Here is a 288,358-nt window from a genome sequence, read left to right on the forward strand (position 1 = left end):
TGTAGTATTTCCTTTGGAATTTTTAAAATAATGTAAAGTAAACTGTATTAAAAGTTTTATACAATATATCATTAAAAAAATTTTTTTTTCCAAGATGGCTGATTTGAGATGTTGGATGCCAGTTCTCAGAAAGAAAGATCAAAGTTACAGGTCATGATCCAAGTGGAAAGCTGAGGGAAGAGAGCCAACATGTGTTGGGACTGGGGTGCAGAAAAGGAAAGCAGCAAGAGTCTTGCAGAAATTGACCCCTAAGGAGCTTGGAGTCCTTCAGCAATGGTAGGTAGGAATGTTTCTTTGCTCTTTTCACTCCTGCAACAAACCACTGACTGCTAAATTGTCAAGGCACCACTCTGCTCTTGAAATCCTGTGCAATCGTTATTGGTGGAAATTTGGGAACTTCCTGGGGACACAACACCAGGTGGCCAGCTCATGCAGGCGTGCCTGCACTCCTTTCAGGCCCAAACTGTGATGGCAGGTACCATACTGGTTGTATGCCTGTTGTGGGCCACTACCCTACCCAAGGATCAAGCCCTTGTATTGCCTCATCACCAGACCCCCCACAAACATACCCCAGAACCCACTCTGACTTTGACATCCACAGAAGACTAGTGGGACCCTAGGGAGCTGTGGGATCCCCAGAATCTAGCCACTGGTGAGGGACGCCTCCAGTGGAGTGGAGTGCAAGGTCTGCCAAAGTGCCCCTTGGGACAAAAAGAAAAAAAAAATGCAGGTGTGGTGCCCATCTCTCTAGAGGGTGGCACTAGTGGCTGGGAATGAATGTGAAGATGGGGTTGTCTCCACTCCCCTGTCCACTGTTGTAGATATAGCAGAGGCTTTCTCCACTGGGAGCTAAAGCAAATGCACTTGGGGATAGCCTTTCCAGCCCAATCCATGGTAGCTGAAACCTTGCTAAAAGTGTGCATGTGATGCACACATGTGTACAAAGGACAGGGCCCACCAACCCCCCCTCCCCCCACCACACGCATACATAGTGACATTATCCAGGTAACTGAGCTCATAGAAGCCACAGAGCTGTTTCCTCTGGACTGGAGGAAGAGGCTCTGTCCTAAGTCCATTTCAGTAGTAGTCACCAGAGGGGCATTTTTACAGGCCTCAATCATACTGTGGCTGAAAGACAAAAGACAGTATCTGTATCTATAGGAACTGAAGGTCATGAACCCTGCGACAGGGGCCTGATAGGGAAACAGATCGCATTTTTGCCTGCCCAGGAAAAAGAGCTAATGCAGTCCCCACCCCACTTCCCGAAGACCTCAGTGCATGCCAGCATGAACTCCCCTGCCACCCACACATGCCACAGGGGCAGATGATTCCAGTTGATATGAGGCTACTCAAGGACAAGATAGCTCTTACTCTGAAGTGCCACCTACTGGACTAGAGACAGAACTGGTCCACCATATTAAAAAACCTGCTGTCAGAAGAGCACAGAACTAGTATACAAGATAAACTGCCTGAGACCTCTGCATTTTCTGCCCCACAGAAGATAGTATATTGGCTCATAGGGTTAATACATTGCTACAATAAGAAGCATTTGAGAAAGTCACCACAAAAAGCTATGCATAACCAAGTAACCCATATAGAGCTTTGGCCCTCCGAAAGCACACAGAAACAAAGCCAAACAACTTATCACAACATACACTACATTCATATAGTCAAGGGAGAAAAGACTAAAAAGTGAAAAAGTTCTATCTAAATGATAGCAAATTCGAAAATAAGAAGTGACAGCTTCTTCAAATGAGAAGGAATCAATGCAAGAACTCTGGCAGTAAAAAAGGATAGAGTGTTTTGACACTCTCAAAGGATTGCACTTAGCCCTCTAGCAGTGAATCTGAAAATCCTGAAATGACAGGTAAATAATTCAAAATGTGGATTGTAAGGAAGCACAGTTAGATTCAAGAGAAAGCTAAAAATCAACAGAATAAAACCAGAAAAACAATTCAGATTACAAAAGATAAGACAGATATATTGTTTTAAAAAAATCAGAATTTCTGAAAACAAAAAATTCACTGGAGGAATTTCAAAATACAGTTAAAAGCTTTAACAACAGATTAAACCAAGCAGAAGAAAGAATTTCAGAGCTTGAAGACCAGTCTTCTAAAGTCAGAAATTATTTTTTAATTAACAAAGTAAACAAAGTCTTTGAGAAATATGGAATAATGTAAAGCAACTAAACCATGACATGTAGGCATTCCTGCAAGAGAAAAATAAAACTAGGAAATTTGGAAAACATATTTGAGGGAATTACTCAAGAAAATTTTCCTGATCTTGCTATAGAGGTAAACATCCAGATATAAGAAATTCGGAGAGTAACTGGCAGATACTATACATGAGGAACATCACCAAAGCATAGAGTCTTCAGACTATCCAATGTCAAGTCAAAAGAAAATATATTAAAAGCAGCCAGAGAGAAGAGTCAAATCACCTATAAAGGGAATCTCATCAGACAAACGTGGACTTATCAGCAGACATGTTACAAGTCAGCAGAGATTGGAGACTTCTTTCCAGCCTTCATAAATAAAAAAGAAAGCCAGCTAAGAATTTTATATCCTACCAAACTAAACTTTATAAACAAAGGAGAAAGAAGCCTTTCCCAGAAATTGTTCACCACTAGACCAGAATATACAAGACATGCTCAAAGGAATTCTCAGCATGTCAGCAAAAGAATGATACTTGACACCATAAAAGCACATCTAATTCTGAAATTCACAGGTGCTATAAATCAATTATACAATTGAGAATACAAAGCAAGTAGCTAACAACACTATGACAGGAACAAAACTTTGAATATCAATATTAATCTTTAATGTAAATGGCCTAAATGCTCCACTTAAAGGATGTAGAATGGGAAATTGGATTAAAAAATAAGACCCAACCGTCTGCCACCTACCAGAGACCAAACTAAAAGGTAAAAACATCCACAGACTCAAAGTAAAGATGTGGAAAAATTTATATCACACAAATGGAAAACAAAAAGAGCAGGAGTTGCTTTTCTTATAGTACACGAAGCAGACTTTAAACCAACAACAGTATAAAAAGACAAAGAAAGGCATTATATAATGATGACAGGATCAATTCAACAAGAGGATTTAACTCACCTATATATATATATACACCTAACACAGGGGCACCCGGATTTATGAAACAAATACTAGCATTAGACCTAATAAAACAGAGAGAAAGCAATATAATAATACTTGCAGGCCAGCTGGGCGCAGGGACTTCAGCAGTCCACTAACAGCATTAAACAAATCGTCAAGGCAGAAAACTAGTAAAGAAACCCTGGACTTAAACTGAACTCCTGACCAAATTGATCTAATAAACATTTACAGATGATTCTACACAACAGTTACATGATATCAATTTTTCTCATCTGTGCACGGAATTTTCTGTAACATTGACCGTATGCTTGGCCATAAAACAAGTTTCAATAAATTTTAAAAAATCTAAGTCATGGCCAGTCATGGTGGCTCACACCTGTAATCCCAGCACTTTGGGAGGCCAAGGCAGGTGGATCACCTGAGGTCAGAGTTCAAGACCAGCCTGGTCAACATGATGAAACCCCATCTCTACTAAAAATACAAAAAAAAAAAATGTTGGCTGGGCGTGGTGGTGTGCACCTGTAATCCCAGCTACTCGGGAGGCTGAGGCAGGAGAATCGCTTGAGCCCAGGAGGTGGAGGTTGCAGTGAGCCAAGATCACACCACCGCACTCCAGCCTGGGCAACAAGAGTGAAACTCTGTCTCAAAATATTAAAAAAAAATCTAAATCATTTCAAGTATTTTCTTGGACCACGGTGACATAAAATTAGAAATCAATACCAAGAGGTACCCTCAAAACTACACAAGTACATGGAAACTAAACAACTTACTGCTGAATAATTTTTTGAGTAAACAATGAAATTAAGGCAAAAAAATTTTAAAATTAAAACAAATGAAAATAGAGACAAAATATACCAAAACCTCTGGGATAGAGCAAAAGAAGTGCTAAGAAGAAAGTTTATAGCATTAAATACCTACCTCAAAAAGATTAAAAGGTCTCAATTAACAACCTAACATTGCACTTCAAGGACATAGAAAAGCAGGGACAAAGCAAATACAAAGCAAGAAGAGGAAAAAAATAACAAGGATCAGAGCAGACCTAAATGAAATTGAGACCAAAGGAAAAAAAACATGTAAAGGATCAATGAAATAAAAAGGTTTTTTTTCTTGAAAGAGTAAACAAAAATGATTTACTACTAGCTAGACTTACCAAGAAAAAAGGGGAAAAGATTCAAATTAGCACAATCAGAAATGATAAAGGAGACATTACAACTGATACCACAGAAATGCAAAAGATTATCAGAGACTACTATGAACATCTGTATGCATACAAACTAGATGCCCTAAAGCAATTGGATAAATTCAAGAAAAACATACAACCTTCCAAGTTTGATTCATGAAGAAATAGACATCCTGAAAATATCAATAATGAGTAATAAAATTGAATCTGTAATAAAAAGTCTATCAGCAACAACAACAATGACAAAAAACAATGACACAGCCAAATTTGACCAGATGTACAAAGAAGAACTGGTAGCAATCTTACTAAGACCATTCTAAAAAATTGAGGAGGAGGGATTTCTCTCCAACTCATTCTATTAAATCAGCATCATCCTGATACCAAAATATGGCCAGGACACAACAAAAAAGAAAAACTACAGGCCAGTAACTTTGATGAACATAGATGCAAAAATCTTCAACAAAATGCTAGCAAACCAAATCCAACAGTATATCAAAAAGTTAATTCACCATGAGCAAGTGGGTTTTATTGCCTTGATGCAAGTATGGTTAAACATACACAAATCAATAAATGTGATTAATTATATTAACAGAATTAAAAACAAAAACCATATGATCTTCTCAATAGATGCAGGAAAAGCATTTGATAAAATTCATCATCCCTTCATGACACAAAAACCTCTCAACAAATGAGGCATGGAAGAATCATACCTCAAAATAGTAAGAGCCATAGATGACAAACCCACAATCAACATCATACTGAAGGGTCAAAAGTTGAAAGCATTTCTCCAAAGAACTGGAACAAGACAAGGATCTACACTCTCAGCACTCCTATTAAACATAGCATTAGAAGTCCTAGCCAGAACAATCAGGCAAGAGAAAGAAACAGAAAGCATCCAAATTGAAAAGGAGAAAGTCAAATTATCTCTGTTTGTTAATGACATGATCTTAGACCTGAAAACCCTAAAGATGCCTCCAAAAGACTCCTAAACTTTATAAATGACTTCAGTAAAGTTTCAGGATAGAAAATTAATGTGCAAATGTCAGTTGCATTTCTATACACCAACAGCATTCAAGCAGAGAATGAAATCAAGAACACAATTCCATTTACAGTGGGGAAAGGATGTGTTATTTAATAAATGATACTGGGAAATTTGCTAACCATGTGTAGAAGAATGAAACTGTACCCCTATCTCTTACTATATAGAAAAATTAAGATGAATTAAATATTTAAATGTAAGACCTGAAACTATAACAATCCTAGAAGAAAACCTAGGAAAACCTCTTCTGGATATTGACCTAGGCAAAGAATTTATGACTAAGGACTCAAAAGCAAATCAACAAAAGCAAAAATAGACAAATGGGACTTAACTAAACAAAAAAGCTTTTGTACAGCAAAACAAATAAGCAACAGAGTAAACCTACAACCTACAGATTTGGAGAAAATATTTGCAAGCTATGCATCTGACAAAAAACTAATATCCAGAATCTAAAAGGAACTCAAACAAATCAACAAGAAAAAATAAATAAATAATCCCATTAAAAGTGAGCATGGAAATGAACAGACATTTCTCTAAAGAAGACATACAAGTGACCAACAAACATATAAAAAAGTTGAATATCACTAGTCATTAGAGAAATGCAAATCAAAACCACAATGAGATACCATCTCACAATAGTCAGAATAACTATTATTAAGAAGATAAAAAATAACAGATGTTGAGGATGCAGAGAAAAGGGAATACTTATACACTGATTGTAAATTAGTACAATCCCTATGGAAAACAGTATGGAGAGTTCTCAAGGAATTAAAATAGGACTACGCTTCAACCCACCAATCCCATTACTGGGTATCTACCCAAAGGAAAATAAATCATTATATCAAAAGGACACTTCTACCCATACATTTATGTCAGCATTATCTACAATAACAAAGTCATAGAATCAACCTAAATGTCCATCAATGAATGAATGGATAAAGAAAATGTGCTATGTATACTCCTTGGAATACTATGCAGTCATAAAAAAGAATAAAAGCATATCCTTTGCAGCAAAATGGATGGAGCTGAAGGCCATTATCCTAAGTGAAATAACTCAGAAACAAAGTCAAATACCACATGTTCTTACTTATAAGTGGGAACTAAGCAATGGGTCCACATGGATATTCAGAATGGAATAATAGATATTGGAGACTACAAAAGGTGGCGGGGGGAGGCTGGGCATGAGACGAGGGTTGAAAAATCACCTGTTGGGTACAATGTTCATGATTTAGGAGATGGATACACTGGAAATTCAAGCCTCACCATTATGCAACATATCCATGTAACAAACGTGCACATGTACTCCCTGAACTCATAAAAATAAAAACGAAACGAAGCAAACAAATAAAAAGCACAGCATAACAATATATATAACTACATCTAAGCATTCTTATTATTTGCTTTAGAACATTGCTTAATGAATATTCTATATAATTGCTGGAGGAATTCTTATATTGCACAAAAGAACCCATATTTTAATTTTTTGTTAGGTTTCACTGTAAAACAATTATATAAATTTACAAAGTCTTAGTTTTCAATGTTATATGCTCCTAATTTTAAGACATAATCAAAATATGTCTTGAAGAATTCAAAACAGACTTGTTAATAATAGTTTTTATTCCTAAACAGAGGTTGGAGGATGACTTTCACATTTATTTTGTATACTTATGCTTTGGAGAACATTTTTTTAAAAACTCCTTTTATGATTATTTAAAAGTAATTTGTGGCCTTAAAGTACTAGAAAAATATATCAACTGTGTCTACTCATACTATAGAAAAAATTCAGGCCAGGCACAGTGGCTCATGCCTGCAATTTCAGCACTTTGGGACACCAAGGGGTGTGTGTTGCTTGAGCCTAGGAGTTGGAGACCAGTCAGGACAACATGACGAAACCCCATCTCTACAAAAAATACTAAATTACCTGGGCATGGTGTCACATGCCCATAGTCCCAGCTACTCAAGAGGTTGAGGTAGGAGGATTGCTTGAGTCTCAGAGGTTGAGACTGCCTAAGATCACACCATTGTACTCCAGCCTAGGTGACAGAGTAAGACCATGCCTCAAATAAAAAAAAAAGAAAAGAAAAGAAAAGAAAAAAGAAGAAAAAGAATAACTCTTTGTCTTGATTTTTAAAATGCAGATTATTTCAGACTCTCTTGAAAAAAAATCTAAGTCTGGGGTGGAGCACTGAGATTCTACATTTTTAATAAGCAAATCAAGGTAATTCTTCTGCAAGTGGACTATGGACCACAATTCAAAATACACTTACGATAGGGACTAATTACATAACTTTACAAAAAGAAGAGACTTTTGCTTTCCTTGGCAAAAGCAAAATCTAGGAAGAAAAGACAGGTAGATTTGGCAAATAAAAATTTAATACTAAAGTATTTCAGAAAATACTGATCAAAATTAAAAAGTAAATGATAAATTTTAAAAACTACTTTTAATTCAAAACCATGCTTAACCCTAATACATTCAAATGTTTTAAAAAGTCAATAAAAGAAAAAAAGGCATCCTAGTAGAAAAGCAGATCAAGCACGTTTTGAAAAGCAATTCATTCATAGACTCTCTGAACCTTGCTGTTAAATACATGTAAGTGTATTCATCTTAGAGTCAAATAAATGCAAATTTATAAAATATTAGAAAATATAGAAGATATGTCAATTTTCTTTATCAACTAGATCTGTATTAAAACTTACTGAAACAAGTTAAGAGTGTGGGAAAACAAGCTCTGTTATAACTGGTAGTGGGAGTTTATGTCAATCCATTTAAAGACCAATTTGGAATAATTTTTAAATGTTTAAATGCATACAGTTTTGTTAGTTTCATTCTAGTTTAGTAGATCATTTATCATTTAATAAATATTTTTGAATGCAGGTCATTTTAGTCATTCAACAGATATTTATTGATTGCCTACTATATCTTAGGTCCTATTCTTGATGCAGAAGAATACAATAGTGAACTAAACAAAGAAAAAAGAATCTTTAATTGTCTTTCACATTCTGGTGTGGGGAGATGGACATAACAACCAATTGTATAGTACAGTAACTGGCAATTATGTGCTAAGAAAAAAACAGAGAATTTGAATAAAAAGTGTCAGAGGTATTTAATTTTAGACAGGATAGCCAAGAAAGGTCTAATTGAGAAGGTTGTTATGTGTGTATTAGTTAGGTTGTTTGCAGCTGCTAACTTAATCAATACGAAAATATATTATTAAGCAGAAAAAGGAAGCACTGGTTATGTCAAGCTAAAAGACATCATCAAGTTCTCAGGCTTTCTGTCTCCCCTTTCTGCCGTCTTTGGCATTAGTTCCCTTATCAGACTATTAGTAAGATGGTTGCAGCTGTCAAACATAATAATGTCCCAAGGAAGAATAATTCTTCCTTTTGCTCTCTCTCAGAGGAAATATTTCCTGTAACTTCCCTGACCACTTCTACAGCTTACCTGCACATTTTATCTGTTAGAATTTCATCACACTCCTGAACAATGGCATTATTGAGGTTGGCTTAGTCCAGACATTTAGGGTGGGTAGATGGTTGTCAGGGAGTCGATCAAAACATGTTCTCACTGGTGTATGCGTGGTCATAGCATCTTCAGAAATGTAGATAAGTAAAGAAAGTGTGCATGAAAGAAGTTAAGACAGAATGCATTGTACTGGTCAAACGTAGTTTTTCTCATATCCACAAATTCTTATAAGGAGAAGACAAGATGACTGAGTTTTACTGAAGGTATTTGAATCAGGAGCATCTGCTTTAAAGTCAATCAATTCATGGATCAGTCAATGTCCACTTAAATAGTCTGATAGGAAAATTTCTGCCCAAATAGAATAAAATTATTATATAATCCTATAAGATTTATATCTCAAGAATGTTATCTGTTAAATACAAAGAAAAATTAAGCAATTAATCCTGAGAATTGTGGCTGTGGAAAAGAATGAGAGGCCATGAGGATTAGATGGGACTGAGAAGAATTTAAAGTTGTGGTCATGAAGGGTAAAAGCAACCTGATGTGTTGGAAGCAGAGTTATGAGTAGTAGAGAGAATATACAAGTCAATACCAAGGAGAGCAGAGCTGTGCTGTCAAGCCCCTGACAATTCGTGAATTTCTGCTGCTGAAATTATTAGTGCTGCCTTGGATCAAGTTCCATTTGTATGATGGCCAGCTGTACTTTGGATTCCACTCTTGGAATCATATTTGGTCTCTCTCTCTCTCTCTAATTGCCCTAAGTGTTTCTTCACCATAAATCCCTCATGATTAAGACAGCTTAAATGAGTCTCTGTTTCCTTCAACTAAGAGAACCTCATGAGAACATCTTAAGAATTTTATCTGCTACATCAGTCTCAGTGAATAAACTCATATACATTTGGCCTTAATAGTTAAAAGAGTGCTCCTCATTTTTACATAGGAATGGGCAACAATAAGTTCATGATACACTGCTATATTTCACATAACCAGATACATAATTCCATTCTATATTGAAGAGCAAGAATCTAATACATAGATTTTAAACCTTGTATGGGAGGAGCCATGTGTTTTTCTCTTAAGCCCCCAAACACATGCACAGTACGTGCATAGCTAATAGGCTATGTACCTGGACTTACTGTGATCTCTCCTTTCTCTCCTCTTTCCTATTTCCCCTGCAGTCCGTATCACACAGATTCTGAATTTGGGATACAATATTTGCATATTTATCTTTTAAATTAATAATACTGGCTGGGCGCGGTGGCTCATGCCTGTAATTGCAGCACTTTGGGATGCTGAGGCAGGTGGATCACTTGAGGTCAGGCGTTCCAGACCAGCCTGTCCAACATGGTTTTAACCTCATCTCTACTAAAAATAAAAAAATTACCCGGGCATGGTGGCACATGCTTGTAGCCCCAGCCACTCAGGAGGCTGAGGCAGGAGAATTGCTTGAACCCAGGAGGTGGAGGTTGCAGTGAGCCAAGATCGCATCACTGCACTCCAGACTGGGTGACAGAGCAAGACTCTGTCTCAAAAAATGATAATAATGTAATAATACCATTATTTTAAATCAATAGTTAAATTTCAAAAACATTTTTTGAATGGTATAATCAACAAATAATTGGGTTCTATTATATCAGTGACACTCTAGTAGATAATACAAAATTTTTTAGCATGTACATATTTTATTAAGGAAGTTTTAAATGTATATATTTAAATATATATTTATATTTTATATGTGACAGATTGCCCATTTGCCACTAGTATCACATAATGCAGATTTCATGTGATAATACTTTATAACAAAGTATGTGTATGTGTCTGTGTATGTATATATATCTGTATGGGTATATATATATGTATAGGCACATATACAGACACATACACATACTTTGTTTAAAACATTATACTTTATGTGTATGTGTTTGTATGTGTGTATACATATATATACATTCAGATACATATACATATATACGAATGTGTCTGTATATATATGAATATATGTCTGTATGTGTGTGTATATATATGTATACACACACAGACACATATAAATACTTTGTTTAAAGCATTATAGCAGTTCCAAGATGGCCGAATAGGAACAGCCCCAGGCTACAGCTCCCAGCGTGAGCAATGCAGAAGATGGGTGATTTCTGCATTTCCAACTGAGTTACCAGGTTCATCTCACTGGGGCTTGTTGGACAGTGGGTGCAGCCCATGGAGTGTGAGCCGAAGCAGGGCAGGGCATTGCCTCACCCAGGAACCACAAGGGGTTGGGGAATTCCCTTTCCTAGCCAAAGGAAGCCTTGACAGATGGTAACTGGAAAATTGGGACACTCTCACCCTAATACTGTGCTTTTCCAACAGTCCTAGCAAATGGCATACCAGGAGATTATATCCTGCGCCTGACTCAGAGGGTCCTACACCCACGGAGACTCGCTAACTGCTAGCACAGCAGTCTGAGATCAAACTGCAAGGCAGCAGCGAGGCTGGGGGAGGGGCGTCCACCATTGCTGAGGCTTGAGTAGGTAAACAAAGCAGCCAGGAAGCTCGAACTCAGTGGAGCCCACCACAGCTCAAGGAGGTCTGCCTGGCTCTGTAGACTCCACCTCTGGGGGCAGGGCATAGCTGAACAAAATGCAGCAGAAACTTCTGCAAACTAAAATGCCCCTGTCTGACACCTTTGAAGAGAGTAGTAGTTCTCCCAGCACAGAGTTTGAGATCTGAGAACAGACAGACTGCCTCCTCAAGTGGGTCCCTGACCTCTGAGTAGCCTAACTGGGAGACACCTCCCAGTAGGGGCCAACTGACACCTCACACAGCTGGGTGCCCCTCTGAGACAAAGCTTCCAGAGGAAGGATCAGGCAGCAACATTTGCTTTTCTGCAGCCTCTGCTGGTGATACCCAGGTAAACAGGGTCTAGAGTGGACCTCCAGCAGACTCCAACAGACCTGCAGCTGAGGGTCCTGACTGTTAGAAGGAAAACTAACAAACAGAAAGGACATCCACACCAAAACCCCATCTGTACGTCACCATCATCAAGACCAATGATAGATAAAACCACAAAGATGGGGAGAAACCAGAGCAGAAAAGCTGAAAATTCTAAAAATCAGAGTGTCTCTTCTCCTCCAAAGAAACACAGCTCCTCTCCAGCAATGGAAAAAAGCTGGATGGAGAATGACTTCGAGAGCTGATAGAAGTAGGCATCAGATGATCGGTAATAACAAACTTCTCCAAGCTAAAGGAGGATGTTTGAACCCATCGCAAGGAAGCTAAAAACCTTGAAGAAAGATTGGACGAATGGCTAACTAGAATAAATAGCATAGAGAAGACCTTAAATTACCTGATGGAGCTGAAAACCATGGCACGAGAACTACGTGATGCATGCACAAGCTTCAGTAGCTGATTCGATCAAGCGGAAGAAATGATATAAGTGATTGAAGATCAAAAGAATGAAATGAAATAAGAAGAGAAGTTTAGAGAAAAAAGAGTAAAAAGAAATGAACAAAGCCTCCAAGAAATATGGGACTATGTGAAAAGACTAAATTTACATCTGATTAGTGTACCTGAAAGTGGCAGGGAGAATAGAACCAAGTTGGAAAACACTCTTCAGGATATTATCCAGGAGAACTTCCCCAACCTAGCAAGGCAGGCCAACATTCAAATTCAGGAAATAAAGAGAACGCCACAAAGATACTACTCGAGAAGAGCAACTCGAAGACACATAATTGTCCGATTCTTTAAAGTTGAAATGAAGGAAAAAATGGTAAGGGCAGCCAGTGAGAAAGGTTGAGTTACCCACAAAGGGAAGCCCATCAGACTAAGAACGGATCTCTCAGCAGAAAGTCTACAAGCCAGAAAAGAGTGGGGGCCAATATTCAACATTCTTAAAGAAAAGAATTTTCAACCCAGAATTTCATATCCAGCCAAACTAAGCTTCATAAGTGAAGGAGAAAAAAAATCCTTTACAGACAAGCAAATGCTGAGAGATTGTGTCACCACCAGGCCTGCCTTACAAGAGCGCCTCAAGGAAGCACTAAACATGGAAAGAAACAACCAGTACCAGCCACTGCAAAAGCATGCCAAATTGTAAAGACCATCGATGCTAGGAAGAAACTGCATCAACTAACAAGCAAAATAACCAGTTAATATCATAATGACAGAATCACATTCACACATAACAATATTAACCTTAAATGTAAATGGGCTAAATGCTCCAATTACAACACATAGACTGGCAAATTGGATAAAGAGTCAAGATCCATCAGTGTGCTGTATTCAGGAGACCCATCTCATGTGCACAGACACACAGAAGCTCAAAATAAAAGGATGGAGGAAGATGTACCAAGCACATGGAAAACAAAAAAAAAGCAGGGGTTGCAATCCAAGTCTCTGATAAAACAGACTTTAAACCAACAAAGATCAAAAGAGACAAAGAAGGCCATTACATAATGGTAAAGGGATCAATTCAACAAGAAGAGCTAACTATCCTAAATATATATGCACCCAATACAGGAGCACCCAGATTCATAAAGCCAGTCCTTAGAGACCTATAAAGAGACTTACACTCCCACCCAATAATAATGGGAGACTTTGACACCCCACTGTCAACATTATACAGATCAATGAGACAGAAAGTTAACAAGGATATCCAGGACTTGAACTCAGCTCTGCACCAAGAGGACCTAAGAGACATCTACAGAACTCTCCACCCCAAATCAACAGAATATACATTGTTCTCAGCACCACATCGCAGTTATTCCAAAATTGACCACTTAGTTGGAAGTAAAGCACTCCTCAGCAAACGTAAAAGAACAGAAATTACAACAATCTGTCTCTCAGACCACAGTGCAATCAAACTAGAACTCAGGATTAGGAAACTCACTCAAAACTGCTCAACTACATGGAAACTGAACAACCTGCTCCTGGGTACCTAATGAAATGAAGATAGAAATAAAGATGTTCTTTGAAATCAATGAGAACAAAGAAAAAACACACCAGAATCTCTGGGACACATTTAAAGCAGTGTATAGAGGGAAATTTATAGCACTAGATGCCCACAAGAGAAAGCAGGAAAGATCTAAAATTGACACCCTAACATCACAATTAAAAGAACTAGAGAAGCAAGAGCAAACACATTCAAAAGCTAGCAGAAGGCAAGAAATAACTAAGATCAGAGAAGAACTGAAGGAGATAGGGACACACACAAAAAAAACCTTCAAAAAATCAATGAATCCAGGAGCCGGTTTTTTGAAAAGATCAACAAAATTGATAGACCAATAGCAAGACTAATAAAGAAGAAAAGAGAGAACAATCAAATAGACACAATAAAAAATGATAAAGTGGATATCACCACTGATCCCATAGAAATACAAACTACCATCAGAGAATACTGTAAACACCTCTACACAAATAAACTAGAAAGTCTAGAAGAAATGGATAAATTATTGAACACACACACCCTCCCAAGACTAAACCAGGAAGAAGTTCAATTCCTGAATAGACCAAAAACAGGCTCTCAAATTGAGGCAAAAATTAATAGCCTACAAACCAAAAAAAGCCCAGGACCAGATGGATTCACAGCCTAATTCTACCAGAGGTACAAAGAGGAGCTGGTACCATTCTTTCTGAAACTATTCCAATCAATAGAAAAAGAGGGAATCTTCCCTAACTCATTTTATGAGGCCAGCATCATCCTGATACCAAAGCCTGGCAGAGATAAAACAAAAAAAGAGAATTTTAGACCAATATCCCTGATGAACATCGATGCAAAAATCCTCAGTAAAATATTGGCAAACCGAATCCAGCACCACATCAAAAAGCTTATCCACCATGATCAAGTTGACTTCATCCCTGGGGTGCAAGGCTGGCTGAACATACACAAATCAATAAACGTAATCCAGCATATAAACAGAACCAAAGACAAAAACCACATGATTATCTCAATAGACGCAGAAAAGGCATTTGTCAAAATTCAACAGCCCTTCATGCTAAAAACTCTCAATAAATTAGGCATTGATGGGATGTATCTCAAAATAATAAGAGCTATTTATGACAAACCCACAGCCAATATCATACTGAATGGGCAAAAACTGGAAGCATTCCCTTTGAAAACTGGCACAAGAGAGAAATGCCCTCTCTCACCACTCCTATTCAACATAGTGTTGGAAGTCCTGGCCAGGGCAATCAGGCAGGAGAAAGAAATAAAGGGTATTCAATTAGAAAAAGAGCAAGTCAAATTGTCCCTGTTTGCAGATGACATGATTGTATATTTAGAAAACCCCATTGTCTCAGCCCCAAATCTCCTTAAACTGATAAGCAAATTCAGCAGTCTCAGGATACAAAATCAACGTGCAAAAATCACAAGCATTCCTATACACCAATAACAGACAAACAGAGAGCCAAATCATGAGTGAACTCCCATTCACAATTGCTTCCAAGAGAATAAAATACCTAGGAATCCAATTTACAAGGGATGTGAACGACCTCTTCAAGGAGAACTACAAACCACTGCTCAATGAAATAAAAGAGGACACAAACAAATGGAAGAACATTCCATTCTCATGGATAGGAGGAATGAATATCGTGAAAATGGCCATGCTGCCCAAAGTAATTTATAGATTCAATGCCATCCCCATCAAGCTACCAATGACTTTCTTCACAGAATTGGAAAAAACTACTTTAAAGTTCATATGGAACCAAGAAAAGAGCCCGCATTGCCAAGACAATCCTAAGCCAAAAGAACAAAGCTGGAGGCATCATGCTACCTGACTTCAAACTATACTACAAGGCTACAGTAACCAAAACAGCATGGTACTGGTACCAAAACAGAGATATAGATCAATGGAGCAGAACAGAGCCCTCAGAAATAATACCACACATCTACAACCATCTGATCTTTGACAAACCTGAGAAAAACAAGAAATAGGGAAAGGATTCCCTATTTAATAAATGTTGCTGGGAAAACTGGCTAGCCATATGTAGAAAGTTGAAACTGGATCCCTTCCATACACCTTATACAAAAATTAATTGAAGATGGATTAAAGACTTAAATGTTAGACCTAAAACCATAAAAATCCTAGAAGAAAACCTAGGCAATACCATTTAGGACACAGACATGGGCAAGGACTTTGTGACTAAAACACCAAAAGCAATGGCAACAAAAGCCAAAATTGACTAATGGGATCTAATTAAACTAAAGAACTTCTGCACAGCAAAAGAAACTACCATCAGTGTGAACAGGCAATCTACAAAATGGGAGAAAATTGTTACAATCTACCCATCTGACAAAGGGCTAATATCCAGAATCTACAAAGAACTTAAACAAATTTACAAGAAAAAAATCAAACAACCCCATCAAAAAGTGGGTGAAGGATGTGAACAGACACTTCTCAAAAGAAGACATTTATGCAGCCAACAGACACATGAAAAAATGCTCATCATTACTGGCCATCAGAGAAATGCAAATCAAACCACAATGAGATACCATCTCACACCAGTTAGAATGGCAATCATTAAAAAGTCAGGAAACAACAGGTGCTGGAGAGGATGTGGAGAAATAGGAACACTTTTACGCTGTTGGTGGGACTGTAAACTAGTTCAACCATTGTGGAAGATAGTGTGGTGATTCCTCAAGGATCTAGAACTAGAAATACCATTTGACCCAGCCATCCCATTACTGGGTATATACCCAAAGGATTATAAATCATGCTGCTATAAAGACACATGCATATGTATGTCTATTGTGGCACTATTCACAATAGCAAAAACTTGAAACCATTCCAAATGTCCATCAGTGATAGATTGGATTAAGAAAATGTGGCACATATACACCATGGAATACTATGCAGCCATAAAAAGGGATGAGTTCATGCCCTTTGTAGGGACATGGATGAAGCTGGAAACCATCATTCTCAGCAAACTATCCCAAGGATAGAAAACCAAATGCTGCGTGTTCTCACTCATAGGTGGGAATTGAACAATGAGAACCCTTGGACACAGTGTGGGGAACATCAAACACTGGGGCCTGTCATGGGTTGGGGGGAGTGGGGAGGGATAGCATTAGGAGATATACCTAATGTAAATGATGAGTTATTGGGTGTAGCACAGCAACATGGCACATGTATACATATGTAACAACTTGCACATTGTGCACATGTACCCTAAAACTTAAAGTATAATAATAAAAAAAAAAAGTTGGAAGAGAGTGAAAACAATAGGCAACTCTCTCTGCAGAGAAGATAGTAAGAGGTCATCCATGGATAAATATGACAGTTTGAAGGAATGCATGTTTAGATCTAGAACATGTCCACATTTGCATGTAACAGTATTTAACTTCTTCATTAAAACAAAGCTAAAATTAAAAAAGCATTATAAAGCATTATATGTGTATGTGTCTGTACGTGTATATATATGTATGTATAAAACACTATAAAGTATAATGCTTTAAACAAAGTATATGTACTTGTCATTGTGTGTATACTTATGTATAAACACACACAGACATATATATACACATATATATGTACACACACATACACATACTCTGTTTACTTGATATTCTAAACAACTGAACCCATATCCATGAATTAAACTAGAAAAATACTTGAAAGTGTTCAATGTAAGGAAATGCACACCTGAGAAAAACAAGACAATTGAAAATCAGTCATACACAAGCTGAGACCTTTTCTTCACACCAAAACAGATCAGTGTTTCAGTGTCTGTCTAATGAATTCTCCTTTTAAGAATCCCTTGAAGGAAGTTTGTCAAATATGTTTCTCAAGCTCATCATATTAAAATGCTTGGTGTAGTTTTATTTCTGTTAAAATCACTTGGCTTTTGAGGCTTACTGTTGAGGTTTATAGCAAGAAGGTGATCCAGATCATCTGTCTCTGAAAATAAACATGGGTTTGTCAAGTTCCATTGCTAATTCACACAAACACAAGCATGGAAGAGTCTACTTTTATGGCCTTACAGGAGAGCTTAGTCTAGCATGTCATGAAACTTTAAGGAAGGCTTAATACTAGATGTAGATATTCTCAAGCCCCTAAGTTCAGTATTCACAAGGCACTTCCACACTTGGCTAAAAGGCTGACTCCATGTGGCAGGAGGCAGTTCCCAAGGTACACTCACAGGTAATAGTACTCTTCGTGAAATGTCAGGTCTGACCTCTCACATTCATCCTTCCCACTGGAAAGCCTGCCTTCCAGTTCTCATTTCTTCTTCTACATTAAGCTTCTTCCCAGCAAAATTTACAGAGGGAATGTTTGCTCTATTCAGGGGAAATGCCATCATTCTATTATACCATCATTAATTATAACCCATCCTTTATCAAATGGATAATCACTTTGGAACACAACGGTCCAGTGTCTCCTGTTTTACCAGTGCTGTTATTCACTATATGTAGAATATCAGCAGTTAATCGAGGTCGAGCTACCCAAAACCCAAATCTTTTTATTTTATTTTATTTTCCTAACTTTTTAATTGTTGAAACTTCAAATCTACAGAAAAGTTGTTGGAAAATAGTACAATGACACCCATATACTCTACATCCAGATTTATCTAACATTTTTGCCACATTTTCTCTATCCATAGACAATTTTTTTGTTTTCTTTAACCATTTAAGGGTTAATTACTGGTAGCAAAATACTTCCTCTCTAAACATTTTGGTATATTCCTCCTCAGAACAAGGGCATTCTCCAACATAACCACAATGCAGTTATCACACTTGGGAAATTTTACAGTTTCTATTCCATTTTGCCATTGGTTTCAATAACAATCTCCATAATTATTTTTAAAGAATTTATCCATGATTCCACATTGCATTTAAGTCATGTCTGTTTAGTCTCCATCCTTTTCTGTGTGTTTATGTATCTCTCTGGACACTGGCATTTGAGAAATTTCCAGGCAAGTTGCTTTGTCAGACAAACTATTTTTGCAGTGTTTCCTCCAGGCTGAGGACTGGTTCAGGCCTACATGTCCTTCCTGTGTCTCCAAGCATCTCAGGTTCTTATATTTGTAAGAGCCTGCTTATCACATATGCACACAAACAAACATCTTTATAAGATCATGCAAGACGTTAAACACAAAGTGCACTCAACATACACACAGAGAAAAAAATAGAAAATTATCCCATTCCCAAACTAAGCCAAAGAAACAGAAAGCAAGAACAAAAATAAAAACCACCAAGGCACAACATTGACACATCCAAAACAATTACATCGCAGAAACAATTTTCCAATTAAAAGAGTTGCATAGACATTACCTGTTTCTTTAGTTTTTCACAAGAATAATAGGTAGATACTGCCTGTATGATTACATAAAATATTCACACCAATTATCTATCTTTTTAAAATTAAAGATAATTCATCACAAAAGATTGTTAAGAGGCCCTTGAGAGGCAGAAAGTGTTAGTGACTTTCATTTTTTGCCCAGTGATTGCTCAAAATTTTGTAAATGTTCAGGTCAAATTCCAGCCAGGGTACTCCATTAGAAAAATTTAAATAAGACAGATATAACAAATAATCTAGAGGAAAGAGAGTAAAAAACTTAAGGATGGACAAATTGTGTAAGACTAGCTATAAGAATCCAAGTAACAGAAGACTTATTCAAATAAGGGAAGTTATTGGTACATAGAACATGAAGCCCCGTGGAAGAGAAACTCCAGGGTTATTAATTTATTTTTATTTTTATTTTGTATACTTTAAGCTCTAGGGTACATGTGCACAACGTGCAGGTTTGTTACATATGTATACATGTGCCATGTTGCTGTGCTGCACCCATTAACTCATCATTTACATTAGGTATATCTCCTAATGCCATCCCTCCCCACCACCCACACACACCACGACAGGCCCTGGTGTGTGATGTTCCCCTTCCTGTGTCCAAGTTTTCTCATTGTTCAATTCCCACCTATGAGTGAGAACACGTGATATTTGGTTTTTTTTCCTTGCCATAGTTTGCTGAGAATGATGGTTTCCAGCTTCATCCATGTCCCTACAAAGGGCACGAACTCATCCATTTTTATGGCTGCATAGTATTCCATGGTGTATATGTGCCACATTTTCTTAATCCAGTCTATCATTGATGGACATTTGGGTTGGTTCCAAGTCTTTGCTATTGTGAATAGTGCCACAATAAACATACGTGTGCATGTGCCTTTATAGCAGCATGATTTATAATCCTTTGGGTATATACCCAGTAATGGGATGGCTGGGTCAAATGGTATTTCTAGTTGTAGATCCCTGAGGAATCGCCACACTGACTTCTACAATGGTTGAACTAGTTTACAGTTCCACCAACAGTGTAAAAGTGTTCCTATTTCTCCACATCCTCTCCAGCACCTGTTGTTTCCTGACTTTTTAATGATTGCCATTCTAACTGGTGTGAGATGGTGTCTCATTGTGGTTTTGATTTGCATTTTTCTGATGGCCAGTGATGATGAGCATTTTTTCATGTGTCTGTTGGCTGCATAAATGTCTTCTTTTGAGAAGTATCTGTTCACATCCTTCACCCACTTTTTGATGGGGTTGTTTGATTTTTTCTTGTAAATTTGTTTAAGTTCTTTGTAGATTCTGGATATTAGCCCTTTGTCAGATGGGTAGATTGTAAAAATTTTCTCCCATTTTGTAGATTGCCTGTTCACACTGATGGTAGTTTCTTTTGCTGTGCAGAAGCTCTTTAGTTTAATTAGATCCCATTAGTCAATTTTGGCTTTTGTTGCCATTGCTTTTGGTGTTTTAGTCACAAAGTCCTTGCCCATGTCTGTGTCCTGAATGGTATTGCCTAGGTTTTCTTCTAGGATTTTTATGGTTTTAGGTCTAACATTTAAGTCTTTAATCCATCTTGAATTAATTTTTGCATAAGGTGTATGGAAGGGATCCAGTTTCAACTTTCTACATATGGCTAGCCAGTTTTCCCAGCAACATTTATTAAATAGGGAATCCTTTCCCTATTTCTTATTTTTCTCAGGTTTGTCAAAGATCAGATGGTTGTAGATGTGTGGTATTATTTCTGAGGGCTCTGTTCTGCTCCATTGATCTATATCTCTGTTTTGGTACCAGTACCGTGCTGTTTTGGTTACTGTAGCCTTGTAGTATAGTTTGAAGTCAGGTAGCATGATGCCTCCAGGTTGTTCTTTTGGCTTAGGATTGTCTTGGCAATGTGGGCTTTTTTTTTGGTTCCATATGTACTTTAAAGTAGTTTTTTCCAATTCTGTGAAGAAAGTCATTGGTAGCTTGATGGGGATGGCATTGAATCTATAAATTACCTTGGGCGGTATGGCCATTTTCACGATATTCTTTCCTCCTATCCATGAGAATGGAATGTTCTTCCATTTGTTTGCATCCTCTTTTGTTTCATTGAGCAGTGGTTTGTAGTTCTCCTTGAAGAGGTCGTTCACATCCCTTGTAAATTGGATTCCTAGGTATTTTATTCTCTTGGAAGCAATTGTGAATGGGAGTTCACTCATGATTTGGTTATCTGTTTGTCTGTTATCAGTGTATAAGAATGCTTGTGATTTTTGCACATTGATTTTGTATCCTGAGACTGCTGAATTTGCTTATCAGTTTAAGGAGATTTGGGGCTGAGACGATGGAGTTTTCTAAATATACAATCATGTCATCTGCAAACAGGGACAATTTGACTTGCTCTTTTCCTAACTGAATACCCTTTATTTCTTTCTCCTGCCTGATTGCCCTGGCCAGAACTTCCAACACTATGTTGCAAAGGAGTGGTGAGAGAGGGCATCCCTGTCTTGTGCCATTTTTCCAAGGGAATGCTTCCAGTTTTTACCCATTCAGTATGATATTGGCTGTGGGTTTGTCATAAATAGCTCTTATTATTTTGAGATATGTCCCATCGATACCTAATTTATTGAGAGTTTTTAGCATGAAGGGCTGTTGAATTTTGTCAAAGGCCTTTTCTTCATCTATTGAGATAATCATGTGGTTTTTGTCTTTGGTTCTGTTTATATGCTGGATTACATTTATTGATTTACGTATGTTGAATAGCCTACCTACCAAAAAAAGTCCAGGACCAGATGGATTCACAGCTGAATTCTACCAAAGGTACAAGGAGGAGCTGGTCCCATTCCTTCTGAAACTATTCCAATCAATAGAAAAAGACGGAATCTTCCCTAACTCATTTTATGAGGCCAGCATCATCCGGCTACCAAAGCCTGGCAGAGACGCAACAAAAAAAGAGAATTTTAGACCAATATCCCTGATGAACATCGATGCAAAAATCCTCAATAAAATACTGGCAAACTGAATCCAGCAGCACATCTAAAAGCTTATCCACCAGGATTATTAATTTAGTAGCTTGAAGTCATTATCAACAACCCAGGTTTTTCCATCTCGCCTCATTGTAATCACCTCATCAGTTTGCTTCTTGGTTGTAAGATGGCTACAGCTACTGGCATCAAATATTCCTATGCCAGTGAAGGGAGACAGAAAAACTGACTATACTTTCATTGTGTTTAAAACTAAGAAGGATTTTTCAGAATCTCTCCGGCATCCCTCATATCTCATTCGTCATAAGTGGGTAATAAGCCCAAACCAAAATCAATCATTGGCAAGGTGATAGGACCTGATAATTGGTTTAGATCCATAAGAATTTACTAAGGCATATGGGCCAGAGGATTCTGTAACAAATTTCGTTAGGCTGCTGTAACAAAATGCCATAAACTTGGTGGCTAACACATAACAGAAATTTATTTCTCACAGTTCTGGAATTGGAAAGTCCAAGATCAAGGCACCAGCAGATTTGGTGTCTGGAAAGAACCTGCCCCTGGTTCACATATGGCCATCTTTTCTCTGTGTCCTCATATGGCAGAAAAGAAGGCAAACTCTCTGGAGTCTTTTTTATGAGGACACTAATCCCGTTTATGAGTGCTCCACCCTCATGACCTAAGCACCTGGCAAAAGTCCCACCTCCAAATACTGTCACATTCTGCATCAGGATTTAACATCTGCATAATATTTAACAAACATTCAGTCTATGGTAGGTGAACATAAAACCAGAATAAAATTTCAGCTCTGCATGGAGGAAAAAGGTTGGGAGTAAGTTTTGGGTGACCAAGTATCAATTTTACCTATATCTGCTCTACATATTAATGTCCTAGACCTCATATCTTTCTAAGAATGTAATTGAATATAGGAATTTTTCAACCCACTTTTTTTTTTTTTTTTGAGACGAAGTCTCACTCTGTTGCCTAGGGTGGAGTGCAGTACCATGATCTCAGCTCACTGCAGCCCCCGCCTCCTGGGTTCAAGCAATTCTCCTGCCTCAGCCTACTAAGTAGTTGGGACTACAGGCATGTGCCGCCACACCCGGCTAATTTTTGTATTTTTAGTAGAGAGGAGGTTTCACCATGTTGGTCAGGCTGGTCTCAAACTCCTGACCTCAAGTGATCCTCTCGTCTAGGCCTCTCAAAGTACTGGGGCTACAGGCATGAGTCATCATGCCCAGCTTTAACCCACTTTCTAATCTACTTTTGGAAGACACAGAAATTCGCAAAGGAAGGCAATGTCTTTCTAAACAGATCCAGCATTTGCCTATCTACCAGGCAGAGAGAAACTTACATTGTGCTACAAAGTTGAAGAGATGGAACATCAAAAAAGTACCATTTGTCCTGGTTTTTACATACATCTGGCAAGTTGTATGAGTTGCACTAGTTTTAATGCCCAGTGGTGAAGAGAAAATATACCAGAGTTTTTAGACATGCAAGCACTAGAGTCACACTTTTATTGACAATAGTGTAATTGGGGCTGGGTCATCCAGGCTTGTGAGAACTAATGGTTACAGTGAAAGTGCTATATAATGGTATGCTACTACTGAGCATCTGTTTCCAACTCTGCTTCAGTGGTATCACATTGAAATCAACCAAATCAATCCTAATGAGCATATTAACCCCACAGAAATATTCAAATGCTACAGACCAGAAAATCAAGCAGCCAAAAATGAAGTGGTTTGCTGTTAAATGTTTAAGAACTACCTCTCTGAAGGCAGAGAGGAACCCTGATGCTAGAGACTGAACAATATCAGACTGTTCAGGGTGCTGTAACAAACTACCATAGACTGCATAGCTTACAAACAACAGAATTGTATTTGCTAGATTCTGGATGCTGGGAAGTCCAAAATCAAGTGGCCAGAAGATGTGGTGTCTGGTGATAGCCTGATTCCTTACTTATGGATATCTTCTCTTTGTGCCTTCACATGGCAAAAGGCACAAGGGAGCTCTCTCTTTCACAAGGGCATGAATCCCATTCATGACAGCTCTGCCCTCATGACTTAATAACCTCCCAAAGGCCCCAGCTCCTAATATCATCACATGGAGAATTAGGATTTCAACATACGAAATCTGAAGTGATGCAAACTTTCCGTCTATAGATTCAGGGCAGTCCTCTGCCCCTAGAGAGCTGGTTGTTAAACACTTACCAGCAATCTACTTCATAAACCTGCAGTCCTGGAACCTTCAAACAGGGCTTGGTCAATACTGCTAAGAATATAGAGGCAAATACATTCAAGATAATTTATAGCTAATTCTTTTAGCTTGCAGTTTCTGTTTTCCTTAGAATTATTCAGACCCCATGCAGATCATTTTTCTAGAAATCCAGGTTTGGTGCTCAATTATGAGACATCAGTTTGAGAGAGGGAATTTGGTTTAGTTTAATGGGCTTGCTTAAGGCACTTGTAAGGAATATAAGAGACTTGGGTTCTTAAACATGTCTAACATTAGCTAGTATGTCGTTTTTTTCTTTAATCCCTGTTAACACGTCTAGTGTTTCTGAGTTTTGGTTTTGACATCTGTAATATACAAAGGTTGAAATCACTTAGTGGTTACCAGTGCCTCACACTCTTCTAGCCTGTAGAACATTGGCCTCTTCTTTCTATCTCCATTACATTGTACTCTTTTGAACCAAAACTCAGGTCCTCAGAAGCGAAATCTATTTATTGCTGTAGCTAGTGATGACATCGTGGCCTCATTTCCCAAAGATGTTTCAGAAATATTCATAATGGATACATAAGATTCTAGGCATACTGCTTTTCTTTCAGCTGTCCAAACACACCAAGATCCTTTCAGCATCCAGGGCTGTGTCTGTTGTTCTCTCTCCCTGGAAATGCCCTTCTGCATATAGCCATCTCCTCCCATCCTTCAGTTTTCTGGGGCTTCCATAAAAAATACCACAGACTGTGTGGCTTCAAAAACAGAAGTTTATTTCCTCAAAGTCAAGTGAAAGATCAAGGTACCAGTAGGTTTGGTTTCTGGTGAGGCCTCTCTGTTCAGCTTCTAGACCGCTCCTTCTCACTGTGCCCTCGGCTGGCCTTTTCACCGTGTGCATCCTCCAGGAGACAGAGGGTTCTCATGTCTCTTCCTCTTTTAAAGAATGGTCCAATTGGATTACAGTACCACCCACCCTTCTGGCCTCATTTAACCTTAATTACCTCCTTATCTCCAAATACAGTGACACTGGGGGTTAAGGTTTCAACATATGAATTTGGGAGAACACAATTTAGTGTGTAACAAGGTCCCTACTTTCAGCAAGTGCTGCTCTGCACCTTCCTCTCTAAATTTAATCTCTCCTGTTTTTCTCTCATAACACCATGTTCATTTCCTTAATCATCTCTGTGTGTATATGCAGACACACATATGTAATATTTTGTACAAATTATTTACTTGGAGCCTGTTTTTGCCATTAGACTGTAAATATCATAAGGGTAAGAACAAAGCCTACCATATTTACTATTATAGGCTCAGCAATTGGCATGGAGACTAGTGCACAGTGGGCAGTCAATACATACTGTGGTTTGCTCACTATTTATTTAATGCATAAGCACTTTAAAAATCAAGATGCAAACGAAGAGTGACTCCTTGCACTCCCTGAACTCATCTGTGTCCTGGCAGTAGTACAGGCACTTTTCAAGCATTATCTCATTTATTCTTTACAGCAACATAAGTTATTGCTGTTTTATTTTCCACTCGGTAGTGATAATCATTGTCTGCATTCATAATCCACAAGAGTGGAATTAAAGGGTCAAAAGGTATGAGCATTTTGAAGCTCTCAGAGCATATCATTAAATTGATTTCCACAGAAGCTTGCAATAGTTACTGCGTGTCTACTTCATCGTACCCTCATAAGGATTAACATTTTTATCTATGCTAGTTGTAGAGGTGAAATAGTATGGCATTACTATTTTAATTCGTTAGATTATTTGATAACCAAAGAGTCTGAAGCCAAAGCCTTTTCCTGCTAGTCCTATTTACATCATCTCCCATGCCTAAACATCCTTCTTCTTCATGGGAAGTTGCCTGGAAGCCTGTAAGAATTCTTGGTTTTCTCAGCATTGTGTTACAGCAAATCTTAATAATGATGAAGATCTTCTTAATTAAAATTGCTCAAGAAATTTATTTTTTTTAGTTGACAGCTTCTCGGATAAAATCCTCCAATAACTTCCGATTACCTTCATGATTAAGCCCAAACTCTTCGGCCACCACCTCATTTCCATGGTCATCTCTCCCTCCTCTATTTGATATTTTATAGTCAAGCAACACAGAACTGCCCACAGTTTTTGCACACGTAGTGCTTGTCATTTCTTTTTCTTGGCTGAAGATCTCCACTCTCTTCTGGCTGTATTACATTTCCCCTCTTTTCTCCTTCTTCTTCTCCTCAGCTTCACATCCTCTGGCAAGCTACCATCTCTATTCAGCATTATTCAACACGTTTTCATGGTATGATTTTTTTCTGTGTCACAATATCAACTTCTCTGTAAATACTTAACCATTGACTGGATTGGGTAACCTTCCTCTGCTTCCCAATAGCTCCCTGTGTTAACTTGTGAATTGTAATGATGTGTCTGTTTATCTCTCCTGAATGAGACAAGAACTCCTTGAAGTCATAGACCAGATCGTCTTCATCTTGTATTCTTAGGAACTAACAAGAGTGCCAGTGATTATTACATAGTACCAGATGTGCAGTAAACATGTTTAAATAAATTAATGACTGAGAGAATGAATTATTAACCTTGAGGAGGAAATGCAACATTTCTCCCTGTAAAGTGGATGAAAAAGAAGAAATACTATTAGGTTGGTGCAAAAGTAATTGTGGTTTTTGCCATTAAAAGTAATAGATTCAGTAAAGTTTCTATCAGAACAAAAGAAACATCTCTAGATATTTGATATGGAAAGAGATTTAACTCAGCATATTAGAGCCCAGTGAAACAAGGATCACAGGGTTGAGCATAAGCAGACACTTGCTACTCAGTGTTCCACTTTTCCTCTAGAAATTCAACTGGGCAAGAACCAGGTGGATGCAGCCCAGATGGTGGGCATGATATCACTACTGAGGAGTCCCAAACAAAATGCTTCTGCCTCTTTATGGATTTGTGAGTCAAACGGAGGGACTCCAAAAATTATGACAGTGAAAGAGATCTGAACTAACAGACCGCGTCTAGCTTCTAAGCTCCCAAGCTGTCCTTGTTCATTACTGGGCATAGGCCAACTAACTTTCGGAAGAATTTAGTTTATAGTTTAACTTTGAAACAAAGATGATAACAGCTCTCTTCTGAAACAAACCCCTTTCTTGTCTGGGGTCCAGGCTGCCTTTGTAACACAAATTAGCCATAAGATTAAAAATTATGGCTTAGGAGTCATAAAGCCACAGACCACAAGGTTCTGAACCTCCCCAGTTGCTCCTAGGAATAACATCACTATTGTAAAACCTAAGATTGATGCTTGAAATATTTTTCAGACCCTGCATTCTGATACACCATCTGGTGCCACACAGATTGGCAATCTGGCTTAATCAGTTCTGTGATCCAACCCAGAAACAGAAGACAGCAAGAACACACTTTGACCTCCTATGATTTCATCTCTGACTCAACCAATCAGCATTCCCTACTCCCTGTCCTCTACCCACCAAATTAGCCTTTAAAAACTCCAGTCTCCAAGTTTTCAGGGAGACTTATTTGAGTAATAAAACCCTGGTCTGTCATTCAGTGGGCTCTGTGTGAATCAAACCCTTTCTCTATTACAATTCCCCTGCCTTGATAAATTGGCTTTATCTGGGCAGCAGGCAAGGAAAACCTATTGGGGAGTCATAGGGGAAGAAATAGGAGCTGGAAGTTATGGAGTCAAAACGGAGAGAAGTGCCTTAGGCAAGTCCTCTACTAAGGTCTGGGAGGAGGTGCCTGGGAAGTGATGAAGACCCCTTGGGCCTAATAAAAGTGCCTCCATGAAAGATCACGGCTAGTCCTGGGGAGCCTGATTCCTTGACTGCAGTTCCCTCCAGAAAACTACAATAGACTGGCAATGCAACAAGTCTGGTGTGGGAGGGAAAATTCCCCCTAGGAGGCCTCTCCACCCTTGCCTGTGGTTTAGACTGAAAGATCACACATAGAATTTGGGAGTTGAGCTGGACCCCTTACAGGGAAACTGCTAGCATTCAAGAGTTTAATTATATGGGTATTGTAGAAAAATGCCAGTGATAATCTCAGCTGCCTGTAGCACCAAACTGGAAGGCAGGCAAGAAAACACCAGAAGGTGGAAAAACCTCACATTTGCCTTCGGCCAAAGCCGATATGTGTGGCCACTGCTGCTTATGAGGAATGATGGTTTCTGCTTCTTTTTGGCCTACCACATATTGCATAAAAGTTGTATTGAAATTTTACCTGAAATCCAGCTAGTGGAATTTAAGTAAATATAATCCCCAGGGTTCTAGCTCATGTGATATAAAGTAACAGGCAAAAAATGGGAAAATAAATCTGAGTTGCTCATAAATAAACCAGCACAGTACAAAAGACAGTGCATGGGAATAAAGAAGAGGGAATATTTTTGCCAGACAGACTAAATACCACCTAAAATATAGGAAGCAAACTTGAAAGTTGTGGAATTGGAAATGAGATGGTCAGGAATAGTTCAAATGATTCCTTTAAAACTGTGAACAGGTAATTCACAAAAATAATTGATGTTAAGAAACTTATAAAATGAAAAACTTAATCTTACTAGTAATCACAGAGATGAAACACACATATATCTGATTTTTACTCACTTGAAGAATTTTAAGTGCTATCAGAGCTACTTTGGTCACTGATCATGTATGGTCTCACATTTGGTTATATAAGCTACTCAGCGTGCCAAGTACAGGACAAGACAGTTGTTCCACTGTCGTTGGAATCTATTGTTCTCACTTTTTTCAAAATTGATTTGTCAAAGTGCATCAAGAACCTTAAACTGTTATTTTCTTTTGCTCCCTAATTCTATCTTTAGAAACGCATTCTAAATAAAAAGTTAGAGTTGCTGATCAGTAATAATCTAAATAACCACCAGTAAGGGAAAGTTAAAGATGAATAATAGAATGTTTCTTCTAAGAAGAGGAATAATATGGAGCCATGAAAAATTAGACACTGAAAATCAATTCTGTGACATTACCTAAGTGCATTTTATAATATTAAGGGGTATTTTATAAGATAACATGAACATTATTCCTGTTATATGCATAAAAATAAGATTGGGAAGAAAAGCACCAAAAAGTTGGTCACCATTTTTCTGTGTGATGGTATTGTGGGTGCCTTTTTTTCTCCACACTGTTTTTGTTTGCTTGTCTGCTTTTATGAGTTCTATAATAAATACATTTTACTTATTGAGTTGCTTTGAAAATTCATTTGATATTTTGGTTTACAAATATGAAATCAAACTCATCTGTATAGGTTGCGTGATTCAACAGTTGTCCAGCAGCAACCATCAGACCAAGCGGGGAATTAGGAAACCAAGAGTTTGTTTCAATTTAAGCTGTGTGACGTTTAGCAAAACAAGTTGGCAGAAGGGCAAAAGTCTTAGGGAGTTGAGAGTGTGACACCATGTTATCTGCCCTGGATAGAAACAAAAATTATATGTGTTAGGATGGGAGAGGAACACTGAAGTAAAATGAAGGAACTGAGGGACTGAGAATCCTAATGCGATTTTTCTTGAAGCAATTCTAGGAAACAGAAAAGTCCAGAGGGTAGCTGGGGTATCGAAAGCTGCAGTCATGGAGATGCTTGGAAGACATGATGCAGGACATACAGTCTACATGGATCTGCAGGTCCTTTGGGATGACTCCAACATTTGAGGAAAGAGCAGAACACAATAAGGATCCTAAGTCTTCAATGGATGCAGAGGGGTGCCCTGGAGCAGGAGGTGGCCTGGCCTGAGCAGCACACAGGAAGTGACATGAAGAGATGAGAATTGCAGCACTGTCTCTACACTTGAAGTTCTCAGGATGTCTTACGTTTAAAATAAATGTTTAAAACTTTGATTTTTAACATTTTTAATTATCATCACTTCTTTAGAAATGTGTTCAGATGTAACCAATTTTCCTGTGGTACCTTTATGATTACTTAGCTTCTGAAGGAGAAGAGGTTATAGTATCAGTTAATTTACTTCCCACCTATCATTGCAGTGATTAATGACTGGCCGAATGGAGAATCTGCTTTTAATTTTTTTTCTCATTAAAATCATACAAGAAATGTTGACAGTAGCAATTGCTTCTGAACAGACATTTCAGGTTCAAGAATAGTTGAGAACCATTCTGTGGATGGTTGCTCCAGTGAATAGATTTCAAATTATATGAAATTGGTTTTTTTGTTAGAAGTGCAAAAGTTGTCCCAAAAATGCATTAATTTTATTAAATTGTTTAGAGACTTGGAGTTCCCTTACAACTGAGCCAGCTAGCATCTTGGGAAAGGACAGAAGACAAGACTGCCCTCACTGCCTACTGTATACACTGGGCTAGTGTGAAATAATTCTCTATCGTTATGATAATCTATCCATCCTCAAGGTAGTAAAATGGAAGCAGGGGCTTCAGTGAAGTCAAAAGGGCCTAGAAGTAGTTGTGTTGTCAAGGGAGAGGGTTCAAGGGGAGATAGTAATTCTGATCATAGTTCCTATCAGTATTATTTTCTCAAGGTAGATATTATCTGTCCAAGATGTCTTCTTCACTGATGTTTCCAGCACCTCAGTTTGCCGCTCCTCTATGTGGAGTCTCATTTCAGCAGAGGAGCCTGAACTTCTTAGAAAGTAGTTCAAGACTTCAAAATCCAGGAAGCAGAAGCAGCCAGTCTTCCTAAAGTTTGGACTCAGAAGTTTCACAATGTCATTTTCAACTATTCTCTTAGTCAAATTAGGTACAAGCAGCTGAGATTCAAGAGGGGGAGAGGGCCATGTGTACAGAGAGGAAAGGAATTGATGGCAGTGGCCATTTTTCCTTGAGAGATGCTATGAGAAGTACAGAAAGTTATAAGGGGTATGGGAAAGAAGCTGTAGCAGATTGAGAAAGAGATTAGAAAATGACTTGAATGAAAAGGTCATATGATAGAAATAAGCACTACTTTTGGCATCAGCCTTTTTTCACTGAGTGTCCAATATACACCCTTTTCTATGCTTGATGGCGAAGATATAAAAGTGATTCAATATGGACAGTGCTATAGGCTTGCTTGTGTTCCCTGCACCCCGAAATTTATACGTTGAAATTCTAACCCTCAGTAACTGAGAATGTGACTTCATTTGGAGACAGGGCCTTTAAACAGGATAATTGTGGCTTACGCCTGTAATCCCAGCACTTTAGGGTGGTTGAAGCAGGTGGATCACTTGAGGTCAGGAGTTCAAGACCAGCCTGGCAAATATGGTGAAACCCCATCTCTACTAAAAATACAAAAATTAACCGGGCACGGTGGCAGGTGCCTGTAATCCCAGCTACTTGGGAGGCTGAGGAACAAGAATTGCTTGAACCTAGGAGGTGGAGGTTGCAGTGAGCTGAGATCATGCTGCTGCACTCCAGGCTTGGCTAGAGCAAGACTCTGTCTCAAAAAATAATAATAATAAAATAAAATAAAGAGGTAAATAAAGTAAAATGAAGTCATATGGGCAGACATTATGCATTGCAAGAAGGGGGCCATCCGCAAGCCAAATAGAGAGGCTATAGAAGAAAGCAAACCTGCTGACACCTTGATTTTAGACTTCTATCCTCTAGACTTGTGAGACAGTAAGTTTCCATTGTTGAAGGCACCCAGTCTGTGGTACTTTGTTATGGATGTCCCAGCAAGCTGATAGAATACAGTATACTCAAGACACTTAAACTGCATGGATGATGTAGACAAATAAGTAGATTTTTCAATACAGTGTTATAATACCTCCAATAGGGGTAGACACAGGATGCCATAGGAACATAGAAAAAGGGCATCATATTCTCTTCGTTTAGATTCTTCTTTAAAATAATGTCTCACTGCTTTTTCTGATGATGAAATGAGACATTTTATGTAAAGCACTGAAGTAATAGGTGCCTATTATATATTAGTTCTTTAGCTCCTTCCTTCAAACCTATTATATACATACATAATATTTTTTTCTCCTTCTACCCATGGAAAGAAAAAAAAGTAGAAAGTCAGAGTGGAAGAATCTGAAAAAAACACCACTGACCCAGAGGATTATATGCACACCCAAAAATGAGGCAGAAGCCTCGTTTTGGCAGCTCTGGGTCACTTAGGAGTTTTTCACAACCAAAGGGCTACTAATTCTGAAGCCTTATAAAGCTGTGTGCTGGAACCAGGATGGTTCTGAAGACATTTTAAAATATTCTGGATGAGTTCATTCTGCTCAAGTTAAGAGGAATTTTCTCAAGATTAGTTCAAGTTGCGACTGAAAGCAAAGATTAGTAAATAGAACTTCTCATTATTTAAACATAATAATCCATGAAAATATAATGTTTAAGCCAATACTAATGGCTATTTAAAGGATTTATTTTATCCAAGTTTATGAATGATGAGAGGTTTTTAAAAAAGGAATTTTGATGAAAGGAATTTAACTTGGGAAATCTTGCTAGAAGTTGATTTCTAAGATTAACATTAATGCATATGATTCATCAGGGAAGAGTTATTTACATTTCTGATTTATCATTTTAATTAAGCAATGCTTCTTGATAGCAGTGATGATCCAGGGCAGATACATAGGGTAAAGGTTATAGGTATGCGAAGCATTAGATCAGGCTCTATGACTTGTTGCAGAGGGACAAGCTCAGGGTCATATCCAAATAGATAGGAAATAAATGCTTTTGTAGTCAGTGTTGACAAAAATAATGCTAGGAATAAAAATATGCTTGCTCATTCTATAAGTTTTTTTAGACTCCCTCCAACAAACTCCCTTGGCAAATAAAGAATATTAAACACAGAAACGAAATGGCACATTGGGGTCTCTCTTAAAAATCGCATTCTAAGCAAATCCCAGAAATTTGAAAGCATTCTGTAAGAGTTCCTCGAATATGCCTTTGACACAAGAACAACCTTGATTATACTTGTTGTACTGGCTTCTCTCACCCCTATTGGTTCAATAAATGACCCCTTTGAGGGAAGTTCAGAATGGTTGTTTATCTACAAATCCCACGCTTTTTATTAAATTGGGATGAATTCCCCAGTGTTCACATTTTAAAATGCAAGACAGATTGCAGCACCTGTAGATGATGATTCCACTGGTAACAGGCAGCAACTGAGGATCTATGTGCCCTGTCACTGGGTCAGTGGGAGCCCCTTGGACTGCTCTGCCATTGGCTGGTATTCACTGTCATTCCTGCTGCTCTTGCCCTGGATTCTGCCTCAGTGAAATAGTCAACATGTTCTTCCTCACATGCTGCTTTCCTTCTAGCAAGGCTCATCTCTGAACCACATTATACACCAGCAAATACCATCTTCAATCTGTCTCACAAGATTTGCAGCTGGGACAAATAATGTACAAGTTCTTAATTCCCAGAGTATGGAAATTATACTCTAGTTACTAAAAATCTCTCCCCAAATTACAGTCGGTTTCAAGTGTCATGTTTATGTTGTTCTGTGTGATAAAAATACCTCTACAGTGACAGTCTAGGTGCTAAATGTTCTGCTTGTGAGTGCTACATACAATATAATAGTTGTGTCTTCTCAGATAATGTAAAGAATAACATGTATTTCAATCTTCTCTATTATGATAACCTAATATGCCCTCCAAAAGTTTGGTGATGCCAAGAGAGGAAATGTTAATTAGTCTACCAACACTTTAGGAGTTCTTGTATGCAAACAACAGAAGTTGGCTATAGTTAATATAAAAAGAGATAGGATTTATAAGAAGGATATAGGCTAGATCATAGAATCAACCATAAGGAAAGAGGACAGAGCTTGCTAAAAGTGCACCATCCAAGAGAGACTGGGTAGAGAATACAGCCCAAGTCTTGAAGTTCAATTCGTTCTACAGATGTGGACCCAACTACATATGCATAGTTATTACCACTCCTAGAATCTGCCCTTCAGCTTCCGTGAATATTTCTAACTGCTCCTCTGCCCTTGTATCATTTTATCAGGATTCCAGGTGCTGAACAAAAGGATCAAATTGGCTGATCCTATTTCATATGCCACTAGCTGCCAGAGATCAGAGAGAGGGAATAACTGCCTGCTTTAGGATATGGAAAATGCCTTCAATATAAAATATTCAAATGCCTGGCAGCCAAATAATGAAACTCCAACAAACGACCTTCTCTCAAATTCATAAAATTGTGTTAATATTTCTAGTAATACTTAACAAAAAGTTTAGCTGACCTTGACATGATCTCCCTCACCAGTTGCACCACCATGCCAAAATAATTGTTTTCCATTAAGTCTGTATGTCAGTTAAGGTCATCATATTTTACCCATAATTGTATTCATGATAGTATGGAAAAGCAAATAGACTTTCCTAAAATCTTATCCCTGAGGATCTATTACAGCTGTGGCAAGTTTCCACTTACTGAGTAATTACTATATGCAGGGCTCTGGGCTAGGTAATTTATATGCAGCATCTTGTTTAGTCCTCACAAGGCCCTTGCAAACTCTACATTACTCACTTCATTTTCCATGTAAAGAAAATGAAATTCAAAAATCTACGTAATGGTCTCAAATACAGCAAATTGTTTGCAGGCAGTGCTGGGATGATAACCTAGGACTGAGTGATTTCTCCTTCCTTCCTGCTTTACTTCTTTCCTTCTTTTCTTCTATGTCAAAGTCTCTGTTCAAGATATTTTCACCATTCTGCATGTCTAATCAGCAGCATAAAAGCCCATGAATCCTACCTTCACGCAAAAAAATCATTTTTTTTCTGAAAATATGTATTTGGTCACCATCATCAAGGATTCTCTGTGACACAGACTGGTTGGCTTTTTAAATTTAAAAAAATTATTCCATACTTTTACTCAAATATGAAAATCTATTTGGAAAGCTATAGCCTCTTGACTGTGTAGGAGAAACAGAATAGAACCTACAATGCTCTGAGAATAAGAGGAGCAGAAGCTTGTCAATGTGGGTTTACAGTTGGCATCCCTCACTTGGAGTCAGAGCAGAGTAGAAAAGCATCTGTCATCAAATGTGACAAAGGCCACTGCCCTAGTTAAACTGTTGTGAACTGGGGCACTTGAGTCTGAGTAATTCAGGACTTTTATTTTCAGACCATGTCCCCAATCATTCCTGTTGAAATGAAGGCCATCTCTTGCCACTAAATGTGCCATTTACCCTTAGCAATAATCTGTAACTTTCATCCAACCAGTAAAGACAGAAAAATGGAAAATGTTACATCCTCAGATAAAGGAAAAAAAAGATATATTTCTTGTTGTGCACCCCAAATGTGTTTTCTTTTACTTTCTCATTTGTTCTGTAACAGATTTTAATGACTGCAGATACATTTCACAAAGTATATAATAAATTTAAAAGGAAAATATCTTCATTCCACTCAAATCCATACAATGTATACACCTGTTGGAATTGGAACAGACAATATTTTGTGAAATGTTTTATGCAAATGCTAACTAGATATAAATGTGCATCATTCATTTAAATTACAGTTCATACATGGACCCAGGAGTCATACAGGTACCACTATAATCCACTTAGACATTCTGGATTCTTCTATCTTATTACAGTATTATTTTTCCCTTGTAGGTAAAGCCCATTGGCCCTGTCTAGTATTGGCCAAGATGAAAAAGAAAGGATAAACCCTAGTAGAATGAAAAGTAGACACACTACTGCTTAGTTACAGACAGTGTTATGTAGTGATTACGGGCTCTGGAATCAAACTTCCTTTATTCAAATCCTAGTCGTTGGCTGTGTAACCTTTGGCAAGTGATTTAGCCTCTCTGTAACTCAGTAGCCTCACCTATTAAATGGAGGTGATGATAATTGCACTTCATAAAATTACAGTGAGGATTAAACATGAGTTAATAAATGTAAAGCATCTAGGCCAACTCATGGTAAATCCTCAGTAAATATCAAAATTGTGAAAACTTACTGCATGCATTTTCTCTTGTCATGATTCTTCCAAAACATTTGTTAGTTACCAAGCATTCAATTGCAGAGACGAACAATAATCTACTTAACTAACAATTGTAATAAATTTTTAGATTTTTTTCCAATTCTTCACTGTTATATATTTGCCTAATTTTTCAGATTAACCTTAGAATCAATTTGTCAACTTTGTAAAAAAATGCCTCTTGGATTTTAACTGAGATTATATTAAACATACACATTTATTTGGGGGAGATTCTCTTATGAAGTCCAATCTTCTCATCCAGGGATATAGTTTATCTTTCTGTAAATTTAAACCTCCTTAAAATAAACCTCTAATGTTTTGCAATTATTTTCATATAAATCATCTGTATTTCTTTGTACATATATTCTTTGGTATTTCACAACTCAGTCATTAGGAACTATTAAATAGAATGTATTCTTATTTCTTACTGTTATGGAAATATTTAGTAGTTTATGCCATTTTTTAATATAGAGGCTATAATTTTTCATAGTAAAGAATATCAAACCTTTCTGTGTATGACTCTGTTTTTATACATAGAAAAACATCAACTTACATCCTGAATTTAGAGCAATTTTTAGTTTTATCTTTTTAAAAGTAAAAGCACTTTCCAAAGAGGAAAAAAAAATTAGGTCCATAAGGCCGGGCGCGGTGGCTTACGCCTGTAATCCCAGCACTTTGGGAGACCAAGGCGGGCGGATCAGGACTTCAGGAGATCGAGACCATCCTGCCTAACATGGTGAAACCCTGTCTCTACTAAAAATACAAAAAAATTAGCCGGACGTGGTGGCGGGCACCTGTAGTCCCAGCTACTCAGGAGGCTGTGGCAGGAGAATGGCGTGAACCCAGGAGATGAAACTTGCAGTGAGCCGAGATCGCGCCACTGCACTCCAGCCTGAGTGACAGAGCGAGACTCTGCCTCAAAAAAAAAAAAAAAAAAAAAAAAAAAAAAAAAAAAAAAAAAAGATCCATAATATAAGTATACTTCTAAGCAAAGGGGTGATTTTATAGAGAAATCATTACAATAAATGGAATTCTTGCTTCACCATGAAGGATGTCAGTAGAACTGTCTCAGCCCAAATAGAAAGACCAAGAACTTAAGAAAATTCTGTGCTAATTAACATGTCTATTAATGGGTTATTAGACCGTAACAGTCTAACGTTTACTACAATCCTGCCTTCTTTTCAACATACTCCTACCTTAGAATTCTTCTCATACTTTTGTAATTATCTCATATTAATTGATTGCATATTGTTTATTTTTGTCCACTGCCAATGTATTTCCATTAGGGCTGCAACCATCACCTATCTTATTCACCATAGTGAACAATGCCCAATCACAGTCTCATTCGTTTGTTTATTCATTAATTGAATAAATAAATATTTATCTCCTATTCCTTATCATGAACTGTTGCATATAGACAAGGTCTTTGGCCTCAGAGTGTTTATTTTCTGCGGAGTTGGGGTAGGATAGAAAGCAAGTATCCAAATAAATAACATAATTTCACATAATTGTAACAGCTACTGCAGAGGGTGGACTGAGCAAATCTGGGTGGATGTACTGTTGAAAAAAAAAAGCCAGTGAAGGCCTCTCTCAGGAGGTAACATATAAACAGAGACGTTGATAATATGAAAGATCTGAGGGGAAAATGTTGCAAGTAGACTGAATTTGTATAAAGATCCTGAAGTGGATAAAGTTGGTGGTTTGAGAAGAAGCAATAAAACCAGCGACCAAGAGAGAGAATGGAAGGAGATGATGTCACAAAAGCAAGACATAGTGAGATCGTGCAGGCAAGGCCTTCTTGTCTCACACTTTTCAAACTTAGCTGTGCATGTAAATCATCTGGAATCTTTTTAAAATTCAGACTCTGATTCAGGAAGTCTGGGCCAGGGCCTGAGATTCTGAATTCCTAACAAGCTTCCAAGGGATGCTAATGCTGTTATTCTGGGGACCACTCTGAAAAGGAAGCTTCTGAGTTATAAAAAGGAGGTTTAGTTTTATTGTAAATATGAATAAAAGCCATGAAAGGGCCTTGGGATGACATAATTGCTTTTCATTTTCAAAGGATTACACCGGTGTGAGGAAAAGCTTGTGGGGGAGAAAGTGTGGAAGCAGGAAGCCATTAGGAAATTGCTTCCGTGAGGCAACAGAAGAGGGTGGTTCAGAGTAGCCCAGGCAACGAAGGAGCCCAGGACACACGGTCACGTTTGGGACATGTTTTGATTACATAGTCAAAATAATTGATGGACTAGATATTGGATGTGAAAGTCAGAGTAATCAAGACTGACTACTCTGCAAATGAACCAGTGAGTGATTTGTGGTTCTTGTTATAAAGATGAGAAAATATGGAAGAAGGACAGCTAGGACAGGATAGAAGTCAAGGGTTTGGTTTCAGATATGCTATTATTGAGAATATCATATTAATGATCAAATAGAAATATTAAGTATAAGTTGTGTATATATGTTAAGAGCTTAGGGAAGAGCATTGAATGTAGATGGAAATTTGGGGGTCACTAGATTTTAAAGTTATTCAATTAAATGAGCTCATCTAGCAGGGGAGAATTAGAGAAGAGATTTAAGTCTGAGAAGAAGAAGAAAGATCAGCCAAGGAGACTGAAAAGAAGCTACTTGTGAGGTAGGAAAATAATTCAAGAACATGTGACACTCTAGAATTTAAGTGAAGAAGTGCTTCAGCATAGTGGCTAATGGAGATTGGGTAATCAAATAAATACCTGTCAGGGTTCAAATAAAATGAAACTGAGAATTGACCATTGAATGTTGCAAGATGTGGGCATTGTTGCTAACTTGACAAAGGGGTCTTGGTGAATAGGATGATAAATTATTGCCTGGAATGTAGGAAAGCAAGAATGGGAGATGATAAAGTAGAAGCAGAGACAATAGAAAACTCTTTCAAGAATTTTTGCAATAAAAAGGAGCAGAGAATGAGCCATAATTGGAGAAAGATGTTAAATCAAAGGAGTTTTATTTTAAGGTAAGAGATATTGAAACATGTTCACGTGCTGACATAAATGATAGGTGATGAGAAAATATGGGTTATGCAGGTGGAGGGGCTGGCTGTGGAGAGAAGAGAGAGATGAGAGGAAAAGAAGAGTATATATGGGTTAAGATGCATGTATGTTGAGAGGGAAGAAAGTGAGAAGACAAGCACTTTTCTTCTAGATGTTTCTGTTTTGCAATAAAATAAGAATCAACAAACAGTAGAAAATGAGGAAGGAGTATTGGGGATTTCAGCAGTGAAGAATTGGTGGGATATATTCATCTCAGATAGCATGGAGGCAAATTTAAGAGAATGTAGTGGGATTCAAGGGTAGTACTGAGGAGCCATTTAAGACATGGTAATACAATAAACATGAAGTAAGTGGGATTTCTTCTATTAACATTCACCTACTTAGGGAGAAAATGGCAAGGTTGCTGAGGATACATGCAAGAAAGAAATTATAGTAATGAACCATGGCATCTAAACCAAGTAAGAAGGAAGTGAGGGCCTGAAAAAGTGGTGAGTCAATGCATTATATAAATGAGACTGAAGAATAGTTATTAAAGAAGTGAATTGAAAGGCAAGAGTTTCTTTGATTCTTTAGGTAAATAAAACCCTATATAACATACCCCTGAACTCTCCAAAGGTGCAGAACAGTGCAGTTTTTAGCCACATGCACACAGCTTGAGCTGTCATGAAAGTTTCTCAAAAGGCTTACTAGAGATTTCCTTTTAGTAAACATATGAGTTTATTTACTTACTTTTCTCAGAAATACCTCTATTGAGAAAAGCAGGGTTGATCAGTACAGCAACTGTATCCCTTTTGATTTTAAGTATTTTGAAATGTTTTAATGCACCAAACTCAAAAGCAAAACATCATTCAAACCAACAGGCTATTAGAGCACCACCCTTAAGTGCTGCTTTGTCTCTCTGCTTATTACTCTCTCAAAAGCAATAAAACAGAAATCATATCACCAAATTTGAATGTTAATATATTTCCAAAATAATCTGGACAGCAAACAGAGTCTTGAAATGCCATCTCAAACATTCTTTAGAAAATTGTTAGGAGGGCAAAAAGTCCATAAAGTATGGCACAAGGGTAGGCAACAAGAAGCTGCTGTCCTTCCATGTGCAAGGCTGCAATGAAGATCTTGGAAGCTGAGAGACTACACCAGCCAATGATGACCAGGGATGACATGATTCCAAAGATGCCCCTGCAGCAAAGACAAAGAAATGATTGCCTGTGCCAGTAGAAAAGAGATTATTGAGTTAAAGTTGCCTCTGAAATATCCTTGGCACAATATTTATAACTACTTTCCCGAGTGGTAAAATGAAAATGATAAAATATATGAACAAAAGCCCTTGGCCAGTTAGGCATTTTTTAGTCAAATTCATTACAGAGACTAAATATTTTATATTTCTGTTAAACCTGAATTAGAAAAAAACAGTAGAAGTCACCTGCAGTCACTCTGTTCTCATCTGTCAATATTCAAATCCTAACTCCTAAAATTCCCTTAAATACAGCATTGAGAGCCTTCACTTCCTTATAGCTACAGATTTCCTTTTCCCTACTTTCCTCAAAAATTGGCCAACAGCGTAGGAGAAAGATAGACAGAGTTACATTCCAGTGGGGTGCCTAGTTCCCACTACTTCCAGATCTACTTTTCAGGTTTTTGTCGGACGTCACAAAAAGCCTGACACAGCTCAAGTAAGGAACACATGGGACAGGAAAGCACATATGTGTGTGGCTTCCCACCTCATCCTTGAAGTTCCATTTTGTATATTTTTAGAATGCTGAAATAGATTTGTTCAACCGGTGTCTTCAAAAAGTAACTGTGGAGGCAAGTGAGCAAATAAGATAGTTAAGTCTAGTCACTTGGAGAGTAATAAGGCAGGAAGGGTGGTCGAGAGTGAATTTCCTTTCTTATGTGCTAAATAGAATGCATTATTTAGAAAAATAAGACATAAGAGCTGGGAGAAATCTCAGGAGATGTCTACTGCCCAGTTTTAAAGCATAAAGTGATGATAAAAATTGCATGGCAAAGTGGACAATAGGTCAAGATCTCTCCTAGCATAGTACTCTTTTCACCACCAAACTAAACTGCCTTACTTGATCTTGGTTTGACACTGAAGTTGGGAATTATGTTTATTATTTGTGAAAATGATAGAAATATCTGCTTCTAATAATTGAACCAAAGCAAAACAAGTGAAAAGCTCCACAGTATAGCTTCTAATGCCTCAGACCATTAATAAAACAAACATATTTTTAAAACACCAAATAAGTACTACATTTATTGATTTAAATAAAACCTATTAGGGATAATTTCTAGAGTTGTTTAATGTACTGTATTCTTAGTAATGGTCTTGAGTTGCACATACTAATTGCCTAAATTAAGGAAGAAAAAAGAAAAAAACATATTGACTGAGCATGTATGATATAAAGTTCTCCAACATTAATATCCTCATCAGGGTTCCTGGGAATTCTACGTGGCAAAGAGCCCAGCTGAGAAAGAATAGTTGTTTTCAGCCCAGAAGGCAGAGTGCCTGAAAGCTGAAGCAATTTATCAGTGTTCACCAGGCACTTACTCTTCCAAAATCAAACAAGTGAAGTTCCTGTAGTTCTTATTTTACACATGACAATAGTTCACATTGAAAAATCTGACAACTTAAAAAGTGCCAGTTTTTTTTTCTCTCTCTCTTTTTTTTTTTTTTTTTATTTTGAGGTGGAGTTTCACTCTTGTTGCCCAGGCTGGAGTGCAGTGGTGCGATCTCGGCTCACTGCAACCTCCGCCTCTGGGTTCAAGCGATTCTCCTGCCTCAGCCTCCCGAGTAGATGGGATTACAGGCCTGCGCCACCATGCCTGGCTAATTTTGTATTTTTAGTAGAGATGGGGTTTCTCCACGCTGGTTAGGCTGGTCTCGAACTCCCGACCTCAGGTGATTCGCCCACCTCGGCCTCCCAAAGTGCTGGGATTACAAGCATGAGCCACTGCGCCTGGCCAAAAAGTGTCAGTTTTAAAGATAACTTGGATTAATTTATTTTTTAAGTAATTGAAGTAAGAACAGCACCTGGGCCAAAACTAACCTACTTTTCTTAATCTATGAGTAGCTTTTAATAGCCATGGTTTTCCCAGTTCCACTACCAAAACAATCAGGAAGGGCTCAACTTTTTCATGGCTGTGGCAAACCTTGGCTATGATTGTGCATGTGGGGTCATTGAGAGCACACAGACACTTACTGCAGTGAAAAGAACATGGCGCAACCAGACAGGATGACCATGGGGAGCAGGCAGTAACCCAGCACGCTGGCCACACAGCCGTACGACACCCCTGAAGAGCTCATCAGGTTCAGCAAGGCATGAATCACAAGGCAGCCAATGGCACTCATGCCATACACATAACCAAACTGAACTTTTCCTGCCTGAAACGACGTGAAGAAAAAACAGTTTGAACACACAATGGACACCGAGAGGAAATCTGAATATCATGAAGCAGAGAGCATCTTAGAGTCAGTTCAGTGCTGTTCCATGTCTTTGTAGGACTGTCATCAGGAGACTGGAAGTTCTGGGAAAAACATGGCCAATGGTTTGAATTCAGATTCTGAAAACAAACACTTCTGACTAGAGTTAGGATGGGATAAGCGTGCTACAAAAAAGATTGAATATTTCTAGACTTATATTTTTTACTCTAAATTGTCCATTACGAGTACAAGGCATAAGTAAGACTATATTTTGTTCCCATATTTATTAAACAAATAAGTGATTGAACAGAGGAATAAAAAATCCAATTTTAGTCTTGGAGATTTACAAGGCATATTAGTAAAATTAGCAAACACCTACAGGGTTTACCATGTCAGATCCCATTCTAAGTGTGCTACATATATTTATGTAATCCACATAACAACCTTATGAAATCAGTATCATTATTACACCAACTTTACACATGAGGAAACTGAGGTGCAGAGATGATAAGTACCTTGCCCAAGGTAATATAACGCTAAGCAATGGAGGTTGGCTTTTAACCTAGGTATTTCAGCTCTAAAATTTAGGTCCTGAACATCAACGGGAACTCTTACAAGTCCTATCCCAAAATAATGGCACATATTTAACCCTATTTAATTTAGCATTTAGTTGACCACAGAATCCTTTTATGTTTCATGATACCTATTGCCAGGTTGATTAACCACACCTTATGAAAAGGTGATTTATATAAACTAACTGGTAATGAATTATAAAAGGTGTACTGTCAAAGGAAGTTAGTAGTGTTCGGAGTACACTACCAATCTTCTGAGGAAAACTCATAAAAACAGCCATTGCTCATAAAGCTAGTGTTTTGTGAATACAAGCCCCAATAAATTCATTCAGAGAACTATTACTTCAGAAGTAAGTACTATTACTTACAGCGTACCATTACTTCAGAAGAGGATATTTTAATGTTTGCTATCTGAGAATACCAAAGCTACAGTTAAAAAAATTCATTAATTTTTTATATTTACATTATGCTGATCATAACTTCTAGATAAAAGTTGAATAGGCTGTCTCTGGTTTTCATGGGAATTAGACAAAAACAATGAAGGATCTGATAAATTGATTCAGGAGAGAAGGAGCTTTTTAGCTGCCACTTTTCCTTCTCCATGCTATTATCTATGAAGTATTTTAGAGATATTTATTTTACAATTAATCAGGGTAATGGAGAATGTCATAGCTATTTTAATGTTCAAAATTGTTTACCTATTCTGAATTCTTCTTCCTCTGCAGTTGGAGAGTTGATCACTACGAAGTCCTTTCATAAATATTCCTGACTTTTGCTGGCAGAATTGTCTCCAGCATTAGCCACTGATAAATTCTTATGATACCTTCTGTATGCTTGTGACTATTTAATGAAATAATGCTAATGATGGACATGCTAACAGAAATACATCAGCTATCCACTGCTTTATTGGGTGAGTTTGCTCCACTTGCAAAATAGTGACAATTTCACATCATTGTCATGCATTAGAGAAACCATCTACTTAATATTTTACTTGGATGGGATAAATCTGAGGTAGGGCTAGTCCTAATGGTATAGGACAACTCTCTTACACCCAAAGGACATCTAACTGGACCTTCCTGTCCTGAAAAGGCAGTTCTACAAATGGAGTGGGGCAAATAGGGAGTAGATGAAGCTAATTTGGTAGTAAAGTTGTGTCTTTTCATGGCAGTTATGTGCTTCTCTCATCATGTCTTTCTCTTGTTAGTTTGTCCCGTTTAAGTTGTAATTCCATTTAGCCGAAATCACGGCCATTTTAAAAAAGTGTTTCAAATTCTAACAAGGGCTTATAATTGAAATAGAAAATAAATGTTCTATTTTTTTAACCTCAAAATTTTTAAGGATCCTCCCTATTCCATCCTCATTAGCACATCTTTTTTTTTTTTTTTTTTTTTTTTTTTTTTGTGATGGAGTCTCGCTCTTTCGCCCAGGCCGGAGGGCAGTGGTGCTAACTCGGCTCACTGCAAGCTCCACCTCCTGGGTTCATTCCATTCTCCTGCTTCAGCCTCCCGCGTAGCTGGGACTACAGGTGCCTGCCACCACACCTGGCTAATTTTCTGTATTTTTTTTTTTTAGTACAGACGGGGTTTCACTGTATTAGCCAGGATGGTCTCGATCTCCTGAGCTCGTGATCCGCCCGCCTCGGCCTCCCAAAGTGCTGGGATTACAGGCATGAGCCACCGCACCAGGCCCCACATCTTGATTTAAAATACTTAGTGTTCTTCTGATTGCACTTTTATATTGGCCATGCATATTGCTTTTTCAGACCACACTCTTGGCCCTACCAGAAAAGTTACATGGAGCAAAAGTTTTAAACCATTTGTCTTCTTGGTGTTGGAAAAGAAAATAATTTTGGGGAAAAGAATAAGTAAAACTAAATTTGTGCTAAGTGCTTGAAGTTGTTTTCTTTGGTTTGTCTCCTTTCGCCTGAAGAAAGCCTACTGAAAGAATTGTGTCTTATGTCAACATAAATCTTAAAGGAGGAAGAGTATGTGACTATGACTCTTATGTCTCCAGAGATAATAAGCAGATTTGGATATTGATTCTGGATTTAGTTTTGCTTTCTCTAGTAAAATTCCTGTGTCAGCCGGTAAAATCACTCTTACATTTTAATTCTACATATCCAGGAAAGAATTAACCTATAATCAAATGAATTCTGAGTTAAATCATACTTCAAGTAATATTCAATTGGAGTTTTTGGGGAGTCCTTTTTGCTTTATATCAGAATCAATTTGGAAGTTATCACATCTAATGGTAAACTTTCAAGTGATAATGTTTGCATAAAGACATTCAGAAAATACGTATTTTCACATATTCTCCACAATTTTAGAATTAAATAGAACCTGAAGAGCCACTCAAATAAACTTTTGCCTTGAAGAAAATGAAATGAAAGCCTAGAAATATGAAGCCAAGGGTTAAAGATTACAGCAAGTGGCAAAGCTAGGGTAGATCCAATTTTCTCGCTTCCAGTTAAGAATTTTTTGCCTCTATTGCTTTGTATTTAAAATATAAGAAGGGTTATGTAAATAACTCCAACTAACATTATGCATCCAAGAGAGATCATAATGGAATTGATGCTGTTCTTTAAGGGATAGTAACAGTAATATTCTGCCACAGAACCAACAGCTGCTTTATTACAAATGACTTGTAAAGAAAGATGAGTTAATATATTAAATTGATTGTTTCTGACTATTTGATTAATTGACATGGCCTTACTTAGCAGTTAATCTAAGATTATCAAATTACTGTGACAAAGACAGAAGAAGGGAGGTTAGAGACTAAATTAAAACTCTAGTTGATATAGTGTTTGATTTACAGAGTATTTGCATTTGCTGTAGTACCAAGAAATAAGATGTTATCGCTAAATACTATTGTATTGGATGAATATGACATTATTGGCCATATTGCCTACAGAAACTAGATTGCTATCAGTATTTTGATTGATTATATACAATAATTGAAAAGCAGAATTTTATTTAGTTGCAAATGCATTTTACAACTACTTTTGAAAATTGTATATCCATTGGAAGAAATTATTATTATGGAACATGAAGAGCAGGAAAATGGGGAAGAGGGCTAAATAGTTATTGTAAGAGCTTTTCCTATAATGTTTAATTTCCCATATTATTTCCTCTGCCTGGTTTATCTCTTTGTGTCTTAATGAAACTATACTTTTCAGACTGACTTAACCATCTTTATCATTTTCTGTTTTTAATGTATTGCCACCTCCTCCTTGGTATAAAGTCAGAGACATTTTCTCATTTTTTTCTTCTGCCTTTTTTTCTTAATGAAACATTTTCCTAAACTATGAGCTAGAATGTCTTTTAAACTTTACTTAGGTGGAAGTACATTTTTCTTTACTTTTCTAGTGACCCTTAATATCATTACTTCCAGATATAAAGAATGAAAGCATACATAAGACATATAGTGAAGTCAGGGAACAAATGTCTTCATAAAAGGTGGAAAACTAACATTTTAGAGGAAATATGTAGGTTGAGTAAACAAAACATAGGTTGTCATTGCAAATTAATTTTTCATAGTAGCCTAACCCAAAACAAGGAGATCTGTCTCGTACCTCATAAGATGTTAGAAATAGTCTGGAGATATATCACAGCAAAGAAGATGGTGACCAAAGAGAAGTGACTTCTTCAGTGTCACAATAGAACTCTCACAAAATAACAAAAAATAAAATGTAGGCCTTATATCTCCCAAATCTATGTTTTCCTTCCATTATTCCAGATTTACAGTCTTTTCTTAATAACAAAAAAGACATAAATGATCTCCTGCTTTGATCTGCTTCTTGATTTTTGAAATTCTATTTAAATTTATACTTTTTAGCTGTTGCAATGCATAATGGTAGCATATTTTTGTCACTATGGTTAAATTATTCTCTCTCACTTAAAAAATTCACTATGTAAGGTGACACAGTTTCTCTTATATTTATACAGATTGCTTCAAAGCCAGCACTGGAAAGGACAAGCATTAAAATCTGGTGCTTCCTGTGACACATTACCAGAAGCAAGGTGGCTCCCAGGGCTACGCAAAAAAGAATGGGTCCAGTGAGGTCCGTTTCATTCATAATGCTGCCATCTACTGGCTTCATTGGGTTTAACACTGTCAAAGTTTTTTGCCATATGTGATCAAAATGGATTCCAAGTTCTGTAAAAAGGAAAAAAGATAAATAATATGATAACATAAATATAGAAAAATAAAAATAAGTTACACTCTTTAAAGGTTAACATATCTGATTAATTTACTTAGCATTTTAATCTGATTGTTCTATCATACCTTCTAAAGTTCTATGTTCTGTATTACACAGAAACTCAAGTTCTATGTAACATATAATAATCTTAAAAAACAAACTAAAAAATAATTTGGCTTCCAAAGAATGACTTAAAATAAATATATTAGAGAAACATTTCCATCAAGGAAAACATTCCCTGATTTATGCAGCAAATACAAGCTTTAAATCTAATTGAAAATTGGGAAGTTGGCAATATACAGTAAAAAATAAAATTGTAGCTAACAGATCAAAACTTTCATCCTATTGTCCATCTAGATATTTCCTTTTCCTGCATTTTCTGTTTCTTTTTTATTTCTTTTTCGAGGCAGGGTTTCCCTCTGTCACCCATGCTGGAGTGCAGTGGCACGATCTCAGCTCCTCCGCCTCCTGGGTTCAAGCAATCCTCCTGGCTCAGCCTCTTGAGTAGCTGAGACTATAGGCATGCACCACCACACCTGGTTAATCTTTTTTCTTCCATAGTGGCGAGGTCTCACTATGTTGCCCAGGCTGGTCTAGAGCTCCTGGGCTCCAGGGAGCCTCCTGCCTCGGCCTCCCAAAGTGCTGGGATTACAGACCTTAGCCACCACACCTGGCCCTTTTCCTGTATTTTCAATTGCTGACACTTCTGAAATCCTGTCATATTGGCCATGGCATAATTTTTCAATTAGCAGTACTATAATGAACTAATGAGACTTAGTCCAAGTCTGGGTTTTTACTTCCACTATGCCTAATGAGAAGAGCAATTTTATGCTAAATGCTTGAAACTACACAGAGGGGAAAAGGGCTCTTTCTGTAAGTAAAAGTGATCATGATGTGCATGCATATTTTTGTAAGGTCAATGTACTGTGAAGTTGAGTCTATGCATTCAAAGATTAAATTCTTGAGACGAGTTAACCTTTCTCTTTTATACATGGTAGTATTCAAATAAAATATCCAAAATCAATGAGGTTCAGTGTTCATGAGTCCAAATCCATTTAGAAACTTCTGATTTTTTTTCTCCAATTCCCATTTTTAAAATACTTCTGACTGCTGCCTCATAGGTCCTTCTGCTAGAATCTGCTTCTCTTATTACTATAAAGCAAATACTTAGCCATTTGACATCCCCTGAACATAGAAATAAATATCGATACCAGATCAGTTTCTTTTCTCACCGCTTCTGTAGAGATGAACTAAGATGTATCTAGGGTAGAGAAAGCGAATATTCAAAGAGAAGAGTATGACTTGACTATTTAGGGACCAGCAATCAAATTGGTTATCCTCCTTCTATAATTTCAGAATATCAGTAAGGGTGAGGTGGAGGCTAGGAAGAATGAAAGCTAAAATTTACTGAGTGTTTGCTATGGACTCCACAAGATTTACATACATCGGTCTTATAAATACACAATCAATCAGTTACTATTATTTTATCCCTACTTTATGCATCAGATATATAAGGCTTTGACAGATTAATTTGTCTGAAGACACAAAGCAGTAGTAGAAAACTTGGGTTTCAATGCTGCACAATCTGACTCAAGAAAGCACATGTTTAACCATAGATTTGTGGTCAGGTCAATGTTCATCTACTCTCATAATGGTTGTATTTTGTTTTTAAATGAGCCCAATTCTTCCATGTGAAGGACTGTCTTCCTAAATGTATTTATATGTGGCACTCAACCACCCTTCCAAGCTTTAGTAACCCTGTTTGGTCAGATACAGGGGTATAGCTCAACTTATTTTACAGAGGCACGTATCATCTAAATACCTTGAAAAGTTGACTTTTCTGTACACAGACTACAACATGGACTTCTAATAATCCCTATGACACAGAGGACCCTTATTCTAACAACTCAGAAACTTTCAGAGGGTCAGCTAGACACTGGTCTAAACCAAAAAATAAAGTTCTACTCATTTCATGCCCAGAATGACATCTGTTATTTTAAGCTTGAAAAAAAATTGAATGTAAATTAATAGCAAATAATTTACATTTCTGCTTCCTTGTTTCATCCTTGATTTGCACAGTGCAATTATATATTTATTAATGAACGTATGCTTTGAAGAATATGAGCAGTTCACCAAGCTTAAAAGGAGGTTAGAATGTCTAACGTAATTTTTGAAAGAGAAGAAGACTTTAAAAATTGAGACATACTACATATTTTAAATTAATTAATTTTAAATTAATTTCACCAGAAATTTATGCGCTCAAACTTTATTTTTTAATTTTGGCATGTATGCTAAAAATATGTTTTCAGTATTTACCACAATAAAATGGTATTTAATTCCAAATACCTTTTCCTCAGAAAATATAATTAGTTTGGAAGAAATTCAGATGAAAATGCTTCACACGACATCACACTGATGTCAACCATGTATTTAATGGCATAACTAACTCCTGCTCATATTTTAACGTCAAACCATGAGGCAGTAAATGAACATAAGCCCATACAAATATTTTCATAATAATAAAGATTGTATGTGCTTTCTACTGAAATAGATCTCTATAATATTGTGGTTTTTATTTATTATAAGGTATGTGAGTGATTATAACTATTAATTGTAGATACTCTAATATAACATCTTATTGTACAAAATAAAAGAAGATAAAACTGCTGTGAAATTTTAATGCAAAATTTATTGTTTTGCTGTCATCTAGTGGTAGTAAAGTATATGATACATATGCTATAAAAGTGAATTAAGATCCCTACTTTCTACGCAAATTGTGGCATTGGCCTTTCATATGGAAGTCTCGAGCTACGCTATAAATACAAAATACCAAATATCAGTAATTTTTCGTATCTGACAGACTTGAATTTATTATTATTCTTGAAAATGCATTTGTTAACATATTGATTTTACATTAACAAAGAGCAAAATTTATCATTCTTACATAAAACCAAACAAATATTTTAGACAACAAAATATTTAAGAAATAAAGTAGGACACTTTTGAAACAACACATTTTTGTGCATAGTATTATAGCTTCATAATTTTATAGGCCATTCTGTTGGATTGTCAATAAAAACTAGTAAATGTTATTTAATGCGTTATCCTAGAAATTGTATTTTTTTTATATCTGAAAAAGACATACCCTGGCCTTTTTCATATCTTTAGACAAAAGAGGCTTGAGGCTTTCACAAGTCACTCAGCTTGAAGAACACATTGGATCCAAAATCCAGATATTTCATAGATTCAAAGCACAAAATTATATTAGGTACTCTATCTTCTAATACAGGTGTCCCCAATCCCCGGGCCGTGGACCCATATCTACCTGCCCATGGCCTGTTAGGAACCGGGCCGCACAGCAGGAGGTGGAGGTGAGCAGTGGGCAGTGGGCGAACAAGTATTATCACCTTAGCTCCGCCTCCTGCCAGATGAGCTGCATTAGTTTCTCATAGGAGCGTGAACCCTATTATGAACTGTGCATGCAAAGGATCTAGGCTGCACGCTTGTTATGAGAATCTAACTAATGCCTGATGATCTGAAGTGGAAGAGTTTCATCTCAAAATCATCTCCCCAACCTGGCTGTGGAAAAATTGTCTTCCACAAAACTGTTCCCTGGTGCCAAAAAGGTTGGGGACTGCTGTTCTAATACACTATGTATTTTGGGGAAATTAACTCTGAGCTGTATAAAATGGAAATAAAAATCTATTACATATTTTCTATTCAAATTGAAAGACATGTTAGAGGAGGATGTATAGAAAGTGGTAAATTAATGCAACAATAGAGACATTTCAGATAGTAGAAAAGATTACTTTCAACAAATGCTGCAGGAAAAAAATTAGTTAAGCAGCACAGAAAAAATAAATAAATCCTTACTTCACATATTAAGCTTAAACAACTATTGAATAAAAAATTTCAATATAAAACAAAAAACATAAAAGGATAATTTTAAAATGTGAGCATCTATAAGGAGATAGAGGCAGTACTTAGAGCTGGAGAAATAGACTCTAAACAAAGAACAATTGGAAAGAAATGTTACTAGAAAAGATATGCTGGGTTTAAAAAATTAATATCACATTTTTAATATGTCCCAAAGACCCATAAACAAATTAGGTGGCAAACACAAGCTAGGAAAAAAAAAGTTTAAAATGCACATTCTAGGCAATAATTAATATGGTTACTATATAAAATCCCTAAAAAATAAACGAGGAAAGAAAACTCTTTAGATTCTATAGAAATCTGAACAAAAAAACCCATGAAAAATAAAAAGTCAATACATATATGAGAAATGTCAAAATTTTTTTAGTAACCCAGAGGTACAAAGTATTCCTTTTTCCTTTTTTCCTACAAAATTGACAAAGACATGTCATATTCTACTCTGGAAGTGGAGTAGAACACCATTTTTGAGATCAGTTGACAGTGTCAGTACCTTTAACCCAGCAATCCCACTGTTATGGGTACATCCTAAGGACAGACTCTATAAAGGTCAAAGATGGTTTCCTATGATGGTCAACAAAGCATTACTTGCTATAAGGAATAACCTTTAAGGCGTGTTTAAATTACGGTTATGTTATATGATAGAACTCTGTGAAACCATTATAAATTGTTTTCAAATAATATTTAATGACTTTAAAGAATGCTTGCATAGAAGTGCTCGTGACAGGCTGGGCACAGTGGCTCATGCCCGTAATCCCAGCATTTTGGGAGGCTGAAGCGGGTGGATCACCCAAAGTCAGGAGGTCGAGACTAGCCTTGACAACATGGCAAAGCCCTGTCTCTACTAAAAACACAAAAATTAGCCATGCACGGTGGTGTGCACCTGTAGTCTCAACTACTCAGGAGGCTGAGGGGGAGGATCGCTTGAACCCGGGAGGCAGAGGTTGCAGAGAGCTGAGATTGGGCCACTGCACTCCAGCCTCGGCAACAGAGTAAGACTCCATCTCAAAAAGAAAAAAAATACTCGTGACATAAAGTAAATAAAAAGAATATAATACTTAAGTACTCAGATGCATATATATTCATTGAAAAAATAGTATTTTACTTTAAAGTATGCATGTATATTCATACATAATACATATACACAGGCATTTATAGGAAAATAGAATAAAGGCTAGAAGAAAATACATCAAATTGTTAATGATAGTCATGTCTTTGAGACAAGAATTGAAGTAATTTTTATATTTTTATTCTTATGTTTCTATGTTTTCCAAATTCTGAAGACAATTAGGGAGAGATATTGGCAAAGTCAAGGAAAATGTTTAACAAGAATAACTTGTAACTTCTAGGTGTTTATTACTTGTAGAGGCAAAACTGAATGAACTGGTTAAAGATAACTGATCCAGAAACTTGACTGGCTTCTAAAGAGCCAATAGATCGATTATATAAATCTCTGTTCTGTTCTGAACAGTTTAAATCTTTCATGTTTTTATATTTTTAAGGAAAAGAAAGAAGAATGTGGCTGGTTGTGTTCATGTGAGGCAAACACCTTTACATCTTGTGATGTAAAATACTGGAAATTTTAATCTATTCCTTTTCACTTGACTACATGCAAAGGACTTGGAGTAGTTAACCAGTGACTATTTCTGCTTGGTTCTCCAATTTAAATCCACTTGGGTTTTAGCGTCTTAACGCCTATGTTTCCAGCATTGTATTAACATTGTTTAAGAGCAAAAACAGCACATACAGACTGGCTACATATGAAAAAAAAAAATCAATGGATGGAACAACTCCGAAATCCCCTAAGTACCTTCAGTTCCAAGAATGTCTGGATTTCCTTCCCACCAGCAGCATTATTTACTGGATTTATGTTCTTCCTCACCTACCCATGCCAAGCTGATATGAAAGGGCTTGTATGAGTCAGGAAAGAAAAAAAACTGGCTTGTCTCCATGTCAACAATGACAACAAAAAATATTAATTTGAGAAAATATCCACTTTGCTCCCAGGAAAACATAGCAGAAAATAAAATACGCTGTTATGAAGTGCTTCATTAACAGGGTGGGAAGGGTGGTCACTTTGATGTAACTACTCTGCCAAAAGATGTCTTCATTTTTTTCTATTCTTGGCCAAGGAGTTCGAATTTAAGAAAGAGTGAAGGAGCATTTAATAGGTGCAGCAATATCACAGAATATCTCATATCTGCACCCAATTTCCCCTATGCAAACATGCAACAAACTTCCAATGGTTTAAGGGTTTTGGTTCAGCAAACTCTTGTTATATGTGAAACAATCAAACATAAGACACTGTACACTGCAGGCTGACAGCACACATTAAGTGCTAATTATTGCTATTATTCTTCTAGCTGTACACACATTAATAACACTTCCTTAACTTATCTTCTAGCAAAGGAGGCTCTTCATCAAAACTGTCAATGTAAGGAGATTGTGAATAATAATCTGAGTTGGATGCTGGCTGAAAAAATTGTCCTGCGTAACCCGATGACATGAGCATCTCTGATGGAACAAAGGAGGCAGGCTGAGGCTGCTCACCAGCTTGTTGTCTAGAAAAAGAAAAATACAAACATTTACATGTCTAAGAAAAAGGTATCATGACAAAGGAGGAAAATTACAATTTTACTTACATGAATTCATGTAGTTTTTATGAGTATTTACTCATGAAAGAAACAACTTACTTAAAATTTAACTTTAGTCCAAAAATGTAAAATAACTGGTCATCTAAAGCCTTCTAGAAAAATAATCCACGCCAATAAACATTAATTGAGCATGGACAACATGCTGAATGCTTCCCCTAATCTTTTCTCAGTTAAAACTCTATAAGGTAAAAGCTGTATTTCTAATCCCATTTTACAGAAAAAGACATAGAATTTCACAGAGACTAAACGACTTGTCCAGTAACACAAAATAACATTGCAGGTGCTGGACTCTGGTGTGAAGCTTTCTGAGCAGTGATCTGCTCGCCACACACTGATGCTTTTTAACTTATCTTCAGGGACAGTCTCCAGCCATGAAGCCCCTCCAAATATGTGGAAGCAGCCAGGAAAAAATATAATTTTAATAGTATAGTCAACTGATAGGAAAAATAAATACATACACTAATTGCTGTGCATAAGGAAATACACTTCAGTTGTAGCCATTCCAAGACAGTCATTGCCAGTAGAATTGTCTCTGAGTTCCTAGCTAAATGTATTATCTAGTTGGCTTTAGTGTCTCTTTATTTTATTTGTACAAATTTATGGGGTACGTATAAAATTTTGTTACATGCATAGATTGTGTAGTGGTCAAATTAGAGCTTTTAGGGTATCCAAAACCCAAATAACATTCATTATATGCATTAACTAATTTATCATCACTCCTCTCCTACCCCCTCACCCTTCCAAGTATCAATTGCCAATGATTCTACTCTCTACTTCCATGTGTACGTATTTTTAGCACGTTTATGAGTAAAAACATGTGATATTTGATTTTCTGTGCCTGGTTTGTTTCACTTAAGATAGTGATTTCCATTTCCATCTATATTGTTGTAAATAACATGATTTTATTCTTTTCATGGCTGAATGGTATTTCATTGTATATATACCACATTTTCTTTATTCATTCATCCATTGGTGGATACTAGGTTAATTTCATATCTTTGCTATTGTGAGTAGTGCTTCAATAAACATATGAGTGCAGGTATCTTTTTGATATATTGACTTCTTTTCCTTTGGATATATACCCAGTAGTGGGATTGCTTGATAAAATAGTCATTCTATTTTTAGTTCTTTGAGAAATCTTCATACTGTTTTCCATAGAGGCTAATAATTTACATTCCCACCAACAGTGTGTAAGAGTTCCCTTTTCTCTACATCCTCATCAACATCTGTTACTTTTTGTCATTTTAATAAGAGCCATTCTGACTGGGGGAAGATGATATCTCACTGTTGTTTTAATTTTCATTTCTCTGATGATTAGTGATGTTGAGCATTGTTTCATATACTTGTTGGCCATTCGTATGTCTTCTTTTGAAAAATGTCTATTCATATTCTTGCCCACTTTTTTCTTTTTTAAAAAAATTTTGTATTTCCATAGGTTTTGGGGGAACAGGTGGTATTTGGTTACATGAGTAAGTTCTTTACTGGTGATTTATGAGATTTTGGTGTACCCATCACCTGAGAAGTATACACTGAACCCAATTTGTAGTCTTCTATTCCTCACACCCCTCCCATCCTTTCTCTCGAGTCCCCAAAGCCCATTGTATTATTCTTATGCCCTTGCATTCTCATAGCTTAGCTCCTACTTATAAGAGAGAACATACAATGTTTGGTTTTCCATTCTTGAGTTACTTCACTTAGAATAATAGTCTCCAGTTCCATCTAGGTTGCTGCAAATGCCATTAACTCGTTCCTTTTTATGGCTGAATAGTATTCAAAAGTGACTAATATCCAGAATCCACAAGGAACTCAAACAAATTATCAAGAAAAAAATTCCCATCAAAAAGTGGGGTAAGGACATAAACAGACAATTCTCAAAAGAAGATATATAAATGGCCAAGAAACGTGAAAAAATGCTCAACGTCACCAATAATCAGGGAAATGCAAATCAAAACCATGATGCGATACCACCTTACTCCTTGCCCACTTTTCAATGGGATTGTTTCAGGGTTTTTTGGCTGTTGAGTTTCAGGATTTTTTTTTTTTTTTTTTTGGCTGTTTGTTGGCTGTTTTTATTGCCGATTCAATCTTGAATCATTATTGGCTGGGGGCCAAAGCCAGATGGAGCTGGACTAGGCAAGCTTGCACTCAGGCCCGCCAGTCATGAGTGCATGTACCAGCCATGACAGGTGAGGGCAAAACAGTCCATCAAAAAGTAGGCTAAGGACATAAACACAATTCTCAAAAGAAGATATACAAATGACCAACAAACATATGAAAAAATGCTCAGCATCACTAATGATCAGGGAAATGCAAATCAAAACCATGATGCAATACCACCTTACTCCTTGTCCACTTTTTAATGGGATTGTTTCAGGGTTTTTGGCTGTTGAATTCAGTTCCTTGTATATCTGGTTTTTAGTCCCCTGTCAAATGAATATTCTCCAAATATTTTCTCCCATTCTACTGGCTGTCTCTTTACTCTGTTGATTATTTCTTTTGCTGTGCAGAAGTTTTTAATTAAATCCCATTTGTCTATTTTTGTTTTTGTTTCCTATGCTTTTGAGGTCTTAGTCATAAATTCTTTGCCTAGACCAGTGTCCAAAAGTTTTCCCTATGTTTTATTCAAGCATTTTTATAGTTTAAGGTTTTATGTTTAAGTCTTTAATCCATCTTGAGTTTATTTTTGTATATGGTGGGAGATAGAGGTCCAGTTTAATTCTTCTGCAAATGGCAATCCAATTGTCCCAGCACCATTTATTGAAAAGAGTGTCCTTTTTCCAACTTATGTTGTTGTCAGCTTTGTCAATGACTAGTTAGCTATAAATATGTGACCTTATTTACATGTTTTCTATTATGTTCCATTGATCTATATGTCTATTTTTATAGCAGTACCATGCTGTTCTGGTTACTATAGCCTTGTAATATAATTTCAGGTCAGGTAATGAGATGCCTCCAGGTTTGTTCATTTTTCTCAGAATTGCTTTGGCTATTCAGGCTTTTTTCTCCTTCTGTATGAATTTTAGGATAGTTTTTTTCTAATTCTGTTAAAAAATGCTGCTGGTATTTTGATAGTGATTGCATTGAATCTATAGATTGCTTTGGGCCTTATGGTCATTTAAACAATATTAATTCTTTCAATCCATGAGCATGAGATGTTTTTCCATTTGTTTGTGTCATGCACAATATTTTTTCATCATTGTTTGTCATTTTCCTTGTAGATATCTTTCACCTCCTTGGCTAATAAATGTATTCCTAAATTTTGCTTGTAATTATTGTAAATGAGATTGCCCTCTTGATTTCTTTCTCAGCTAGACAGTTATTGCTGTATAGAAATGCTACTGATTTTGTATGTTGATTTTATATATGTATGTATTTTATACATATGTATTTTATATATGTATGTTGAATTCATTTATTAACTCTAAGAGGTTTTGGTGAATTCTTTAGGTTTTTCTAGAAATAAGATCATATCATCCAATTACCAATTTGGATGGCTTTTATTTTTCTCTCTTGCCTGATTTCTCTAGATAAGATTTCCACTACTATGTTGAACAGGAATGGTGAGAGTGAGCATTCTTGTCTTGTTTCATTTTTTCTTAGAAAAAAATGCTTTCAACTTTTCACATTCAGCATGATGTTATCTGTGGATTTGTCCTAAATAGACTTTATTATTTTGAGGTACATTTCTTATATTCCTAGTTTGTTGAGGGTTTTTATTATGAAAGGATGTTGAATTTTATCAAATGCTTTTCTGCATCCATTGAGATAATCATATGTTTTTTGTCCTTGGCTCTGTTTATGTGATTTATCACATTTATTGCTTTACATGTATTAAATCATCCTTTCATCCCTTGTATAAAACCTACTAAATCATGGCATATTATTTTTTGATGTGCTGTTGCATTTGGTTTGCTAGTATTTTGTTGAGGATATTTGCATCTATGTTCATCAGAACTATTGGTCTAGTTTTTGTTGTTGTTGTGTCCTTGTCTGGTTTTGGTATCAGGTGTTACTGGCCTTGTAGAATGACTTAGAGAAAACTCCCTCCATCTGAATTTTTGGGAACAGTTTCAAGAGGATTAGTATTATTTCTTTTTTGTACATTTGGTAGAATTCGACTGTGAATTCATGTGGTCCAGGCCTTTTCTTTGTTGACAGACTCTTTATTGCTGATTCAATTTTGTCACTTATCATTGGTTGAGGGCCAAAGCCAGATGGAGCTGGACTGGGCAAGCTTACACTCAGGACTCCCAGTCACGAGTGCATGCACTGGCCATGACAGGTTGGGGAGAAACAGTCCTCAGGCCTCTGGTGGAATTCTTGGGTAAAGTGTAGTCACCACTGCACTGAGGTCCTTCCATGGGAAGGGTGGGACCAGTCCCAGTGGCCTTAGCCTTGGCCAGTGAGTAAGAGACTTGCTTCCTTCTTACAGCCCCCAGTCCAGACAGGTGTCATAGCCAACCCAACTGTTGCCCCTCAGTTCATGCTCATGGCCCATAGGAGTCTCCACTTAGCTCAACACTAAGCCTTCATGGCAACTCTCATCCTGCTCAAGTAGGAGGAGCAGTACCTGCTTCCTGCACTGGTGGCTGCAGCCCATGCCACACTAGCTTCTTAGTCTTGGTTGTTAGGGCCAGCCCCTAGTTCACACCCCGGTTCTGCAAACACCAGCCTAAGTTTCCCTAATGCCTAGGACTGGAATTCTCAGGACTTCACACAGTCTGTTAAGGGCTAAGATCTAGAATGGTGTCTTACTTTAGCTGCTTGGGTTTCAGAAAGAGCATGGAACCCAAGGCATGCTCCCTCCCTAAAGCAGTTCCTTCTCACAGTTTCCTGGTTGCTTTCTAAGTTAGATCTAGGGTTTGAGAGAGTCAAGGTGCTCTCCCATAACCTGAATTATGCAATTCCCCAGCAGGAAAGTGGACCACGTATAGACTCTCACTCACCCTCTCCTGTACTGGAGAGTCATTCCTGGTTCTTGGCTGGTCTTGGCCATGTATGCTGCCTATTTTCCTTCCCCTTCCTAGCTTTTGGTGTTTTCTGTCACTTTCCTGTTGAATTCCAATGTTCTGCCTTGGATAATATATTAGAAGTGTGATTGTCTACACACCATTTTGCTTCTTCTAAGTGGATAAAACATGCTTGAAATGCTTCAAGTCAGCCATCTTGAATAAAAAAAAGAGTCCCTTTTTGAAAATGGGCAATTCAACTTTGCCAAGCCATAATACCTCTTTGACATGTTTTTGCTTTTTATTTTTATTCATTTTAAGTTGTTTTTACCTTAAAGAATGGAAAGAAACATAGAGCTGCCCAGTAACACGTTTTAAGTTTCTTTCATAAAAGCCCTTGGGGTAAACTGAATGTACAGTCCAAGGTTCTGAACTTGGTAACTCCTTGTGATTTCTTTATGATAAAATATTTACAAAATGGCCTTTAGTACTTTCCTTCGAATGTTAATCTTAATATGAAATCTAAGAATAACATATTCGACCTCCTTTATGTGAGTAAGCCTGACCAAGAGAATAACTTATTTAGGAAAAGAAAGCCACAGATATAGAGGGGGGAGATATACACTTAATCATTTACTAACTCAAATGTATGCTCATTAAGAGCAAGAGCCTGGTGTAATAATATTTGAACCTGCCAGAATGTATGGTGATTACCTGCTATTATTGTTCACTTAGCCATATGTAATATTCCTAATCTATTTTCCAGCAAAATAGGCACATCATCAAAAACACTGGTAGAAACAAATTAGCAATAGGAATCCGAATGGCTTTTTTATTGATAAAAATCCCCCAATACCTATTTTTTTAATGTAAGCCTTTCCAGAAAAATGAAAGGGACACACAAAGATGACTAAATGGACCAATGTCTAAGTAAGACTATGTCATTGCCATACTTGTCTGGCCTCACCATAACTCATGTCAGGTGCTACTAATCAGGCTTGAGTAAACATAACCTTCACTGTTATTAGCTGCAAAGCAACCTCTGTGAATGAGTGGACTATTTCAGGTAGTAACTTTGACCATCCTCTTCAAAGAGAAACAAAATTTTACAGAAAAAAATTCTCAGGAGCTTGGATTCCATTGTCCTTATTGTAATGGGGTTATAATACTAAAATTCCTCTACCACTTATTTAAGAAAGTAAAATGTTAAAATTTGTCCCATAAAGGAAAACACATAATTATTCATAAAATTACCATGCTCACCTTTGATAACTATCTAAATTTAAATTATAGCTTTCTTTATCTTATATCTTTGTATACCATCACTGTAATATTAAATGTTTCATCTCAATAAAAAAAAGCATAACCAATACCAAAAGAATCACATTATTAGTCCAAAGTATGATCCAAAAAATCTGTAAATGATATAGTTTGGATCTGTGTCCCCACCCAAATCTCATGTTGAAATGTAATCCCCAATGCTGGAGGTGGGGCCTAGTGGGAGGTGATTGAATTATGGGGGCAATTTCTCATGAATGGTTTACCACCATCCCCCTAGGGCTGTTCTCATGATAGAGTTCTCATGAGATCTGATTGTTTAAAAGTGTGTAGCACTTCCCACCTCTCTCTCGATCCTGCTCCTGCCCTGTGAGATGACGCTCCTGTGCCTTCCACCATGAGTAAAAGCTCCCTGTGACCTCCCCAGGAGCAGCTGTCGCCATGCTTCCTGTTCAGCCTGTGGAACCATGAGTCAATTAAACCTCTTTTCTTTATAAATTATCCAGTCTCAGGTATTCCTTTATAGTAGTGTAAGAATGGCCTAATACAAGAAATTGGTACTGAGGAGTGGGGGCATTGCTATACAGATACTTGGAAATGTGGAAGTGGTTTTGGAACTGGGTAACAGGTAGATGTCAGAAGAGTGTGGAGGGCTCAGAAGAAGACAGGAAGATGAGGAAAAATTTGGAACTTCCTAAAGACTTGTTAAATTGTTATGACCAAAATGCTGACGGTGATATGGACAATGAAGTCTAGGCTGAGATCTCAGAGGGAGATGAGAAATTTAGTGGGAACTGGAGTAAAAGTCACTTTTTCTATGCTTTAGCAAAGAGACTGGGTGCATTGTGCCCCCTTCTCTAGGGAAGTGTGAAATTTTAAAAGTTAGAATGATGGTTTAGGGCATCTACTGGAAGAAATTTCTAAGCAGTAAAGCCTTCAAGATATGACCTGGCTGCTTCTAACAATCTATGTTTATATATGTGAGCAAAGAAATGATCTGAAACTTGAAATTATATTTAAAAATGAACCAGAGTGTAAAAGTTAGGAAGATTTGCAGAATGGCCAAATGATAGAAAAGAAAAGCCCATTTTCAAGGGAGGAATTCAAGCAGGCTACAAACAATTGCATAAGTTAAAAAAAAGAGCCATGTGCTATTAGTCAAGAAAACAGGAAAAGGACTCAAAGGCCTTTGTGTCAGTCCTTCCCATTACAGGCTCAGAGGCCTAGGAAGGAAGAATGGTTTCATGGGCCAGGCCCAGGACCCCTCTTCCCTTCATAGCCTCAGGACATTGCTCCCTGCATTCTGGCCACTCCAGCTCCAGCCTTGGGGCAAATGAGCCCAGTTACAGCTCACTGCTTCAGAGGATGCAAGCTATAAGTCTTGGTGGCTTCTGCATAGTGTAAAGCCTGCAGGGGCACAGAGTGCAAGAGTTGAGGCTTTGAAGCTCCACCTAGATTCCAGAGGATTTATGGAAAAGCCTGGATGTCCAAGCAGAAGCCTGCTGCAGGGGTGGAGCCCTCATGGAACACCTCTACTAGGGAAGTGTGGAATGAAAAAGAGGGGTTGAAGCCCCCACACAGAGTCTCCACACAGAGTCCCTCACAGTGCAGCTGTGAGAAGAGGGCCATCATCATCCAGACCCCAGAATGGTAGATCCCCCAGAAACTTGCAACCTGCATCTAGAAAAGCCTCAGACATTCATCACCAGAACATGGTGTGCCCTGCAAAGCCACAGGGTTGATGCTGCCCAAGGCCTTGGGAGCCTACCTCTTGCATCAGTGTGACCTGGATGTAGGACATGAAGTCAAATGAAATTATTTTGAAGCTTTAACACAGGGGTGTCCAATCTTTTGGCTTCCCTGGGCCACACTGGAAATAGAAGAATTGTGTAGGGCCACACATAAAATATGCTAACACTAATGATAGCGGATGAGCTGAAAAAATTGCAAAAGTATCTCATAATGTTTTAAGAAAGTTTATGAATTTGTGTTGGGCCACATTAAAGCCACCATGGGCTGCACACAGCCTGTGGGCTGTGGGTTGGACAAATTTGCTTTAAGATTTAATGACTGCACTGCTGGGTTTTAAACTTGCATGGGACATTCCCTTTTTTTGGCCAATTTATCCCTTTTAGAATGCCTACACCTCTATTGTAACTTGGAAGTTACTAATTTGTTTTTGATTTTACAGGATCATAGGCAGAAGGGAGTAGCCTTGTGTCAGGTGAGACTTTGGACTTGGACTTTTGAGTTAATGCTGGAGTGAGTTAAGACTTTGGGGAACTGTTGGGAAGGCTTAATTTGAACTTTGAAATGTGAGGACATGAGATTTGGGAGGGTCCAGGGGTACAAGGATATGGTCTGGATCTGTGTCCCCACCCAAATCTCACATTGAAATGAAATCCCCAGCTGGAGGTGGGGCCTAGAGGGAGGTGATTGGATCATGGAGGTGGTTTCTCATAGATGGTTTAGCACCATCCCCCATTTCTGCTCTTTGATAAAGTTATCATGATATCTGGTTGTTTAAAGATGTGCAGCACCTCCCCACTCTCTCTTGGTTCTGCTCCTGCCATCTGAGACTCCTGCTCTTGCTTTGCCTTCTGCCAAGAGTAAAAGCTCCCTGAGGCCTCCTCAGAAGCAGCTGCTGCCATGCTTCCTCTACAGCCTGTGGGACTATGAGCCAATTAAACCTCTTTGCTTTATAAATTACCCAGTCTCGAGAATTTCTTCATAGCAGTTGTGGGAATGGCCTGATACAGTAAATAACCCAATTCTTATGTTTTAGGGTTTTTTTCTAAAAATTTATATGAACAACTTTAATTTTAAACACATATTATGAATTTACATTTAGTCCCCTATGTCTTCTGGTATTTTCCTTTTTTTACTAAGTGGCACCAACTCTGAATGGCTATGCCAATGAGTTTTCATATATTCTTAGAGACATCTTTCAAGCCTACAATATCCTTTCATGAAAAAAGTCTCTGAGATAATGGATCTGGACACTTCACTATTTGCTCTATTAAGCCTATAGTCCTTGACGATTAACCTAGTAGAGGTAATGTAATAAGTCAGATTAATATGCTCAATATTTAAGATGTCAACGTTATATATTTGTACCTCACACACAATAAGACTTTTGCAGAATATGCCAAGAAAATGTAACTCTTCTCCTGTATTATGCAATATCTCCATTAGCTCTATTGGAAGATAAATACTGAAATTGTGATAATTTCAAATTCAGCACACTATTACAGATGAAATAAATGTTAACTGAATTAGATCAAAAGAAACATTGAACTCTGGCTCATTGAATTTAAACTTTAGCTTTGTTAGTAAACGTCTCCTCTTCCTTTAAAAATCACTTCAAACTACCGAGAAGTGACTGTAGGGCTCCTTTAGAACAATCAGCAAATTTCATTTATAAGTACTCATAAATACATATACATTCATTGAAAAATAGCATTTTATTTTTAAATATATATAATATACACATTCATAGGAAAATAGAATAAAGGCAGCAAGGAGGTACACCAAATTGTTAATAATAGTCATGTCTTGGAGACAAGATTTGAAGTGATTTTAATATTTTATTCATATGCTTCTATATTTTCCAAATTCTATACTGGATACAATTAGATATCTTATAGTTTTCTAAAAGCAGAGATGTTGGTGGAGTCAAGGAAAATGTTTAACAAGAACAGCTCAGAACTTTTTGGTGTTTATTAATTCCAGAGGCAACATAGAATTAACTAGTTAAACATAACTGATTCAAAACCTTATCTGTGTAACTTACCTATGTAAATTTCCGATTAAGCTTGTAAACTCAGGCAATCTAAGTGCCCTTGGTAAGACCTTATCAAATAGGATGAGTTTGGTGGTAGCATGAGTCAGGGAGTGGTAGCTGGGATAGTTGGCTTCTGCAACATTCCTATACTCTGGTTGGTCTAGCTGGGTACACAGTAATGCCTTAACTGTGTTTGAAATACTAGAAGATCAGGTCTGAGGATTCAGAAAAGATGATGATTCAATATTTACCTGTTAAGGTCCTACCAAACCACTCAAAGGGATTTTTCCAGTTGTTCACACCTTTCTGCAACAGTATCTATTTCTTTTTTCCACATAATATGAATAGATTTCACATTTCAAAAGGTGGAAAAATATAGCCTCAGTGACTACCTATAGATGGTTGGAAATTATCCCTATCTGAATGGCTGAATAATTATGTTTTTAAAAAGATAATGATCCTACTGTTCATTCTAAAATAAGAAAACTTGTTTTTAAATATAAATATCTTCACCGTCTTAGTGAGCACAGTCACCCAGCTTTCAGATCAATACACCATTGAGCCAAACAGGCTTTTTAAAATGAGCTCTCGTATACTGTGGACAGGCGTGAAGGAAGAGAGAGAGTGAAAGAGGCAAAGACAGAGACAGAGGAAACAGAAGCTGAATGACTGATTATAACTATTCTCTAGGTTCCCACATATTTTGCCAGGATGATCATCATCTTGTTCTGATATGGGGTATATTTTAATTGAACTATTCATGGTATGAATAAAAGATCAAATCTCTGGATTTCCTTTGACGTACATAGTAAATCACTGACCTGACTCCATGTTTTACGTACCTCATAAAACTACCACAGCTACTATGCCCTTTCCTAATTCCTGAGATGCACAGTGTGAATCGGAATTTAAATGTTGCTGCATCCAAATCAGGACTTAGATTTAAATGCTAAGCATCTGAAGCAGGGAAGGCCGTCAACCTGGTACTGTAAAATTATGAGCTTTCCTCATCTGGCTACATTAATTTCCATCTCTTTGTCATTTTGATTTCTAGGAAATGTTCAGTCAAATGGAAAAAGAAAATTGGAGTGCGTGGGGTGGGTGGATAAAGCCGCGGTCCATGAGTCCTTGCTTAGGGAGAAAGTTTTTTCTCTCTTATTGTGCATTTTAGTTTAATTTAATCTGAAAATATCAATGCTACCCAAATACCAATCTTATCTGGAAAAGAGGGTTGAGAAAAGAAACAGAAGGTTTAAGGCAACTAGTTCCTTTCTACAAAACAGAACAGAGCTTAAAAATCTTAGTAGATATCTTTCATTGTGGATTGCAAATTTAGAGTGACCACCTTTGTATACCTTAGTGCTCAAACTACTCCCTGTGCCTCAAACATTTTCCTGTTTTTTTTCACCTTCCAAAGTGTAAATCATAAAAGGCAGCCTGACTAGTGCTAGGCAGGATAGCATAGGAGTGTGAATTAGATACAATTCCAGATATTCAACTTTTCCAGCCTAAAAAAAATTATATCTCAATACCTTTCCCTATCATGAAAGCAGCATCTATTTGCTTACACCTGTAGGAGTGATCAGTCTGTAAAAAGAGAGTCCATTTTTTTCTGGGCAGAGTAGGAACAGAAGACTCCCCACTGCCTGTTATATGTATTCTGTCTTTTCCTCTTTCTATCTGGAGCTTTTAAGGTGTGTGTGTGGATGTGTGTGTGTATAACAAAGCTTCAAAAATTAATACATTTGAAATATACCACATATCCTAATTTATGGAACAGTTTATTCTTATTATCCCAACATTATTATAATAGCACTAATTTTACATTTAAAAAGTCTTTATTTTATAATAAGTCATATGCTCACACTAGTTATAGCACTAATCAAACAACCTTGAGCTAAAATCCTAACCCCATTTCTTACTAGATGTGTAACCTTGAGAAAATCTCTTAATTTCTCTGTGTGTCTGTCTTCTCATGCAAAATGGGGATGATAGTGCAAGTTGAGTATCCTTTATCTGAAATGTTTGGGACCAAAGTGTTTTAGATTTCAGATTTTTATGGATTTTTGAATATTTACAGAACACATACTGGTTGAGCATCCTTAATCTGAAAACTAGAAATCCGAAATGCTCCACTGAGCATTTCCCTTGAGCACATGTCAGTGTTCAAAAAGTTTTGGATTTGGGGACATTTCAGATTCTGATTTGGGATTTGGGATGCTCAACCTGTAGTGCCTAATTCATATGGTGCTCCAATGAGTTAATGTATATAATTGAGGATCCAATGAATTAATTTATATAATTTCAGAACAGTTCCTAACATATAATAAAAACTCAATATATTGTATAGTTATCATGAAAGTTGAAGAGTCTGACTCTTCTTGCCCTCTAACCTAGACCCAAGAAAAAAATTCCAAGAATGCAACTATTTAACAAAATACAGTATACTTCAGTGACTTTAGGTAACAAAGTGTCAATTGCTTTTGTAAGTCACATTTATATGAATAAATACTGTTTATATAGTGGTTTTACTTTAACACACACTTTCCTACATATTATCATAATTTTTTTCATAACAATTCCATTAAGTAGGTATTATTAATATCCTTATTTTCCAGATTAAGACAGTCAGAGAAGTTAAGTCATACCAATATCACAGACAGAAAATGCCAAAGCCAGAATTTGAACCAAATTCTTCTTACTCTAAATGCCATATTTTGCCGCTATCAAATTCTTAATCATTTTGTTTCATTTTCAACTCAAGTTGAATTTTTACTTCAAATAACTATCATATTTTAACGTGTTTACCTTGATTCCGTCATGGCATTTTTCATACTTTAAATTGCATATTTAATTGCCCAATTCTTCAACATAAAATTGCATGAGAGAAAAAACTATGAATTTCATCGTTATATTTGGATTTGCAGTGCCCTTCTTAATTTCTGAAACACAAGCAGAATCTCAATAAATGTTTATTAAATTAATGAAATCTGGTTCTCAAGAAGTGCCCTGGAAAATATTAGGCAAAAGGAAAATGGTTTCTGTTTGCCCAGTGCCTGTATCCCAGCTCTCTGTTAAGTGATAGTTTGAAAAGAGGAGACAAGCCTTTCACTTGGCTCAGGCTGAGGTGATAAAGGGGATTCATGGAGAACTTGATGAATTTCTCTGCCATTTCCTGACATGTATTCTTGGGCAATTTACTGAGATATGTTGAGGCAAATGTTGGCTTTTCCCAAGGAAACCTCCCTCTCTAGAAATCCCTGCCATAATATTAAGACTTCTTAAAACAAGAACAATACAGCTCAGTGCGGTTGTTAATGCTTATAATCCAAACACTTTGGGAGGCCCAGCGGGGCGGATCACTTGAGCTCATGAGCTCCAGGCCAGTCTGGGCAACATGGCCAAATCTCGTCTCTACTAAACATTAAAAAAAAAAAAAAATAGCCAGGCATGGTGGCACACGCCTATAATCCTAGCTACATGCGAGGCTGAGGCACAGAATCGCTTGAACCCAGGAGGCAGAGACAGCAGTGAGCCAAGATTGCACCACTGCACTCCACTGCACTCCAGCCTTACAAAAGCAATTGACACTTTGTTGCCTAAAGTTACTTAAGTATACTGTATTTTGTTAATTAGTTGCTTTCTTGGATTTTTTTTGTGGGTCTAGTTTAGAGGGCAAGAAAGATCAGACCCTTCAACTTTCATAATAACTACAATATATTGAATTTTTACAATATGTGGGTGACAGAGTGAGACTCTGTCAAAAAAAAAAAAAGAAAAATATTAAGTACTTACTTTCTAGATCCATAAAGATTTCCATAGGCATTAGAGTCATTACCACTCTGCTCCTGGTTATCAATAGTAAAATTAGATTGGTAAAAATCAGAGTCAAATTGTGCCAAGTTTGACATCCTGAAAAATAAGAGTATGTTTTTAATAAGTTCATGAGTCAATAAAACTTAGTTTGAGATATTTACAAACATCAAATGACAATGTGATTATGGCTGAATTCCTATCAGAAAAAAAGATGTCCTTTGAATGGGGTCAATAAAGTATTGGGGGAAGGGTATAGAAATATATGCTAGAAAGTTATTTACAGAATGTGTTATCTTCAACTACTTTTTCTGAAGTTTTCGCACCCTGGACTGTGGCTTTTAATAACTTGACTTTAATTCATCTGAAAGAACTAATCTTCTCCAAATATCTTATTCTTAGTAATTTAAGAGAAAAAGCTTAAAACTTAGGACACATCTAGAAGGATTTCCCTAAAACGATGTTCTTCATTTTAAGCAGGCGCACACACATGCGCGCGCGCGCGCACACACACACACACACACACACACTTGTACCAAGGATTATTATCTGCAAATGGCTGATAATAATAATACTCCTTCCCAAAGCAAAACCAAAACCCTACAAACCCATTTCCTTGTTCTACTTGGCAATTCTTAAAAAGTGTTTGGAATATTTTCGTTTTTCTTTTGCTCTGGATACTGCACCTGGGCTTCTGGCTGAGTCAGAGAGAAAAAGACTCAATCCTGCTAAGGGAAGTCTTTGTTCTATACATTCTCTCTATAGTTTCCACTCACTTCTAGGAGTAAAGAGGAATGATTGTTTTTGAATTAGACCTAATGGCCAGGAATACCAGAGGGAAAAATAAAGAACTGAGAGAAGGAAGAGGTATGGGAGAAGAGGACATTAGAGAGGTAATAGTGGCTCTTTGGATAAAAAGTAGAGAATAGAGAAGCGACTCTTTTCAACTGGACAAATGTGGTTATTCAACTCAACATTTAATTCTTTATTTTTCTTTGAAAACCTTGTTATTTTAAAAGAGTGGATTTAAAAATCACCAGGAGTAATCCATATGCTTATAATAATCTATGGAATACTACTTATAAAAATATCAAATGAAATTGCATAAACAGCCTCAACTCTAAAGGCATCATTAATCAGAAATATTCAAGTAACAGTTGTCAAATATATCAAATTTGTTCAGTTCAATGAAAACACAAAAAGCTTCTCTAAAATTAGATGCAGCGATTCATACATCTGATGCAATAAATCAAGATTTTTCATTAGTAATGTGTATAAAAGTAGCTATGAATTATGTAAACTGAAATCAGGACTTAGTGATAAATCTTTTAACAATTTATAATTTAAAGAAATTACAATGTAATAGCATAACTTTCTCAACACATGAAAATATGGTATTATAAAGCATAGAGAGTAATTTATTGAGAATACACTAAATTTTCATAACATGCAAAGCTTTATGTAACATGACTATTGGTACTACAGTCCTTACATAACCGAGCTTTGTATTTTGTTTAAATGCCAAGTCTTTTAGAAGGATCAGACACATACCTCTGTTTATTTTTTATAGAAAGATCCTCCAGTAAATGTAGCTTTGTGTGAGAAATTTTAAGCAAATCCATTGGTGAAAAGATGACATGCTGGCTATATATATACCTTTCTAAATTTGTATTCTGACACCCTGAGCAGATGCTACAGTCAAAAATAAAAAAGCCTGCCAAAAGCCAAATACAGTATCTTATAACACTTATTATGGTTTACAAACACAGTGAACAGTGTTACAGACTTACAATTTGATAATATGGAAATTGTGGAAAGATAAATACAATTCCCTTTTGTACATATCTATTAAACTCTGAGGTAAGATCATTTATTTGAGGCAAGCAGTTAAAAAGTAAGAGGCCTCAATGTCCCTTCCATTTCATGGATTTCCTAATAATATGCAGTAAAAATCAAAATATGGCACATGATCTTATGTAGAAGATCTCAGCACCAAAATGAAAATGAGTTGTGGTCAATTTTATCTAAATCAGAGCTATTCTATTTATATGAGCAATATTTAAGAAGACTAATTACAGTCTGCCTCTGACTTTTTTCCTGCTTCCTACTTTTCCAGCAGAGGCCAAGATGGATATGCTAATGGGATCTAGTGCTTCTTACCTGATGGACAGGTTCTATACCATTATCGAGCCAATCCTAACCACTGGAAGGTGTTAGGCCCATCCCCACCTCAGGAAGCTCCCTGAATTGGCCCTTCTCTGTATCACTGGGTCACTGCTGGGAGCCTACTTTCTGGTTCTGACCCAGGTAACCTAGCTAATACTATCAATTCTATCTAGATCTGGTGTTCTCATCCCTAATATTAATCTCACAGTTGGAAGTCAAGTCCCCTGTGGTTTGCTTCATGCTGATTCTCTTTTCTAGGACTTAAGACTTCCCATGTATCCAAATCTCAGTAACTGAAATTTTCTGTCCAAAGGCAGATAATTTGGCACTTAAGAATCTTCAACTGGAGCCAACAGCAGAATGCTGGAGTAATTTTTTTCCACATTGTTTAAAAGCATTTGAAATTTGAATGTCTTTAATCACAGCTGCCCTTCTTACATCACTAGTCAGGCAACAATTGGTCACACATTTTATCAAGGACATACTGTTGAGTTCCACACTCTGTTGTAGATGCCAGGGTTTCAGAAACAAGCAAACTAAACATTTAAAGAGTTACATCTTAGTACTGATTTTGCTACACCTACAACTAATAATAATGAATAACTGGGCATTGTTCTACAAACTTTAAGTCATTTAATTTTTGTAACAACCTGATGAAGTATTATTATCCCATTTTACCAAAAAATAAATGGAGATTGAATAATTTTCCCAAGGTCATTAGCTAGTAGGTGAAAAAGCCAATGTTTGAAAGCTGACTGAGTTCAGAACTCACATTATCCAAGATAATTTCAGGAATTATACAATAGAATATACTGTTAAGATGGAGAGTGCAAAGGGGAGAGGATTTGAATACTCAGGGAAGGCTTCTTAAGAGGGTCATTTGGATAGAGATCTGATGGATGATAATGAAGAAGTCGCTTTACAGACTACGTGAAGAACATTTCAAGCAAAGACTTTCAGATGGCAAGGAGTTTTGTGGTTTCTGGTTTAGAAATAAAAAGCCAATGTTGCTAGGGATTTTTGAATTAGAGAAAAGTTGAAGGAGATGAGGTCAGAGGTATGAACAGAGGCTGGACCAAAAAGGAGCCTGTAGGCCGTGGTAAAGAGTCTAAAGGTTACATAATTGAAATGAAATGTCATTCTAGGGTAGTATAAAATGTGATGATTCCGTATTAGTCACAAGTGGAAGAGGGAGACTGGTTAGGAAGAGAAAGTTACAATAACACAGGCATGAGATGTGAGTGGCCTGAACTAGGGTAGCAGTGGAAGGAGAACTGGTACAAAAGTCATGGCAACTGAGGAAAAGATGAATTACAGGGGTCAATACTGAAGCAGTAGTATCAGTAAAAAGAAAATTCAGTCCAGGAAAATGATGAGTTATATGAACTGAGGAAGGGCCAACCAATAGGTAGAGTACTGAACAAATACAGAAGATATTTGGGAAAGATTTAATAGGATTCAGTTTCTATTGAATAGGAGGAAGAAGGAAAAGGCAATTACTGAGGATGATTTCTAGAATTCTGTCAGTTTTTCCATTCTAGTGCATAATGCCATAGGAAAAGGCCACATTGTTATATAGTGGCCAAATTTTGATTATTACCATCTTTTCTATTCCTTCTTTCAAAGTTCTTTACGTGAGAACATAGGTCCTTTTCTAAAACAGCAGAGATTTATGGTACATTCTTTTTTTTGACGTATAAATTCCACAAAAAGCCTACCAAAGATAATACTTTTTATCTTAGTCCATTTAGGTACATTTTAAACTTATTTTGTGATGTTGTACTTTTCAACACAGTTTCCTTCATAAAAACCTGGCTCGATTAAATGAATTACAGGAATATATGGACTGAAAATGGCATATAAAAAAATTAATCTCAGCCTCAAGTGAATTATAAACCATGGAACATTGAAGACAAAATGACTTCAGCCTCTTTAGAAGTGCATTAATGGACCATTAATGCATAGGCAAGAATATTTTAGAGCTATTCTTATGGCTATAACACTGTGTATCTATAAAATATACATTTAAGTGGGTTTTTTCCATTAATGAATTATCTGATTTCTGTAGCACATGTTGAAGAACAGAGTGTAGATTGATATTACATATAGTCACAGTGTCATCAATTATTTTAACTCATCTGTTTTAGTAATTGTTTCTGTGTCCTGAATGACCAAAAAGGCTGCATTAGGTGAATAAAGTTTCTCACCTGATGTAAAAAAGCCGTGTGTTCTACTCATAGACACTTTCTTTTCCTTCCTTCTCGTTTTCTTTTCTCTCCCCCCTCTCTCCTTACCTTCATCCTTTCCTTCTCTCCCTCAGTTCTCTCTCTGAACTCTCTCTTAAGTTGATCCTATCTATTCCCATGGCTTTATATATCATCTATATATAGACAATTCCCAAAGTTACATATGCATCCTTGACCTTTCTTCTCAGGATCAGACTATTTGATAGACATTTCAAACTTAACATAATCCAAACTGGATTCTTAAAGTCTTTACCCTTCCCAACCCAACACTGCCTTCTCTATTTCAAGAAATGACATCACAAAGCACTCACTCAAATCAGAAATCATCTAATTTTTCAACAAATTCTATCAATTCTGTCTCTTAAATATATCTCTCACTAACCAATTTCCTCCATTTCCACTGCTATCAGCCTGGTTGAAGTCACCATTTTCTCCCACTTATAATTCTCTTTGTAATTATTTTAAAAAGTGAAATATCACTTTTACAGTAGCAGATTGGTAGGAGATAACAAAGCTCACTTAAAAAGACTGTAAAAATACACCTTTAATGACTTGACAAAACCAGGAAAGATTCTTCTGTGGTTGCTAACTGCAATTAGCAGTAGGAATCAATAGGAATTTCCATCCATAGTTTCTTAGCATCTCTCTGGTGATCTGTCACATGTTGTAGAGGCTGTGAGTTGCTCAATAGATATATTGGCAACAATTTGCCATATACCTGACAGTTATGCATACATATTTGTGTTAAGTTAAATAATGCATGGCTTGATGTATGGATGAATCATAACTATTATAAATACTGCATACTCAGAATCCAATATTTTAGTTGATGTCTATTAATCTAAGTATAATGCAAAATTGTGACATTCATCACTGCAGTCCTCTGATATAAAAATGGAGACTCAGAGAAGCAAATTGATTTGTGCAGTCACACACTTAGTATGTGAAAGAACCTAGTCTGAAGCATCAATTCTCTCACTCGCTCAGTTTTCTTTGATTACTCTGTTTCTTCAAAAATATTATGTATGGCTGCCCAGAACTCTGGTGTTATGAATGTACCTATTTAGGAACACTAAATGATGTTTACTTGTATCCCTCTACCCCAAATATTTTCAGCTGAATAGAGCTGCCAATAAACCAAAAGAAAAATATGTCATTATTTTCTACCTCTGCTGACAGAGAAACAGGTTGTTTGTTACCAGTGTTTATCATGTAATTACTTTATTCTGGCAATCTGTATTGCAATTTAATGCACATCTGCATTAATTCAGAGAAGAATAGAACGCATTGTTTTCCGTTATTTTTAATGCATTTTTATCAGTATTCTTTAAATGCTCTTTTTGTTAGTACCACATAAGATTTGTTCCTGATCATCTGCCTTTTAAAGACCGTGCTGCTTCTATTTTATAAGCCTGAAACTACAGCCCTGAATATTACAGAGACACATGAAAATGGGCATAAAATTCTGTTGCACTGCATGAATGAATTTTAAAGAGCTCAATATGTTCTATGGCAAGCAAAGAAAAGAAAATTAAAGGATTTTGCTTCATTAATACTATCATAATTATCTTTGACTTTTAATTTGGCTATTTCTTCTGAATTTCCACTTTTTTTTTCCTGCCAAGACTTTGTCTTTACAGAAAACATTGCATTCTAGCAGAGTTATTGCTGAATTCTTATTAAGTTTTTAGTTTGGCAATATGTTTTGTTAGCAAAAATATAATTTACACCTGAGATTATGAAAGTTGATATGAGCAGTAATTGAGTTGTACATTCTTAGTAACCATATTATTATAATAGTCATTTAAATATGTAACAAGAAGTCAAATTTACATCCATTTAGCAAATTGATGTAATTAATTTTCATAGGAAGTCTTTCCCAGGAATTATATACATTCTTCCACAAGTTATCTAATCACATAGATCCTTAGTTCCTTCATCAGTAAAAAGGAATAAAACTTATTCTTACCTCTTAGGTGCTGTTTATTTCATCTTTATCTCATCCACTTAATTCTATTTTTCCATGTTTCACAACATATCAAGATTATTAATTAATGAATATATAACTTTTATGTGTGTATATAAACTTCAGTATAAAATATGAGGATTAGATAGAATTTTGCAAAAGGTACAATTGAGTACGGTAGCTGGCAAGTAGTAAATTGTCAATAAATGTGACCTGTTTGATTATGTTTCTAGGTGATGATGAAACTGGATCAACAGCAAGCATCCAAATTTACTCTTGTGTTCATTATTTACAATCATTCAACACATATTTTTTTCTACTTTGATATTACATAAATCTGAATAAAGTTATTTTATCAAAAGAAGATAGGAGGCTGGATATTTACAAATGCTCTCTCTTGTAGAGAGACTGCAATTAGAGATTCAACGTTTCCTTAGCATTCATGTCTTATTTTACAATAAAAAAATAAAATTTCTAATAAGAAAAGTAAAAATTGACTTTATTGTCCAAGTATTACTTACTATTTTGACTAAAATCCTTTAGGTACTGCTCAGTAAGGACGTATGTTTATGTTGACCATATTTCCTTTAGCAAAGAAAGGTGAAATTCTTCACAATGTTCTGTCATAGTTATGTTTTTTTATGACAACATTGCTATTTCATGGCCTATGCAATTGCACCATTATTAAGATTTTTGTCAAAGTATTCCAAGTTTATTGTGAAAATTTTATTATGATCAGCAGGTGAGAATTGTTAAGACAGTTTGAGGAAAATGACCAGATATAGTATGTTTTTAATGTAATTGTCAATATACAAATTCTATTTCATAAAGAGTATCTCTACCTTCTTTCGACAGGAGAAGCTAATGACTTACAGCTTAGAATTTTAACTTAATTTGAACATTTACTCAAACATCGCGTTTATATGGGGAGCTCTTCAAAGGAAAACTTTCTGCCTTGCAGTATTTATGTTTCATACACAAATCTGAGCTAGGGATAGTAAGGTATAGCATGACAAAATAATGTTTTAAATACAATTGAATCTTCTTTTAAAACAAATATAGTTGACTGTCTGGTTTAAAGTGTCACTAGGCCAGAAAGTTGTCTCACAATCCCAGCAAAATGACCTATGAAGGTTTATAAAAGGATAAACATGCCACAATGTGAAAAACTAATGCTTGGAGTCAACCTCCTGCCAGAGCCTGGGTAAAATTTCTGTGATAAGGTCGATGAGTATGTAGTGAAAAAAATGATTTTAGACCATTGCAGTCTTTCCGTCGTGCACCAGGACAGCTCATTCATATGAAAGGAAGAAGATTCCTGAGACCCTCAGAGATTCAGGCTTTGTAATAAATAGAAAAGCAGCCATCCCCCTACTGTAACGATGCTGCTTTTCTAAGTGCCAGAGAAATAATCCTGCCACCTGGTCTTATGGTCTGATATATATTTGGGGAAAGTCACACCTGGGAGAAGGGAGGACCGCTCTCAGGATATATAGTGAAAGGGAGTTGTGGCTTAGTGGGATTGGGGTGGAAGTTCTCAGTAATTGCTATGGACTGGCAGGGTGTGGTGGCTCATACCTGTAATCCTAGCACTTTGGGAGGCTGAGGTGGGAGGATCACTTGAGCCCAGGAGTTTGAGACTAGCCTGGGCAATATAGTGAGACCCCACCTTTATAAAAAATAAATAAATACAATTTTTAAAAGGTGTTATAGACTGAATGTTTATGCCCTCCCCCTGTCCCCCTACCAAATCCATACATTGAAATCTAACCCAATGTGATGGTATCTGGAGGTGGAGTCTTTGGGAGGTTACTAAGTCATGAGGATGGAGCCCTCATGAATGAGATTAGTAATCTTATAAGAAGAGGCCAGAGAGCTAGCTCTGTTTCCTTCCAATATGTGAGGATACAATAAGAACTCAGCAGTCTGCAACCTGGAAGAGGGCCCACATCAGAACTCCACTATGCTGGCACCCTGATCTCAGCTTGCAGCCTCCAGAACTAAGAAAAATAAATTTCCACTGTTGACAAGCCACCCTGTCTATGTCACTTTTTTATTGAAGCCTGAATAGACTAAGACACTAATAATGGTTCTACGCATCCTGGGAACTATAGTCTCCCCACTACCCTGTTGTTATAAGATCAGAGAAAAGCATCCAATGACAATATATACCGGGGGAATGAAGCTTTTCATGTATCACACTACTTTCACCCAAAATTCTGATGTGAAACTGTGCAAGACGATCCAATGGAGTAGAGAAAACAACGGTAGACTATTTGTATTAGTAGTTTTCATGCTGCTGATAAAGGCATACCCGAGACTGGGTAATTTACAAAGAAAAATCATGGTGGAAGGTGAGAGGCACATTTTACATGGCAGCAGATAGGAGAATAAGAATCAAACAAAAGGGGAACCCCTTATAAAACCATTGGATCTTTTGAGATTTATTCACTACCATGAGAACAGTGTGGGAGACACTGCCTCCATGATTCGATTATCTTCAATCATCACCCACTGGGTCCCTCCCACAAAATGTGGGAATTATGGGAGCTACAATTCAAGAAGAGATTTGGGCGAGGACTCAGCCAAACCATATCACTATTATTTATATTTATTTCTATATAAAAATATGAAATATATTAATCATTACTAGTATTTAGTTTACACAGTTACTGTACTCTCCCTGTTTGCCTGGGTTTATCTGCAGAGTTGGCTGGATCATGAGGAAGCCTGGGAACCTATCACATGAAGATGTTGAAAGCAACACCCATTTTCATCCCTTCCCTTTTACAGAGCCACAGCGTACTGGGGTTTGTGAGTGTGCATTAAGTGCAGTAATAAATTATATTTTTTAACTTAAGCTTGCCCTTACAATATGCACACATGGCTTCAAAGTCAGAGTCAGGGAAAAGATGAAATGTAAAGACAATGTATTCGAACAAAACATAAGAGCAAAGACATATTAGTTTAGGAAGCACTGTAAAAAATCTAGTAAAATAATGCAAATGATAGTATAAATGATAGTGCTGACAATTGGATCAGGGATATAGAGACTACACTTAATATATTATCTCCTAATTCAAAATAAAAGGGCAAAGGAAATAAATTGAAAAAGAAAAAGAAGAGCAAAGAAACGACCAATTCATAACGGAAAAATCTGTGGGAAGTATTTAAACTCACTATCAATAATTTTAAACTAAAATAAGACATAATGTTTGACCTATCAAGTTAGCAAAGATACAATAAAAATATCTAGTTTTAGTAAGGCTGAAGACAACCAAAAATCTCATATAAAGTTTATTTTAGTATATATTGTTTTACAAAATCTTTAGCTGGTAACTAAGCATTAAAAAGCACTATAAAACGTCTATATTCCCTTGATTTAGCAAATCTAGTTAAAATAATTTATCCTAAAGACTTAATCAGGGAATATACATTAAAACAAAATCTTGGCCAGGCGCGGTGGCTCACGCCTATAATCCCAGCACTTTGGGAGGCCAAGGCAGGTGGATCACAAGGTCAGGAGATCGAGACCACCCTGGCTAACAGGGTGAAACCCCGTCTCTACTAAAAATACAAAAAAATTAGCCAGGAGTGGTGGCGGCTGCCTGTAGTCCCAGCTACTCGGGAGGCTGAGACAGGAGAATGGCGTGAACCTGGGAGGCAGAGCTTGCAGTGAGCGGAGATTGCGCCACTGCACTCCAGCCTGGGTGACAGAGCAAGACTCTGTCTCAAAAAAAAAAAAAAAAAAAAAAACGAACCTTACAGTGACCTGCATGTCTAATATTAGAGGACTAGTTAATTAAATCATGATACACCTATGCAATTGAACACTTTGCAATTTGAGCCAGATTAAAGATAGCTACACATTCTTTGATACTCCTTTTTAAAAAGGGATGTAATTTCCTTCACCTTGAATATAGGCTGGCCTTAGTGACTTGCTTGACCAATAAAATGTGGAGGAAGCAACGTTCTCAGACTTTCAAGGTTGGATAAGAAGCTATTTAGCTTTTGCCTGGGTCCCTTGGAACACTTGTTCTTTGAGTCCGACTGCCATGTAATAAGTACCTGAGATTGTGATGCTGAAGAGGCTGTATGGGGAGACCACATGGAGAGACTGTGACTACAAGATGAGAGAGAAAGAGATGCCCGATTTTCAAGTCCCCAGCTGGTCGAGTCATCCCAGTTGAGGCCACAGACATCACAGAAACAAGTCATTCCTGCCTGACTTTCCCAAACTGCAGATGAATACACAAAAGGAATGATTGTTGTGAGTCACTACATTTTGGAGTGGTTTGTGATATAGCAGTAAATAACTAGAACACATTTGGTGAATGGAATTGGTTTTTGAAAATGTTACATTGCATCTGAGACCAAGTAGTAGGAAAAAGATGGAAACACCCCAAGGGGACTATTAGTGGAAGCTCAAAGGGTCCCAGGCTTAGGATTTGAAGGAGAGTGAAAAATATGTTTTTGTAGGATGGAAAAAATTGAGACTTATTTTATGTAGTACCAAAAAGTTTGGCAATACTGGTGCCCAGGTTAATGTGAAAAATAGACAAGGGAACTTTCCAGACAAAATACAGAAAATGCCAACCGGTTTCTTGCAGCAACTTATAAGAACATATAAGGAGACTAAAATACAAAAACTAAAGCAGGAACTGTTAAGATTCTAAGTGGAATTTAGAGGAAATTTAAAAAGGCCAGGACTTGCTTGATTTGAAAACAGAATAGTTTTCCAACCTTAGTCTCTCTTAGCAAAAATTCTCCAAAGTAGAAAATGGCTTCAGCACAAAGATAAAACTTAGGATGCCACCATTAAAGTATGGGCTCAGAGATAAACTGAAGGTTGTGACTATAAACCATTTGTTAAGACTTCAGACAGATGTAAGGGTATACTTAGCCGGGCTTCTAAATATCTCATGGGCACATCTTGTGAACCCTCTCAGTTAAACAACAAGGGTTTTAGAAATATTAACATCCTACAAGAACCACACAGGGGGTCTAACGTAGAAAAGGGCCTGTCTTGGGAAGAAACACTGGTTGTGAAGTGGATTATAAATTGATCCATAAGAAACTCAAATAGGGAGGCAGCAAATTGACTGAGCATCTCTGTTCTTTGGATAGAAGTTGGTAAGATTTGTAAATAGTAAAATTTCTTACACAAAGTTTGCAAGTACTACAGGTTCCATTTGTTGCAATATGCATTTGTCATCCCTTGTAAAGGGTACACATGTCTCTTTATGTCATCTTCTTAACAACAATAAAAAGCAGCATAATTTTTTAATCTTATATATTTCCCACCAGGGAGGAGACAGCATTCATTGGGAGGTGAGAATTATTGGGCTTAAACCTTCAAATTCCTAACATAAAAATGTACATTCAACCAAAAGTGTTGCAGATAAATCCATGTGGAAGAAAAAAGATTAACAGGAATATTACTTAGTGAGGTGGAATCAGAGAATGGGGACTTGGTCTTTAATTACCAAGTTAATTGGTTTTTATCTGTCACCATCTCTAGCCAGCAGATAGAGTTCTTGGTTCAAGGCACTCACAACTTTGAATCCTACAGAGGTACTGTCAGCCTTTTTCTCTTTAATGCTCTTTCTTTCTTGTTTGTTTCTGATTTATCTTCCTTCTGATGAACATGTGCTTTTCTTCAGTTATATTGAAACCATTTGTTACATTATACCAACTGTTGTGCTGTTCTGTACAGCAGTACCCCTCATCCTTATGGGATACATTACAAGACCCCTAGTGGGTGCCTAAGAAACCACAGATAGTATGGAACCCTATATATACTGTTTCTTCCTATACATACATACCTATGATAAAGTTTAACGTATAAATTAGGTACAGTAAGAGACTAACAATAATAGAACAATTATAACAATATGCTGTAATAGCAGTTATGTAAATGTGGTCTCTCTCTCTTTCTCTCAAAATATCTTATTGTACTGTACTCACCCTTCTTTTTGTTGATTTGATAACCAAGAAGGCTACTTAAGTGACTAATGGGCAAAGAGCAAACATGGTGTGGATACTTTGGACAAAGGGATGATTCATGTCCTGGGCACAGTGGAGCAGAAGGACAGAGCAGGACAGGGCAAGACTTCATCATGCTACTCAGAATGACACTCAACTTACAACTTATGAATTGTTTATTTCTGGAATTTTCCATTTAATGCTTTTGGCACACAGTTGACCACAGGTAACTGAAACTGTATGCTTGCTATGGTCTGGATATTTGTCCCCTCAAACCTCATTTGAAATGTGATCCCAATGTTGGAGGTGGGGCCTACTGGGAAGTGTTTGGGTCCTGGGGTGGATCTCTCATGAACTGCTTGGTGCTGTCCTTACAGTAATGAGTGAGTTCTTGATCTATTAATTCCTGTGAGAACTGATTGTGAAAAACAGCCTGGCTCCTCCCTCCCCGCTCTCTCTTGCTTCCTCTCTCACCATATGATCTGTACACACCAGTTCCCTTTTGCCTTCTGCCATGAACAAAAGCAGCCTGAAGCTCTCATCTGACATACATGCTGGTGCTGTGCTACTTGCACAGCATGCAGAACGGTGAGCCAAATAAACCTATTTTCTTTATAAATTACCCAACCTCAGCTATTCCTTCATAGCGACACAAATGAACTATGACACTTGGAAAGAGAAACCACGTGTAAGAGGGAACTACTATACATTATTCTTTCTTCTTTAAGTGGGTTTGGATATTCTTGAACTCATCTCCTATAGATTTTAGGTTTTAAGTGATTAATGCGGTTGCTCTAATTGCCAAAACTCAGATGGTGACTAATAAAGGAAAGACCAGAAACACTATTGTGATCATCAAAGTGAGCACAGAGTTTATTGATTTGCCAGGCAAGAGAACACACACCAGAGAAGAATTGAAGGAGCAGTTTTCTGAGGGAAAAACTTTAGGCAGTATTATGTAATAGGGATGTAGTGAGAGTTTGTGATGGTTATGCTAATGAATACTTGATGTTTGCTTTCTGGATAGGACTACCAGTCCGTAAGTCCGTACAAGGTTAGTTAAAACAAGCCCCACTGTTCACCTGTTAAGAAAGAGTGAAGCTCACACTTCCATTGTAATTTTAGCATGTGAGGTTTTGACCCTTTTTTGTTGTTGTTAGCTGTGTACAGAATGTGTAATCTTTTTTCTTTGTGTGTGTGTGTGTGTGTTGTTTGTGTGTTTTTCTTTTTTCTCCTTGGCTAATTCTTGGCAGGGATCTTTCTGGAGGAAAAGCTGGGGCCAGCCATGGCAGGAGAGGTATGGAATCTGCCACGTGAGGCCTGCTGTTTGCCTGCCAGCCCAACTTCCTGTTGCTTGCCCCTACCCTCTGCGCCTTTGCCTGTCCTCAGGCCGCTGGAACAAAGGAAGGACAGCTCATTCCCCATGGGCGATAACTTCGCACCTAAAGGGTAGAGCCTGGGGGAGCTTGAGGGTGGGCTGGGGGCTCCTTGTCTTGGGTTCACAGCTGTCTCCACGCCCCGTCCCTCAGCACTACTGGTGCCACCTCCCACACTGGGCTGCTGCTTTCTGCGCAGCCACTGCGCCGCCTCCCCCAAACTGTCATGGAAAGAGTGGAGAATGGGGGAGAACCAGGCGTCCTTGGAGGCAGCCTGGGAGGGCGACTGTGTAATGTCACCCACAAGGGAGGCTAGGGCAACGGAGCAGTCCAACAGCAGCAGCAGCTGCTGCGTGAATGTGCAGCATGGAACCCGGGCCAGGCCAGGATCCGGGGTTGTGGGATCTGCTCGGAGTTTTCTGCCCCACACCCCGAGCTTCTGGCAAGGAGCAAGGCTTGCGAACAAGTCAGAAGGATTTGAACTGAGCAGCTAATCTTTTCAGCGCCCAACCCCCACCCCCCACCCCGCAAACACTAAACTCTGCCTGGAGATGCAGCGGCCTGTGTCATCCAGGGCCTCTGGTTTGTTGTATTATAGTATATTTCGCTGTGGAAAATATCACGTTTATTCACCTTGCAGCCCACTCACCTGGTCCTGTTGTTTTACCCCATCTCTTCTCCCGCGCGCCCTTTGATTTCTCGTTTCTGAGAAGAGTACACCGTTCACTATTGTAGAGTAATCCCTGTGACTCAGTATTACCATAGCGCGATGTCGTTTTGTGCTATTTTGAACAATTAAAATACTTTTTGAAATAAAAAAAAGAGAAAGAGTCTTCAATTGTGTTCAGTAATGGTCCAAAATCCTGGAGTCACTCAAAATTCACATTCATTTATCAGCCATAGTTGGTGAATGTTCAATGTTCATGATTGCTTAAAAGCTTCAGCTGGTTAGCACTAGTTAGGGTGAAACACAGCATATCATATAGTCCAATTATATCATAGGCAATCACTGCTTTAAGTTGAAAATCTTTCTTTTAGATATCTCATTGTTGCCATCACTTACCATCTACTATAATTATATAGAAGGCTTATATTCTATTCTGGTGATTCACTTGAGCATTTAACTGCATTCTTACATTCTTCATAGCACCTAGCACAGTTCCTGAGATGCAATAAATGTTCAATAAAGGTTTGTTGAATTAATGAATACTCAAACAAGACAACTTTTTTTAACCTCACTTTTTTTACCTTGTCAAAATTAATGTGTATCTATTTAGAATGAAATCTCTGTGTAAGAGGCTTTCTTAATATTTTATCAGCGTAATATACTTGAAAATATCATATAACATAGGAAAACCCCTATCAATAGATTCTCTTTTCATAGTCATTTACTATTAGCATTTTATTAAAAATAAGATATACATATAAATTTATTTCTATTCTGATTAACTAATAAATTGATTAAATGATAAATGAAATATACAGTATTATGTTCACAGCAGACATTCAAAAATGGGACTAATAAGACATATACTCTCAAATTCATGTGGCAGAATTGATTTTCAGGACTATTTTAAATATATTTATCAAATGATGTAAAATGTATCAAATGATGTAATGATCTTTATGACTTACATGAGCTTGTTTTATTTGTGTGTGTGTATACACACACATACATATACATATTGTGGAACGAAAAACAGTGATAAATCACAGCAATTAACAAAACTGACAAATTAATTGCTTACTATCTATTAAAGACAAATATTTATATTAAAAAGATGTATTTCAAATTTTATTATTACATATGTTTGATTGTTTTTGACTGGGGAAATAAGAAGTTTTGGGTTATAAATAGTTTCTGGCATTGTTTTATTGCTTAAGTATGTTATGTAGCTTTAAATATAGCAAAACTAGCTTAAAATCTTTTTTTCTTTCCATTGCATCAGTGTTTCTATATAAAAATCTATTGCTGAGAATGTTTTTAGGCTGTGAATTTTAGGCTGTGGATATCACACTGTGGTTTTCACAGAATAATATTAATAGTTTTACTGACAGTCTTTATTGGAAAGGTTGTTTTCTACCTGTGATAGGCAGGTTCCGATGTGGTCACCAATAATCCCAGCATCCTGGTATTCATGCTCTTGTGTGATCCCCTCCCCTTAAGCATAGTCTTGATTACTTGATTTTAACCAATAAAATATGGAAAAGATAATGGGATGCCATTTCTGTGATTAAATGAAAAATATTATGACTTCTATATTGTTAGCAGACTCTATTGCCTTTGTGGCTTGCACACTTTGATGAAGCAAGCTAAAATATGGGAGAGACCCAGGTGGCATGGAAATAAGGGAGGCCTCACTTTCTACCCAACCCATTTCTCACGGATGGGTAGAAAATGAGGTCCTCAGTCCATCAGACCACAGGATCTGAATACAGCCCCAAATCACTGAATGAGCATGGAAAAGAATCCTTTCTCAGTTGTGTCTTCAGATGAGACTGTGGATCTTTGTCTGATATCTCAATTGCAGCCTTGTGATAGGTTGTATAGCAGAGAACCCAGTTCAGCCATGCCCAGTTTCCTGACCCAAAGAAACTATAAGATAAAAAATGTGTGCTGTTCTGTAGTAGTAGGTAACTAATACAATAACTCGTCAGTAAAACTGACAAACTTAAATATGTCTTGACACCAAAATCTTTTAAAAAACTAATTAAATGTATAAGATCTTATCCTCACATATGTCATGTCAACATGGTGCAATTCTCATTTTCTAAGAAAACCAGATAATTTACCTGACAAGACAAACCTGTAGCCATTCTAATGTCTTCTCTTGATGTATTATGCTCATGCTATTTCTCTCTAAATCATCTATTATGACAAAGAAGGAAAATGGGAGACATTACATCCATATAACAAAACTTAACATGGTACCAGAGGGCCTCCAGCTCATCTTTTTCCAAGGGGAAAACATCATCAAATTTTTCCACTAAGATAGCCATCAAGTTTTGTCACAGAGATTTCCCTAATAATAACTTCTGTAAACTTGTAGGCTAGCATTGTATTTCTGTTATAATGTAAGCTCTCTTATTCCTGCTGTGTGACCTATGGCAATTTACTTAGTTTCTCTGCATGTCAGTTTTCTAAGCAATAAAATTATATTTTTGGATTATATGGTATATAAGGACACCCCCTATATCTACTGAAATATTTCAAGTACTGTAAGCGTACCTAAAAATATTTATATTTTTAACATGGCCACAGCAGAAGCTTCTGATGGGAGACATTATCTGTGTTGCAAAGCTGCTTGGTATACTGCCTAAATGTGCCAAAAATTTCTGCTAAGACATTTTATTGCAAACTCGAATCTACTAGATTCTGCAGGGATTCTTTTGAATAAATCCTTTTAGGCCTTAAAAAGAAAAGTTCTCTTTTTTTTCATGTTCCTAGTGCAACATTAAAAGTGTTTATTTCTCATATTCTTTATTCAACATGTTACAATTCCCTTCCTTGTGAGCATAAATAAATATTAAATTCCACAACTGCCATAGAGAAACAAGCACAAACGGAAATGATGTTTTTCTAAGATAATTCACTTTCAAATGAATGAATACTACTGTGAGGTGTTTAATAAATCTAAAACTAGTGACAAAAATAGGAGGAATTATTAGAGAAAAAAATTGATCAGTACTATGCAAATAATGACTCACATAAGAATACAAAATGTCAGAGAAGCAAAAAATAACACAGGTAAGAAATAGATGCTAAAGTAATTTTTTAAAAAGACAAAGTCACAGGAAAATTAATTTCCTTATTTTCCTTGGCATTGTGCACTTAGAAATGTACTCTTCCGGGTTGCTTAAGAATCCTTTAATCCTTGTAATGGACATTTATTGCTACTCAATATCCAATCCACCTTCTCATTTCCTGTCAGCACCCAGTTTTCCTTTTGGGGAACACCCTGCCGACATTGTGTAAGAGCCCCGGGGCTCACATCAGAATTTCTTCCATAATGCTACTAGTAGATCCAGATCAACACCTCAAAAAAAGATTATTTCACTAATTGTGAAAACTGATGCTCTCTCCCTGTATCTCAATAAGAAAAAACAGTGTTTCAATTGCTTCTGACACGCATTTTTTAAGGATGTAAGATAAAAATAAACCAAATATGGAGGAAGGCAGAACCAATGGACTATCAGAGAAACAGACCTGTGATCCTGATAAATCCAAGGCTTAAAGAGACTTGGCAGTGATATAAGCCAATAGAACTGCTTGTTTAGACCAGGTTAAGCTGTATAATTGTAACTTAAAGTTTATAATACACCTTCCTGTAAAAACATAGCTAACAACCAAAGCATCTCCCTCCACCAAGAGATAGAGTGACTCACTCCATTACCTAGGCTAGAGTGCAGCGGCACAATCAGAGCTCACTGAAGCTCTGAACTCCTGGTCTCAAGGAATCCTCTTGCCTCTGCCTTCCAAATCACTGGGATTACAGGCATGAGCCACTGCACCCCACAGCCTCCAAAGTGTCTTTAATTGATGCCTTTTATTTAGCTATTGTTGTATATGTTGGGTCAGGATATTTTTCAATTTAAACACTTCTAATCTTATCCTTCCTAGTATTTTATTGTGATAAAAATCACACATTAATACTATAATATTTTATTTTTAATAGTGAAATCTATCAAAACTCTTAATGATGTGCTCCTAAAGGAAATACCGATGCTCCACGACATAGCCTTCTGAAGAAGACACACCTTTGAAAGATGTATGAGTGAATATGTGTGTTCCCAAATATATGACAGTACAAAGGCCACGGCCATTGCCTGGGCATTGCCTTGGGGTTTATGAAAGTTACCTGACGGGTGGAAAAATAGCCAAGCCTTTCCTGTGTGATATACTTTGGTTCATGAGTAGCATATCATTTCTCCAGGTTAAAGACTTTAAGCTAAGGCATCAAACAAGTTTCTGTACATGCCAAAGAGCAAAAGGAAGGATGCCAGAGACAAGTCATTTTCAGTTATGACTAACTTCCTGAATCAGTAAGATTCACTAAAGAATTGGAGAACAATAAACTTTGCTTTGAGATTTTTGTTTTAGAATAATATAACAACAAGCTTAGAAAGTAGTTGAATTGGTCTTCATCTGACAAGAATGACACAAGTCTCCACAGTGCAAAACTAAACAAAATATTCCCTCTCCCCTGCCCTGCTTAATTTTTTTAACTAATAGATGATAATGGAGGCATAATGGAAACCAGGAATCAGATGATACATTTCAAGTGTGAAATGCAAAAATTTTCTTTACTCTGGGTTTGTAATATGCAATTGCTTTTTTCATATTCTATATTAAGGCAGGATAAATTTACCATCCAGTCAAATTCATTTCTTCTGCAGACACAGTATCACTGTCCCCATGTAGGTTGCCATCATTTATCTCTTGAAACTAATTTATTCCCTGCCTCCAAGCAGCTGTGAAAATGATCTAAATGAGACACAAAATTGCTACGCTACTCCTCTGTGTAAAATCTTTCTAACCTTGCAGTGGCTACAATTACCAGGAACATGAAATCCAAGCTCCTCGTTCCCTGGTCTGGTTCCTAATTTCTTTTTCAACTTCACTTCTTGCCAAACTCTAAATTCCTGCAACCTAAAAGTGCTGGCTGTTTCCTGCATATATCATGCCTCTGCTCACGTAGGATCTTCCATCTAGAACGTCACACCTTACTTTCATCTCAGCCTGGTTGAATCTGACTTATCCTTTGCCCCCAAGTTAGGGACATAACTCTGTGGTCAAGGGAATAGTTTTCAAATCTGCCAGAGTGGTGTTTAAATGCCCCTTCACTACATACGACCTGCATGAACTCAGTCAAGTTATTCAACCGGCCCAAGCTCAATTGCCCTATCTGTAAAACAGGGGCAATAATACTTATTTATAATGTTGTTTTGAGGATTAATTGAGATATTTACAAAGTGCTTAGAAGAGCACCTGGCACATAGCAAGTTCTTTATTAATGTGTATAACTAAGTATTATTGTCACCCACCATGCAAAGACTTTCCTGATACCACCACTATCTGGCTGTAGAAGAGGCCTCTTCTCTGTTCCTTTATAATACTTTATTGAAAATTCTATCATAAAAATTATAACATTGTAATATGATTATCTTTTATAAAATGGCTTTTTAAATTTATCATAAATTCTCTCAGTACTACAACCATACCTATTTCATTTTTGCATTCCCATGGCTTAATATAGTGTCTGACATGTAGTAAACATCCAGCTAATATTTATTGAATGATTAATAAATGATATTCTGTCCCCAGCCAAATCTTATCTTGAGGTATAATCACCATAATCCCCATCTGTAAAGGGAGAGACCAGGTGGAGGTGATTGAATCATGGAGGCAGTTTCCCCCGTGCCATTCTCTTGAGAGTGAGTGAGTTCTCACGAGATCTTATGGTTTTATAAGGGGCTCTTCCCTTTTCACTCTTTCACTCAGTACTTCTCCTTCTTGACGCCTTGTGAAGAAGGTGCCTTGCTTTCCCTTTGCCTTCTTCCATAACTGTAAGTTGTCTGAGGTCTCCTCAGCCATGCTGAACTGTGAGTCAATTAAATTTCTTTCCTTTATAAATTACCCAATCTCAGCAGTTCTTTATAACAGTATGAAAATGGACTAATACATTAATCAATGAACGCAAATTTCTCAGAATAAAATAAATATATGTACATAAGTTGTTACAGATAGTCATTGCTACACACACACACACAAAAACACATCAAAATTTACTGAATTTAAACAAGGAGACATTTATCTTTTTCAGAAATCTGCAATTTGGGCTGTGCTGATGGGGAGAGCTCTTCCCTGCTCTGCTTGGCAAAATCTGTGGTAGCTCAGAAACTAAATGCTGGAATCATGTGAAGTCTTGCTGAGTCCATATGTCTGGTGGTTGTTGCTGGGTGTCACCTTAGCAAAAGGCATATAATTAAGGCCACTTGTTAGTTGACTTTAAAATAGGGAGATGATCTGAGTGCCTTAATCTAACCACATGAATCTTTTTAAAACAGAAAATTTTCTCTGGCTGGTGGCTGAAGGCAGAAGAAGTGAGATATTTGAAGCTCAGTGGGGATTTGATGTACCATGGCTAGCTTTAAGATGGAGAGGGCCACGTGCCAAAGAATGTGAGTAGCGCTAGGAGATGAGAGCTGCCCCCTGATGACAGCCAGCTAGGAAATGTGTATCTCAGTGCTACACGGAATTGAATTCTGCCAGCAGCCTGAATGAACTCAGAAGTAGATACTACCCTAGAGGTTCCACGTAAAAGTCCAGCCTGACTAGATCCCAGATTTCAGCCTTGTGAAATACTAAGCAGAGAATCCAAATGAACCATGCTGTACTTATGCCCTACATAACTGTGAACTAATAAATCTGTATTGTTTGAGGTGCTGCATTTGTGGCAATTAGTTACAAAGCAATAGAAAACTAAAACAATGGAGTTTCTGGGGACAGCATTCAGAAAAGAAATATTGCTATGACCATTTAAGAACTACCAATAAGTATCTATTCAGAGTATTTGGGTTGGTAATGTTTTTGCTTGAACATAAATACTTTAAAAGTAATTATCATTAAAAGTCTTTGGATTTAAGGCTAATTTTAAGGTAATTTTTACAAATTACCATAAATTATGATACAAAGTCTCAGGCTGATTCATTTTTGAGGCTCTGAAAGAGGAGATTCGTCCAGATTCTTAACCAGGATCAAGATTTAGACAGAAGGCTACTGACCTTGGGCCTGCCGGGAGGTCAACTCTTAGATGCTGTTGTGGTTAAACTCTGTCCCCACCAGAAAGATATGTTGAAGTCTTAATGCCCAGTACCTCAGAATGTGACCTTATATGAAAATGGGGTCTTTACAGGGATAACCATGTTAAAATGAGGTCATTAGGTTGGGCCCTAATTTAATATTACTGGTATTTTATAAAAACGGAAATTTTGAACACAGAGACATGCACAGACAGAAGACTATGTTAAGAGACACAGGGAGAACACCATATGGCAGAGACTGGATTGATGCAGCTACAAGCCAAGAAATGCCATAGACTGCCAGGAAACAAGCAGAAGCTAGTAGGGGGCAATGGAACAGATTCTCTATCCTGGTTCCCAGTAAAAACCAACCTTGCCAATTGAACTCTAGCCTCCAGAACTATAAAATAATGATTTCCGTTGTTTAAGCCACTCAGTTTGCGGAAGCCCTAGAAAACTAATACAGATGGCAAAAGGAAGTGGGCTGCTTCAGCAAGAAATATCTTAAAAAGTATAAGTTGTTTTGAACTTAAGAAATGCGCAAAGACTGAGTTTTGAGGAAAATGGCAGAAAAAGCCAAAATTGCCTTGAAGAGATTGTTGGTAAAAAATATGGATGTTAAAGGAGAGTCTGTGGAGAGCTCATAAAGAGTAAACCTGGAGAGAAAGCTTCTATCATCTTAGATCATACATCATCATGAACAATGTTGCTAGAAATATAAATGTTAAAGGTGGTGGGGTATCAGACAAAAATGAGGATCATTTTATTGGAAACTGGAGAATAGGTGATCCATGTTAATGGAAACTGAAGAAAAGGTGACAGAGAATTTGGTTGAATTGTGTTCTATAGAGTGGAAAGAACTTATTCATGATGAACTTGGATATTTAACTGAGGAGAATTTTAAGCAAAGTATTGAAGGTGCAGCCTGGTTTCTCCTTGTTGTTTATAGTAAAACAAGAGAGGTAAAAGATAAACTAAAGAAGGAATCCTGCCTGAGTTTTCCTGTAGATTTTGAATTCCCTGCAGATTTTGGACTCAAGAGTGCAACATCAACATTTATCTGAATTTTTAGGCTGCCATCCTGGTCTACAAATTTCTTGCTTGCTAGCTTCCACAGTTGTGTGAGTCAATTATTTAAAATCTCAAATGTGATCTCTTTCTCTCTGTCTCCATATGCATGTACATGCCATGCATGGCTATATATGTGTGTGTGTGTAAATATTTATATATACACACATTATAGATATATATATACATTTTGTGTGTATGTGTGTGTGAATAGCCAGTATATATACCTAGCATGTCAGACAGTGTGTGACGCACCTTGAATAAGTAATGTGAGAAGCCATTGTAACCAGTATATCTAGCTTAGGTAGACTGGAGAATAACATTGCTGTTAGGATGTTTTTAATATTCAGTATCTCATAGGTAGTTATAAATCGAGTTTAGGGAAAATAATTCAGGGCTAGAGTTCTGGAAACCATCTGTAAACAATTTTTTAAAAAACTGTGGTACTAGATAACTTTTTGAAATCAGAGGGTAGGAAATAAAGTTGTTGAGAAAAGAAGAGAGAAGAACTCAATACACTTGAGGGTACCCTTTTGTGAAACATGCCTTGAGGAAACAGAATAGCCTATATGGATTTGTACTTATATTTTTCAAAAATTATCTCTAAGCATCTATATTAGTCAATGCTCTCCAGAAAAACAGATGATGACTCCAGCCTCCTTGAGTTTCAGTCTGGGAAAGCTCAAAGTTGCCAAAAGAATCTGTTTGTTCCAGCCAACACCTTATTTTGGTGCTAATATTTTACAGTTCTTCTCTAATGCTGACTAATCTCCCTTTTTAATCAAAAGAAATCCAACTCTAAATGAATCACATTTTTTATTCATTATGCTGATACTGTTAGTTTTTAACAGGTTATTATGTTGTTTCGATTTATATTAATCATATAAAGTTTTCTATTTAAAAATTCATTTACATATAAAAGGTAAGTTAATTTAAAAAATATTAAGTATATAAGAGAAATAGGAAGATTGACAAAATACTTTTCCTGACTAACTATAGCCAGGTTCCTCTGAGCCCATTTACTGGCAAAGTCTCCACCTTGGGCTATAAAAACTACAGACTCTCAGCACAACTGATTTCATCCACATCCTCCCCCCTCCCACCCATACACACATATCAAAAGACTTGAACAAACACTAATATAGTTTCTAACAGCTCAAGGTTGCATTCTTAAGATGAAATTTGGAGTTATCCTGGCCTTCTCTCTCTCTCTACATCAAATTAATTTTGTTAAATTTGTCTCCAAAATGCCACTAATCATCTCTTCATTCTCTGCCACTGATTTACCCAGGACTCTACTGTGTCTTACCTAGATTATTATTATTATTATTACTTTTTGAGACGGAGTCTAGCTGTGTTGCCCAGGCTGGAGTGCAGTGGCGCAATCTCAGCTCACTGCAAGCTCCGCCTCCTGAGTTCACGTCATTCTCCTGCCTCAGCCTCCCGAGTAGCTGGGACTACAGCGCCCGCCACGATGCCTGGCTAATTTTTAGTGTTTTTAGTAGAGACGAGGTTTCACCGTGTTAGCCACGATGGTCTCGATCTCCTGACCTCGTGATCCACCCGCCTCGGCCTTCCAAAGTGCTGGGATTACAGGCGTGAGCCACCGCGCCCGGCCTGTCTTACCTAGATTATTAAAATAAAAAACTCTCTTTCCCTTTCATTCTCATCACCTCATTTGATTTCTTTTCATTTTACACATCGTTAGAGAAAGCCCCCTAGAGCAAAAAATTCTGTTATTTCCTTCCTTACGATGGTTTCTGCATAGATTAATGGTGAAATGCTAACTAGTACGTCCCTGTTCAAAGCCCTTCACAAAGTGATACAAACTCTTCTTTCTATGATTCCTCCTCTACCCTATACACTTTCTATTTTGTGATATGAAAATATTTCTAAAGATCAAATTTTTATGCTCAAAATTTGAAAAAATATAAAAGTCTAAAAAACTTAGAATAATTTAAAAATGGGCCTCAAAAGTGAATTGAAAGATGTATTTTATACTGTAGACACATGGTGGCACCATTTTAGCAGCCTAGCAGCAATACTAGAGAACCTTTGTTAATATTGTGTGATTATGCTCTAAAATTGTGCAAGCGCTTTAAATGGCTAATGTGATACTACTTTAATCATTTATTAATGGTATTTTTAGTGCTAGAAATGCTCCACAATATCAATAACTTTGAAACAGAATTTAGAGGTGATAGTTATTTATACATTGTTTTTATTACTCTTTTGTTATGGGCTGAATTGTGTCAACACTTCCATGTTTATATGTTGATGTTCAAACCCCCAATATCTCAGAATGAGACTGTATTTAGAGATAGGGTCTTTAATGAAATAATTAATTTAAAATTATTAGGATTGGCCCAAATCAAATATGACTAGAGTCTTGATAAGAAAATTAGGACACAGACATGTATAGAGAGAAGACCCTGTAAGAACGCAGAAGGTACTGATCTGCAAGCCAAACAGAGAGGTCTCAGAAGAAACCAGCTGTGCTGATACATTGATCTCAAACTCTTAGCCTCCAGAATTGTGAGAAAATAAATATCTATTGTTTAAGCCACCAAGTCAGTCTGTGGTATTTTGTTATGAAAGCCCTAGCAAACTCATATTCCTTTCGGTATATTTACAAATATAGAAACCATACAATAGTTGTGGATTAATGTACTATATGAGTGCAATCTCCATATTATATATTTATTTTTACAGAAAAACTGAGTCTTGATTTATGAGTTTGTAAATTATTTAAGCTCTTCAGAAGTCCTCGCCTCAAATAAAATGCTACTGTCCTGAATGTTGGCCCTGTTCTCTACTGACTATTAACCCAATTTATTGTGTGTTTTTCCGCATTTGTATCCTTGCTCAGCTGAGCCGAGTTTACTGGAGTGGTTAAGGGTGCAGGCTCTACAGCTGGACTGTGTGGACTCACAGCCCTAGTTCATCACTAACTGTGACTCTAGACAGTTATTTAAAAAACGTTGGCCACATTTTTCTTGGAAATCTATGAAACAGAGATAATAAGAGTGCCAGCAATAGAGGGCTCTGTGAAGATCGAATGAATTGATACAAAGTATGTAGAATAGTACTGGGAACTGAGAAAATGTGTTATGCTGTTGATTATTCCTCTGCTTAAGTTCCATTTATTTCCTTGGATAAAAACAAAAAACTGCCTATCCTTCGAAGCACATGAAAGATACCTCCTCTTTGAAGTTCAGTCACTATACCTCCTGCTTCTTCTCAAGTTGAATAATAAAGAAACTTGTGCAAAGATATTGCAAGAGATGAGCTTTAGTTTCCAAAAATTTGGATTCAAATTTTTTTTTGCATTTATCTATCATGTAATTTATCTATCATGTAATTTTAGACATTTTGCTTAATTTGTTTGAGTTTCCACAGCTAGTATATAACCTGACACAGTGGAGCTCAGTATTTTTCTAACAAATATGTTTTTCCATTTGTAGGCTGGGAAACATAATGTCAGCCTTATAAGATACTGCAGTTTTCTAAAGTGTGGGACAAATTCCTGTGGAGGCACCAAGATAGATACAGACATGGTATCAAGGATACTGTGTTATTCAGATAAAGTTTTTCTTTCAACCCTATTTAAATGCTTCTTGCTAGGTCAAAGAGAAAAATCTCAGTTTGAGGCTAATATTTTTAAATTCTTTTCTAATATCTGCTAATCTCCCTTTTGTAATCCAGACAGACCAAACCTACAATTGAATCACATTTTTTATTCACTACAGTTATATTTACTGTTACTCTTATGACAGCTCATCATGCTTTCTCCATTAATGGTATCTACGTTTTCTTTTAAAAAGAATTCATTTACATATAAAGGTAAGTTAAAGAAAAATATAAAGTACATAATATCGGTATGAGGATTGACAAAGATTCTTGACCAAACTCTAGCCTGACTCTTCTAAGCCCTCTTATCAGCAAAGCCTCAAACTTGCCTATAAAAACTACAGACCCTCAGCACAAATGATTTCATCCACATCCTTCCCCTACCGGTTTGCCCACACATTAAAAGACTTGAACAAACTCATATAGTTTATAACAGCTCAAGGCTGCATCTCTAAGATGAAGCCCCCTTAAATTTCTGTCTGAGAAAGCTCAAGACTGACAAAATAATTTATTTGTTCCAGCCAACATGTGAAAGTAGCACTCATTTCCTAGTGTCTGCGGGAAGGGTAGGAGCCTTATTTCCATAAGCAACAGTTTACAACCCAGATGGATTTCAAATGGACCATTCTTCCGCCATTGTTTTTTGTAAATTTCCGTTTCCCTGACTTTGATCAAGCCCAGTTGTTCTCTTTCCCTACTCCCGCATTCTCCTTTTAAAATACAGTCGCCTCTGGACAAATTGTAGTTTAGTTCATTCTGGATCTTATTCCCGATTGCATTAGTATATCACTATAATAAAAATCTGTCTTCACCACTTTAACTGGTGTCTGCCTTTATCTTTGACAGGATATGGTGAAAATTAATGAGGGTAATTGTGCAAATTATGGAAGTCTGGGCAACATTGAATATAAATTATTGTGTTTACTTCAAGATAGTTGTTAAATTCATTCTCTTACAAGTGTGACAGAATTAGTCGTCTATCAAGTACTGTTTTAATTCATAAAAGTTCCAAGAAAGGGCCAGGCGCGGTGGCTCACGCCTGTAATCGCAACACTTTGGGAGGCCGAGGTGGGCAGATCACGAGGTCAGGAGTTCGAGATCAGCGTGACCAACATGGTGAAACCCCGTCTCTACTAAAAATACAAAAATTAGCCATGATTGCTGGCGCGCGCCTGTAATCCCAGCTACTCAGGAGACTGAGGCAGGAGAATCGCTTGAGCCCAGGAGGCGGAGGTTGCAGTGAGCCGAGATAGCGCTACTGTACTCCAGCCTGGGCGACAGAGCGAGACACCATCTCAGGGGGGAAAAAAAAATCCAAGAAAGAACTGAGTCTGGTACAGAATTCTTGATCCTAAGAAATCCTCCAAATGAAGAAACTTTCAAAGGCTCTGGAAACAATACGAATGATTCTGTCTTCAGTCACAATGATGAACTGAACACAGCTGTCATCTCCCTCCTTCGCACCAAATTCTGGATATTCCAGAAAAGCGCAAGAGAAATAGTGGGAGACAAACACTGGATGCAATCCTCCTATCACCTGTTTTATCCCCCATTCTTACTTCGTCAGAGCTCATTCCATGAAGTGGTAACTTGATGACGATGGAAACATTGGGGGTCCAGCATGGAACTTTTTCCCACCTTTACTTCTTGCCAAAACCTTCCTGGATTCAGTATTGCAATCAATGTTATGGCCCGTTTCCTTTCAGATGCACTTCAAGATTAGCTCTGTCACTGACAACATGGGGAATACATTTCGACCTCCAGATTTTAAAAGTGCCATTATTATTTTGCCATTAGGTAGAAGGCTAAGTCTCAACGTTGTGCTAATAATAGCATCTTTAAGTCCCTGGACTAAGACCTCGGCTCCTGGTTCGGGAATCAGACTGCCTGGGCGGCACTCCAGGCTCCACAGCTCCCCACCTGTGAGCTCCTGGGCAAGTCACTCGGTCCGGATTTCCAGAGGTAGTTTGGGGGAACTGACAGTACACACACCACAGGGCAGTAGTAAGAAAGAGACAATGCAAAGGAATTGGCACAGCACTCAGCAGACAATATAAGCTAATATGTACTCTGTCTACACCCTGCGTTTTAGGGAGTCAATCGAAAGCCTCCACTCACGTGACCACTCCACTACCCGGCGCCAAGACGCGCTGATGTCACGACAGCGTGCGGCGTGCAGACGTCGGCAAGCTGCGCCGCCGCTTCGGGTTGCTTCCGGATCTGGTACTTGGGCAGAGCTCCCCGGGGTTCATTGTCTTCGCTTCACAGGATCTGTTTGAGTCCTGTCCACCGGATCCTACGGGGGGTACCTTCGAAAAAAAACGGGCTATGCTGCTGTTGCGTGTGGGTACCCTCTCCTGACGCCTCCGCCGCCCGGGTCATGTGGACCCTCGTGGGTCGGGGCTGGGGGTGCGCACGCGCTCTCGCGCCACGAGCCACTGGGGCCGCGCTTCTGGTGGCCCCGGGGCCCCGGTCCGCGCCGACCCTTGGGGCTGCTCCAGAGTCCTGGGCTACCGACAGGCTCTACAGCTCCGCAGAATTCAAGGTGACTGCCCCCTGGAATCTGATTTAGCCAAGTTTTCAAACGTTGGAGTGCCCCATGCGATCTTGGACATGTATAGGGCTTTCTGGGACTAGCTCTGAACCCTGCTTGCAACTTGGTACAGGGAGGCAGAGCGGAGAGTGTGAGCACTGCTCAGGTTCCCGACCCTCCACTCCTCACTAGTGTGACCTTGGGCAAGTCACTAACTTTGTAGGTTTTCTCATTTTCAATGTCAAATGTTGATTTGTTTACGCGAGCCACTGGTCGAAGTGCTTTGCGTTTATTCATCTATTTAATTCTAAAAAGCCTACTAAGCAAGTTGCTAGTAAATATTAATATAACGTCCATTTTCCTGCAAATTAAGTAGCTATGTGGCCTGGGCAAGTTACTACATTGTCACTCTCCTACTTCATTTGTTGAATGCAGAACTGATCAAACATCCAGTGGCTAATTTGTGAGATTTGTGTGATGTGAGAAGTGGACTTTTTTAGACTAATACCTAGAATGCAGGAAGTTCTCGGTCTGTCTTTGTAGTTTTATTTCATTCTACCTCAGCCAGAGCAAACCTGTGTAATTTTGACTCTGGTGGGAGAGGGTGGGAGGTTCAACAACTCTGATAATTGTGAATGGATACATTTTAGTCAGAAAAGTGAAGTGACTGAAGGCAAGCTATAAGTAGGCAGAAAGACAAAACCTTAAATTAATCAACTTTGGCCCTAATATGCCTGTGTTTTTAAAAATGGATTTATATTGCAATTCGAAGTATAAAGATGGTGCAATTCTCTATACCTTTTGAACTGAAGGGAAAGAAAATCTACAGGGCAAACATCAGAATTAGTTTTTTTTCGGCAGACTTTCAGCTATAATTGTGCTTTTATTATCTGTCTTTATGGGGCTATTAAAAAACAAAGCTCACGTGAATTTTATATTTCATTGTAATTTCATGGTTTTGCTGATTGTGAAATATGCAGTTGATTGGAAAAAAATAGAGTACAAAAAACTGGTATATTTTGCTTGATAACAATTTCTAGCAATTTGTGATGTGTTTCAGTAAAACGTTAAAGAAGATGTGTACACGAAAAACCAGGAGTTCCATTTTAAAATATTTTTAAGTTTTAAGTGATAAGTCTTTTGTTGGATGTCATCTTTTTTTCTTTCTCACCAGAGAAGCTGCAAAGTAGCAAAATTGTATTTAAAATAAAATTTTGAGGCTCCATTAGAGACACAGATTTTTAAATAAATCTGATTCCTGATTAAATGTGTGATAGGAGCAGAAAATTTATCTTCTTTCAGCTTTTCTGTAGCTCCATTGCCTCAAAAGTTTTACTAGACAAGGTATTCTCAGGCCTTTAGAAGTTCTAGGTGTCTCATGTTCTCCATTCACGATAATAAATTCAGTTCCTGATTGGCCCTAAAAATTGTGTAGAAATGTTAAGGGATTATGATTTAGCTGTATAGTTACCTTTGGCTATTAAACTGATGTTCCTTGTAATATGAACTTAGCCATACATGTCTTTTTCTTAGAATAATAATATAAACAATATAAATGCTAGAAATGATATTGTTCAACGATTAAAAGAATATTCTTTGAATTGGTATACTTGTTTGATAGTATGCCAAATTTATACTCCTAAATGTGGTATTTCCCCTTTCTAGGAAAAACTTGACATGTCTAGGTTTCCTGTTGAAAATATTAGAAATTTCAGTATTGTTGCACACGTGGATCATGGCAAAAGTACTTTAGCTGACAGGCTCCTAGAACTTACAGGTATTTCATTTATGTTACATACTTAACTGATGGCTGCGAGTTATTGGGAATTACTTTTACTCTTAAATTTTAATTTTATAAGTAATATTCTCTTTTTTTTTTAAAGCCCAGAGAAATATCAATAAGTGTTTCTGTTTATAGGGACAATTGATAAAACAAAGAATAATAAGCAGGTTCTTGATAAATTGCAAGTGGAACGAGAAAGAGGAATCACTGTTAAAGCACAGACAGCATCTCTCTTTTACAATTGTGAAGGAAAGCAGTACCTTTTAAATCTCATTGATACACCGGTAAGTTTAATATTAATTTTGCATGTATTGTTAAAGTCAACATTGTGTCAGTAGTGCAAACAGATCCTTGTTTAATTTTTGAACTGAGTATTAAACATCTGCCTTTGCTTTTTGTTTTCTCAGTGTTCTTATGTTAGTGTCAGTTGTTTCAAAAGTGCAGGCTACAAAAAAGAAACGAATATTTAACAGCTTTTATCAAGTAAAGTCAATAAATTTGCCATAATGCTCTTTCCTAAAAAATTAACTCACATTTACAGGTATCAATATTTTTGTTTCTCAGGGCCATGTTGATTTTAGTTATGAAGTATCCAGGTCACTTTCTGCTTGCCAGGGTGTTTTACTTGTGGTTGATGCAAATGAGGTAGGTATTTTTCATTTTGTATGATGTGATATGACATGACTATTTGGTTGTTTCAAGAGTTTTTCTTTAAAATGTGTTTTGGAAATAGAATTTTTGTGTTTGAAAAATAGATTTAATCTGTTACTTACTGAAAATCATATGGTTTCATCCTGTTAATCTGAAATATTATTACAATAAAGCATTCTCTGGAATTGACTAGTTTTTAAATTGGAATTGTTCAAAAGATTGTTGTATTTTTTTGAAGTGTGACATCATATTGTCAATGCATCTTACCAAAAAAACCCCACCAACTTTAGCAGTTCTTAATCTGAGGTTTCTATATCCATTTTTAGCAGATCTTAAGAATAAATCATTAGTTTTCAGATCATTTTAGGTGATTTTAAGGCAATAATTTGGAAGTATTAGGTTTTTAAAAAATCAGTAACATTACTAAGCTCTTTTGTTGTGTAAGCCGTAAAGACACTCAGCAGATGACCATGTAAGAGCTGTGAATATAAACTTTTGTTACATGTTTCTCACAAACTCTTCATTCAAAACCCAACTTTTTTTTAGTGGTGGTGGTGACCGTGTTGTGTTAAGCCGTTAAGCCTTTCCTGATCCCATCAAGGAAAGTCAATCTCTACCTTATGTAGGCAGTACTGGCCTTTATAAACTACCTTGATGACTGTGTTCTCTAATAAGCTTTGAGGTCCTTGAGAGTCCATGTTACATCTTTTGTTTCTCCAATGCCTGATGTAGTTTCTGGCACAGAAAAGGCCCTCCAATAAATGCTTTCTGAACTGAAAGGAATTATTACAGAGGATGATTCAGATGCATGGAAAAATAGGTATCATAGTTGAGCTGCCGTGTACCTTTCCTTAAAGGCTTCCTATCTCAAGCTTAGTAGACTGTCTGTTGGCTCACTCTACTTGATGTGATTATTGCTTTACCATCAGCGATTTTCATATTGACCCCAAAGACATAAGTTGGAGAGAAAAGCATGAAGGGTAGCTACATGGCATTTTGTTTAATTTTATTATTAGCATAACGCAAAATCTCTTGATGAAGATGTATAGAATGGTCTTAAATTACAAGTTTTGTGATATATAATAGAATGGTCATCTCAGTATCTTGTATCTTGATATTTTCAGGGAATTCAAGCCCAAACTGTAGCAAACTTCTTTCTTGCCTTCGAAGCACAGCTATCGGTAATTCCAGTTATAAATAAGGTAATTACAATGAGACAACAGTGTTGCTATTTCACTTTCTAAAAGTACAATTAATGTTTAAATGTCAGTTGTACTATTCATTATATGAGGGATCACCAGCTATTTATTAAATATATTGGTGGGATTTATCTCTTTGAATTGTATATAACAGAAGTGCAACTGAAACTCACCCTTGCACAGAATTGAGAAGGTAGTTCTCCTGAATTAACTTGTGGTAGCTGAGGGCCATTTCTGTAGGGAAGGGAAGCAGGGCAGATGAAACATGTTTGTCAGATTAAACCATACATAGGAAAAGAAGAGAAGTTTATAATCTAGGAAGAAACAATACAACACATGAAGCATGACAATTTAGTGCTAAACTGAGCTCTGTCTATAAACTTCCATTTCATATTTTAAAATTAATTTAGAATCTTAATTTTAAAATCTGCATTGCTTTAATTATATTTCTTGATAATGGAGTTAAGTTTAAAAGAAGGCCATAGGTAAGACAGCTTGTTGTCAGACTTAATGTTGTATTTAACTTAACCTTTAAAATCAGTTCACATGCTGCTTAATTGATAAATTACTACTGATCTCTTCTGCTGCCCTGGGTAGCTAACTGCTTAAGTTTTTTTTGCAAGCTCTGCTACTTAACTTCTCTTTTTCAATCATGGTTATTAAATTATACTGCTAATATATAGATTATTTTACTGCTTTTGAAAAAATATTGTAGAGGGGTCAGTTAGGTTAAAGTGGGTAAGCTTTTAATTACCTCCGAATACTGTTAATACATAATACATCTTATCTTTATTATACTTCACATAATGGATTTTTTTTTTTAAAGATAGATCTGAAGAATGCTGATCCTGAAAGGGTTGAAAACCAAATTGAGAAAGTGTTTGATATTCCAAGTGATGAATGTATTAAGGTAAAATACGTTCCTAAAAAGATTATACTTTGAAAAAAGTCTCAAGTAATTGGGCTAAGTGAAATTTCATGGTATTTGATAACCTGGCATTATATGCTGTTTTTTATAGTTTTACAAACTTCTTTTACTATTATTTCCTTTGATCCTTATCAAAAGCCCTTTTTATATTGTTAGGACATACAGAAATTATTGCGATGCTGTAGTTAAAGGAACTGAGGCTCAAAGGTTTTATCACTTTCCTAAGATCACAGGTTTAGTTAGCCAATGTGCCAGGACTAAAACACAGGCCTTCTGAAACTCCCTGCAGTATTTCTTGTGTGTCAGTTTGCCCAGTGGAAATACTGTCTTTGAAGAGCAGGTTCAAACTAATTTCAGGGCTTTTGTATGTATCATTCTTGGAACTGACAAAAACCTATTTTATAAAAAGCTAGTTGTAGTGCTAGGAAACAATAGATTTTATTTATACCAAAGTTGCTACCATTTTAAATTTGAATTTTTATTTACCTTTGAAATGATGATCTGCTTGTTAAACAGCCACAGCCAAACTGCTATACTACATGGTAGTGTAAAGTATGTCAGCACAGCAATGTAATGTTTTTCTTTCAAGCTAATTTAATTTTCAAAAGAGCAAGTTATATATGGTTTTATATTTTGGATTATGTTATATTAAAATACAATTAACTATTCTGATTTTAATCTTAATAAAATTCATTCAGATTCTTATTTGGTATATGCCAGCTAAGAGTATGGCAGTGAATAAGACAGACAAGACCCCTTCCTTTCTGCAGACAGTCAATAAATAAGTAAACAAAGAAGTAAGCATAGGAATTATTGACTAGGATAGAGATTGTCAAGGAAATTCATTCGACAAATTGTTATTATTCTAGGTGAAATACCATCATTAACAGTGAAAAGTCTTTTTTCTTAGAGAGACGTTATGACATGGAATAACTTAGCAAAAGCGTCTCTGATAAACTGAAACGTGGAGGAATGAATAATTTTCAGAAAAACATTCCAGGAAGAGAAAAGAGCATGTGTAAAGGACTTAAATTAGGAAAAGATTTGGCATGTTTACTGATCAGAAAGGTTGATTGGATGAGAAGGCTTTGTAGGGGTATGCAGGAATCAAGTCATGCTGGGACTCGTGCTGTGCTGAAGAGCTTGAAAATTATTCTAAGACAATGGAAGGATTTTAAAGCAAGAGAAACAAATTAACCAGTCATTCAGGTAGCCTTACAGAGAATGGATCAAAGAGGTATAAGAAGAGATACAGGGAATCCAGCTATTAATGGTAGCCCAGATGTGAAATTACTATGGCTCAGTATTAACTATCCATATGAAAAGGAGATTATGATCCAGGAGGAAACAATATACATAAAACATAACAGTTCATTGCTAAACTGAGCACTGTCTACAAACCTCCATTTCATACTTTAAAATTAATAAAGAACCTTAATTTTAAAATCTGCATTGCATTAAATGATGTTTCTTGATTTGGAGATAAGTATATAAGAAGCACAGCTGCCCATAGGCAAGATAGCTTGTTGTCAGATACAAGAAACGAACCAGACCATTTATTTGATTTCTTTTTTCCAGTAATGTTAAGCTGTTCTGTATATGGGCATAGAAAAAACACATAATTGGATGCAGTCAAGGTTGAGGTTTTGTCAGCTGCCTCTAATAAGAAGAGAACAGAAAGTGGTTGAACCAGAGTGAATGTAAATGATGGATCTTGGAGTCCCATCTGGGAAAAGATAGAAACAGAGTGGAGGGTGAAGCTGATGGACAGCATCAAGTAGTATATTCAATAGTTACAAGTTAAGGACTATTGTAAAGAAAGTACTACAGTCTAGAGCAGTAGTTGTCAGTGGTGGGTGGTTTTGCCCCTGGGCAAATATTTGGAGATATTTTTGGTTTTCACATCTTGGGAGGGATGCTACCAGCATCTTGTGGGTAAATGAGGTGCCCTGGTTGCTGCTGAACATCCTGTAATGCACAGGACAGCCTCCCAAAACAAAGAATTATCTGGCCCAAAATGTCAGTAGGGCTGAAACTGAGAAATCCTAGTCTAGAGTGAATGTGAAGAGTAAGAAGTTTGAAGTCAGGATTTCAGAGATAGTCCATTTATTACCAGTGATAAAGGTCAGTCATACCATGTGGCTTGAGTGTTGGCTTGCTTTTCTGGTGTGAGAACACTAAAGTAGTAGTAAGATGCCTTATGGTTTTATGCCATCCACATACATTGTTTATCCACACAACAACCTTGAGATTTAGGCAGAATATGAATAATCACTTCATTTTTTAGATGATGAAATTTATGCTCAAAGAGATAGATACTGGTGAAATACATGGATTCAATGCAAAGACATGATTGTTACCCAGATTTCGAACTATTCCTCTTTCAATACCATAATTAGGACTCTCTTGTAATTCCATTCTAGAACTGTAGAACTACGTAACTATAATAGAAAAAGTATTTGTCAATATACTGTTTGCTTTGTTCTTTTCCTTTTGGTGTATTTCTCAAATTGATAACTATTGGAATTTTTTTTTCCTTCTGATCATAAGTCACAGGTCATCAAGATAGAAAAGTATAGTCTTAACTTTAAATGCTTATATTTTTCACATGTATCTTTTTAGATTTCTGCTAAACTTGGAACAAATGTTGAGAGTGTTCTTCAGGCAATTATTGAAAGAATCCCCCCGTGAGTATTTGGTGATTTTTGTACTAGTTGTCTCTATTTAATAGTTCAAAAACTGTCCATGTTTAATAGTTCAAAGACTGTCAGCTTGAACTGTTATTTTAGCTTAATGGATGTGGCAAATATTCTTGCAGGCAGCGAGAATAAATTTATTTGCTTTTAGTAATACATAGAAGGCAAGTACAGTAAAGTAAAAGAAAAAGTAAAGATGATTGATAGAGGTCTTTTCATGACAATCATTATAAAATATACCTCAGTACATTGGCAGTTATTTTCCTTTGCTTTAAGCTGAACAAATATATTCATAAATAATTTGTTAAAACTAGAGGTTATTAAATCTAATATATTTTATAAAAAGGTCTTTTTATTTAGGCTGTTGTGTATCAAACTTTCTCAAGAACTCAAGTACAATATCTAAGTTGAAAATAAGAATTTTATTAAGATTTTAATTTAGTGTATATATATTTACTTTTTACTTATATTTACTAGTCCTAAAGTGCATCGCAAAAATCCTCTGAGAGCTTTGGTATTTGACTCCACCTTTGACCAGTATAGAGGTGTGATAGCCAATGTAGCATTATTTGACGGAGTGGTTTCCAAAGGAGATAAAATTGTATCTGCACATACTCAAAAGACATACGAAGTTAATGAAGTAGGAGTCTTGAATCCTAATGAGCAGCCAACTCATAAATTGTAAGTAATCTGCATTAGTAAAATTAAAATGCATTTGTATGTGGTTCTATTTCTGCATTTTTCTCAACTTGGTATGCTTAGAATGATCCTCATTTGGTAACTTAAAAAAAACTATTTAATGCAACTATACAGTAAATGCTCTGTCAAGGAATCTCATGGGAAGGACAATAGAAACGTCAGTTGATACTTTTTTTATTCTAAATGACTAGTTATAACTAGATTTATGATCAAGGGTAGATTGGATCCTATATCGATGTATTTGATGAGACAATGAAAGAGTTAGTTCCCTCCACCCATATCCATATTAGGTATCATTTTTGACATTTCTTCATAACTAGATTTTCCAATGTAAAGGTGGTATAATAGAAACCTTAATAAATCTTTAGTGTGGAATTCATGGTAAAACCTTGATTAAAATTCTTGGGGAGTAGGATTAGCAAGGGTAGTGTGCATTAGAAAAACATCTGAATTGACTTGTAAAAGAACTATTTATTGAGTGCCTACTCCGTATCAGGTACTGATGAGGCATGACCTTGGGTACATAATTTGAGCTTTGTAAGGTCCTGTTCCTTGTCTGTAGAAATTATTGAACCAGATGACTGTCAGATCACATTTGAGTGTTTAGTGTTATATGTCTAAAAACAGCACTATATTGAGTCAGAAAGTCTATTTTTATTTTACTGAAATATTTTAACATCTATTTATATTCTGCCATATATACCAAACATTATCACATCTTCATTTAAGGTTCTTAAAGCTCATTCTAAGTGTAAATCATTTTAGTTTTGTAGGGATTTTTTTTTTTAACTAAGCTTAAACTGAACTCATAGGATTTGCTCTTTTGCTACAGGAGGAATATCAAGTGTCCAGTTTGTTGAGAGTTCACATTTTTCTTGGATAAAAATTTACCTTTTTTTCCTTTGTTAAAGAACATTTTCAACACAATTCATTAATAAAAGACATCACAAGTGTACTTATTATAATGCTTTTGTACTTACTAGTTTCACTGTATTTACATATATTTTAGAAACTGCTGTTTAAATTGCAAAGGTTGGCAGAATCATGAAAAAGGCATTAGGTTTATAAGTAGAGAGGTCTAATGGATTGTAAGACCTGGTGTGTTCATTTGCTGACAAGCTTCAGAGTTTGATAATTGATATGTAGCACTTATTTTCAAAGTGTATGGAAAGTTTGGAAAGTGTATGATAGTTTCCTGGGAAGGTAGAACTAATTGTGAGTTATGTGCTTGAAACATTAAAGCAGTAAATATTTGCATATAATAATTTTATTTAGATATGCAGGACAGGTGGGCTATCTGATTGCTGGGATGAAAGATGTCACTGAAGCGCAAATAGGAGATACATTATGTTTACATAAGCAACCAGTGGAGCCCTTGCCTGGGTTTAAATCAGCGAAACCAATGGTATTTGCAGGTGAGGAGTTCACAAATTCAAAGGTTGAGGGCCATGATATTTTTAAACTAAAAGTCTGTCTCAGTGGTTAAGGAAAAAATACACATTCTGGTTATTTTAAATAACCACTAATTCCAGCATATTGTTTCACTTTGTGCTGTTTATCAGTTTATAATTACATATGTGTGATGAAATTATATGTGGGAGATCATTTAGGATGTGTTAAGAAATAAGTTCTTGAGGAAGAAGCTGTGATATATAGGATACAGTAATATAAATTTCTTTCTTATTTTTCTAGGGAGTTCATTATTATATTTGAAACATTTTTCTAATTAGGATGTTCTTATTAGTAATTATCAGTAGACACTGACTGAGTGCCTTCATCTTCGATAGACTTTCTTTAATATTGTACTGTACTAATGTAGATATGACAGAATGGTGTTGCCTCAAGTACGTATAATTTCAGAATCTTTTACTTCATTTACTTTGGAAAAAGGAAGACCTGATTGAAGGTCATCAGGTTACTCTGTGCTGAGTATCTAGCCCTTAATTTTTGCCCTACAGTCTCTCTCACTGGGAATTAGGAACTTTGTTTACCCCTACCTTTAGGCAAAGTCAGTCATGTGGATTTTAGAGGACTTCAGAGGTGTCAGATGAAAGAGAATCAGTAGTGATTCCCATAGTTTTTGTCAGTAAATACCAAAAAGCAAAATTTAACTATGGTTTTAAGTAGATAATCTGCCTTAGAGAATTGAGAGTGCAGTATAGTTTTCATGTCTACTTCTATTTTTATCCAATAATAAAGTTTCATTTGGGTTGTGGAATGTCTTGTGCTTTTGTTTTTGAAATTACACTGTGTTTTCTTAATAGGCCTAATTCCCATGTTTTTTTTTTTCTTTTCCCTGTATTTTTTCAAAAACATTAAAAACATTATTTGGAGTGCAAATCTAGTTGTATATTCTTTCAGACTAATGACTTGTAAGATACTTTGAAACCAAATAATCATTCATTTTTAGCAAACCAATATTTTGGTCAATAAAATACAAGAAAGTAATTTAAAAGGTAAATGACTAATTTGGAACTTGGCAGCACTACACATGTGGTTTGATAGGTCTGTAGGCAGCTTATCACGTGATAATTAGAAATCATTGTATCCCCAGGAATGTATCCTCTAGACCAATCTGAATATAACAATCTGAAGAGTGCTATAGAAAAACTGACTTTAAATGATTCCAGTGTGACCGTTCATCGGGATAGTAGCCTTGCTCTGGGTGCTGGCTGGAGGTAAGATTCATTCACATGTGTTTTATAGGAAAGGGAGGTGTAAATGGTGTATTTTAAAAATATTTTTATAGGAAAGGGAGGTTTTTAAAAAATATCTTTATAAGTAAGGGAGGTATAAAATGGTGCATTGTTCTGGAACATTTACTGAAAATAAGTTTATATTAGTGTAAAGTGAACGAAAACAATTTTTATCTGCCTGTTTCACGTTGCGGATTGACATTTTATGGGTAAGTTTTATAGTGATTTAAAATAGATTCCCAATGGAAGATTTTAATCTTATTTAATAAAATTATGCTAGCATTTAATTATATTGTGAATTGTTTGAATGACTTAATTCCATCCCTCCCTTAAAGTAACAATATGTTCATTAAAAAAAAAAAAAATGAAGCCCATGGGACATAAACATTTTGGAGTTTGTCTTTTCCTCCCCCAGGCTAGGATTTCTTGGACTTTTGCACATGGAAGTTTTCAACCAGCGACTGGAGCAAGAATATAATGCTTCTGTTATTTTAACAACCCCTACTGTTCCATATAAAGCTGTACTGTCATCATCAAAATTGATAAAGGTACTTGGTATTTAGTACTGGTATTTAGTACTGTTTTGCATTAGTCTCTTGGAAAAAATAAATGTGTGTATATACAATGCAGGAGAAGCTTTTTACTATACCAATAGCTGATTAAGTATTAAACAAAATATTTATTGATTAGTAGTAATAAACATTGAATTACCCTATGGCTAATGATGAAGAACTTTTTTGAAAACTAATTTATGCAATATTTTTCTTAACCTGATGTAATCTCCAGATTATCAAAACTAGTCTATTGCTGATAGTAAAAGGTAAAATTAGTAGTGAAAATAATGTTCTGATTCTAGCACAAAGATGAAAAATGTAATTTTGGTCATAAGTAATTTATCTCGTAAAAAGTGAAGCATTCATTCTGGTGACTGGGAAATTTTAAATTTCAAATCAGTGATGAAGACAGTATTGTATTCCATGTAAGTGGCAATCTGTTCATTTTAAACAAATACTAATTTTGGCAATCTAAATATTTTCCAACAAAATTAACTTATTAGACTATAATGTTTTATAAGTGTCAGGTTAAAGTGTATTCTTTTGTCATACTTCTTCTAAATGGTCCATGAAATATGTTTAGTAAATATCAATAATTGGAATATATTGTTTACTAATACTTGTTATTAATATTAAATGATTACAGCTGGAGGGATTTTAAAATATAAGGCAAACAAGAAAAATGATAATCATTATATTAAGATTTTAAGTATTGCTGATTTTTCTAATTTTTAGGAACATAGAGAAAAAGAAATTACAATTATCAATCCTGCACAATTCCCCGATAAATCAAAAGTAACAGAATATTTGGAGCCAGTTGTTTTGGGCACTATTATCACACCAGATGAATACACTGGAAAAATAATGATGCTTTGCGAGGTATAACTATAATACAATTTAATACAAAATTAGGTTTTAGTCCTCTGAAATAGTGATTTCCAACTCAGGTTTTAAAAGATTTCTTTCTGCTGAGCATACTGAATTTAATGAGATTTTCATATATATATCTGTCTATATCTATACACATAGATATGTATACTTTTTAAATTATTTTGATTTTAAATAAAAATATTTCTGATAATTTGTGTAATTTACTGATTTGATATGTTAGCCCAAAGGAAAGAAATTTGATAATTAGCTAAATGTATAATTTCGCCTTTTTGAGTAGTTTGAAAGATAATTATAGTACTTCAGGGACCATAAATTTGAAGGTACTCCCATTTTGCTTTAGTTCTCACCACATTGTAATAAATGATTTAATCCACAAATGGTATGTAATTATATTCCTTAAAAATACCTATGTGAAATACTCTGATACATATTGGAAAGTGTGTCAAATGGTGACTGAGCTTTGATTAGGTTAAAAACTAGATTGTAATCTTGGTCTTAACTTTTAATTTCTCTGGACCTAATTATTTGTAAAACAAGAAATTAGGACTTTTGACTTTATATGTAGTTACATTTGATTTACTGTTAAATGAAATAGTGTTCATTTTAAAAGATAAAATTGTTAGATAAAGATTAAAAGCTTTGGTAGCAAGCCTAATGCAATTGAAATATAAAATGTTTCTCTCTGGATTATAAATACTGCCTATAAGTTTTTACTAGACCTTTAGAGAAATACATCATTCCTCAGTATTTGAGTAGGTTATCATTAAACCCATTTTCTTCCTTCCCTTTTTAGGCTCGAAGAGCAGTTCAGAAGAATATGATATTTATTGATCAAAATAGAGTTATGCTTAAATATCTCTTTCCTTTGAATGAAATTGTGGTAGATTTTTATGACTCTTTGAAATCCCTATCTTCTGGATATGCTAGGTAAAAAAATAATGAGAACCTAAGATGCCTGACCAACTTTTTTGAAATATTGATGAGCAAGGGTATACTAATTCTTCATTTATTTAGTAATTTCAGCTTTCTTGAAGATAGTTGAGAATCATACTCTAAGGTTAGAATGACTTGGAACAACTTTATAGGTGTTACAGACTACTTGTGATTTGCTTATAGGAGAAAAGTTTCCTTTGATTTATTATCTAACTTTTATTTCTCTTTTAACAAAAAAAGTTAGTCCCCTTTTCATGAAGAGCTGTATTCCTTGTCTGTTAAGAATTAGACCTAATTTCAAAAATTTACCATAACCTCAGTGGCACTTTTAAAATGTATATTTATGTTATGCAATCTCAAGAGCATCTATTTACATTTGAAAAATAAAAGTGCATATTCAGTCTGTAAAAAATGTTAGATGTGCCGCTCCATTAGTGAACACTTTAATAACTTAGTCTTTTGAGGAACAGGTTGTCCTCATCACGAAAACCTTTGTGTATCTCATAGGAGTACATGGAGAAAAGCCAGATAAAAGTGAAAGGAGAGTTACTATTAAATAACAAATAAGAAACTCAGGGCATAGCATTCTGAGAGGCTGTTTTTTGTTGTTGTTGTTGTTGTTGGGGCATATAACTCTAGATACCCTCACTATGCCCTAAAATCTTATGTTACGGGATAGTATATATAGAAAACAGATGTGAAACATGGGGAAGCAGGAGGGGAAAAATGAACATTGACATCTATAAAACTCCCACACAGTGCATGAATGTTAATGTTAACATGCAGAGACAAATTCCAGTGTTTAACAAACATGCTACAGTGACTTGGAAGTTTAACTTTATTTAATCATCTTGTCAGTGAAGAGAGTTAGCATATATAATTCTTCTTACCAAGGAATCTTCATGTTCCTTTGTATTGAGAATTTTCTTCTACTTTGTCACCCAGTTTTTTCTTCTTCTATGTCTTCTTTCAGACAAGACCTTGAGCAAGTAAGTGGCAATGGAATTTAAAGTAAAATGAATTGAGGGGCATATTAAAATTACTAGAGTTGAAAGGAAGATTAGTAGGTTTAATGTTTATAAATATTTTTAACAGAAGTCTGTCAATTTTAGTTTGCATTTGGGTACTACTTTCTGAATTATAAGTGGTCTTAAAAAGCCTTGTCGTTTGGAAACTTAAATACATTTTGAATTTAATGAGAGAACATGATTTATTTTTGAACTACATAAAAATAAAATATTCCAGCTTCCAGCATTAAGGTAATTATGTTCAAGATGGATGTTTTACATAGGCAGTCAATTCCACACTTAACAGAAAGTCATCATAGACTATGAATTAAGATCAGGAAAAAACTTATTTCATACCAGGAGGCAAGAATCAACAGCAACTAGTAGCTTTTTGGAATTACAAATGTGTTTCCTGCATTCTAAGGAAACACTAGAATACCTATGTTTTCAATAGAGGTTAGGTATCAATTGGACTGCTTGGAAACAAAAACACAATTTTTATAATGATTTCTTTTGAAAAAATGAGTTAAGAAATTTTTAAGATTTTTAATATTTTGGACCACAACATAGCTGGAGCTGTAACAACTTCAAAGTTAAGGACCATGTCTGTTTTATTCTCTATTTGCTTTGTATTCTGTATGATACTTAACATGGTATCTTTCATACAGTAAATGTATAAGTGATGCTTCCTGAAGAAAGAAAGGATTTTAACAGTACTTCTGAAAATAATCTGTTAATAGAGTGTATTATTGTCACTTTATGACCTTCCTGCTGAAAATCTTTAGAAACCAAATATAATTTTGCAAGTCCAGGCACCAATTGTTTTAAAATTAAGACAATAGGAGTATACATATTCTTGTCTGTGATTGGGACAACTTGTAAGCCTAATTGAAATTTTCTTTAGACTTCAGTTTTATAAGTGAAACATTTAAATGTCTGTTTTGACTAACATTACAAGCTTTGACCACATTGTTAAAAGTAATAGCTGAAACTAAGTGCTTGTGTGTGCTAAGCTAGGCTCTGTTTAAACACTTATTATGTACTAGGCATTGCTCTAATTGGTTTACATGTATTAACTCATTTAATCCTCACAAAAGCCCTGTGAAGGGAGATGCAAGCTGAAGAGCCAAATAGGAAATCCAAAGGTCTCATTTATTAATGGCATTTTATGAGTGTCATAGCATTTATTTAAACATAGAGTTGTCATTGGTAATAGAAAGTTAAACAGAAACCCAACTCATGAATCTGAAAATGATCCATTAATAATATATAGTATTGTCCGAAGCCTCCCAGCTGCTGGGAACATTGGGAAGGCATGATATTTGTCTTCAATAAACCATTTTCTTTGTCAGGTTCACCAGCTTATTTTCCTTTCCCCTATAAACATATTCCCCTTGCTTTTGCCCTTGATTTAATAAACATAAAAAGATAACATTTAGATCCATTCACAAGAAACTGTATATGTAATATTTTGATGGAAACATATCTCTTTGGGGAGTGTAATGCGGTAGAAAGTAGACATTTAGTAAAGAGTAAAGAGTAATAAAGGTAATCTCTCAGGAAGTGTAATATTTATCACTTGGACTTTTTTCCTTTTAGTTTTGATTACGAAGATGCAGGCTACCAGACTGCAGAACTTGTAAAAATGGATATTCTACTGAATGGAAATACTGTAGAGGAGCTAGTAACTGTTGTACACAAGTAAGTTCAATAGAAACTAATCATGGAATGTGAAAATACTTTTGATATGTTTTTCATTTATTTTTGTTTGAGCAGCTGCATTTAAAAAACTTCTAAGGTAATTAAAATAGAGTTCACCCTACTAACTTTGCTTTCTCTTTTTTTTCCACACTTCTCTCTAGACTGCTAAAAATAGAACAGAGCTATAATAGTCAAAAAGAACAGTGTCATAGAAATGTTTCCCTTCACCATATTAAAAAAAGTTTTAAACATTTTATAATGATGGATTTAGAATTGGGAACAAGTTTTTTTGTTTTGTTTTGTTTTTTTTTTAGATGGGAGTCTCATTCTGTTGCCAGGCTGGAGTGCAGTGGCGCAATTTCTGCTCACTGCAACCTCCGCCTCCCGGGTTCAAGCAATTCTCCTGCCTCAGCCTCCTGAGTAGCTGGGACTACAAGCGCATGCTACCATGCCCGGCTAATTTTTGTATTTTTAGTAGAGATGGGGTTTCACCATATTGGCCAGGATGGTCTCGATCTCTTGACCTCTGATCTGCCCGCCTCGGCCTCCCAAAGTGCTGGATTTACAGGCGTAAGCCACCGCGCCCTTTTATATTTGTAAAAAAATTATAAAAAGGAAAACCCCCACGTGTTCAAGAAACAGCAGATTGGTTAAAATGAATTACAAAGCACCCATATTGTTATTTTCAGCCATTAAAACTTGTGGAGTAATATTTAGTGACATAAAAATGTCTGTTAAATATAAAGAGGGTAGAATATATCGTAAACACTGATCATACAAAAAAATGCAAAAAAGTGATTAGAAAGATAACTGTTTAAAATAATCATTCCAAAATGTTTAACCGTTTTCAGCGGGTAAGGAAAGAGAATCAAGAACAGTTTCTATTGTCTAATGTTGTATTTCTAAATATTCTGTAATCATACATTACTTTTTTAAATCAGAGAAGTTGTTCATGATTCAGAGAGTAAGAGAGATTTATAAGTAAGTTCCATTTGAACCTCCTTAAGAGATCACCTTTACACTGATTATGCAACTGGCCTAGAAAAATACTTGAAATATTCTTATTTAGGATATATAAACAGTTGTATTTTTCTGTCTCAGAGACAAAGCTCATTCAATTGGCAAAGCCATATGTGAACGGCTGAAGGATTCTCTTCCTAGGCAACTGTTTGAGATAGCAATTCAAGCTGCTATTGGAAGTAAAATCATTGCAAGAGAAACGTGAGTTGAAATTCATTTTTGGTCTTGAGCCAGTTTCAGAAATGATATACCTAAAAAGTGAAAGAATATTGAACATTTTAATTTAACATTGGCCTAAGCTTTCTTACTTGTAGAAACAGTATGATGGTGCTCTCCAGTTTTCTGATTTAAGTAATGACTGTTACTTTGAATTACTTATATAACAGCACTGGGTGATGTGATCTGCAGTTAGTATAACGTATACGAGTTTGAGGAACTGTTTTAATTTCCACTCATATCAATGTCTATACTGAATTTCCTGGGTAAGGAATTTCTTTTATGGTTTTATCCCTTTAGGTAGATTATAGATTAATAGAAACTGAAACTAAAAGGTTTTGTCTTCCAAATGACAAAATTACAATTTTTTTTTAACCCAAAGCATTTAATATTGCTTCCCCACTTCCGCAGAGCTAGGGAGGTTATAAATCAAGGAATGCCAATACCATGTTAGGATTTGCATTCTAGATTAGGGACCTCACATGAATTATAGTAGATATGGAAGACAGGCTAATTTGTGTCGGACACTAGTCTTTCATGAAATGTAATACATAAATCAGAACACTGGCTGGGTGTGGTGGCTCACATTCTGTGATCCCAACTACTTGGGAGGCTGGGGCAGGAGTATTGCTGTGAGACTAGTCTGGGAAACATAGTAAGACCCAGTTTTTTAACAAAAACCCAAAAATAACAATGAAGAACACTGAATAAGCTGCTCTGCTTGTGACAGCAGGTGCAGGATGTGTCTTGTAGCACTTCCCATTTCCTTTCCTTAATGATCCTAAGACTTCTAGGAAATAGGAAGTATCTCCTCAGTTATGAAAAGCTGGAAATTGCTATTAAATTCGACCTTAACCCAAACCTAATGAGGAAATACAACCATCATGTTAATATAGACTTGAGGTTAATTTTAGGCCCACTGTTTGAAATACATTTCATTTCCTAACACTGTTTTGCTTTGGTTAGTTATTCTGTGTTTTGTAAATACTGAGATCAGGCAGAGTAGAAATGATAACTAGGGAACATCCTGGAAAGTGCAATTTAAGACAGTTAGCAATTGCTCATTCTAAAATAAGTGTGTTGAGATAATACCTTAAAAAATTGGTTTTTCTGTCTTAAGGAATACATAAAGATGGAGCTATTTTCAAAATTAGAGTGATCTAGAAATTTCTCAAACATTGTAGAAATAGATTAGTTTATAACTGCTGGGGTGGATATATCAAGCTTCCTAGCCACTCCATCCACATTCAGTAGAGGCAGTAATAAGATAATAAACATATTTTGTTTTTCTGAAGTAGTAGTGTTAATTTTTAGATTGGTAATTTTTAGATTGAGTAAAAAATAACCTAATGTATTTCTTGTAATCAAGGTCACATCATGCTTGAATTTGGCCTAATCAAGCCTACCACAAGCCTTGACCATTTTTTCTTAATGTGTGTTGATAAACATGTTGAATTTATTTGTTCTTTTATACCAAGTACATGAAAATAAATACAAGAGCATTTGAAGTATCTAATTAATATGCTTATGGCAATTTTACATAGGTAATGATACTATCATTAAAATTTTCTAGTAAAGGGGAGATTGTTTTTGGTAAGGAAGTGCTTTTAAACAGTATAATGGAATTATGTACTTAAACGAATTTTTCTCTTTTACAGTGTGAAAGCCTATAGGAAAAACGTTTTGGCAAAATGTGTATGTATCTAGTTGTATTTATTCTACTTTATAACTTTTATGGGCTTTAAATCAAAGGGGGCATAAACTTATTGATTTCCATTGTTGGTTTTTATACATTCTTTGTTTCCAAGTTCCCTTTTTGAATAGGTAAATTTCAGCTTGACCATGGCAACCTGTTCATTTTGCCCATATCTTTTAAGTATTTTTTCATCTTATTTATAAAAATTTACAAAAATATTTATTAAAATTGTTCTTATATGTAATACTAAGGAAGATTTTTACAACAGTTATTTCTATGATCTGGGTAACATGTTTTCTTGATCTAACATATAATGAAAGATTTTGAAAACAATGGCTTTATCTTACAGTTGAAGTCTACCTCTCCTGACATTGTTTTGCCAGTTTGCTGTTATTCAGCTGTTAAAAAATTATTCTTGCACCAGCTCGGTGGCTCACAACTGTAATCCCAGCACCTTGGGAGGCCAAGATGGGCAGATCACTTGAGGCTAGGAGTTCCGAGACCAGCCTGGCCAACATGGTGAAACCGCAGCTTTACTGAAAATACAAAAATTAGCCAGGCGTGGTGGTGCATGCCTGTGATCTCAGTTACTCGGGAGGGTGCAGCATGAGAATTGCTTGAGCTCAGGAGGCGGAGGTTACAGTGAGCAGAGATCCTGCCATTGTACTCCAGCCTGGGTGAGAGGGAAACTCTATCTCAAAAAAAGAAAAATTATTCTTAAATATCGTGAGAGTTGAATGATCAATTCTTTCTCCAAAGGCACATTTATTCCTATGTGATTAAGAGTTACCTATATTAGACTGTGGCTTTCTAGTCAAAATTCCAAGCCTAGAATCAGTAAGGAGATTGATAATTCTTCCTTGACATGCATATTATTATACTAGGTTTCCTTGGGAATCTTCACCTCCATCCAGATTAAATCCTGTATCATTCTTTGAGAAGACAGTAAAATTAGATCTGCTAGGAAGATTAGAGAGATGTCTGCCTTATGGATAATAATTTGGTATGGTTGTTAAGGTTGTACTGATGCCGCTGTAATCATATGATTGTTTCTCTTTAGAGTGACTTAGACTTCCAATGTTTTAAAATATTTTTCAGTATGGTGGTGATATTACCCGAAAAATGAAGCTTTTGAAGAGACAAGCAGAAGGGAAAAAAAAGCTGAGGAAAATTGGCAACGTTGAAGTTCCAAAAGATGCTTTTATAAAAGTTCTGAAAACACAATCTTCTAAATAATTGGTGGGAAAACAAAGAATTTTCATTGCAATTTGTAATATGCTGACAACAGAAAGAAAATTATAAAATTTGCTTGTTACTTTCAGGGTATTCAGGTTCAAATAACCTACTAGTCTTTCGTTGAAAGGGAGTAGTTAGTGGGTAGGCAAGAGCTTAGATTTTGAAGCCATGTTGCCTGTTCTCAAATATCTGTTCCAACCACTCACTAGTAAGGTGACCGTGGCCAGATTAACCTTTGTTTCCTCTTCAGTAAAATCGAGATTATACTACTACCTACATAAGTTGTTGTTGTGAAGATTAAATGAGGTAATACGTTAAATATTCAGAGGTGCAAGACACATAGTAAGCACTCAATTGTAACTACAGTTAAGTCCTTAAATGCCATCGAAAGGTTCTTAGAAACTGACTTTAAGCAAAATGACACGTAGCACAATGTTCTTGAATGATGTCATTTCCTTAAGTGGTTTGTAACATCGATGAGGAAAAAAAATTGGTTTATGCGTCATTTCATTTTATTTTTATTTATTTTTTGAGACAGAGTCTTGCCCTGTCGCCCAGGCTGGAGTGCAATGGCACAATCTCGACTCACTGCAACCTCTGCCTCCTGGGTTCAAGAGATTCTCCTGCCTCAGCCTCCATTACAGGCGTGCACCACCATGCTCGGCTAATTTTTTGTATCTTTAGTAGAGTCGGGGTTTCACCATGTTGGCCAGGCTGGTCTTGAACTCCTGACCTCGTGATCCACCCACCGTGGCCTCCCAAAGTGCTGATTACAGGTGTGAGCCACCATGCCCAGCCATGTCATTTCATTTAAAGTCACAATTTCCATGAATCTCAACAAGTGAGGACCTGCTATATTTTGTTGCATGCAGTTTTTCTTTACGGACACTAAAAGGCCCCATACTTAAGATTCCATCTACTTTAAGTTTAAAGGATTTTCAGAATCACCTTAAGTGTCAAATTTGTTAGCAGGATTAATTGATATGAATTCACTTATTAAACAGTAAACTCAAATAACATAGACATCAAATAACAGACATCTGCTCTAGTTAATGATAAAATGTTTATAGATTTTATCAGGTGGTTAGTTTGAAACTAAATGGTTTACATCTAAATTAAGGGCAGGAGCTGTCTTTCAGACATTCAAAACGCATTTGTGTAAAATGACAGGTGTTTGGTATTACCAGGAACTCATAATGACATTTTAATAATTATTGTCTAAATTTCATAATCGAAGCGATTTTAGAGTAGTTAACTTGAGATTTCACAGCCAGTAAATGGCTGTATTTCTCCAGAGCTCTCAGCTCCCATGTTTATTCAGCCAACGAACAAACCAGACTGCAGACTGTATTAGAGCAAGACAACATCATTTAGCCATTGATTTTTATCTTCTACCTTGAATGAATTGAATGAAGAAAATGTCTTTTAGGGATAAACACTATCAAGGATGAATTTTATACTAAGGTTATATGAAAGAAAAATCTCAAAACCACTAAGCCAAAGGGAAGTCAAGCTGGGAACTGATTGAGGCAAACCTGCCTCCCATTTTATTCCTAAATAAGACAGCCACAAAGATAAAATTTGCTCACAAGGGAATTCCTTATGGACAAAGAACTCAAAGTCTTCACATGAAACAAATGCATAAATGATTGCTTTCTCTGTTTCATGTTTCACTAAGCCAGATTAAGGTATAACTGACTATTCCTCTACTCTCCTCTCACATGTAAATTGTATATTCAGTGAAAGGCTAATCAGAAACTCAAAAAAATGCAACCCTTTCTCTCTTACCTGCCTATGCTTGAAGCCCCCGCCCCTCTTCAAGTTGTCCTGCCTTTCAAGACCAATGTACACCTTACACATACTGATTGATGTCTCATGTCTCTCTAAAATGTGTAAAACCAAGCTGTGCCCCAACCACCTTGGGCACATGTGGTGAGGACCTCCTGAGGCTGTGTCATGGGCACACCTTAACCCTGGGAAAATAAACTTTCTAAACTGACTTGAGAGCTGTCTCAGATATTTTGAGCTTACAGTTATTGTGAAATCATTTTAATTATAAATTAAGTGGAGATTTACTTAAAATCATGTGTAGAAGTAGCCTGTGATATAGTCCTAGATACATACATTATCATCTTATGTATCTTCCCTCCCTCTTCCAGGTTCTGATAAAAACAGATGAAATCTGAAAGACCATGACAGTAGTATTTTGAAAATGACAGTATTTGAAATTAAAAAATTGTAAAAGTGTTCTGTTCTATCACTGCCAAAGGATAAGTTACAAATTGGTTCTTGGAACGTAATATGTACTATGTGCTTGCTATTTAATAATTTACCAGTCTTAGTCTTTTTTATTCAGACTAATTTTACCTTTTTTTAACCTATGACTCTTTAGTTATAGTAGTACAAAAAAGTAGTTTTAGTTATAGTTTTAGTTGTAGTACAAAAAAGCATTTTCTGTAAGCTTAATTTCTTTCCCCTTCCCGCTTTCCCAGTCAGATGACTTTAGTGATTTGGAGTTGTGTGCTTTATAAGTGCATTCCTCAGAGGACTTAATATTACTAAGATTTTAGCAAACACTGAAATATGTTTAAACACTGTTATCAATATTAAAATAGCACCGTTTATTGACTTTAATATGTGACAACCACTGTGCTGAGCTATGTATGCTTCCCTTATTCAATCTATGTAAAAATTTTGGGGAAGTAGCTGAGACTTTTTTATTTCCCTGACAGAGCTGGGATTCAGTGGTTGGTTTCTTGAAAAAGCTAGGTTCTTTGCCTAACAGCAGCTTAGCTCCTCAATTTAGGGAATGAAAGCAGGAATGAAAATGGCCAGAGTTTTCGCTCCTCAGCTTGTGGAGGAGCTTGAGTACATGAACCTCAACTAAGCCCCTAACATCAAGGGAAGGAAAATGGAAAGGAGAATTTTTAGACCTTTAAAGCAGAGAAATTACTGGTGAATCATGTAGCACAACAGGTACCTTTAGCTTTTTCACTGTGATGCTGTATGACTTTCTAAGGTAGTCAGCATAGTTTGTAGTAAATGATTCTTATTACTGGAAGTGTAAGTGGAGTGTTACTCACTAGTTATTTAAAAAACATTTATAAGGCTATTAAAACATCATCTGGAATTAAAGCAGCATAATTTACCCCATCCCCCACTTTTAACCATAAAACCCTATTACCAATTTTATTTCATTAATTTATTTGCTATTTTAATATTTTAAGAAACTACATTTTAATCACATAGACAAGCAGATAAGTAAGGCTTCTTCTACCAGGTGGGCTTATGAAATGCAAAATAAGCAAAAGGAGCATTTTTTTGCTCCCCACAGAGGCAAAGACATCTTTTAACCTAACTCTCCTAATGCATGATGGTAACAAACCCAAAATGAATGCAGGTTCACATGTACTATAATTGTTGGGAGTCGAATGCATGTATTCTTCAGGTTCACTTCTGGAAATTTAGATAACTTATTTATTACACGCTTTATTTGAGTTAAAGATAAAAAACAATATACTTTTATGTAAATTGCTATGGCAATGTAGTTTACAGTAATTCCTTTTATATATACTTCGTATTATTCTTTTAGACATTTTATAAGGAATAAAGCTAATTGTATATTAAGTTTAACAATAATCAGAAAATATTCTCCAAAAGAATTTCCTGAAGTGGCTTGCTAGGTATAAAGCTCATAATTGTCAAGATACTTATATTAGGGACATGAACCCAAGTCGTTAAATAAAAATAAGATATTTGTAAAAAAGTGCTATAGAAGAAGGTGCACAAAAAACATGCACTTACACATACTTTCCAAAAGGATGTAAACTGTACTTTTAGGCACTGTCATCTCTTCAAATTTCCTTTACCAATGATATATAGCACAATTTTTGATGTCTAGATGGTGCTGTAGGAAGATGACTAAGGCAACCACGTGCAGAAAAGCATGTGTGTGATGCACAGAAAATATAAAGATTGCATTCCAAAAGTGAAGGTCTGCAATGATAGTTTGTTATCTGAAAGGTTTGGAGTGTCTTGTCATTAAAAAATGAAATATACGCCACTGGAGTCATATCACAAATGGTGCCTGATGTGGACACTCTACCTTTAAAATGACTTTTTAAACAGGCAGACATTTCTATGCTGTTTTATAGGTGGCTATGTGACTTCAGTACTTTATAATAAATAGCCAGTCAATCTTGAGAGCCAGCTACTTCTCTTAAACCCAAGTACAAGATATAAATATTCAAAATATGGAATGTTTAACATAGAGACTCGAATGAAAAAATGACAATCTTCAAAATTCCCCATGTTTTGTCATATTGCATAGCTGAAAATTCATCTACTACTTAGTAAAAAGTGCTCTGTTCATTCAAGCTGAATTTTGCTCCAGTCTCCTTCAGTTTCCATCTTTCATACTGAATAGTGGATCCACAAGTTTATTGTGCACATGCATTAGACCTTAAAGAAAAAAAGCACAGTTCTAGTTGTTTTTATTAATTTTGAACTATCTCATTTACTTTAGACAACAAAGTATTTTTTATAAGACACAGTAAGCCTGTTTAGTTCCCATCTTGATATAGTCAAGTTTATTGAAAAAGTACAAATAGAAATGTTTCAGAATGTCTTAAGTTTTATCTACCTAGCAAATACCAATTTATAATTATGTAACAGTGCAGATCTAGAATGTGTACAGGTACTTTGGGAGTAACCAGAAGAGCATTTCTTGTCTTCAAAGAGATTAAGCATGACAAATTTGAATACTGACTTAGATAATAGGTTTTAATTATATCTAAAAGTCTATGTTGATATTGATCCTCTGGCAGTTCCTCTACTAGACTCCAGCCAGGGGCTCAGAACTGCTGTCTCACTCTTAATACATTACCCTATCCATTCGTCTGGTAAATTACTTTCCAATAGTTTGGCATGTGTATTTATGACAAAGGTTGATTACAAATTCTACACTGAGGGAGGGTTACTAAAACAAGACAGAAAACAACCTGTATTAAATCATTTAATTCAGAATAGAAATTACGATTTTAAATCCGGTAGATTATAACTTTCATTTTGTAATTGGTACATATACTTGCAGACTGCTCTTAGCTATGGAAGCTGCTTGGGAAATAGCTGATCTTCCAGTTACTCCTGTTTTAATGCCTCAGTACTATATTTCTTTGGGGAGAAAAAAGTTCTAAAAAGACTGACCCAGTTAATGAACCAGAGATTTTATATTTTGGAGGGTAAAGAAATGAGTTAAGTTTTCCAGGTATTAAGAACATGGGAGGGTGGGGAAAGGCACTTAATGCGGTTTTGCAGGAAATGGGATTACTGGATTGGAGAGATAGGTTGCTTGTTAGTAAACAGATGTTCCTTGTCAGAAAGGCTGCAAAAAGGACTCTAAAATCCCAGCTTTGAGAAAGACCCACTTTTAAGGGACAAGCAAAGAGTACTGGGAAGTGTTTGTGTAGTAGGAGAAATTCTAACCATAAGAATGGGACTCTAAAGGAGGGAAGGGGGAAGCATTCCATTCACTAGTCCTGCAACTGCTCAACAGCCTACTTGAAGGTCACCTGAAACTTCATGTCCAGTAGGAGAGGGGACAACAAAGATAAGGGTAATATCAGCTGTATGATTTAGAAGATGCAACATTTTCCAGAGTATCACTTTGTAGAGGATCGTTTTTCTACTTAAATAGTATTCATCTGTCATTTGCTAACAACTTTGATTACGGAAAGAATACACAGAGCTTTAAAATACATGCAAATTAAAATATCAGTAAATATTAAAAATTCAACTCCTTTATAAAATTTTTTTCTTTACATTGGATATATCTTTTATACATCAAATAGGACTGCTTCCAAACTAGAAATAATTATTTTGAAAATTCTATTAATTGCTTTTTAGATATTAAGTCAAATATTTACTGTGACTTTAGGTAAAAACTGACAACTTTCTACATACGAATTTTATATAAATAAATAATTGCTACTTAAGTCAAACAGAAATAATTCTTCTGATAAAAATGCACCAGACTTCCTGAAACGTTACCAGAAGAAAGGTTAAATGTCACAGATTCTAACCAATGTCTATACAAAGTAACTTTTATGGTTTTGACTCAAAATGAACTCATTCTACCTTTGTCAAACTACTGAGGTGGAGCCTAAATACAAAGTAAGAGAAAAAAATTCATGATGATGATGTCATATACTAAAAATCAAAGCTGTTCTATTTAAAAAGCAAAAATGAAAAGCGAGAATGAATAAAACAAATCCCCACGTACTAAACTTGTTGTCTTGTGATTAACTTGTATCTTTCAAAAGGTATATACCGTTATATAGGTATATATTGAAATAAACTTGCATTTACTGACAATTTTTATTGTTTTGGATCTAGTTAACCTAGATCTTATCTAGGCACTAAATAAAACCCTTTAAGATTCTGGTCAGCACTTTTTAGTGATGACAGAAGAAAGGGTAGTGATGTGAATGGAATTTGAAGAGTTATGGATGACAATTATAGGAATTTACATCCTCCAGTATTTTGATATACTAGTAACTCAATGGAGGTATGAAAAGTATACAAACTACATTTGAAATGTGTTTATTTAAGAATATTCAATTTCTCTACCCTTTACTAAAATGCTGTAAAATGAGGCCCATATGTAGCCCAGAATGTCTAAATTCTGTCTTCATATTGAAGGAGGTATCCTAACAGGCTGATACCCTGAAACCTCTTCAGAAATACAGACAGCTCCAAAGTGGAAAATACTGTGTCCTCTTGATGCAGTGCAGCTATCCTCTCACGAATGGTCTGTTTCAAAATTTTTCAGAAGAGCTTACAATTAGATGAACTAAAAGAACTAAATACATATAAACATCTACCACCCTTCTATTTTAAATTATCTAACATATGTCGATATACCTTTTTTGGAAGCAGTGATTATCATATGGGAAAAAAGCAGATGGAAATATGGTTTTGATGTAGATGGTATCATACCTAGAGTTTATTCTGGGAGGCAGTATAATAGAATAGACAAAAGCCTGCATACTCCAGAGATCAGCCTGATTTTGATTTCTATTACCCAGCTCTGCCCAAATATGTGCTGTATGACTTTGGGTAAGTAGCTTAACGTCTCTGTCTGTTAAGCCTATTAATTTAAAAATGGGACTATGAATACCCATTTCATAACATTTTTGTGATAAGTAAATCAATAAGTAAAATGCATTTAGAATAGTGCCTGGTCATAGAGATACTGGCTGTTATTAAATATCTTATTAAATATTCACCAAGATATAAAAATCTGATAAAAACCTAATTGTGACAAAATTAGATTAGTACAGGGATTTATCTGGGACTTAATGAGGACTAGAAAATGGCCATGTTAAATGAATCTCCTTAAAACTGGAATTAAAATTTGTGGATAGTGAGGATTCCTTGTAGTCAAGGAATCTATTATTTGGGATGAAATCTGAAGGGTTACATGGGAAAATAGAGTTAAAACTCCATCAAATGCTCTTTTATTCACAAATCAGAAATTTTTCAGTTTTTCAGTTTTTCAGTTTGATATATTTGTGGCTTGGTAAATTAGTAATTTAAATGGTAAAAATATAAATGACTAGAAATAATCTAAGTGTTAATAAGGAAATGTTTAAATAAATTATGATTTATGTACTTAACTATCCATTAAAATGCTTCCAAATATTTAGTAAAACAGGAAAATGCTCATGAAACATAAGTACAAATACAAAACTATATACAAAGCATGATCAGCATTTTGTTTAAAAATAGACTATTTTCAGTGCTTGCCAAATGTCAGTTATTTGTATAACACCTTCAAGATATTTGCCATATTCACACATATACATGAAATATGAGTTGGTTTTCTTTGCATTGAATTAAAAATTTAAGATTATATACTTTATTTCTGAGTATGAGATGCTATAAATTGTAAGACACACCATTTTATGTACCACTGAGAAAAAAATGCTACCCAGTAAGCTATGATCTGACACCAGTTTTAAGACACAGTCCAACATCAGCAAGATCAACGTGTATTAGAGCCAATCAAATATGGTAGCTTTTTTGGACCTTGTCTTAAGCAATAATATCCAAAAAATATAGCTTTGATTTATTCAGTGTATTTTCCAATAGGCATTAAAATAAATACCTAGTTACTAGAGTAAAAAAGATTAAAAGGTATAATCATGTAGCAAAAGTAGCATACATACTACATAGTGAATCACTGACCTATCTATATGATCAACTATGTAACTTTTAATATCAGCTATGTAAATACAGGTGCTTTATGAAAATTACCTGTTTGTACAGTTTGCTTACATATGTGTAATATGTGGAGCTGACTCTTAAATCAGAGAATAGGTTCTACATTGGGTATAGGCAAAATGTCCCTTGAAAATCTCTTAAAACCATTATATCAAGCATATGTGTTTTGTAATACACAGCCTGGTAGAGTAAGGTTTCTGAATTACTGAACTAGACTACAGGAAAAAGGAAAATCAACATGAAGTCTGGGCAATCAAACTCCTGCTTACTTGCAGAGTTTATTCCATACTATTTTAACATTTAGACATTATAACTTTAATATATGGGAATAAATTGGCTTAAAATTGTAAAGATTAAATTAGATAGTGGGAGATCTCTTATCCACTGATTAGGTTCTAAATTAAGGTTAGAGGGGAGTGAGGAAGAGGGATTGAGGTGGGACTAGTAAACATGAAAAGAAATCCAGAATGGACAAAGATACATTTTCTTTTGGGTTATTTGGTCTTGTATATTCAATATGAAAGTAAATTATTAAACCTTGGATTTCAAGAAAAATTGTTTACTGAAAATAGAGACTGAAGAGATTCTCTTCATGAAAAAAAAAAAAAGGTACTACTTTGAAGATACTATTATCTGAGGTGAGAACTTTCCATTACTTGAAAGAACTAGCTATGTGTTGCCACTTTTCAATAGGTCACAGTGTGAGATTTAACCCCACAGTCACAGTAAGTTTTAATTGTCACTCACAACAGATTATCTCAGTCGGCTTTTGAAATTCAGTGCTCACCTTTAAAGTATTTCACAGTTTTAACTCTTAATTCTAAAGTAGCATCTTCATCGCATACAAAAATAGTCCGGGGATGCTGCTGGAAAGCGGAAACAGTCCACATGTGATTGACTCCTTCTTCTATTGCTTTGTACAGGGCAAATGCCTTGTGTGCCCCTGTTATAAGGATCATTACCTGAAAAATTATGAACATCAATTGTTAAAACTTGTTCCAAATGAGTAAGAAGCTCTATTTTTTTTAAACGAGAACTTAAGCACCAATATTTTTTTCTGAGAGAAAGAAAAATACATAGCTCCACATAATAGTTCAAGGTATTCATTTCTACTTTTTAAGATTAACAAGCACAAAATGTTGCTTCTAGTTTAACAAAGCAAAACAATATCTTGTTATGGGTTATTAATGCAAACACTATAATACCTGTAACTTTTAACATAGTGAATGATGATGTATAAAAGAAACCTGGGACAATGAAGAAAAAGAAACAAAAGGACTGTGTTGCAAAAGCAGAGTTACAAATCTATAAATAATTTATACAATCTAGAATGATACACCAAGTTGCTGTAGTCTAGATAAGCAAAAGATACTATGTCAGAAAAGCAAAGACTCTAAAACAACAGGTAATTTGAAGAGTTATCAAGAAAAGCCTGAAGAGCATTTCACTGAACATGTGCTATTCAAAGTTGACTCAGAATAAAAACTGGATTTAAAAAAGGATTAGGGATCTACTTAAACATAGGAACTGTCTTATAAGCACATAGGAACTGTCTTATAATCACATATGACTGATATTACCCTTATAAGCTACAGAAAATCCAAGCTCTTGGTCCCCAGGCCCTAAATGCCAATGAAATAATGCAATGACATGTTGCAAATGTGAATGTGTATGTGTCGGAATCTTTTCTTTATCATGTTTAAGCTGGAAATTGATCCCATTTAACACCTCATCTACACACATATTTTTGTAATATAATCTTTAAACTTTTTTTCCTCATTACAATTGTTTTAAAAAACAATGTTAAAATTGCTGTAGTTCTAAAATATAACAAATTTTGTATTACATATTTTATAACTAGACCTAAAATGGGAGGAAATACTCTGCACTCTCCTTGAATTACCTCAACTCCTCAAAACACCACCATGAGAGAAATACTATTCTTACTCATATTTTAAAGATAAGGAAACTGAGGCATATTCTGTAACTGGCCCAAGGTTTTGGTAAGATACAAACAAGTAGTTTTTTTCTACAGTGCATATTCTTAGCGATTAACAATTACATTACATTGCCTCTTGTAAAAGTTCTAACAATTAGACAATATGAGCTAAGAGTCTTTTCATTATGGATGCACACTCTAAAAAGGTAATGGGACAGGTGGCAAGAAATCTCAACATGAAGTATATATACTGAGGAAAAAAAAGACAACTAAACTTTTATTGGTGAGAAAAGGTAAGTACATACCTGGCATTACCATTATGAAGGGAGTGGAGGGAAAGGAGGCTGCTGGAAGGGAAGCTTAGTATAGGATGAAGAATTCATTATTGGTGTTTATCTATGGCTAAGGCATAGATAAAACAAATTGGTCTTTAAATAGACTTGATCTGATATGTGATTAGTTATATCATACCTGTTCTACTCTCAAGGAGATTATTTCTCATATCATGGGAAAGGACAAACTATATGGAATAATTTGTTATGTTTGTTCAAACTGCAGAATCCCTAAATTTAAAGAAGCAAGCTAGGTGTGGATACCAGGTGATTCTTATGTACACTAATGTTTGACAACCAGTGCTCAGGCAGATGTTGCATTGATACAGCTTTTTGCTACTTAAGTGTAGCAATAACACTATTTTAAAAGGTTATGAAATAAGCTAATTTTAAAGAATAATCAACATTTAATCATCCCATAAACTGATATAAGTGATTTACAAAAATCTATAAGCTCATATTAAATCCTCCACCATCCCTTCTTGGTTGGAATTTTTAAGTCAAATGTAATTTTTAATAAATGAGGAAATTAGCCTGGGCAACACAGTGAGACCTTGTCACTTCCAAAAAAAAAAAAATGAAAAATTGAAAAATCAGCCAGGCATGGTGGTGTGCACCTGAAGTCCCAGCTACTTAGGAGGCTGGGGTGGGAAGATCTCTTGAGCCCTGGAGGTTGAGGCTGCAGTAAGCTGTAATCACACACTGCACTCCTGTCTGGGCAAAAACTGACCCAAAGAAAAAAACTCAATATTTGAGTAATTGTTTGTTCTAAAAATCAGCATAAAAACTGTATTAAAACTTACATCTTGTTAAATGTAATCTATTACATAACTCAGTTTCACATTTTAGAAATAAGATTGCTCTAAAATCCTTTTTTCAACTTATTGACTATGAAGTTTCAGTCCTTGAAAGGTCTTTTATTCATATACCTATGATTTCTAGGTTTCTCATATATTTTGATTGACAGTTCTATTAGTATGTTCAAGTTTAAATATAATTATATCAAGATAAGTTACTTTTTCATCATACCTTGTCTATAGTTTTTTCCTCTGAACCTGTCCAATCTGGCTACCAGAAAGGAACAGAGTTCTGGGTTTCCATATAATTTAACTACATATAACCACGAACTGACTACAATGTGTTCTGTATTCTCAAGGAAGAAAATGACAGCCCAATTTAAAAAAACTTAAAAATTACACAGGGTCTTCTGTTCAGAGCTCTTCCATGCTTAAATATGCCAAATGTAGAACAGTTGCAGCCCTAGCTGAGTTCCTTTTCTGCTGGAAACCAACAGGGCTCTATCATCCTACATAACATACAGTCAAAAAGCATTTAAATCATCCTGTGAGCTCCAAAAAAGATGTAGTGTAACTAGCATTGCATCATTGTCCCAACAGTCCTGTCATGAGACACTTTCAATAAAAAACAAACGATGTGATCAGTAAGATTTTAGGACCTCAAACTGGAGCAGGAATAGGCAAGTGAAATAGTACCTCAAAAGTGGTGGTGCTTAATTCTTAGTTTACAGCTCCAAAAGACTTAATTGATCCCTAAACATGTCAATGAGACTGACAAAAGTTGGTTACTGAAAACTAGAAAACAATTTATACTGCAAATAGAATGCAATCAAAATATCACTTATTCAGCATCATAACTCCTCCAAAATATTAATATATTAACATGAAAAGAAAGACAGCAAAGAATATTTAATGCTTACTTCTCTAGCATCCATCACTGTCCCCACACCAACAGTTAGAGCCATAGTTGGCACTTTTGATAAATCTCCATCAAAATATTTGGCATTTGCCAAGATGGTATCCATTGCTAGAGTCTTTAATCTTGTCCTTGACACTAAACTGGATCCAGGCTCATTGAAAGCGATATGACCATCTGGACCAATTCCTTTCAAAAGAAATATACATACATATACACATGAAGTAAATAGGTTTCACAAAGTTCAATGTGCGTTAAAGAACAAAAAAAAAATCACCTTGTTTTATTTTATACTTGAATTCCTATTACTGCATTAAAATATTTGTTTCTGTATTGATTCAACAAATGTTTCCATGTTTTCTACATGTTTAGCAATGAGCTGGCATGATTCTAATAGTAAAATTAAGTATCACCTTATATTAATATAACATTTGATAATTTATAAAGCCCTTTCACATGCATCATCACAACAGATTATCAAATATTATTTAATAATCTTATGAGATGGCCAGATTAGCCAAATCTATTTCCCTCATTTCCTCCACCTTTTTTAACACACAAAAGGAAATTTTGATGCTCAAGAAAAATAAGTGACTTGTTCAATGTCACAACTGGGTAAATACTGAGACAGGACTTGGATCTGTCTTCTGACTCCTAACTTGGACATCTTTATAGTCACACTTTAATTTACTTGGTTGTAGTCCAGATAGGGCAATTAACTAGTAGACCTTTCTGTAGGAGAGTTTCCTCACTTATAAAAATGTGTGGATTGGATAAGATAATGTCTAGGGCAACAGTTTTTTTTTTTCAAACTTCTGACTGTAACCCTTGTAAGAAATAACATTTGATATTGCAATCTAGTATATATATATATATATATACACATATACAACACAAACATATAAAATATAATTAAGACAAGAATTCCATGAAATCATACTTACCCTTACTAGGAACCATACAAGCTGTTTTCTATGACATTGCATTTCATTAACAAAAGGAAAATGTTGCACGTGACTGGCTATATTGATTTTATGATATAATAATGGGTGACAACCAGTTTTAAAACACTGCTTTAAAGAGACCTAGTGCCAACTCTAATATTCTAGGATTACCTCTAAAATATAGACAGGAATATGACATTCTTATTTGAAGGAAATGGAAGGTAATTCTTTTCACAAACTTAAGAATCTTTCCATGACATAAATAAATCGAGTTTTATTTATAAGTACCCTAGTAGCTAGTCACATTTCTGGTAACCTCAGCCAAAAAATAAATCTGCCAATTCCTTGAGTCATTAAAATATCTTTTACATTTATATTCTGCATATTTACTTTAATGATATCTGTATTTTACTGACACTTAGCACACAAGTTTAACAAAATTTTCCCAGGCCACAAGAAGATAAAATATGACAAAGAGTAACCCAGTTTTGAAAAATGAAGAAATGAATACTCTATTGAAGCAAGTACAGAATGCCAAAGTACAACAATTTATGAATTTTTAATATGGAGACATAAGGCCAGACCTACATATGGTTAATATGCATTGACTGTTTCTACTATTAAGTATGTATCTGCTTATAAATATATATTAATTATAGACATTAAATTATCTAGATTTGTAAAAGTGTTCTGTTTCTCCTCTTAGGTATACATATCCCTAACATTTATATTTCTCTATATATGTGTAGAGGGAAGGATGGGATCAGGAAAATACAAGCTTCAGGAAAAAAATATGAAGTCTACTAAGATCTACTACTACTGACCTCACTGATGATTTGGGCCTTATAGAAGTGTACAGCTAAGCTGAAATTATGAGCAAAGGTTAATAACAGAGCTGGGTCAAGGTATTTGCTTGTTGGCTATGAATAACTGAGGTTCCTGATATAAAATTATTTTTTTAAATGTGGCTAATTCTTATTCAGCCTTTAAGTCTAAATTAAGATATCAGCACCTCTATGAAACATCTCTAAAACTCACTGTCTGGAGTAAATGTCATTCCTGTGTTCCTACAGTTCTAAGGGTAGAATGTACATGCACTCTTCATGAAAGTAAGGGCTTTATCTTCATTACTATATTACCATTTAGAATAACAAGTGACACATAGGACGCACTTATTAAATAATGGCTGGATAAATGAATGTATGGTTGCTATTCTTTGGTCAGCTCGGTATAGTTTATTCCACCTCCCACCTTGTTCTCTTCTGCCTTGCTCCCCTCACCAGAGGGGCTGGAACAATTTTAATTTCCTATATCCCTCTTAGGTAAAGTGACTGTGGTCTAGAGATAAGCACTTGTCTCAGGCTGAGCCAATCAAAATATCTGTCTGGATCTGAATCTTGACCAGGGATACAGTTAACGAAGACAGCATGGTGAACTGAAGCACTGGATGACAGCACTGCAGGGAGAAGATTGATGAGTTTCTACTTCTGAGATCTGAGGTTCTCTGTTTTTCCAAAGACTTGGTTGTTTTAACTTTTCCTTCAGTTTGTGAGTTACCCTAGAATCATTCCAGTTAATTTACTTTTGATCCCATTAGTTATTTCCTTTTTCTACCAAAGCAAAGAATCCAAGCATGCAACCAAATCAGAAGGTTAACATTTTCTCCACTGTCTTCTTTTATTTTTACTTTTTAAAAACACTATTAGGCCGGGTGCAGTGGCTCACACCTGTAATCCTAGCACTTTGGGAGGCCAAGGCAGGTGGATCACCAGAGGTCAGGAGTTCGAGACCAGCCTGGCCAATGTGGCAAAACCCCATCTCCACTAAAGATACAAAAATTAGCCGGGCATGGCGGCAAGTGCCTGTAGTCACAGCTACTCAGGAGGCTGAGGCAGGAGGATCGCTTGAACCTGGGAGGTGGAGGTTGCAGTAAGCCAAGATCAAGCCACTGTACTCCAGCCTGGGCAACAGAGCGAGACTCTGTCTCAACAACAACAAAAAACCCAAGACACTACTGCGTTAAGATATTTTAAAAGTTTATATATTTAGATTTTATTGTAAAACTAGATTTTTAAAATTATTTATTTATTCATTTTGAGACGGAGTTTCACTCTTGTTGCCCAGGCTGGAGTGCAATGGCACGATATCAGCTCACCACAACCTCGGCCTCCCAGGTTCAAGTGATTCTCCTGCCTCAGCCTCCCGAGTAGCTGGGATTACAGGCATGCACCACCACGCCCAGCTAATTTTGTATTTTTTTTTAGTAGAGACGGGGTTTCTCCATGTTGGTCAGGCTGGTGTCGAACTCCCAACCTCAGGTGATCTGCGCACCTCAGCCTCCCAAAGTGCTGGGATTATAGGTGTGAGCCACCGGATCCCAGCCCTAGATTTTATTTTTAAAAATCCATGTTTGTATATCTTATTGCTGGGGTTAAGTCAGGAATTGCATGATACACCTTTTACCCTTTCTCTGAACACGTTTGCCATCAGAGGAGGAATTAGAACATTTGAGTATGTATTTCCTCCTTTTTCTTTCCCTCTTCCCTCAGAGGAAAGGGACCTCTGCTCTAATTCCCTGGAATGAGCAATAGCAGATTAACATTTTTGAGCTCTTCTCATTCTACTGTTTCCAATTCAAAGGGCAGGAGTGAAAAACCCCATTCTGGCTTCAAGCCCAAACTGCAATCTCTATTTCAACTTTACCTTTAATAAAGCTGATATTTTGATCCCATTTGGCACAGTTCTTAGAGTTTTTATTAACCAAACCCTGGAACAAAAGAAGGGTAGTTGTAAGACCCAGATGCCAATCCTCATCTAAAAATCCAATGATGATAAACCTAGATCAACAAATGAGATTCTTTCATGAATACATATCCAATAATAGGGCATCCCAAATAAGGAAAAGTTCAAAGAAAATGCAATAATCCTTCTCTCTCTCTGCACAATTATGTCCTTTAGATGGTACATATAAAATGTCAGGCATTGGATCATCCATGACTACAGTGAAGATGTTAATGTAAGAGGCACAGGAACTCTCTTAAAATATATTTGGGAGCGGGGAGGAGCGGGGAAACAACTACAGGAAGCTTAAGACAAACTGGTTAAAAAACCAAGTCAAATTCTTTTTAGTGGTGTCAGTGATAAACATATATAATTATAACTTATGCAACATCTATTTCAAAAGGAGAACTGAGGTGGTTTATACTGAAGAAACATAACCCCCTCCCAAAAAAAATTAGCTGAAAAGAAGTACGAAATGATTTAAAGTTATAAGGAAAGAGGAAAGTTCTACCAGACATCTTGGATAAGAATTACAGGCTTAAACATTATTTTATGCTATGAATGCTTTCTGGAAGGCAGGCAAAGGAATAAAATCAAGTGTTCTTATCAGTGTTATTCCCCATAGTAAAATCTATTTCCTACCTTTGGGTCTACAAGAGATTTGTCACATGCATACTTATGTAAGGTCAATAAATTAACAAGGGGGAAAGAAAGTCTACAAATGAAGATATTTTCAAGCAGCCACTTTTAATAATGAACCTCAAACAACTAAGAGCCTTTTTTTGCATTATAGTAAATGAGTGAAAACATTTTTTGATATAAGCAGTTGAAGTATGTGGTACTCCAGTAATTCTACCAGATTTTGGTGTGGAGCTTAGAAAATCTAAAGATTAGATGGTCTATGCACCCCTCAGACACTCTCAAATATCTACTGTCTAGCCTGAATATTGGAAGGTACAAATGGTTAATTATCTCAAAATTGAGTCATACGTACAAAGCAGGAGTATGCAAATGTTCTCTAGGATTACTGAAGTAATATTAGTAAATTTTATTTAAAACAGATAACCTTCTAATTTGAAAAGCAATAGTCTAACTTGGTTTCTTGCTCCAATAAACAACCATTCTATCAAGAAAGTAAATGTTATTGACTCTGCTAGGTAGAAGTAAAAACTATCTTAAAGAGAAGATTTCAGTCTTCCTGGATGTCCCTAGAGGGAATTCGGTAAAAATCCCAAGGAATTCAGTAATTCTAAGGGACAATTATTTCCGCATTTACAGTTGAGAGAGAAAGAGAAGACTGAAGTAGCACTTATGGAGTACCAACTATATACCAAGCACTGTGTAAGGCATTTTATACATGTTACAACATGATTAATTCTCACAAATTTTGGAATGTTTAATATTAATCCTCTTTTACAAATGATGTACCTATACTGAACTTCAATAAACTTTCCCAGGTCATACAGATACTAAGTGGCTAAAACAGGATACAATTTTACGTCTGACTTTAAAACCAAATTTCCCCCAATGATAATCAACTATCTCAACCATACTTGGCCACTTCAAGTATAAATTAACCTCAGGACAGCTCTATTGAAGATCAAATTCATGTAATTTTGATCAGTGTTCTATTAAGTTAATAATAAGTTATATACAGATAATTTACAGCATTAGTATTTTTAGTTGAATATTAAAGAATCTGGCAAAAAATTTTGATTTTAGTTTAGTTGATGTTGAACTATTCTTATAGCAATTAGCTAGCTGTCTGCGATAGTTTACACTGATAATAGAAAACCACGTTGTCATTACAAAGGAAAAAACTTATTTTTAACTGTAGATTATATATACACACACATATATAAATTACAAGTGGAATTTGGTAAATTAAACATTAATTTTGGAATTTATTATGACAATTATACAGCTTAACTCATATTAACTTAAGGCTGGTAAGTAAAAAGTTTTACATCATTCTTAACTGATTACTCAGTAAGATGAAACAATTAAAGTAATCTACTAAAATCCACCTGTTCCTCATGCAAACGTTTAAACTCTGTAATTTGATAAGTAGGCTGGCTAGAGTTTTAAAGAAATAGTAAAAAGAAGCTATCATTTAGGTAAAGAAACATATTACTCATTTTGAAAGATGTGGTAAACTGTCAACTTTAAAGAGGTAATTAACAGAGTTTAACGGGGATTGGGATCTACCTCTCAAGGCATAAGGTAAACAATTCCAGCTGTCAATTTGAAGATTAAGACGGGAATTTTAAGATTATTTTCTGAAGAAAATGAAAACAGGAATCAGTAGCAGAATAAACGCGTATTACGGACAGCCACAGGTGCTCTTTACATTACACAATGGGAAGATTTATTTTTTAAATTTAAAAATCCCTAATTCAAACACTAACAAACAGTTAATGACAAAAGGTTTTTACATACCTCCAACAAAAAGATCTATTCCTCCAGCTTCTTTTATTTTGTTTTCAAAAGCATCACATTCTGCTTGTAAATCTGCAGCATTCCCGTCAAGGATATGTGCATTATTAGGATCTATATCGATATGCTTAAAAAAATTATTCCACATATAAGAATGGTAGCTTTCAGGATGATTTCTTGGAAGTCCTAAAGATGAAGTTAATAAAAATATAAGTATTCCTGAAATAAATCTAAAGTTTATTTTTCTTTTTAAGTCATAAGTGCTATTTAATAAATCTAACTTCTCTATACCATATTCAATTTAAAAGCATTCTTATGTGGAATATATGATTATATGCCTAGTATTAATCACCCTAAATGTATGCATTAATTGATAAAACATCTATGGAACACTATTATCTCATTTTGTAGGTGAACAATTGAAACACAAGAATCTTTCCCAAAGGTCCCATAGTTCGCAAAGGAGTTAGGATTCAAACACAGAAAGTCTAGCTCATGTGCACTTAGTAACTATACTCTTCTCAAACACAAAATTTTAACCAATGAAATTGACTTACATGTTAAGCTCAAAATAAATTAAGTAGCCATTCAAGTGAAATGATAGCCATGTTCCTCCTCTATTCATCCTGTATGTGTGCAGATTATGTGGGATCACAACACTTCTTTGGCTATCATTTATGCTACCATTAAATACACATTTCTATATTTAAATTTTAACACAGAGTTTCTATGCATCACAGATTTCAGGTAGGCAAGTTAACAATAAATTATAAAAGCTCCAGGGCTACCAATATAGCTTTTGATTTGAAAAAATACTTAACTAATTACTTTTACATGTACGTTAGTTTATCCTGACAACACTGGTTTTAACTCTGCCTTAAGAAAAAAAGAGAATAAGAAATGTGAGTAGACTGGCTTAAAGTTACATCACTGTTGAGTGGCAGAGCCCAGGATGAATGCAGAGCTTCTGATTTCTAGTCCTTCATTCCTTCCACTATTCTGTGCTACTATCACAAAAATACAGGTTTTTAAATAAACTCCCAATCTCATCTGAAAGCAGTACATTTTAGAAATATATTCATACATTAATATTATATTCAAAACATAAATTCAAATATACTTGTATTCTAAAACTACATTCATTTTATTCCAAATATAACATACCCAAATAATGGTCAATATATTTAAGTATAGCTTACCTACATATTCATCCATATTAAAGGTCTTCACATATTTAAAAGAAAGGTGTCCATTCTTATGATATTCTATTAGTTTTTTATAGCATCCTAAAGGTGTACTCCCTAAAAGACATAAAAATTCCATTTTCTAAAATGACTTAATAATCTATTAAATAAACTTTTTATTAACTTTACCTGTGTTTTTCTTACTTAATAATATTCTGTAGTTCTGATTTATTAGGCAATTATTAACTTAAATACATAATCAACTAACAAGTACTTTGAAATTTTGGTAAACCAGAATTTGCTGAATAAAGCTGGAAATCTGTCAATAAAAATTAAAGTTTGGAAAATTATCCTTGAGTTGTTGGGTACTGGGATATACTATAACAAATTCTAAGATTAGAAGCTTCTAGAATATATAACTGACTTTTTAAAAATCTCCCTTTCTGAAAAAAAAATCTTGAGTTCTTGCACAAATGATATGTAAATAGGTCAAGTGTTGACCATTTACTGAAATTAAAAGGGAAAACAGGGCTAAATTTAAATATTGCCCCTACTTTCAAAATAGAATCTCCAACTGGCAAACACTGAGTAGGGACTTTAGCCTTACAGCTTTCTAAATGGAGCCCCTGTTTCTCATCTTTTGATAACTTCAGCATGCATCAGCTAAAATGTGTAAGGTGAGAAAAAGAAGTTATTTTTGCTTAAGATAGAACTTATAGGAAAGAGGATATTTCATCTGAGTTCTTGATTCTATTGTTTTATAAAATCATAGTTTGATATGTGAAAAGATGGCGCTTCATGATATGACAAAATAAAAATAAATATATTTAGCCACTCGAGGATGGCCTTCATCTTTGTTTTCTAAATTTGTTACTTTTTTTTTCATTTTAACTTCAAACTGAAAGGCTAGATTGACTGCATTCTTCTAACAAGTTATCTGGCCGTCCCAATCCTAGTTGGAGTACTGATTCCTAGCTAACCCACCATCACAAAACAGAACAGTGTAAAACAAAAGGCTGCACAAAAAATTCCAACCCAAGTATTATACAGAAATCTGATAAAACTAAACAGTCTCTGACAAAAACAAATACAAAGGAAATTCAAGAATAGTAAAAAGACTGCCTCTTGTTTGAGATGTCAGAATAGACAAGGCTATAAATAAATACCACACAGCAGAAGAAAAAAAGATTTTCTAAAAGCTAAGCACATATGTTGTTTTCAATTACAATTATTAATTTAAAAATTATGTAGTAAAATTTTACGTTTCTCAACAACTATAGCCCACTAACATGAAACCTGTCTAAAAGATGGATAAATATGCTTTCCCTCTTCCTTTCTCGAAGGATAAGTGAATCTCTTCTCTCTTTTAGTGTCAAGAGATGAGTTATAGGAGTCTCTCAATTTAAGGATATATGAATAAAAAGGTGAGCTGTCACAATGGAGGTGACAAATTCATTTTCTATTTTGTAATCAATGTGGCCAAAAAAAAAGACTGAAGAAAAAAAAAGAACTGGTTAAAGAAACTTAATTTTTATATTTGCTTTGTAATAGTCATTACTAACACAATTTAGCAAGTACCTACTATGATTTATATAAAACAAAGATTAAGACATTTTCTTTAAGAACTCACAATATAGGGATAAGCAAGTACAAAATAACCATAACACAGGAAAAACATTATAAATAATCTAAAAGAAGTCTGAGTATTGCAGAACATCAAATAAAAAAGACTACAATCTTGCGAGTTGGAAGAACAATAAAAGAAAATGGCATTTCAATTCAGTCTTGATTAAGGGATACACTTTCAACAAAGAGGAAACTAACTCAGAGCAGAGAAAAGATGGAGCGGGAGGTTCAACGATGACATCTGTCTACCATGTGGCTAGATGCTGCGCTAATGTTTTTATATATTACCTCACATAAAGCTCACAATCTTGAGAAACTGGCATTATCTTTCCCATTTTGAAGACAAAATAACTGGGTCAAAAAGATTAAGGAATTTGCCAAATGTCATATGGCTGTGAAACCAGGGATTCCAATCTAGATAGGTCTGGTGCCAGAGTTCATATAGATTCCATTAAATAACATGCTAGGAATATGAGTGAAAGCAAAGCAAAGCAAAGCAGCCAGCAACTTCAAGCCTATTCTTGAACTGCAAGCAGTCAAATATGCCTAGCCCAGTTCTGTGTAAGGAGATGGTGGGAATAAGTTTTGGGAAGCAGATCAGGTTCACAGCATGCAGGCCTTTAAATGTCAAGCTCATTAAGGTCACGTGAGTAAATATAAAATTGAACAGATATTGCCCAGAAATTGCGCTTGATAGGGAGATAATTACAATGCAGCCTGGTACAAGCAATTACCGACATGTATGTTCAAGTCTCAGAAGCAGTGGGGGAAGAGGACATAATTAACTTGTCGATGGTCAATGAAGGAGAGTAATGGAAAATTTCAACAAGGTTTTCCAGAGATCCTCACTTGGCAGGTATATTACTAGCAGTTATACTACCCAAAATAAAGCAAACGTTGTAGATCTAAATACACAAAAAGATGTTTAGCACTGCTGACATTTAAGACTAAGTCTTTCTGTCCCCACTCAAATTACTGTTTTTTTCTGCATCATAATTAACACAATGTTATTAACAGAGGTAGGCTGAGTGTAATGAAGGGTAACAGTATAGAAACTATACAGAAACCACGTTCAACCCCAAGGGGTCACATATCAGAACTGAGGGTGCTGGGGGTGTAGTACTGGTGTGTCCAGTGAAAAAAAAAAAACCCTTTTGCCATTCTCACCAAGATCTACTGCCCTGGACCAAAAGAGAAAAAGCAAAACAAAACAATCAACTTGAAGAGTACCATTCACGGAAATTACTCAAGTGGGAAAAAATTACAATTGTAGTTTTTATGTAATTACCATGTATGAGGGGAGGAGCTGGAGAAAACAGTCTGTTTAAATAAAACACACGGGAACTATAAATTTATAGACTACAGTATACAAGGGACTTACACATACACTATCTTAGCTGAATCTCAAAACAGCATCTTAAGTTATTATCCTTATCTTTCTTATAGGTAAGGAAACCAAGGCTCAGGGGTATAGAACAAATGCCTTGTAGTCAATAAGGAGCAACTTTAGTTCCAGGTCTAACACTCTGTGAAAATCATGGGTCAAATAAAGTGCCATAAGATCAAATGACACCACCTAGTCGTTTTTTAAGAGAATGCTTAATGGAAAACTGAATTCAATAAAATATGTAATTACTGTGATGAAGATATATTTTTCACTTGTAATACATCTATAATAGAAGAAGCAAATAGTAAAAGGCTAATAAACATTATATAATATATAATTTATAACTTCTATATTAATAAGGATTTATAAGGCAGGTGAAGTTAAATTAAGAGGCAACAGTACATACCTTAGGTACCTCTTAATGATTAATAAGAAAGCCAATCAACTAAAAACTGGTATGAATGGTAAAAGCAATGTTCCCCAAAACAAAGGACTACTAGAAAAATGTACAAAAAATATGAACAACACTTAAGTTACAATATTTCCTATTGCATTTTGGAGTGACAGGTGAGACTAAATTTTGGCACAAGAACTAGTAACACATTGTAGATAGTAGATTTTATATATATGCATTTTTCTGGCCTTTTATACTATGATGTTCAATTAGTGACATGCCAATAAATGAATGGGGAAAGTATCTTAAAAGAAACCCTTCAATTCCATCAGAATTAAATTTAGATAATATCAGAATATAAAATGGAAAAAGTAGTTAATTACCTGTTGGTAAACCCAGTGTAAAATATCTGTCCTGTCCAGGTTTGAACTGAATGATGCGATTACAGATGTATTTGGCTGCCCATTCACTAGCCAAGTCATAGTTATCAAGAATTACAAGCCTCATTACGGTGACGCACAGCTTCCAGAACAAGTTCAAACCTGAGAAAAGTCCATTGTAGAACACTTTACATAATAAACAGATAATTTAAATTCAGTAACTTTTTAAAAGATGTAAATAATAAATAGAGCACTGAAACAGAATATACTGATGATTTTTAAAAGTACATTACTGAAGAAGGACATGCACATATACAATCTGAATTTAAAAAATAGTAATAGCTGTTCTCTTTTGAGCAGACACTGAGTTTAAGGCAGTGGGCTAGGTCATTTAAGTATAGTTAGCCTTCTGTGGATTCCATATTCGAGGATTCAGCCAACCAAGAACTGAAAATATTTAGGGGAAAAAGATGTTTGCATCTGTATTAAACAGGTACAGACTTTTTTTTGTCATTATTCCCTAAACAATACAGTATAACAACTATTTACACAGTATTTACATTGTATTAGGTATTATAAGTAATCTAGAGATAAAGTATATGGGAGTATGGGTGCAGGTGATATGCAAGTACTATGTCATACAATATGAGGGACTTAAGCATCTGTGGATTTTGGTATCTGAAGGGGGATCCTAGAATCAATCCCCAACAGATACTAGGGACAAGTGTACATATTTTAATCCTTACAACCATCTTGTGAAGTAAATAAAATGCCCAGTTATAGATGAGGAAATGGACTCACATAATTTGACTAAGGTCACACAGGTAGTAAGCAACAAGGTCAGAATTCAAATTATAACAATAGGATCACACTAGACATGTTATTTTTAATAAGAGAATTCAACAGAAGAAAAAGAAAACAAAGTGAACTAAATAAACTGCTCATCTCTGGAGGAGAAATTTCTTGACAAAAAGCAATTTTAGTTCCTCAAAAATTATTCTAAAATTAAGAAAAATTATTATACGTATATTAAGAGATCGGAGTCACTTAAAAGCTACATAATTCCATTTTACACAATGTAGGTTGACTTATACCATGAAAGATGTGGAAATCAGCATTCTTACAGTAACTCACAGCTTCTGTTATCTGTAAGACATATTGTTTTCCTTTTTTTTAAAAAAATGGTATAAATTTAAGGGGTACAAATGCAATTTTGTTACATGGATATATTATTTAGTGACTAGGTCTGGGGTTTTGGTGTATCTATCACCTGAATAATGTACAATGATCCTAGCAATTTCTCATCATCTACCCACTCCTACTCCCCAACCCTTCTAAGCCTCTAATATCAGTCTACTTTCCATCACCACGTGTACACATTATTTAACTCCCACTTGTAAGTGAGAACATGTGGTATTTTTCTTTCTATTTGGGAGTTGTTTCACTTAAGATGATGGCCTCCAGTTACTGCAAAGGACATGATTTCATTTTCAATGGCTGAATTTCGCGGTGTATATATATACCACATTTTCTTTATCCAATCATTCACTGATGGACACTCAGGTTGATTTCTTATCTTTGCTACTGTTGTTATTGGAAGGAAGGTCATGAGTGTGAGGTGTCCAGTTCCTTGGCATTTTGAACAAAGAACTGCACAAAAGGAACGAAACACAGGAATGAAGCAGCGAAAGCAGGGATACTGAAGCAAGAAAGCACCCCATGGGGTGGGAGTGGGCCCAAGCAAGCGGCTCAAGGGTCCGGTTACAAAGTTTTCTGGGTTTTAATACTCCTTTTGAGGTCCCTTATCGGTTACCCCTTATCTGCATGAAGGATTTGGTCCGTGGCTAATTAAAGGCTGAGGTGAATTGGCTCCCTATGCAGATGAAGGGATGGCCCATGCTTAGTCCACGGACAATCCAAGGCACTTTCCCCTTCCATCTGAGAGGTGGTGGAAGGCAGTCGATCGTAGGGAGAGTAGCCTTTGGTCCTTTGCTACTTGGGCATGGGGAGATGGGTTTTTTCCTTTTGGTCTAGCTTTAGGAAGTTTGCGTTAATTGGTTAACTGGCTTTAGGTTACCTGCCCCCAGACGCAGGTGTTTTCTCTTTTAGGAAGTCAGCACAAATTGGCCTTAGATTTCCTGCCCCCAGACCTTGGTGTTTTCCTTTGATTTAGCTTTAGGAAGTCAGCACGAATTGGCCTTAAGTCCTCTGCCTCCAGACCCTATTCTACTGCCTCACTGTGAATAGTGCTGAGATAAAAATGAATGCGGGTATCTTTTTGATATAATGAATTATTTTCCTTCGGGTAGATACCCAGTAGTGAGATTGCCTGATCAAATGGTAGTTCTATTTTCAGTTCTTTGAGAAATCTTCATACTTTTTTCTACAGAAGTTGAACTGACATTACCATCAATAGTTTATAAACGTCCCCTTATAACATTTACTGAACATTCTGTAATAATTCCCATAATTCTTAGATTTTTAATTCTTATTTTTATATTAAATGGATCAGTCACCAATACCAAGCTTTTTATAACATGGTTTCAGCATTCCTGAGTTTTGTACCCACACACTTTACATAGAGTAATAAGTCAAATTTTCTAAATTAATGAGATTAAAAGGTCTTATTAAAATAAATGTATGGAATCTAAATGTCTTTAAGAAGGTAACAGTTTCGAATTCTGACACAACAACAAAAAATCATGGTCACCATGATCTAGAATTCTGGCCCGATAACAATTATTTATTTACAGAAAATAAATTACATAGTAAGTCATAAATTCAGTCCAACAACTGGACTCAGCCTCCACTTAAATATAATCCATAATCTAATGTCAAAAACAATTTTAGAGTTAAACCAAAGAATCAGAAAGAATTATTGGCTGTAATGAACATCAAAAGATATATTTACTTCTAACAAGAATATATGGCCAGCTGATTGTTAATAAAACGGAAAAAAAATAAGGTAAGGAGGACGAGAAGCATTAGAGCTTTCCAATGTCTTCTGCATCCTGGGCATGTTATTTTTCTCAGTTCAACACACGTTTGAAGACCTATTATATTCTAAGCACTATGCTAGGTTCTGTAGACACAAAAATGATTAACTCTATTGTCAAAGGGCTTAGAATCACTTGTCTCTGAGGTTGAAAGCATTATTCTCACTCTTCATATACAGAAAACTGCAACTACGAGAAGTTTATTGCTGACGTTAAAAAGTGGCCCGGGGAGCTGGCTTTAAAACTAAGTGTTTCTGACTCAAAGAGACATTAGCCAAAGATGTCTTACCGGTTGAGAATCACTTACGATGCTAGTTAAAAATACAGATTCTCAGGTCCCTCTCCCTAGACACAGTGTTTCAAAAGATCTGAAATGAAGTCCAAGGAATCTCTGCTTTTGCAAATTATCACAGGGGATATTCATAATCAGGTGAAATTTGTTAAGAACACCACACATCTCACTGAAACGAAGTTTAAGCAAGTCTCTCAGACCAAGGTACAGGCAACTTTTTGTTTTCTTAAACTCTCTGGAGGGCGCAGAGTCACCTCCAAAAGTCCCAAATGAATCCCTTCACCCAGAGCAAAGAAGAATTTCTTCACCACATTTAAGTTTTTAAGATTTGACTTTTCCAGTTTTTGCCAATCCTCAGAGATCCAAACTATTGTCGCCTTATGCAATTCTCTGGCATCACAAGACAGCATCAAAAAACAACAGAGCACCACCCTTTCCCTCGTCTTCCTTCAGGTGCTGATTCATTTTGGATGTGCATCGCTAGGAAAAAGGGCTGCTGAATATAAATCGCAAAACTTCAATGGTGGATGACAACTTCTACACCCGTGAAGTTACACAGCTAGTTAATGGCGGGGCCAAGACCAGAATCTACACTTGCAGAACCTCTGCTCTGAGCTTTTCCCTACTCAACCTGACCTGTCCTGAAAGCGTAAGGGTGGCCTGGCCGCGCGTGTGGGACCGACCCGAGGAGGGACGAGAGACAGCAAAGAAGGCTGTGGTTCCTGCCCGGGAGGCGGGGGCTGCAGATTCCCCTCAGCTGCGCGTTTGCCTGGCCCTCACTTGGCAAAGGACAGCGAATGCAAATGAGGATGACTGTTAGGAATTTTTAACGAGTGTAGAGAGAGGTGTCAAGAAGAAGCCGCGAGAGAGGAGAGGGCAGGGACGCCTTCTCCCGTAGGCACAAATCCGGAGAGGACAACCAGGTCCGCGAGTGGCAATACGGGAGACCCCACGCGCCCCCAGCCTCGAGGTTCCTGAGCACCCATTCCGCCCCGGCCCGGCGTCCCAGTCTCAGCACAAAGGCCGCACAGGGCGAAGTTGCCGTCGGGTCCCCCGACCCGAGTCCCCTTCTTGGCGCCCCCGCCGCACCCCCCGCTAAACTTACCGGCAGACCCAATGGTTCTTCGATGCTGGAACAGCGGGAACAAGCAACACCCAACCACCCGAGAGCGACCCCAGCTGACCAGTGGAGCGCGAATCCCACGGACCCGGATGCAGATAAAGGCGCAGGAAGGAACCGCGGCGTGGCTGGCGGGCGCTGCGCATGCGCACCGCCTTTAGGACGCCTGAGGTGAGACGCGAGGAGTTCGGTCCGAGTGCGGTGCGGCTGGGCGCTCTTCTTGCCTGGAAGATCGCAGTTTCTGGGTCATCACTTTACGCTACTTTCCCCTCCCCCCCATCTTTCAAAGAGGGATTTGCAGTAGATTCTTTAGGCTTATGAGATTTAGTATGTAAGACCGTAGTGCTCACACGTACTTTGTTGCTTATGTTGCTGTTTGGCAACATGAATATATTTGCCATTTATGAATACATTTCTCTCTCTACTCCAAGCTATTGAATGCATATTTGCAAACGCAATGACAGATAAGCGTCTTGTGTCAAAAAACTCATCAAAGTTTGCAAAAGGGCAAACAGTACCATGGGAAATCGGGAGCGTCTCAGTAAGAGAAAACACTATATAATAGGGTACTGGCTTTTGCTGAATGAGTCTAAGAAAGGGATAGGGGAAGCTGGAATCAGCTTTGAGCTGGGTATCACAGATGTTTATACAGGAGTGGGAAGGAATTGGGCTGTGGAAATTATTGTAAAGAAAGCAGCTATCATTCAAAAGGAGAAAAGTGTGTTGTGTCTTCACCATGTTCCATCAGGAACACTGTTCCATTAATAACACCGTTTAGGGTTCTGTTAGGAACAATACAATCTTGACTCCTAGCCAACTTAAGGTTCTGTTTCTGTGGAAACTACAAGTTAAAAAAATGTAAAACGCTGTGTCCTCAAACTCGTTATATGAAGTTTTTCACCTGGGTTGTAAATCCAGCCTGCTTCTTTGAATGTAATGACTCCTCTTGCATCCTTTAGTGAAGAGTAGGATGTTACATTCTCGTTGATTTAGCTTCAAACAGCAACATTGCTCACATACTGATAATAGACAGGTTTATTAGTACTATCGCCTTCAGTAAGTTTGCAAAAGCGATTTTTGGCCAGATTCGGTGACTCACGCCTGTAATCCCAGCACTTTCAGAGGTCATGGTGCATGGATGGCTTGAACCCAGGAGTTGGAGACCAGCCTGGGCAACATAGCAAGACCCTGTCTCTCCAAAAAAGATTGAGGTAAAATGATGAAGTAGTTTGTAGGCTATGCATAGAATTTAGGCTTTGTATTGTAGGCAATAGGGAGTCACTTAAGCTTTATGAATTGAAGATAAGAGACTAGAACATACGTGTTTTAGAAAGAATGCTGTAGAAAGGTGGAGACTGAATTACAGTCTTGAATTACAGATATGTGCCACATAAGGAAGTTTAGGTAAAGAATGGACTGGATATTTGGCAATGGTCCCATAAGATTATAACAGAACTGAAAAATTCCTATCACCTAGCGACATTGTAGTAAACGTAAAGTTGTAGAGCAACACCACTCGTGTTTGTGGCTACATAGGTGTAAACCTACTGTGCTTCCAGTCTCATAAAAGTCTAGCACATACAATTATGTACAGGATATAATACTTGATAATAAATGACTATGTTACTGGTATATGTATTTGCTATATTATACTCTTTATCATTATTTTAGAGTGTATTCATTCTATTTCTATTTTTATTTTTATTTATTTGTTTATTTTTTTGAGACAGAGTCTCGCACTGTCACCCAGGCTGGAGTGCAATGGCACAATCTTGGCTCACTGCAACCTCTGCCTCCTGAGTTCAAGCAATTCTCCTGCCTCAGCCTCCTGAGTAGCTGGGATTACAGGCAGCTGCCACCACGCCCGTCTAATTTTGTTTTATTTTTAGTAGAGACGGGGTTTCACTTATTAGCCACGCTGGTCTCGAACTCCTGACCTCGTGATCTGCCTGCCTCGGCCTCCCAAAGTGCTGGGATTATAGGCGTGAGCCACCATGCTTGGCCCTATTTATATTTTTAAAAGTTAACTATAAAACAGCCTCAAGGAGGTCTTTCAGGAGGTATTCCAGAAGAAGGCATTGTTATTATAGATGAGAGCTCCATGTGCATTATTGCCCTGATGAACTTCCAGTGGGATAAGATGTGAAAGTGAAAGACAGGGAGATTGATAATCCTGACCTTGTGTAGGCCTAGGCTAACATGTGTGTTTGTGTCTTCATTTTAACAAAAAAATTTGAATAGGAAAAAAATTAAAAATAGATTTTAAAATAAAAAAACTTATAGAATAAGGATATAAAGAAACAAAATATTTTTGGACAGCTCTCCAATGTGTGTTTTAACCTTAACGTTGTTACTAGAGTCAAAAAGTTTTTTTTTTTTCTGAGACAGAGTCTCACTCTGTTGTCCAGGCTGGAATGCAGTGTCGCAATCTTGGCTGACTGCAAACTCTACCTCCCAGATTCAAGCAATTCTCCTGCCTCGGCCTCCCGAGTAGCTGGGACTACAGGCGCATGCCACCACACCCGGCTAATTTTTTGTGTTTTTAGTAGAGACGGGGTTTCACTGTGTTAGCCAGGATGGTCTCGATCTCCGGACCCCATGGTCCCCCCTCCTCAGCCTCCTATAGTGCTGGGATTACAGGCGTGAGCCACCACTCCCGGCCAAAAAGTTTTTTAAAAATTTAAATATAAAGTAAGAAAGCTACAGGAAATTAAATTTACTATTGAAGAAAAAAAACATCGTTTTATAAATTTAGTGTAGCCTAACTCTACATTGTTTATAAAATCTACAGTAGTGTACAGTAATGTCCTAGGTCTTCACATTCACTCACCACTCATTCACTGACTTACCCAGAGCACCCTCCAGTCCTGCAAGCTCCTTTCATGGTAAATGTCCTATACAGGTGTACTGTTAATATTTTTTAATTTTTATACTTTTTTTTTTACTATACCTTTTCTTTGTTTAGATATGCAAATATATACCATTGTGTTACATTGCTTACCGTATTCAGTAATATGCTGTACAGGTTTGTAGTCTAGGAGCAATAGGCTATACCATATATGTGTAGTTTGTGTATATATGCTAGGTTTGTGTGCATATACTGTATAACATTCACACTATAATGAAATCGTCTGAAGATGCATTTCTCAGAATGTATCCCCATAATTAAGTGATGCATGACTGTATGTTATGAAGACTCCAACACGGAACGACTCTGAGTGTACCTTGTATTTTTCCTACCCAGCCTTGGTATCAGGCATTTCACTAATAGCTGATAGTTGTTTTATTAATCAACAATGGATGTTGAATTTTGTCAAACACTTTCTATGTATCTATTGAAATGGTTGTATGGTTTTCCACTCTAATATGTTGGTGAATTCAATGTTGAGTGCACTTTTATTGCTGGAGAAAATTAGATTTGGTCATTGTTTTTCTTGGTCAGGGTCTTTCTTATACATTTATTGTTGGGTTCAATGTTCTAAAATTTTGTTTAAAAATTTTACACCTATGTGTATGAGGGATATCAGTCCATAGTTTTTTTGTTTATTAGTTTTTTTTTGTGTGTGAAGTCTTTGTCTAGTTTTAGTATCATAGTAATAACAAACTTATAAATTGAGTGGGAAAATTTCCCTCTTCAATGTTTTGGAATAATTTGTGTTGAATTATAGTAACATAATGTATTCTTTAAATACTTGATAGAATTCACTAGAGAAGCCGTACGTACATAGAGTTTTCTTTTTTGAAAAAATTTAACTATAAATCCAATTTCCTGAATAAATACAGGATTATTCAGGTTATCTATTACATAATTTTCATCGAGATGTAATTCACATACTATAAACTCAGGCTTTTAAAGTATACAGTTCAGTGACTTTCAGTATACTCACAATGATATGTAACCATCACCACTATCTAATTCTGTTTTTCTATTTCTATCCCCCACCCCACATCAAAAGAGACCTCATCACCTGTTAGCAGTCACTTCCAATTCTCCCTCCCCTACCTGATTTCCTGGCAACCACTAGTATACTTCCTCTCTCTGTGGATTTGCCTATTCTAGATATTTCATATAAATGGAATCCATATGTGGCCTTTTTTTGTCTTGTTTCTTTCACTTTGCACCATATTTTCTAGCTCCATCCATGTTGTACTTCATTACATTTTATTGCAGAGTAATATTCCATTGTGTTGATATACCACATTTTGTTTATCTACTTGCTAGTTAATAGACATTTGGATTGTTTCCTGCTGCTATGAGCATTTAAACAAAAGTTTTTGTGTGAACATTTATTTTCAATTCTCTTGGATATATACCTGGAAGTGGAATTCCTCAGCCATATGGTAACTAGATGATTAACTTTTTGAAGAGCTGCCAAACTGTTTTCACAGCAACTGTACCATTTCATATTCCACCAAAAATGCATGAGGATTAAAAATTTCTCACACCCTTGCCAACACTTGTTATTTTCTATCTTTTTTATTATAGTGATTCTAGTGGATATGAAATGATTCGAATATGCGTTTCTCTAAAGACTTATGATGTTGAGCGTCTTTTCATGTGATAATTGCACTTTTGATATCTTATTTGGAGAACTGTCTATTCAAATCATTTCTTGATTTTTAAATTGGGCTATTTGTTTTTTATTGTTGAATTATAAGAGGTTTTCATATATTCTCAATAGTAGAGCCATATCAGATATATGATTTAGAAATATTTCCCTATTTTATGATTTATCTTTTCAGTTTCTTGATACTGTCCTTGGAAGGAAAAACATTTTTTTAATTTGATGAAGTCCAGTTTATCTACTTTTTCTTCAGATGTCATGATTTTGATGTGCTAGCTATGTAACTAGAAAAATTTGGGCTTGTATTTTGTGTCTTTTTTCCTTTTATTTTTCCAGTTATTCATTTTTATCATATTTTACAAAAGCACTGGTTTGTGACAAATTGAAAATTTAAAAAAAATATATCCTTCACCACAGATAGCTTGATAAGCGCTGTTTTTGAGAACTATCCTGTTTACACTGGCTAACATTTAGGGTATGTCTGTGGCCCTACACAGTGGCCAAAACAGGGTGCCAAGGGAACGGGGGTGGAAGGGATCAGTCAGGGCACAGGTCATGAGCAGCTGCTGTGGGAGCTGTTCCCTTAACCAGGGAGGAAAGGGAAGCGGTGACTTCAAATCTTAAAATTCTCAAGGTCAGGAAGATTCACACCTATGATCTGTTATAAAAGTTTTGTAGTTTTATCTTTTACATTTAAGTCTTTGAGTTAATTTTTATATATCGTATGTGGTAGAGGTTCAACTTCATTCATTTACAGGTAGACATTCAATTGTTAAAGCATCATAGATAAAAAAGACTGTTCTTTCTCCCCTTGAAAGACTGTTCTTTCCCCCCTTGGCAAACTTACTGAAAATCAGTTGACCACAGAAACATGGGCTCTCAGTTCTATTCCATTGAGCTACATGTCTATCTTTATGCCAGAACCACACTATTTTGATTAAGATCAATTTGTAATAAAGCTCAAAATCAGAAAATGTGAGTCATCCATGTCTTTCTTTTAGGCTGTTTTGGCTATCCTGGATACCTTGCATTTCCATGTGAATTTTAGGATCAGCTTGACCATTTCTGGAAAAAAAAAGGCCATTGAAATTTTATAGTAATTATGCTGAATATATCGATCAATTGGTGAGTATTACCATCTGAACTATATTAAGTCGATCAGTCCATGAACACAGGATGTCTTTCCACTTATTTAGCTCTTAATTTCTTTCAGCAATGTTTTGCAGTTTTCAGCACATAAGTCTTGAACCTTTTTGGTTAAATTTATTCCTAAGTATCTTTTTGATGCTATTGTAAAGGGAATTGTTTTCTTAATTTCATATTTGCATTGTTCTTTGCTAATGTACAAGAACACAACAGGTTTTGCAAAACCACAATGAGGTACCATCTCACACCAGTCAGAATGGCTATTATTAAAAGTTTAAAAAATAACAGATGCTGGTAAGGCTATGGAGAAAAGGGAACATTGATACACTGTTGGTGGGAATTTAAATTAGTTCAGCCAGTATGGAAAGCAGTTTGAAGATTTCTCAAAGAACTTAAAACAGAACTACTGTTCAACCCAGCATTCCCATTACTTGCATGTATACTGAAAGGAAATTAAATTTTTCTACCAAAAAAGACACATGCACTTGTATTTTCACCACAGCACTATTCACAATGGCAAAGACATGGAATCAACCTAGGTGCTCATCGATGGTGTATTGGATAAATAAAATGTGATACATACACACCATGGAATACTAGGCATCCACAATAAAGAATGAAATCACATTCTTTGCGGCAACATGGATGCAGCTGGAGGCCATTATCCTAAGCAAATTAATGCAGGAACAGAAAACCAAATACCATATGTTCTCATTTATCAGTGGGAGCTAAACATTTGAGTGCACATGGACAGAAAGATGGGAAAAATAGACACTAGGTTCTATTAGTCAGGAGAGGGAGGGGTGAAAAGCTACCTATTGGGTTCTATGCTTAGTGGGTGATGGGATCACTCATACCCCAAACTTCAATGTCACTCAATATACCCAAATAACAAACCTGCACATGTACCCCTTAATCTAAGAAAAAAGTTGAAGTTATTTTAAAAACAACAAAATGCAAAACAAAAAGCAAAGCAAAACAAAATGAAAATACTCATATGTCAAAGATCATGGTGCCCAAAACAATCCATAAAGCCAGTACTTCTAGACTTGCAAATAATTCATTGCTCAATTAAACTGTGTTTAAAAAATAAAAATAAAGCCAGGACTGGGTTAATAAGCAAAACAAACAAAGACAAAAAACAACTGAGTTTTAAATGTCAGTCTTGTATTCTGCAACTTTGCTGAACTAGCTTATTAGCTATAAGAGTTGTGTGTGTGTGTCTGTGTGTGTGTGTGTGTGTAAGGATTTTCTATATGTAAGATTATATATAGTTAGTTTTACTTCCTTTCCAATTTGAGTGACATTTATTCCTTTTTCATGTTATTTGCTCTGGCTAGAACCTCCACAGCAATATTTAATACAAGACATCCTTGTCTTGTTCCTAATTTTGGAGAAGAGCTTTCAGTCTTTCACCATTAAGCATGAGGTTTGTGTGTTTTTCATGGATGCCATTTATCAGATTAAGGGAGTCCCCTTCTATTTTTAGTTTGCTGAGGGCTTTTTTAAATAAAAGTGTATTGGATTCTGTTACTTTTCTGTGTTTGTTGAGATAACTATTGGGTTTTTTGCTTTAGTCTATTAAATGGTGTTTACACTGATTTTCCTTATATTGAACTAACTTTACATACGTGGGCTAAATCTCATTTGGTAATGTACAATTCTTTTTAGATGTTGCTGGATTTCGTTAGTTAGTGTTTTGTTGAGGATTTTAACATCTATCTTTGTAATGCCACTAATCTGTAGTTTTCTTTTCTTTTGACGTCTTTGTCTGGCTTTGGTATCAGAGTAATATGGGCCTCATAGAATTAGTTAGAAAGTTTACTCTCCTCTTTTTGTTGAGAAAAACTGATGTTAATTCCTAGAATTTGCCAGTGAAATGGTCTGTTCCAGGGCTTTTTATCTGTTAGAAGTTGTTCGATGGCTAATTCAGTCTCTTTACTTACTATTTATCTATTTGGATTTCCTTTCTTGAGTCAGTTTTGGTAGTTTGTGCATTTCTAGGAATTTGTTTCATCTAGATTCCTAGTTTGTTGGCATATAATCTAGATTACCTAGTTTGTTGGCATATAATCATTCAGTGTACTTCTTTCTAATCCTTTTAGTTTTTGTGAGGTTGGTAGAAATATCCTCTCTTTCATTCTTGATTTTAGTTATTGGAATCATTTTCTTTTTTTTTTCTTAAAAGTTCATCAGTTTTGTTGATCTTTTCAAAAAACCAACTTTTGGTTTTGTTGATTCTTCTGCATTATTTTTCTATTTCCTATTTCTTTTATTTCCACTCTCCTCTTTATTATTCCCTTCCTTCTGCTTGCTTTGGCTTAAGATTTCTCTTCTTTTACTAGTTTCCAGAGTTTTTTGTTGCTGTTTGTAGTAATTGTTTGTTTGTTTGTTTGTTTGTTTAGTGACTTTTCTGCACAAAAGTCACAAGTAAATTCTTTCATGTGTGTGGCCACTGAAATCTCTGTTCTGTTAGCCTAATGATCAGATAATGATTACGCAGAGATTCCCTTAAATGTCTGAATAATTCCACAGTCCTTGCTGAGTGATTGTGTGTGTGTGTGTGTGTGCGTGTGTGTGTGTTGGGACACACCTGCAACACAGGCAGTTTACAACTCTGCTTTAGCCTTTACTTCCTCCTTGCACAGAGCCTATAGGTTAGCCATGGGTGAGAGCTTGGGGTCTCTCGGGTCTTTGTTGAGCGTGTACATCAACCTATGCATGTGTTTGACATTCTAGATTCCAAAGAACATGTTGGAGTTTTCAAGTCTCCAATGATATCTTATTCCCCAGCATTTCCATGTTTTTTGGTTGATCTATTGTTTACCCCAAGTATTAACCATCAACTCAGCCAGCAGCAACTAAACAGTTTGCCTGTTAAGAATTTTTGACAAATGCCTCCTTCCTATTGGTAGTGACTTTATCACTAGATGAGTTCTGAGTTAGGCAAAATAAAGACAAGTCTTTCAGTGGATTCTTCCACAGTTCTTCTGTCTTAAACAAACAGGCTAAGTATGGCTGTTCTTTCGAAATGAGGCTTTGAAAGTGCTGCAGCCTTGTTTCTGCCACTGATCTGGGGAGTGAAGATGTGCCTAGGGTATGCTAAAACACCACAAAACTCACTATTCTTACTAATATTTAGCCACTTTCATTGAGTAAGTCATCCCCAGGTTTCTGCAAGTCTTTTGTTAATATATAGAGTTTTGAAACAATTGATTCTGATAGAGTTTGCTAGGTTTTCCTTTTGAAAATTTTCTCTTTAACTTCTTGAAAATATGGAATAGAGTTATGATAAATGTTTTTATATTCTTATCTACTAATTCTATTATTTGTGTTATTTCTGATTATCTTTAAATTGATCAACTTTTATTCCTTTTATTGTACATACTTTTCTACTTCTTTGTGTGCCTGTTAATTTTCCATTTGATAGTCACATTGTGAATTTTACCTTTTTGAGTGCTGGATATTATTGTTTTCCTAAAAATATCCTTGAGATTTGTTTTGGGACATGGCTAAGTTACTTAGAACTGTTAGGAAATCGTTTGGTCCATTTCAGACTTGTTTTTATTCATCTTTAGGTAGGATTAGAGCAGGGCTTTTTTCTAAGGTCAACTTTCCCTATTACGGAAGTAAGAACTTTCTTAGTATTCTAAACTTTACTTCATGAATTATGGTGTTTTCTCTTCTAGTTGTGGGTACAGACAATACGTCTTTCCCTACATGTGCCTCAGACACTGTTCTCTAACCTTTCAGGTATCTCTTTCCCTAGGCTCACATAATTTCCTCAGATACTTGTGCTGATCAATACTCAGCTGAATCCTCCAGGGGAACACTTCCAGAGTTCTCTTACTGTGCAGAGATCTCCAGAGTTCTCTTTCTGTGTAGCTCTCTCCTCTTGGTTCTTTGCCTTGCAAACTTAGCCACCTTGGCTTTCCTGGACTCCCAGTTCTGTCCTCTCAACAGTGAGACAGTGGGTCTCTGTCTGAGTTCCTTTGCCCTATACTACAACATGGAAACTTTCTGTAGACATTAATCTAAGACAACCGTAGGGCTCGTTTTTTTGTTCCTCATCACTTAGGAAACTCTGTCCTTCACTGCTGAATGTCCAGTGTTTTCAAAGATGTTGTTTCATACATTTTGTCCCATTCCTTAGTTAAGTCAAGAGGGTAAATCAAATCCCTATGAATGATCTCAGCTGGATTTAAAGAATGGTTGGCCCCTTCCAATACAATTCAGTAAAATCTCATTACCCAAATTCTGTCTAATGCTGAAAAATGTGTTGCTGTGGTTGGTGAAAAAGCAATACATTTTCTTCTGCCAGTTGTTACAACTTGTTTGCTCTCTATAAAGGGTGAGTATTAAATTTTCAGAGAGATCTTTATTAAAAAGTCATTATCAGCAATTATTTATAACTGTGTTAAGCATAAAACCTGATTGAAAAATACTGTGTTCATGGAATCAAGTTCAAAATTCTCAGGAAATAAAAATAAAAAGATGTTATTTGGAAGTTTCATATAAATTGAAGGTTAATGTCTTTCTTAATATTTTGTATTTCATTTTTCTTGTCTGAATTATGTAAAAGGAAATTGAAAACATTTGTAAGCCCGTAGATGAGAAGTCAGTCAAAATCTTGGAGGATCTTGGTGCTAGAAGTAGAAACTGAAGAAATGTAGATCAGCATGAGCGAGCGCGTGTATATTACTAAAGGGTACCCAGAAAGTTTGTATATGCATGTGTTTGTGTATAAATTTTTTTGCTCAGATTATGTAATAAAAGCAAAAATAAGGTCAGATTTGATTCAGAAAGAAGATAATTTTATAGAAATAATTACTTGCCATCTTGTGGCATACTGACTGCAAAAATAACCTTAATTCTCTACTTCCTTATTCTACTTCCTTTCTAATCTGATTGAGCTTTGTGTTCACTTATTGCACATCATGGTAGCTATTGCTAATGGATACACATCTGCCGTAATGCATCGGAGAAAGGATGTGGCCTTGTTTTGTTCCCTGTACCCTCAGGAATGATGACAAGGCTCTCAGAGATGTTGGATATATGTTCCAAGATGGGTTTCATGCTCCTGAGCAAAGGTGTTGCCACACATTTTGCCTCATGCAGGAGAAAATGTGTGTCAGATCAGGTTTCTTAGCTCATGAGTTGGGCCTCCATTGACAAGGCAAGCAATACAGGATGTCTAAGGGTTTAATAAGCTTTCATTCATAATTTTAGCCAGATAGTTGAAAATATAATCAGATAGAATAAAAGCCTTCCTACAGGAAAGTGGAATATGCTCACATCACCCACTTCTTACAGAAAATGTACAGTCTAAGAGGGTGAAAGGGGCATTTAGATTGTTAATGTGATTTGGGATTTTAGTCAGCCATCTGGTTATAAGGAGAGATGGGGAAACTGACTTGAAGATACATTTGCATAGCAGGCTAATTATTTTTAATTAAATTTTACGTTTATTTCAGTCATTTTAGGCTTGATGAAGTTGGGGGAAATGCTAAAGTCACCACTTGCAAGACTAACTTTAACCAGATTGTCCCCCTCCACACAAACACTGAAGTAGAATAAAGGCTTATCACAGAAAGAGTAAGAGGACAATTGATTAAATGAGCAAGGTGCAGTGTTCACAAGTAGAAATGAAGGAACAAGCGCCTGTTGCAGAGATAAGATGATTTAACTGCTAATGGTGAAGCAATAGTCTTTGTGTAATCAAAAGCTAGCATGAATGATTATTGATTTAAATATTTTATTAAAATCTAATTTTACCAAACCTGTCCACCATGGTTTACATCTTATCATATTTGCGTTTATTATAGGAAGGTTCATTCTGAGCAACATAAAACATCATTTATATGCTGCCATTTCAATTTAGTCACTATTCTTTTAAATTAAAACAAGAGTTTTTGATTTTGAAAGACAAAAAAGCCAGACAGTAAAGTCTGAAAAATTTATATCAGAACTGAGATGTTCTTAAGATTTCTTTAGACAAGAATCATAAAAATGCAGATGGTAAGAATATATAATGAGATTTAGGGAATTTCAATTTTAATAACAGAGTAAAGCGCTGTCTCTTGACTGTAAATTAATAAAGGAAGTTTTCCTGGGATCATAAACTGTGAAATTATAGCCTCAGAGGCTTTCCAATGACAACTAACACTAAGATTAAATAAGGGCTTTAGAATTAAATATCACAAGGTATTGTATTGAAGAATATATTGTTGTAAAAAAATAGCTGTAAAACTTAGTCAGTGTATTCTAAAATTTACCAATGGAAGCTAAAGAGAAAAGTTTAGAGGCATACTGAATAAATAATTTAAGATTATATGCCAAAGAAATTATTGACAATACTTCTCTTTTATTGATAAAACTATTTGTACCATACAGTGAAATGCTTCATATTCATAGAGGTTTTGGAATAGAATTTAAACTTCCAGAGTTATTAAAATGAGTCCTGAATAACTTTCATGAATATGAGGACTTTGTAGGTCTGTCCTCAGCTATATTCTTGGCATTTAGCATAAAGCCTGAACATGGTAGGTGCTCGGTATTCAATGTTATTTCTATTTACAATGAAAGCTGCTGCTGTGCTACACTTTTACACAAGAGGGCGTGATTGAAACTGATATAAGACAGGCTATGCTGATAGTACTACTGCATTTTCATATAAACTGTGGGTTTTGCTTTTTCTAGTCCATCTTTATGGATAGCAGGTCACTCTGGATGCCCTTCTATAGAATAGCAGCAACAGGCAGCAAAAACTACTTAAAAATCCATTAAACTGAAGTTTTCTACAATATAAAACATAGTGTCCATTTTCATTTGTTAGATTTAACAGATTTACCAGATAACTCAAAAAGAAAACACAAAATAGAGTGATCAGAAATTTTAGGAGATTTTCTTGAATAGCAACTTTTCCATATGAACTGGGGCTCTGTCTCAGATTATTACCATGGGAATTGTGCTTGTCTTTGGATAGTATGTCCCTTAAATTTCATTTTTTTCCATTTTTGTGAGTAGTGAACAAACTAGTATCAACAAAGTTAACCTTGAAAAAGAAAATGTATTCTTTAGAGAATGAAATGGCAATAAAAGGCAAAAGGTGAAACTGGAGAAGTGGCTGCTAATATTTTATATGTTGGGAAGAAGGAGGTAGACTTAATAGGTGACCGTGCTGGTTCTACAAAGATCCAAGGCACAGACACTTCCTGACAATTGTATATTACAATTGTATAGCTATTATAGTTTGCCCTTGCTCCCTTGTCTTCCAGCTCTCTCCTCATGGGCTCACAATGGTCTTATTCAAAAATAAACAGTATAACAACCCAATACCAACAATAAAAAAATCCTCTACAATTAACTTCCTAGATATTTGTCTTGCTTGGCAACAGTCACCATGACATATTCACTGTTAAAATTGATGGGCACTCTTGATCTTCCTATTTGATCTCTGGGAAGCATTTAGTTCCATTGACCTCTCTTCCATTTAAAAATATTTTTCTCTTCCTGCTTTCCTTCTTACCTTTGTGGACTTTCCTTTTTAATCTCTCAAATGGGCTTTTCTTTCCCAGATTTCTTCTTTGGCTCTCTTCTCACTTTATACATTATCTCTGAACAAACACTTCCATCCTATGACTTCAGTTATATTGTCTGAAATTTTAAACTCTAGCCTTCCTCTCAAGCTTGAGCTCTAAGTTCCTATGAAACTGAGCTCTAGGCTTTACAGCTGGAAATTCAGATGTGTTCAAAGAGATCTCAGCACTCTTTACCCCATATCCATTCTTATTTCATTGTTTATTTCAGTGAATGGCAATACCATCTGGCCAATGGCCCAAGCCAGGTGTCTTGGCAATAATTTGGACTTCACTTTCTTTCTCAGCCTCCACATCTAATCAACGACTCTTGGAGACATTATTGCTTATCTCTACACCAGCCAGTTTCAACCCTCTCTTCTTATTGCTGGAAACTGCCACCTATTTTAGAGGCTGAAAGGCCAGATTTTGCTTTCTCAATTTTCCTTGCATTTAAGGAATGGACATTTTACCTAATCCTCATTAATGGGACATTGAGGAAGATGAGCTTCAAGTCTTCTGGGAAAGACCTTTCTCTCTGATTACGAAACAGAGATGCCTATGCAGAGGGCTCATCCTTTTACTTCCTGTTATGAACATTGCTGTTTGAAGATATGATGCTCAAGGCTACTGCTTGAAAAAGAGAAAGAGCTGCATAGACATGTCAACACAGAGTTCTGACAAGAGTTTAGCAACTGTGTTGTGAAGGTCATTTTATGTATCAACTTGACTAGACTTAAGGATGCCCAGATAGCTGGTAAAATATTATTTCTCGGTTTGATTGTGAGGATATTTCTGTAAGAGTTTTGAATTTGGATTAGTGAGATGGCCCTCACTGATGAGTGGACATCATCTGAGACCACTGAGGGCCTGAACAGAACAAAAATCCGGAGGAAGGGCAAATTTGTTCTCTTTTCAGGAGCTGAGCCATCCGTCTTCTTCCACCTTTGGATATCGGTACTCCTGATTTCAGGCCTTCAGACTTGGATTGGGTTTAGATCACGGGCTTCCCTGGTTCTCAGGACTTCGGGTTTGGGCTGGAACTATGCCGCAGCATTCCCAGGCCTCTAATTTGCAGAGGGAAGATTTGGGGACTTCTCAGCCTTCATAATCAAATGAACCAATTCCTCATGATAAATCTTTCTTTACATATCTATATATGTCCTTTTGGTTCTATTTCTTTGGAGGACCCTGACTAATACATGTGCCCATCTCTTTTCTTATTACACAAGAAAATGACCCCAAATTATTCTCTTACGTACAGTTGGAATTAGTCTATTGAAATTTAAGGTTAATTGATTTTCACTGCTAAATGTATTTTGAATTTGACTCCTTCTTTTAACCCCCTTTGCTAATATCTTTGTACTGAACTGTATTATTTCTGGTATGGATTACTGCAACAACAGCCTCACTGGCTTATCTGCTTCTATCACAATTCTTCTTCTCCAGTTCAACTTTCTCTCTAGTATCTGAGTGATTTTATATGTAAACTTCAAACCAGAGAATGTCTTTGCCCTTGTTACAAAATTTTCAATGATTCTCATTAAACCTCAAGACAAAGTTTAACTTCCTTCAAAGCAGAGCATGAAAGGCCCCTCCTGAATCTATACTCGCTCTCCATACCCACCTCCTTCAGTTTTGTACTCCCACTATATGCTATTTGTACTGAGCTATTGTGCTTAGTTTTATTGAGATACAGTTTTTATTACTTTTAAGTCTGAGACTTGTAAGCTTCTTTCCTGACCCAATTTACCTGCAATGCACTTGTACCTCAATGGGGATTATTTATTCTCAGACAGTTTAACTTACACAATAATGATATGGAAAGATAAGTTTTGTTTTAGCCTCAGAAAGATAGAAGTTTATGGTATAATGTGCAGGTCAAAAGATCTCTGGATGAAGTCTTTAGTAGGCTTAGTTCTGGTTTCCCTTAATAGTTACACTCTTCTTCACCTCAAGACCTTTATTATGCTGTTCCTTCTGTCTGGAATGTTTGTTTTTCCATTCTGTCTCTGTCCCGTCCCACCTCATTTCTAGTCCCTCAATATTAAGTTCCATTTTTCCCAGATAGCCAAAAATATTAGTAGGTTTTGTTAAGTGGTCAAGTAGTCCCTAAGCAGCCACTACTATTTAAGCTGCTAGATTGACTCACTTCCCACACTTCTGTAAATTTGGTTGGTAAGGAAATAATGAACCTGAATAGATTTAGTCAGTTTCTTACTCATGGGGCATTAGGCAGTATGGGTTTCAGGATTGCATTGTTTCCCTTGCCCTTTCTTCAGCTTATGGGGGTGATGCAGAGTGGGCCCTGGTGGGCGCTGCACACACAGTGGGTTTGTGTTGCAGCTGAGAAATGCTGAGCTTGGGAAGTCAATCTTTTAAGGAGCTGCATGTTTTAAGTCAACATATCCGATTTTTGTTCCTGAGAGAGACAATGTCTTTATTATCTTGATCAGGAGACAAATCTGTTCTCTGACCTAGAGGGAGAAAGTCTTTCTTATTTCCAAGAATATTTGCTATACAAAAATTGAAGAAATGCAATGGAAAATTGCTCTCAACAGTTAAGAGCTAGGAATCAAACAGATCTGGGATTTAAATTTATATGTTGATGAGTTCCAAATTTATTTCTCCTGCCCAGACTCTTGCCTCAAACTCCAGTCTGAAATATCCAGTTTCCTACCTGACAAATATACTTGAATGTCTAATAAGAATATCAACCTTACTATGTCCAAGTCTAAGCTCCTGATATTTCCAATCTAATCCTTTCTTCCCAAAAGTTAATGGCAACTGATCTTTCTGGTTGTTCAGGCTGCAAATGTTGCTGTCATTTTTGACTCCTTTCTTTCTCTTACACTCCACATTAAATTATCTGCAAATCCTGTAGGTTCAACTTTCAAATATATTGAGAATCTTACGGTTTGTCACTCTTCTACTGTTATCATACTTGTACAAGTTGGTACCTTCTGTTTTCTGGATTATTGAAGATGTGTTCTAACCAGTCTTTGTTTCCTCTCTTGATTGTTTTCAGTGTAATAAGCCAAAGTGATCCATTAAAACATGGCCTCCTAGAAAAAAAATCTCATTTTCGTATCATGAACAAGCTTAAAGACCTGACTATGATCTACAAGGTCATGTATGATCTTCCCCTCTCCACCCTTTGTCATTCTGATTTCATTTTCTGGTGCTTTTCCGTGTTCTCACTTAGCCTCAGCCATACCAGCCTTTCATCCAAGGGCCTTTCTACTTGTTGTTTATTCTCCCTTAAGTGCTTTCCACTCAGAGGTCTGCATGCCAAACTCCCTGGCTACCTTTAGGCAATTACCCAAATGTTGCCTTCTCTCATATATTCACCTGCTTGACAATTACAATTGCCTGCTTGACAATTACACTTAGGTGTCTAACAACATGTCAGATTTAACATCTTTGTCATAAGACTTCACTGATCATCTTTGGGACACTGTCTCACACAACATAGATGCTTAGTAATTATTTGTTAAATGAATAAGTAAGTAAATAGACTTGGATTTAAAACTTATTGTTGCCAGACCTTGGAAAAGTTAGTAAATTTTCTAAGCCTTTCTCATTAATAAAAAGAAAAAAACAATAGCATGATTGGAGGGTTAAATGATATAACATGCATAAAACACTTAGAATGCCTAGTGCCTGGCACATAGTAGGCACTCTGATACCCTAAGTACAGAGATACCTCATCATTTCCCTCCCAATTTGTGTTATTCGTGGGTCATCATAGAATTCTCTTATATATGTAATATATATAATATTATATGTTAATTATTAATATATTGCCTAATTATGTGTTAATGTGTTAACAATTGTGTGCCCTTTTTGGTGTTTGGCTAATAGTAGGATCTGGGAAAATGAGTGATTTGGAGCCAGACATAGTGGGGTGCACCTGTAGTCCCAGCTCCTCAGGAAGCTGAGGCAAGAGGATCCCTTGAGCCCAGGAGTTTGAGGCTGCAGTGAGCTATTATTGTATTACTACACTCCAGCCTGTGTGATAGAGTGAGACTCCCTATCTCTTAAAAAAAAAAAAAAAGTTATTTAGCAGGTTACAAGTTGCCTTAAATATATCATCTCATTTTATCCTCAGAACCAATCTAGGTAAAATCAGCTCAGTTTTAGATATGAAAAAACTGAGATTTAGAGAGATTCACTGTCGAAAGTCAGTATATTGGCAAATCTTGACTGGTGATTTTTTTTTTCTTATTACACTTTAAGTTCTAGGATACATGTGCACAACATGCAGGTTTGTTACATATGTATACATGTGCCATGTTGGTGTGCTGCACCCATTAACTCATCATTTACATTAGGTATATGTCCTAATGCCATCCCTCCCCCATCTCTCCACCCCACAAGAGGCCCTGGTGTGTGGTGTTCCCCACTCTGTGTCCAAGTGTTCTCATTGTTCAATTCCCAACTATGAGTGAGAACATGCAGTGTTTGGTTTTCTGTCCTTGGGATAGTTTGCTGAGTATGATGGTTTCCAGCTTCATCCATGTTCCTACAAAGGACATGAACTCATCCTTTTTTATGGCTGCATAGTATTCCATGGTGTTTATGTGCCACATTTTCTTAACCCAGTCTATCGTTGATGGACATTTGGGTTGGTTCCAAGTCATTGCTATTGTGAATAGTGCCACAGTAAACATACATATGCAAGTGTCTTTATGGCAGTATGATTTATAATCATTTGGGTATATACTCAGTAATGGGATGGCTGGGCCAAATGGTATTTCTAGTTCTAGATCCTTGAGGAATTGCCACACTGTCTTCTGCAATGCTTGAACTAGTTTACAGTCCCAGCAACAGTGTAAAAGTGTTCCTATTTCTCCACATCCTCTCCAGCACCTGTTGTTTTCTGACTTTTTAATGATCGCCATTCTAACTGGTGTGAGATGGTATCTCATTGTGGTTTTGATTTGCATTTCTCTGATGGACAGTGATGATGAGCATTTTTTCATGTTTCTGTTGGCTGCATAAATGTCTTCTTTTGAGAAGCATCTGTTCATATCCTTCACCCACTTTTTGATGAGGTTGTATGTTTTTTTCTTGTAAATTTGTTTAAATTCTTTGTAGATTCTGGATATTAGCCCTTTGTCAGATGAGTAGATTGCAAAAATTTTCTCCCATTCTGTAGGTTGCCTGTTCACTTTGATGGTAGTTTCTTTTGCTGTGCAGAAGCTCTTTAGTTTAATTAGATCCCATTCCTCAATTTTGGCTTTGTTGCCATTGCTTTTGGTGTTTTAGACATGAAGTCCTTGCCCATGCCTATGTCCTGAATGGTATTGCCTAGGTTTTCTTCTAGGGTTTTTATGGTTTAGGTCTGACATTTAAGTCTTTAATCCATCTTGAATTAATGTTTCTATAAGGTGTGAGGAAGGGATCCAGTTTCAGCTTTCTACATATGGCTAGCCAGTTTTCTCAGCACCATTTATTAAATAGGGAATCCTTTCCCCATTTCTTGTTTTGGTCAGGTTTGTCAAAGATCAGATGGTTGTAGATGTATGGTATTATTTCTGAGGGCTCTGTTCTGTTCCATTGGTCTATATCTCTGTTTTGGTACCAGTACCATGCTGTTTTGGTTACTGTAGCCTTGTAGTATAGTTTGAAGTCAGGTAGCATGATGCCTCCAGCTTTGTTCTTTTGGCTTAGGATTGTATTGGCAATACAGGCTCTTTTTTGGTTCCATATGAACTTTAAAGTAGTTTTTTCCAATTCTGTGAAGAAAGTCATTGGTAGCTTGATGGGGATGGCATTGAATCTATAAATTACCTTGGGCAGTATGGCCATTTTCACGATATTGATTCTTCCTATCCGTGAGCATGGAATGTCCTTCCATTTGTTTGTGTCCTTTTTTATTTCATTGAGCAGTGGTTTGTAGTTCTCCTTGAAGAGGTCGTTCGCATCCCTTATAGGTTGGATTCCTAGGTATTTTATTCTCTTTGAAGCAATTGTGAATGGGAGTTCATTCATGATTTGGCTCTCTGTTCATCTGTTATTCGTATATAGGAATGCTTGTGATTTTTGCACATTGATTTTGTATCCTGAGACTTTGCTGAAGTTGCTTATCAGTTTAAGGAGATTTTGGGCTGAGATGATGGGGTTTTCTAAATATACAATCATGTCGTCTGCAAACAGGGACAATTTGACTTCCTCTTTTCCTAATTGAATACCCTTTATTTCTTTCTCCTGCCTGATTGCCCTGGCCAGAATTTCCAACACTATGTTGAATAGGAGTGGTGAGAGAGGGCATCCCTGTCTTGTGCCAGTTTTCAAAGGGAATGCTTCCAGTTCTTGCCCATTCAGTATGATATTCGCTGAATGGGTTTGTCATAGATAGCTCTTATTATTTTCAGATATGTCCCATCAATACCTAACTTATTGAGAGTTTTTAGCTTGAAGGGCTGTTGAATTTTGTCAAAGGTCTTTCCTGCATCTTTTGAGATAATCATGTGGTTTTTGTTTTTGGTTCTGTTTATATGATGGATTACGTTTATTGATTTGCGTATGTTGAACCAGCCTTGCATCCCAGGGAAGAAGCCCACTTGATCATGGTGGATAAGCTTTTTGATGTGCTGCTGGATTCAGTTTGCCAGTATTTTATTGAGGATTTTTGCATCAATGTTCATCAAGGATATTGGTCTAAAATTCTCTTTTTTTGTTGTGCCTCTGCCAGGCTTTGGAATCAGGATGATGCTGGCCTCATAAAATGAGTTAGGGAGGATTCCTTCTTTTTCTATTGATTGAAATAGTTTCAGAAGGAATGGTACCAGCTCATCTCTGTATCTCTGGTAGAATTCGGCTGTGAATCTGTCTGGTCCTGGACTTTTTCTGGTTGGTAGGCTGTAAATTATTGCCTGAATTTCAGAGCCTGTTATTGGTCTATTCAGAGATTCAGTTTCTTCCTGCTTTAGTCTTGGGAGGGTGTATGTGTCCAGGAATTTATCCATTTCTTCTAGATTTTCTAGTTTATTTGTGTGAAGGTGTTTATAGTATTCTCTGATGGTAGTTTGTATCTCTGTGGGATCGGTGGTGATATCCCCTTTATCATTTTTTATTGCATCTATTTGATTCTTCTCTCTTTTATTCTTTGTTAGTCTTGCTAGCGGTCTATCAATGTTGTTGTCTTTTCAAAAAACCACCTCCTGGATTCATTGATTTTTTGAAGGGTCTTTTGTGTCTCTGTCTCCTTCAGTTCTGCCCTGATCTTAGTTATTTCTTGCCTTCTGCTAGCTTTTGCATGTGTTTGCTCTTGCTTCTCTAGTTCTTTTAATTGTGATGTTACGGTGTCAATTTTAGATCTTTCCTGCTTTCTCTTGTGGGCATTTAGTGCTATAAATTTCCCTCTACACACTGCTTAAATGTGTCTCAGAGATTCTGGTATGTTGTGTCTTTGTTCTCGTTGGTTTCAAAGAACATCTTTATTTCTGCCTTCATTTCATTATGTACCCAGTAGTCATTCAGGAGCAGGTTGTTCAGTTTCCATGTAGTTGAGCGATTTTGAGTGAGTTTCTTTAGCCTGAGTTCTAGTTTGATTGCACTGTGGTCTGAGAGACAGTTTGTTATAATTTCTGTTCTTTTACATTTGCTGAGGAGTGCATTACTTCCAACTATGTGGTCAATTTTGAAATAAGTGTGATGTGGTGCTGAGAAGAATGTATATTCTGTTGATTTGGGGTGGAGAGTTCTGTAGATGTCTATTAGGTCCTCTTGGTGCAGAGCTGAGTTCACTTCCTGTACATTGTTGTCAACTTTCTGTCTCATTGATCTGTCTAATGTTGACAGTGGGGTGTTAAAGTCTCCCATTATTATTGTTTGGGAGTCTAAGTCTCTTTGTAGGTCTCTAAGGACTTGCTTTATGAATCTTGGTGCTCCTGTATTGGGTGCATATATGTTTAGGATAGTTAGCTCTTCTTGTTGAATTGATCCCTTTACCATTATGTAATGGCCCTCTTTATCTCTTTTGATCTTTGTTGGTTTAAAGTCTGTTTTATCAGAGACTTGGATTGCAACTCCTGCTTTTTTTTGTTTTCCACTTGCTTAGTAGATCTTCCTCCATCCCGTTATTTTGAGCCAATGTGTGTCTCTGCATGTGAGATGGGTCTCCTGAATATAGCACACTGATGGGTCTTGACTCTTTATCCAACTTACCAGTCTGTGTCTTTTAATTGGAGCATGTAGCCCATTTACATTTAAGGTTAATATTTATGTGTGAAGTTGATCCTGTCATTATGATGTTAGCTGTTTATTTTGCTTGTTAGTTGGTGCAGTTTCTTCCTAGCATTGATGATCTTTACAATTTGGCATGTTTTTGCAGTGGCTGTTACTGGTTGTTCCTTTCCATGTTTAGTGCTTCCTTCAGGAGCTCTTGTAAGGCAGGCCTGGTGGTGACAAAATCTCTCGGCATTTGCTTGTCTGTAAAGGATTTTATTTCTGCTTCACTTATGAAGCTTAGTTTGGCTGGATATGAAATTCTGGGTTGAAAATTCTTTTCTTTAAGAATGTTGAATATTGGCCCCCACTCTCTTCTGGCTTGTAGAGTTTCTGCCGAGAGATACATTGTTAGTCTGATGGGCTTCCCTTTGTGGGTAACTTGACCTTTCTCTCTGTCTGCCCTTAACATTTTTCCTTCATTTCAACTTTGGTGAATCTGACAATTATGTGTATTGGAGTTGCTCTTCTTGAGGAGTATCTTTGTGGCATTCTCTGTATTTCCTGAATTTGAATGTTGGCCTGCCTTGCTAGGTTGGGGAAATTCTCCTGGATAATATCCTGAAGAGTGTTTTCCAACTTGATTCCATTTTCCCCATCACTTTCAGGTACACCAATCAGACATAGATTTGGTGTTTTCACATAGTCCCATATTTCTTGGAGGCTTTGCTCATTTCTTTTTACTCTTTTTTCTCTAAACTTCTCTTCTTGCTTGATTTCATTCATTTGATCTTCATTCACTGATACCCTTTCTTCCAGTTGATTGAATTGTCTACTGAAGCTTTTTCATGCATCTTGTAGTTCTTGTGCCGTGGTTTTCAGCTCCATCAGGTCATTTAAGGTCTTCTCTATGTTATTTATTCTAGTTAGCCATTCGTCCAATCTTTTTACAAGGTTTTTATCTTTGCAGTGGGTTCGAATATCCCCCTTTAGCTCAGAGAAGTTCGTTATTGCTCATCTTCTGAAGCCTTCTTCTCTCAACTCATCAAAGTCATTCTCTGTCCAGCTTTGTTCCATTGCTGGCGAGGAGCTGCGTTCCTTTGGAGAAGAGGTGCCGTGATTTTTAGAATTTTCAGCTTTTCTGCTCTGGTTTCTCCCCATCTTTGTGGTTTTATCTACCTGTGGTCTTTGATGATGGTCACGTACAGATGGGTTTTTGGTGTGGATGTCCTTTCTGTTTGTTAGTTTTCCTTCTAACAGTCAGGACCTTCAGCTGCAGGTCTGTTGGAGTTTGCTGCAGGTCCACTCCAGACCCTGTTTCCCTCGGTGTCACCAGCAGAGGCTGCAGAATAGCAAAGATTGCAGAACGGCAAATGTTGCTGCCTGATCATTCCTCTGGAAGCTTCGTCTCAGAGGGGCACCTGGCCGTATGAAGTGTCAGTCGGCCCCTACTGGGAGTTGCCTCCCAGTTAGGCTACTCGGGGGTCAGGGACCCACTTGAGGAGGCAGTCTGTCTGTTCTCAGATCTCAAACTCCATGCTGGGAGAACCACTACCCTCTTCAAAGCTGTCAGACAGGGATGTTTAGGTCTGTGGAAGTTTCTGCTGCCTTTAGCTCAGTTATCCCTTGCCCCCAGATGTGGAGTCTACAGAGGCAGGCAGGCCTCCTTTAGCTGTGGTGGACTCCACCCAGTTCGAGCTTCCTGGCTGCTTTGTATACTGACTCAAGCCTCAGCAATGGCCAGTGCCCCTCCCCCAGCCTTGCTGCTGCCTTGCAGTTTGATCTCAGACTGCTGTGCCAGCAGTGATCAAGGCTCTGTGGGCATGGGACCCTCTGAGCCATGTGCGGGATATAATCTCCTGGTGTGCCATTTGCTAAGACCAATGGAAAAGCTCAGTATTAGGTTGGGAATGACCTGATTTTCCAGGTGCCATCTGTCACAGCTTCCCCTGGCTAGGAAAGGGAATTCCCCAACCCCTTGCGCTTTCTGGGTGAAGCGATGCTTCACTTGCTTCAGCTCATGGTCCGTGGGCTGCACCCACTCTCCTGCATCCACTGTCTGACAAGCCTCAGTGAGATGAACCCAGTACCTCAGTTGGAAATGCAGAAATCACCTGTCTTCTGTGTCGCTCACGCTGGGAGCTGTAGACTGGAGCTGTTCCTATTCAGCCATCTTGGAACCTCTCTAGTGATTTTTTTTAATTTTTACATTAAAAGAGTCACATTTTCTAAAAGGTACTCCATAAATGTATTTTTTAAACAGAAGAAATCTATGCATCCATAAACACTAATATGATTTCTTCTTCAATTCTTAATTTTATCTGACCTTGACAATCTTTTAAATACATTTGAAATATCTTGATGAAATTGTGTTAAAAATGAGATCACTATAATTATTCTCATTCACTTATGCTCCACCTACATACCTATTATAGGAAGATGAAACAATGCCTAATTTTCTTCTTTTTCCTCTTCATCCATATATATATGTGTATATGTGTGTGTGTGTGTCTTTATTTATTTGATACATGTGCAGGATGTGCAGGTTTGTTACATAGGTTAATATGTGCCATGGTGGTTTGCTGCACCTGTGAACCCATCACCTAGGTATTAAGCCCCATGTGTATTAGCTATTTATCCTGATACTCTCCCTCTCCCAGCCCCTTCCGACAGGCCCCAGTGTGTGTTGTTCTCCTCCTCCTAGTGTCCATGTGTTCTCATTGTTCAGCTCTCACTTATCAGTGAGAACATGTGGTGTTTGGAGGATAATGGCTTCCAGCTCCATCCATGTCCCGGAAAGGACATGATCTCTTTCTTCTTATGACTGCATAGTATTCTATGGTGTATATGTACCACATTTTCTTTGTCTGGTCTATCATTGATGGGCATTTGGGTTAATTCCATGTCTTTGCTATTGTGAATAAGAATAGCAATGAATATATGTGTACATGTAGCTTTATAATAGAGTGATTTATATTCCTTTGGGTATATACCCAGTAATCTGATTGCTGGGTTAAATGGTATTTCTGGCTCTAGATCCTTGAGGAATTACCATACTGTCTTCCACAATGGTTGAACTAATTTACATTCCCGTCAACAATGTAAAAGCATTCTTATTTCTCCACAGCCTTGCCAGCATCTATTGTTTTCTGACTTTTTAATAATCGCCATTCTGACTGGCATGAGATTGTATCTCATTGTGGTTTTGATTTGCATTTCTCTGATGATCAGTGATATTGAGCCTTTTTCATATGTTTTTTGGCCACGTAAATATATTCTTTTGAGAAGTGTCTGTTCACATCGTTTTCCCAGTTTTTGATGGGGTTGTCTTTTTCTTGTAAATATGTTTAAGTTCCATGTAATTTCTGGATATTAGACATTTGTCAGATGGATAAATTGCAAAAATTTTCTCCCATTCTGTAGGTTGCCTGTTTACTCTGATGACAGTTTCTTTTGCTGTGCAGAAGCTCCTTAGTTTAATTAGACCCCATTTGTCCATTTTGGCTTTTCTTGCAATTGATTTTGCCATTTTTGTCATGAAGTCTTCACCCATGCCTATGTTCTGAATGGTGTTGCCTAGGTTTTCTTCTAGGGTTTTTATGGTTCTGGGTTTTACATTTAAGTCTTTAGTCCATCTTGAATTAATTTTTGTATAAAGTGTAAGGAAGGGGTCCAGTTTCAGTTTTCTATATACAGCTAGTGGTTTTCCCAGCACGATTTACTGAATAGGAGATCCTTTCTCCATTGCATGTATTTGTCAGGTTTGTTGAATATCAGATGGTTATAAATATGTGGTCTTATTTCTAAGACCTCTATTCTGTTCTATTGGTCTGGTGTCTGTTTTTGTACCTGTATCATGTTGTTTTGGTTACTGTAGCCTTCTGGTATAGTTCAAAGTCAGCATGATGCCTCTACTTTTGTTCTTTGTTTGCTTAGGATTGTCTTGGCTATACGGGCTCTTTTTTGCTTCCACATGAATTTTAAAGTAGCTTTTTTTTTAATTCTGTGAAGAATATCAATGGTAGTTTAATGGGAATAGCATAGAATCTGTAAATTACTTTGTGCAGTATGGCCATTTTCACAATATTTGTTCTTTCTATTAATGAGCATGGAATGTTTTTCCATTTATTTTTGTCCTCTCTGATTTTCTTGAGCAATGGTTTGTAGTTCTCCAGAAAGAGGGCTTTCACTTCCCTTGTTAGCTACATTCCTAGGCATTTTATTCTCTTTGTAACAACAATGCCCAATTTTCTAAAAATAGGTTTTTTAGGAGAGATCAACTCATAACACAAACAGCAAGTTTATCTCCTTAAAATTAAAAATAACAATAAAGTTAGTGTGTACTATTTGAGGAGTCAAGAATACATTTTGCTTCTAGATTGGTGTCTGAAATGACATTAATTAAAATAGCTGAATAATCATGGCTTAAATATTCATTAGGCCTGGTAATAACTCTCCCGGTAATTTTTCTGACAAAGAAATTCATAGAAAATACCACTATCTTATCAAATTATAATGATCATCTTACAAATAAATATAGTTTGGGAGTAATGACAGGTGACTGAAATAGGAAAGATATTTAGTAAGGAGGGAGCAGTTTCTGGGCATCTGGGGGATGGTTTAAATAACTTGGGAAGTGTATTAGCTCCCTATTGCTGCTGTGTAAAATTACCACAAACTTAATGGCTTCAAACAAGACAAATTTATCTTATGGTTCTAGGGGTCAAAATATGAAATGGGTCTTATTGGACTAAAATAAAGGTGTTGACAGGGCTGTATTCCCTCATGGAGGCTCCAAGAAAGAATCCATTTTCTTGCCTTTTACAACTCCTGGAAGATTCCTGGATTTCTTGATTCAAGTTTCTTTTGAAATCTTCGAAGCCAGCAAAACCATTCTTATAATGCCATCTCTCTGGTTCAGACTGTCCTGTTTCTTTCTTCTACATTTAAGAAAACCTTGTGTCCTCGCCAACATGGTGAAACCTCGTCTCTACTAAAAATACAAAAATAATCCGGGCATGGTGGCTCATGCCTGTAGTTCCAGCTACTCGGGAGGCTGAGGCAGGAGAATTGTTTGAACCCGGGAGGCGGACGTTGCAGTTAGCCAAGATCACACCACTATGCTCCAGCCTGGTGACAGAGCGAGACTTCATCTGAAAAAAAAAAAAAAAGAAAAGAAAGAAAACCTTGTGGTTACATTTGAATCCACCTGGATAATCCAGGATAATTTCCTTACCATAACTTCAGCTGCTAAGCAACCTTAATTCTGTCTGCAACCTTAACTCTCCCTTGCTATCTAATGTAACATATTCACAGGTCTGTGGGATTAGGATGTGATCATATGTTGATGGGCATTATTTTGCCCACCAGACTGGATAAAGCAAAGATGGAGGCTTAAGATGGTATGAAATATTATAGTTATGATTGAATACTTATGTCAGGAGTGCAGGAGTGAATACACACTACAATTTAATACTTGCTCGTATCTTAGTTCACCACTTATTTTAAGAAGTTCTGATGATTTAGGAAGTTGTGATTTTGCTTCTTTTCATGGCTATTTGATCCCAATTGAACCCATCACTGACAATTACCTTATGTAATAGTGCTTAAAAGTGCTTATTTTTCTGCTGGATTGCCACTTTTATTTTTTAGCAAATGATTTGCAATTATCAGTAATATATGCCAACTGACTTAATATGTGATTTCTCATATTTGATATTCCTTTATTGTTCCTTCTGGCAGTAAGAGAACAATTTTATATATCATAACAATTTTAGCTTACATATACTGCTGCCCACTACCATGGGAAGAAGATTATGTCTAGAACACCAGAGGATGCAAAAATAAGTAAACAGTAGTTTTAAAACTTTTAAACACCTACAGAACTCTTTTTTTTTCTAATGACATATTACGTGGAATTCTATAGACCAGTATATGAAGCAGATAACAATGGAACCATTTTGTTGGTGGAGTTGGGGGGCTTCAGATCTCACTTCTCACATCCCGCTCCTGGCAACTTCACCCTGCAAGTGGATTCATGTCTCATCAGGAAATATACAAGAATGTAGGGGATAAACAAAAATGCAGTAGAAGCCAGACTGAAATAAATGACAAGGATTATTCACAAAGTAGAGTGGAAGTTCAAGAAACAGAAATTCTAATAAGCTCCTGGAATTGGTTGGAGTCCTAAGTTGAAAGACAAATACAATTTTTGAAGAGTTGAAATCATGAGGAAGCATCAGGTAGAGAATAAAGAGGTAAGTAAAGGCAAAGAAACAAAGGACAAGGTGTGTTTGTGGGACAGCATACTTGGACAATTGTTTTGGCTAAATGTAAGAGAGGATTGAGAAATATGGGCAAGAGATAAATTGGGGAATTCTAGGGAAATCCTTGAATACCAAGATAGAAAACTAAAGTTTTTACTTCATTTGGTCATGGGAAACTTGCACTGAGCATGGGAGTCAATAATTAGAAGCAAGTTAAATTCAAAAAGTCGAACCCCATTCATAAAACCAGCTGATAGTCTGAAAATATGCTTTGAGCTAAGCAAAGAATACATGTTGACAAATCGTAACTACTTTAACTTCCTTTTTCTTGTACAATTGTGCATCCTGGCTTGTGACAATGCATACCTTCAGTCGTGTCCCCTCACCTCAAAGACTCCTCTGTTACAAACCCACTCTGCTCTTTTCTATAATAGTACATATGGGATTTTCCTACTCCTAGGAGGACCTTGAACTTGATTTAAACATAGCAAAGCACATTAAATATAAAGCCTGTGTATATAACATCCTTGAAAATTGTTGCATTTTGTGAATTCCCACAAGAAGCTTGATGTGACACATGTGAGACTGGACTTTATATGGCTTCACATGTCAAAGGAAATCATGACTTATTCTACACATTCTGGCAGTGTTTGCTATGAGAGTTTAGTAGATTCTACTCTTACCCCCAATGCTGTATTGTTTTCAGTAATAACTGTTTTCTTAAATTGGGTCTTACATTGATTATTCTACCACAGTTCTTACAGTTATTATTGCTGTGCCATTTGTATAGATTTACTTTTTAGAATACTGGAAACATGCATGGAACATTTATTCATTTTCTGGGGGAAAACCAGTATAGGGCCTGACTGGCCCCATCTCTGTAAGTGGCACCATCATTTGCCCAGTTTCTTAGGCAAGAAACCAGGGATTCATTATTGATGCTCCCCCCACCATTCACTTCAGTTAGATTGAAAAATAAGGTGACAATTATCTATTCCTCCCCATCTCCACACCCTTAGGAATGTGACTTTGCAGTTCTTTTCATCAACAGGCAGATCTGTGTCCCCTCCCCTTCAATTTGGGTGGGCCTTGTGACATTTTATATATATATAATAAATATATAAATTAAAAAATATACATTTGTTCTAAATATTTATACATGAAATTTACAGGGTTTATTCTAGTATCAGTATAGTAGCTCTATTTGTAAATCTATAATTTCAAGGTTTTCCCAGCTATTATCTTTATCCCAACAAATCCTTTTTAAACATAACTTTATTAAGATATAATTCATATGCCATAAAAGTTAACCATTTAAGGTATGCAATTAAATGGTTTTTAGTATATTCACAAAGCTGTGCAACCATCATCACAATGATTTTAGAACATTTGTTTTTATCTGCCTCAAAAGAAACCCTTTACTCACTAGTATTCACTCCCAATAGCCCTCCACCCCTTTGACCCTAGGTAACCCCTGATCTATTTCCTGCTTCTATAGATTTGACTATTATGGACATTTCATATAAATGGAGTCATGTGATATTTGGCCTTTTATGACTGGTGTCTTATCCTTAGCATAATGTTTTATAGGTTCATCCATGTGGTAACATGTATCAGTATTTCATTATTTTTATTGCCAAGTAATATTCCATTGTATGCATATACCACATTTTACCTTTTCATTTATCAGCCAATGGACATTAGGTTATTTCCATTTTTGGTTATTATGATGAATGTTTCTATGAACATTCATGTTCAAACTTTTGTGTAGACATACACATTCAATCCCTTTGGTATGTACCTGGGAATGGAATTTCTGGGTCATATAGTAACTCTATGTCTAGGATTTTGAAAAACTGCCAAATTGTTTTCCAAGGCAGCCTCACCATTTTCTTTTTCTACCAGCAGAGCATAAGGGTTATGATTTCTCCACATCCTCAATGATGCTTATTGTGGTTTACCAACATGTGTATTTCATATTTCCATGAAACTGATGTCTATTTGTCTTCAATTTCTCATCAATTCAGTTCATTTCCCACAAAGCTTTCATAGTAATATTTCTAAAACATTTCAGCAGGCAACTCTCTTGGAAATATATAATTTATTCTTATTTCCTATGGTGTCAAACACAAATTCTAAACTTACATTTCAAAGTCTTCAATAATTTAGCACCATCTTTCCTTTTCTTCCTTTATTTTTGTTCTAGTCCGGCCCAGATTTCCACCTCCTTACTTCTCCTGACCTGGAAATGTCCCACTATTTTTATTAACTTTGTTCATTCCAGTTTCTTCACACTTTTGAAACAGTCCTTGAGCTGCCAATCAAAATTAAAATTGAGATGCTTTTGTCCTGGGAATTTTTCTCTAATTCACTTCAGCATGTATTGAACTATTCTTTCGATGAATGTCTTTCACATTTGTATTTAACATCAAATGTATTAGTTTCCTCTCCCTAACTAGATTGGAAACTTCTGTAAAGTTAGAATTGTGTTTTACATATTTTTGTGACACACCATCCCACCCGTGATTCATAGGGTGCTTAATGGATATTTTGAAACACTTGTGAATGGAACAAGATGGAGCTGCTACTATTAGCTAATTTGCAACATGTCTGAGACTTGCCCCCATCTTTCCAAAACTGGAATAATTTCCACAGGACTGTTTTAAAAAAAATCAAACATTTTTTATAATTTAAATTATCCAACATACTATTTACTGCAAACTGCTTTTCTGAGGAAGAATGCATTGATTTATTTTCACAGTTTTCATCTCTTTTATATTCATTAAAACTAAAGGTGATTGGTATTATGGAAAGAAAATCTCTTTCAGTTTAATCGTGGATTCTGAGCATAAAGTTGTTCAAATGCTGGAAAACTGATCTGGCACAATTTCTTATCTGTAGCAAAATACCATGATCTCTTTATTGTGGTTTTTACTTAATATTTTAGTATGGATTAAAGTCTAAGGAAATATGATAGGGGGTGTTGAAGTTATAATAAGTGATGCCATGATATAAAGAAAGGCAAAGGATTAGAATCCAGAGAACTAAACATCAGACATGATGTATATTATAAAATATCTTATGGAAAGGAGTCAGTGCTAGGGATTCTAGATTTATCAAATGATTTATTGCTTTATACGTTTTAAAATTTATGACCATAACATTACCAACTTTTCAATTATTTAAAACTTCAGCATTTTAGAATTCAAGGCATCTGCAAGTTAGTTAAGGGAAGGCTCAGCTGATATAACAAATAAAACAAGTTTAGTGGCTTAGAGAAAATAAACATTTTTTGCATCTTACAGTCTGAGGTGAGCATTATAGGTTGGCATACAGCTATGCTCCAGCCAATCCTTTAGAGAACTGGCTTATTTCTAGTTTGTTTCTGGGTGAAACCCTAAGCCATTGTCCTCAACAGCTTCCCTGTTCAGGTACTTTCTTTCAGCTTGTGAAGTGAGCCTGGATACAGGGTCTCCGTGCAAGGTTTTACAGGCTAGGCCAGAAGTAATTACGTGTCACTTCTGCTGACATTTCATTAGTAAGAACTCAATCACTAAGCTGCACCTGTCTACAAGGGGCACTGGGAAATAAAGTCCTCGTTAGGCAGTCATGTCAGCTATAGCTGCCTTACTGTGTCAGAAAAAAAGACAGATTTGGGGCAACTAGCGGTGTCTTCCACAGTCAACCAGACCAAAACTGCAGATTACTGATGATAAAACTGAGACTAGAGAGACTATTACTTGCCACCTATATAGCCTCAGATATGTAAATCCTACCACATACCACCTTTGTGGTCTTGAACATATAACTCTGTCACTTTCCACCTGTTCCACAGTAGAGAAAATAACCTTTACCTTTATTTCAACTTGAATAACTAACTTCTTAGCGTCTATGTGACCTTGGGCACAAAACCTCTACCAGTTAATACCTTTGTGACCTTGGACATGTAATTGCTACCACTTGCCATCTGTCTGACCTTGAACACTTAACTTTCACCACTTATTACTTATGTCACCTTGAACACCTACCTTATACCACTTACCACCTATTTTTCTTATCTCTACTTCATAAGGTTGTATTAGTCAACATAATTGATATAAAGACTAGGACAATGATGAACACATCTTTCTCAATAAATGTAAGCTGCTGTTGCTATTACTATTATTACTCCTCATGTTACTGTTACTTTTGCTACCTAGTTAACAGAAAACTACATAAACATTATAATTAATCTTTTATTAATCACATAGAAGAATGTTTTAGGGCCTCCAGGTTACTAATATGAATCTTAGTTATTGCTAAGCTTTTAGACATGCTCTTGAATAAAAGGTTGTAATCAATATAATGTCACCCAAATCAACATTTAATATATACACTTCAATATTATGTAGTAGCTATAGCTTCAGACTAAAAGGAATAGTAACATATTTATGTATTCTGGTGATGTTTGTCAGTTATGTAATCCTGTGACTTGTTTATTGAATGTTGCTCCTGTGGGGGAAATAAAAACATCAAAAGTGGGATAATTTATTGTGAATATATTCTCAGAGTTAAATCAACTGTTAGTGTATTTTATCCACTGTTTTGTTATGTTAACATCCCAGAGAACCTAAATGATCTTAATGATTATTTACTCAATAAATAAACTATTTAGTTGGAAACAGAAGTCTAGAAACTAAAAACTCCAAGTAGTAGATTTCCACAGTTTTCTAAAATGAAATTACATCAATTTGTAAATAGGTCTTTACATGCAAATTTCCTGTCCCTTTCTTCATGCAGCAAAATAACTTGGACAGATGGAGTTCTCATGAACTAAACAGAGTAAACAGCTTACTGTCAAAGTCAGGATTAGTTTTTCTATATCTTACAGACATCACACAAAAAATTTTAAACAGCTTCCATTTATGCTCTAGCTTGCTTTCTGTTTTCTCTAAATCAGTCACAAGTTCACACTTATGTTATTAATATTTTCCTTTAGAAGCATGTTGATACTTGTTACCTTAAATGAGAGCTCATCTTATTGGCTCCATAGACAATATGATTTTCAAATAGAGCATCTAGCTGTAAATGTCCACGTTTTGATGTATATTTTAAATCCTAGCAATAATTCAAAGTAATTTCCACCAGATCCAGAAGATGATTGATATTTGTAAATTATGCACGTACATGCACGCATGCACACACACATGCACAAGGATTTAGTGCTTTTGATTCATCACATATGTGATAAATAACTCTATTTATTCTGTTGAAAGTGGACCTGAAAAGAAGATGAACAGGAAATAATGAGAAAGTAAAGAAGTCTCACAAAATGACTGCTTATGAAATAGAAGCACGGGCTGTGTTGAAACCAAGCAGTTAAATTCCCTATGGCATAACTGTATGTCATATGCAAGATCACTATGTATTTTACCTTAAAATGTGAAAATATAGGTCATGAAATTATTTCAGTGAGTACTCTAGGGAGAATTAATTTTTATAGCTCTATAAGTGCAAAAATTTAGAGCTGTTTTATGAAATCGATAAGGGTGTGAAGAACTTTTTTTTCCATTTAGTTATGGCATTTTATGAAGGAAATTATATGCTATAATAATGTTTAAGAATTTGGAGAATCTTCACAGCTTCAGCATATGCCTCCTGGAATGGCAATATTTATTTAGCAAAGAGATAATCATTGCCTACTGGTCTCTCACTCACTTAATACATATGAGTCAATCTGCAAGCTTGGATATACGGATTGTGTTCTGGATTTTACCGGAGTAGCACCAACATAAAAATGTAGCTTAAGGTCAGTTATTTCTGAATATGTTAGTTTATATTCATGGTTATAGCTTTTTAAATCAATTTCCAAATTAATTTTTGAATATAGTAAAAAAAAATGGCACTACAAGTAAAAGTAAACAATAGTATTCAATTACACAATAAGAAATAACTTGCCATCTCTCTTTTAGAGATATTCCATAGGAATACATGAGAGTCATTTTCTTTTTTTTAATGTTTGTTAGGGTATGTTTACTGGACACTAATATCCTACAATCAGTCAAAACTGTCCTGACCAGCATCTCATTTTATTTCAATTCTTTACAGTGTGCGGATACTAACAAGTTTTGCCACTGGGGGTCACTATTTACCTATTTTTTTTAAAAAAACCAATGACTTAAAAGCGAAGTGATGTAACTGGATAATTTGTGGTTCGTGGTGTACAGTTTAAAGAAATATTGCTGCAGGAAAAGTCTAAATTTAGATAGATGTTCCTAGAGACTAAAATACCATCCTTGGTAAATTAAGTGATTCCGTAGAGCTACTGATTTTTCTCGAGATTTTATTCAGAGATAACTAAATAGTGATTATGTCCAAAATAACCATGTATGTATTTTAGGATGCTTTGCCAATTTGAGGAAGTTTATAGGCTGGATGCTTTCCAGGGCCCCAGGGAATCATGGAGGAGACAGTATGCAGTGAAATAGATGGAACAGGGTCGTTGACTCAGGAAGGAGAGCTAGGTTCCGATCTGACTCTATCATTCACTGTCCGGGGACATGATCTAGTCCCTTACTCTCCAGTTTTCCCCTTTGTAAAATGAAGGTGGCAGGTTTCATGATTTCAGTAGTCCCTTGTCATCCTATCTTTCTAAGAGTACCTTTCATTAACTGTTAGATTGTAAAGTTTTTGGATGAAAGGGAATGAAAATGTTTTTACTCTTTTATAGCCATAATAGACAAATAGTAAGACAGCAACAACGGAAGTATTTTTTTGGTTACGTAAAATATTTTATGACAGCATAATCAAATGACTATTACTACAAGGTGTTCTTTTGTAGTGAGTGACGTAAGACACAAGGGGGAATCAATACCCTGGAAAGTTCTTACAACATTTTAGAACAAGTTAATGTGTTTTTGATCACTTCTGCTTAATAAGTTATTATTGGACTGGTGCCTTTCCCTGACTTATCTGGTTCTGATTGATCCGTAGGAATAATGATTCCAGGCCTAGGAGCTGCTGGATTCTCTTCCTTTAACTTTTGGCCACGAAAGATTCACTCCCAGATGAATGCTTACCCTCCATTTTCTAGCCTGGTGCTATTTCATTCTCTAGCACTAGTTCTAAGCCAGGTGTCCCTGATCTTGTGCCTCAGATCTGCCAGTGATAAACAATATTTGTCTGTGGTGCCAGGGAGTAAAACTCAAGCAAAAAGCCACAGTTTTCATAGCTTAAGTGGTTAGAGTTAGAGTTCAGGACTGCCAGCCAGCTGGAAATTGAATAGGAAAATACTTGAAAAAGAGGAACGACCCAAAATCTGCATATAAACTTCTCTCACATCGTTGGATAAACCAGAACTGTGCATGCACAGTGGAGATTCCAAGGAATATAGAAAGAAAACCTGCCTGTAGGCTGAAAATGCTAAGCAAAGATTTGAATTTCTGCCCAGCACAAGGATCATGGGAATTGACACTTAAATATTTCCAAATGAGATTTGCTTTTAATTGAAACCCCAGAAGGGCTATGACTTAGGAATAATGATTATTTCCTCAGGACTAGGCTAAACTGAAACAAATCCTCCCCAAGAAATTATAAAATCAAGCCCACACAAGTTGAAGATACATAGTAATTTAGTTATTTACTAACCACAAATCAGCACTCTTTAGAGGAAGATTCTAGAATCCGGAGTCTAGTTTTTACAATCCATAATGCATAGCATAAAACTAAAAGTTACTACACATGGGGGAAAAAAAAAACAGGAAAATGTGGCTGATTTTTAAAAGTAAAAGTACATAATTGAAACATTCTTGGAGATGATAGAATTGGAAGACAAAGATTTAAAATTCAGCTACTATAGGCATGTTCAAGGATGTAAAGGAAATGATGCTGAAGAGATGAAGAATCTGAGCAGAGAAATGGATGTTATAAGAAAGAAAAAAATAAGAATTCTATTTAAAAGTATATTACTTGAAATGTAATATTACTTGAAAATTTACTGGTGAGGTTTAATAGCAGAGAGAAGATGGCAGAAGAAAAGATTGGTCAGTGAATTTGAGGACAAATTAATAGAAATCATATAATCTGAAGAATAGAGAGAAAAATAATTTAAAAAATGAATGGAACCTCAGTGCATTGTAGGATAATATCATACTAATGTGTGTGTAACTGGAATATACAAAGAATAAGCACAAGATATGAATAAGAACATTATTCAAAGAAATGATATCTAGACTGGGCATGGTGGCTCATGCCTGTAATCCCAAAGCTTTGGGAGGCCAAGGTGGTAGGACTGCTTGAGACCAGGAGTTCTAGACTGGCCCAGGCAACATAATGATACCTAATCTCTTAAAGAAAAAAAAAAAAGAAAGAAAGAAAATTAGCCAAGTGTCGTGGCATGAACCTGTAGTTCTAGCTACCCAGGAGTCTGAGGTGGGAGAATCCCTTGTGCCTGGCAAGAAGTTTGAAGCTGCAATGATCACACCATTGCTCTCCAGCCTGGGCAACAGAGTGAGACCCTGTCTTGAAAAAAGGTTAAAAGAAATTTTTTAAAAACAGAAATGATGGCTAAATTTCTCCAGATTTGGTGAATAAACACCAACCTAGAGAAACATATACCTTAAGCATCAAAAAAATAATATATACACATAACACTAGGAACATCATAGTCAAATGACTGAAAACCAAAAGTAAAGAAAGAAACCTTGGAAGCAGTTGGGAGTAGGGGTTAGATAAAGTTTGTAAGTGTGAAAAATAATACAAAATGCACCATCTTCTCATGAGAAACAAAGGTGGGTAGACAATGACATTATAACTTTGGTACTCAGAGGGAAAAAAAGGGTCAATCTAATATTTTATATGTAGCATTCTATATAAAAAATAAAAGCCAGATAGACATTCACAGATATGTAACAGCTGAAATAATTCAAGATGATCTGGAGTACAAGGAAGGTAGAATAAATTATTCAGGATGAAAGGAAATAACATTAAATATAAACTTGGATTTACAGGCAACAATAAAGAGCTCCAAAAATGGTAAAATGAGAGTAAATATAAAAGACTATTTTTCCCTGAATTTCTTAAAAGTTATTTGCTATATTATATGTTTGGATTTTGGGGCTTGTAGTATGTAGGTGTAAAGCATAAAATAAAAGACAACAATAGCAAAAAGAACATGAGGGGAGGGTAAATGGAAGGATATTCTGGCAAAGTTCTTAACATTTTATGTAATGTGGTATAAGATTAAATGTAAGTAGACTGTTATAAGAATTAATTTTGTAATCTCTGGTGTATAAAATGTTAGATCTAAACATTTAAAAATGTTGCCTCTAAACTCCACTGTATTATTACATTTTACAAAGATAAACTAGACACTCAGTAAAAAGCAGAGATTATACTACTAGATTTTAAAAGTTCTGAAAATATGCTATTTATAACAACACCTAAATATGCTATTTATAACAAACACCTAAAATATGCTATTGAGAACAAACAACTCAGTTGCTGAAACCCAGACAAATTGAAAGAAAATCAATAGAAAAATATATGTCATGCAAATAGTAACCATCAAAGAGCTGATGTGATTATACTAATATCAGATAAGATGTATTTCAAGACAAATAGGATTATCTGAGAGAAAGAGGGCCATTTTATCATTTCATAATGATAAAAGGGTCAATGAATCAAGAAGACATAACAATTCTAACTATATATGCCCCTAATAGTTGAGCTTGAAAACACATACATAAAAAAATAAACAGAGCTAATGGGAGAAACTGACATATGAACATAGCTGGAAAATTTGACACTGCTCTATGAGTAATTGATAGAACAATTAGATATAAATCAGTAAAAATATACACAATTTTAGCCTTGACCTAATTAATAATATTTAGAGGACTTTGTCTATCACTTCTCAGACTTTTGGCTAAGATCAATTGTAGAGCACTTCATCCAATATTCCATATTGGATGAAGTGCTCTACAATTGGATATATAGTCCAAGTTGTGGAATATATATTCTTTTCAAGTGTATGTGGTACATTCCCAAAAATAGACCATCTACAGGTCATAAATATGTCTCAATATATTTCAAAAGATTGATATCATACAGAGTATGTTCTATACCATAGAAAATAAATTAAAGATCAATGATTATCTATAAAAACCTCAACTGGAAATTAAACAATATACTTATAAATGACTAATGGCTCAAGAAATCATGGGAGAAATTACAAAATATTTTGAATTAAATAAAAATAAAGGTTAAAGGTACAACACATCAAAATTTGTGAGACACAGTGCTTAAAGGGAAATTTTTAACGTTTAATGTCTATATTCACTGTCAGTGATATGTTTTCATTGTAAGAATTTCAAAAAATATAAACATATTAAAACTAAAGTAAGCCAAATAAAGGAGGAAATACAGAGCAGACATTTTTAAAAATGGAAAAAATGAATGGAATATTAAGTCAAACTCAGTTATGCAAAAAATGACTACAAAATATATACCACTTTAGCGAAATTGATAAAGAAAATGTCAAACAAAAATGAACATTCAGGAAGGGAAAGATTGTCACTATAGATTCTATAGACATTAAGAGAATGACAACAGAATGTTATAAACAAATACAATTCTAGTTGAAGTGGAAAGATTTCTTGAAAAACAAACCAAACATAGGAAAAATTAAAATATTATTTCAGTGATACTGAAGAGTAGAGACAATAGATTATTCAGTATTAGTGTTGCCTCATTTGGATACCTATATGAAAAAAAATGAAATTTGATCCCTTCTTTCCACTATGCATAAAATTTAATGCTAGGTATATTACAGTTTAAGTGTGAATGGCAAAACAATAAAACTTGTAGAAGAAATAAAGCTCACCTGGAAGAATTCTGAGCACCTTTGAGACTACACTTCAGGATGTTGACCTATTTGTCAGCTTGCGTGACTGTGCATTGAGCAGCAGCAGGCATGGTGACAAGACATGCTGCACAGAAATGCCTGAGCACATTACGGGGAACAAAGTTCTCAAAGTTATGGCTTCAAATTTTACATGTTCTGTTGCTGAGTTGCAGCTCCACCTGCGAGTACCTGTTCTTGGTCTGGAAGCATAGCTGTAGCTTAATTAGAATGGTTAAGACAGGAGTTAGGTTTTTTTTTAATGTGGTTACTCAAAAAATAGTGCTTGTAGTCTTTCTTGAGAAAAATCGTTTGTCTGAAGAGAAACTGGAGATTTTTTTTGCACTGTTGTAGAGCACACAGTGTCTTAGGTGTCCCAGTCTTTAATAGGTGATTTATGAACTGCTGCTGTTAACATTTATAACATTCACTTTACACATTTCCTCACCTCACATGGAGCTTAGCATCTTTGTGATATAAATGGGGTATAGGGAGGAGGGCAATGCTAATATATCCAGAAGCTGTGTTTGTGCCTTAGATTGTGCCTGGTAAACTGTATCCATTATGAATATTTGAAGACGAAATCCACTTTGGGAGGCCGAGGCAGGAGAATTGCTTGAGGACAGAAGTTCAAGACCAGATAGGCTAAGATAGTGAGACTTCCTCTCTGTAAAATATTAAAAAAAAAAATTAGCTTGGGCTTGGTGGCACATGCCTGTAGTCCCAGCTAGTCAGAAGGCTGAGGCAGGAGGCTTACTTGAGCCCAGGAATTTGAGGCGACAGTGAACTATGATCACGCCACTGCACTCCAGCCTGGGTGATAGAGTGAGATGGTGTCTCTATAAATAAATAGAAAGAAAGAAAGAAAATAAAGAAGAAATCTACATCAAATTTTTATTTCTAGAGAGGTTCTCCAGTTAAAAGTTTATAGCTATAGTCTAAAGAATGCTTTGAAAAAATCTTTTAATACTGCTACCGTCATCCCTAAATGGGATGGAGGTAGCTGGACCATGAGAACACTATTGGCAACTGGATATGCCTCACCTGTTGCTTTCCATTGTTTTTCTTTTCCCATGCTGTTTGAGTTTGTCTTCCATTCAGTGGCTTATCTCTCTCATTTAAATTATCTTTCAAACTGAGTTTTTTTTCTGGAAAATATTAAACAGTGCTCTATAAACCTAAAGGAAGGACAACAGTCTGGATTCAAAATACTGCAGTAAGATCTCTGTTAGCACCACAAATTGCCTGGATTTAAGGATATTTTATGTTGCTTGCTCTGCATATAAATGAAATAATTTATATCCTCCTTCCTTCTCTCTTTCTTCGAACAACAAATATTGATTGAGAGCCAGTTACATCCTACATAAAGAAAATATAGAATTGAACAAAATCAAGACCCTCATTTTCTAATGGAAGGATATGGATAACTAACACAAACATATAATATATTACATAATGAAATGTACTATAAAGATGAATAAAGCAAAGTGAAGACTGGGTGACTGATAGAGATGAGGGGATATGTGGTGTTATTTTATAGAGGGTTGTCAGGAATGTGACATTTGATTGATACCTGAAGGAACTAAGAAATGAGCCATGTGAATACCAGGAAGCACAGGATTTCAAATAGGAGATAGCAAGTGAAAATGTCCTGATGTGGGAGTTTGCTTGGTGTGTTAGAGCAACAGCCACAGGGTCCTGTAAACCTGGAGGAGAGTGAATGATGTGGGAGTTGTGGCCATGAGGTCTGACAGATGAGTTTTAGGTAATAGGTTTGAGATTTTACTTTAAGTAAAATAGGAAGCCAAAGGAAGAGTTTATCTGTAGAAAAATTTTTTAGATGAGTTTTTGCTAAACTTTCTGAAATTCCTTAAATTGATTAAATGTTCTAGTTCCAATTCTGCTGGGCTTTATATTCAAAAGTGGAAAGAAACTTTCATATATTCAATAAATATAGATACATACTATTCTGAGGAAGTATGTGATTTCCCAGAAGTAAATAATAACAACATTCTAAATTGATAAATAATAGCAATATAATCCTATTCCAGCTGTTTCAAACTATGTGTAGAAGCAATTGGAACACTGTTAATGGCTGCCAAGAGTCAGGATGAAACTTGAAAATTAGGATGAAACTTGAAAATTATTTCTTAATATTTCCTCTCATAAAAACTCCTGTGTATTTAACCATTACCAAACACTGTCAAAATAAATGAGGCAATTAGGATTCTGAACTTGAATCTGACCAGGATGAGTTGGTATGAGTAAACTCTACCACATCTACCAAGCGATGTGACCTTGGATGAATTTCCCCAGTGTCTTCAAGTCTCACTTTCTGTATTCCTAGCATGTACATAATAGTTCCTAATTCATGGATAATGTATGTAAAGCACTTAACCCAGTTTTTACCACCTAGTAAGCATTTAAAAATAATAGTGGTTATAATAACTATCTTGTTCTTGCCTCTTCTAGTATTACTAAATATTGGGCAGACTAAAATAAGTTACAATATTTGCAATGAGTTGACTGTAGCCAACATGAATATTTATTAGTGTACTCATTTTTTGTTATTGCTAGGATCTAAAAATAATATGCACAGGAATAAAGCAAAGAAAATACCCTATTAATGCAAATAACTTAAACCGATAAGCAATACATACTTTTATATAAATCAATGAACATCTGATTTTAATTTTGAACTACCCAAACTCTTATCAGGACCTTTTTTTTCAATTCAAAGAACACAAGTTTAACAGTGCCTCATTTGTCCTTAACTCACTCTGACATCTTGTTGATTATACATGTTCAATAAATGCTTGACACACACAGAGGGAGAGGTGGGATTTAAAAAGTAAAATATCTTCCTGAATTTGGGATCCCTGTGCACTGCTGCTAGGAATGTAAATAATACAGCCACTATGGAAGACAATATGTAGAGTCCTCAAAAAGTTAAACCTAAAATTACCACATGATCATGCAATTACACTTCTAAGATTTACACAAAACAACTGGAAGCACAGACTCAGACAGATACTTGTACACCAGTGTTCATAGCAACATTATTTACAATAGCTAAAAGGTGGAACAACCCTTTTACACAGCAGACAACGAGACAAACAAATTGTGGTGTATATATTAATATACAATAATATTCGATGGAATATTATTCAGCCTTAAAAGGGAATAAAATTCTGATAATGCCCTAATAAGGGCAAACCTGGAAAGCATATGCAGTTTAAAATAAGCCAGCCACAAAAAGACAAATATTATATTATTCACATACATGAGGTACCTGGAATAGGCAAATCCATAAAGACAGAAACAGAGGTTACCACGGGTGGGGAGAGGGGTCAATGGGGAGTTATTGTTTAATAGGTACAGAATACAAAGTTCTGGAAGTGGATAGTGGTGACGGTTGCACATCATTGTGAATGTAATTAATACCACTGGATTGTACACTTAAAATGGGGGGAAATGTTAAGTTTTATGTTATGTGTATTTTACCTCCATAAAAATATCTGTTCAGAATTTTAAAAAGGTAAGCTGTCTCCACAAGTACATTTATTAAATATTTCTCAGATATAACTACTTCTGTAGTGTTACATATTGGGTTATCCATTCATTCACTGAGAATTTATTACATGTTATGGTGGTTTTCTCAGCTCATTTCCCAGAGGACTGTGCATCAGCCATATAGTTTGGGGATGGGGGGCAGGGTGTTGGTGTTTCCACGCTCTCTGGGGTTGTTTTAGCCTATCATTGTAATTTGGTGCCCCTTGCTATGGAGATTTTTCCATAGATGGGTTGTTGCCTAGATCTAAGACAATATATTAAGGGCCACAAAATGTCTACGAAAGGAGAATGGCTGTAGAATAGCTACCCCAACTACTGCAGGATTCCATTCTCCAAAAAAAATGGAAAAATTGACTGGGCCATAGACATTTTTATAACCTAGCAACACAAATCACAGACAACTTATACCAAAAACTATGTCCCAACTAAATTCACTGGCATGTTATGAAAGATTAAAGGCTCATCTGTCCTCAGAAAAAGTGTCAGTGCTTTGTTATTTTTTTTTTTGGGTTTAAAAATAGCTTGAGAGCTACTGGGAAAACCACTGGCAAAGAGGAGAAGCATGTGAAGCTATAAAAAATTATCTGCTTTTTTTTTTTGGTTGTTGTTTAATATGGTAAATGCAGAATGGTGCTGTGTGCATTCTTAGGTTCATTTAACCTAAACTCTGTTATTCTGCCCAAGAACATTTGGAACAGATCGTGTCCACTCCCCCTACCCACAATGTTAGTTAAAGCAAGAGAGTCATCTGAAGCAGAAGGAGACAAATTGTTCCCAGTCTGAAACTATACCACCTTTGCTGGAGGGGGAAAAGAATACAATAGTGGAAGTTATTTTGGTGCTGCTTCTCTGCTGAGTAAATGCAGGCTTGTGCTCCTTTTTCCTTCGTCCTCCTTCCCTCTCATTTTCCATTATCTGTCAAAAGAAAAACTTCAAAGATACATTAAGATAAAGTACAATTTAAAAGATGAGGACAAATAACTGAGACACATATCTTAAAGAAACAATGTTTACATTCTGGTTTTGACTTTTTAGGAATACCAGGGTACACAAGGTTCATTTTAGTTTAACTTTTGAGAAGAGGAATGATTTCATATCCAAGGAGAAGTATGAAGTGGAGTTTAGGAAGTAAAATTGCTCTCAACAAATACATGGAAGGGAGGCAATGTTAGAAAAGCTACAAAACAGAAATCATAATGTTCCAAATCTTAAGACTTCCAAAGCATTCAAGCTCTGTCATCAGTGCAGATGGCCTAATTATGAAGAATAAATTGACAAAAATTGTCATGTGCTTTTCTAAGAGTGCTTTGGTAAATCAGAAACATTTCTGATTTCTCCTGCATCCAAAAGGAGACAAATGATTGAAGGTTTTCCAAAACAAACAAATATAAGAGGAATGACTGGGAACAAAACCCAAGAGAGATGCTGAGGAGATGTGGGACCTGCCATACAATAGGAATTTTGGAGAAACTTGGTTTCTTGCTGCTCTTCATGGGAATTTTGAGCCATTGCTGTGTGCACATGACTTTAAGCTTTCTGCAGACAAGGGAATCTGGAGGTCTATGTTTAGAAACCTAATGGCGGTCGGGCGCGGTGGCTCATGCCTGTAATCCCAGCACTTTGGGAGGCCGAGGCGGGCGGATCACGAGGTCAGGAGATCGAGACCATCCTGGCTAACACAGTGAAACCCCGTGTTACTAAAAATATAAAAAAATTAGCCGGGCGTGGTGGTGGGTGCCTGTAGTCCCAGCTACTCGGGAGACTGAGGCAGGAGAATGGCATGAACGCAGGAGGCGGAGCTTGCAGAGAGCCAAGATTGCGCCATTGCGCCACTGCACTCCAGCCTGGGCACAGAGGGAGACTCCGTCTCAAAATAAAAAAAGAAATTAAAAAAAAAAAAGAAAAAAGAAGAAACCTAATGGCACGGCTAAGGAATTATTTCTCTAAAGAGATAGAAACGGAAGAATGTGTGGGCAGTGAGTAGGAAAGTTTCTGTTCTTCTGATTTAAAATTATTATTAAAAATTATCCTTTGCAGCACTGCAGCTAATTTGAGTGTGTAGTGGGAGGGGTCAGAGTAGGAGAGCTGAGATTTCATTGAGAATCTCCAAATCAAAACTGTCCATGGAGGCTCAAGGCATAATACTATATCTTGTTTGTAACTCCTTTTTCACTATGTTTTATATGTGTTTATTATGCAAATAAAATTATAATCATAGCAAAGATTCTGAAAGAAATATATTCACTCAAAAGTCTGTATATTAAACCACTGGTGATACATTTTATTTGCTCTTTTTCATTGTTCCTTTAAGGTGTTATTCATATATATCCATCTCATTTTTTAGTGGTTATATTCACTTCATGGATTAAATTTTGAATTCAGTCTTTTTACCCTAGCATTTGTTTATGGCAATTATTCCATGTTCTTGTTAGTTTTAAGATAATCGCATTAATGGCTATAACTGCCTGTTTCTGTAGTGTTTAACTGTTAAGTTTTACCAATTTGTCATAGTCATAAATAATGTTAAGAATGGGTACTAACATTTCTTTCAGAGAGGTGCTGTCCTGATAAAAATATATTGCAAATGCCTAAGGTACAAGGCGAGATATTAAGGCTTCAGTTAAGACAACGACTTTTGAGAAGAGTGGAGAATGAAAATGGAAATAGAGGAGACACTACTGAGGTTACGAGAGAGAGAGAGAGGAAAGTGAAAGCGGGAAAAGTTGCTAATAATACTGATATGCTCACCGTTGTTAAGCTTTATTTCAATTTTTTTCTTTAGAAATATGTAAAGAGAAAACATATTCTTGGTTCCTGATAACGATTGCCAAATTACTTCTCAAAGAGCTTCTCAATGACATTGCTATCAACATGAAATGAGAATAATGGATTCCTGAAAATATTAGCAGCTTCTGTGTGTTACACAGCATTTTCATGAATCTAATAGAATCAGTAATGGTGTTACAGTAGGTAGTTGGTCACACATGATCAGGGCAAGAGAGGGCTCCTTGCATCCCACCAGAAATGTCAGCTGAACATCAGATGACGGTCAGGCAGTTGTTAGCGGTCTCTCTAAAATAATAGTTGGGCACATCCAGCGCCAGGGAAAGGTAGTCTCCCAATAGATAGAAAAACCTGAAACTGGTGATCAGCTTCCTGATAAGGTCTCAGGAGTTGGGTGACTGGGCTCGAGCATGAACACTAAGAGGAAAAATGGCAAAGTTTAACTGGTGTATGAATTCCCCTAGGAACACTCAACTGGTATGAGAAAAATGCTTGAAGTGAGCACATGCACAATTCCAGTAAACACACTGAGCATGCAGCCACTCCCAAGAGCTGGCAGGCCACTGCACATACAAATAGGCCACCCCAAGGGAAGAATTGGGAGAAGGGATGAAAGACCTCAGAAGTATGCCAACATGTAAAACTCCAAGTCAAAGATCAAACAGGGCACTTGATCTCTCAAGTTGCCTGCTTGGCCCTCTTCCAGGTACAATTTATTTCCTTTTGTTCCTGCTCTAAACTTTTTAATAAACTTTCACGGCTGCTCTAAAACATGCCTCAGTCTCTCACTCTGCTTTATGCCCTTCAAATTCTTTCTTCTGAGGGAGTAAGAATTGAGGTTGCTTCAGGCCCATACAGATTCACTGCTGCTGACATACTTTGGTGCCACATGACTTGGATACATTCCCTAGTGGTAACACACCTCTATGCCTTGCCTTCTTTGGCTGAAGGTGTTCAATCCTTGTACACAGTTTCCTTCTCCCCTTTCACTGTCTTGCTTACTAACCAACCCGCTTTCAGCCACGGTGGCTCTGCTCCCCGTGGCTGATCCCTCAGCTCACTCTGATGGGTGGCTTGCAGTGTTGGGAAGGACCTTGGAGTCTGCACAGAGTAGAACTGAGACACTAATGGCCCTCCTGGATGAGAGGCTTGTGAGAGTGGTAAGTCTAAAGTGTAAGACCATGCAATGTCTGCAGTTTCCTCTGCTTTTCCAACTAAAATTGGCTCTTTCCCCAAAACCCCCACGACCTGTTCTCCATGCGTATTCTGAAATGGCCGTGTGCACCACAAGACCATCCATCTCTGCCTCTTCTTTACTTTCACCTCACATGCCACATGACTTCTTAAATACATAATCCCTGTTAGTCATGTACCTGTGGCTCTTGCATTAGCATGGAAGCAAATACGCAGGCTCTCTTGCAAATATCCCCTGAGATTTATTTGTTTTTACCCTACCAGCTCAGATTACTTCCAACTCTTCCCATCTGCTGGCACATTGCTGGGACCAACAGTAATTGGAACCTGGACTCTGCCAGCTCTTTATGACTTACCATATACTTTTTGTCCCTGTTATACTCCAGGGCTAAGTTTTTTGGTGGCTTTTGAAGCAGTTTGTCTGCCTGCATGGGGCCTCACTCGGTGTTTTTTTAAGGATCCCACCTACCTTCTTTTTTTGAGTTAGCACCCCTTTAGGAGGAAGAACAGTTATTCTCTTGTCATTTGCAAGTTCTTTCCCCAAGGCCCAAGTCCTCTGGAGGTTACTGCTTTATGTCAAGAGGGCAAATAAACGTTTCCTTCTCAAATCTAAGGGCTGCTGTTTCTGCAAGTATATGAAGGCTTTTTATGAGTATCCCTCTTGCTTCCTCCCACTTACTCCTACTCCTGTTCCCTCAAATTCTCTGACACTTCCATACCCTTTTCAACATGCATCAAGACCTTCAAGATCATATTCAAAGGGAGAGAAGTCCAGTCCCTCGCAGTAGTTAGCTAAAAAACAGGCTTCTCATCTACTCAAAGACCATGGGAAATAGGAAGCTGAGAAAAGAGATAATCGTTTTGTTGGTAGAATACTCTGAGTGAGAGTCACTGTAAGGTCATGGAGACAAGGATATAGCCCAGCCCAAGACCACAGGTTCAAGGGACCCATTAGAGAGAGATGAAGGTTGGTTCCAGGCTAACACATTACCACTAGAACAGAGATAAAGACAAGGTTAAGACTGGTTATTTCAGAATCCCAAGGATGAACAGTTGGCTCCCTGTCACTCCAGTATCTCCTGTGTTCTCAAGTGGGTAATTGTGACAAGATGAGACCAAGGTTAAGGGTACACAGTAAGACAGATTTATTCCAGAATGCTAAGGACAAATAGGGGATGCCCTATTCAGGATAATAGGAAAGTAAGAGGGACACCTTCTTTTTCCTTTTTTTCTCCTCTCTTGTCTCTTCACAGATGAGTAATTCCATCTCCATACCAGAGGATTTGCCCCTTGGATTATTCCCAAAAACTGGAAAAAGTTTGATTCTCCTAAACCTTAAAAAAAAGCCAAAAACTAGTTTTACTTTGTAATACTGTTTGACCTAAAAATGAACTGGGTGAAAATACAAACATCAGCCTGAGACCCCAGTAACCTTATGCAGGAAATCCTCAAATTAGCCTCTTCAGTCTTTTACAACTGAGAGCAGAATAAAGAGGACAGAGGGAAAAAGAAGAACAAACACAAAGATAAGAGGCAGGCTCAACTATTGGCTGCTTTATAAGCTCTCCAGTCCCCTCCAGGTCATCCTAAGGACACTCCTCCAGGTAACTGCCATCGGTATGGAAAGCCAGGCTCACTGGAAGGCAAACTCCCCAATGGGTTAAATAGGAAAAAGCCCTGCATTGCTTGCCCCCTCTGCCGCAAGCTCAACCACTAAAACTGGACTGCCCTGAAGGCCAAAGGGCCCCCAGGATGGAATCTCAACCTTTGATGAGCTTGAGCTGAAGGGGCTCTCTGCTCCAGCCAACTCCAAGATTAGACATCATCAACAATAGGGCAAGAGCAACTTTGGAGGTGGCAAGTAAAATTATAAATTCACCTTTTAGGTTCAAGAGCTTCCTACTCTGTGCTAATATCCTTTGAGCAGCTGTCCTCCAAATCCTGTCAGGTAATGGGGTAAATGACAGCTCCTTCTCCTAAAGAAAAGGATCACGACCCTTTGGGGCAAAAATATACTTTTCAAAATGGGTGCCAGCTTAATATTTACTCAACCTCTAAATTTGTCTTTTGCTCTAGTATCCCTATTTCTTCTGGGAAAGATACCTAAATCTTTAACCAATAACTTTGACTTGGACTGTCTTTCCTCAGGGGTTTAGAAATAGCCCACCCTTATTTGGATAGACCCTAGCAAAAAATCTAACTGAGCAATCTCTTGAAGGGGGATAACTCCTACAGTATATAGATAAACTCCTTATCTGTTCCCCCTTCACAGGACTCTCATGGCAACACATAGTACAAACCATGACTTCCTAACAGAAAGGGAAATGACTTCTGTCTAATTCAAAGAATATTAAGGTAAAGAAATATTTTTGGTAAGAAAGGTTATACAGAAAGTAGATTTTATATGAGAAAGGATCTTGTATGGTAAATTATTGTCCTAAAGTAAAATGACTGTTTAAAAAGAGTTGTTTAAAATGTTGTTTAAAAAGAGGGATGTTTAGGACAAGTCAGAAAGTCCAAGCATGTCATAGATGTTCTGTGTAGGTCATAAAAAGATTCATGAAAGGGAATTTACATAAAGAAATAATATATAATTTTAAAGGTTATTAGGCATACTAAATGCTTCATACACTGCTACTATGACTCTTAAATGTACAGCTTGCCTGCTTTAAAGCCATTAAATTCTCCCCCAGATAAGGCCTGGGGACATACAGAGTTAGCCATGGCTAACTCCCTTCTGATTTGGAGTTAGCCATGCCCCCTAGCTATGCTTGTAAGAGTCAAACCTTATCTGCACTTCCATCTGATGTCCTAGGCTCCACACCTAGTACATAACTAAAATCGTTTACTTACCAGGTTGTACACTAAAAGTAAAAGTTGCTAAGTGCTAACAGTGTAACATATATTTGAGGTTACTGGAAAAACAGTTTTCAATGCAAGGCATGTAAGGAAAGTAGAATGTACTTTTAGTAAAAGATTATAAGAAGGCATAGGAATGTAATTTTTTTTGCCTAGCTTAGAGGGTTAAAGGATTGTTATTAGGTGGATAGGATAAAGCTGAAGGTTAAAGCAAGTTGTAGGAGGTTTGTCAAATAATTTTGTCAAAGAAATTCTGTGTGTGATCATGTTGGCTAAAGTTAAAGGGGTATTTTTCAGTTTTTCCATAAATTTAACATTGGAATAAAAGCACAGCATGTTTTTTAGAGCGTTGTTCTGTTCTTTAACAGAAAATTATAAAGGGTGATGAGAATCTTACCTTATAGTCAAACTGATTAAGATTGAGTAGATTTGTCTATAAGGTTTTATTAGGAACTGGATTTAACATTAATAGTACACTAAAGCAAAGGTAATATTTGGCCATAATCATGTGAAACTCCTGTAATTCTGATGTAACTTAGTATATATTATCAGTAATAGTTATAAGTATCAAATTATTTTGTGCCACAGAGGTTAACAAATTTCCTTGTCAATTGTGCCTTTGACTGTGGCTTCCCTAAGACCTTTTTAATCTACATACAATTGTTGTCTTGTTTTGATGTTCTTTAAAATGTGTTTTTATAATCAGCTATCAGACTCTAACTGGTGTTCTTAAATGCAGGTTTCTGATTTGCAGATTGTGACATGAGAATAGAGGAAAAACTTTCAGGACACTTAAGGAGAGCTGAAATGCTCACGAATATTAAGCAGAGCATAAGTCAACTGTATGGACTGACCTAATAGAAGACTGAAATAATTCTTCTATTTACACCTTTTAACAATTGAGTAAAGTATACTGCTGTAAACAAAATTTGGAGCATATTTGTTTCTCTCTACCTGATTTCTCTAGAATTAGGAAACTATGAATATTCTTAACATGTGAATATAGTTATTTGCATAAGTGCAGTAAGAATCTGTTTTCTTTTGCAACAGGACACAATTGGAAACTGGTTGTTTTACCAAGACTTTGTAAAGCCTTGCTAACTGGAATTTGTGCTTTCCTTTAAGGAATCATATTTGACTTATAGATCCAATAAAAGCCCTTTGGGAAAACTGGCCTCATACCTACTCTACACAGTTCCTGTACAGGATTCCTGACCTGTGGTAAGTAAAGAATATCACTTTCTGACAGGCCCAGGAGCCCCAAGTTATCTTGGGACCTCAAGCAGAAAGGTATTTATTCAACTCATACAGTTACTTGATGGCACAGGTATTTGAAGATTTAAACCCATGGCTGGGCTTAAGGTTTTAAAAAGTCTTCTCTGAGATTTCTCATGGAACAAAGTTCCATCAAAGCCAATTTAAAAAGTAGCTCATATGGCAAATAGTTATTCTTGCTGTGCTTTATACAAATAGCCAGGCCAAGTATAATAAGACTAAAGCTTATTTCGCAAATAAATCAGTTCTATCATGATTTGTTTTTAATAGAAATGAGAACTGGTGAGAGAAAAATTATGTTAATGTACCATGGTACTTGTTATTAGATTCTAGTCTCATCAATAGTTTTTGAGATTTATCTGCAATTCAGACTAACCCTGCTTATTTCTGTGAACCAACTAGTGATCTCTAGCTTCAGCTCAAAAGAAATAGGAGGGATGAGTAATGCAAAAATCTGGATCAAGATTCTAATGCTGGGCACATATTGGAATTGGCTAGCAGCTCCATCCCCCTAAGTCTTAGCAGGCATGACTATAGCTTTCAGCTATGTGGGCATGGCAGCAGCTTCAGGATATTTTTCTGGAGCTGTCCTCACCCTGTTATTTCGTTTTGACAACTTCTAAATCTAATAACCTGATTTGTCTTCTCTTGCCTTCAGGCCATCAAGCACCAGATAATCCTCAGTGAGTGATACATCCCCTTAATATTCAAGAGCCACCCTTCTGTAGGGGGCCGATAGAATGCCCCATCAGTGGGACAAGACAGAGGTGAAATCCTGCCCCTCTCTCCCTTGGACCTGGCTAGATACTGCTTTTACCATCCCATGGAGTCACACTGCCCTGACAGGTAACAAGAGCCTAAGGCCCACAGAACAACCACCACGGTCCCTCTGTCAGCAGGGGGCAGTTACAGAAGACTGACCTTCATCCATTTTCCCCAAAGAATTGGGGTCTTGGACTCCTGACGTGTGAAATGTTATAGTAGGCAGCTAGTCAGACATGAGCAGGGAAGGAGAGGGCCCCTCTCCCCAACCAGGAATGTCCGATGACCATCAGGTGATGGTCAAGTGGTTGTTAACTGTTTCTCTAAAATAAAAGTAATGGCAAAACAGCAATTACTTATGCACAAACCTAATAATTAGTTGCATCAAGTGCCAGGGAAAGACAGTCTCCCAATAGACAGAAAAACCTGAAACTGGTGATCAGCTCTCTGATAAGATTTTAGGAGTCAGGTGAGTTGTTTCAAGCATGTGCACTAAGAGGCAAAATGGCAGAGTTTAACTGGTATACAATCTTCCTCTACGAACATGCAGCTGGTAAGGGAAAAATGCCTCAAGTGACCATGTGCACAACTTCGTAAACACACTGCAAATGTGGCCCCTCTCAAGTGCTGGCAGGCCACTGTGCATGCGGACAGCAACCCTAAGAAAACAATGAGGGCAGAAGGGATGCAAGACTCTGGAAATATGCCGGTGTATAAAACCACGAGTCAAAGGTCAGGTCAAACAGGGCACTTGATCTGTCAAGTCGCCCACTTGTCCCTCTTTCTTTCATTCCTGCTCTAAACTTTTACTCAACTTTTACTCCTGCCTCAGTCTCTCACTCTGCCTTATGCCCCTCAAATTCTTTCCTCTGAGGAGGCAAGAATAGAGGTTGCTGCATACCAGTATGGATTCACTGCCCTTAACAATGGTGAGCATAGACTGGGGAAAGAGACTACCTAAATTGAATAGAATAGGGTGGGCATATGCTGATTATAATTATATTTGCTATTTATATTATATTATCTAATACCTACCTATTGTGTTATTGGTTAAAAATTTCTTCAGAAATCATCTCCCCATTCATTCATATAGTTGCAGTGAGAATTGAACTATTATTGTTATGTAATTTTATTCATTTCCATGGTTGATAGGGCCAGAGATGAGACCATTTGAGTAACTGAGGCCATTCCCTGGAAATACAGGTGAAAATGGAAGTCATTTTTTCCTTGGTTCCAAGATTGTAATACAGGAGTCCCATGCATTATTGGTTGGTTGTTTTATTGCATGGACAGTGAAGGAAATGAAGCTTGTCTGTGGAGAGGTCATAAAACAGGGAGATCTATAGAGAGACACATGAAAGAGACGGACAAACGAACTGATCAGTGGAGCTCATTGTTCCAATTCTTTCCTGATGTTTAAAGCTTAAATTCTTTCATCTTTCCTTATCTACTCTTGAGGCCTCCTGGATAGATGCTCTTGTGCATTTTTCTGTCTTGAAGGTGATCTGCTATGGAATCTCACTCTAGCATCTCACTTTTCTCAGAGACGAACCTTGCTTTTGGTTAAACCTCTATTAACTATCCATTAATTCTATCAGTTGCTTGCTCTTGGAAAATTGATCTGACAAACTTATTCATAGTGAGTTGTTAATAGACCAATGTATTTTCACATATCTGGTAAATCAGAATTTTCCAGAAAGATATTACAATTTTCTATTACTTTGTTATACCAGTTATTTCAGAGAACTTGAGGCTGACTGAGCAAAATGTGAACCCTTGATAGAATCTGGACTGGCTTCTTCCTAATTTGTCATTTTTCATCTCTACCATCTCTCTCTCTGGACTTGCTGCCTCTTTCTCTGTGCCTCCTCTGTGTCACTGCTTTCCTCAGCTGCCTGTATGTGGCCCATTTGAGGTGATGGGGGCCTATACACAAAGCTGACAAGTAACTTCCATATTTTGTCAAAAATTTAAAAATCAACTCCACTTGAACTCTATGGAGCTTCCTACTTACCATGATAAAAATAAATCAGAAAAACAAAAACATTCCCTGGCTACAGGGACTTGGCGTTATAACAGACATATCAAATTCACATGCATAATCTCTGGCCACATCTCCTACCATCCATTTCTCTCCTACTCAGAGCCAACCTGCTAAGCAGGTTCTTCCCTCAGAAATGTATATGGCTTACCCACTGCATTTGTTTTCTAGGGATGCTATAATAAAGTACCACAAAATAGGTGACTGAGAACAGCAGAAATTTATTTTGTCACAGTTTCAGAGGTCAGAAGTCCAAAGTCAAGTGTTGGCAGTGTGGCTCTTTTTGGAGACCCATTCCAAGCATCTCTCCTAGTTTCTGGTGTCTTCCAGCAAGCCTTGGCTTGTAGATGTGTCACTCTAATCTCTGCCTCCATCTTCATATCACCTTCTTTTGTGTCTCTGTGTCTCCCCATCTCCTTCTCTATTCTCTTATAAGAATATCAGTCATAGGGTAGAGAGCCCACCCTAATCCAGGATAATCTCATCTTGAGAATTTTAACTTAATTATGTCTACAAAGACCTTATTTCTAAATAAAGTCATATTCCTAGGTAGCAGGGTAGGACTTGGACATAACTTTTTTTGGGGGAGGAGGCACTGTCAACCCACTATACCTCTCCTCCTCACTCTTATCATATCTTCATTTAAATGCCATCACAAAAAGAGCTTCCCTGACCATGCTATAAAAAATAAACTCTCATGCCTTACTTAATAACAAACCTCCTCACTCTGTGTCTACTTATAGCTTGCTATGGCCTAACACAACTGCATGATACAATTCAATTATAGCTCCACTGCTAACCAACATAATCTTTCAGTATCCCCTCTTCAATTTGTTGACAGAGAAAAAAATCTAATTCGTAAATGTATTCATTTTTTCCTGGCCATGACTCATGTGCAAACAGGTGGATTGGCTACCCTGATATCAGGTACTCACTCTTGGTCCAGTTCCAGTGACTGGAAGTATGGATTTATATGAGGAAACCAGGGTCATGTAGGTATATAACAGAGAAATTCTCTTAGCAGAAGAACTAGGCATGTATAATATTATAATTATGTAACTTTTTTTTCCCCTGAGATAGGGTCTTGCTCTGTCATCCAGGCTGGAGTGCATTGGCATGAACACCGCCCACTGCAGCCTTAACCTCCTGGGCTTAAGTGATCTTCCCACCTCAGTGCCCCTACCCCCACCCCCCTGCTAGTAGCTGGGACTATAGGCACATGCCACCACACCTGGCTAAGTTTCTAATTGTTGGAGAGGGGTCTTGCCATGTTGCTCAGGCTGGTCTTGAACTCCTGGGCTCAAGCAACCCTCCCACCTTGGCCTCCCAAAATGTTGGGGTTACAGGTGTAAGCCACCATACCCAGCCTTGTTTTGACTTCTTTAGTGAAGTCCAGTTTAAATTAACTACAAAATGAGATGAAAAGATTTATCATTTTTCTTACTTAACAGGTGACAATAAATTCCTTCCCCTCTCTGTTCCCCCATCCCTCCTTTCTTTCCTTCCTTCCCTTATAGATATGTACACGCACACACACACACACAAACACACACAGTCTGTAAAGTTGCAGTTAGTGAATTTTAGTTTTTCAGAGTTAACCATGCAATAAACCAATGTTGTGGTCTCTAGTGTTTACTCGGCTGTTTGTAGGCTGGTTTCATCTTATTATTATTTTTTTTTTGTATTTGCCTTATCTTTCTTCATCAGAAAATATTTGGGGATAGCACAATAGAAAGAATATTTGGAGACCAGAAACTTAGATTTTCTGACTACCACCAATTAGCTGTGTCTGATTTATATTTATATCTGATAAATATTTACATTTAATATCAACAGGAGGGAAATTTGATGAGTCTAATATGTAAAATGTATGTTTATAAAATTGATCAATTGCTCCAATATGAACCACTGTGGGTCCAAACTTTTGAGTAGCAATCCAAAAATGAATAAATTTTTAGTCAAATAATTTATAACTTCTAGAAAATTAAGGAGAAATTTTGGCTTCAAAGAAGAATAACTTTTTTTTTCTTTCTACTGATATGAAGAAACTATTCCTTCCATGAGTCCTCATGGAGAGGCACTATATAAATGCAATAAAACGCTTCTTAGTTACATCCTGAAATTAACTACAGTAGTGGTTTCTGTAATGATTAAGGGAATGGCATCTTAAATTGGGTTCAAATTTTCCTACCACCATTTATAAGATGAATGGGCTTGAGAAAATTCTTTGTTGGTTTAGTTTCCTCATTGTTAAAATATTGAAAACAGTAGGGTATAACTCAAGTTTTTTTTTTTTTTTTTGTGAATAGTAAATGAAATCTGATGCACGATTCTTTTTGTTGTTGTTGTTGTTGTTGTTGAGATGGAGTCTCGCTCTGTTGCCAGGCTGGAGTGGTGTAGTGGGTGCGATCTCGGCTCACTGCAGCCTCTGCCTCCCGGGTTCAAGTGATTCTCCTGCCTCAGCCTCCTGAGTAGCTGGGACTCTAGGCATGTGCCACTATGCCAAGCTGAGTTTTGTATTTTTAGTAGAGATGAGATTTCACCCATGTTGGCCGGGAAGGTCTTGATCTCCTGACCTCGTGATCCACCTGCCTTGGCCTCTCAAAGTGCTGGAATTACAGGTGTGAGCCACCGCTCCCGGCTGCATATGATTCTTAGAATGGTGCTGGGCACATAGTCAACACAAAATATTAAGCTATGCCTGTTACTGAAATGCAATTTATTATTTTAAAAAATTCTCAAAAAATAATGATAGCCTAATGTCAAATTGAATTTCTTTCACAGTAAGTTTTTGGTCAAGCCAAAAGTTTCAGAGTTCTTTGACAATCATACTTAACCCAATGAGATATTTCATAGTAGATGAATGAGTTTATCTGTTCTTCAGATAAGAATTTACCTATTCAGATAATCATCTATAAATAGTTTCATTCAACATAGTTTGTGAGAAGTATTGATCAGTATTGATTTTGTGGTTATACTCTGACAAGTACTTGGAGTACAGGCATTCTGAGTTGTTGATTAAATGTAAAACTAGTGTTTGATATTTGAAAGGAGTAAAAAAAGATTTAAAAGCGAGAAACTTGATAAAGACACATCTTATAGAAACACTCTTTTTCTGCATGGAGTTGGGCTGAGGCTACCTGTGGGAAATATTAGTGTTATTGTTAAAATGTAATCTGAGGCTTGACCCAGTATCTAAATGAATGTGCAATTGAAACTCACAAATTTTAAATCAGAGAGCAGACGTGCAATAATTTTACCTTGGAAAGTTTTGAAAGCAGGTGTAAACAAATGCTCACCTCAGCCATAAATAAAAACTCAGTGAAATATTTATAGAATCTTTAACCTTGAGCAATATTCCTTTCTTGTAGATGCTCCAAATGTATGCCAAACTAACTGAATGGATTTAATGTATGGTGCAGATTTATTGATTAAGGACCATTTAAGAGTTAGAGAATATATATCCAAAACAATCATTTTAGTTACAGAATATTTTATGGTACAATTTATGTTTGAAATTACTTTGGTGGCTATCTGTAGAAGATTGTTTGAAGGCAATAGTGAAATCAAGATGTGGCGGTTAATTTTATATGTTAAGTTGACAGGGCTAAAGAATGCCCAGACAGCTGGTAAAACATTATTTCTTGGTGTTAATATGAAGGAATTTTTGGAAGATATTAGCATTTGAATAAGTAGATTAAGAAAGTGGCCCTCACCAATGTAGATGGGCATAATCCAATCCATTGAAAGTCCAAACAAAATTAAAAAATAGAGAAAAGACAAATTTGCTCTCTCTACTTGAACAGGGTCATCCATCTTCTCCTGTCTACAAACATTGGCTTTCCTCATTCTTGGGCCTTAGATTCGAACCATAACTTACACCATCAGATCCCTGGTTCTCAGGTCTTCAGGCTTGGTCTGAAACTATACCACTGGCTTTCATGGCCTACCAGCTTGCAGATGGCAGATAGTGGGACATCTCAGCCTCCATAATTGTGCAACCCAATTCCTAATAAATGAATATATTCCTCTATATCTATAGGTATCCTATGTGGTCTATTTCTCTGAAGAACCTGACTAATATACAGAGATAAATTAGGCTGCTATAGCAGGAGTATAGGTGAGATGCTTATGGCTGAACGTGAATCAGTTCAAGGATTTGTGAAAGCTCCTAATAGGACACCTACATGATTCATACCCAATCTTAATATTCATATCTGCAGGTTTAGCTAATTCTGCCAAGGCATATGGGGAATAAAAGTTAAATACAGTTAAAAAGATATTTTATATTTTAGCAGTGGATATATGCCTTGACAGAAGAAATGTACATTTTAAAACAAACCATACATACCTTTCCAGGGAACTGAACAGGAATCAGAAAGAAAAATTTTCAGTGACATGAGCTAGGTGACAGTTCCTCTGTAGTTGACACAGATAAGAATGGCCAAACTAGCCCTCTTTTTTGCTAATTCTATCTCTGAATGCTGAAGATATAAAAGTCCACAAGACTCTGAAAGTGAATAGATGATTCCTCTGAAGTCCAAGTCTCTTTCTGGAAAATAATATTAGTTAAAAAAAAAACATGTTCTTTGAACGTCACATTTTAGGGAATCTATTATACTAAAATTAGGAAACTTCTGAATCCATATATTTATAGTGACAACCTGGCAATATTAAGAGGTATTGCAAATACAGATCACTCTCTCAAAGCAGATGAGGTCATGTGTGCAAAAGTATTAATTTTAAATTTAGAAGTTTATCAAGAACTATGAAGGATCTGAGATTTTTATTCTACCTGTAAATTAACAAGTTAGCTTGCCACTGTTTCACGGATGTCACCAGCAGACATGGAATTTTATTTTTGTTCAAAGACAAAGGATTGTATTACCCTTGGCACAGCAGGTAGCATGAATTTCAAGTTTCATTTTTCCCCTTGCTCTTACCCACACTAAGCCCCACAGGAGCAATGTATAGATGGGTCAAGGTGGATGCTGTGCCCACTGTGTTAGTATCACAGCTGAGAAACCTCATGCTTAGGAAACCCCAATGTATTATAAGATGGCTGAAAGCAAACTTGACCAATCTTTGCTCTGAAAGGAGACATTATTTTTATTATATTGCACAGAAAACAGACCTGCACTCTGCCTCAGAGGTAGATAATATCTCCATCTTCCATGGGTCCTTGCTATCCAAACATCCTTCAAAAGATAGTCCAGAAAAATATCTGCTAGTAACACTGCTTACAAGACATAGGGAAATATGAGAAAGTCATGGAGAATTTTATTCCAACAGTGTTCAGAAAGAAAACCACACAAAGAGTATTCAAACATAATTTTAACTATGGTAAACTTGTCTGCATTGCAAAAAATTTATCATTGTAAAAAAATGTATAGTCACCAGTAGCTTGCAGCACATGTATATGCTATTTAAGTACCTGAGTGGAAAAACTATTTTATATATGATGTAGCTAGTCTAAACTGGGCTCTCCCAAATTGCTCAACCAAAAACAGACAAAGTGTTCTTATGTGCACCCTCAGCAAGGGAACAAGCTCTCTTCATCCATTGGGGTTGTAATAGTAAAATACCTGAGACTAGGTAATTTATATAAAATATAAATTTATGCTGGAGTTCTGGAGGTTTGGAAGTCTATGATCAAGATGCCAGCAACGTTGGTGTCTGGTAAGGACCTGGTCTCTTCTTCCAAGATGGTGTACTGTTGTTGCTATATCTTCTGGAGGGAAGGAATGGCACATCATCACGTAAGAAACAGTGGAAGAGCAGCAGAGGCTAACTCTCCCTGAAGCCTGTTTTAGGAGGCCATTAATCAATTTATGAGGTCTCTGCCCTTTTGACTTAATTACTACTCAGAAGGTCCCTCCTCTTTAAACTGCTGCATTGGGAATTACATTTTGACATGAATTTGGAGGGGACACCATCGTTCAAACCATAATGCAATCCCAGCCAACCTTCTTGTGAGAATTCCATTCTGTCCCTTCTAACCACGCCCATCTCTTCTACTTGGAGTTTTACTATGTATAGCTAGATTAAAGGTCCTGTTACTTGTGGGGAATAGTGAGGAGGCTACAAATGGAGGCAACACGTGTTTTAAAATTCCTACCATATATCATATTGAGACAATTTACAAGGTTGTTGGAAATGATATACAGAAAACCAAAACAGTAGAAATTTTAGAATTATAACTCATAGTCTTTTCACTGAGCTCGGAAAAGACAATTCAGCTGTTTGTAACATATGGTAAATACTGTTAGCAAAAGAATAAATAGCTATAGATTTCTTACTGTGAATCTCTGTATTGTAGCTAATAGCAGATTTTTCAGAATTAATCAGGCATTAAAATTAAGTTCCATGATGACTTTTGGTGTTTACTCAGCTATTTGGAGTGATGTTTAATCTTGCTATTCTTTTTCTCCACTTTTTAGCACTGCATTACATAAATTGTAATTATTGCTTCCTCATTTCATCTTCCTTTCTGACTTGACCACTAAGCTAATGTCACATAGTTTAGACTTTTTGTTATAAAGTAACTCAAATTAAAATTTAAATTTATGGACAGGCATTGTGGGTAATGCCTATAATTCCAGGATTTGGGGAGGCAAAGGCAGGAGAATCGTTTCAGGCCAGGAGTTCAAGACACGCTTGGGCAATATAGCAAGACCTTGTCTCAAGTAAAACTACAAAAAATTACCCGGACTACAGGGATGTGCCTGTAGTCCCAGCTACTGTGGAGGCTGAGGAGGGAGAGTTACTTGAGCCCTGGAGTTCAAGCTTGTGGTGATCTATGATTGTGCCATGGCACTCCAGCCTGGGCAACAGCCTGGGCAACTTTATCTCAAAAAAACATTAAATTTCTGTAAATTAATGAAATATGACTGGATAAAGAAATGGAATTACTATATTTTTGAAGGCTAACATGAAAGCTGTGGAAAGACACAATAATGGAAGTCACTAAAAAGAAATTGCTCTCAAATTAGGATTAGGTGAGCCAAATATATATAATTATAAATAAAAGAATGGAAAACAGCTAAAAAAGAGTTTACACTTATATTACTTATGACTAACTTTAAGTTGTGTTCTAGGTTTAAAAAAGTATATACAGAAAACTAAAGATTTTTAAAAGTTTGTATATGTTTATCAATAATAAGACACTAAACTATAGTCAGCAGATCTATATGTGAGATCTAAGCATTAGTCAGATATCACAAGGTTGGCAAAAGAATAACTCTATCTATTGATTCATCAATCTGTTGCCTATCATCTGTTTTTATGTCATCGTATTTCTATCTATGTTTTTTAATTGCCCATTTTAGCCAACATTTTCAAGTAAGTGACAAATCTCAGTGATATAATGTATGGGGGCTTCCTCTCCAGAGCTGGTAGCTGCTTGCATGGATGCTCTTCTGCTCCTTCAGAGGTTTTTGCATATGCCTATTCTAAGTCAGTCTGTGCTGATTAAAGATAATTTAATTAAAGATAATTTAATTTCCCCTGAATTTTTCAGGAGAGAGAGAGCCCCTTCACATACAGGTGGTCAAACTGGGTAGGTGTATAGTTGTTTGTTTTTATTAGTTTGCTTTTGTTTTTTCACTTATGATTGAGTTATGAGCATTTATTCCTAGCATTAAGTCTTACAGAAGTGTGATTTCGAGGGGCATTGTATGGCATTTCATCAAATATAGGCTCTTTTAAATTTACTTTAGTGCCCAAATTTTGTACATTTTGGTTACTGATATGGTTTCATTCTATGTCCCCACCCAAATCTCATCCTGTAGCTCCCATAATTCCCATGTGTTGTGGAAGGGACCCAGTGGGAGATGATTGAATCATGAGGGTGAGTCTTTCTTGTATTGTTCTCGTGACAGTGAAGGGGTCTCATGAGATCATAGTCTTAAAAATGAGAGTTTCCCTGCACAAGCTCTTTCTTTGCCTGCTGCCATCCATATAAGATGTGACTTGGTGCTCCTTGCCTTCCACCATGATTATGAGGCCTACCCAGCCATATGGAACTGTAAGTACAATAAACCTCTTTATTTTGTAAATTGCCCAGTCCAGAAAGAAAGTCCACTGTCTTTATCAGCAGTGTGAAAATGGACTAATACAGTTATCAAACATTTTTAATTCTAATAATTTAAACTTGGCAGAGATCTGCTATGATAATACTTTGTGCTTATTGTGCAATTTATCCTTTGGATAAATTACTAGAAGTGGAACTTCTATATAAAAAAGTATGAACAATTCCAAGGCTTTGCTATCTGTAGCTAAAGTACTTTACAGAGCTTATTCCAATTTACATTCCCTTCAGCTAACTTATTGCTTCCTATTTAACAATAAATATTGACATTTTAAGTTTTATCAAATTGCTAGGTAAAAATAGTGTTGTGCTACTTTAACGCATATTTGGTTCCAAGGGGGACATATCCCCCATATGTTTATTGATTGGTTTTTGTTTCTTTTTTGTGAGTTGACTGAACTCAGTACATCCTTCCAAGAGATATTAATTGTGGTTGATTTTATTTACTACAAATACTTTACCCACCTTGTTTACTTTTTAATTTTGTCTGTGGTGTCTTCAGGTGCACAATACACCAACAAAAATAGAATTATAAAAATTTTATTGCTACCGTTAAGTATCTTTATTTATTTTTTTAAAGAGAAAACATTTAAATGATTAAAGGGCATCCTTGTAACTAAGAGTAAGTACATCAAAAAATTACTTGATTAGAGTTTATGAGTTTTAAATCCTGTCATTAAAAAGTTGAAAAAAAGAATGACATTATGGCTTTGCTATAATAAGATGCTGCTTTTATAATGTAAAATATGGTTACTCACTTGAAAAATAAACTCAAGAGAATAAATTTATTTATTTATTTTGTCATTTATTCATCCAGGCAAATCCCAAATGGTGAAGTTGCAATAATATTATTGGTATGGGGTTGGAATACATCTTTTAGCTGTCTGTGTGATTTTTCTGAAAGATAATGTTTCTTTAGAGAAGGACATATTAAAAACATTTTTCCAAAGAAGAAAAAATAAAAGAAGAAAAAAATATTGTAGCATTTCATATACATCTAAATGAAGTGTGATATATATTTGCCAATTATCTAAAAGCAAATCTCAGCAAAAATGCAATAACTTTCATTACAAGAACAAAATGTGAAATATAATTTGTGTGTGTGTGTGTGTGTGTGTGTGTGTGTGTAGTGTTATACAGAGCAAAGCATATATATTTTAATATGCTTTAAAGGCTGAAGACATTTTTAAAGCATCAACCATGGAAATGAAATTAATTGAAAAAAAGAGATAGAGAGACTGAAACCCAGAAGAGGAATTAAAATAATCACTGAAAGCTACTAAAATTTTAATACAGCAGGTTTTTTTTTTAAAAATTAATTTTTGTGTGTACATAGTAGGTATATATATTTGTGGGGTATATAAGATATTTTAATAAAGGCATGCAATGTGAAATAATCACATCATGGAGAATGGGGTATTCATCCCCTCAATTCTTTGTGTTACAAGCAATCCAACTACACTCTTTCAGTTATTTTTAAATGTACAAGTAAGTTATTATTGACTGTAGTCACCGTCTTGTGCAATCAAACAATATGCCTTGTTCATTCTTTCTATTTTTTTGTACCCATTCAGTACACCCACCTCCTCCCCCTCCCCCCACTACTCTTCCTAGCCTCTAGTAATGATCCTTCTACTTTCTATGTCCATGAGTTCAATTGTTTTGATTTTTAGATCCTACCAATAAGTGAGAACATGTGACATTTGTCTTTCTGTAGTTGCCTGATTTCACTTAACATAATGATCTCCAGTTCCATCCATGTTGTTGCAAATGACTGGATGTCATTCTTTTTTATGGCTGAATAGTACTCAGTTGTGTATAAGTACCACATTTTCAACATCTATTCATCTGTTGATGGACACTTAGGTTGCTTCTAAATCTTAGCTATTGTGACCAGTGCTACAACAAACAAGGGAGTGCAGATATCTCTTCAATATACTGATTTCCTTTCTTTTGGGTATGTATCCAGCAGTGGGATTGCTGGATCATATGGTATCTATTTTTACTTTTTTGTGAGAAAGCTTCAAGCTGTTCTCCACAGTAGTTGTACTAATTTATATTTCCACCAACAGTGTATAAGGATTCCCTTTTCTTCACATCCTCACTAGCATTTGTTATTGCCTGTAGTTTGGATATAAGCCATTTTAACCCAGAGTGAGATGATATCTCATTGCAGTTTTGATTTGCATTTCTCTGATGATCGATGATATTGAGCACCTTTTCATATATTTGTCATTTGTAAGTCTTCTTTTGAGAAATGTCTATTCAAATCTTTTGCCTATGTTCTGATCAGATTACAAGATTTTTTTCTCCTGTAGAGTTGTTTGAGCTCCTTATATATTCTGGTTATTAATCCCTTGTCCAGATGGGTAGTTTGCAAATACTCTCTCCCATTCTGTAGGTTGTCTCTTCACTTTCATGATTGTTTCCTTTGCTATGCAGAAGCTTTGTGACTTGGTATGAGCCCATTTGTCCATGTTTACTTTGGTTGCCTGTGTTTGTGGGGTATTATTCAAGAACTTTTTGCCCAGACCAATGTCCTGGAGCTTTTCCCCAATTTTTTCCTGTAGTGGTTTCATAGTTTTATGTCTTAGATTTAAGTCTTTAATCCATTTTGACTTGGTTTTTATGCACTGTGAGAGAGAGGGGTCTAGTTTCTTTCTTCTGCATATGGACATTCAGTTTTCCCAGAACCATTTATTGAAGAGACTGTCTTTTCCACAGAGTATGTTCTCGACAACTTTGTTGAAAATGAATTCATTGTGTGTGGATTTGTTTCTGGGTTCTCTATTCTGTTCCATTGGTCCATGTGTTTGTTTTTAATGCCATAGCAGAAGATTTTAAAAAGCATATTTTAAAACATTTATTTTTAAATTTTATGGATACATAGTTGTGCATGTTTATAGGATACATGTGATGTTTTGAAACAAATATGCAATGTGTAATTACTGAGTCTGGGTAATTGGAATATCATAATCTCAAAAATTTATCATTTATTTTGTGTTGGGAATATTCTAAATCTTGTCTAGCTATTTTGGAATATACAATAAATGATTGTTAACAATAGTTACTCTATTGTACTACCAAACCCTGGAACTTATTTTTGCTATTTAGCTCTATTTTTGTACCCATGAAAACCAACCCCTCTTCATCTCCCCTGCCCACTACTCCTTCCAGCCTCTGGTAACCACGATGCTGTTCACTATTACCATGAGATCTATTTTAAAAAGAGGATTTTTAAAAATAAGATATTTTTCCTATATTCAAATGGAAGCTGACAAGAAGTTACTGTGAGCCATATTTTTATTTCAAATGAGGAAGTATTTTAAAAATTCTTTTCTAACAACTTTTTGAATGTTTAGTTTCTTCTTAAGTGGCCTGACCCCATTCTTTGCTTTTGCACTGTTCTTGAATTTTCTTTCCCTAACAAGATGTTTTACTTGCAAATGCATTATATTTTACTTAAATTGGAGTCTGCTATCATCTCTTATCTTGTGGCATCATATCTTGCTCTGCCTTACTCCTGTTTCAATAGTTTGGCATGAAACAACTGCTACAAACTGACAATTGATTTGTTTTGGGAGCTTCTGGGGCAGGTGCAGAAAGACGTAAGTTTGAAAACATAAAAAAGAGATGCCTGTTGGAAGTTCATTTACTTGCAAATGAAATAGAAAAATTGGATTCGGGGAAGAGGCAGAGAAAAAGGTCAACCTAAAAATAAATAATTGGCTTTCAGAAAATTGATAATTGGGTGAATTTGACTTGTACTTCTTAAAAAAATGAGATATAATTTACAGAAGGAGAAATGCACTGATCTTATATATACAGATTGATAAATGTTCACAGACAGGTATCCTACACCCTAGTTGAAATATAAAATATTGTAATAAGCCTGGAAGGTTATCTCACATCCACTTCTACTCCATCTCCACCTTTCCAGTAATTTCTATTCTTATTTTTATAGCCCTAGATTAGTTTTGCCTATTCTTGAATTTTACATAAATAAATTATTCAGTATAACTTATTTTGCATGTATTTCTTTTCTATAACAACATTTTACCATTTATTAATGTTATTGTATGTAGGGGTTCAGTCAGGATGGTGGGAAAAATTATAAAATAAATACAAACTTCTTGGAAGGCCTGAGGTTTTTGCAAATGCCTTAAGATAAAATTATGGCTGAAGGCAGCCTAATCGTCTTTGAGCTATAGCAAGGATAATTAACACAGGAATGTAGAGGAGTCTATCTAAATAGCTTGTTTAATCATGTGGTCTTAAGACTAACCTTTGGCCATCCGCGGGTGCATGATTGCTCTCTACTCTGGGGGGATCGGCAATGGTAATTACCTCTAGTGGTGTTTACTTGAGAGCTTTTGTCATGTAATGTATACTGAAAAAATGCTGGGAAGGCCAGTGAGTCGGGGCCCCAGCTGCTACTCTTTACAGCACTCTCCTTGGAGTCTGTAAGTGGCCTGGATGCTCAGCTGGACTGACAAGCATAATATCTGTGTCAGTGTACGTTATTCATCTGTTATTGGGTCAGTGTCTGCGGGATGGACCACCCCCCCCACAAAGCTGGTGCCCTGTGTGAGGAGCACTGCGAAGGGAGCATGATGGACCCCCCAAAAACGAAGGTGAAAAGGACTGTGCAGGTCAGTGAGTCAGTAAGTCACTGATGCCCAGTCAGGATTTCCAAGTTTGGCGGGGGATTGTTCAGGCTGAAGTTTCATCATGGGACAACAGTCATCAGCTCAACAAAAACAGTATATAAAAATATTGAAACAGCTGCTTAAGGCTAGTGGAGCCTCAGTTTCACAGTCTTAATTAAGGGACCTAATGCAAACTGTTGTAAACCATAGTCCATACGTAGAGCTCTGAGAACAAGTTAGGGAGAAACCTTTTTTTTTTTTTTTTTTTTTTTTTGAGATGGAGTCTTGCTCTGTGCCCAGTGGCACCATCTCAGCTCATTGCAAGCTCCGCCTCCCGGTTTCACACCATTCTCCTGCCTCAGCCTACTGAGTAGCTGGGACTACAGGTGCCCACCACCATGCCCGGCTAATTTTTTGTATTTTTAGTAGAGGCAGGGTTTCACAGTGTTAGCCAGGATGATCTTGATCTCCTGACCTCGTGATCTGCCCACCCTGGCCTCCAACACAGGCATGAGCTACTGCACGCAGCCAGGAGAAATCTTAAACAACATTATGCACAAGGGCAACGGGTCCCAGTAACAGCTCTAACACTATGGGCTTTAGTTAGAGCTGCTCCGGTTCCATTACACACAGAAGAACCTAAAAAGTGGAAGGAGGAGGAACTGTCACCTGCCTTACCGCCTCCTCTTCCCTCAGGCCCAATATCACGGGCCAAAATAACAAAGAGGAAACGGAGATTTTACATGAGCCCCCTCCTCCAATAAATAGGAAAAAGGACAAGAGACATGCTCCAGCTATGGGACCTTGTCTTAAGGATGCAGCATTAAAAGGGGAGCTCTTAGCTTGCCCAGTAATGCAAGATTGGCAAAGCAATCAGGCATGCTATCTATGTCAGTGTGTGTCTTTGGTTCAGGGTCTGAAGGATGGACCCAGGCAATTGTGTGTGCGTATATATGTATATTTTATAACTGAGTAGTACTCCATTGTATAGATATCACCAAATTGTTTAGCTGTTGGTTTGGTTGCCACCAAATGAATTTGATGATCAACTTTCCCTTTTCTGACCCTCAAAAAAGTCATTGGAGTTTTGATAAAGATGGTATTGAATCTAGAAATTAATTTGGGGAGTATTGCCAGCTTAACAGTATTGATCCATGATCATGGAATGGTTGTTTATTTGGCTATTCTTTTATTTCTTTCAATAATATTTCATACTTGTTAATGTACAAATCTTGCCCTACTTTTATTAAATATACACCTATTTTATTGTTTTTGATGCTATTGTAAATAGTATTGCTTTATTAATTTTGTCTTTTTTTCTAGTATATAGAAATACAATTGATTTTATTATATTTAACTTGTATCTTGCAATGTGCTGAACTCATTTATTAGTTCTAATAGTTTTTTGGTGGAGTTAAGATTTTTTATATACAAGAATGTGTCATCTGTGAAACAAGATAGTTTTACTACTTTCTTTCAAATCTGGTTAACTTTTATTTCTTTTTATTGCTTAATTTACCTGGGAACATCCTTAGGCACAATGTTTAATAAAATTGTTGAGAGTTGGCATGCTTGTTCCTGATTTTATGAAGAAATATTTCAGACTTTCAACATTAAATATGATATTAGCTGAGCATGTTTAATAGGCACCCTTTATCAAATTTAGGAAGTTTCTTTGTCTTCCTACTCTGGCTGAGATTTTTTATCATAAAGAGTTGTTGAATTTGTCCAATTCTCTATTAAAATGGTCATGTGCTTTTTTTTTCTTTCATTAATATGGCATATGACATGGATTTATTTTCTCATGTATCTTAGTCCATTTTGTGCTGATAAACCACAACTGGGTAATTTACAAAACCCAGAAATTTATATTTTCACAGTTCAGGAGTTTGGGAAGTCCAAAATCCAAGAGCTGACATTTGGTAAAAGCCTTTTTGCTGGGTCCTCTGGAAGAAAGGAATACTGGGTCCCCACATGACAAAGTGGGAGGTAAGGAAACAATAAGGGGCCAAACTTGCCCTTTTATAATGGTATTAATCCCACTCAAGAGAAGAAAGAGCTCATGGCCCTATTACCTCCCAAAGGTACCATTTTTCAACACTGCCACAAGGCAAACAACTTTCAACATGAGTTTTGGAGGGGACAAACATTCAAACCATAGCAACATGTTTTACATTAACATTGCATTCCTGGGATACATCCTAATTGTTCATGGTGCATGACCCTTTCTAGGTTGCTGAATTGTTGCTACTATTTTGTTGAGAATTTTTGTGTACATATTCCTCAAAAAATACTGGTTTGTAGTTTCCTTTTTGTAATATTTTCATCTGGTTTGAACACTGCCTCCTTAAAATGACTTGAGAAGTGTTCATTCATCTTCTGCTCTTTGAAAGAGTTTAATATTGGTGTTAATTTAAAAATATTTGGCAGGATATACCAGTGAAGTTGTGTGTTCCTGTGCTTTTCCTTTTGAGATATTTAAAAATTAGTAATTCAACCTATTTGGTCATTGTAGGTTTATTTGGATTTTTTATACCTTTTGGGGTTAGTTTTTATAGTTTGTGAATTTACAGAAATCTGTTCATTTCATCTAGGTATCTAATTTGTTCATATACATTTATTTAATAATCCATTTTAATATTTTTTATTTTCATAAACTTGGTAGAAATTATTCCTCTTTTAATACTGATTTTAATAATGGGACTCTTTTTCTTGTTCAGTCTGGTTACATGTTTGTCTTTTTTGTTGTTTTTCTTTTAACATAACACATTATTGGTTTTGTCTATTTTCTGTATTGTTTTTATATTCTATATTCCATTAATTTCCACTATAATTCATACTATTTTCTCCCATTGTATTGCATTGATTTAGTTTGCTCTTGTTTCTAGTTTCTTAAAGTGGAACATTAGGTTGTTTATTTGAAATTTTTCTTCTTTTATTACATAGGTGTTTACAGCTATAACTGAGCAACTGAGCACTACTTTAGCTGCATTCCATAAATTTTACTATGTTGTTTTGTTTTCATTTATCTCAAAATATTTTCAATTTTCCTTGTGATTTTTTGGCCCATTGGTTAGGGATGTGTTGTTTGCCACATATTTGTGAATTTTCCAAATGGCCTTCTATAATTGATTTTTAATTTCATTTCATTAAGATAGGAGAAACCACTCTCTCCATTTACAATAATTTTAAATTTATTGAGTCTTGTTTCATAGCCTAGCATATAGTTTATCCTGAGGAATGTTTCGAGTGCACATGAGAAGTATAAGTATTCTGGGGTTGTCAGGTGGAGTGCTTTATAGATGTCCGTTAGGTCTTATTAGCTTATGATAATTTTCAAATCTTATCTCTGTTATTTGGATAGTTGTTCTATCCTATATTGAAAATGGGGTATTGAATGCTCCAACTACCATTGTTGAACTGACTATTTCTCCCTTCAATTCTGTCAGTTTTTGCTTCATGTATTTTGGGATTCTGTTATATATATAATATATATACATATATAATATATATATAGTTATAATTGTTTGCTGATACGTTGGCCATTTTATAATTATAAAATGTCCTCTGCTTTTCAACATTTTTTGTCTTGAAGTCTGTGTTGTCTGATATTATTATAGCCACATTAACTCTCTTTTGGTCACTGTTTGCATAGTATGCCTTTTCCTGTCATTTAACTTTCAGTCTATTTTTGTCTTCAACTGAAGTGTATCTCTCTTAGAAAGTATACTGTTGACTCTTTTTTTTCCTATTCATTCTGCCAGTCTCTGCCTTCTGATTGGAATGTTTATCCATTTACATTTAACATGATTACTAATTATATAAGTTTTATTTTTTCTTTGTTGTTTCTCTATTCCTCCATTATTGCTCCCTTTTGTGTTAAGTAGATACTTTTAATAATACTACTTTCATCCTTGTATTGTCTCTTTGATTATATTTCAGGAAATATTGTTTATACATTGTCTTGGAATTTGTAGTTGACTGGACTTGAAACAATATTTTTCAGATTAATACCAACTTAATTTCAATAATATATAAAACCACATATATGTGTGTATGCCTGTATGCATATATTTCTATTTCTTTCTCCTTTTTTGTGCTATTATTTATACAAATTATATTCTTATACATTATAAGCCAATGCCAATTAGCATCATTTTACAATTATTGCTTGTTGAAGTTGTGTTTTAAGTCATATAGCAGAGAAAAAGAGTTTCAAACAGAAATACGTTTATACCGTCTTTTATATTTACCGATGTAGTTACCTTTACTGGTGCTATTTATTTATTTGTGAGGATTCAAGTTATGGCCTAGTGTCCTTTTCCACTCTCTCCTATTTTATTTTTCTGGAATACTTAAATTTATTTTTAAAGGATAAGTTTGCTGAATGTAGAATTTTCAGTTAACACTCATTTTCTTTCAGTACTTTGAATAAGTCATCTCACTACTTTCTGGCCTTTACAGTTTTTAATAAATCTATTGTTACCTGATTGAGGATTTCTTCCACATGATAATTCACTCCTTTTGACATTTTCATTATGATGTGTCAATGTGTGAGTCTCTGGGTTTATTCTACTTGTAGTTTATTAAATTAAACTTCTTGGATGTGTAGGTTACACTTTTTCATGAAATTTGGGGTGCTTTTAGACACTGTTTCTTCAAATATTCTTTGTCTTTTTCTTTCTCTCTCTTGTCCTTCTGATACTTCCATAATACATTTGTTGATAGCCTTGTTCATGTCTCACATGTCTCTGTAGCTATGCTCTTTTCCATATTCATTTTCTTTCTGTTTCATATGGTTTGGATCTGTGTTGCCACCGAAATCCCATATTCAATTGCAATCCCCAATGTTGGAGATGAGTTCTGGTTGGAGGCGATTGGATCATGGGGGTGGTTTCTCACAGTTTAACACCATCCCCGCTTGGTGGTGTCATCACTATAATGAGTTATTGTGAGATCTGATTGTTTAGAAGTGTGTGGCACTGGCCAGGCAAGGTGGTTTATGCCTGTATTCCTGGCACTTTGGAAGGCCAAGGCTGGTAGATCACAAGGTCAAGAGATCGAGACCATCCTGGCCAACATGGTGAAACCCCATCTCTACTAAAAAAAAAATACAAAAATTAGCTGGGTTTGGTGGTGTGTGCCTGTAATCCCAGCTACTCAGGCAGCTGAGGGAGGAGAATGGCATGAACCTGAGAGGTGGAGATTGCAGTGAGCTGAGATTGCACCACTGTACTCCAGCCTGGTGACAGAGTGAGACTCTGTTTCAAAACAAAACAAAACAAAACAAAACAAAACAAAACAAAAGAGTGGCACCTCCTACCTCTCTCTCTTGGTCCTACTCCTGCCATGTAAAACATCTGCTCCCACTTTGCCTTCCACCATGAGTAAAAGCACTTTGAGGACTACCCAGAAGCAGATGCTGCCATGGTTCCTGTACAGCCTGCAGAACTTTGAGCCAATTAAACCTCTTTTCTTTATAAATTACCCAATCTCAGGCATTTCTTTATAGTTGCATGAGAACAGACTAATACAGAAAATTGGTACTGAAGAGTAGGACATTGCTATAAAGATATCTGAAAATGTAGAAGTGACTTTGGAACTGGGTCACAGGCAGAAATTGGAAAAGTGTGGAGGGCCCAGAAGACAAGAAGATGAGGGAAAATTTAGAACTTCTTAGAGACTTGTTAAATTGCTGTGATCAAAATGCTGGTATTGACATGGACAATGAATTTCAGGCTGAGGAGATTTCAGATGGAGATGAGATACTTATTGGGAAGTGGAGCAGACATCACTTTTGTTATGCTATAGCAAAGAACTTGGAGGAATTGTGCCCCTGCTCTAGGGATACGTGGAAATTTGACCATGACAGCGATGAGTTAGGGTATCTGGTAGAAGAAATTTATAAGCAGAAAAGTGGTCAAGATGTTGCCTGACTGCTTCTAATAGTCTATTCCCATATGTGTGAGCAAATCAATGATGTAAAACTGCAAGTTATATTTAAAGGGGAAGTAGAGCATAAAAGCTGGAAAAATTTTCTGCCTGGACATGCAGTATAGAAGGAAAACCCATTTTCTGGGGAAGAATTCAAGCAGGATGCAGAAATTTGCATGAGTTAAGAGGAGCCAAATGTTAATAACCAAGGGGATGAGGGAAAGGCCTCAAAGGCATTTCAGAGACCTTTGCAGCAGCCCCTCTCATCACAGGCCTGGAGGCCTAGGAGGACTGAATGGTTTTCTGGGTGAGGCCCAGAGCCCTACTTTCCAGTGCAGCCTCAAGACACTGATCCCTGCATTCCAGCCACTCCAGTTCTAGTCATGGCTATAAGGGATCCAGTTACAGCTTGGACTGCTGCTTCAGAGAGTGCAAGCCATAAGCCTTGGCAGCTTTCATGTGTTGTTAAGCCTGTGGGTGCACAGCATGGAAGAGTTGAGGCTTGGGAGCCTCCACCTACATTTCAGAGGATGTATGAAAAAGCCTGGTTGTCCAGTCAGCAGTCTGCTGCAGGGGCAGAGCCCTTATGGAAAACCTCTACTAGGGCAGTGCAGAGGGGAAATGTGGGATTGAAGCCCCCACACTGAGTCCCCACTGGGGCACTGCCTCATGGAGCCGTGAGATGTAGAGCACTATCCTCCAGTCCCTGGAATGGTAGAGCCACCAACAGCTTGCATCGCATGCCTGGAAAAGCTGCAGGCTCTCAGTGACAGCCCATGAGAGCAACTGTGGGAGCTGAACCCTGGAAAGCCACAGGGCTAGTACTGGTTAAGACCTTGGGAGCCCACCCTTTGCATCAGCATGGCTGGGATGTGAGAAATGAAGTCAAATGATATTATTTTGGATATTTAGGATTTAATGACTGCCCTGCTGGGTTTCAGACTTGCATGGGGCCTGTAGCCCCTTGCTTTTGGTACATTTCTGCCTTTTGCAAAGGGAATATTTATCCAATTCCTGTACCTCATTCATATCTTGAGGTAACTAACCTTTTTTTTATTTTACAGGCTCATAGATAAGAAGGGACTTGCCTTGTTTCAGATGAGACTTTGGACTTTTGAGTTAAGACTTTAGGGGACTGTTGGGAAGGCATGACTGTTTTGCAATTTGAGAAGGACATGATATTTGGGAGGGGCTGCGGTGGAATGATATGGTTTGGATCTGTGTCCCCATCCATATTTCATGTTCAGTTGTAATCTCCAGTGTTGGAGGTGGGGCCTGGTGGGAGGTAATTGGATCATGGGGGCAGTTTCTTATGGTTTAACACCATTCCCCCTTGGTGATGTCATTGTGACATTGAGTTCTTATAAGATCTGGTTGTTTAAAAGTGTGTGGCACTCCCCCCTCTCTCTCAATCCTGCTCTTGCCATGTAAGACGCCTGCTCTCACTTTGCCTTCCATCATGAGTAAAAGCTCCCTGAGGCCTCCCCAGAAGCAGATGCCACCATGTTTCCTGTACAGCCTGTGGCCATGAGCCCATTAAACTTCTTTTTATATAAATTACCCAGTCTTAGGTATTTCTTTATAGCAGTGTGAGAATGGACTAATACAACTAGATAATCTCAACTAACCTATCTTTCTATTTCTAGTAAAATAGATACTAGTTTGCTATTTCTTTCTTCCACCAGCTCAACTCTTCTGTTGAGCCCCACTAGTAAATTTTCATTTCAAAATAAAATTTCAAAATTTTATTATGCTTTTCAACTCCAGAATTTTTGTTTGTTTTTTTAAATAATTTCTATATTTTATTGATTTTCCTTATTATGACATTGTTCTTATACATATCTTTAATTCTTTAGACATGGTTTTTATTAGTACTTGAAAAATATGTTTATATATGTGTACACACATACAGATGTATATCTAACTCATTAAAAGTCTCTGTCTAGTGAACCAACATCCGAGCTTCTTCAGGCATATCTTCTAGTGAATGTATTTTTGCTTATACATAGGCCATACTTTTCTCTTTCTTTGTATGCCACAATATTTTTGTGGAAAACTAGATATTTTAAATTGCATAATATGAAAAATGTTGACATCAGAATTCCTCACTTTCATATTTGTTGTTGTTGCTATGTTGTAACACAGTGTGTGTCAGTGTATGCCTTCAAGATTTCATTGATTAACAACTCTACCTTAGTCTTCACATCCTGCTTTGTAGAGTCTCATCATCAGCCAGAGGTGAGAGATTATGGCCTTTCCTACTGTTCCTGGGCAAGCACATTGCCCTGCACATGTTCATGGCCTTCTAGATCTCTAGATGTATGTCTTCCTAAGAACATTTTATTCCCCATATTCCTTAAAGATTTAGAACTTTAAGACCTAAAGTTTTTGGTTAGTTTCTGTTTGTTTGTTCCAATTGGTATTGCTGCCCTAATCGGCTGTGATAAACAGTTACCACTGATTGTTTCTGACAAATGTCTTGGGTATAGAGCTTATACCACTGAGTGAATACTGAATTACATAAAACAAAAACAAGCTCTGTGAATGAGAATTCTCTAGGGAGCTGCCAAACATGCCAAACAGTAACAATATTTGTATGTAAGTCTTAGGGGGATGATCTAGTGCCCTCTCCAGTAGCTGCTAGATTGTTGAGTTTTACAGCTACTGTTGTTGCAAGACTGATTATTTTGAAGGATATTGCAGAGCTGTGGCAAGGGGGATGCAAATAGAGAAAATTAACATGCCACAAAACTGGCTGTCGTTATGAAGACTCAGCTATTTTTCTTCAAAAAAATGCTCCTTGTAATGTTGCAAGCCTTTGGTAATTTCTAGAATGTAAAAAAAGTTGATTTTGACCATTTTTTGGGCAAGTGTTTTTTGTGCTTATGTTGGAGCTGACTTATTTTGTTATTCCAGAACTCTTGCGTGATGGTCTTTTAACTGGAATGCCTACTTATTACTCTTTTCCCCTCACAATACAGTCTTGATAGAGAAGCCTAAGAGAACTAGTAAAAGTATAAATCAGATCATATCACTACTCTGACAAAAAACTTTTGAATTGGTATTTCTTAATGTTTAGAATTAAATTTAAGTTTCTGATTATGGTCTACAAACCATTTTGGCTTAAGAGACTTTATAAGTGAGGTTCAAAAGCAGCAAAAAGGTAGCAAAAAGAGCATGGGGAATTACTTTGAAGCTGATATCTATACAAATCACATTTCATTTTAGGGGGAGGTGGAGTGTTGCTTTTGTTTGCTACTGACAATTGTAGTGATACAACTCTCTTATCTGTTGGATTATCTTGGCTCCTAACTGGACTTTTATTGCATCATCTCTTTCCCCTTAGAAACTACAAATTGCTGATTTCTGAAAGCCTGTTCTTCCCTATTACATTATTCTCCTCTCATTAGTTGTCTGTTTACTTTTACATCTGAATTTTAATCTATTGTTGTAGACAAGGAGCTGTGCAACTCCATTCCCCCTTCAACGAAGGAATTATTGCCCAACCCTGAAGATGGTAGCCAACCAAGAATTTCCTACATTCAGTTCCTTTGGGCCAGGCTCAGTTGCAGGGAGGAAACGTCACTGAGGTTGTGCATTCACAACCCATGGTAATCATTTACCCTGAATTATATATTAATTTATCCTGACTATATAATTGGGATTTAGATGCTTGTAAGATGGCACTATTGCATTTTTGGTCCTTGGAGTGCAGGGCAATGGCCTAATGAAAGCTTCTGAATATGCCCTCTCTGCCTTCAGCCAAGATAATAAATTTAAAAAAATAGTGCACAGTGAAAAACTGGGCATAGATGGAGAGTATAGAGTTACTATTAAGAATCTAAAAAATGAAGGGATGGTGATATTTATCACATATAATATTAACTTACCAGTTTGGCCACTACAGAAACTAGATGTATCCTGTAGAATGACTCTGCATTACAGCAAGCTCAAGTAAATAGTAGCTCTAACTACAACTACCGTGCCAAAGAAAGTATCTTTGCTAGAATGATTAATATGGCCTCAGGTATATAGTTATTCTCCAGGACTATGTTAATTCTCTTTTCACAATGTAGTCTAAAGAGATATGGACCATTTTTTATATCCTGAAGACTATTACATTGATTCATTGCATCAATAATATGTAGATCTGGCTGGATGAGCAAGAGATGGCTAGTCTTGCTGCAGGCTCAGTAAGACAAATTTGCTCCAGAGAGTAGGAAATAAACCCTAAAAGATTTGGGGGCTGACCACTTGAGTAAAATTTTAGAGGTTCAGTGGCCAGAGGCTGCCAGTACATCCTTGTCCAAAGTCAAAGTTAAATTATTACATATTGCTTCTTATTCTGCCATGACTAAGAAAGCACAGTGCTTTGTGGGCTACTTTATGCTCTGGAGACAGCTTATTTAACACCTAGGGATACTGCTTTGCCTGGATGCTGAGTGACAAAACAAATTTTAAAAGTTGCTATCTTTGAGTATGGATGGAGCAGGAAAGAGCTCTGAGCAGACTGAGGCTGTGATATAAGCAGTATTTCTTTTTGAACTATGCAATCTGTTGGAACCTACATGTTGGAAGTATCAGTGATAGGAAATGGGACCATGTTGATTTTGTGTGAAGCACAAGAGAGGTTCCTGGGGTAATGGAGAAATGCCATAAAACCAGGGAATATTATGTCTTTTGAAAAATAACTCTTGACAAGCTACCAGGCCTGACCATGGGACTGCAAGTGACCATGTGGACAGAACTATCATGAGCTAGGTCCTGTAAGTGTTACTAAGCCATAGTCAGATAATACCAACAGTAACCCTATTATAAGATGAAAGTGTGATATCCAGGATTGAGCACAAACAGGTTCAGAGGACACAAGAAATTTGCATAAACAGGTAGTTGAGGTCCCTATGGCTCCCACAAGTAATAGTACAAGCATTTCTTTCTCAGCTCATTTCTATGGCTGTATGACATACTGTAGGACTAAAATTTAAAAAAATGAAAAATTTCTGAGTTTGGCTTCCAGATGGGTCAGCTTGGTATGTAAGTATAGGCCAAATATGGATACCAGCTATGCTATAACCTTACTCAAGGATGCCTTGAAAAACTGTGGTACAGAAAAAATCTTTCCAATGGAGAGAGTGATTGTGATGTATCCAGGCCTTGACTTAGTATGAAAAGAGAAGTGACCCAAGGTTAGAATGCACACACACATTCATGGAAAAAGATTGGAAGATCATGGACAAGAAGATGTGGGATAAATGTATGTGGTTGAACATATGGGAGTGAATGAAGTTTGAGGATCTTTGTATTTCACATAATAACCACCAGCGAATATCAACAATTGAGGAGGCACTAAACAACCAAGTACACAAAATGGCCTAGCCAATTGTCATTAGCCAGACTCTTTCAACAACTACTCCAATGTTGGCAAAATAGGCTCATAGATGAAGTGGCCACAGTGTCCATTTCATAGTGATATAGGAACTGTGCCTAGGCCCAAAACTGTGAACTCCCACTTACAACACGTGATCAAGCTTAGCCTTTGAATTTCCTACCTACTAGCAACAGACTAATTCTGAAACCCCAATAAGAACCATTTCTTCAGGAGACCAACCTGCCACTTGATAGAAAGTTGATTATATCAGGACCCTCTGTTCCAGAATAGCCAGTGTTTTTTTACACAGACATGTTGATTATTGGTTTTCTTTTTTTGTCAATAGAATTTTGATCAGCACATTGTCCAGAGACTTAGAGAGTATTTAATTCATTGGCTTGTGGTACCACATAAAATTGTGTCAGACCAGATAAACTATTTTACAGCAAAGGGGTTGTGGAAATGGGCCCATTACTGTGAGAGCTATTGCTAATATTACATGCCATGTCACTCCAAGTTGCTGGCCTGAGAGAGCATTGAAACAGCCTGTTTCAATGGGACCTCAGGGACCTCAACAGCTGCTCATAGGGACCTCAACAGCTGGTGTGCTAACTTGGCAGCAATATTCTGCAAGAAAAGGCACTATAGTCTAGGTTGCATTGTACACATTTACATAAAGACCTGTATGTAGTGCATGCCTTCTATGGAAGGAATGCATGAGTTCAGAAACCAAGGTATAGGAAGAGGAATGGTACCTCATACCATTAATTTCAGGGACTGATGAAGAATTTGCGTATCTTCTCCTTACAACTCTGAGTTCTGCATAGCTACAAGTCCTGATTACCAAAGGGGGAACATTTTCACCAGTGGTACAAAAATAGTTCCATTGAATCATAAGCTATCACTGCTGCCTGGGCAGTTTGAGCTCTGTTTCTCTGGGAACCAGCAGGCAAAAATAAGGTTATCATCTGTTCAGATTGCTGTTTCACAATACAGAGAGGAATATAAATAAAATCAGGTAATCTACTTGAGTTCCTCCTATGGTCTACTTGTGTCAACCCAAAATTCATATATTGAAACCCTAATACTCAATGTGAGGGCATTTGAACATGGGGCCTTTGGGAGGTAATTAGGTCATCAAGACAGAACCCTCATGCTGGGATAAGTACACTTATAAGAACAGGCAGAAGAGAGCTTACATCCTTTCTCTCTGCTCTCAGCCATGTGAGAATATAATAAGAAGTTAGCTGTCTGTGAACCAATAATTGGGCCCTCACCAGACACAAGGTTTTCTGGCACTTTTATCTTGGACTTCCCAGCCACCAGAACTGTTAGAAATGAGTATGTTGCTTATGCTACACAATCTATGCTATTTTTGTTATAGTAGACTGGACTAAGACAATGTCTCTTGGTTCTTTCTTGCTTTATTGTGACTATAAATGGACAGCAATAGAAATCTCAGCTGGAGAAAAGCACAGTGATCATGGTTCAGGGATTTCAGAGACGAGTGTTTGCTTCATACCATCAGGTAAGCTTCCAAGGTCAGCAGAGTTGGTAGCTGATGGTGAGGGAATTCTAGAATGGATAGTGGAGAAGAAAGACGACGAGAATCAATTGCCTTCCTAAGGTTAACTTTCACTCCCTCCCTCTTCCATTTTCCTTCAGAAAAAGAGGCCTGCAGCAATCCTGGAGAGGCTGTCACTCTAATGTTTATGGAAAAGTCAGTAGAAGCAGCCTCCAGACCTCAGCTTCTTCAGGATTTGCCTTAGTTGCCCAAAGCTGTTTCACTCCAAGTCACAACATTCCTTTGGAAGCCCACAACTGATGACTGAGGGTTAGATATCTAAGGCCTGTCCATTTTAGCCTGACATCAAATACCCTGACAGGTAGTATTCCCTTTAGAGGTGTTCACCAGGTTGGCCAAGACTTTGTTAGGTCTGCATTGCAGTTAAACTTCTTCCCCTGTTCACTTCTACTTGCTATATCTTTCACAGACTCATGGATTTTTGTAGTGTATTTTTAATCAAATTATTTTGTAGAAAGGGACTCTGAAAAAAAATAAAAACTTTTGTTTGTGGCCCTGTGTATGTACCCTAGAGGCAGTCACTACGGGACATAACCTGTGCAGTCCATTTCTTGGATAGTCGTCTTACTCTATACTCAATTCTGCTGGAGAACACTGGCCTCTGATTCCTTCTCTCATACCAATGACCCCTCACTGCTCGCTTAGTGTGCCAATAATATTCACTATTAATTTCTAGAAATGAAAGGCTTTATATAACAAAATATAACAAGCTGATCTTGACTGTAACTAGTTTTGACAATTGATACATTTCTTTTGTGTACTCAGAGAGATGCTGTTCACCTCTTTTTTGTTTCCTGAGACAACTTATATTACTTTCTTGGCAAGCATTTAGAACACCTGCACATAAACCACAGGTGAAATACAGAATAGAGCCCTCTATATTAATTTTCTTGGTAGCAATTAGTTGTACTGGTGTTTGTTCTCAGAAAGCTTCTGAACTACTGCTCAAAGCCAGCTCAATTTTGATGAAGGAGACTGATTTCTTAGCAATATTTTCAATCTTTGTACCCCATGCTGATAGCAGCTGGATCAGAAATACACTCAGCATTGCTTTCGTGCTTGACAGTTATAGTTGTGACCATGTTAATTACCATCCTGTCTAACAGCACAATGGGGACACTGTATAGCTCTGAGAGTGATTATAGTCTTGCCTTCTGCAGAAAGACTTTCTTGGAAATCATGAGTAATTTGTAATTAAAGAAGACGTTCCAATCATCCTTGGTAAATATATCTTTTTTCTAGAATAAAATTGTTTCACTTTCATTTTGGTTAGGTATTTTGCAAGTTAGGTATATCTGGGAATGGGATCCCAAGGGTCTCTTGTTCTGTAGTCTGTGACAGTTAAACATGAGAAAATGCCTTATTATAAAATGTGCCTTGTTTTATAATAAAAATGTAAAATTAATTTGTTTTACATTTAAATAAAGATTATTTTATATATGTAAAAGTTTTATAATAAGGCACAATGTGCATAATTATATAACATATAGTATAATTATTTATACTAAGATTTATATGCATGAAATATATAAAATAATATATATTTAAATGTAAAATAAAGTAATTTATATTTTCATTTTTAAAATATATTCTGTTTAGGAGTGTACAAAAAATTATAACCCAATGAATTGTAAAGTGCAAAATGAACAACCATAAAATCACCATGTAGGTCAAGAAATAAAACATGCCACCACCACAAAATTCCCCCTCATGTCCAGTACTGATCATGTCCAAACACTGATTCACCACCCCAGCCTCCAAAGTAAACATGCTTCTGACTTTTATAATATATGCTTTTTTCTTTGCAGTTTTTTCACTGAAGCACAGATCTCTAATCATTACACTATAGTTTCATCTGTTGTCAAACTTCATATAAATCAAATCATACAGTAAATGATTCATTTTATCTGCTTCTTTTGATCAATGTTTATGTTTAGTGAGACTCATCCATGTTGTTGCTTGTAGCAGTTTGTTCACCTTCATTGATTCATAGTATTCTATTGTTTTATTATTGCACAAATTGTTATCCATTTTGTTTTATTTTTTTAATTGATGCATAATAGATGTACATAATTTTGGGATATATGTGATAATTTAATACATTCATATAGTTGGTAAAGATCAAATCTGTGTACTTGGGATATCCATTACCTTAAATGTTTGACTTTTCTTTATACCAGAACCATTTGAATTCTATTTCAAAATTGTATTCAAATTCAAAAGGCTACTTTGTAATGTATAATAGATGACTGCAAATTATATTAACTCTACTGATCTATCTAACGCTAGTTCTTATTTCTTCAATTGGATGGCTCGTTTGTACCCATTTAGCAACTTCTCTTGATCTTCCTCTTTTTTAATGTTGGTAGACATTTGGGCTTTCTCCAGTTTGAAATGTTTGTAAATAATATGCAGTTTTGTGTACATCTTTTGCTGCACGTGTCCACATCTTTCTTGGTTATATAGATGGGAGTGGAATTTCTATTATAGCATGTGCGTATTTTCAATATTAGTAGTTTACTCCAAACTCTTCTCAAAATGGTTGTCCCAGTTTATAATTGCACCAGCATTGTGTGATAGTTTCTGTTAATCTATATCCCTGTTAAAATGTTTCAGTCTCAATTTTAGTCATTAATGGGTTTCTAGTGGTATTTCTTTGGGATTTTCATTTCAGTTCTCTGATTACTTCTAAGATTAAAATATTTTCATGTATTTATTTGCCATTAGGACTGTCCTTTTTATGAAGTAACTGTTTAACTGTCTTGCTTATTTTGGCTAGCTTTTTATTTTTGATTTGTAGAATTCTTTATATATTCATATATGTGTGTGATATTTTCTTCCGTACATTGGCTTGCCTTTATCTCCCTTGATTATATCTTTTGAAGGCTATAAGTTTTTAATTTTCATGTAGTCCAATTAAAAAATTTTTCTGGTTTAGTGTTTTTTGTGTTTTGTTTAAAAAGCTTTATCCTACTCCAAGGTCATAAAGATATTCTCTTATAATACATTCTGAAAATTTCTAGTTTTGTCTTTTACATTTACACCTATATTATACTTAGTTTTGATATTTATTTATGATGTGACACGAGTACATTTAATTTTTTCCAATATTTTTTCCAGTTGTTTTAGTGATAATTCTTTTGTCTTTGTCTGTCTGAATAGTATTTTGACTATTCTGAGTCTGTTACATTCAATTTAAATTTTAAGATAATTTGTAAAGATAGACACACACTACCACACTCCACACCCACACATCCTGTTGTAACTTTAATGACCTTTTGAGAAGTTTTAGAAGAATTGAAGGATTTATTTCTTCATAATATCAAGTCTTTCCAAAATAAACGTTATACCCCTACATTTATATAAGTATTTATTAGTTTCTTTCAATAATGTTTTATTGTTTTCAATGTAGAAACCTTATACATCTGGTCTAGATTTACTATATTACATAATTTTGATGCCACGGTAAATAGTATGTCCTTTAACATTTTTATTTTCTAGTCAATTGTTATGGGAACTTTCAGAAATATAATCGATTATTTTTTGTTCATCTGTATTTTATTTTATTTGTTTAATTTCCAACTTTTAAGTTCAGGGGTACATGTGCAGGATGTGCGGGTTTGATACATAGGTAAATGTGTGCCATGGTTGTTTGCTGCACCAATCATCCCATCAGCTAGATATTAGGCCCAGCATCCGTTAGCTATTCTTATGATCCTGTCCCTCCTCCCACCCACCACCCTCTGACAGGCCCCAGTGTGTGTTGTTCCCCTACATGTGTCCATGGGTTTTCATCATTTAGATCCCACTTATACGTGAAAACATGCAGTATTTGGTTTTCTGTTCCTGTGTTAGTTTGCTAAGGATAATGGCCTCCACCTCTATCCATATCCCTGCAAACAGCATGATCTAGTTTCTTTTTATTGCTGCATAGTATTCCATGGTGTATATGTACCACATTTTATCCAGTCTCTCATTGATGGGCATTAGGTTTATTCCATGTTCTTGCTATTGTGAATAGTGCTGTAATGAACATACATGTACATGTGTCTTTTTAATTTGGGTGTAAAATAAAAAATTTATGGGTATATAAAATGATTTATATTCCTTTGGGTATATACCCAGTAATGACATTGCTGTGTCAAATAATATTTCTGTCTCTAGATCTTTGAAGAATTGCCACACTGTCTTGCACAATGATTGAACTAATTTACCCTCCCACTAACATTGTAAAAGCATTCCCTTTTATCCACAACCTCACCAGCATCTGTTGTTTTTCGATTTGTTAATAATAGCCATTCTGACTTATGTGAGGTATTTCATTGTGTTTTTGATTTTCATTTCTCTAATGGTCGGTTATATTGAGATTTTTTTCATGTTTCTTGGTTGTATATATATATATACATATATATGTGTATATATACATATATATGTATATTATATATGTACATATATAATATATATATGTATATATATTATATATATATGTATGTATGTATTTGAGAAATGTCTGTTCATGTCCTTTGCCCACTTTTTAATTTTTTTTTTCTTGTAAACTTGTTAAGTTCCTTATAGATGCTGGATATTAACTTTTGTCAGACGCAAAGTTGGAAAATTTTTTCTCTGACTCTGTAAGTTCTCTGTTTACTCTGTTGATAGTTTCTTTTGCTGTGCAGAAACTCTTTAGTTTAATCAATTTTTGTCAATTTTTGCCTTTGTTGCAATTGCTTTTGGTGTCTTTGTCATGAAATCTTTGCCTGTGACTGTGTCCTGAATGATATTATCTAGGTTTTCTTCTAGGGTTTTTACAGCTTTGGGTTTTCCCTTTAAGCCTTTAATCCATCTTGACCTGATTTTTGTATATGGTATAAAGAAGAGGTCCAGTTTCAATTTTCCTCATATTGCTAGAAAGTTTTACCAGCATTATTTATTAAATAGAGAAACCTTTTTCCAATGCTTGTTTTTGTCAGTCTTTTTGAAGATCAGATAGTTGTAGGTGTGCACTATTATTTCTGGGTTCTCTATCCTGTTCCATTGGCCTATGTGTCTGTTCCTATACCAGTACCATGCTGTTTTGTTTACTGTAGCCCTATAGTATAGATTTAAGTCAGTTGGCATGATGCCTCCAGCTTTGTTCTTTTTGTGTAGGATTATTCTTTTTGTGCCAATTGTGAATGGGATTGTATTCCTGATTTGGCTCTTGGCTTGACTGTTGTTGGTATATTAGAATGCTAGTGATTTTTGCACATTGATGTCGTACCCTGAAAGTTTTTTGAAGCTGCTTGTCAGCTTAAGAAGCTTTTGGGCTGAAACACAGTGATGGAGTTTTCTAGATATAGGAACATGCCAACTGATTTGACTTCCTCTCTTTCTATTTGAATACCCTTTATTTCTTTCTCTTGCCTGATTGCCCTGGCAGGAACTTCCAATACTCTATTGAATAGGATTGGTGAAAGAAGGCAACCTTGTCTTGTGCTGGATTTCAATGGGAATGCTTCCAGCTTTTGTCTCTACGGTATGATATTGGCTTTAGGTTTGTCATATATGTCTCTCATTATTTTGAGGTATGTTCCTTCAATATTTAGTTTATTGAAAGTTTTTAACATGAAGGGATGTTGCATTTTATTGAAGGCCTTTCTGCATTTATTGAGACAATCATGTGGTTTTTATCTTTATTTCTGTTTATGTGATGAATCACATTTATTGATTTGCGTATGTTGAACCAACCTTGCATCGTGGGAATGAAGCCTATTTAACTGTGGTGGATAAGCTTTTTGATGTGCTGCTGGATTCAGTTTACCAGTATGTTGTTGAGGATTTTTGCATCAATGTTCCTCAAGGCTATTGGCCCGAAGTTTTCTTTCTTTGTTGTATCTCTGCCAGCTTTTGGTACCAGGGTGATGCTGGCCTCATAGAATGAATGAGGGAGGAATCCCTCCTATTCAATTATTTGGAATAGTTTCAGTAGGAATGCTACCAGCTCTTCTTTGTACCTCTGGTGGAGTACAGCTGTGAATCTATCTGCTCCTGGGTTTTTTTTTTTTTTTTTTCTGATTGATAGGCTATTTATTACTGCCTCAATTTTCAGAACTTGTTATTGGTCTATTTAGGGATTCAATTTCTTCCTGGTTCAGTCCTGGGAGGGTGTATGTGTCTAGGAATTTATCCATTTTTTTAGATTTTCTAGTTTATGTGCAGAGATAATATTCTATGATGGTTGTTTATATTTCTGTGGGATCAGTGGTAATATCCACCTTATCATTTCTGATTGTATTTATTTGAATCTTATCTCTTTTCTTTTTATTATTCTAGCTAGTGGTCTATTTTATTAATTTTTTCAAAAAACCAGCCTTGGATTCATTAATTTTTTGGAGGGTTTTTCATGTCTCTATGTCCTTCAGTTTAGCTCTGATCTTGGTTATTTCTTGTCTTCTGCAAGCATTGGGGAGTGTTTGCTCTTGGTTGTCTAGTTTTTTGTTATGATGTTATGTTGTTAACTTGAGATCTTTCTAGCTTTTTGATGTGGCATTTAGTGCTATAAATTTCCCTCTTTGTTTTTTTGAGACAGAGTCTCAGTCTGTTGCCCAGGCTGGAGTGCAGTGGCATGATCTCAGCTCACTACAAGCTCCGCCTCCCTGATTCACTCCATTCTCCTGACTCAGCCTTCCGAGTAGCTGGGACTACAGGTGACCGCCACCACACCTGGCTAATTTTTTTGTATTTTTAGTAGAGATGGGGTTTCACCATGTTAGCCAGGATGGTCTTGATTGCCTGACCTCGTGATCCGTCTGCCTTGGCCTCCCAAAGTGCTGGGATTACAGGTGTAAGCCACTGCACCGGGCCATAAATTTCTCTCTTAAGACACTGCTTTAGCTGCATCCCAGAGATTCCAGTATGTTGTCTCTTTGTTCTCATCAGTTTCAAAGTATTTCTTGATTTCTGCCTTAATTTTATTGTTTACCCGAAAGTAATTCAGAAGTACGTTGTTCAATTTCCATGTAATTGTATGCTTTTGAGTGAATTTCCTAATCTTGAGTTCTAATTTGATTGCATTGTAGTCTGAGAGACTGCATGATTTAAGTTCTTTTGCATTTGCTGAGGAGTGTTTTCCTTCCAATTACGTGATTAATTTTGGAGTAAGTGCTGTGTGGCAATAAGAAAAATGTATATTTTATTGTTTTTGAGCGGAGAGTTCTGCAGATATCTACCAGGTCCACTTAATCCAGAGCCGAGTTCAGGTCCTGAATATTTTTGTTTATTTTCTGTTTTTAAGATCTGTCTAATATTGTCAGTGAGGTGTTAAATTCTCCCACTATTATAGTGTGGGAGTCTAAGTCTCCTTGAAGGTCTCTAAGAACTTGCTCTACAAAACTGGGTGCTCCTACATTGGGTTCATATATATTTAGGATAATTAGCTCTTCTTGTTGAATGGAACCCTTTACCATTATGTAATGCCCTTATTTGTCCTTTTTCATCTTTGTTGGTTTAAAGTGTGTTTTGCTAGAAACTAAGATTGCAACCCCTGCTTTTTTATGTATTCTATTTGCTTGGTAATTTTTCTCCATCACTTTATTTTGAGCCTATGTGTGTCTTTGCATGTGAGATGGGTCTCTTGAAGACAGCATACCATGAGCCTTGGTTCTTTCTCCAGCTTGCCATTCTGGGTCTTTTAATTGGGGCATTTAGCACATTTACATTTAAGATTAGTATTGTTATGTGTGGATTTGATCCTGTCATCATGATGCTCACTGGTTATTTTGCAGACTTGTTTATATGGTTGCTTCATAGTGTCACTAGTCTGTGTACTTCAGTGTGTTTTTGTAGTGGCTGGTAATGATTTTTCCTTTCCATATTCAGTGCTTCCTTCAGGGGCTCTTGAAAGGCAGGTCTGGTGATAACAGATACCCTCAGCATTTGCTTGTCTGAAAAGGATCTTATTTCTCCTTTACTTATGAAACTTAGTTTGGTCAGATATGAAATTCCGGGTTGGAAATTCTTTTTTTTTTTTTTTTTTTTTTGAGAAGATTGAATATTAGCCCCCAATCTCTTCTGGCTTGTAGAATTTCCACTGAGAGGTCCGCTGTTAGTCTGATGGGCTTCCCTTTGTAAGTGACCTCGTCTTTCTCTCTGGTTGCCCTTAACATTTTTTCTTTCATTTCGACCATGGAGAATCTGATGATTATGTGTCTTGGGGATGGTCTTTTCATGGCATATCTTACTGGGGTTCTCTGGATTTCCCAAGTTTGATTGTTGGTCTACCTAGCTAGGTTGGGGAAGCTCTCCTGGTTGATATCCTGAAGTATGTTTTCCAACTTGGTTCCATTCTCTCCATCTCTTTCAGGTACCCCAATCAGTCATAGTTTCAGTCTCTACAGAATCCCATATTTCTCTTTCATTCTTTTTTCCCTATTCTTTTCTGCCTGTCTTATTTCAGAAAATCTTCTAGCTCTGAGATTCTTTCCTCTGCTTGGTCTATTCTACTATTAATATTCATGATTTCATTATGAAGTTCTTGTAGTGTGTTTTTCAGCTCTGTCAGATTGGTTATATCCCTCTCTCTAGTGGCTATTTTGTATGTAAGTTCCTGCATTTTTTTATCATGATTTTTAACTTCTTTGAATTGGGTTACAACATGCTCCTTTAGCTCTGCAAAGTTCTTTTTTTTTTTTCCGCATTCTGAAGCCTACTTCTATCTTTTCAGCCATCTCAGCCTCAGCCCAGTTCAGTACTCTTGCTGGAGAGGTGTTGAGGTCATACGAAGGACAGGAGGCACTGTGGCTTTTTGAGTTTTCAGCATTTTTGCACTGCTTTTTTCTTGTTTTTGTGGGGTTATCTACCTTTCGTCTTTAAGGTTGCCAGCCTTTGGATGGAGATTTTGCTTTTTTTGTTGTTTTTGTTTGTTTGTTTTTCTTTTAACACTCTGGCCACTCATCCATAGGGCTGCTGCAGTTTACTGGGGGTCCACTCCAGACCCTACTTGTTTTGGCTTTTCCAGTACCTGGATATATCCCCAGTGAAGACTGTGAAACAGCAAAGATGGCAGCCTGCTGCTTTCTCTGGAAGCCCTGTCCCAGGTGGGTATTGACCTGTTGCCAGCCCGAATGCTCCTATAAATGGTGACAGAGAGCCCAGTTGGGAGGTCTCACTCAGTCAGGAAGAACAGGATCATGGATCTGCTAAAAGAAGCAATCTGGCTGAGTTTTGGTAGAGAAGCTGTGCTGTACTGGGGATCCCTTCAGCCCCCTATTGGTTTGGGCTCTCCAAGACCTGTATGCTGGATTGGCTGAGATGCCCAAACAGCAAAGGTGGTGGCCTGCCCCACCCCTCCACATGCTGTATCACAGGGATGAATTAGAGCTCTGTTGGCTATAAAACACAGGTGGAGGTGGCCAGAGGCTGCAGCTGGGAGGACCCTCCAAGTGAGGAGGAATGGATCCAGGTCCTGTTTAAAGAAACCATCTGTCCATGCTTGGACAAAACAGCCATGCTGTGCTGGGGAACCAGCTCTGCCCTAGTTAGCTTGGACTCTCCAAAGCTGGCAGGCTGGACCACTGAGTCACCCAAACAGCAAAGATGATGGTCTGCCGCTCCCACCAGGCACTCTGTCCCAGGGAGAAATTAGAATTCTGTCCATAGAATATGGGTGGGCAGGGGTCATTAGAGGCCTCAGCTGGGAGGTCCCACTCAGTGAGGAGGAATGGATAGGGGTCCCACTTAAAAAAGCTGTCTGGCCACATTCTGGCAAAGCAGCTGTGTTGCACTAGGGAAACTCTTCCTTGACTGGACTGTTTGGACTCTGCAAAGCCTGTAGGCTGGAACAGCTGAGTTGACCAAACAGCAAGGATGGCAGCCTGTCCCTCCCCACTGGGGAATCTGTCCTGTCATGTAGGCTCCACTTTGATGCCAGTGGCTGGCTGGAATTCCAAGCCAGTGGGTCTTATCTTGTGAGGTGCTGTGGAAGTAGGGCCCTCAGACTGATGTTGCTTGGCCCTTGGATTCTGTCCCCTTCCTAGGGGTATGTATGGATCTCCTGCCTTTCCTGTGTTGTAGTCACCTTTGCTGGGAATCCTGGGGCTGAAGTATATAAAGCTCCTGGATCTTTGTACATGTCTGAGCAGCTGATCTGCTGAGACTCCACACAGCTCTGTGTGTCTGACCCAAGGCCTGGTGGCACGGGCTCACAAGGGGATCTCCTGATCTGAAGGTTGCAAAGATCTATGGGAAAAGTATGGTATCCTGGGATTGCACATTCACTCACCACTTCCCTTGGCTGGGAATGGAGGTTGCCTTGGCTCTGTGTCACTCCCAGGTGGGCCATCTCCCTGCCCTGCTTTTCTTTATTCTCCGTGGGTCGAATTGTTTCCCTGATCAATCCCAATGTGAGTACCTGGATATTTCAGGTGAAGGTGCTGTATTTGCTTTCCTCTTTCATTTCTCTCTGTGAGTGTCACATACTGCAGCTACTTCTAATTGGACATCTTGTATAACAGATTTTTCTCTCTTGACCTTGTAAGCAATAACTTTCCCAAAATAATTTATTAATTTAAAAAATAGATGTGTAGATTGTTTTGTATTTTCTATGAATATTGTCACATTATGAGATAGTACAAGATAGTGATTAAGAGTATAGGTTCCAGAACATGGCTCTCTGTATTTCAATTCCAGCTCTGCCACTTTTGGGTAGATCTTTGGTAAATCTGTTTAAACTATTTCAGTCTGTTATCTTATCTCTAAAAATGCCATAATTATAGTACCTACCTCATAAGGATTTTTTTGAGGTTTAATTCAGTGCTTAGTTGGTTGAGCTCCCTGAGAAAGCTAGCTAACTATATTTAGAAAACCAAGAGTACATCTATGTGTATTTTTTTAAATAAAATTTTTACTTTAGAATAGTTTTAGATTTACAAAAAAATTGCAAATATAGTACAGAGTTCCCATTACCCTCTATCCAGCTTCCTCTATTATTAGTATCTAACATTAATACAGTACATTTGTAAAAATTAGTGAGAATTACATATTATTATTAAGTGAAGTCCATATTCAGATTTTCTTGGTTTTCAACTAATATCCCTTTTTTTCTTTTCTGGGACTCCATCCAAGATAACACATTACATTTAGTCATGATGTCTCTTTAGGCTACTCTAGGCTATTGACAGTTCTTCAGACTTTCCTTGCTTTTGATGACCTTGTTGGTTTTGAGAAGTGCTAGGTGTTTTGTAGGATATGCTTCAGCAGGCATGCAACTAATCTTTTTCACATGCTTCAACTGGGATTATTTGTATTTGAAAGGAAATAAAGTGCCATTCTTATCACATCATATCAAGGGTACATACTATCAACATGGCTTGTCAATGTTGATATTAACCTTGATCATCTGGCTAGATAGCATTTCTCAGGCTTCTCCACTGTAAGGTTACTATCCCCCCAACCCTTTCTGTAATGTATTCTTTGCAAGGATGCCACTATGTGCAGTCTACATCTCAGGAATGAGGAGCTATGCTCCACCGCCTTGTGTGCACAGATTCTCGATACATTATTTGAAGTACTTCTACAGGGAAGATTTGTCTCTTCTTATTTATTTATTTATCCAATTGTTTATTTATGTTAGTATAAACTCATGAATATTTATTTTATGGGGCTGTAATACAATACTAGTTTATTAATTTTGTTGTTCAAATTGTTCTGGTTATGGTCACTGGCAGCTCCTTTAGTTAGTTCCCATATCCCTTTGACATGGACATATTCCATAATGTAGGTTTTTTTTTCTTTTTAAGCACTCATATAAAATAGAAAAAAATTTAAAAGCCTCTAATAGAAATGTCTTAGTCCATTCAGGCTGCTATAACAAAGTACCATAGACTGGGTGGCTTATAAATAACAGAAATGTATTTATCATAGTTTTGGAGGCTGGGAAATCCAAGATAAAAGTGCCAGCAGATATGGTGTCTGGTAAGAGCCTGTTTTTTGGTTCATAGATGGTGACTTCTTGCTGTGTCCTCACATGGTGGAAGGGGCAAGGTAGCTTTCTGGGGTCTCTTTTCTAGGGCACTAATCTCATTAATTAGAAGTAGGCCCTCATGACTTCATCACCTTCCAAAAGGACCCACTTGCTAATACCATTACCTTGAAGATTAGGATTTCACCATATAAAATTTTGGAAAACAGCAACATTCAGACCTTACCAGGTAAACAAGAAAAACCATAAAAGAATAAGCTCATGAATACATTCTAAAGAACTGAATTTTTAATATTCTGTACAAAAAAAGTGAGAAAACACTCAATTGCATTAAAGTATATGATGTTATGTATCCTAGTTGTTAGAATTAGTACTACTAAGCACAGGACAATGGGAAATGGAGAAGAATTTAGAAATTTATTTTTGAATATGTGGCTTGTGGACACTCTGGAATTGCCAAGGCAATCTATCTCTGATTGTTACACTATAGGAGGAGGAGGTGGTTGCAAAGGAGTTGGAGGAAGAGGAGAAGGAGGAAGGCTTTGGGTAACTGTGACGGGAGCTAATTTTTAGTGAGTACTTACGCTATATTCCTGGTACTTTGCATATGTTATATCATTTGAAAAATAGGCACCTTCCTCAGTTTTTTTTTTCTGCTCAAAGTCTGGGGAATACATTTAACAGACTTGTTCTCATGCTGCACTGTAGTTCTGTGAATCATCAAAAGCCAACTGAAGAATTTCAGAAGCATTAGTTATTTTTATAGAAATGAATCAAACTATATCTGAATTCGATAGGAATGACCTTTTTTTTTTGCTACTCTGATACTCCCCTTTGTAAGTTTCTAATAATAAGCAGTGAGGTACAAAGAACAGAATGTAGAGCACAGCTTGTTCCAAATACATCAATTTTGAAGTGACCTTTACTTTGCAGTTACTAAAAGCACACCACTAACTTTTATAATCTAATCTGCTGTTGCTGATAAACACAATTCAAGAGAGTGAGACCATGAACCTTTGACTCATGTGTGATGCATGATGCTTGGAGACTCCGACTGAGAACAATCTACTTTCCCTGTTGTGGCACTGACCTTGGATTATCACCTGTATTTGGTTCAAGTAATGAGATTCTCAGGTGGAATAACACATTTATTTTCCCCTAGAATTTAAAAGATCTCCCGGGCAAGTTGTTATTACCAGGCAAGACAGGGATCCTTGATTTCCAGGTCTCCCTTGTTCTCTTGACAACTTAACCATTCCAGACTTTTGCTTCTGACTTGTAGCCCAGAATAAACACCTAGAGGTTTTTGGGCTCCTGAAATATCTTCAAAACCACCTAGAGAGGATATTTTCCTAGCTTTTTTTTTTCACTTTCTCCTAGCCAAGATTCTTTAACCTATATTTAAATTTAGGTACATTTAACCTACATTTAGAGAAAGAAGAACCCACCTGCATTTTAATGAACTGTTTAAATACAATTTTTTTTTTGAGATGGTATTTCACTCTTGTTGCCCAGGCTGGTGTGCAATGGCACAATCTCAGCTCACTGCAACCTCCACCTCCTGTGTTCAAGCGATTCTTCTGCCTCAGCCTCCCAGGTAGCTAGGATTACAGGTGCCCACCACCATGCCCAGCTATTTCGTTTGTATTTTTAGTAGAGACGGGGTTTAACCATGTTGGCCAGGCTGGTCTCCAACTCCTGACCTAGGTGATCTGCCCACCTCAGCCTCTCAAAGTGCTGGGATTATAGGTGTGAGCCACTGTGCTGGGAGTTTTTTTTTTTTTTTTTTTTTTTTTTAGACAGGATCTCACTCTGATTGCCCAGGCGGGAGTGCAGTGGTGCAATCCTGGCTCACTGCAGCCTCAACTTCCCAAGCTCAGGTAATCCTCACACCACAGCCTCCCAAGTAGCTGGGACTACAGGCCTGTGCCACGACACCCAGCTATTTTTTTTTTTTTTTTTTGTATTTTTAGTAGAGATAAGGTTTTGCCATGTAGCCCTGGCTGTTCTCAAACTCCTGGGCTCAAGCAATCTGCCCACCTCAGCCTCTCAAAGTGCTAGGATTACAGACATGAGCCACCACACCCTGCCTTAAATATAATTTCTATAAAGTTGGTGCATTAGTATTCTAGTGTTGTTGTAACAAATTACTATTTAATTTGGTGACTTTAAACAACAGAAATTTATTCTCTCAGTTCTGGAGGCAAGAAATCTGATATCACTGTGTTGGCAGTGCCATGCTCCCTCTGAAGGCTCTGGGGAAAAATCCTTCCTTGTTTCTTTGTAGCATCTGATGGCTGCCCAAAATCCTTGGTGTTCCCTGGCTTGTAACTGCATCACTCTAATCTCTGCCTCCATCTTCAGATGTCTTTCTCCTCTGTGTGTCTGTATGTGCCTCTCCTCCTCTTAGATGGTCCAAAGTCATTGGATTTAGACTCCACTCTTATTTATTTTTTATTTACTTTTTAAAAATTTTTTGTGGGTACATAGTAAGTATATATATTTATGGAGCACATGAAATGTTTTGATACAGGCATCTACCCTCATTTAGTATGACCTCATCTTACCCTGACTCATTATGTTTGTAAAGATGCTATTTCCAAATAAGTTCACATCTTGAAGCTCCAAGGTGACCTGAATTTTTGAGGACACTGTTCAACCCACTATTACTATTAGAAGCAAAGTAGAAGTAGAATCAGGGGCAGGTTAAAGAGTCTTCTGAGATTGCATGTGGGAAACACTGATAAATGTTGGCTGACAAATGGAGAGTGAGAGAAAGGCTAAAAACTCTAAAACACACTTATGTGTTGTGTGCATTACATCACAGCTCCCAAATGTATACACATAAGTATCATATCAGGAATGTGTTTCTGTGTGGGTTTGCCCCATTACTAGTTCACAGAGAACATTGTATAAATATTAACTTGGCTATGTATTTATATATGCAATATATAAGAAAATTAAGACACACTAATTACCTATTTTGTAAGTAAATGCAAACATTTAGCTGTGAATTTGTCAGCAAATATATATGTTTATGTGCAAATGTTAAGAGGTACATGTAAGTCATCTTTATATATATATATATATATATATATATATATAACCATTGACAGTATCATTCATTTAAAGTAAGACACTTGTACTATTGTAGCAGGATGAGCCACAGACAAGAACCCCTCAGACACTGAGTTGTGGAAGGAAAGGGCTTTATTCAGCTGGGAGCATTGGTGAGCTCATGTCTACAAAAACCAAGCTCCTGAGTGAGCAATTCCTGTCCCTTTTAAGGGCTTACAGCTCTAAAGGGGTCCACGTGAGAGGGTCGTGATTGATTGAGCAAGCAGTGGGCATGTGACCGGGGGCTGCATGCACCAGTAATCAGAATGGAACAGAACAGGACAGGGATTTTCACAATGCTCTTCCATACAATGTCCGGAATCTATAGATAACATAACTGGTTAGATTAGAGGTGGATCTTTAACTGCCAGGCCCAGGGTGTGGCACCGGGCTGTCTGCCTGTGGATTTCATTTCTGCCTTTTAGTTTTTACTTCTTTTTTTCTTTGGAGGCAGAAATTGGGCATATGACAATATGAGGGGTGGTCTCCTCCCTTATTCCCCACCTTTGAGAACCAAACTCATTAGTGGGAGTTCTCACTTTCATCCTCACTACCCATGTCTTCTTGCAAGTCAGATGAATAGTGATTCATATAGTACACATGTGCTGAAACACTTTGATGGACTAAGGTAGTAACACAACTTTCCATTACTTGAAAGAGCAAAGGCAGCACACAGGGAAGCAACAAGCAGGTTTCTATTACTATTATAATTCCTATTATAGGAGTTTTAAATTATCCTAGTGCTGGAAACCGTTTTCCAAACATAGTCCTAGGATTAAACCCTTGCCACACCTGCACGGGCACATGTGCCAGCTTTGTGATATCTTTATATCTTCAACTACTTGCCCTTGGTCATCTGTGTGCACACAGCAATTGGTTAGGTTAAACTTTCCACAGACCCCTCCTTCAGCTGCTAGCAAGTAGTCTAGGGTTAGTCTATTTTTATAGATAGCATTTTTCATCTGAGTTTCTTGCCAGGCCAGAATAGTCAAGGCTCTGCCAGTTTTATTAGTGATTGTTTCTAAGACAGCTTGTAACCATATGATTCAGTTGAGCATGTAAATGGGGGTCCAGTATCCCCAAGAGCTGCCTTGTACCCAAGTAGCAGGCCCATAATATTGTATGATTCTCTCAGGGGTCCATTCATCATCTTTCCAATTTTCTATAGCTATGCTTCTCTTTTCGTGGGAAGCATAAACAGGGAAGCCCAGGAGTTTACCTGTTTTTATGGGTAGTAGGAAGAAAGATGGTTTAACACAACTATCTGCCCACTGGTCAGGTAATTTGGCATAAGCTTTATGCCCACATATCCAGTATAATCCAGTGGGGGCTGTCCAGTCCCGGTGGGACTCCGGGTGGGTCCACACAGTTTGCAACTTTGGAATTTACTAAATGGATTCCTTTCTATGTGATTTGAACTCCATCAAGTGACTGTTTCTGTGGTACCATTATACAGTTTCTGTCCTAGACAACTAAGTCATCCTATGGGTTGAGTGAATTCTTTTTCTTCTCTAGCTATGCAATATTGTCCAATAATTGAGGCTTTTAGGACCCAGAAATTATTAGGGTGATTCTTTTGAGCCAGGAATTCATTAGGAACTGAGTCTGTAGGTACTCATTCTTGGGCTTCCCATGACCATTGATTTCCCATTACAGTTCCTCCACATACGTAACATGAAGTGACATTGAGAGACTGGGCTACATGCTCAGCTAATTGCAAAAACAAATTTCTTGTTTTTCCTGGAATTTCTGGTACTGGCACATTTAGTTCATCATAGAAAGTTTGAAGCACTGCCTCAGGAGAGCGTTTGTAAACTTCTCCTCGAACTAAGATATTTACTTGAGGATCCAGTATGGCCCCATCAATTCCTAGGGTCACACGCTCCCCTTTTTTCCAGTGAGGATCAGGGGGATTGGTTATTACTAGCTCTAAGGGGTTACATAGTCCCTTAGTACAGGAAGGGCCACTTTTTTTCTTTCTGAAGGCGGACTGGATCCTGTTCATTCTTTATCCAAGTGGCCCAAATGACACAAGACCAGTATCCACATTTATTTCCACACAGTCCTAATTTATGACAAATGTACTTATTTTTGGTCATATAGCCTTTCTCCCAATTAAAAGAGCCACATCCCATCCTAACTTATTGCCATTAATGACAGCACAGGCATCAAATTTAAGATTATGTGTTTGGGCACCCCTTTTTATTCTGTTTTGGCTAATACTTTACTTGTGTCATTTACAAGTCCCCACCAGTCTTCAGTCCTTAATCTCATTTCAAAAACTGTGGACATGGGAGGCTCAGAGGGGTTAAAACACATCATGTTGGTCACTCCCTGGGCTACATAACTTGTACTGGGTGGCATTATACAAACAAGTCCTTTTGAGAGTTCCACACATTTATAATAACTATAGGACAAAAAGATAGTTTTAACTTTTTGCCCTACCTTAGTGACCTGATGTATACACTGGGAACAGTCCTTAGTTTGAGAAAGGTCAGTTGAAGTCCCTACTGTACAAGTCCAAAATTTAAGGAAAGTAAGTCCCACGGTGAGTTTCCTCATGCTTCTGTCATGTGTGCACCAGTCAGCTTTCGGGTGTGACTGGAGCAGGGCTTGTCGTCTTCTTCAGAGTCACTTTGCAGAGATTGTTCAGGCTTGGTCTCGCCCCCCAGGTCTCAGGTGCTGGGGATTTCACGTGGCTGTGGTGGATCCAGGCTGGGATTCCTTTTACTTTTACAGCTGTGGGAGTGGTCAAGACAACGGTTTGGGGTCCTTTTCACCATGGCCGCAAGGGGCCTACGTTCTAATCCTTGGTCTACACCTGATCACCTTTGCTGTCTTCTGTACCAAGTCAGCCACAAACGCCAGCTCGTTGTCCGTGCCAATTTATAAGGGAAGTCCAAACCTAGGGATGAGATCTCCATATTTGGGCATCTTGGTGAAGTCTACTTGGAGATCTTCAAAGGGGGCTGCTCTTTAAGCCTGTATGCCAGGTGGGACAGTTGGACCTTGCCTAGCATTGTGCTGCTGGGAGGTGACACACTGCTGTGCCACTGTTTTGGCAAGGGCTAACAGATGCAAGATGTAGAAGTACCAGCTTAACAACTTTTCAAGTGACTCTTGGCCTAGCTGGGTGGTCTCATGCACAGTCAGTATGACTGTGGCTCCTAGCAGTTGTGGCATGGCTATTCTTCCAACCGATAACCGGATCCATCCTTCTTCTGTTACCTGCCCTCCCTCTGGTTGATGAAATGCCAGGGTGTAAGGGATAACCAATTGGACTAAAGCACAAGTGCCACTCCAGTTATTTGGCAAAGTGTCCAGTAAAGGTCCACCACAATACCACCAAACATCCACTCGGGGATGAACAAGGGCTGACTTATTGGTAAGCTCTTGAAAATTTTTAAGCTCACTGCATCCCTTCAGGTCTCCAAGGAACGCTGTTTCCCCCCTGTCGTGAGAGACATGAAGTGAACTTAGTGTTGGGAGACAGAAGCTTGATGGCCCTTGGGGGCTGACTTGCAGGGTGTCAAACTTTGGGATATAGCAGAGAGAGCTTGGCATGACTTATTACTGCAGGCTGTAGAATCCTGGAAAAGAGCTACCATGCAGTCCATGCCTGGTTGACTGGAGGACCACCTTAGTGAAAAGGGGACAATCTGGGCCTCTGGCCTGCCATGTGCACAAGCATAACAATTGCTTTTGTTTAATGTGCAGACAGAATATTTGATCCATTCCAACCAGGCATTTGCATCTTGGTATCCTGTCTTAATTGCCAAAGTTTGCTTTAAGTCTTTAACTTCTATGGTCCTCTAGTAAAATGAATGTATGATTTTAGAAAATTACAAAAAATGGTTGGGGCAGTCCATCCTTGCTCTTTAGTGGTCCACAGAACGTTGGACCAACTATGGCATAAAAGCTCTACATTGTCGGGGCAAGACTCCTGGTTGACACTGGGCTCTTTATTGAAATCTCCCTGGAGTAAATGGTCCTAATTTACTAATGCCTAGTTTGAGGAGAGTCAGGGGGAAAGAGGTACTTTTCTGAAGTAGAGAGCTGTCTTTGACTTGGCAAGTCCTCATAGGGTATAACAAGGAAAGCATTAAATGCAATAGTTTGAGGCAAAATTGACTTGGTCATGTTAATAACTAGATGGTTAGCAATAGAGCGAGGAAAGAAGAAAGAATAATAGAATAGATGAAAGAGTTTAATTTTTCTTAGCTTTAATTTGGTAGCATTTTCCCCTGGGATTGTGGCCCACGACTCTGGAGGGGGTAGCACTTTGACTCGGGTGTGATGAGTCCATTCCTTTTTCACTGTACGGACAGCAGTCTTGGTGGTTAGCAGCACAAGGTAGGGTCTGTCCTAGGCTTGCTCGAGTTTTTCTTTTTTCCACCCTTTGATAAGACGGTGTTCTTCAGGCTGGTGCTGGTTTACTGGAAATTCTACGGGTGATACATGTGCTAAACCAAGCATATAACCATCATTCTCAGCAAACTATCGCAAGGACAAAACCAAACACCACATGTTCTCACTCATAGGTGGGAATTGAACAATGAGAACACTTTGACACAGGAAGGAGAACATCACACACTGGGGCCCGTCGTGGGGTGGGGGGAGGGTAGAGGGATAGCATTAGGAGATATACCTAATATAAATGATGAGTTAATGGGTGCAGCACACCAACATGGCATATGTATACATATGTAACAAACCTGCACATTGTGCACATGTACCCTAGAACTTAAAGTATAATAAAAATAGGTGGGAATTGAACAATGAGATCACATGGACACAGGAAGGGGAATATCACACTCTGGGGACTGTTGTGGGGTGGGGGGAGGGGGGAGGGGGGAGGGATAGCATTGGGAGATATACCTAATGCTAGATAACGAGTTAGTGGGTGCAGCGCACCAGCATGGCACATGTATACATGTGTAACTAACCTGCACAATGTGCACATGTACCCTAAAACTTAAAGTGTAATAATAATAAATTAATTAATTTAAAAAAAATCATGGAAGTGAAAAAAAAAAAAGAAATTGACCTTTTGCTTTGGGAGGCCGAGATGAGTGGATTACGAGGTCAGGAGATCAAGACCATCCTGGCTAACACAGTGAAACCCCCTCTCTACTAAAAATACAAAAAATTTGCTGGTGTGGTGGCAGGCACCTGTAGTCCCAGCCACTCAGGAGGCTGAGGCAGGAGAATGGCATGAACTTGGGAGGCAGAGCTTGCAGTGAGCCGAGATTGCACCACCGCACTCCAGCCTGGGCAACAGAGCAAGACACTGTCTCAAAAAAAAAAAAAATGAAATTGACCTTTTGTTTTAAATGTGGGGACATCAGCAGTGGACTTTATGGTCCTTGGTGCCTTTTTACTGAGAAATTTCCTTTAGCACCTATTTTTATTAGCTTTGAGACCAAACAAGCCAAACACCATTTTATATTTGACAATGCTTCCTGTACAATTTTTATACCAGATAAGCTAAATTTCACATTTGTATTAGTGTGTTATTAATGTTAAACTTAGTTTTAATTAAAACTTTGTAGACACATTTATTCAATTTTGAATGTCAGACCATAAGGTAAATTTTTGTAGACTCTTTTTAACCTTTTATAATCTTCGTTAAAGAGCAGGTTAGTGCTTTAAGAAAAACCTGTTGTGTTTTTATTTTAATGTTCAGTTCACAGAAAAACTGGATGATACCCGTTTAACTTTAGCCAATATGTTTACACACAGAATTTCCTTTACAATTAACGTTTTAAAATTTGCTTAAACCTTCAAAACAAATTTTTTTAACCTTTTAATGTAGGTAAAAATCCACGTTTTTATGCCTTCTTATAATCCTTTTACCAGAGGTATATTTTACTTTCCTGATACACCTTGCACATAAACTGTTTTCTTCAATAGTTTTACATTCAGGAGGGCTAATTACTTTTAAATTATACAACCATTCTTGCATAAATTCTTTTTTTAAAACTTTTTTTCTTTGATGACTTTCACAGACAGTTCTTCGACATGCCTCAACTTTCTGACTTATTGCAAACATTTCTTTCTTTAAACAACCAGTTAATTAATTTCAAGACAAGAATTTACCATATAACATTCTTTTTACATAAATTCTGCCCCCCCTTTTTTCCCTTTTTTTCAAAGATGATAACCATTCTTTTCCAAAGCGAACTTCCTTTATGTCTGTGGACTAGACTGTCTGAGGCCATAAGATTAGAAGTTACTGTAATACATGTTACACTGTTAACTTTTAGCAAACTTTACTTTTGTTGAAAACCTTGTAAGTTTGGGATTTCAATTATCCTTTGCTATTAATAAGACCTTGTTTAGTCCAAATTAACTTAGAATTTGTATAGATGGCTTTTTTTTTTTTCCTTCAATTACGGGAGGAACCATCTATTATCCTGTCCTGAAGGGAGTTCCTTCTAGGTCTGCTTGGACCTTTGTATGGTAATTAAGATTTAGATCTCCTGATAGGAAACCTGCTGCGTTAAGGGAATTTTCAGTGGTTAATGTTAAATCTTCTTTTTCTTTTTCATTTTTTTTTTAGAGAAGGAAACTTCTGAACTGGTGAGGTGTGCTAACAATGAGGTTTCCTCTAAAAGTTATTTTTCTACTTTCTTCTGTTAGCAAAGCAGTTGCCGCTACAGATTGAATGCATTTGGGCCATCCGTGGGTCTCTGGGTTAAGGAGTTTTGATAGGAAGGCTATGGGTTATCAGTGGCCTTAGTGCTTTTGGGATACGCCCTTGTTTACACTGACAACAAAGTGTTATTGGAGTGTTATAGGGTTATGAGAATACCTTTAATTATCAACTATAGGTTTGAAATTTACCTTAGCTTTTAAAGGAATAGGGTACACTGTTTTTTCTTAACTACTTGTATATCTCTCTCTTTCTCTCTTTGACTTTCTGTCTCTCTCTCTCTCTTTGACTTTCCTTTTGCCTCTGTCTCTTCCTCTCTCTCTGCCTCTTTTCCTCTCTGTCTCTTTCCTCTCTCTCTCTCTCTGCTGGTCTTTCCTTGCCTCTGCCAGCTGCTTATGTTGCTGTTCTCTCTACTGCTGTGGGGGTGAGTGAGTCTAAAACCAGCTGTAACCAAGTGTCTATGTACGGGAACTGCTCTGGGTGACCTGGCTTACAGGTTACCTTGTGCCATACCTTTGAAACAAGGGACCAGCCCAGGCTTCCTTCTGATGGCCAACCCACCTCTAATGCTGGCCAGTCTATTTCACACAAAGTTCTAAGTTTTCCTGGTGTCATAGTGACACCATAATCTCCCTTAAATCCTTCCTTGAAATTTTTCAACATAGTTCCTAGTGGGGTGGGCTTACTTTGTGCATGACCCATGCTTCCTCAAGACAAAACACAACGCTTACACCACACGCACTCCACAAAACAAAGAATGGGTAAAAAGGGCACATACGCACTTTTACAGTTTACTCCAAAACAAAATCAAAACCAGAATCAGAGTATCAAGAAATCCAAGCCAGGTCAAAACCAAAACCAAAACCAAAGTATCAAGCAATCCAAGTCAAGTCAAAAACAAAAACTAAAGTGCCGGTACAGGCATGCCATGGCCATGCTTCCACTCAAATGGAGTAGGCAAGTTCCAAAGACCAGTCTTACTAAGTTTCAGATGTCCAGACTCCAAGTGCCAGTTCCTTCCCAGTGTTCAGCCACTGCGTTGATACTCCACAGGGGCCTGCCACGTGCTGCTCTGGCGAGGCATTCCACTGGGGCACTTGCCTACCCAGGAGCACTCTCAGGATCTGTGTCACTCAAGCTAGCTGGAGTGCCCTGCAGGGATGCTCCACAGGGCAGGCCTAAGCCGCCTAATGGGCTGCCTCAACCATCTGTTAATCACCTCACTTTGCAGTCAGGGAACCAAGAAAAGTAGCAGGATGAGCCACAGACAAGAACCCCTCAGATATGAAGTTGTGGAAGGAAAGGGCTTTATTCAGCTGGGAGCATTGGTGGGCTCACATCTCCAAAAACTGAGCTCCCCGTATGAGCAATTCCTGTCCCTTTTAAGGGCTCACAACTCTAAGGGGGTCTGCGTGAGTGGGTCGTGATTGATTGAGCAAGCAGTGGGTACATGACTGGGGGCTGCATGCACTGGTAATCAGAATGGAACAGAACAGGACAGGGATTTTCACAATGCTCTTCCATACAATGTCTGGAATCTATAGATAACATAACTGGTTAGGTCAGAGGTCGATCTTTAACCAGGCCCAGGGTGTGGCGCTGGGCTGTCTGCCTGTGGATTTCATTTCTCCTTTTAGTTTTTACTACTTTTTTCTTTGGAGGCAGAAATTGGGCATAAGACAATATGAGGGGTGGTCTCCTCTCTTACTATTTTATAAATATCTCCAACCAAAATGATCAACTTGAACAAAGTTCTGACATTGAACATATAAAGAAGTGAGTGTCAATAATACTGTCTCCATGAACAAATATTGTACTTTTTTATTTTTAATATTTATTTTTCTTATTGTAGTTATGTGCTTATTGTGAGGGATTTAATCTTTTTTAATGTCCCAATAGAGTTAATTAACTTCAAACTTTATAGAGACTAACTATATAGACTTTCTCCTGAACAGATCAACAACAGATTAACTTCTATGTCCATTTTGGAAATTTTCTGCAAGGGAACAAAGAATTTGGTTGAAAATCATCATCCTCATCATCATTGTGGTAGTAGTTAAAATTTATTGTGTGCTTCCTGTGTTCTAAGTACTTTTATGCATATCATTTAATTGAATCCTAATAACAACTGTGTGAGATAGGGGCTATAATCAACCCTACTTTTAAAATGAGGAAATTAAATCAGAGAAGGATTAACTTGCCTAATACTGCATAGCTATGATATGGTGGATAGTCTGGGTTAACTGAAAATCAGATCAATGTTGATTTTGATGAGTTAACTCTAATAAGCCACTATGTTTGCTTCCCAACTCTAGATACAGAATCTATTACAGATGAAAGCTGTCAGGACTGTAGGGTAAACACACCTGATAGCACTAACTTCTGCATACCCTTAGAATGAACGTGTATAGTGGATGCACCTGAATTGTGTTCTGAGCTGGGAAATCCAGGAGTGACCTGGAGATTCATTCCTTGTCCATGAGGAACATCTGAGCCCCCATCCTGTGGAACAAGGGCCATACAGGGTATTGAGGCCCAGAATTTTGGCCTCAATGAAGGCTGCCAGGTAGAGGTTATTAGAGGAGGGTGTTAAGTGAAAATGCTGTGTAAACTGCATGTTGTTTGCAAGCAGTTGTGATTTTCCTGCTCAGCCGGCTGCCACTGGACTCTCTCCCCTGTATGTAAAACCCATGTCTTGTTTACTGGCTCTGGGTCTCTTCTTTGGCTTCATCCCCTCTGAAGTCAATAGGGGCTCAGCATGACAAGGACTGACTGGAAGCATGGGAAGTAAAACAGCCAATTCTCACTGTCATCACCCTGCAAATTCTACCTGCCTGTATTTACTCTACATTCTCTTTTGCCTCTTCTACCTTTTTCTTAAATTCCCTTTTCATAATTTGTATTTGGCTCCCCAAAACATGGCAAAAAAAATTAGAAAAGTAATTTTAAAAGAAAATGATTATTTCAAGGTAAATGACATGAAAATTGGAGTCAGAATGTGCATCTGCTGGTCCTACTCCATTTCATATCCTTGGTAGATCATTAGCAAACCTCAGCCCAGATGAGAATAGACTTCTTTCCACAGCATTGCAGGAAGCCACTACTAATTACTTGGAATTGGCTAAAAAGAGGAAGCTATTTTTTGGCAGTAGCATCTGAATTGTCAGCAGGTGCATTCTACTTCATTTGACTAATTTATAGATGGAAATGACAGTAACATTGTTTAAGAAAAGATTGGATAAAGCTAGACAGGAATATATTAAATAGTTCTATCATGTAGATAATTTCTGCTCAAAGTTCCAGAAACTTTCTCTGGTCAGGGTTTGAAAACAATTAGGCAATAAAATATAACAAAGAGTGAGCATGGCATTGAACAGAGAATACAAATTTATTTATGTAAAATAAAAATAATTTTATGATACTGAAGGCTTTCTTTACACATGTGTAAGGTACATGGATGTGCTTTGGTCAAGGAACAGGCCAAGGTGGATATCTAGTCCTGCAGGACTCAGCAAGTTTGGCAAGCAAGTGCACACCTCCACTTGTTATATAACCTATTCGTGGAAGTTCATACTTGGCTCTAAACCGCTATTGTCTGTAAAAGGTATAACTGTTCTGCTGACACTGTACAGGGGCTCTTGACTTGGCTCATCTCAGCTCAACATGGCTTGACACGGTGGGCACACTGGTGCCCAGAGAAAGAGAGAGAGTTAGAGCTGTCCATCTTTGCAGGTGGGCAGGAGGGAGCCATGACACAGCTCAGCTGGCTCATGCCCAGAGAGAGAAAGAGTTAAGCTGCTGACCCTGAAGGCAAGGGAGAGCTGGCAGCATAGCTTGTGTGGGGGCCACCAGACTAAGCAGCCAAGACAAGGCAGACAGTGTGAGAAAGCTGTGGATGAGGGCTGCTGCTGAATAAAATCATTCGGTCCCTTGCAGCCCCTGAGACTTCCTTCTGCTCATCCACCCACTCCCTTTAGACCTCAGCATGGACTGGAACCTGACCCCAAGCATGATAACTGGTGTAGTCATGAAGGTGACAACAATAGTTTAACTGGGAAATTAAATTAAGATGGTAACTTCGTCAACATAGAAGTAAAGAGAAAGGAATTTTGAGACTATTAATAGAATTTAAACTACGATAGTCTGAGGTAATTTGCTCTTTTAACATAGAGCTTTCTAGTTGGTTGGCTTTGAATGACTTACAAATATACTCAGTAAATTGATTCCTTATCCTAAGGGCAGCTGGGCTATGTGGGCTATTCACCAACCTTGGCTCCTGGATCCTAAGAGAATCTTTTTTAATTTACTCTATTTGGTGTACATGAAAATGTTTGAGAAGAGCTTGAACTTACTGAGATACTTGAAATTTGATGATGAAGAAGGAGGTCTTCTTGTCTGGCAGTGGTAAGTGGCAATGCGCTTAGTCCCTTAAGTGCACTATAAACTAAGAGACCCACTAAGTAATGTTTTCCCATTATAACCTCATCAAGGCCTTAAGTCATTACAAAAACATTTTGTACAACACTAACAAATTAACTTTTATGAAATCCTAGTTTCACCATATTCCCTCCTACTCAAATACATGTAATCTCTTGCCATTACATCCAGCATATAGACTATATTCTTTCCTCTGTACATTCATATCATTGTACATGCCAATTTACCTAACTGGAATCCTATAAACTCTGCCTATTTAACTCTTACCCTCTCCTCAAGGCTTTATTCAAGTTTTATCACTTCAGTGAAGGCTTCCCCATAGACTTTCCTGTGGCTCATAATGATACCTCACTTTTATGCCATTTATGTTAGGCTTATTGCTTAAGCCAAGAGAGTTTTGAAAAGATATTAAAACTTAAGGTTATAATACTGAAAAATACAGGTAGAATCATGGAACAATAGTAAGAGAAGTCTGGAGTCAACTCCAATGATAAGTAACATATATAATAAAATCAACTTTTCAAATTGGTTGAGGTAGTTAGGTTCACTATAGCTTTGTATATAAAAGCTGACACTGTTAGTGGGAGTGTAAATTAGTTCAACCATTGTGGAAGACAGTGTGGCGATTCCTCAAGGATCTAGAACCAGAAATACCATTTGACTCAGCAATCCTATTACTGGGTATATACCCCAAGGATTATAAATCATTCTACTATAAAGACACATACACCTACATGTTTATTGCAGAACTATTTACAGTATCAAAGACTTGGAACCAACTCAAATGCCCATCAATGATAGACTGGATAAAGAAAATGTGGCAGACATACACTATGGAATACTATGCAGCCATAGAAAGAATGAATTCACGTCTTTTGCAGGGACATGGATGAAGCTGGAAACTATCATTCTCAGCAAACTAACATAGGAAAAGAAAATCAAACACCGCATGTTCTCACTCATAAGTGAGAGTTGTACAATGAGATCACATGGACACAGGCAGCAGAATATCACACTCTGGGGCCTGTTGGTTGGTGGGGGACAAGGGGAGGGAGAGCATTAGGACAAATACCTAATGCATGCGGGGCTTAAAACCTAGATGATGGATTGATAGGTGCAGCAAACCACCATGGCACAAGTATACCTATGTAACAAACCTGCACTTTCTGCATGTGTATCCCAGAACTTAAAGTAAAATTAAAAAAAAAAAAATCTGAAAAGTCAGGACTATTTAAATGCCCAATAGTTTGAGACTGTTTTGAATAAATCATAGTATATCTAAAATGGAGCAATATATTACATAGAAAGGTGGTCATGATAGAATGAAGTAACAAAAGTAGGTTACAATAAGGACAGGAAGTCCTCACTTAACATCCTTAATGGGTGCTCAGAAACTGTCGCTTTAAGGGAGACAACACATAACAAAACCAATATTATCTTATACTGATTGACATAAACAAGAATCAAGTTCCTATGGCAAACATTCTAAGTAAGGAGCAAAGTATTTCTAATATCAAACATTGAAATAAATGTATAAACACATTTAATATCTTCATTTTTAAAGTGCTCTATATAGAAAAAAATAGTTGTATTCTTCCTTCCTTCCATCGTTTTTTCTCTCTCTTATTCTCTTTCTCTTATTCATTCTCTCTCTCTCTCTCTTTTACAGTGTCTCACTCCATCACCCAGGCTGGAGTGAGGTGGTGTGATTATCCCTCACTGTGCTATTCATTATTCATTTTCTAAAAAGCAAACTGTCCCTTACAAACCTTTGGTTTTCCTAGTATCAATCTCATCTTATTATCTAAAATGTAATCTCCTCAAGAAAAAAAAAGATGGTAAATATATTGTTTCCAACATCAACTAGCATCACTTCTCAATAATATCAGGCATTTATGAGGCATGTCCTAGTTAATTAAATGATGCTATACCATAATGATTGAAAGTGCAAGCTCTGGAGACAAACCATCTTGATTTGAAACGTGGATCTACACCTTATTAGCTATTCCTTAGTTTCCTCATCTGTAAAATGGGAAGTACAGTTAAATGTTTCATAAAGTTGTTATAAGGATTACATGAGTATATGCATGTATGTCAGTGCCTGAGTATATCTGTGTATACTACATAGAACAAATATTATATGCTTGACACTCAAAATTCTGTGTTTTACTGGATCACACCATAATCTTTATAATTAATCTTTACATATCATTTTTATTATCCTGAATTTATACATGAGAAAAATGGTATTATCCTCCAAAGAGATAAAAGATAAGTAATTTACTGAAGTGCATGCAATAAAGTAGCCAGGATACTAATGCAGGCAGTCTAGTTCCAAAATCCATGCTCCTAATGACTGTATGATACTGACTCGCTATGTCATAGGTACTTAGTATACAGTTATTTAGGGACTATACCTAATTAATAAACATTAATTCCTGCTGATCTGACTTATAAATCTCTCAAATTTATATTCCCCTTTAGTGGCTAAAGGTCACTGTATTAGTTATCTATTGTTATATAACTAATTATTCAAATCCTAGTGACTTAAAACAACTATAATCATTTATTATCTCTCACTATTTTTGTGGGTTGGGAATTTGGAATAGTCTGGTTGTGCAACTCTTGGTTCAGGTCTCATATGAGATTGCAGTCAGATGCTGGCTGGGATGGCTGTCGTCTGAAGCCTTGACTGGGCCTGAATGATCTGTTTCCAAGGTGGTTCATTTCCATTGCTGGCAATTTGGTGCTGACTATTAAAGAGAGTGGGGGGTGTTTCAGTTCCTCTTCACATGGGGCTGTCTCTGGGACCACTTGAGTGGCCTCACAGCATGGAAGCTGGCTTTCTCTAGAGTAACAATTCAAGAGACTCATATGGAAGCTCCAATGAACTTATGTTCTTGGCTTGGAAGATACAAATCTTCACTTCTACTATATTCTCCTTGTCAGCGAAACCAGTCCTCATCAACATTCAGAAGACTATGTCATAGTCCATTTGGGCTGCTATAACAACATACTGGATAGACGGGGTGGCTTATAAAGAACAAAAATTTCTTTCTCACAGTTCTAGAGACTGGGAAGACACAGATCAAGTTACTGGCAGATTCAGTGTCTGGGGAAGGCCTGTTTCTTGATTCATAGATGGAATCTTCTTGCTGTGTCTTCACATAGAAAAAGGGGCATGGCAGTTTTCTGTGGTCGCTTTTATAAGGGCAGTAATTCCATTCCTAAGTGCTCTGCTTCCATGACCTAATCACCTTCCAAAGGCGCCACCTCCAAGCAGCATCACACTGGGGATTAGGTTTCAAGATATGAATTTGGACCTATGAAATAACCATTCAAACTATAGTACTATACAAAGACATGCAGCTTATTGGGGCCATTTGGGAGGCTGGCTAGCACAATCATATACACACATCATGTTTCTGTCTCTGGCCCATCTGCTCTGGTAGTATCCTTCCTTCTTCAGGGAGATGGCTTTTATGCATTTCACCATAACCTACCCCCAAACTAACCTCCCCTTAAGTTTACAAAAATATGAAGGTGACCAACCCAAGGACAATTAGGTGTCACCCCCAGGAATTTTTATTCCCATATGGAAACATACAAATATAAAATATCAATTTAAATCATCAAATAGGTTCCATAGGATGATCATCTGCAAATTTCAGTTGCTTCCCTGCTTTTCTTCACAGCTCAGGTGGTCAGTTCTTTCTGAACTTTTTGCTTCTTAGATAACTTAGAGTTGGTTGATTTTCTTCACCATTGGAAAGTCCTCGTTGATAGATTCACTTTCAATATGCCCCCAGCCAAGAACAAAATACACTATGTGTGTTATGTTGATAAAAAAAAAGTCAGGAAACCTTTTAAAAAAATCTCTCAGGCAATTGTATCATTGAGCTCAGAGAGACAAGAGGGCCCTCAGACGGCCTTTGGAGACTCTCATGAGACCTGTGCTACAGACGGCTTCTGTCTCTTCTTTTGTCAGGTTCTGCCATCACAGAGGCACTACTAAAAGATGACCTCACTTACAAATCTGGGCCTATTAATAAGAGGCCTATTCATAGAGGATTTGTTAATTTAGTTAACATTATAAACTCATAACTTAATTCTGTTTATGTGAAAGCCAAAATATGCCGCAGAATCTTAAAGACAATTACATACTATTAATATTCCATTAAGTGTCCTGAAAAAAATCAAATCTTTGATACATTTTCAATTGTCTTATATGCCAAAAGATTTCTACATGTTAGTGTGTGCAAGATTTTCTTTTAATAATTCTTTAATGCAAATCCATTTCAAATGATTCAATCCTTTTTATTTCATTATTATAAACCATGAACATAAACTTTTAAAATATACTTTCTCAGCTAGAAGTATATCTTAATTAGCTTTTTCTTCAAAGCTAATAGAAATAGACATTGTGTTCAAATCTTTTTACAACCTGAAAAACAAGCTTAGTGGAAGGAGGGATACAATTATGCGTGGGAAGGTAAAAGCAAGGACTATTGTTTCTGGCACATTGTTAACTAAATCGTGTGTGTGGGTGTTCCAGACACCATCAGCTGAGAGGCAAATATAAGAATATTATTGTAAGGTATTTCCAACATTTTTCCACCAAATGAATGTGTTGAAGTCTTTTGACAAAATCACTAGTTTTTGACTATGTCTGATATCATGTATTAAACATCACATGATAAATCAGGGGCTAACAAGACAAAAGTCACTGGGCCATATTTCATTTGAAGGTGGGAATTCAGCATCTCTAAGCAGAAAATCACAGCTGCCTCCTGTCATTCCCTTGCATTCTGAGTTTTGCTATAGGTATTGATAGTCACCTGAAACATCTTAGCACACATAGGTACACATATAAATTTTAGGTAGAGAATATCAGCTTTCTTTGGCACTCAGTTGCATGCCTGGCCTTTTCTTTTGAGACAAAGTCTCACTCTGTCACCCAGGCTGGAGTGCAGTGGCACAATCTCGGCTCACTGTAACCTCTGCCTCCCAGGTTCAATCGATTTTCCTGGCTCAGCTTCCCAAGTAGCTGGGACTACATGTGTGTGCCACCATGCCTGGCTAATTTTTTTATTTTTAGTAGAGACAGGGTTTCACCATAGTCGCCAGGCTAGTCTCAAACTCCTAACCTCAGTTGATCCACTTGCCTTGGCCTCCCAAAGTGCTGGGATTACAGGTGTGAGCCACCACACCCAGCCATGCTTGGCCATTTTATGTGTGTAATTGCTGTCTTCTGACTGCTGATAGAGTTTGTATTTGTTGAGGTTTGTGTAAATACATGTAGCCATGCATACGTGTATATATTTGTTTGCATGATTGATCATAAGTGGGCCTTCTGTGTGTCTGTGTTTGTGTATCTTATATTATAGTCCTTGTTAATGTAATTATCCATTTCATTCCATGCTTGCTAATTACTACTTCCTCAGAACTCCAGTTTTTTGTTTGTTTGTTTCTCTTCCTATCACCTTATTTCCCCAATACAGGGTTCATATAACCCTTTTCAATGATGTAAGCCCTTCTTAGATTAAATTGCTATTTGATAATTTAGTCTTTTTCTTCTCCTTCCCTTCCTCCTAGTTTGTTCCTCTGTACTTTATAAAAATGTCACTACTATTGTGAGTTGAAAATATCCAAGACACATTTTCCTTATTTGTGGGAGGAGAAGATCAAAGAGAAATAATTGGTATTCCATGGAAAGGAAGTACACGTCAAAGAGATATATGAATGTTATCTTTGGTGTAGTGATTTAAAAGTTTATGTAGAATAAATATATCCATTTGTTCACCCAGAATTAATTGATTTTTCTTCTCTATGTAAGGTACAGGTCTGGGCAATAGTTAAAATGGTAATAATGTTCATTTCTTCACATTTTGCTGGAAGTTGTGCTAATAGAAGAAAATACGAATATAAGTTATTTAGTCATCCAATAAACAGGTGTATCTCAAAAGGCAGTTACTGTGGAAAGAATACTGAACTTGGAGACCAGGTATCTGCATTGAAACCCCAGGCCTTCATATACAGCTTCTCCACACAGAATCTTTTTTTTAGAATGTAAATCGGATTGTATTATGTTTCCTTGTCTTTTAAAGGCTTCTGATTGTCCTTACGATATAGAAAACAGTTTATAACGTTGCATACAGTTCCTGCGTGGTCCAGCTCCATCTTTCAGTGCTGACCCACATGTACTGTGAGTACTGAAACACATGTACATGCATTATGGCTATGATCATGCTTCCAGCCACCACAGCCATAGTTCATTGAGTAGACAATGCTCCATCTCTCAGGACCATCGGTCATTCTATTTTTCTCTCTAAAGCACTCTTTTGCTTGCCTTTAAAACTTCCACTACTCCCACTTAGAACAGATTAGTTTTTACAGGTTTTCATGAAACATGTTGCTTTCCTTTGGATCACTTATCTCCATTTTTAGTTGAATATTAATTTGTGTCATCAACGTTGACTCCTCAACTGAACTGTTAACTCCCCAAGAGCAGGTACTACATCTGTGTCCCTGACCGCTGGCTCCCCTGTGCCTATCTCAGTTTCTGACACACACAGGTTTTTGAAAAAGTTAATCACTTAAGAAAATTATTGAACTGCTCAGAAACAAAATTTCACCAATTATAAAATGGGGATAATAAATTACTTGTTAGATTAACTGAGAGAATGTGCATAAAAACTTTGCCTAATGCTCTAAAATATAGGGTGGGATAATGATTATAACAATAACCAAGATGAATTGCTGTTCTAATTGATTTGGTCAATAGAGAAAAACTAGTCAGTGATATGGGTGTGCATATAACTTTAAAATAAATCATTGTCTTACTGCATAAAAAAAAGCAAAATATGTTTATAGATATCTTCAGATACTGTAAAAGAATATAAAATCAAAAACGAAAGTTCCTTTCTCTGTTATTACTTCCAGCTGTAATCTACAGTTGTAACCACTTAAAATTGCTTTTTGTTTTCAGCTCTTATGTGGTTATCATTGGATCTCTAAGTTTTATGTTTTTATTTCTATTTCTTGTTTCATCAACTTTAGACAGCATCTACTAACTTGCTGCTATGAAAGATGAGTTTAGATCATCACACTAACTTCTACCTTCCCGATTTCTATATGCAATTTTTGTTATTTATATTATTATGATTATTCAATATTACATTTTTGACTTTAAACAATATTTTTAACAAACGTTTCTTGCTTCATGTAATTTAAGGTAGCTATTTATCTCACATTGTATAAGAAGAGGAAAGTAGTGTACACACATTTTTCTTTCATTATTCTTGCCCTTTACATTTCCTAAGTTCTGCCCACCGTGCCACTGTTTGATTTTGTCAACTTATGTCCTGTTTTGTTCTGTCAAGTCTTATGTTATCTTCTGTGTTTTTTCACCAAAGGTTGATTTTAAAAATTATAAACAAAGCAACCTCATAAACATGAGCATTATGTAAGTGTGATAAATATTATGCATAAACAACGTTAAAAACAAATATATATTGCAATCAAAGTACTGTAAAGGGACTCATTGAAAAGAGTTGTACTCCTAATTGAAACTGTGTCAAAATAAAAGAGAACATTCCAAGTTCTTAATGCTCAAAATTATATTTTAATGTGCTCAATATGTGGTCTATTTTTTTATACAGCTTTTTGTTCTCAAAAGAGTTTCTAATTCTTTCTTTGTTATTACTGGCAGCAAAATACTCATAAGTTTTTATATTAATCATATAGATTGTAGAATGGAACTGATTTTCTCCTTAAGGATTTTTTTTATAGCAGCCACTGATTTCCTGCTTTTATTTGTATTGATGGCACAGAGATTTCATTGCATAAAGCCAATGAATTCGAGTGTGCTTCTCTTTCTTGACTTCCTTTTTGACCTTTCAGGAATATAAAGTCAAGTAATTTTATTTATTGAAGGATGTTTGCAAGGAGGTATTTTTTAATCTCTGAGATCCAAAAATGCTTCTAATTTCTCTTTAAATTTGACTGGTATTTTGACTGGGTATAAAATTCCAGGCTTTAACTAATTTTTCCTCAGAAATATCAAAGGCATTGGTCCATTGTCTCCTAGCTTTCATTTCAGCTAATGAGAAACTTGATGCCAGATTCTTTTTCCTTGGTAGATAACGTAGATTTATTTTCTAAAGATTTTGAACATATTCTTTTTATTTTGGTGTTGAGATTTTACTAGTATATGTATCTGTGTGGATTAACTTTTCATTCGTATTTTTGGCATAAAATAAAATCTTTCATTCTAGAGATCATATTTTCCTTCATCTCAGGAAATATATATTTTACATTTTTCCCATTTTCTTTACCTCCTAATTTCTAGAATTCCTCTTAGATGTTATCCTTCTTGCATTTTATCTATCTCTTCATTGTAATAATTTACATATTTTTAAATTATCAATTTACATACTTTATAATTATTTATTAATTCATTAATATATCAACAAATATATATTTGATACCTCTGAAACAAATACTGAGCTCTAGGCTTTATAAATGCAATAGAAAGCAGGCAAAAATCGCCACTTTGACATACTGTCTAACACACCCTACTTAACCTGTTCTGAGAGATTGCTTAAGCTCTGTCTTAAAGAACAAAAATTTTGTCTTCTTCTTTGTTTATCTTATTATTTTTTCCTTCTACTAAATTTTAAATTTCAGTTATTATATTTTTAATGTAATGTCAAAAAGCTTTTTACTTTTCTTTTTTTATTATGGCCTCTTCTAGAATTTTGCTTTTAATGTCTACTTGCGTAGGCTGAGATTGCTAATTATATCCTTTTGTTACAAAACATTTAATTTCAGAGATATAATGTCAAAGTTTTACAGGTACACATGGAAAAAAAATCAAACACAATCACAGATGAAAGTTAAGACAACTTAATCATAGCTATTGCTATGCTGACTATTCATTAGTGTGGAGACAGAAGTTCTCTGGGTGAGACATGCTGTAGGACAGACAGGAGGGGTAACTAGTGCTCCTCCCCTTCCTGTCTCCATCAACAGACCCTACACACACCAAAGAAATTCCTCAATATCTTTTCTGGGATGGCAATGTTCTTAAATGTCCAGCATACTCTCCCTCGTCCAACCCATTATGCACATTCCTAGGCATGATTGAAATAGATTAGGGCAAACATATGATCAAGTGAGTCTAATCTTCAGCAATGGCTATACCTTGGCCAAGTCTCCACCAGCAATCACAGTAGGAGTCTGGTTATTAATACTAACCTGGAATCCAGTAGGGTACCAATATGCAAACTGAATGCTACACTTGATGATGGGAAGGCAGAATAAACACTTTTGAGAACCACAACACCACTACATATAACATGGCAAAAGTCACAGTCCATCTCTTAGTCCATGTATGTTTTATTATGAGGGCCACCTTATACCATGTGGTTGGTTAGCTCTACAGTCTCTTCTATGGAAAGCTGTTTATCATGAGCTTTCTAGGCAGAGATGACTGTAGTTTACATGGTTACAGGGAACTTTAATATAAAAGGATGACATTTAAGATTGGTCTGGAATTCTGGCAGATCCACATTAAAGGCATTTTCCAACCAAAGGGAGATAGTTATGGAGTACTATTTATCTAATAAAGATGTTAAGTTTAGTGTAGTTTGGGCGCTCAATACTGAAAAATATATATCTTAATTTCTACTAGAAACACAGTGACAGTCTCAGGACAGTGTAGGGGGTGAGGATGGAGTTATAGGGGCATGTAGTTCAGTTACAGCTGTGAGGTCTAGGTAAATAGAGAATGTAAGCTTGGACAAGTTACCTTATTCAACAGCAACTTTCATGAGCAGGAAATAAATCCAGAATATGTTCCCCCTCCAAAGTTATGAAAAACCAAGAATTTTTAAAGGTCTCTTCACTCATCAGCCATTTGTAAATTCTGTCCAAGACTAAATTAATGATTTCCCTGACAGTGACAGAGTGCCCTTGGGCATAGTTATTGGTCTTCCTTGCCAGTGATATGCTGATTAGAGTGGAAGAACCAGTGGTTAAATCTCAGTGCAAGCTTAGTAAGTGTGAGTTTCAGGACTTCAAATGCTGTTTTGGAGACATGTTCTCATCACTCATCTCACTGAAGGTGGTAAAGGAGTCACCTCTCTACATGGCTACAGTTTTGTTACTTGACTAGATGACATGTTTCAGGAAGTAGAATTCTCAGTAGTCAATTGCCTGTCGGGCACCGCCTATGTGTGGTGATGAATGTAAGCATGTGGCTATGGGTTTGGAAATGAAGCTAGCTGGAGCAGACACAGAGTCCTATTACCATGAAAAAAGGCTAAGGTTTGAGATAAGTAATTCACTCAATTTTTTTTGAAAGTTTTATTTTAACCTCCAAATTATTTCTCATGATTTACATCACGTTACTGCAGTTGCTCATCTTGGTATTTATTTTTCAGCATAAGGAGGTCCCCAAATCTCTAGTACTATTTAGTTGTTTGATCATGTTTGTGAGTTGTGGTTAGATTGGTCAATGTAGGTACCTGGTGTATGGATTTTTAAAAATTAAATGTAAATAGTTTCAGAAATAGAAATAGGGAGAAACCATATCAATCGGTACAGCATCTCTGAAATATAATAGCCATGTTTAGAAAATAGCTAAATATAAAGATGCTGTACTGTGTTTGAATAATAACACTATTGCCACCGTCATTATGATTGCCCAAAATTTCCTTCTGTTAGGATTTATCAATATACAGTGAATGCAAAGGTTTATGTTTAGATTAGATAGTGTCCCTGCCATAGGAAGATTTACAGCCTAGTGGATCTAATAATCTTTCAGCAACTTTGGAAAATATATTAACTTGTCAAGCCTGGCATCAATTTAGCACCAAGAGCAAATATTAAATAATGAAGATGGTTTATTACAAAAATCCCATAAGTAACCATTTTAACTTCTTTTACAAAGATTTTCAGACATACTTAGGATAGAAAAGTAGCAAAGTAAATGTGAATAGCTTTATGGCAGTTCTTTCCTCTTTGCCACAAGAGATGTGTTCCATTTATAGTTTATTAAGTGCTGGCTTTGAAATACTGTGTTGCCACATTTTATTTGTTCCTTCATATACTAAGGGATGAAATAACAATATGAGAGCAGTAAATACTGCAACAGAAGATATTGATGGAAAAATAGTATAATAGAAAAATATAATTCACTTTTTCTATTTATATGTCAGTATTGAAAAACAAATCAAATAGAAGGGGGGTTCTGTGAGATGTGACAAATTTTTTAAAGTGTGCCAATTACATTTTTTTCTTTTACTTCCTGTTTTTAAAGACCGCATTTTCTTTGGGTTGCTTGGATACATTCCATGGCATGACACTTCCAGAAGTTAGTACTAAAACACAAATCAAAATGACAACTTTAGACACTGGAACCAGTCCTGTAGAGGTCACAAAAGGTGATTCTCCAACGTCATTTTTTTCTCATTTCATTTAATATGCGGGTAGATTCCAAGATGATGCTCTCTCATAGCTTTTCTTCAGCGCTTTCCAGAATGATTCTGAGGCACACATCATTATCAAAAGAAAAAAGATTTCAATTGTTTCTGACATAGGATTTAGCTACCTATGTATCTTATATTGTAACTTCTTCCATCTTTCTCAATTTTTATGTTGATCTCTTTAACTTTTGCATTTCTAATCTCACTTAAACTGAAAGAACATACTTTGTGCAATTTACCCTAATTATTTCGTTTTCATTAGATGATGATAGGTACATATAACTGATTGTGATAAATAAGCTATTTTGTTATTGCAAAATTCTGCACTTTCCTTAAATAGTTGTAAGATCAAATCATCTATGCCTAGCTGCCTTTGCTTAGCTGGCCCACAATAACTGGAGGCAGAGATGATTCTATGACCCTCAAGGTGTATATGATGACAATATTTATTTTTCTTTACCTTTGTTCATGGTTCTAAACTATAGACTGACTCAATAATAAACCATAAATACTGGAATGTCTTATTGCATGTATACTTCAAGAAAATGACTGTCAGGATTACTATCACAAGGACTCATGACCTTGTCTGATACTGAAGAGACAGTCTCATTCTAGGAGGACAGAACTATTCCTTTTCCAGAGTCCAGTCCAATTAAGTCTCTGAGACACCTTGACTTTTTCCTCACTATGTTGTCCAGAATGGCTTCAAACTCCTTCCACCTCAGCCTCCCAAATAGGTGGGACTACAGGCACTTTCTGCCACGTCTAGGGACATTGTGACTTTTGTAGAGAACTCCCAAATAGACAACGGAGATTTCTTTCTAGAGATATACACCTGTAAGTGGAAGAAGATGAGACATTTCTATTCCCTAGTTGGCTAGTCATTTACTGAAAGTATTATAGTCCATTTAAAACATTTTTTCCATCAATTATGCATTAAATGCCCAACATGAAGATTCATTTCATCTCTTTTTCCAGTGCTCTCTCTTCCTGTCTCTCTCTGTTTTTGAGAAGTTGAGTTGAACTTTTTATAAAAGCAATAACTTCTTTGGGGCTCTCCTTAGTACTAAAAATCAGTACTCCTTTATCATAACCTTTGAATGCTCAAATGTTCAGCCCCATATTTTGCCTAGCTGTACTTTATCATTGTCACCAGAATATAGTGTCTCCATATTTGATCCCAATTTATGCTTAGAGTTGCTCTATAATGTTAATTTAAATAACAATGTTCTAATAAGCCATATTACTCTAGGTCAGCTGACTGAATTCTATTAAAATATTTATTGTTTTCATGACTGACAATGACATGTCTGCTTATACATGTGTTATTGCAGGTACATTCTTAGTGTGCTCAACCCTTGTCAGAGCTTACTATTTGAGCAATAAATCAAAGATTATGCATAGAGTAATCCTTATAAGAATTTTCATTAATTAATCCTATTAAGGGAAAAATGATGCTCAGGGGCAGTCAGTGTATCATATTACTATATTTCATTAGTTGCTCATATATTAACATATCTGAAATTAATTTTTCATGTTACAATCAATGACATCTTAGATTTGACAATAATGGTATCATCTACCAGCCCTCTTAATGTCCTCAAGCATTCTACACCTAACATGCAAAGATTGAATTGTGCCAGATATTTTAAACATCTACTTTCATCCACTTGCAAGAGGAATGAATTATATAGAGCCTTCTTTTCTAAAAAGAAGTGTTCCATCTTTTTGGGAATACTATAGATATTGGGTAAATTCCAAGAATTCTAACTGATACGTTAGACATTAGAGCCTGGGTTATGAAAATGTCTATTTTCGGCCAGGCGCGATGGCTCATGCCTGTAATCCCAGTACTTTGGGTGGCCGAGGCGGGCGGATCACGAGGTCAGGAGATCAAGACCATACTGGCTAACACGGTGAAACCCCGTCTCTACTAAAAATACAAAAAAAAAAAAAAATTAGCCGGGCGTGGTGGTGGGCGCCTGTAGTCCCAGCTACTCGGGAGGCTGAGGCAGGAGAATGGCGTGTATACCCGTGAGGCGGAGCTTGCAGTGAGTCAAGATCATGCCACTGCACTCCAGCCTGGGTGACAGAGCAAGACTCTGTTTCAAAAAAAAAAAAACAAAAAAATAAAACAAAAAAAAAGAAAATGTCTATTTTCATATTTGTATTTTTGTATTTCAAGACCCAACCAGGTAGGAGTAATTAGAATAGAATTGCCCTAAACCCCCACAAAATAACAACTGGTAGAGCATTGCTGTGCACTGACAGATGTTTGGGAAAAGTGAAAACAACTCCTATTCAAATGGAAAAGTTTTGAAGTAGACTGTTCTGAATAATAAAAGAGGAGACAATGACCAAAAATGTCTAATTTTTTTTACCAGTATAAAAACTGAATAACGGAGATTTAGCCATTTTGATAAGCTCACATACAAACCCATTTTATATTGAAAACCACTTGAACAATATCAATTCTAATAAAAAGGCCATTAAAAGGATGCTATTCAAGCCTGCTGGCTTTTTTTAGTGGGCCACCTTACAGTCCACTGTTGGTTGCATGATTACTGAGAGCCAAGTGAGCACAGGCTCTTTGTGTTCTGCCAGTATTTTGAAGTGGATAAGCTAAATCTGCCTCTCAGTACACAGAATTCTGCAGAGTTAGCATCAACAATGTCTGTGGCTGATGACATTACCCAGTAAATCATGCTCCGTGCATCATTCAAGACAGAACCATCTTTAGAAAGAGAGATTTATCTTGGCCTTGACAGTCTTGATAAATCAAATCTAGGTTTCAAAGCCAAGAGTAGATTTAATGAAACCATTCTAAGCTAAGAGTTGGTTGATAGAAATTATACGGTAGAATTAAACTTGTTTTAAAATGTCATAGGTATGTTTAAAAGCCCCACTTGTTTGGACTTTAAAAATATTTCAATTAATTTATGTATCCAAATTAGAAGGAGACTAACACTAAAAATTTAAACAGCCCATATCCAACAGACTCGGAGATTAGATGTCCTTATTTATCATTTAAGACCTAACCAGATAAATGATTCTAGACTTGAAAGTAAAAAATAACAAGAAGCCTCTCCCACTGAAATCTAATTCCTGCTAAAAACAACTGTAACCAATACATGGAAGGGACTATGGTGAACACGGAAATGCTCTCCCATATCTCCCTTCAAGATAATACTTGTTCCAGCTGTCAGCAGATAGCCTCAAACTCTTAGCTTCTGCAGTGTTTCCCTAAGCCTAGGAGGACTACCTCACTGTAGCGACGGCCTTCCCGGTACAGTCTACCTCAAATGACTAAGCATGGTGGTGGATAAAGGCCCAACCAGTTTGTTCCACTGAGGAATGGGCCATATGCACCAGAGCTCTGCATGGGGTTAAGTGGTGCTGTGCTGGGACTGCATCACTGGTCAACTCCTCACTCTGTCCAATACTGATTCCTTCCCTTGTCAAATTCTCTAATGGTTAGTCTGCATGCCAAGCACTTTCTCATTGTTTGCTTCTGGAAAACCAACCTGCAACAGGGAGCATATGAAATCATCTCTGCCAGGAAAATGTCAAGACACAACTCCTCTCTGAATATATTACAACAAACAGGTCAGCCTGAAGAAGCCTTTGATGGGGCCAAAAAAGAACCATCCATGATATCTACTGCTGGACCCATAACCAAATTTCTCACTACCTTGCCAGAAAGAGTTGTAGGTTATTTCCTTTTTTTCCAGACACTTACTTATAAAATGAGAATTGTTGAGAAATTTTCTGGATTTGAAAAATCTGGTTAAAAAATAATTTACCTCTAAGACAGAGAGCTCCAAAGGAGGGAAATGTACATGTAAGCTGTTGCAGAATGACCCCTGAGCTGGCTTATTTCAACAGCTTACTTTGATACTCTCTAATCTACCTGGTTATTGCCACTGAATTAAGCAATCTTAAAATCACACACCAGAAAGGTAAAGAGGGTTATTTGTTTTTTTAAAAGTGGAAAAATAAGAGTGCTATTAATCCATCCCTTACTCTTGCACTCTTGGCTTAAAGGAAGGTAACTCTTGCTATAGGAATGTATTAGCCCATTTGTGTGCTGCTATAAAATAATTTATAATGAACAGAAATTTATTGGCTCACAGTTCTGCAGGCTGAGAAGTCCAATATCAATGTGTTGACGTCTGGTGGGGGTCTTGTTGTTGCTTTATCACATGGCAGAAAGTGAGAGGAAAAGAGATAACAAGACAGGGGCAAATTCACTCCTTTATAATGACACTAATTCTACCTATGAGAGTCAAGCCCTCATGGCCTGATTGCCTCTGAAAGATTCTACCTTTTAATACTATTACAATGGCAATTAAATTTCAACATGAGTTTTGGAAGGGACAAACATTCAAATCATAGAAGGAAGTGTTCTTTTTCAGGATGCATGTGTCTGGTAACGAATGTGATGTGACTTGGTTACATAGAATCTCTGTGTGCTGTTCTTTGTTCTCATTCTTATGGGGAAAATCAGGAGGACTGAAGGTGGGTGTCAAGATATTATCCAAATGTACCTCATAACAACCTATTCTCTGATGGGGGTTCTTTCAGCTAATATCATAGCATTTCCCCATTCCTTTACCATTCTCAGTCTCCAGCACCTGTCTATTAGATACAAAAGTTCTTGTAAATAGCTCTTTTCCTCCAAGGCTTATTATCAGAAATGGAAATGGAAACTTATAGCTTCAATTACTTTTAAGCTTGATCGGAGGAGTGAAGACCTAATTTATTCAATGCCTTCAATTTTCTTAGTTGTACGAAATAACAGATATTAGGAATACAACACATTCATCATGCCAGATGCATTTTAAGGGAAAAATGTAATTATCACTGAACTCAGATTATGTCAATATAATTTCTCTATTGTCACTGAAGTAAAAAAAATGAAAAAACACAATGCAATTACCATATGTGCTTTACCATTTCTCCTAAACCTGAAGATTTAACTATATAATCACAAAAGAGAATTTCACTAAATAGCCAGTGAAGTAGCTCTTCCCACTACCTAACATATTCAGCCTCACATCTAACCACCTATTCTTTCTAAAGAACAGGGAATAGACCAGTGAGGTGAACAACCACGAAATTCTATGGAGGAAAGTGATTTCAATTTTCATGGGATCAAATGACCTATACTTGAACTTCAGAGCAAGACTCTCAGAGAACAAAATCCTTTTGGTCAGTTATTGTTTTCCTTACTCTTTTTGCTATAACTCTTTGTTTTACAATGTTGCCTGAGAATCAACTGATTTTTATCATTGCTTTGCTCATTGTTAGTCTTTGATCATCTATTTACAGGGAGAGGGTGACAGTTAATTGCCCTGCCTCCTTTTGTCTCACTTTTTTACTCAGTCACTTTGTACTCCTGCCATGATATGAGACAGAGTATATTATTGTAGCATTTTGCCTGATGATTAAAAATCTACTCTATAGAATAAGAAAGTTTGGTTAGATGTCTGATCATGGAAAAGAAACCTAATGTCTCTCAGGGTTTGGTCAGAAAATAGAATACTCTAGGTATTTTGAGAAGACAGGGTCTTAATACAAGGAAGAAATTTTGAAGAAATTGGAAAACCTAGAGGTGAAGATCAGGGAAGGCAGGGGAAGGCCACCACTAATTCTCAATTTCTCTGTTAGTTTTCTGTGAATCAGGAAGTTATTCCACTCATCTGGCTCAGGAAATTTAGAAAACAATTTACAATAAGCACATCTGTGTTCAATGCCTAGCAGATGATTCATGGGAGAACACCTGAAGGCTTTAGCAAAACTGCCCATCTGCTAAAGCCCTCAAGTCTGAACAAATAGAAAGATAATGACCTCTGGCTTTCCAACAAGTGCCTCTTATTGGTGAGATCTAAATAGGCATCACACTAAAAAGGTTTCTAGGAAATGTAGCTCCCAGGATTCTTAGTTCCCAAAGCCATTGTTTTCCTCTTCAGAAATGAAATGACTCAATTGTATTTCTTGCCTGTGTTACCTAAGAAAAACAAAACAATTTTACCTCATGTTACTCACATGATGGCCAAATCTACCTTCATTTTAAATAAAAATGCAGTGATCACTAATGAAATTTCTCTAAAAACTATAAATATAGGGAATATCTTTGTTCAAAGACATGCTGAGGATCAACAGCATGTTGGGATGAGAAGGAATAGTTCTCTTTAGTTTCTCAGAGAAGTTCCTTAAAGATCTATTCTAATTCCTTGAAGATACAGATTTTATCAGGTTTTCATGCCTTTTTTTGGAACAAGTTAAATTTAATGTCACTCAGTACTCTTTAACTCTCTTTTTTCTTCAATCTTTTCTGATTTATCAGTTATTTTAGAATATGAATATGAGCTGGGGTTACAAGTGATGTCACATTCTGACTAATTCATCTAGGCTCCATCTGCCTCTTCTTCCTCACTCTTTTTACCACTTTTTATTTTTCACTACCAATTCTCACATAAATGATCAGCTATGCCTCATGCTCTAGGATGTTCTAAACCACAAGTAGGTGATATTTAAGCATTCAAAGCTCAGTCTTTAGTGGCTTAATATTCAGTTGTCTTCTCTGTTAGGCCATCTATAATATTGCTTACATTTTTAGTAAATGAGCTTCAGGATGGTTTTCTGTGCATGACATTGTTTGGGTTTCATTCTGAGCATGTGGGGAGGCAGGGGGAAGGCTATCCTGACCATTCTTCTGATCTCTTCTGGCCTCCAGGCCAATGACTTTGGCCATACCCACATCTTAATATGAAAAGTCACCAGTCTGCTTGAGTGTGTGATTTTTACCAGCTGTATTCAACCACTGGGGTAACAAAAAAGAGCAAGCATGTGATTACTTTGATGCATGTTTAGAGGAATTGCTGAATGGCCATAACCAGAATGGCAAACAGGTGAGATGATTAAGGATGTTGGTGACATAGAGATTAAAATAATGAATTATTAAATGGAATTGGATTTGGAAAAAAAAAACAGCTAATAAGATTTATAGACTTGGAAAAAATGGATGCACCAGTCAGTTTCCAGTAGAAAATAGATAGTATTCTTAAAAGAGGTAAAGGTTAAGAATTTATATACTAATATTTGGGCAATCAGTAAAGCATTATTGAGAATTCACAAAGCATGGTAAAGCTTCCCAGGATTATCAACAGTGGGAGGTTGTTACCTCGCATAAACCTAAAAATTAAGGGAAGGGAAGGAAGTTGGGGTTGGGAGTAGAAGAGAGCAAGTGAGAGAGCAAAAGAGAGGAGAAAGAGAGAGCGAGAGAGAGGAATGAACAAGAGCATTTTGCACTTTAAGAGAAGTCTACTGACAGGAGAATAAATTTCTTAAACTCACTCTCTCTTACCCACTGATATCATGTCCATGACTCATTGGCTGAACTCACCCAAACACCAAACATCAGAGTTGCAAGGGGGCACAGAATAGGTGGCAGAGGAGCAGAGTGTAGATTTGTGTAGAGTACAGAAAATATCTGGTACAAAGTAGAAATCCATTGGTATCATTTTTTTTCTTTTTCTTTTTTTACTGTAAGGAAGTATGAAAGTTATGGTACATTTTTAAAAAAATGAAGATAGAGATAAACTATTTTAAGCATTTATTAGGTAAGCAGTTTTGAAGAGTGAAAAGTTCTAGTATTCAATCAAGTGAGTTGGTTGATAAAGTGGAGGAGTGAAGGTCATTGGGCTTGGTCCTGAAGGTAGAATGGACTGTTGTAGTTTGCTTGGGATTGAGGGTTTTCTAGGGATGCAGCACTTCCTGTATGAAAATCAGGAGAGTCTTGGGCAAACCATGACAGTAGGTCAACTTTCTTGAAGGATAAGTGGATATTTATAGGAATTCCATGCAGGAGAAAAGCATTACCCAAGATATAGCCAGAGATATAGATAATGCAGGTTTGTGTTTTCAGAAGCGAAATTTTAATTTATATGAATAAGATAAACTGAATAGATCATTAAGAAACATCTAGAGTTTTAAAATACTAAAAAGTTTAATTGGGATTTTGAGAAACAGGATGCTTAAGTGCTGTTTTCATGTATTTCATGTTATTAATCCCTTTTCAGTTGAATCATTTGCAAATATTTTCTCCCATTCTATAGGTTGTCTCTTCCCCTTCACTGATTGTTTCCTTTGCTGTGCAGAGCTATTTAGCCTGATGTGATACTAATGTGGTTTGGCTGTGTACCCACCCAAATCTCATCTTGAATTGTAACTCCCACAATTCCCATGTGTCATGGGAAAAACCCAGTGGGAGGTGATTGAATCATGGGGGAGGGTCTTTCCTGTGCTTTTCTTGTGATAGTGAATGAGTCTCATGAGATCTGATGGTTTTAAAAATGGGAGTTCCCTGCACAAGCTGTCTCTTTGATGCTACCATCCATCTAAGACGTGACTTGCTCCTTCTTGCCTTTCACCTTCTGCCATGATTGTGAGGCCTCTCCAGCCATGAGCAACTGTAATTCCAATGAGCCTCTTTCTTTAGTAAATTGCCCAGTCTCGGGTATGTCTTTATCAGCAGCGTGAATACGGACTAATACAGTAAATTGGTAACAATACAGTGGGAGGTTGCTGAAAAGATACCCGAAAATGTGGAAGTTTCTTTGAAACTGGGTAACACACAGACGTTGGAACAGTTTGGAGGGCTCTGAGGAAGACAGGAAAATGTGGGAAAGTGTGTAACTTCCTAGAGACTTGTTGAATGGCTTTGACCAAAATGCTGATAGTGATGTCAACAATAAGGTTGAGGCTCAGGTGGTCTCAGATGGAGAGGAGGAACTTGTTGGGAACTGGAGCAAAGCTGACTCTTGTTACGATTTAGCAAAGAGACTGGTGGTGTTTTGCCCCTGCCTTAGAGATTTGTGGACCTTTGAACTTGAGGGAGATGATTTAGAGTATCTGGCAGAAGAAATGTCTATGCAGCAAAGCATTCAAGAGGTGACCTGGGTACTGTTAAAGGCATTGAGTTTTATAAGGGAACAGAGCATAAAAGTTCAGAAACTTTGCAGCCTGACAATGTGACAGAAAATAAAACCCCATTTTCTGAGGAGAAATTCAAGCTGGCTGCAGAAATTTGCATAAGTAACAAAGAGCTGAATGTTAATTCCCAAGACAATGGGGAAAATTTCTCCAGGGCATGTCAGAGATCTTCACAGCAGTCCCTCCCATCACAGGCCCAGAGGCACAGGAGGAAATCATGGTTTCATGGGTCTGGCCCAGGGTCCCTGGGCTGTGTGCAGCCTAGGGACTTGGTGCCCTGTATCTCAGACACTCCAGCTGGGGCTGAAAGGGGCCAATGTAGAGGTTGGGCTGTGGCTTCAGAGAGTGCAAGCCCCAAGCCTTGGCAGCTTCCATGTTGTGTTGTGCCTGCAAGTGCACAGAAGTCAAGAATTGGGGTTTGTTAACCTTCATCTAGACTTCAGAAGATGTATGGAAGTGCCTGGATGCCCAGGCTGAAGTTTGCTGCAGGGGTGGGTGCTCATGGAGAACCTCTGCTAGGGTAGTGCAGAACGGAAATGTGGAGTCAGAGCTTCCACACAGAGTCCCTACTGGGGCACTGCCTAGTGGAGCTGTGAGAAGAAGGGCACCATCTTCCAGACCCCAGAATGGTAGATCCACTGACAGATTGCACTGTGCACCTGGAATAGGTGAAAACACTCAATGCCAGTCCATTAAATCAGCTGGGAGGGAGGCTCTACCCTGTAGAGCCACAGGGGCAGAGCTGCCCAAGACCATGGGGACCCACTTCTTGCATCAGTGTGACCCGGATGTGAGACATGGAGTCAAAGGAGATCATTTGGGAGCTGTAAGATTTGACTGCCCTGCTGGATTTCAGACTTGCATGGACACTGTAACTCCTTTGTTTTGGCCAATTTCTCCCATTTGGAACAGTTCTATTTACCCAATGCCTGTACCCCCATTGTATCTGGGAAGTAACTAACTTGCTTTTGATTTTAAGGGCTCATAGGTGGAAGGGGCTTGCCTTGTCTCAGATGAGACTTTGGACTGTGGACTTTTGAGTTAATGCTTAAATGAGTTAATACTGTGGGGGACTGTTGGGAAGGGATGATTGGTTTTGCAATGTGAGAACATGAGATTTGGGAGGGTCCAGGGGCAGAATGATATGGTTTGGCTGTGTCTCCACCCAAATCTCATCTTGAATTGTAACTCCTACAATTCCCACATGTTATGGGAGGAAGCCGGTGGGAGGTAATTGAATCATGGGGGTGGGTCTTTCTGGTGATGTTCTCATGATAGTGAATAAGTCTTACAAGATCTGATGGTTTTAAAAATGGGAGTTCCCTGCACAAGCTCTCTCTTTGCCTGCTGCCATCCATGAAAGACGTGACTTGCTCCTCCTTGCCTTTCACCTTCTGCCATGATCGTGAGGCCTCCCTAGCCACGTGGAACTGTAAGTCTAATAAACCTCTTCGTTTTGTAAATTTCCCAGTCTCAGGTATGTCTTTATCAGCAGCATGAAAACGGACCAATACAGATATCATTTGTTCATTTTTGCTTTAGTTGCCTATGGCTTTGACATCTTACTCAATAAATCTTTGCCCAGACCAGTGTCTTGAAGCATTTCTGCAATGTTTTCTTTCAGTCATTTTATAGTTTCAGGTCTTATATTTAGCTCTTATTTCATTTTAATTTTATTTTGGTATATGGCAAAAGATGAGGGTCCAGTTTCATTCTTCTGCATATGAATATCCAGTTTTCCTAGCACCATTTATTGAAGAGTCTGTCTTTTCCCCAGTGTATGCTCTTGGTGCCTTTGTTGAAAATGAGCTGCTGTAAATGCATGAATTTATTTTTGTGTTCTCTATCCTGTTTAATAGGTCTGTGTTTCTCTTTTTAATGCCAGAACCATGCTGTTTTGTTTATTATAGCTTTGTAGTACAATTTGAAGTCTGGTAATACAATGCTTCCAGTTTTGCTTTTTACTCTGAATGGCTTTGGGTATTCTGGGTCTTTTGTTCTTCCACATAAATTTTAGGACTTTTTTTTTCTGTTTCTGTGAAGAATGTCACTGGTATTTTGAAAAAATTGCATTGAATCTATAGATTGTATTAGGTAGTATGGACATTTTAACAATATTGATTCTTCCAATTCATGAATATGAATTATCTTTCCATTTCCTCTGTCCTTTTTAATTTATTGTGTCAATGTTTTATAGTTTTCATTGTGGAGATCTTTCACTTCTTTGATTAAGTTCATTTTTAAGTATTTTACATTTTTTTGTGGCTATTGTAAATGAGATTGCTTTCTTGGTTACTTTTTCAGAAAAAGTTTGCTGTTGTAATATAAAAATGGTACTGATTTTTGTCAGTTGATTTTGTATCTTGTAACATTACTGAAATCATTTATCAGTTGTATCGGTTTTTGTGGTGGAGTCTTTGATTTTCCCAAATATAAGATCATATTGTCTGCAAACAAGGACAATTTGACTCCTTCCTTTCTAATTGGCATGCTTTTTATTTTTTGTTCTTGTCTAATTGCCATGGGTAGAACTTCTAGTATTATGTTAAATAAAATGGTGAAAGTGGGCATTCTTGTCTTGTTCCAGATCTTAGAGGAAAGGCTTTCATTATTTTTCCTGTTAAGTATCATATTAGTTGTGAGTTTCTTATAAATGGACTTTATCTTACATGGAAGCTAAAAATTGGTATCATGGAGTTGAAGAGAGTAGAATGATAATTAGCAGAGTCTCACAAGAGTAGTGAAGAGGGGAGGGTAAAGAGGGGTTGGTTAATGGCTACAAAAATACAGTTAGATAGCAGAAATAAGATCTAATATTTGGTAGCACAATAGGATGACTATAGTTAGCAATAATTTATTGCATATTTCAAAATAACTAGAGGAGTATATTTGAAATTTTTCTGACACAAAGCTATAATAAATGTTTGAAGTGATGGATGTCCCAATTATCTTGATTTGACCATTATAAACTATATCCTTGTATCAAAATTTCACGTGTACCCCATAAATATGTACAACTATTATGTACCCATAAATTAAAAATAATAACAAAGATAAATCTAAGACAATAATATGGAATTTCACCAATTTATTGTTTATTTTCTTATGCTATCATTTTCTTAATTTGTAAATAGACACATTAACCTTTTAAGAACAGAACAACTACCAAATGTTTTTACATAATATTTTATTGTTGCAAGTATTTACTTGGTGACTATAAAGACCTCTTCCATAAAGAACTCTAGAGCACTAAATAAGAACCAATGAGTAGTAGTTTTTAGGAAGTCTCATCATCTTGTGGAATAATAGTAGAACCATTGTGCTGTGTAGATTCATGTTGAAGTGTTTAAACCCCCTTGTGCATTTTTAAATTGTCAGTAATGTGTTGACAAAAGCATTGGCAGGCCAGTTTGAGCTGAAAGAGACTGAGGCTGAGATTATAGCCTGCAAGCAGATGGTGAGGTTGTTCAGCAAGCAAGGAAGGCATATTCCCCAATATCCTCCTCAAAAGTAGTCAAGGTGATTATTAAAAAGAAGATATCTAGGACCTTTTGGAAAATGGATTTTGTCACCCTATTCAACCCCATCTTTGGACACTAAGAGATTTTCCAAGATGGACATTTGTTAAAAGTATAGGAGAAAAATGTTCTGCTATATACTGTACTCTCCTCAGGGCATTGGCTGCCTACTTTGACTATATTTGCATTTTCGTAACTAAGAGAGACCCTAAAATATTTACCTCTATAATAACAAAAATCTGCCCAGAAAAGACTTGCCTATTTACCTATTGCCATAGAAAGTCTTCGAGTTTGCAATTCTCATGTAGTTGTAAAGTTTCCTTTGGTGATGTCAAGTTGGAAATCAACTTGCTTCATTTTTAGCATTGGAAAGTAAAAGTTTCCCCCTCCCCTTTTTTTTGAGTTATCATTTCTTCAATGCCAGTATTGAAGACTAGTTTCCCATTGCACTTAATATTACACCAGGTATTTCTGTATTAAAATGTGTGAACCAATGTTTACTTAGAATTTTCCCACTCTTTCTTTTTATCTTTTAATGCTATAGAGTATAGTAAATTGTAAAGTTGTAGCACTGAATAGATTTGGTTGTTGAATCTCAATCCATAAAATGAAGTATTTCTATACTGTTTTAAACATTAAACTACAGCTTAAAAATTACTCTTTGTTGATTTCTTTAAAATTTAAAGGATTTAATATGAAATCCTCTCCAAGAAAGATTTTTTTTTAATATTCCAAAGCTCATGTATCCAAATGTACAGTGGGAGGTAACCCCAATAAATGTAATGGTGGAGAGAAAATAGCTCTCTTGCTTGGTAAAAGAAAAATAATAACTGAATCACTTGATATGGTAATATGTGGATGAGGGATAAGATTTATTCTTTTAGCTTCAAATGTCAGAATGAAGAAAAATGGGCAGGTATCTTAGGGAGGCAAATTCAATAGAATGAACCATGGTTTTATGTAGACCCTGAATGATCCTAAGTGGCAGATATTGCAGACTGTTACACAGAATGGGAGTTGAACAGTTTGTATGCTAAGGTATTCTCCAAATTAAAAACTAAGATTTCACAAATTTCAAAATTTGAGAAAGGTGTAAACTTGATCCAGATATGTCTCAGATCTTTTTTTTTTTTTTCTGAGACAGAGTCTCGCTCTGTCGCCCAGGCTGGAATGCAGTGGTACGATCTTGGCTCACTGCAAGCTCTGCCTCCCAGGTTCACACCATTCTCCTGCCTCAGTCTCCTGAGTAGCTGGGACTACAGGCACCCGCCACCACGCCCGGGTAATTTTTTGTATTTTTAGTAGAGATGGGATTTCACCGTGTTAGCCAGCCAGATCCTTTTTAAACTACCTTTTTACTTAGAATAATCTTTAGAACCATTTTTTTCTTCCATGAGAAAATTGTTATTTATCGTAAAAAATTATTTCTTGATTTTCAGTCTTTCTTCTTGTATGCATACCTTTCAATTTCTTTTAAACTTATGTCTTCTTCTTTTACCTCGTGATGCACATTAATTTATAGTACTTAGGAGATCTCTGAGAAAACAATCTGGATTATCACACAGTTTCTGTGCTGGTGCCGGCTGTAGTAAGAATCTTTGGGGGAAAATGACTGTGATGTAGATAAAGATTCAAATAGAAGCTTATAAGAAGTACATTAGAATAAATACGGCTCATGTTATGTAAGAACAGACTGAGCATTATAAAAACTAATTATGTAAGATTTATACTCTTTAAATCTTAGGATTACTATGACCTATTTTCATTGCTAAAAAAATGGAAAAAAACCCAGAATTCCTAATAATTTGAAAGTACAGCTATGAGTAGAAGGCAATATTATAACCAAAAAGTTGACCGTAATTTAAAGTCTTTAATGTTAAATTAATTTAAGTCTTTTATTTCACAGAAAATTCTTTAAATACTAATGTGAACTCTAGAATGGATAATAAAGCCACATCCCCTTAAAACACACAAATATTTTCTTATATCAACCTTCTTTTATATAGTAGAGAGGAGTGACCTCATGAGATGGGACACAAGACAACCACACTATATGCAGCAAGAGTAGAGGAGAGAGAGTCCAGAGGGCAGAACCCCAAGGGTTGCAAACATATAGGCCAAAGAGATCCTTGGTAGCTGAGGAAGAGCATAAAGACATTGAATTGCTAGTAGGAAGAGAGGAACCCAATGGAAATAGATGTGAGGGAGCACTCTGACAGAAGACAACCTAAACTGGTAAAACCGCTTAAAATTTATGCTAGAAAACTTTGGAAATTTTAGATCTGGTATTATCTCTGGCAAATTTTTTAGGCTATATACGCATCCTTCTCTTTACCCATACACCAGAAAAAACTCTACTTCACAACGGTTAGTATTTAGATAGAATGGTATACGTGAAAGCATACTATATACTTCTAAGGGTTATGCATGCATTATCAAATTATATTGATGATGATTGTCTTAAGATTTTATCTGAGATCTGAATCATATACAAAACAATTAACTGAGAATTAAAGCTAATTATACTGCTGAATATTTGAGGGCAACATCAGTTTCTCCTAAGAAAAACCTCTGGATTATTTTACCAACTAGTTCTGGCAATCTTAGCTACATGAGCAATCTGATTCTACTGTAACCTGGAATTTGGGCAGAAGTTCTGGCTAGAGGATTAACATAGGGAAAGCAAAGAGTAAGCAATTTGTTAATGATAGCACAGCTGAATATCAGACTGTTTCGACATCCCAATGTTTTCCTGATTCTTCAGGCTCACCATCCCACTCCCTATTTGCTTGGTGTTTTTACAGTTGTCTGATCAGAGGATAAATAAATGTTAGCTCACAATGGAGATCTGGTGACCTCAAGGATTGTGTGGTAGATTGCAATTACCGTACAATCTGGGGACTTGTGAATTGCTTTCAACATAATCATCATGGTTTTCCACCAAAACTTTTTGTTCTTAATTTTACTTTCTAAACTTCTCACCCAGTCTTGAAAGTTTAAGAAAATCTATCCTTATTTTAAGGTATGTGTTATTTCTATTTAACATTGGTTACACTTCACCGTATATGCAATTAATGCCTGTGTGTGTGCATGTACATTAGATATCCTGTTTTAAATGCCTTAATTACTAAAAAAAAAAAAACCCTAGCATATGCCCAAAATAATAAAAGTTTCATAATTCTAAATATGTTTGACCCTTTCATAACTTCTGAAAATGTTTCTTTCTATGAGTGTCACAAAATTACAGACATTTGTACAAATTGTCTGTAATATCAAATTGTCTGGGTATATCAACTTCTACTGACTATTTGAAGAGAGTATAAAAACAAAAATCAGAAATTTTATGTTCCAGAAAGCTATCTTCTTGTCAGCATATGTTGTCTCATGTGTTGATGTTAATAATATTAAATTACAAGGTGCATTTTTCATCTTCAACTAGAGACATTTCCTACTGAATTTCTGTAAAAATTATTTAAAAAGCTCTTAAACCAGATTTATATGTGGGTTGAAAATTGTAGAGGTGTTTAGAAGAGCTGCTGTTTTTGGTGATTGCGATGAACAGTTTTCTACACCAATGATTGAGAATTAATTTACTATCCTGTGTCCTCACAATGTAATGATTCAAAATATCTACTTGATTAGAGAGACTTTTACACCCAAGAAACAAACTAACCTGTCCTGTTAGCTATGGGATGATATTCTGTCACTGATCTTATTTCTAGTAGAATGGTTAAGAGCAAGGGCTCTAGATCCAGAGTGCTCAGGTTTGAATCCAACTCTGCCGTTTTTTTGCACTGGGCTGCGAGTTGGCTGATATACACCAGGATGGTTCTCTCTCCGTTGTGATTGTTTGTGCCTCTGCTGTTATTCCATAGTTTGAATGTCATCTCTGTACCACTGTATAATACCACTGTATAACCTTGGTTAAGTAACTTCTTTCACTTATGTCTTCATTTTCTTAACTGAAGGATAAAATTGGTATATATCTCATTGCGCTATTGTGAGGATAAAATTTGTAAATACCTATAGAGAGTTTTAAAAGCTCCTGTCACAGAGTGAGTGCTTAATAATGCTTTCATTATTTTTTCTCTCCTGCTGGCTCCTTCTCTATCTCTGTTTCTGCCTCTCACTTTCTCTTTGTTCTTTCTGAAATTATGCTCTCATGATTGTAAATGTAAGGAAAAAAGGTGAGACAGGAGAAAAACAAAGAAAGTAGGGATACTAGCTAGGAGGTTATTTCAACTGCCTGTTCATGAGGTAAAAAGGAAGGGCTTTATCTAACATAGCTGAGAGTGGAAAGCAAGGGCTAATTGTAACAGCTGACATTTATTGAGCCTTTACGACGTGCTGGGCACTGTTTTAAGTGGTATCCCAAATTCATTCTGCCACAGATATTTTCTCTAGGTACATTTATCAACAAGCCAAGGACTCTAGAATTTAGTGAAGTTAAATAACTTGACATCTAATCAGGGACAGACTTGGAATTTTAATCTGGGTCTTTGAAAGTACAAAACCTATGCCCTTAACTACTATTTATTGCTTCTCTGCAGGGAATATTTGTATCCAGGCATTGCATCTGAATGAATCAAAGGAACCCAGTCAATATGGCTTGAGTTACTCAAAAAAGCTGTTAGAAGATTGCATTTTAATTTTTTGGCTCATTGTTTTGATAGTCAGGAAGAAGGCTTTCATCAGAAGTTGCTTTCCTTTTGATTTTTGAACACAAGAGTTTTCTTATGGACAACAGAACACCAGTGAAAAAGGAGGACTCGTTAGCCTTATCTCTGTAAATGGGTTCAACCACTAGCTATCTGGAGCTGCCCCATACTATTTTATTTGGGCACAAGATGGTAAATAGCAAAACTGCCCTTTAAAAATAAGTCCTTTCCCCATAACTCTTTTTCATCCTTGCTGTGTCCTGGTCACCAGTATCTGAGGAAATTAAATAAAGTTTGCTTTCTTTTGCTCTGAAGGAGAAGCAATGAAAAATTCTTTTTATAAATGATCCCCTTCTTTGCACAAATGAAATATCACTTCTTAACATAATTTGCAGCAACTCTTACTATTTATTCCCCTGAATTCACACATTAGTTAAATCAGTCATGGAATGCACACATGAGAAGCTGATGATAAACTAGAATTTTGGTTGATCCAATTTTTCTTGCTTAAAAATATTAGAATGAGAATGAGTTTGGGAGACAAATGTCTCTAAATAGGATTTCTATTTATATGTACCATATACCATACTATACTCAAGGATTTAAGAGGAAAACCCAAAATCTAGTTACACTGTCAAGCATAGACATTACACATATATATAAATACATATTTTTATATATACAGTTCGTCCATGTAAATTAAGGACACTTACTCCACTTCACTGTGCACTTGCCAAAATTGCCTATTGTAGTCCTCTGAGATCCTCTTGTCTCTCTAAACTATAGTGCATTGGCAGGAAGACTTATGTAGCTAGTCCTGTATTTTAATCAAATAACAACTTGTATTTGAGTGCTTCTAAGAAAGTTTTGCAGTGATAGGGGTTTATCTTATTTTGTTGCAGTATTTTACATACCACATTTCTACCTCATATTTCTATATTTTTCTCTTAAACTATAGCAAGTCCATTTATGGGTGATTGTCACACAAAATGGAAAAAATACACTGTCTCCCTAATGTAGAACTGAAACAGGTATGTTGCTCTTGGGAGTACCCTGGAACCATATTCTGTATATAAGTGGCTAGATAGGCAACTACCTGTATATTCTGCATTTTTTATCTCTTTCTTTTTTTTTTTTTTTTTGAGATGGAGTCTTGCTCTGTCACCCAGGCTGGAGTGCAGTGGCGCCATCTCGGCTCACTGCCAGCTCTGCCTCCTGGGTTCACGCCATTCTCCTACCTCAGCCTCCAGAGTAGCTGGGACTACAGGCGCCCGCCACTGCATTTTGTATCTCATAGTGTGGTATTAGGTTATTACTACGTTTACTTAACCTTCTTTGTGTTTCTGTTCAACTGATAGGCATGGGCCAAGTCTACAGATAACATATGGTTTAGAATCAAAGAAACTTACGAAGCGGGGTTGGCAATACATGTGACTCTCTTGGGTGACGTGGTTTTGCTCTAGAAGAAAGACCTGGTTTCCCTGAAGCTTTTCATATTGGAGGAGATTTGGAGTAATGAAATTATCCTAATTGGAACACTCTGAGCTTAAGAATATGGATTTCATTCTTGCTGGGCATCCCCTTATGTCTCTTTCCATGTCAGCTTTGGTTTAACTGGAGGGCTTGTCACTCACAACCTCCCAGCTCAGAGAGCTGATTTTAAGGCTACTTGAGGAGGAGCTGCGGGGGTCTTCCAGGGAACCAACTGTTCTTTTTTGCTTTGCTATCTCCTATAAAATGTTGCAAGTTAAAAAAAAAAAAAAATCTCCTCCAAACATTTGGCAGAATTTTGTATAAACTTAGTCTCTAAATTAACTTTCTTAAAAGCTTTATACCAAAGGGAAGTTATTCATGAGTATTGGGAAACAAGAGCTATAATTCAACTTGAGTCAAACAGTCACTATCAGATTCATTTCCTCTCTAGTGAGAGGAGGAAGTAAGACAAGATGATCTCTCATCCCTAATAAATTTGTGATTCTGCAACAACTTGCAGCATTAGATAAATTTACTAAAGGAAGTGACTCAATTTCTATGCATCTGCAAAGCATGTCTTTACAACTTTTTCACCAAAAATATCCCTCCATATTCCATATTTTTATTTACTTTATTATTCCAGTCTTTTATAAACTGTAAGGTAACAAAACAAGAGACTGCTATATGTTGCTTCAGAAGATAGTGACTTAAATTTATCTTACTATATTTTAAATTCACTAAATAAAGATGCCTTCATTATAATTGTGTCTCAAAAGCTTACGACACTTGCATCTTTTCTCTTAATATATGTCGAGGTGGCTGCCAGAAAGAACTTTATAATATTTTATATAAACAAAGGCCAAATCAAATGCCTTTTGTGTAGTGATCACAAATAAAATGATCATGTAGTGTAAATAGCAGTGTTTCATATTAACTCTACCTCCTCTTAGAAAACATAAACTTTTTAATATCTCTAACAAATGATTAAAAATAAACTAATTTTAGATGACAGCAGTAAAGTGACCATGTTTACTTTTCTTTCTTTAGCATCTGTCTATTGAGTAGTAAAATAATGTTATTATTTGTCAGTAAACATAAGATAAACTGGGCAATATCAGTGTCTTTTAAGTGCAAATTAGTTTATACCACAGAAATAATTTTTTTAGAATGAATATGAAGCGCTGTATTTCAGTAAAAATTTTTCAAGATTTTTTTTTTCAATCATAATGTACTTAAGTCCCCAGAATGAATCAAAGGCTTTTATTATTTCAAAGGATTTGTCATTATTTTAGCTTAGGGAAAATGGAAATCAATGTAAAATAGTTTCGAATCTGAGTTAAGTGTGTATGTAAAATTTATTTTCAAAACCAGTAGTACTTGGAAGCCCCTTTATAAGCCTTAGAGTGGGGATTTTAGAACTGCAGTTGTTCTTCTTCTGAGCAAATGAGAGTAAAATACCCCTATTAGGTCCCTGCCAGCAAATATCTGTAATATGTTTCAAAAGTACTACATAAAAAGACTAATGAGTAAACTGCAATTCTAAATAAATAAATGTATTTTATTTAGACCAGGATTCCTCAACCTTGGGGCACTATTGACATTTTAGGTCAGATAGTTCCTTGTTGTGGGGTGCTGTTTTTCACATTGTAGAATGTTCAGCAGTATCTCTGCCCTCTACCCACTAAATGCCAGTGACTTCCAGTTGTGAAAACCAGAAATGCCTCCAGGCGTGACAAATGTCTCCTAAGGGGCAAAATTGCCCCCTGCTACATTGAAAACAAGTGTTTTAGGCAAAACAATGTTTTCTCAGATTGGATGCTGCTGCCAGGTTCTGACAGGGGGAACCTGGCATTGTAGTAGGGAATTCCTGGGATGACCAGCAGTCTTATGTGCATAGAAGAGTAATGTTCATTGCTATTTCTGTTCAGATACAGAGGTGCTAGGGGTGATCCTTGATGGTGGATAGCGTTCTGCAGGTTCTTTATCCAGGTTTTCCTAAGTGTGTAGCATTGTTTATAGAAAGTGGGATTGTAGTCTCTCTGTCGGCAGCCTCTGCAAAGGGCATTACATTTCTACTGTCTATCTCATTAAATCTCCACAGGTCCTCACTAACGCTGTCTTCAAAATCCTTCCAGCTTCTGCCCACTTCCTGGGCACTCTCCCATTTCCAAAGTTACTCCCCTATTTTTTAGTTTTGTCATGGCAGCACTCCATTTCAAGGTACCAGTACCTCTTTTGGTTACTTATTGTTACATAATTAATTACTCCCAAACTTCATGTTTTAAAATAATAATAATCTTAGTATTTCACACAGTGGTGGTGTTCAGAAATTCAGGAGCTGCTTCACTGAGTGGTTCTAGCTTGGTGTATTTTGTGAGGTTATGGTCAAGATGTCAACCAGTACTGCAGTGATCCAAAGCTTTGATTAGAACTGCAGGATCCATTTACGTGATAAATAGCTGTTAGTAGGAATCTTTAGTCCCTTGCTGGCTGTTGGCAGGAGGCCTGCTTGGGAATGCCTGGAAATCTTCATGACACGGCAGGGGGCTTCCCCCTGAGCTAATGATCTGAAAGGAAGTATGGCAGAAATGCAAAGTATTTCATGACTTAACTTTGAAAGTCACAGGCTCTCATTTTGTCTGTATTCTACTGGTTACAAAGTCAGGTATAGTCAGTGTGGGAAGGGACTACATAAGAGTAAATTACCGCCAGGTGCGGTGGCTCACGCCTGTAATCCCAGCACTTTCGGAGGCAGAGGAACGCAGATCACTTGAGGTCAGGAGTTCAAGACCATCCTGGCCAACATGATGAAACCCCATCTCTATTAAAAAATACAAAAATTAGCTGGGCGTGGTGGCGGGCGCCTGTAATCCCAGCTACTCAGGAGGCTGAGGTAGGGAGAATTGCTTGAACCCAGGAGGCGGGGTTGCACTGAGTGGAGATCGTGCCACCACACTCCAGCCTGGGCAACAGAGTGAGACTGTATCTCAAGGAAAAAAAAAAAAAAAAGAAAAAGAAAAAAAAAAAGAGTAAACTACCAGGAGGCATGCACCATTGGGGACCATCTTGGTAGCTGGCTACGCCAATCTCCGAGTTTGTACCCATTGTTTTCTTGGTTATCAGTCACAATTTCTGTCATTATGTGGGTCTGGTAATGTGATTGTATGTTGGGTTTTGGGGTTTCTTTTCAACCTTTATTTTAGCTTCAGGGGGTACATACACCAGTTTGTTACAAAGGTGTATTGTGTGATGGTAAGGTTTGGAGTATAATTGAACTTGTCTCCCAGGTAGTGAGTATAGTACCCAACAGGCAGCTTTTCACCCTTGTCTCCTTCCCTCTCCCCTCCCTCTTGTAGCACCATTGTCCATTCTGTCCATCTTTATGTCCATGTGTACCCAATGTTTAGCTCTCACTTATAAGTGAGAACATGTGGTATATGTTCTGTTTCTGTATGAGTTCACTTAGGATAATGGCTCCAGCTGCATCCGTGTTGCTGCAAAGGACATGATTTTATTCTTTTTTGTGGTTGCATAGTATTTCATGGTGTATATATACCACATTTTCTTTATCCAGTCCACTTTGATGGGTACCAGGGTTAATTCCATGTCCTCACTATTGTAAATAGTGCTGCAATGAAGACACAGGTCTTTTTCATAGAATTCTTTTTCATAGAATTATTTTCCTTTGAGTAGATACTCAGTAATGGGATTACAGGGTTGAATGGTAGTTCTATTTTAAGATCTTTGAGAAATCTCCAAACTGCTTTCTATAGGGACTGAGCTAATGTAAATTCTCACCAACAGTGTTTAAGCATTCCATTTTCTCTGCAGCCACACCAACATCTGTTATTTTTTGACTTTTTAATAATAGTCGTTCTGACTAGTGTGAGATGATATCTAATTGTGGTTTTGATGTACCTATTGTGGTTTTGATGTACATTTATCTAATAATTAGTGGTGATGAACATTTTAAAATATATTTGTTGGATTGTTGTCTTATTTCAAAAAGTGTCTACTCATGTCTTTGCTAACTTTTTAAAGAGATAATTTGTTTTTTCTTATCAATATTTTTGAGTTCTTATGAAGTCTGAATATTAGACCTTTGTGGACTGCATAGTTTGTGAACATTTTTCCCATTCTGTAGGCTGTTTATTCTGTTGATGGTTTCTTTTGCTGTGCAGAAGCTGTGGAGAGCATCCCAAATGTCAATTTTTGTTTTTGTTGCAATTGCTTTTGAAGACTTATGACTATGTCCTTAAAAGCAATTAGCCATATGACCTCTAAAACCAATGTTGAGGCTGATGTTGAGAAGGGTATTTTCTGGGTTTTCTTCTAGGGTTTTTATAGTTTGAGGTCTCATATTTTTAATCCAATTTGAGTTAATTTTTGTATATGTGAAAGGTAGGGGTCCAGTTTCATCCTTTGTATATGGATAGCCAATTATCCCAGTATGATATATTGCACAGGGAATCTTTTCTCTATTGCTTATTTTTGTCAACTTTGTTGAAGATCAGATAATTATAGGTGTTTGGCTTAACTTCTGGGTTATTTCTTCTGCTCCATTGTTCTGCATGTCTATTTCTGTACAGTGCCATGCCATTTTGGTTACTGTAGCCTTATAGTGAAGTCAGGTAATGTGATGCCAGCTTAGTTTGTTTTACTTAGGATTGTTATGACTATTTGGGCTTGTTTTGGGTTCATTTGAATCTTAGAATATGTTTTTTTAATTCTGTGAAAAATGACGTTTTTATCTTGATAGGAACAGCATAGAATCTGTACATTGCTTTGGGCAGTATAGCTGTTTTAAGAATATTAATGCTTCCCAGGCCAGGAGCATAGAATGTTTTTCCATTTGTTTGTGTCATCTATAATTTTTTTCAGCAGTTTTGTATTCTCCTTGTAGGGATCTTTCACCTCCTTGGTTAGATTATGATCCCCAATTGATCCCTTTATCATGATGTAGTGTCCTTCTTTGTATTTTTTGTTTTTTTACTGTTGTTGGTTCCTAGGTACTTTATTTATTTTGTTTGTGGCTCTTGTAAATGTGATTAGGCTCCCGATTTGGCTCTCAGCTAGAATGTTATTGGTATATAAGAATGCTCCTGATTTTTGGATATTAATTTTGTATCCTGAAACATTACCGAAGTTGTTTATCTTTCCAAGAGGCTTTTGGCAGAGTCTTCAAGTTTTTCTAGGTACAGAATCATCTCATTAGTGAAGAGAGATAGTTTGACTTCGTATTTTTTTATTTGGATGCCTTTTATTTCAGGTTTTTCTAGACATAGAATAATTTCATCAGTAAAGAGAGATATTTTGACTTCTTATCTTTCTTTCTGGATGCCTTTTATTTCTTTCTCTTGCCTGCTTGTTCTAGCTAAGACTCCCAATACTATGTTAAATAGGAATGGAGAGAGTGGGCATCTTTGTCTTGTTCCAGTTCTCAAAGAGAATGCTTCCAGCGTTTGCCCTTTTGGTATGAAGTTGACTGTGAGTTTGTCATAGACAGCTCTGATGATTTTGAGGTATGTTTCTTTGATGCCTACTTTACTTAAGTTTTTATCATGAAGCATCATTGGATTTTATCAATTTTCTGTATCCATTGAGATGATCATATGGTTTTCGTTTTTAATTCTGTTTATGTAGTAAGTAACATTTATTGATTTGTGTACATTGAACCAACTTTGTATCTCAGCCTACATGATCACAGTGAATTACATTTTGAGGTGCTGCTGGATTTAGTTTGCTAGGATTTTGTTGGGGGTTTTTGTATCTATATTCATCAGGGACATTGGCCTCTAGTAGTTGTTTTTTTCACTGTGTCTTTGACAGATTTTGGTATCAGGATAATGCTGGCTTCACAGAAAGAGTTAGGGAGGAGTCCCTCCTCCCTGAGTTTTTGGAATAGTTTCAGTAGGCTTGGTATCAGTTCTTCTATGTGTGTCTAGTAGAATTTGGCTGTGCATCTACCTGCTCCAGGGCTTTTTCTTGGTTGGTAGGTTTTTAATTACTGATTCAGTTTTGGGATTCTTTATTGATCCATGCAGTGTTTTAATTTCTTCCTGGCTTAATCTTTGGTTGTGTGTGCCCAGGAATTTATCCATTTCATCTACATTTTCTAGATTGTGTGCATAGAGGCATTTGTCATAGTCTCCGAGGATCTTTTTTATTTATATGGGGCTGGTTATAATGTAACCTTTGTCATTTCTGATTGCATTTATTTGAATCTTTTATTTGCTAATATAGCTAGGGGTGTATAAATCTGTTTATATTTTCAAAAAACTAACTTTTGGTTTCATGGTCCTTTATATGGGTTTTTGGGTCTAATTTTATTCAGTTCCGCTCTGATTTTAGTTATTTATTTTCTTCTGCTAGCTTTAGGTTTAGTTTGTTCTTGTTTTTCTAGTTCCTTCAGGTGAAATGTTAGATTGTTAATTTGAGATCTTTCTAACTTCTTGATGTAGGTGTTTAATGCTATAAACTTTCTTCTTAACGCTGCTTTTGCTGAATTCCAGATATTTTTGTATGTTGCATCTCATTAATTTCAAATGATTTTTTAATTTCTGGCTTAATTTCATTGTTTACCCCAAAATAATTTAGGAAAGCATTGTTTAATTTCTATGTTATTTTGTGATTTTGAGAGATCTTCTTGGTATTGATTTCTATTTTTATTCCACAGTGGTATGGGAGTATACTTGGTATGATTTATATTCTTTGAATGTATTCAGACTTGCTTTATGACTGAGCGTGTGATCAATCTTATAGTATGTTCTATGTGCAGATGAGAAGAATGTATATTCTGTGGTTGTTGAATGAAGATCTGTGCATGTCTATTAGGTCCAATTGGTCAATTGTTGAATTTAAGTCAATAATTTCTTTGTTATTTCTCTGTCTTAATGATTTGTCTAACATTGTCAGTGAAGTGTTGATATCCCCCACTCTTATTCTGTAGCCAACTCTTTCTGTAGGTCTAGAAGTAGTTGTTTTATGAATCCAGGTTCTTCAGTGCTGGGTGTGCATATATTTAAGACAGTTAACACTTACTGTTCAGTTGATCCCTTTATCATGATGTATTGTCCTTCTTTGTATTTTTCTTTTTTTACTGTTGTTGGTTTAAAGTCCGTTTTATCTAATATAAGAATAATGACCTCTGCTGCTTCTTGGTTTTTGTTTGCATGATAGAGTTTTCTTTATTCTTTTTTTTTTTTTTTTTTTTTTTTGAGACGGAGTCTCGCTCTGTCGCCCAGGCCAGACTGCGGACTGCAGTGGCGCAATCTCGGCTCACTGCAAGCTCTGCTTCCCGGGTTCACGCCATTCTCCTGCCTCAGCCTCCCGAGTAGCTGGGACTACAGGCGCCCGCCACCGCGCCCGGCTAATTTGGTTCAGTTTGTTTCTTTCAACTCTTGGATCATTGCACTGGATTCCTTGGATTGGTTTTCAGTTTTCTCTTTAATCTTGTTGAATTTCCTTGCTATCCAGATTCTGAATTTTACATCTGTTATTTCAGACATTTTAATCTGGTTGGGATCCATGGCTGGGGAGCTAGTGCAATCCTTTGGAGGTAAGAAAAACACTCCGATTTTTTGAATTGCTAGAGTTCTTGTGCTGATTCTTTCTATTCTGAGAGGGCTAGAGTTTATCTTTTTGAAGTTGTTGTCATTTGAATGGGTCTTTTTGTTTTTATATTCTTTTTTCTCTGAGGATTTGCCTATGATATATGTTGTACATAGTTGATTGGCTTCATTTCTGGGTGCTTTCAGAGGGCTAAGGTTCTGTATTGGTTCCTTAGTTCTAGCCAGATTCATGCATTGGGTTTTGTAGGCAATGTGTTGAAGGAATTTATTTTTGTTTGGTGGTGTCATTTGGGCTGTGATCCAGTAGATGGCTCTTAAGAGTAAAGGCAGGCTGACAGGCTCTTATTCAACCATGTACCTCTTTTGTATTTTGGTGCATTTATAGCAGTGCTCTGGAGAGGGGGCAGGCAAGGGGGTTGGGAGATGACCCCTTCACCAAATCCATTCATGAGCCTTGGCGGAGCCCCCTCCAATTACTGGCACCACACCCACATTTCCTTAGCCTCAAGGTGGGCATTGGAAGACTACACTCCCCCTTCCCACAGGGTGGCCCAGGTTGAAGCTTAGGTCACCATGAAGCCCCACAGCTCCTTGGGGACCCACTGGTCCTCTGAGCTTAACAGAGTCAGAGTAGGTTGTGGGGTATGTCTGGGGGTGGTCTGTTGATGCAGTGGTTCAAAGATACAAGATCCACAGGCAGGGTGGTGGTGCTATAGGTTTGCAGCCATGGGCCGGAGATTTTTGCCCAGCAGACAGCTCCTTGGGGACTGCCCAGCTCATGCTTCCCCAACCAGGCCTCCCTCTGGTGTCTGTCCCAGGAGCAGGCCCAACTTTCTAGTTTTTTCCCAAGCTAGTTTTGTCCAGATCGCTGGGCTATTAGGTGTTCAGGGCCATGGGGCATTCTTGGGTAGAGGCTGCAGCTGGCCAGTAGGCTACACCCTTCTTGGACCAGTCTTGTGGAGGGAGAAACACTCAGCTCTCATGCCAGCACTTAAACTTGCACCTCACTCTTCTCGGTGTTCTGAGATTGGAGACTTCTCCCACACCCAGGCTGGATACCCCTGAGTGCAGTGTGCTTGAACCCTAGAAGGTTGGGACCAGGCTGTGGCAGCTTTGTCCTCTGGTTCCTTGAGGTTGAGCTCTGTACTTTGTGCTTTGGGTGGGGTGGGGGATGTAAACTACTCCCAGGCTGCTGGCAAAACAATTAGGCAGGGAAGTGGAGGCTGTGCTCCGTGCATACTCTTGCAGGAGCAGTCAGGCAGGAGCCTTGGAAGGGACCAGGGGACAAGGGGCTACACAGATCAGATGCTCACCTCTCCCAGGGGAAAGGTAGCCCTACTCTCTCCCAGCCCAGCTTTCAGCAGGGGATAGAGTCACTCAGAGCAAGACAGAGAGCCTTGGGGGATGGGCACCATGATTGCTTTTTACCGCACCTGCCACAGAGAAAACCTCCTGGACACTGCACAGGTTTGAGCCCCTGCCTTTGCCTACTCTCCAGGCGGCTCCTCTGCCAATTCAAATGT

At 36.7% G+C, this 288,358-nt stretch overlaps 3 protein-coding genes, 3 long non-coding RNA genes and 1 pseudogene across 22 annotated transcripts, besides 9 other annotated features; 3 read left to right on the forward strand and 4 right to left on the reverse strand.

The window, feature by feature from the left end:
- Positions 1–39,842: 39,842 nt before the first annotated feature.
- On the reverse strand, positions 39,843–79,954 carry YIPF7 (Yip1 domain family member 7). 4 transcript variants are annotated; one of them, XM_047450094.1, is made up of 7 exons: positions 78,204–79,954; positions 67,740–67,856; positions 60,504–60,617; positions 53,677–53,840; positions 47,158–47,303; positions 42,356–42,537; positions 39,843–40,331 (listed from the first exon to the last, which is right to left on the reverse strand). In XM_047450094.1, exons 1-7 carry the CDS (start codon positions 78,335–78,337, stop codon positions 40,169–40,171), a joined length of 1,020 nt encoding a protein of 339 aa, XP_047306050.1. In that variant the 5' UTR covers positions 78,338–79,954; the 3' UTR covers positions 39,843–40,168. The 4 variants fall into 4 exon arrangements, with proteins under 4 accessions (XP_047306050.1, XP_011511981.1, NP_872398.3 ...); XM_011513679.3 differs by lacking the exon at positions 78,204–79,954 and adding an exon at positions 69,309–69,380; NM_182592.3 differs by lacking the exons at positions 60,504–60,617; positions 78,204–79,954 and adding an exon at positions 69,309–69,380.
- Positions 81,211–81,712: an enhancer, noted in NCBI's record as "H3K4me1 hESC enhancer chr4:44665473-44665974 (GRCh37/hg19 assembly coordinates)". NCBI's record gives its function as "activates a minimal SCP1, AML or CMV promoter by ChIP-STARR-seq in primed H9 embryonic stem cells {active_cell/tissue: H9 hESC(primed)}" and the evidence as "EXISTENCE:reporter gene assay evidence [ECO:0000049][PMID:30033119]".
- Positions 81,713–82,212: an enhancer, noted in NCBI's record as "H3K4me1 hESC enhancer chr4:44665975-44666474 (GRCh37/hg19 assembly coordinates)". NCBI's record gives its function as "activates a minimal SCP1, AML or CMV promoter by ChIP-STARR-seq in primed H9 embryonic stem cells {active_cell/tissue: H9 hESC(primed)}" and the evidence as "EXISTENCE:reporter gene assay evidence [ECO:0000049][PMID:30033119]".
- Positions 95,394–96,282: an enhancer, noted in NCBI's record as "H3K27ac hESC enhancer chr4:44679656-44680544 (GRCh37/hg19 assembly coordinates)". NCBI's record gives its function as "activates a minimal SCP1, AML or CMV promoter by ChIP-STARR-seq in naive H9 embryonic stem cells {active_cell/tissue: H9 hESC(naive)}" and the evidence as "EXISTENCE:reporter gene assay evidence [ECO:0000049][PMID:30033119]".
- Positions 96,175–118,683, forward strand: GUF1 (GTP binding elongation factor GUF1). 9 transcript variants are annotated; one of them, NM_021927.3, is made up of 17 exons: positions 96,175–96,542; positions 98,196–98,307; positions 98,449–98,597; positions 98,878–98,958; positions 100,089–100,166; positions 100,990–101,073; positions 103,714–103,778; positions 104,265–104,468; positions 105,762–105,901; positions 107,041–107,164; positions 107,598–107,730; positions 108,472–108,615; positions 109,421–109,554; positions 112,167–112,268; positions 113,370–113,489; positions 115,163–115,199; positions 116,299–118,683. In NM_021927.3, the coding sequence occupies exons 1-17, from the start codon at positions 96,378–96,380 to the stop codon at positions 116,434–116,436; spliced, it is 2,010 nt and encodes a 669-aa protein (NP_068746.2). In that variant the 5' UTR covers positions 96,175–96,377; the 3' UTR covers positions 116,437–118,683. The 9 variants fall into 9 exon arrangements, with proteins under 9 accessions (NP_068746.2, NP_001332796.1, XP_024309946.1 ...); NM_001345867.2 differs by having other exon boundaries at positions 100,994–101,073; XM_024454178.2 differs by having other exon boundaries at positions 96,175–96,340.
- Positions 96,354–96,513: a silencer, noted in NCBI's record as "silent region_15397". NCBI's record gives its function as "represses an Ori minimal core promoter by ATAC-STARR-seq in GM12878 lymphoblastoid cells {active_cell/tissue: GM12878}" and the evidence as "EXISTENCE:reporter gene assay evidence [ECO:0000049][PMID:35858748]".
- GNPDA2 (glucosamine-6-phosphate deaminase 2) lies at positions 119,550–144,311 on the reverse strand. 6 transcript variants are annotated; one of them, NR_073094.2, is made up of 7 exons: positions 144,229–144,311; positions 136,064–136,165; positions 134,868–135,050; positions 132,351–132,414; positions 128,708–128,892; positions 125,507–125,681; positions 119,550–120,897 (listed from the first exon to the last, which is right to left on the reverse strand). NR_073094.2 is itself a non-coding variant. In NM_138335.3 (7 exons), the coding sequence occupies exons 2-7, from the start codon at positions 139,960–139,962 to the stop codon at positions 120,836–120,838; spliced, it is 831 nt and encodes a 276-aa protein (NP_612208.1). In that variant the 5' UTR covers positions 139,963–139,997; positions 144,229–144,311; the 3' UTR covers positions 119,550–120,835. The 6 variants fall into 6 exon arrangements, 3 of the variants coding, with proteins under 3 accessions (NP_612208.1, NP_001257810.1, NP_001257809.1); NM_138335.3 differs by lacking the exon at positions 132,351–132,414 and adding an exon at positions 139,839–139,997; NM_001270881.2 differs by lacking the exon at positions 132,351–132,414.
- Positions 143,727–144,021: a silencer, noted in NCBI's record as "tiled region #4028; K562 Repressive DNase matched - State 1:Tss". NCBI's record gives its function as "represses a minimal TATA promoter and a strong SV40 promoter by Sharpr-MPRA in K562 cells {active_cell/tissue: K562}" and the evidence as "EXISTENCE:reporter gene assay evidence [ECO:0000049][PMID:27701403]".
- Positions 144,514–144,643: an enhancer, noted in NCBI's record as "active region_21527". NCBI's record gives its function as "activates an Ori minimal core promoter by ATAC-STARR-seq in GM12878 lymphoblastoid cells {active_cell/tissue: GM12878}" and the evidence as "EXISTENCE:reporter gene assay evidence [ECO:0000049][PMID:35858748]".
- Positions 149,737–195,650, forward strand: LOC105374439 (uncharacterized). Its single transcript, XR_925277.3, has 6 exons — positions 149,737–149,933; positions 188,977–189,914; positions 191,656–192,006; positions 192,675–192,757; positions 194,001–194,482; positions 195,195–195,650. It is a non-coding gene; the product is annotated as an uncharacterized LOC105374439 (long non-coding RNA).
- On the reverse strand, positions 170,394–188,332 carry LOC112268465 (uncharacterized). Its single transcript, XR_002959790.2, has 2 exons — positions 182,834–188,332; positions 170,394–170,859 (listed from the first exon to the last, which is right to left on the reverse strand). It is a non-coding gene; the product is annotated as an uncharacterized LOC112268465 (long non-coding RNA).
- A 22,374-nt stretch (positions 195,651–218,024) lies between the features above and the next one.
- On the forward strand, positions 218,025–223,114 carry LOC105374440 (uncharacterized). The gene is made up of 3 exons (XR_925278.4): positions 218,025–219,622; positions 222,827–222,907; positions 223,045–223,114. It is a non-coding gene; the product is annotated as an uncharacterized LOC105374440 (long non-coding RNA).
- LOC100419045 (tubulin alpha 4a pseudogene) lies at positions 258,184–259,335 on the reverse strand (annotated as a pseudogene).
- Positions 269,609–270,110: an enhancer, noted in NCBI's record as "H3K27ac hESC enhancer chr4:44853871-44854372 (GRCh37/hg19 assembly coordinates)". NCBI's record gives its function as "activates a minimal SCP1, AML or CMV promoter by ChIP-STARR-seq in naive H9 embryonic stem cells {active_cell/tissue: H9 hESC(naive)}" and the evidence as "EXISTENCE:reporter gene assay evidence [ECO:0000049][PMID:30033119]".
- Positions 280,925–281,782: an enhancer, noted in NCBI's record as "OCT4-NANOG-H3K27ac hESC enhancer chr4:44865187-44866044 (GRCh37/hg19 assembly coordinates)". NCBI's record gives its function as "activates a minimal SCP1, AML or CMV promoter by ChIP-STARR-seq in naive H9 embryonic stem cells {active_cell/tissue: H9 hESC(naive)}" and the evidence as "EXISTENCE:reporter gene assay evidence [ECO:0000049][PMID:30033119]".
- Positions 281,783–282,638: an enhancer, noted in NCBI's record as "OCT4-NANOG-H3K27ac hESC enhancer chr4:44866045-44866900 (GRCh37/hg19 assembly coordinates)". NCBI's record gives its function as "activates a minimal SCP1, AML or CMV promoter by ChIP-STARR-seq in naive and primed H9 embryonic stem cells {active_cell/tissue: H9 hESC(naive and primed)}" and the evidence as "EXISTENCE:reporter gene assay evidence [ECO:0000049][PMID:30033119]".

This window comes from Homo sapiens, chromosome 4 (assembly GCF_000001405.40).
Source record: "Homo sapiens chromosome 4, GRCh38.p14 Primary Assembly".
Lineage (NCBI taxonomy): Eukaryota > Metazoa > Chordata > Mammalia > Primates > Hominidae > Homo > Homo sapiens.

Coding starts and splice junctions, on each gene's coding strand:
- GUF1 (NM_021927.3), top strand. CDS start 96,378: ATGTGGACCCTCGTGGGTCGGGGCTGGGGGTGCGCACGCGCTCTCGCG. Junction 112,269..113,369: donor CTAGTAACTGTTGTACACAA/GTAAGTTCAATA, acceptor TTTCTGTCTCAG/AGACAAAGCTCATTCAATTG. Junction 115,200..116,298: donor AAAACGTTTTGGCAAAATGT/GTATGTATCTAG, acceptor AATATTTTTCAG/TATGGTGGTGATATTACCCG.
- YIPF7 (XM_047450094.1), bottom strand. CDS start 78,337: ATGTCTGTGGCCTCAACTGGGATGACTCGACCAGCTGGGGACTTGAAA. Junction 67,857..78,203: donor CTTCAGCATCACAATCTCAG/GTACTTATTACA, acceptor CTTATTTTTCAG/GATGTCAAACTTGGCACAAT. Junction 60,618..67,739: donor AATCTTTATGGATCTAGAAA/GTAAGTACTTAA, acceptor ATGGTTCCACAG/GCTGAACAGGAAGCATGGCG.
- GNPDA2 (NM_138335.3), bottom strand. CDS start 139,962: ATGAGGCTTGTAATTCTTGATAACTATGACTTGGCTAGTGAATGGGCA. Junction 135,051..136,063: donor TAATATGGATGAATATGTAG/GTAAGCTATACT, acceptor CTTCATCTTTAG/GACTTCCAAGAAATCATCCT. Junction 120,898..125,506: donor AACTGTGAAATACTTTAAAG/GTGAGCACTGAA, acceptor TTTTTCTTTAAG/GTCTAATGCATGTGCACAAT.